This window comes from Telmatherina bonti (assembly GCF_933228915.1).
Source record: "Telmatherina bonti genome assembly, chromosome: 24".
Lineage (NCBI taxonomy): Eukaryota > Metazoa > Chordata > Actinopteri > Atheriniformes > Telmatherinidae > Telmatherina > Telmatherina bonti.
In genome coordinates, this window is record NC_136633.1 from 13,887,771 (window position 1) to 14,176,128 (window position 288,358).

The window sequence follows — 288,358 nt, forward strand, 5'->3', positions numbered from 1 at the left end:
CAAGGCACATGCACACACCCACAGACACATTTATCTGTCTCTCCAACCAGCCATGTAACTGGGATGTCAGTGCAGATCTGTCTGGCAGAAAGTGCTTTTTGATTAAGTCGTTCATAAATTTTAATACGACATGTCAGCTAACATGATGTATAGGCCGGCTGCTCATTCATATTTCAGTGGGTGAGCTGTTGAGAAAACAGCAGAGTTGTACCTTGCTCTACCTTAAAGTGCAGTGTGGTCACGGCTGTTGGTGCGAGCTGAGTGCTGGGATGCTAGGAGCATGGGAATGGGGATTTTAATCACTGATCATGGATGAAGAGGGAATGTGCCGAGACTTTGGAGGTACTTTGAAGTAGAATTGTGACAAGATCGCCATTTGTGTCTGATGTAATTGCCTGATAAGTTTAGTTTGGTCAGGAATTTGGTGAAAAAACCATCGGGAATGTAGACGAGAAAAGAGAAAATGCAATATGCAGATACGGATCAAGACAAACAACTTTGATTCCTGCATGTTTCAAAATCTGTTTTTCATGAAGGGAATAAGTTTGAGTTAAACCAAAGGAAGCTCAGTGCGAGAGATCTGCTAATCAACAAGCTGAAATCCAACACCAGCTAAATAAACTAATTCCAATACTTTCTGATACTGGTTCATCTGTTAGCAACTGTTGTTAAATTAGCTCAAATCTTGGAAGTTGTTGAAGAAATGACTATTTTGTATCCTTTTCTCCAAATCACAGAAAATGGGTGTTTGAAATAAGGTCTGTAAAGACATGGAGGAGTATATTTCATGTGGAGGTAACTGACTGGCCTACAAAGAGTCCTGATCTCAACTCAATAGATGGAAATGAATTAAAGCAGAGACTGCAATCCAGGCCTTCTTGTCCTTCATCACAGCCTAAAATGCAATGGGTAAAAACTCTCATTAATACACTCCTAAACCAAAATCCAAGGCCTTCCAAGAAAAGTTTAAGCTATTACAAGCAGTGGACTAACCCCATATTAAACCCTATAGATTAAGAATGGGAGGCATCCCAATACTTTTGGCAATGTTAGCTCTTAGCACTTCAAAGTGTAGATTTGTCGGCTATGCGTCACAATACCTGTGTTTCCATTACATTTTTTTGCAAAATTAAAGCAATATTTGTACATTTTGACAAACAACAATTGCGATTTGCAGATGTTTCCATTGAACAGTGTTTAGTGCATAGGCCATTTTTTTAAGCTTTTTTCCCTAATTTTCTTTCCTGAAACTTTAATTTCACTGTTGTTTCTGCCAAACCACGCCATCTTTACTGGAAATTAACTGGTCACAACCCTCCACATCACATCCAGGGACACGTAAATGCAAATTAAGTGTCTCCATTATACTTTAGTGATATGTTTCTATATCAAAACATCCAAAAAACCACCTCATGAGAACATTAACACTTTTTAGCAATATCTTTTTTTTTTTAATGTAGGTGTTCCATTAGTGTTTTGTTATTGTAATATTTAGTTTTTTGGGCAATTCTAATAATGAAAACCGACCTAGTGGCATGACAAGTACTGTCCCAAGTTGAAGATACCTTTAAATTCAGCCTACAAACTCGCCATTTGTTTGGCCTTTGGCAAAGAATACAAGCGATGGATCCTTCACTGTTTCTTTATTCCCAGAATTAATTTCACACAAGATGGAAGGGAATGAGCAGCAGTTGAGTGCTGATTAGTATGTTTTTAAATGTGAATATACACATATATGTGTGTGTATATTAGAATTAAAACTTGACACAGAAACTTTTGGCTAACTTTATAATTCTTCAAGCATCCAGAATGGAGTAAGAGGGCAGCACAGATCTGCTTTTATCACCAGACTTTGGGTCATATTGATGATAATGAGATTTAAAAAAAATCTAATCTCGCTCAGTTCCATTTGCTACGATTGGCCGATGAGCCGGGACAGCAGTAGCATTGTCTTGTGGTGTACTTAATGACAAGAGTTTAATTTAATTGCGCAAGTTTTACTAGTTTTATTTTCACTGAAGATAATGTTATTGTAAAAGAAATAAAACGTAAAATACTGGTTCCATTTCCATGTGTTTCATGTGCATAGGAGCATCTACAGTTGCTAGGCAACGGGGAAATAGAGCGCTATGGGTAATTTTCGTATACTAGGTAGGCTGTATCAGTTGTCTGCACATAACTGTTAGGTGGCTAGAGTTTATTATTTATATTTATTTATTTATTATTTTATTTATTTTTTTTTACTGAGTAGAAATGGACTATAACATGCCTGAACAAGAGAGTCATAATGTATGAATATAAACACACAATGCTGATGTTCAGTATCAGGAGCGCCTTGATGCTGGAGGAATCCTTATTACTCATAAACACATCCCAATTCCCAAAATTCAGCATGCTGTAATGTCAACTTAACATTATCTATTAATGTAGCTGGTATTGCAATCGATGAAACAGTGAAAAAGAAAGTGTAAAGTACCTATATTCATTATTAATCTTTGAATATCGACGGAAGTATATATCATTGTCAAAAATGTTGAAGATTTTAAGGCAGTTGCTGGCTGAACATTTTTTCCTTTTTGGAAACATATGAATAAATGAATAAAGTAAAAACAAGTACAAATACATCTAAGCCTTTGTGTTTGAGTTAAATAAAATAAATGAATAATACATATTCTGATGAATAAGCTCAAAACAAAGTTTATCTGTAAATTACCCTATATAATTTCTTCTATTAGAGAAATTATATAGGGTAGAGAGATGTCAAATTCTAAATTTTCCATACTGTTAAGACTCAGCGGAAGAAAAAGGGGCCAGACACAAAAATATTCCTCATGCAATGTTGCTCTGGACAGCTGCGCATCATATTGAATTCTCCTCCACATAACTCCAACTAATGCCCGTCTTGCTCAGTCGAAGGTGGCCGATATCTGATTTTCCCAACTTAAGACTCCCGCCTTGTATGAAAATGAGACACATTACCGGTCCATTAATTGATCTGGCCATTGCTTTGAGATGTGGACCTTCCTGAGAATCAGGAATTAGGGCCAACTTCTGGGCCAATTAGGTGAGTCTTTGCCACATCTTCAATGGCTCCTCCGATGCATTTCAATCAATCCAGACTGTCCACAGGTGAAATGCCAGACGGAGTCGGTGCTTGCTGCTGTGAATGCTAAAGGCAGGTTGGACAGAAATGCTATGCATGTTCAATCACGCCATGCATATACAGCACACAGGGGCAGAGGCTAATAGTTTCTCATTTGCTACTTTTACCTTTTATGATCCCCTGGCTTCTTCTAAACATCATTGATCAGAAAAAGGCTCACCGACCACCACTTTTTGCCCTTTTTTTTATTTTTGCCATAAAGAGGCAGATCTACAAATAGCATTGATGAAAAATTCTGATGCAATTATATTTGAGAAGATAACTTCCCTTGCTTATTTTGTCATTTCCATCTCTGTGTGTTTGTACATGTATTTATGTATACTGATATTTAAGTTAGAGTTTATTGATTCATGTCCAGGATTTTTCTTTTTCTTATCATAGAAATAAACTGTGCTCATAGTCTTTTCTGGCTAAAGACAGACAACAATTCTTTTTCTCTCGTTGCCTAGCTGCCATGTAGAGTTATGGCTAGCCATTAGCTTAATTTTCAGTTAACTTAGCATATGTTACCCTTCTAGGAATTTAAAGCTTTATTGCAAAATTTCAACTACTTACTAATGAATACTTAATTCCACATACAGTGTCTATGCCAAATTATAGTTTACACTAACAACAATGCGTCAAATTAGCATAACTCAAAGCTAGCTTAGCTACATAGCAGTAACTGTTGTACACAGAACAAATTTGTATTTCTTTTGGTTTATATACAGTGTTGCCTTGAAACTTATAAAGACCATAAGGAAAGGTTTTTTTTTCTTTTTGTTTTTTCTTTTTTAGCAATGCAGTATGGGACACCAATCATTTTTGACATTATGATCATATGATTAAACTTCAAATCTAATGAAGTAGAATACTAAAAGCATGCTGTGCAATAATCTTTACTTTGTTTATTTGCCTGTTTACTTTGTATACAGGTCATCTAAGGATTAGTTTAGATTATGTACTGTACACGGGATTACATTGTGTTGAGGTCGATTAAAAATTGTTAGTGTGAAATAAATCATCATGGCAAAAAGGACAAGATTAGTTTTAAGGATTAATGATGTGAAAAACAGGTAGTTAAGATGAAATATTGTCATAAAAAATATTCTTTTAAAAATAGAACCATTTTTTCTTCTATTCTTATTGTTGAAAATTGTTTAATGGAATTGTTGTTTATTGAGAATGCTTTTAAATGAATTAAAATAAAAATGAATTAAAATAAAATGATATTTTCCTAGAAAATGGATAAACATTTTCCGTATATTCAACCTAATTATGGCTCCCTGTCTGTCATATTTCAGCCAAAATAATCCCTGGAAGCTGTCTGGCTGTCCATGTGCTATGTTCAGATGTGTCCTGCCACTCTAAACCATGTTGTAATCCCGCGATCAGCCAGCATGAGCTTTAATTGAAATAATCCCTGCCGATGAGGAGAGCGGTGTGGCACAGACCTGTAGCCAGAGCCAGTTCCATGATGGGTCTAGTTTAACCCACTGTGTGACTCTGACCTTTCCCTTGCTGCTCGCTGGGACCATCTGAACCCGTCCCAGTAAGGACATCTGGTCGGTTACAGAGGAGGTCGTTTGATCCGCCTGGCTGGTCCCAGAGGCCTTTCGGACCCTACGAGGCTTCAGTATAATGCTGCTAGAGGGGTGCATGACAGCAGCACAGCAGAGGACTGTTTTCTGTCAGCGAGAGAAGGGAGGAGCTTTTTTCTGGCATTTCAGACAATCAGTGACATGTTTTGATGCCATTTTTACACCAGCCCAATTGAAAGTGGGAAAAAAAACCCTGCATCATTAGCCTAAGAATAACATTTTCATTCACAATTATGAAACAAAAGTACAATGTACACATCCAACTTTACGATTACATTTACAAATAGAGACTACCAGTGAGTTTGAGTTGCTCCTTTTAAATCTTTGTTTACAAAAACAACATTAATTCATTCATTCATTTTCTGAACCACTTTATCCAATTCAGGGTCGCGGGGAAGCTGGAGCCTATCCCAGCTCGCTTTTGGGTGACAAGTAGGTAATACCCTGGACAGCTCGCCAGGCCATCGCAAACAAAAAAGACATAAAATGTATAAATTTTGCTGCAAAATGTCCGAATACAAATCAGTTAAGGTTAATTTAAGAAATTAAACCAGATTTTTGGCTGGAGACATTTCATACACACCAGTCACCAAAGATGTTGCATAATTGTAGGACTTCTGAAGGTCTTCTAGTACCTTGCCTATCAGAAATCTGAATAGTTGATCATATAAATTATATTTTGCATCTCAGTCTCAGATTAACAATTGTGTTTTCAATCAGCAATAGGCTGTTCTATAACCTATGTAACCTACAATATATAGTGCTGGAAGTTGTATTGTATGACGTGGTGTTGTGTCTGTGATAGTCGATTGTTAGTGCGCTCTTCTAAAATATCATTTTACTTTTGTTCAAGAATAATACATTAAGGATAATTCAAGTTGGAACTATAAAAACCATTGTTCAAGTTGGAAAAACTGGAATCACAATGCCTAAATTTTGACAAACAGTCAAGCTCACACTGAGCTAAAATAGAAAGATAACTAAAATCATTTGCCACGTTGTTAAGATGTTATCTATCTACAAACACGGATTACAGAAGTTTGCAAACACTCCACTTGTACAATCAAACATGCAAGTAAATCCATTGTAGATGCTGAGTATTAAACTTCATTCATTCATTAATTTTCTGAACTGCTTAATCCAATTCAGGGTCGTGGGGAAGCTGGAGCCTATCCCAGCTGGCTTTGGGCGACAGGCAGGGTACACCCTGGACAGCTCGCCAGTCCATCTATTAAGCTTCATGTTAGTGGTAATTAACAAAACTGCATTTTTGGAATATTCGAAAATGCTGATAAAATGTTAATAAAATCACAAAAATTTTCATTTGCTAATGGACTCTGTTTTTAATGTATTTAATTTAGCTATAAACATACTTTAAGTAAAATAATTCAATTCTTTTCTGTTCTTTATCCAATATAAATTTTCTGGACCGTCATGTAGTTAAAAAAATATTTTACTTTATAAATTAAATTTAAGACAGTAATGTCACTGACATTTACATTATTTAAGATTGTTTTTGACATAAAATGACCATTAGCTATTCTTGTTTGGTAGTGTGGTTAAATGTTTAGCAAAGCATTAGCTGAGTGGCTTTATTTTTGATAAAATGGGAGAGAACCAAGCTGTAGCTTCTCGCAGTTAAAAGTGAAGCCTACGTGGAAGTGCCAAAAACTGGTGGTCACCATCGTCCACTAGGAACTCTAAAAGGCAGTCAATGCCCACATACACCAAAGTTAAAAAGGTCAACTTCACAACAGGTAAAGTTTGCCTTCATGACAGTGGTGAGGGGGATGATTTTTTTTCATAAATCATCTGTTTAGATGTAATTTAATCTTGAAATTCTTCAAAATAAAGGCCTTGTCCTTTTGATTGACAGGGAACTGATATCTGGTGGGAATAAGGAAGACTGTACCACAATAGCAGTTTATAGTCCGTTAACAACGCACCTTAATCTGATGGACAGACAATCTGGCCAATCAGATTGTGTGATGTGTGTTTTGGATTTTTACTTTTGGTGTCTTGTTTTGTATCTTTTGTTCTGGTCTTCCCTGTTTGGTTCCCTGTGTAGCCTTTATTCCTGTTTATTAGATTCACCTGGTCTCGTTTAGTTCATTCACCACACCTGTGTCTTGTTTGGTTTTCCTACATTTGTACCCCTTGGTTTCTGTTCTCACCCTGCGTTGGACTGGCGAGCTGTCCAGGGTGTACCCTGCCTGTCGCCCAAAGCCAGCTGGGATAGGCTCCAGCTTCCCCACGACCCTGAATTGGATTAAACGGTTTAGAAAATGAATGAATGAATGAATGGTTTCTGTTCTCATTGCTGGTCCATTGTTTTGGCTTGTGTTTGTGTTTGGTTCATGTGTTCCCTTTAGTGTTCTGCAATTAAAACTCCCTGATTTTGAATCTCTTTCTTCCGGCTCTGCATTTGGGTCCTTACCACCTCCACCACCAATCGTGACACAGATGCTATGAGTTGTGAATCACACCTGAAACAAATAAATGGTTAATTCCCAAGCTTTGGCAGGGATATAAACATGCATATGAAGGTATTTACCCAGTAGATTGATGTGTGTTGGAGGAGGCATGCATCTAAAACTTGCAGGATGGTAGATCTGGAGGACTGGTTTTGGACATTCCTGATGTACAAGAACAAAGGGAGGCCAGTGCCCCTAAAACTGTTACTGTTAGTTTCCATAACATTTTTTTCTTTTTGCAAAATAAAAGCCATACTTCTTTTTTAAAGAAAATATCATAAGACACACAAAAAAAACTTATCTCTTATGATATTTAACAAGAACTGCGGCCTATGCAAGGTAGCCACGTAGTGTCATTTTGAGGTTTTCTAGTTGCTGTGGAGAATTTTCTATGGCTTTTCAAAGCTATCCTCTCTAATTTTAATTCCCAAAACTCTGAAATTTGCGGTTGCTTGTTCCACACCGCACCATCTTTTCAGTTTTTTCAAGAAAAGTAAGGTTAAAACCATAGATGATGAAATATATGAAAGATGGACGGAGCCTCAGGCGGTTGAAAGTGAAGCCTATGCAGAAATGCATAAAACTGAAGTTGCCCCTTCATTCTCTAGGGGCAGCTAAACAGAGCGAATCTCCATAGACTCCCATGTTAAAAAGGCCAACTTCACAGCAGAAATAAACATGTACAGCCTGGTTCAAAAATCCATTTTAGGTTTAATAGGTCAGGTTTACTTTCATGACAACTGTGGGGAGAATGAATTTTTTTCTAACTCGCCCGTTTAAAAGTAATTTAATCTCAAAGTTCGGCATATTTAGGGGCATGTCCTTTTGATTGACAGGTACCAATCTCCTGCTTCAAGTCGGAAGAACGTAGAACAACTGCGGTATTTAGCTGGTTAACAATGTGACTTAGCTTTAGCCCGCTTACCTCTGTTAGCTGGTTAGCTCCTCTTATCTCCGGGTTAGCTCAATTAGCTCTTAGCTACAGAAAGCTCGGAGTTCACTCGATGTCAATCATCCACCATGACACTCACAGCCCCCCCTCTCAGCTCCACCTCTTTGCCCATACATGTTTTTCCAGGCGAGACGATACGCATGCTCCTGCCAAAATGGTGACGGTAGGAACCGCCCACCGAGCTTCAATTCAGCTCTTCAGAAACCTATGGGTGATGTCACAAAGACTGCATCCATCTCTTTATATACGGTCTGTGATTAAAACATACAAACACAGCATTTCAAAAACTCAGGTAAAAAAAATAGCATAAGCTAATATGGAGAACCTTTATAGAACTGGGATAGTTGGTTTTACCAATTGAGCATATATATGCTGTTGAGTACGGCCAGTAGATAAAAAAAAAAGTGTGTCATTAACCGTTAGCTGATTAGCAGACTTGCAAACTACTTGATAACCGGTTTAATTTATCTGAATCAGGTGTGTTGGACTTGAAATTAACTAAAACATTCATGTCCCTGAGGACCAGGATTGAGAAATGTGTCTAACTCTTACCCCAAGTTGTCTGCAGATGTACATGCAAGGTAGAAACATACTGAGCAAAACAATATCACTACTTGGCAGTACATGTGGAAGTATCCTATAACTTAAAGTAGAAGAAGAGCTAGTTCCAAGTCAAACTGTATCCCCATTAGCTCTGCCAGTGCTCTCCACTTTAAAAACAACTTTCTCTGGTATTTTAGTTCCAAAAGAGAGGGTTTTAAAATAGAAGGACTGCTCTGTTTATTTTAACACTGACCGGGATGCATGTCAAGCTATGTACATACACGTAAAGATCTGATATAGTAACAGACATCACACTCTTAACACAATGTCAATGTTAATCTGGTTCTGCCAGGCCGGCTGGATGATGACCAACATAAAGAGACACACTTGAAGAAATTACACCTGTAGTAATTCACATAGTGACTTTTTTTAATTCCTTGAACCCAGAAATGATTCATTTCTGCTTTTTGTCCATTTAATGTACTCGATGGTCTTCATTAGCCACTGCCTAAACAATGTGCAGCTGGAGGAGCAAAGAAAGTTGAATGAAGACATGTAAAAGGAAGATAAAAAAATCTGAAGGAAAAATCTCTGGCACATAAAATAAACCACCAGGCTGGTTTGTAACTGGTTATTGAATTACTTTGTTCCTTGACACAATATTGTTGAGCATCACAAAAGAAAAAATGCTAAACCAATTATAAGAAATTTGCATAATTCAGTTGCACTTACATCTCAATGATTAACTGTAAAAAATTTGACTTTGGAAATTGTGACTGGCAGGTAACTCTAGGAATTTACCAGACATACCAGTTGATGATCAAAAAGCAGAGCCCTGGTAGTACTAGTTGATCCTCAGCAAGAATGTTGTGATTAGACTTGTGGAGAAACTGGTTAACCCTTGGGAACCTGTTGAATCCTGTTTCTTATAAGTTTTTTTTTATTTTACTACATAAACTCACCAAAGCTGATGTGAAAGAATGAGAAAAATGGAAAGATCTGAAATAATGCGCCTGGGCTCTGCATCACTGGCAGAAACGACCCCTGGTTATATTTAATTATATGAATTTGAGATATTTTGACCCTGTATGATAAGCAGAATTTAGTGGCGACCCAAAATCTGGTGGCATTTTGAGGGTTTTTTCTACTTTTGGCCTTCTAGACTTGGGACAGTATGGGGCTAAATTCTAGTATTTTGCTTTAAACACACTTCAGGTATATTTCTAAATTTACTAAATGTACCAACATAGATGTGCATATATTGCAAAACTAAGTGTACTGATTAGAAGCCAGTTAACATCTTCAGGTTCTGATAATTAAGATATAAAAGACTAAGTGCTTTCCAACATCACAGGAATCAACATGAACTTCTGAATGTATTTAAAAAAAAACACTTCAAACACTTCACTTTTGTGTGTGAGTTATTGCTGTTGTGAAATGTACTGGAAAAGTGTATTTCTGTAATGAAAGGTTCCAGTTGTTTCTGGCATATTTTGAGCTAACAGGGGTTTTGCAGCTTCAGTCCTCAAGGGCCACAATCCTGCATTTTTTTCCCGGGTATCCCTGTTCCAACACACCTGACTCAAATAAATCAGTCACAATGCAAAACTCCATTGGCTGTTGGATCAGTTAATGTGAGCCAGGTGTGTTGGAAAAAGGATGGGCTACATGGAAAACCTGAAGACCCTCGAGGACTGACTTTGGACACCCCTGAGCTAACATACTGAAAATTAGAATGTTAGTCTTCCCTTCAATGTCAAATGGAGATCAGTTTTACACTGAATGCTGAAACTTATACTGGATTCAATTGCTAGCAGGTGTTAGCTTGTACTTTTGGTCACTCTACATTACTTATTTCTACATTGCATGCAACTGATGCTAATTACTGTTATCTAATAGCTAAAGGGTGCTAACATACGCATGAAAGAATCATTTGACTTGCCTTCAATGAAGCTGAATAAACAATGTTCATGTTTAATCTGTCTTTAAAATAAGAAGCAGTGTTTTAACCACAAAAAACCTCTTGTGACTGAATGTTTTCTTAAGCCAATAAACTCAAAGTCATCGTGAAGATAAACCAAGTGAAACCCACACATTTTAAACTCGCTGTTTAAACAGCGGTGTTTGTAATGCATCACCTCTGAGTTATTATCCAGCGCGTGTGCTTCTTTAATGAATATGCTTCTCTCTCTGTATTTAGCTTCTCTGTGTCTCTGCCTTTTTGCCTGCCACTGTATCTAAAACAGTGCATTAACATCTGCAGCCCATTTAGTGCTGCTGACACCAGGCTAATAACAGCCTGTGCATGTGTGTGTGTGTTAGCTTAAGTAGCAGCCAACAAGCACAGCTGAAAGGTGTCAGCGTGGCTCCTACGCCTCCTCTAACAGCTATGAATTCAGGGGGCACTTGTGTGTTTTTTTTGTTTTTTGGGAAGGGGGGGGGGGGCTCAAGCTGCCAGTTTTACGTGGATAATAAGCAGGAATGACGTATGTATTGATCGATGCCACCTGAAGGAAGCATCTGCAGGTGAAAAGGGGAGTAGTCCCTGCAAGTTACAACAAAGGTATAGATGTGCACAAGCGCGGATGAGCATCCCTCCTTTTTCTTTCCCTCACAATGTTATTGTCCATTTTGATTTATTGATCTTTTACAAATATTTTTCAAGGTATCTTAATTACTCGCAAAAGAAGCAGCGCCTTGGCCAGCGGACAACACAAATAAGTTAATTTGCATTTCTGTGTTGTGAGTGTTTTGGCAGGCGCTGCACTGGTCCAGATTGTAACCCCTATTTCTGCCTCCAAAAACCTGCCTTGGAGGAGCATCCACGGAGGGATTAGGGATTTAGTGGGGAAGGTAAGTGTGACTACAAGCTTTGGCTCGCCATCTGCTCCCCAGCAGAGTTGAGGCCAACCTGTGCAGCCTGCAGCAAAGACCTGGGCACTGTGCTAACTCCGACTCGAGCCAACCTGGCGCCCGCGGCCCCAATCACCAACAGTCTGCTGATTAGTTGTAAGAAGCACTCCATATGTAGCAAAGTTTTTTTTTTCTCCTCCTTTCTCTCGGTCTGTCTCCTTCCGTTCCTTCCTCTCCTTGTGAATTCTCTCACCGCATTAAATAAAGATGGATGTATGGAATTTTTTTTTTCCAAGCAAATGGCAAATCGCCTTTGGTTGTCTGGCAGGCCAAAAACAAGTCTGTTCTTCTTCTGTCTTCCTCCCTCTCACCTCTGACAGAATTCCAAGCCAGGGGAAAGAAAAGAAAAGAAGATGAAGAAGAAGAAATCCGGGCTGTCCTCTCTTCTTCTTCTCCTCCTCTCCCGCACCCTTTTTTGCCTGGCAGCGCCGAGAGACAGATGACAGGGGTTTGTGGCCGTCTGATCACCCCTGGGTGGGTATTTTCTAATTTATTTAACGGCAGCTTATTAAAGAAAAAGCAAGATGAAGGAAAGGAGGAGGAGGAAGATGACTAAAAGAAGAGGTAGGAAAAAAAGGGTAAGGAAGGTCTCTCGGCCCAGCGGCCAGGAGAGTCGTCCCAGCCAAGGAACTAACGAAGAAGGAGAGGATGCGGCGACTCCCTTGGTGGAGATACCCGAGAAGATCAAACGACAACGGAGGAGGAGGTGAACAAGAGAAAGAAAAGAAGGGAAAAAAAGGAGAAACATAATGCTCATTATTAAATTGCAGCCATTCCTGTTGCCAGGAAGCTATTTCTCTGTATTAATTATTCATATTTTGTTTCAGTAATCCAATACTCAGGTGAGAGCGGCTGCTTGTGATAGAACATGTAATTTTGAAGCTTAATGGCAGCACTGTGGCCTGAGCAAGGGATTGCAAACAGAGTATAAATCACTAATGGCTGCACGAACATACGGCGGCTTGAATCTGTCTTGCTTTGTGTTTACTTGTGTGTTATTGCTCCACACCGCTCCAAGGGAAACGCTCTGCCATGACCTTTCTCCCGAACTTGAGATGCACGACTGCAAGAGGTGGGGTGGAGAAATCACACTTTCCAGGCAAAATAACTTGGTGTAATTCCCTGATTTGTCTAAACAAAGAGTTCATCACCGTCTTTCTGTCCTCCTCTGGCTGGCTGACTAAATCTACAAAAGCAAAGAACAGAGGGGGAATGACACATTTGCAAATGCACACATAGCCTGATTCTTACAAATTGTGTTTTTCAAGCAGAATAGCACCATCACTTACTTTTGATCTGATTAGCTTGATTCTATTCCCCCCTTGAAATTCATCTTTAGCGCACCACCTCGATTTGTCTGCTCACTGAAACACTTGGGAGATAATAACAATTTATGGACTTGCAGGAATTTAGGGACAATTATAAACACACAGCGTTGCTGTCAGCTAACTGTAACGCCTGAGGCCATGCCATTTTTATTTTATGCTTCCACATAAATGTCTCTGTCATCGCCTTCCCCATTGCTCTCAAACAGACTGACAGTGCAGGAGGGATTTGCTTCCTCTTCCGCATCCATATTCTCATGGAAAAAAAAAGAAAAAATTAAATGTATGCGTGTGTTTGCGCACCTTAAAGTTGCTTTAATCATTTAAATTGAAGACAATGTTCAAAAAGACCCCACAAAATGAAAAGCTGGACACATTTTAACTTCCTTTACTTTTATATTTCATTCATCAATGTATGGTTAGATGAAGAGAATATCACACTTGCTTCACCAAGACCATCTCAACTGGACAAATCATGCAAAAATGTGACGGTCATGTTCTTTGGTTCTTAAGTGCTGTTAATGGGATTTAGGATGAAGTGTCATGTGAGAATCTCTAGAAAGTTCAGGCACATGTAAGTTCTTGATAAACAGACCAGTATATGAAAGATTGTAAGTGTAGAGACAAAGGAAATGATTCCAGAAAGCTTAAGAAAGGCTTAATAAAGCAGAGAAAAGAGTTCACAGAACCATTCTAAAATATAACAGTCAAAAATGTGCAGAGTAAATTCTACTTCTTGAAAAGGCTGACATCCTTCAGCATACATGTAAATACATTTTTTAACCATTTTTAAAGAAGAAAAGAAATATGGAGTAACCATGTTAGGGGGAAAAACCTCTGCATGGTTTATACACCAACAGCTTGCTGAAGAGACTAATATGAAGAAGTCTACAGAGGCACAAATCATGGTGCCACAGGGGCAAACCTTGAAGACTAGCACGGCAGAGTCCTAGATCTACCACACAAGGCGGGATGCCAGGTGCAGGCTGTGCAAAGGTACTGGCAGGAAAACAATATGTAGAACACCACAGCTGGCAAAGAATACAGAAACATCTGTGTAGATTGGAGACCCCAAGGTCAACTTGGGAAAACACCACCAAAGGTGGTGGAGAATGACCAAACTAAGATCATGAGGGACATCCAGATATAACCCATCAAATCGGTAATGGTAATAGACATTGATCACTGATAAGCAGCAGAGGAAAGCCTGATATTGCCGTTCCAGAATGATGGCAATATCAGGAAAAAGGAAAATAAGGATCTAGATAAATACCAAAGGGGGCTCCAACAGATACCTGGAGAACCATTGGGCATCTCTGTGCACAGGAACCGTCTCTGGAACAGCTGAGATTTTGTGATGAACCTTCAAGTCCTCAAGTTTCTAGCAGAGAACTTGAACTTGTACAGGGGGCAACCTCCCACACAGATACACAACAATTTGGACAGTTTGGGTACACCTATTCATTTTATATTGTATTCATTGTGATAAGATCTTATGCACGTCAAGGATTTTCATAAATCTCACAAAATATCTCTTGCTCCTTCAGATCTGAGTAGAATGTTTATCAATTAATGTGCAGCTTGGCAAAAATGTCAAACCACAACCAGAAAGTGTAGGCCGCATAATAAACAGGTAGAAGTAGACACAATCGTGGTCCTAATTCCCGAGTACCTGACCAAAATATCAGAAAAGTTTTGCCCTAAAAACAGCTGCCTTGTCTAATGATGTGAACATGAATGTGCTTCGTCTATAAGAAGCTTCAAAATGAAGATTTTTTACATCCCTTTTGTTGACTGTTAGAAAGGTGATGGGCAGCGTTTAGGCTAAGAAGAAAAAAGGCAATTAGGTCATAGAATATGCACACATCTTGCATGCTCTCTGGACTCCTGCAATTTGGGATGAAAAAAAAAAAAAAAAGTAAAGGTCAGCCACGTTAGTCAGATTGCGCTCGACAAATTTTAAAAAGGCTCGCTGGTCACGCTGAATGTATTCCCTGCAACATAATTAGCCCCTCAATTCCCTGTAGTTCCAGGCTGTTTTAAAAGCCCCACCCCTAGCCCTAAAATGCCTCTCACCTCTGTGGTGATGCCCCCTCCTCCTCTTCAGTTCCCTTTCCTCTTCCCTTTCCCTGCTTTATAACACATTGTTGCTATCCTAAACTTGCTGCAGATGCGGTCGGCTGATGCATAAATTAGTCATCAACATTAGCATTAGCCGGCTCGTGGCACCCGGTGCCAACTGCTCTCCGAACGGCCATAAAAGGTCATGTTTTGATGACTGAATGCCACACAGGCACCTTGGCTCCCCGGAGGAGGGTTCCCCAGGTGCACGTGAAAGGTTAAAAATTACCTACCCGCCACCGCCTGTCTCTGGCGAAGGAAATAATTAGGGGGATTTTAGGGAGCGGCAGAATGCCTCGCTGTCAGATGACAGAGCGTTACCTAATGGTTGTATCTGGGGAAGAGTCAACCGGCCTGTCATTCTCTTGACAGGACAAATGAGCGTAATGGTGGCAGGGAAGTGGGCGCCTGTTCCCCCTGTTTTTCCAGCGAGGGAGGTGGAGAGGAGGACGAATGGGGTAAAATGGCAGCGCCTGAGCAGAATAACACAAGGACGTTAACCTTTTACATAAATCTGTTAACACATGTATGAGTGCTGTAAGAGTGAGGCTTGATGGTCTGCTGCTTGAATTTTCTCCAACATATTTTGATTTTGTTGCAGAGCCAGGCATGCTTCCCTCATCTACACTCGCACCTTTTCTTGAGTTGCACAGAAAGCCACAAATAGCCATTAAAACCTTTTAAAAAAAGCAGGCTTTATCAGAAAAAGAGTTCTAGATAGAGTTTAAAGTCTACAGCAAATAGAAAAAAGGATTTTTAATGAGAAATCTGACTTTTCTTTGGGCAGTTTTACTCTCTAGCTCATACTCCGAAGCGGTGAGCTTCAACGTCGACGATGGCTTTGATTTGCTATCCAATGTGAACAGTAAGGGATAGAGGAAGGCAGGCAGGTGACTGAAATGCAAGTTATCATTTCTTGTTGGAGGATTAAATCTATGTGAATTTCTTTAGGCACTTTATCGGACCACAAACATTGAGGTGAGCGACACTTCTTGTTTCCTTCCATTTATATGAACCATTTTCAAAGGAGCATTGAGCTGCAACTTTTTTCTCTTTTTTTCTTATTGCCAGACATAAGGATTAAGTTGAACATTAAATAAGGCGGAAAATTATTCTACATCAAACTTAAATTTTTGATACTCCAAAGCATACTTGTTGGTGTCATGGTGCAGCAATATGCTTGCATAGCTTCCTCAAGCAATAACTTTATCTTGATGGTATTTGCTGTAAAACATGAGCTGTTGGGTCCATCTTTGACCCATTATAACCAAAGTATCTCCAGACAACAAATGCAGCTAATTTTTTTGTGCATATCATTTCATGTCATCCTATTCAACTTTATCATCTGCTAAAGCTGTACTTTCCTAACTACTGGTCTAGTTTTGCTGCTCAACTTCACTAAAAAACACAGTTGCTTTGCATGCAACTCTGCATGCGTGGTTAACAAATGTATGTGTTTAGCAGGGCAGAGGTAAAAAACAAAAGAAAAAGTTAAAATAGATATACACACCTCATTATTCATGTTTGCCTGATTTAAACCAGTTTTTTTCTAATTCATTCATTCACATTCAGGGTCACAGGGAAAGACAAGCAGACAAGAGGCAGGTACACCTTTGACAAATCTCCAGTTCATCACAGGGTCAGTGTGGTGAGACAACCATTCACATTCACTCCTTGGGAGAATTTACAGTGTCCAATTATTCAAACATGCATGTCTTGGGATGATAGGAGGCAGATGGAGTCCCCAGAGAGAACCCATACAGAGGGAGAACATGCAAAGTCCACCTGGAAAGACCACTGTCCAAAGTCCTCCACACCCAAGGATCAAACCAGCAACCTTGCTGTAAGCCCACAGTGCTAACCACCACACCACCATGAAGGCACTCTTTACTTTATAAGACAAACATAAATACCAAAAATAGATTTTCTGAATGAAGTTATTCTACCCAGCACGATTAGTGTCAAATCTGCAAGCAGCATCTTGTTATCATGGCCAGGAAACTGAACACTTACTACAAACCATGAAACTTTTTGCAGTTTCAGGATCCGACCCTGCTGCCCATTAGATATAGTGCAGGAATGGCACTTGCGCATTAAGATCAGAAGCTACATTAATCTTTTATGTACAGTCTGTACATAGCGAAAGTGTTGCGAAGCAGTTAGGTGCTTGGCTATTTTTGTCTGTTTCCGGTGTATCAAAGCAAACAAAGATCAATTTTGAGAATGTTCATCTTTCTCATACAACTGGTACTTATCTAACATGGGAAGACACCCTTTTGGACATGCTGAATTAGTGCAACCAGTAGAGCAAAATGTCAAATTTTTAAAACTGCTGCCATGCTTTTTTATTTGGGACATACTATGAGACGTAGACTGGTTGGATACATATCAGAGAACTTTTTCCAAATCAGTACGCCGCTCTGGTGCTTTTCGCATTATTTAGATGTTACCGAAATGCATGTACCACATACAAGAACTTGGCTAAATCAATTCACACTGCTAGTGTGGTACGTAACTTAAAAAGAAAAAAAAAAGTTCAAAAGCTGCAGTGCTTCAGGTTTTAGGTGCCATCTTATGGTGCCGAGGGGTACTACAGGTAGTTTTTTTTTTTTTTTTCTTCATTCATTTCTGAGGCCACAGTGTTTGCCATGACCAAAATAAAGCTCATCCAACATTTAAAAACAGTAGGGACATTTTAACTGGAGCTACATTTTTAGGTGTCTGTGATGAGTCATCCTTTCTAACTAAGAAACCACAGGCTCAGGTCTGCTCTTGACTTCCTCGTTGGTCATAAATAACATAACTAAAGTCATAAGGCAAATGCGGCTATGAAATCATTTCATTTCTTGTCTCCAGGCTGCTGTGCAGCTGCTCTTCACACCTCTGATCAGCCCCAGGGGTTTTCTTCAGATGCAGTTTAACTTCTCCCTTGTCTCAGACACACACACACACACACACGTGCGCGCGCGCAGGAGTGTCATCTTCCTGCGCCACATCCTGCATGCTAACAGAGGGGTTATTAACATAACAAACTTAAATGTCCTTTATAAATAATATGTTCACAGAAATGCAAACCGGCTCAGCTGACGCTGTTTAGGCAGCGCCTCCAACATCTGTTTATGAGCACTTTGCCTAATGATATCATCCGATATCATTAACTGTGGCAGTGCGTGTCGCAGCAGCAGCAGGTGCAGCTGTTTATGCCTCCCCCCTAACACACACGTATACGCACACACACTCAAAGAGAAAAGACTTTCACAGTCTCCTCCAACACCAGCTCCAACCCTTCCCTCCCTTCCACCCTACAAATCGCCAAACCACTCATTAGGACAATTTTCCTCAACAAAAAAGCGCCCCCTATGATTTCAATCTGTATATCACCTGTAATTGTAGTTTTTAGCGAGGGTCTGATTCCATACATTTAGCAAGAGTAAGCAGCGACTGCGGGTCCGAGCGCTGAAAAGCACGCCTCTTGCTAGGGCTAGCCAGCTGCACTAGCTCTTTCTGCTGGGATGCTATCATAGGCTCGTGCATGTGTCCCTGTGTGTTTGTAGGAGGTGTCGGCAGAGCTTGGCCTTTCATCGCTTTGTTTCCTGACTTGTTCTCCTCTTTTTAGAAGCTGGAAATTATAGAAAATGATCATCTTTGGCAGAAACAGTAAGGCTGCTTCCTCTTCCTGACCGGAAGGCCACTTTCAGGGTCTTTGCAGGTTCCCTGCATCCTGACATGATTGGATGCTGCTGTAATTAGTCAGATGGTTGATTCAAATGTTGTGCGACACTTTGCATCAGCGCTGCACCCAAAGCAATTACAATATTTATTGGTCCAAAACAAACAATGCATAAGACAAAATGTTGACTGGCTCCATGTTCATGTTTGTTTGCTGACAACATGAAAAAAGTGAAGAATTCACGGCTGCCGCATGTTGTGACATTATGATTTTAAAGGACCGCATCAATCATTTTTCACCATTTTTGAACAAAAGAGCAAGCAACAAATGATGCACCTGTCATAAGCTGGTTGGACATGAAAGGATACCTCTTTTTGATGAAAGCATGATAGTTTGACTCCTCTAATAAGCCTCCTTTCTTGCTTCTTCCCCCCCCCCCACACACACACACACACACACACACACACACAATGGTGAGTTTTGAGCAGGTGGTATGGTATGTACCATGTGTAGATACTTTGGAGGCATGTTCCTATGATGGCACAAATTGTTTTTGAAAGATATATATATGGAGTCATTGTGAATATTTTATAGTTTTGACTAAATTTTATTGTTGAATTTGTGTGCATATCCATGTTTGTGTTGTGGGAGGGACCTCCACTATAAAGCTGGAGTGGAAGCTCCAGGCACAAGATTCATTTGCATCAAAGGGCCTAATGTTTGCTATGGCATTGTCTTAGCTACTGAAGGACATTTTTGTAGTTCTGCTTAATTGTTCTTTTTTGTACTGATTTATATTCTTTAGCACAACTGCACGTGTCGCTTTACTGGTGAGCAACCTAAACCAATGTTTTTTTGATTCACTGACAAGTGTGTTGGGAATCTTTCTGATTAAAAGAACAAGTCTTGTATTAAGAATGTGGATTATGATGGGGTGAAACAGCCAGTTGTGGTTTTACACCAAACACATGTATGGTATTAAACCCCAAAATACATAAAGGGATAAAAAAAAAAAAAAATCCATTCACCCATGCACACCAAAAAGTTTGGTTCATAAACATGTCTAAAGCACAACATAAAACTAAACTGATGGATATTTCTCCAAAGGTGACATCTGACATCATATATCTTAACTTTCATAGGCATCCATAGTGTGTTAATTTTGATCGTTCTGAGACATCTGGTTTGTTTGACCATCATCTCAATCACCAGATATATGAGCCTATTGAAGTTATGTCACTCAATACAAAGTGATTGGTTCCTACAGAGTTATGCACCTTGGCAACCTTTGCAACCTCTGCATAGGGAATACTATTTGGTTCTTCTATCTGTATTAGGCAAATCTCAGTCTAAGGAGTTATCTGTAGTTCTGTGATGGCATAACAAGCTACCAAATGGTCCATCTCAATAAGTCATATCTTCTTCATTTCTTAATGATGCAATCCAATGTATAAAACAGTCTCTTACATGTTTCAGATTTGAATGTAATGTTGATTTCAGCTCAAGTTTTTACTTAAAGATGTTTATTTCATTTGAAAGTGGAAATATCGTCAAACCTCCTTGTGCTTTCTTGCTCTTCAAATGTACAATTCCTGACTCTGACAGTTCTTCCCAAAGACAGGCATGTTAGCACCCAGGGGAGGAGTTTTATTTGCAAGCAAAGACCCTGACACTGAACCCGCTCTGAGCTCTGAGAGCCAACAGGGATTACACACCAACCACACACAGACACATACAAACAGCCACACACATGACTGATCAACTATATCTGAACGTGAGAAAACCCATGCGCACAACAAGCACACACTCCACCTCCTTCTCCTTCCAGCTGTTCTCTAAATGTTGATTACACAAGACACCGGGGGAGCTCACTCCTCCTCCCTCCTTCCTCCTCTTCGATCCGGTAGCGGGGCAATTCCCCTCACAAGGAGGCTGAGCAGGACCAACTGACCTGAGGAGCTCTGTGACCCGGGGTTGGGGGTCTAGAGAGGGCCACGGCTTCAGGGCCTCTTGGCTGGGTCCTTCTCCTTCCTCCCCCCTGTTGCCTTCCACTCCCTCTGCTTCATGAGCAGCATTTCGGGATGGGAGACATGGGCAGAGACAGCAACGGCCCGGGGACAACTGGCCAAGAAGCAGGATGCAGAAATAAAAAATTAAAACTACTTCACTGTCAAGCCGCTCGGGTAACTTTACATCAAGTGAAACGGAGACTGGGGAGAATAAGTGTGAGATGAGTTTTATCTAAGCTGATTTTGCTTGGAGGATATTTGTACTTTTTAAGGCATTTATCTGAGGCTGTAATCCAGCTGGAGAAGAAGATGAAAGTACACACGCAGCGTGTTTATATGAAAACACTCTCCATTTGTCTAAAGTGGAGTTATAGGAGAGGTGGGACTTCCTGTGACCGATTAAGTCACAGCAAAGTAAAAGAAGCAACCAAAATGCAGCTTTAAAATAAGCTTGTGGGCTACTTTGGGTCCATGGGTTAATGTACCCAAACTATATATGGAGGCAGCACAAGAACCAAGAACATCTGCAGGATAAGCATTGATCTTTCACAGATTTGATCCAGATGCATTTTGGAGGAATTTTGTATTTCTGGATGGATGTATCATCCGCAAAAAGGACACTGAAAAAAAAAAAAGATACTTTGGATTAATATGTTTGCAGAAAGGTGACTAAGTAGACATTTCCTTGTTTTGTGCAAACTTTGAGACCCCTGCATTTACAAATGATTTCTTCAGGGTGGAAAAAGTAGGCTTAGTGTTGATCTCTCCTTTTTTACCACCTGGTATAAAAATAATTAAAGGATTATTTAGACAGGATCATGAGCCAAGCCACAGGTTTTTAGATTAAACTGAAGTCAAAATCCAAACACACACACAAAAAAAATCACCTAAACAGAGTCACTGAAATACAATGTCTATCGTGCAGCTATGATTAAAATAGTACAAAATCAAGGTTTGTGTGTTTAACGACGTTATTCAGTGATATATTTGTGTTTTTTTCTTCTATCTCCTTTTTTTCATCAAGACTTTTTGTTGGGTCCCCAAGCAGCCATTTAGTTCACTTGAGCCAACTGCAAAACCAGCCAATGTGTTGATATCCAGTTGCTAGCATTAACAAACAAACAACAACAACAAAAAAAAAAGGTTGCTCTGAAAATATTTATATAGAACAACCGGACTTAAAATGGGTGAAGTGCCAATGCCCAAAGAAAAACTTTGTAAGGCTTTCAGAAAACTCAGTTTGGAGGCAGAATAGAAAGAAATGAGGGTTAAATTGAAACATCTGAACAGTACTGAAGACTGCTTGAAAACTGTATATGCAGTTTTGAAAAGAGCAGAGCATTAGGAATCTTACAAACTAAAGGCCATTTGCAGGACAAATGGATGAAAAGGACTGGATGTTCCATATTTTCAATCCTTTTTTCCAAGATGGAACCAAAAGTGAATCTAAGTATTGATGAAATGTGTTGTCCTCAGGGAGTTAGTTTGATGTTGGGTCATTTATCATGGGTCATCTTTTGTTGGGTCATTTATTTACAGTAAAGATGTTGACCTGGGGTGCCTCAATTTTGCATGTCAGTCTTTTTTAAGCATTCAGAGCCTGCATCAGCTGTCCGCAAGCCTGAACTTCCCGCTGTTTAATGTATGCTCGCTGTGCGACTGCCTGACCTGTCTGAAGTGATTTCTGACAGCCTTGTTTAATTAGCCGGATGCGTGTGTACTTTCATACATATTCATCGGCAGCAGATTTCAGCCCGATTGATGTTGTAATTGATTCAGAAGGTTTTGTAATTCCTGCAAGAGCATCGCAAGAATTTCAATGACTTGGCGATTTGAGGAAGGTTGAAGGATTGGTGGGGCGCCTCCACCTGTGAAAAGCGTCACCTTAATCGGCGTGATGGGACAGTTTTTGCAGAGAAGACCAGATTGAAAGGAATGCCAGCTGCCTTTTTGTTCCTTTTTTTTCCCCCCATCAAGTAAATGACACATTTAGGATTTATTAAGACAAGAAAGATTTTTCAAATAGTGGAGCTTCAGTGGAGTCTCTGTGGAGACGTGCTCATTACTCTGTAGCCTCAGGCCATGTTCGTCTCAAATGCATCCTCTCTCTTTTTTTTTTGCCTCTATTCTTCCTCTCTGTGTATTTGTGCTTTGCTGTGCCCATTGCCGTAATGTCACAGCGGTTTGTTCAAAGTTGCGGCGATGATTTGGGCTCCCAGCAGGTGCCGCTCTAATGTCTGTTCAATTATTAAAGTGAGGGCCACATTGGATGCATCACAGCCGCCGCACCCATAAAGATGAAAAGCCAACAGCTTTTGACAAATTTACTCTCCGCTCACAAAGACGCAGCCTCCGCTGCTCTTTTCTCGCTGTTTCATTTTGTTTTATTCATCACCAGTCTCATGACTTTTTATTTCTTTTGGTATGCATGGAAATATTAAAGAGTCATTTGTTTCCTTTCAGTGTTGTGTGGACAAGAGCTATCGGGATCTTTTTGATTCCCTCTTGTCTAGCCGAGGTCACGCCTGCTCCTTGTAGCTCCCTCTGCTCTTTTTAACTTCCAAACAGCCCCCCCGTCGTTCCAATCTAACCATGAAAACTGCTGCCGCGTTGATAAATAAATCATGCGGTGGACAAAGTCCAACCTTGTCACAATCGCTTCCAGCAGCCGCCGCCGTTCTCTTTTCTCTGTCCTCAAGCGCTCAGATGTTCATTCTTTGATGACTCTGTAATGACCAGTGTCTCTAAAAAGTCTGTCGCAATTGTTGGGATTAAGGACCAACTTAAACCTAAAAGACACCATCATTAAATTTTTTATCTTGTTTTTTTTTTTTCTTTCTCTAACTTTTTTTTTTTTTTTCTTTTTGGCCTAGAAATTCTCAGAAGTAGGAGATGTTTGACAATGTTGCATGAAACTATCAATGTAAAGTTAAATATTGTGGGCAGAGAAGGATGGAAGGAAGCTCATCAGGTCCAGATCTAAGTTTAGAGCTACGTTTGACTTATTTTATTTAACCAGCCAATTTTGAACCAATTTTTATTTCCAATGAAGACCTGGGCCAGAGGCAGCTATGAGCTGCGACGGGTGTTTTTCCTAAAAGGCTTCTGTTCACTTGTAGTTTATGCTAGATTAGTGTCTTAGCAACATAAACTCACTGGTAATTTTATAAGGACTACATGACAATTGCTTATTAAGATAAATAATTAATCAGCCAATGACAGGGCCTTTGGCACATAGACATGGTCAAGGTGGTCTGATTAATTTCAAACTGAGTATCAGAATGAGGAAGTAAGGAGAGTTTAGGAACATTGAACATCACATGAACTGCTGATGCCCTACAATGGACTGGCGAGCTGTCCAGGATGTACTCTACTTTTCGCCCAAAAGACTGCTGGGATAGGCTCCAGCTTCCCCGTGACGCTGAATTGGATTAAGTGGTTAGGAAAATGGATGAATGAACTGCTGAACTGCTTGGAATTTTCATTTTACACACAATCATCTCTAGGGTTTACAGAGAATGGTCTGTCTCGATCAATGTCTGGTTAACCAGAATGTCTCAATCAAAACGCCTTGTTGATGTCACAGGTCAGAGGAGAACGGAAAGACTGGAAATGGATCTGAGATGGAGATGACCAAAAGCTAGCAGTAACTCAAACACTGGTTCTAATCAAGGTATGTAGAATACATTCTCTGAATTTAAAAGTCCAACTTTGAAGAATTGGGCTACAACAGCAGCAAACTGAGGCTACAGCTCACACAGACTCACCAGAACTGGACAACACAAAAAAGAAAAACGTTGCTGGTCTGATGAAATACATTTCAGCTGTAATGTTCAGATATGGCTGGTGGTTGAAAGAAATGGATTCCACCAGCATCGTATTGATCAATCAGGCTTGTGGTGGTACAATGGCAGGAAGTACTTTAATGGCCAAATTTACCTTCTAAGTTGCAGTTGTGCATAGTTTAACCACCACAGCCGGAGCATTGTTGCTGAACAAGTCCATCCCTTTATGAGCACAGTGTAGCATCTTTCGATAGCGACTTCCAGCAGGATAATGTCATGAAGCCCAAATTATCTCAAACTACTTTCATGAACATGATAATGAGTTCTCTGTAGTCCAATGGCCTCCACTGTCACCAGATTTCTAACCAATAGAGCATTTTAGGGATGTAGCAAAATAGAAGACTCATCATGGATGTGAAACTGACAAATCTGCAGAAAACTATTTGATGTTTTTATGTCAACATGGAGCAAAATCTATGAAGTGTATTTCCAATACCTTGTTGGATCTATGAAAGCAAGAATTAAGGCACATCTGAAGACAAAAGCTCAAACATAATGATTTAAAAGAAGAGATAAAAATAAAAATAGATAAATAGTTACAACGCAACCACAAGTTATTCATTTCCCAAGGCCAGTTGTGTACGTGTAATTTCAATGAATTTCCCCAGTTACTTACTCTTATCTAACTTATCAGTTATCTACTTTGGCTTTTTTTTTTCCGCAACTCAACCAAGTTTCAGGAAGATTAGTTTGATTACCACATTGACCATTAAATATGAGCTCATTCATGTAATAAATATACCAATTACATGTTTTGGTTTTTTTTTTTTTTTTTTTTTTTTTTTTTACAGCTTGGACTGGGAACAAAGAAAATTTAAAAAAAAAAAAAAAAAAAAAAAAAAAAAAAAAAAAAAAAAAGTCCATAATAACTTATTTTTCATTGAGAGAACACAAAGAATGTTGAAAACAACAAAATGATAGTTTCCACAACTCAGCGTGCAGTGCAGTAAATACGGGCTTAAAAGAGACTGAATCAGACATAAAGTCCATTACAGTGAAACAAACACAAACACACACACACACACAACAAAATGAATGAAACAAACATGCAAAAGCCATGAAATTTCAGGTCTTTTGGTGAGAAATAACTCACATGATTTATTGATCTATTAAATGATGCTATATTTTTGTAACCTTTTGTTGCATTTTTTTTATTTCTGACTATTTCATAGGTTTATTTGACATTTTGTACTTAAAGATGCATTGAGATCTCAATTTATAAAAAATAATCAGAAAATGATTCACAAAACGTGTACAGAGGTGTATATCAGGATCAGAAACTTTTTATCAAGATGCACTCCTGCAAATGATTCAGTCACCAGTAATTCAGTAATCTGAAAATGGTGAAATTAGATTTTAAAGCTTCAGTTCAATATATGCAGGGCCGTGTGAGTGTGTTAAGTATAAGCAAAAACATAAAGCAATAATTTGTAAAATTGAAAAGCCATATAAATGAGAAAATTGAGAACATATGAAACAATTCTAAAGCTAAAGAGAGACATTTCACTATTTCATAAAAAATATCAAATTTAACTTTTTTGGCAGCATGACATGAAGAAAAAAATTGAGACAGGGCAAGGAAAGGCTGGAAAATAAGTGATAAAATGGCCTAATGCTTCAAGGAAATATCAGGGTATTTAATCAACAAGTCAAATGAGCACCTTACAGAGGCAGAGTCTCTCAGATGTTCAACTATCTGTTGAAAACTACAGATTTAAATTGTTAAACAACTTAAGAATTTTGCTTCTCAATGAAAGACTGGGAAAACTTTGACAGTTCATTATCTGCAGAAAATAATGTGAAACATTTGAGCAACATGTATATATACGATACAGCTGAAAAATAGTTTAGGATAATGGAGATTTTTGGACCCTACTTTATAAAACAAACATGATTATGTCGTGAAAAATATTCATTCACCAAGTTCATCCCAAACATGATCCAGTGATGCTGCTGTCATCATCTTTGAACCAAAGCTCAATTAAAATAGACTCAAGCAAAGTGGGGAACTGTTCTTTTATCAAGATCTGGTCCCACCCAGATGTATTTTTTTGGAAATTCTTTGCATATTTCAACAAGGAAACGTTAAGCCACAAACTGCACTTATTCAAACAGCATAGCCTCATGGTGGAAGACTTTGCACGCTGGACTGACCTGCCTTTTACCAGATAAAACATTTGAAACATCATAAAATACAAAAATACGACAGATAAGTCTGCTCCAGGAATGGGGCAGCATCCCACTCCCAAGAGGTTCCAGATGTTTACAGATGGCAAGCTCCAAACAGTGAATTTCCCCAAAACTCTGAGAATCCCTCTGAGGAGATTCACAAAAGGGGAATTACGGGAGAACCATGAAAAATGGGGAACTTATCATTATTATACTTGCAAACTGCACTTTATTTTAGGCCAAAATGTTTGTAGTTTATTTTTTCTTTTAACAAATGCTCCAATAGCCCTGCGATGGACTGGCAAGGTGTCCAGGGTGTACTTTGCCTTTCGCCAAAAGACTGCAGGGATAGGCTCCAGCTCCCCATGACCCTGAATTGGATTAAGCAGTTAGGATAATGAATGAATGGATGAAATGCTCCAATATAAACATTCCTACTTTAACAGCATTCCTGTAGTGGTTCTTGTATGGTCAACATTGGTAAGACACTTTTGTTGGGTGAGGAGGGGGGCCTCCAGTCCTGTTTTGCTTGGGGCCCCCAAATTTCTTGAAACGGCCCTGCCTGCAGCAAAAGTCATTCTTAGGTGCTGCGATTTGTGTCAGAGTTCAAACAAACACGTTTAATTTTAAACAAATAAATTCAAACTAGAATTCAAACCAAGAGCTCACCCCCCTACCCCCACCCTTGGATCAAAACTCTTATCTTTTTAGTGAATAAAGAAGTAATATCAGGCCACACATGCAACCTTCCCCTCCCACGCCAACAAACCCAACCTCTCCTCCTCCTCCTCCTCTTCGTTTGATTCTTCGTTGTGTGCCGTACATGCCAACAAATCCTAATTGCACCCCACACTCCTCTCTTCCCACCGGTGCCGCACGCTTTGTGCCACCAAATTCCTTGTGTGCTAATTAGGCACGCAGCAACGCTGGATATACTCCTGACAGGTGCTGCTGGCCTGCCGGGGTCACACACACATACACACACATACATGCACAGCGAGAAACAGACAACAGGAGAGAGAGACTTGTGCTCACAGCATTAAAAATAAATGAAGAGAAGAGAATAACGAAAAGAAGCAAGACGTGTTAATTTCTAGCTTCCATCTGTTATTACATAAGCACTGCCAACAACTATACGCATCTCTGGAAGAACAGCGAGAGGAAGACGAAATGGTGAACACACAAAACAACCACCAGAGCTGAAGTCCTCCTGCACAGAAGAATTCCTCAGGGACGCCGTCAGAGTACAAATCAGATTGATCGAGCAAGAATTTCACTCGAAGGATTTCACTTCCAAAACGTTTTTGAACGCGTAACCTGGTGTTCCTTCTGCAAAATGTGGCAGGAATTTAAAAAAAAAAAATGTGGCGTCTAAAATGTTGGATGAGTTGAAGCCTCCAGAGGGATGGTAACTTCAGAAATGTTTATCAGTGACTTTTAACTTTTCATTGCTTGCAAAAAAGTTTTTTAGAAGTGAAAGCCAGAGGTAGAAAATAAAAATATCTATCATGCTGTTTAGACTAACTCCATTGGCCTTTCGAGTTTCAGTGTTCCGCATTGCTTGTGTTGATGCAGAAAAGAAAGACATAAAGTCCAAATGCATAAAACGGCCAGAAAAAATCCGAAACCATCGGAAAGATTGTGCAAAAGCCTGATCTCTAGCCCACCATTAACAGAAATTGATATTCATATGAAAAGCAAGGATAGTTTTTGTTCAATAATGGAATAAAGTTTGACTTCAGGCGGGTATTAGTTTGGCACTAACATCTAGCTTCTGCTTTAACCTTTGTTAATGGTCATAAGACAGAGTTTTGTGTCAGCTGTGGTTGATTTAATTAGAAGATAAAGACCAGAGAGTTTATTCAGACTAGTTATATGCAAAGATGGTCACTGAATGAATCTAAAACAGCAAAAAGGATGCAAAACTTTTGCACATTGCTATATAGTATAAGCACCTGGATTGAGCTAACCTTGCACCCTCTTTACTTGTGTTTTTGATGAGCCCCATAAAAAACAGCTGTTGACAACTGGTGATCCATGCATCAACCAGGGGCACTACAAAAGATGGCTCTGCTTACCTGCTGAGCTTACCATGGTGGAAGGGGTGATAAGGACTGTGGTAAAGCGTAAACAGGATTAGATAGTAGTTTGTGTATACTATTGTGTGGTAATCCTGGAAGGTATCTTGTGTTTTTGTTAAGATTATAGTTAAAGTCCAGGTACCCATCTTAGTCAATGCTGGTTTTCCCTTTATTGCGTGCACACTTTCACCAAGTGTACTTTCTTTCACCTTGTTTTATTGTAGATTTTTAAATGTTATTTTTGTTTAGTGTTTTCCTGCTGCACCAGAGTACAGCTGTCTACCTGGTGATTATTTGATTATAATTTTAGACTTGACTGGATTTTAGTAGCTCTTTAATACCTGTCTTTTTCTTTCTTTTTTTGTTTTTTTAAATGTTTCTATTTTTAAGGTGATTCATATCCTGTCTGCGATCAGCTTTTATAATCATTACAGGTGGTAGTCTGTCACTATTGTGCTGTACAGCAGACAATAAATGTGTGTGTGTGTGTGTGTGTGTGTGTGTGTGTGTGTGTGTGTGTGTGTGTGTGTGTGTGTGTGTGTGTGTGTGTGTGCGTTTGTTTTTATGCTCATTGGGCTGTTCTGTCTTGCACTGGTTCACTGAAGTGCTCTGTCCAAGGGTGTCTTTACGGAGTAAGCCTGGGGGCCACAGCCCCTCTGCTCTCTTGCCCCGTATTACAACCGTAATTGTCACAAGGTAATGTAAAATTGCAACATAACATTGCATTAATTGACAGCAGATCAGTAACATGATGAAAAGGCCACCTTAGAAAGGCAGAGTCTCTCAGAAGTTAAGACAGGTGGAGGTTGTGTTCAACTCTGGGCAAATGCCCCTATTTGCTGCCCAAACAAATCTTCATCATACAGTCATTAGACAAAAGCAGAATAACAAACATGATTGATGAATTGGACAATTCTTCCTCATTGGAAAAAGGCAAGTCTGAAACTCTTCACGATCTAATCTTCCTAATTAGAAGAATTAGGAAGAATTGGGACAAATTTGCCATTAAGTGCTTCTAACTCAAAAATAATGCCCACAAACTGGCAAAGCTTCTGTGCTCTGAAGGTTTCGAGTTTATTAATGAGTCCATAAATCAGAAGAAATAAAATTATTGCACTGTAGGATAGTAAAAACAAAAAACTTAATATAAATTACTATATATCATAAAACGGCTTGTGGTGTTGCCATCTTGGCACCAAAAGACTTGTATTTGTCAGGAAATAATAACAAGAGATAAATATAAATGAATAAATAAATAAACCAAATAGTTATGGATAACATAACCAATAGTTATGATGAGAATTTATGTACCTGATGTGAAGAGTTTCAGACTTGCTTTTGCCATACGGCCAGATGTGTCCAAATATTCAGAATGTGTATTTGCTATAATATCTCGAGGTTAAAAACCCTCCAAATTTTGACAACATGATCTACTTCTGCTGTGTCTCCGGTGTTTCTTTTGGGCCCAAAATTTTCCACAAGTTCTTTCCAGCTCCAGCTCTCCTGTGAAAATAATCCGGTGACAGTAAAGACGCACCGTTTGTCATCTAGAATAACATTTCCCCATATGCCGAACAATAGGACGAGCTGAAAACAAAGAACCCTGAGGAGTGACAAGCACCTCTGCATGTTTGGCTTCGGATTCTTTTCCACAGATGAGGCGCGAAGGCCTGAAGACATGTTGACATCCCGAGGTGTTTCCTGTCAGCGACGGTAAGCTTTGCCTTTGTTTTTCTGAAAGGAAAGACACCAGGAGAGGCCGTGGACATCTTGCTTGTTTGTAAGGATGGAGCGCATTTTTTCCCAGGGTGGAGGGGCAATACTGTCAAACTACTGGCTGCCAGAATACACACATAGATCTTTGCTGCATTTCAACACTCCTGTAATGATATATACTGGACTGGAAGGAAGCTAAACAGCCCAAAAGGCTGTAGCTGCTGTGTGTCTAATCACTGGTGTGGGAATGTGCATTATAATTGTTTGTTCAATTATTTTTCTTGGATGCTGCACCTGCACTTCGCAAAGTGAACTCCTGAGGCCAAAGCGCAATTAAACCCCAGAAAGCAGCTCTGATGCCTGTTTAAAAAATGAGGAAGGAGGCAGATAAATACCTTTTTAGCACTCAAGGTAACAAGCAAAGGGTGACAGTGAGAAGGCTCGCAGGGAGCAATTTCGTATTTATTTGTCTTCTGACTTGGCCTCTCCCTTGACAAGGTTCAAGGGCTTATTACCGTATCTGTCCTGTGCTCTAATCACGACCCATTACAAATGTTCACCAGGCTGGAAGTGTCAGATGTGGGCTGAGGAGAAAGCAGGCAGTAAGTCATGCTGTTGCCCCCTGAAGTGTTTCGTGAGGTTTGGAATTTCACGGATAAATAGCTCAGATGTTTGCAGGATTTGTAAATTGTGTTTTCTGACCTCTTTGGACCACTTTAATGAGAATTTGTGCAAAGTGAAGTGCAGAGGTGTGAGGCTGTTTCGTAGTAGGCAGAAAAAGTCTGCAAGTGCTGCTTGTGTGAGGGGAAAAGAGAAAAAGTACTCCACATTAATTATGAGCAACGTACATTTATTTGTCAGTGGTAGAAATACAGTTGGGTGATATGAAACTTGGGCTGAGACAATCCAAAGCATCCAAAAAGTTGTGAGTAGAATTTTGAATATAACAAATGGGAATAATATGACAGATCAACGAGAAATCAAGACCTCTGATAAGTGGTGGACATGTGAGAAAATACCATAGACTGTATATAAAGAGATGGACGGAGCCTCTGTGACGTCACCCGTAGGTTTCTGAAGAGCTGAAATGAAGCTCGATGGGCGGTTCCTACCTTCACCATCTTGGCAGCGTCATGCGTCGTCTAGCCCGGAAAATACAAATATGGGCAAAGAGGTGGAGCTGAGAGGGGGGCTGTGAGCGTCATGGCAGATGATTGACATCGAGCAAACTCCGATCTTTCTGTAGCTAAGAGCTAACCGAGCTAACCCGGAGATAACAGGAGCTAATCAGCTAACAGAGGTAAGAGGGCTAAAGCTAAGTCACGTTGTTAACCGGCTAAAAACCACGGTTGTTCTACATTCTTCTTACTTGAAGCCGGAGATTAGTACCTGTCAATCAAAAAGACATGCCCCTAAATATGCTGAATTTCGAGATTAAATTACTTTCAAATGGGCGAGTTAGAAAAAAATGATTGCCTGGTTTGCCTTCAGGATTGCCTTAATCTTTGGTGCATTGGTTTAGCAATGTGTTGGAGCATTCCTCACAGATTTTGCTCCATATTGATATGATAGCATCGCAGAGTTGCTGCAGATTTTAAGCTACCCATCCATGATCTTATGCTCTACCACATCCCAGAGTGCTCTGTTGGACTGAAATCAAGTGAGTACGGAGGTTATTGGTGTACAACAAACTCATTATCATGTGGAAGAAAGCAGGCAGTGATGATTTGAGCAATGTAACATGGTGCATTATCCTGCTAAGAGTAGCTATCAGAAGATGCTACACTCTGGTTGTAATGAGAGTGCACCTGGTCAGCAACAATACCCAGGTAGGCGAAGGGTGTCCAAAGTCAACCCTAGCGGGCTGCTGTCCATTCCTGTTCCAAAACACCTGGCTTCCATTAAATGGATCCAACAACCAATGACATTCTGCACTATGAACAATTAATTTGAGTCAAGTCTGTTAGAGCAGGGAAACATGGAAAACCTGCAGGATCATGGCCCTTGAGAACCACAGCTGGACACCCCTGAGATAGGCTGTGATGTTGAAAACATGTCTAATTGTTACCCTCTGCAACATCAGCCTAACTCATTGGTACTGCCTTGGAGTTTAAACCAGATGGGTGTCATGGTGGCGTGGCGGTGAGGACCCAAATGCAGGAAACGGGAGCCAGAGATGCAGCAAAAAGATGTTTTTAATTCCAGAAAACAAAACTGAAGGTATGGAGACACAGGAGGTTAACAGGGTGAAACACATGCACACACAATGGACCAGCCATGGGGAAGAGAAACCAAGGGGTATAAATACTGAGAAACACAACAAGACACAGGGGAAATGGATGAAACTAACGAGACCAGGTAAATCTAATGAACAGGAACAAAGGCTAAACCTGAAACAAGACACAATTGAACTAAACAGGGAGGACAAACTAAAACTGGAAACCAGAACTAAAGAAGCAAAACACACGTCATGATAATGGGAGAAGAAAAATAGCAAAAATGCCCATCTTTCTTTCTTTCTTTAATATGATGTCTTTATTTGTCCCCTTAACAATATGTAAAAATAAAAAAAAAAAAACAACAATTATTTTTGGTGATATTTACCTTTTATTACCATGTGATATGTCAGAATTCTTATAATTAAATCTTCTTTCTGGTGTCCATACAAAGAGAGAGTAGGTAAGAATCAGACTATTCAACAGGATTTTCAGCATTTCTTTTTTTACCATAAAGTGATGCTAACTGTCTAGGAAATTGAATCATATATGTCACACTGGGCTCTTATGGGTTAAAGATGTACCACAGAACTTTTGCAGATTTACTCAGTGACACGTCCCTTATAGATGCCTTATTCAGCATCTAGCTTCCATCCAGCCTGTACTGTGAGCTCCCTCCAGCCATTAAAAGACCCTCTCATCTTGACTCTTGTCTTGTGCTCTAATGTGTGGTTTATCAGTCTTAGGATGCCGTTGAGCAGCAACGACAGAAATACACTGTCATGGGGTTCTATGCTGTTACAAAGACGATGGTGACGTCTGAACTCTGTAGAGGTGGTTTTTATTCCCAGGTGCAGCAATATATCCCATCCAAAAATGTACTATGTTTACAATATTTGTCACACACACAAAACACATACCTACCTACATGGAGGGTGAAATGTCTCCCGGCGACACAACAGATCAGCTGGGGTAGTGGAATGGGAACTCATTTTCCGGTCATTAGACAACCTGCTCTACCATCTGAACCATTCCCACCCCAACGCTATGTTCTACTGGTTTAGCAATGTGTTGGAATCATTCCTCACAGATTTTGCTCCATATTGATATGATGGCATCACAGAGTTGCTGCAGATTTTAAGCTACACATATGTTCTACTGAGAAAGAAGATGTTGATTAATGAGATTTGAAAATCATTATCGTTTATTACTGTTTTATTCACATTTTACACAGTATCTCAACATCCCCATGGACTTTATTTTATTGGACAACACAAACAAACAGACCAGTTTGTACCTTTTTATATTTTGAACAACTTAGACAAACTTTGGAGAATATCATAACTCATTTTACCTGGATTATCTTGTGTTGTTTAGAATATTCAAAACCTGTTTACTCCTGGTGTTTGGCTCATTCAGCACAAAGATGCCAGTTTGTGTTTCACAGCTTTCTTCAGAATCATAGCTCTCATCCCGGCCATGCATGGCTCTCTCTTTGCTATCCATGCTCACTGCCCCCCATGCATTATTCACAGCCACATTAAAATACCAGGCCGAGAGTGAGAGTTGCATGTTAAGGCGGCTGAGTCGGGAAGGTGCCGTCACAACAGCTGAAAGTGTCTGTCACAGTTATAACTTTTTTTTCCCCCCACCCCCATAGTTCCAGACAGTGCAGCTGCCTAAATGAGAGGGATTAAGTCAACTCCCTGCTTAGAGGAAGAGCAGGCCCTGGATTAGAGCACTGGGCATGGACACAGAGGGCATTCAAGCAAGAGCCACGGCTTCTTAAAAAAGATGTGGGCAGAGGAAGGAGGCAGCGGTGCACGACCCTTGCAGGAACTGCTGATCGAGTTGCTTGAACAAATACATTGACAAGTGTGACGGTGTACTCGCAACACCGACAATGGTGTCGAGGTAAAAAGGGGCGACACTGACAGACAAGTCAACAATAACAAATTCTTTGTGTTTTCCTTCCACTTCCCAGTTTCAACCCTGCTTACAACCGTTCGTCTTTTGTCATAACCTAAAACGCTGCATCTACGAGAAATACAAAGATTCTTGCTTCATTTTGTCCCCTAAACAACTGTAGTAGCATCTGACAATTGCCCTAGAACATCAAAGTTTTAGTCAGGACTTATTTCTTGGCATGAAAATGTAACATGACAAACATAACATTCACATCTTTTTGGGAATTGGGGTCAGAAATTTTTCTGAGCCCCCTTAATTAATAGAACCCCTTTTTCGTAAGTGCACTGTGTGACAAAATACAGGTTCAGTACCCTTAATTCAAGAGCCATCTGTCTATGTATCTATAAAATAGTGTTCATTTGAAAGACGGATGGTTTTTATTTAAACCTAATAAAACTGATCATTCTCATAAGATTTTACCCCCTTAAAGCTCAAACTCAGAGGAAGGGGGTCGGGGGGTGACAGGGGCCTCTGAAACAATTATTACCCCGGTTCCCTAAAAGATTGTGATGTGGCCTTGTCAGTGTTAGCCATGCTGCATTTTTAGGCAGAGATCAATGTCTTGACTAAAACTTTGATGTTCTAGGACAGTGGTTTTTAACCACTGTGTGCTGGCTCACTAGTGTGCAATGAGAGATCATTAGGTGTGCCATGAGAAATTATCCAGTTCAACCTAAGTCATCTAAAAAGCATGCTGTGTTCATCCAAACAGACCCAGTCTCTAATCAAGACATGCTTAAAAAAAAAAAAAAACATTTTTGATTTGCGGTGTGCCTTGTGATTATTTAGTGAAAAAAAAAGGTTGAAAAACACTGTCCTGTGGTTACTGAATGTTTCACAGACTATAACTAATACGTTAATATGAAACTATAACAACTTGAAGCATGTATTTGTTTTTAATTTCTTGTGTAGCTAGCATTCTTTTGTTTTGTTTTAACAATGTGTACAGTTTCATAGAATTTACGTAAAATGAAAAATGTATGCACAGCTATGTGTAGCATTTTCCGAAGCCTTTCCTCAGATGTAGGAAAAAAAAAAACCTGGGAAGGAGTTGAGAGAATGGGTGGTGAAAGAGTGTGAGAAACACAAGGGAGATAAACAGCAGACACCTGCTCATGAAACCCAACCTGGTTCCTCCATCACATTCCAGCAGAGTTCAGCTGACTGAGTTGCTCAGACAGCAGTAAGGAAGGATACACTCAGTCCTGATTATGCTGCAGACAGGATTAAAGTCCATTTGCGTGGCAGTTATCTGAAGAGTTGTTTTTATGACTGACAGGTTTTCATGCTAAAACTTGTCCGTTAAATGTAAAAATCTGCACTATGGTCCAAAAAAATGGCTCTGTTGTCACCAGATGGTTCGTGTCACAGAACCATCTGGAAAATTCTTTATAGAAACCACTTGGAAAAGTGCAAATGTTTAAAAAAAATAATGAACAACGAAACTGCGTGAGCTAGAACCAATAAACCCAGTAGAACCTCATGGAAATAGCCAACAGGAATATTGTTGATCATTGTCACATTAGAAACAGGTTCATGCAGGCAGTGTGGGATTCTGAGTGACCTAAACTTTGGTTTAACCACAAACAGCTTGTGCTCTGAGACAATCGATTCTTCTCTGACTGAATTCCCTCTATTGTCATGAAAATCACACTCATTCACGTATGTTTTGTCATCTTGGAAAACAGAACCTGCCTTCCTGCAAATTTCCACTAGAAAGTTTGATAAAAGTGACTAAAACTTGGTCGGCCAACCTAAAATATGTCCAACATGAGCAAAATGCCAGTCTATTCTGAATTACTGAAGTGTGAAACTGATAAGGTGTAAAAGTCCTCTGATCAACAGCAAACTTTAAAAAAGAAAAATAAAAAAAACAGCCATCTTTTCTTTAATGTGTATACAGTACATGTTACTCAGGAACAGTTTACTTTCCTCACATTGGATTTCTAAATTGGGAATCTCGATTTAGGTCCATCATCTAGATTCTATGGAAAAAAGATCAATTTGAATTTTGTGATCAGCTAAAATATTAAAACCTTTTACTTCATCTTCATCTTCATCTTCATCTTTGTGCCGCTTATCCGGGGTCGCGTCGTGGGGGCAGCAGCCTAAGCAGGGAAGCCCAGACTTCCCTCTCCCCCGCCACATTTGACAACTCTGCGGGGGGATCCCGAGGCGTTCCCAGGCCAGCCGAGAGATATAATCCCTCCAGCGTGTCCTGCGTCTTCCCCGGGGTCTCCTCCCAGAGGGACGTGCCTGGAACACCTCACCAGGGAGGTCCAGGAGGCATCCTGACCAGATGCCCGAGCCACCTCAACTGGTTCCTCTCGATGCGGAGGAGCTGCGGCTCTACGCTGAGCCCCTCCCGGATGACCGAGCTCCTCACCCTATCTCTAAGGGTGAGCCCGGCCACCCTGCGGAGTAAACTCATTTCAGCCGCCTGTATACGAGATCTCATTCTTTCGGTCACGACCCACAGCTCATGACCAGAGGTGAGGGTAGGAACGTAGATCACCTGGTAAATCGAGAGCTTCGCCTTCTGGCTCAGCTCCTTCTTCACCACGACAGACCGGCGCAGAGTCCGCATTACTGCAGACACCGCAGCGATCCGTGTGTTGGGATGCCTCCCAATTGCTCCCCTCCAGGTCTCACTGTCATTGCCCACGTGAGCCTTGAAGTCCCCCAGCAGAACAATGGAGTCCCCAGAAGGAGCACCCTCCAGCACTCCCTCCAGAAAGGGTGGGTACTCTGAAGTGCTGTTCGGTGCATAAGCACAGACACCAGTCAGGACCCGTCCACCCACCCGGAGGCGAAGGGAAACTACCCTTTCATCCACTGGGGTAAACCCCAACGTGCAGGCACCAAGCCAGGGGCTGATGAGAATGCCCACACCTGCTCGGCGCCTCTCACCATGAGCAACCCCAGAGTGGAAGAAGGTCCAGCCCCTCTCGAGGGTACTGGTTCCAGAACCCAAGCCATGCGTCGAGGTGAGTCCAACTATATCTAGCCGGAACCGCTCAACCTCGCGCACAAGCTCAAGCTCCTTCCCCACCAGAGAGGTGACGTTCCCCGTCCCTAGAGCCAGCTTCTGCAGCCGGGGATCGGACCGCCAGGGTCCCCGCCCCTTGCTGCCGCCCAGCTCACATTGCACCCGACCCCTACGGCTCCTCCTGCAGATGGTGAGTCCACGGGAGGTGGGGCCCATGTAACCCTTTCGGGCTGAGCCCGACCGGGCCCCATGGGTAAAGGCCCGGCCACCAGACGCTCGCTCTTGTACCCCACCTCCAGGCCTGGCTCCAGAGGGGGGTCCCAGTAACCCGCGTCCGGGCAAGGGAACATTTCTGCCCGAGTTTGTGTTCATCATAGGGGTCTTATGAGCCGTACTTGGTCTGGTCCCTCCCCTAGACACCTGTTTCCCATGGGTGACCCTACCAGGGGCATAAAGCCCCAGACAACATAGCTGCTAGGATCTTTGGGACACACAAACCCCTCCACCACAATAAGGTGACTGCTCAGGGAGGGGTAAAACCTTTTACTTGGAACTTTAAGATGCCGAGAAACTCAGAATCCATCAGCCAAATATCTTACAGACACTATTAATACAAATGCACAAATAAAATACCAATATATCCGTCACAACGCTTGTCTCTATGAAAAGGTCATGCCTAGTTGTTGCAAAATACAGTTAAAATGTCTTGATCCTCATATTGACCTCATATTGGCAACAATACAGATTTCAGTCATTTCAGTGTGAATGTAAGCATTAGTAATATATTATTATATGTGATGAAGATGATTTTCTGTTAATCTCACCAGCTGTATGTTACTAAAGAGGGATTTATGCTTATTTGAGTCTTATAGCAGAAATCCAATGTGGTTTATACAGTACTTAACATCAGTTTGTTGACAAAAATAAAGAATTTTTTCTTTTCTTTCGTACAGTTGCTTGGTAAACTGCATGCTTTCTGGTTACGACCAGTTAGGTCCCTGGTTTTTGACTTGATAAGTGGAGACCACTGGAGTAAAGTGAAATAGTTATGTTTGAGAAATCAATCAGAGATGATGTGACCTTTTTTTTGTAAAAAAAAATGTGTGACATGGTGCATGATCCTGCTGGAAGTATCCAACAGAAGATGCTACACTGGGATGGACGTGGTCAGTAACAATATCCACGTAGGTTGAGGCATTTCTTTCATACTCAGCTAGTACCTGCAACATTTTTTATCTCCCATTGTCCAGTTTTGATGAGTGTATGGGAATCTTTGCCTCAGTTTCCTGTTCTTAGCCAACAGCAGTGGCATCTAGTGTTGTCTCCTGCTACTGTAGCCATCTGCTTCAAGGTGGGATGTGTTCAATCTGCATATTTTGATTGTTACCAGTACTTGTTCAAATTACAGCTGCATTTCTACCATTTCCAACCAGTCTGCCCATTCTTGTCACATCATGGAGGCATTTTTTCAGCAGCTATTTTTTTCTCTTTCTCACTCCATTCTCTGTAAACTGTAGAGATGATTGTGTGTTAAAGCGGTTTCTCAAATACTCAGACCAACAACCATGCCACGTTAAGTCACTTTAATCCCATTTCTTCCCCACTCTGACACTCAGTTTGACCTTCAGCAAGTCATCTTGACCTTAACCAACTACTACATTCAGTAATTTAAGTTTTTTCTTTTCTTTTTCCTTTTTAGTAAATCCGACACGAGTTGACTGTAAGACAGATTTTTGTTTGTTCAGCACCTTCAGTCCAGTTTATCCCGATCGACTCCTTACATTAGAGGTGGATGTTTTTCTGTTTTTGCATCACTTTGAACATAAACTAAATAAACTCCACCTTGACCTAATGCTCCATCTTCCGCATTTAAGCCTGAAAATCCCCACCAGCTGGTGAAAACTGAAGACGCCTAACAGATGAGAGATGAAATGCCTGCAAGAAGCAAGAAAAGATGTTCAGATGCTTTCATTGGGTACTCTGAGGATTACCATGACCTGGATGTTGAGGAAAGTAGCTAAGTCATACAGAAGACAGCTCACCTCATCTTTGCTTTGTTTTCAAGTTGTACTAAATCCAACGTGTGACAAAAGGCTTTGAGTAAATGTAGACGTAGTGTGAATAGCGATGCATCTCCATCCAGATGTTGGATTACATGAAAAACCCTTAAAAAAGAACATTACTTCCATTTTGTCAAAGATAGGGTTAGTCTTTTACATTAGAAATTTCCTGCAGAAAAACTGACTGAAAACAACAAAAGTACAGCCTGGTTACGGAAACCACAGTGAAAACAGGTTAAAACTGGTTCAGAATATAAGGTAAAGTGGTGGAATTTTCTAAAATACACAGGCAAAAATCTTCCAAAATGACTTAATTGAATTGAGAGGCTGCATCAGACAGATTAGGCAGGTGCTGTCCTGCTCAGCAGCATGTCGGCAGGGATGCACACCAAGGACACGTTTAATTTGTCCTTCAGCGAAACACTGAAAGCTAAAATCCAATTTTCTGTCCTCGGTCCCTGCAGGCTGTGTTAGTGCCACTGAGCGACAATACAGAGGTATGTGGCACATTTTCATCTCCATTCAACGAAGCCCACATGACTCATTTAATTTGCTTAGCTACATCCTCCAGCCGCAGCCTCCATTGTTTCTCCCCATGTGTCAGGGCGGAAGACGCCGTCACCGATGAAGCCTGGCGCTCCAGCAGGTCGGGACCCTGTGAGCGCTGCACCTTATTGTCTGTCCTCACCGTTGTGACTTTTTTGTCTTCTTGGATTGTCACGCTGGCAGGTCGCTCTGATGTGACCGCTCCAGACCGTCGAGGGAAACGCAGCTCAACAAACGGATCTCCCACAGGAAGTGGAGAAGAAGGGGGAAAAAAAAGATGCTGGGGAAGCATATCAACCAAGGAGAGGTGAGCGGCTGTGACACTTCCAGCAGCAGGCTCAGCTGCAGCTGGTGGCTTTAAAGGCACTCACATGTTTTTTTTTGTTTTTTTTTTCCCCACTTTGGTTTTGATGAGTCCATGTATCCTGCTGTTTTCCCACAGTTCAGGAACATACTGGAAGCTCCCTGGTGTAGTTTCTCTGGAAAGACTGCCTCCTCGTGTGTTTCTGCTCTACTTTCTTTTGTTTATGGTCAAAGAAAAAGTAAACAGACAGGTCAGTGCAGCTGTCAATAAAATGGAAAACGGCCACAAAGTAATCTAAGCAGGTACATTATTCTGAAGATTAATATAAAGAAATTAATGTAAGAAGGTGGAGACATACTTTTAGCTTGGTGTTTAGAAGGATGTCTGCAGAGACAACTGATCTTAAAATTTCCTGAAAAGTAAAATCCTGTCTAGACTACTGTGAAGTATGCCAAGAACCCACAAAAAGAGAAAAAAAATAAATAAATAAAGGAATAATAATGATCAACATTAGCAGTAATAGTTTTTAATATAGCAATGACCTTCTATATAGCAACCACTGGATATCAAACAAAATAAAAACACCAAAGTGTTCTGACTTAAGCCTGAAAATACCTGGAGTTCATTATGAAAACTGCTCGAAGGAAAAGAAAACAGGAAGGAAAGGCTGAGTTAATGAATGACACGAGAACTGGACTGAAAGTCCGTGGCAACAGGTCTGATGGAGGGGTGAATCATCCCCAGAGCTCGGACGTCAATATTAATGAAACAGCCGGCTGTCCAGCATCTAAAGAAGAGTTTTGGAAAGTCCTTCACCAGCCTGGAGAACTATTCCAGGAAACTAGATCAGCCGTGCATGTGCACTGCAGTTATCCAGCATCCTAATCTGCATGTAAAAGGCAGTCAGATGTCGGGTTATGACAGAAGAACTGGAAGTTTACAGCTGCAAACTAGGCCAAAAACAGTCATTTCAGCTTTTCACAAAAGTCTATTTTGTCCTGAATGTTCTTGTTTTCAGGAACCGTACTGGGGCTTCGCTTGTCACACCCATCAGCTCTGATATGCTGACAATCCCCTCATTAATTTGAACTGTGCAGCCGGGTTTGAAACACAAGAACCCTTCAGCCATTTCCCTAATGGTGTGCGAGTCGGCTGACCAGGGCGGAGCTGGGATGGTGTTAGAGGTCCTTTCACTGAGAGCTGAGCAGCCATGATGGCTAACCACCACACCAGAGGCCCCTTTGTTTCCCTCTCTTCTCACCCCGGCACTTTACAAACAGCTAAGCCTGTCACAGCCCGACATCAGGGTTCAGTGGTCTGTCAACGTTTACCAGCAGATAAAGACAGAGAGGGGGAAATTCTCAGCCCTGGAGAGCACATCGCTCCATCCGCCGAGTGTGTGTGAAAGGATACAGAGCGAACTCTTATGTGTCTTTTTTCAGTGACAGCAGACAAACAGAAAACACTCATGCAGGGAAGAAGACAGTGCGAGTATATTAGAGCCCCCCGCTGCCCGTGAACCATCCCGTTGGTGAAAAGTAACGATGGAAAGCTCTGACAAATAGGACTTGATTCCGCCTCCCTTGGGGTCCAACTGCATCTTGCTCCTCGGCCTGTGGGCTTGTTCAGGGGAAAAGGAGCGCTATCACAAGCTTCAACGGCTTAGATACGTTTGAGGAAAAAGAGCAGAGAAAGATTTTGGATTTGGTTGCATGGCGCCCATCGAAGACGCCACGGCTAATAAACGACGAGGGGATTTGACAGCACAAAACAAGCGGCTTCTCTTTGAAACAGCCGGGTTGTGAGGACGCAGCATTGAGGGGGATTTTCATTTATATCCAGCTAATGATCCACCTACAAGAATACAGTCTTTTTTCGCTTTCAGTGTTTGCTGGGAAATTTGTTTGCTAATTGGGCCACAGATGACAAAAAAAAAAAGCTCGACAAAATTCCTCTGAAGTTTAGCGAGCAACATACAAATATCAGCTTCAAACAGCACTTTAATCCATCACCCTGCTGTCAAAGTTAAAGGAATAATTCAAGAGGGACTGCTCATAATTAGCTACACTGAGCTAAGGTGGAGTCACACATATGTATTAATGTTTAACTGATGACAAGACAAGAAGTTATGGTTACTTCAAAGGTGTAATCATGGCAAATCAAAGCAAACAGATATAAAGATTTGTTCTGCGTGATTGGACCCCCCCCCCCCGAAAGTACACAGTGATTCATTTTCAGATGTGTCGCTCAATCACAGAAGCAGAAAATGTTGCTATTTGTAGTTATAAAATAAGTATCTGCATAAGCAACCAGATGGAAATGTACCAAAGTCTCACAATTCTGACATGCACGTGATTCGGGCAGTAACCCATAAAAATACCTACATAAAATACCTGTTACCACTTTCCCCTGCTGGGTAGCAGACTAGGGATGGACCATAGACTGTATATAAAGAGATGGACGGAGCCTCCCTGACGTCACCCATAGGTTTGTTCTACGTTCTTCTTACTTGAAGAGTGATGTCAGGTACCTGTCAATCAAAGGGACACGCCCCTAGATATGCCGAACTTCGAGATTAAATTACTTTTAAACGGGTGAGTTAAAAAAAAAATTCACTTCCCCCTACAGTTGTCATGAAGGTAAACCTGACCTATTAACCGAAAATGGATTTTTGAACCAGGCTGTAAACATGTTTATTTCTGCTGTGAAGTTGGTCTTTTTAACATGGGAGTCTATGGGGATTTGCTCTGTTTTACAGCCCCTAGTGGATGAAGGGGGAACTTCAGTTTTATGCACTTCCGCATTGGCTTCACTTTTAACCGCCAGAGGCTCCGTCCATCTTTCATATACAGTCTATGGGATGGACACGTTGATACCCTGGAAATGATACTTTGAAATCTGGCGGTCAAAATGTGATACTTTTGTAAATATCAAGTCATCAAGCTGCTGATACAAAATAGTGTCATATTTTTTTTCACTTTGGAGAGTTATAGGCAATAAAACTGCATGCACATCCATGCAACAGTGTATTCCTTCAGTGTTTATACACTTAATGCATGGTGATTTAATGAAAGTGACAGGATGCTGGAAATCTGGTGTGGTTCAGGTCCTTTGTTTTTATTTGTGAAGTTCTCAAAAGAATCTGAATATTGAAAAAGTATCCTACAAATCGGATGACCTGATACCTGATACTATGTAAAACAAACTATGGAATTTTGGTATTTTTTCTCAGTTACACACGTCATGACATTTAGTTCAGCAACCTGCTCATGGAGCTCTCTCCAGCCAGTACAAGTGAATCTGATGTTGACTCTTGTCTTACGTCTTACTCTTTCACTAGCTGTGTTTCAAAGACACCCAGAATTTTGCAAAATCTAAATATTGCAATAACAAAAAGGCTAATTTTGAAAAACACATTTACTTTTCCCTGGATGTGACGGGGGGTAGCAGTATATTTTAGGTAAAGATGACGAGGTATAGATGAACAGAGGAGGAGATAAAAATATTTTTACAAATGATTATAGAGAAAAATATTACTTTCACTCTTGACAACAAAAACCGCAAGATGCTGAGTTTCAAAAGGAGTTATAAAGAGAAATGATGGAGCAGGGTAAAGGCTAGCATAGGTAATGGTGAAAGTGGCAACCTGTCTTGGCTCCTCCCCCTCTGGTTTTGCTCCTTGCGTGATCCAAGGCTTTTTTTTTTACCTCCGACAGAGAGTTTATGTTTTTACCAGTATTTTGTGTTCAAAATAACTCAAAAACTTATGAACAAATTTTATTCAATTTTCACAAGTTTTTGGAAATGTGAAAAAGAAGAACTGGTTTAATTTTGGTGGTGATCTGTATCACCGTTTGGATCCAGGAATTTTTTTAAAAGCCGTGGTGGAGGATTGCGCTCTCCGAGTGCTTTTCTAGTTCGCAGCTTTTTCCACCAATGATTTTCTCTTTCTTGGCTGTTTAGTGGGAGGAGGCAAATAAACCGAGCTGGGTCGGGAAATCCTTCCTGAATTTTTCAGCCATTAAAAAGCTCATGAAACATAAGAAAAGAACAACTTCGGCCCAAACGTTTTGATTGGTCGATTTACAGTAAACTAAACTATATTTCTTATTGTTCATGATCTAAAAATGTTCAGACTACTATTAGGACAAGGAACCACTTCACCCTGAGTAAAAAAACATGTCTCTGAGCAAGATTACCTAGCCCAGCTTTAAAACTGCAACCAATCCTCTGCAGCAAGTGGAAAACCCCAACACAACACTTCCTGGCCACCCGACATAAGCTGCAACTATTGTAAAATCTAGTCTGTACATTCAATGGAAACGCCTTCAAATCGCAATTGTAGTTTGTCAGAATTTTACAAAATATTGCTTTTATTTGGTGAAAAACTTTTTCTTTTTTTCCTTCAATAAAGTACCTTTGCTTTCTTTGCTTAATCAGCCATGTTGCACGTTCAAAACAAACAGATTTGTTGAAATCAGTATAATTAAAAGTTATAAAGAAGTTATCAAGAAGTTATCCAAGAAGTTATCTCTTCATTATTATTCAGTGATTCCATTATTTTTTTCAGTACTAAATTTAGGGGGGAAAAGTAATAAAGGTACAACAGTTTTAACATTTTCAGGTATATTCTGTATGTATATAGCTTACTGTTCCCCCTCTTCTGCAGTGGAGTTTTCTGGCGCTAGCATAGTTCACACATCTGCCACAGCAATTACATGTTGTGTTTGTGGTGTGTTATGTGTTGGTGTGTTTGCTGAGATGCTGGTGATGCGAGGAAACCCAGCAGGGAGCCTTTCATCACTTCTTTTTCTTTGCAATAGTTGTGATGGTGATAAATAAAAAAACAGCAGAAACGTGCATTTCGTTCAGCCAATTCTCTAAGTCTGCAGCTTAAACATATGATTTACTTGGATATAAGCCTGCTTAATGAGTGTCAATATGCTTTCAGTTATTTACTGGTGTGATATGGAGTATTGTTACAGGAACTTTGTTACTTATAATCTTACAGCTGATGAGTGCACGCTGTTTGACATATGTTATGTCGCATAAAACAATTAAAATCAGGCCACTTGCTTTCAAATTCTGCTTTATACTTGGTATATTTATTTTTTGTAACTAATCACATATTCATGAGTTTTCTGTGATGCATTATTAGTTGCCTTTCTAACTATTCTGTTCGAACTTACTTAGCTGAAAATCTTACAGTTTGACAGCATTTCAAGAAAGCAAAAGACAGCTGAACAAGACAGGTTTATAAGATATGAAGTTTTTGCAGTTTTAATAACAGAATTAAATTTGCATTTTTACATCAGACTTTAAGTCTCTATAGTCATGACATTTGTAGTGAATAACAAAAGCTTAACTGCTCTCTCTGAATATTTCCATCAGCAGGACTTCATACTTTTTAAATCAAAGTGAACTATTTTCTGTTTGTGCTGCCCACATGCACACGCCGTCTCATGGCATATGCAACAAAATCCTGCATGTTTATTTCATTTGGCTCTCTGTAAGTGTGAGCATGATTGTGACTGAGTACTTCCTGTCCAATGATGTAGGAGCACATTGTGCCCTTTGTCTTATAATACTATAACAACAGATTAATCATTAACACAAACTGCATATTTCATTTTACACACTGATAGAATCATTAATACAAATTGTTCAACTTTCAGATGGTGATGTTGATGATGATGATGGTGGTGGTAAAAGAGGAAGAGGAGTAAGACAACATGTAGAGCCTTTATAAAACGCATCACCTCAGCATCACATACTTGTTAATGAGGACTGAGCTCGGATTGTTTTCTAAATGTCATCTGTTGTCACAGTGAAACTCCTCAAGCACTTAACGGCACACGGCAGAGGCATGTGAAGCCCAGGTCACATGATCTGACTCGTCTACCCCGTCATCTTCTGGTTCCCACATGTGTGTCACCTGTCAGTGCGATTATAGCTGTCCGCAGGCCAGACGACCCGTCCTGACTGCAGAAGACTAAAAGGCATCAGTCACTGGTGGATTGCTGTGGTATCACGGTCACTTCGCTGTCACCGAACAGACATGACCGAGGCTTGGTTCTACACCCTGCAGCCAAAGAAGACAAAGACTATCAAACATCCAGGTTCAACCCAAGGATGCAAAGCCACAAGCCAGGCCTCGGCAGGGCTCAGATACTCAGGTTTGCAATTACAACATATTACTACACACTCCTCTTGTAAGTAAGAGAAACCACTGACAGAAAGGATTAGAAGTAGATGCAGTGAGGGTGCTGATTACTTCAAAAAGTCAAAGTTTGGGATGCCATTCATCGGGGCATTTATTTTCTGAACTTCTTAGTCCAGAGGGTCGAGGAGGAGGTACTGATTTGGAGGTACTGATTCCCATCCCAGCTGCTTCACTTTCGGCTGAGAATCGTTCAAGTGAGAGCTGAAGATCACGGCCAGATGAAGCCAACAGGACCACGTCATCCGAAAAAAACAGAGACCCAATCCTGAGGCCAACCCGGATCCCCTGAGCACCTCGGCTGTGCCTAGAAATTCTGTCCATATATGTTATGAATAGAATCAGTGATAATGGGCAGCCTTGGCGGAGTCCAACCCTCACTGGAAACAAATCTGACTTTTTGCCGGCAATGCGAACCAAGCTCTGACACCTGTCATACAGGGGCCGAACAGCTTGTACAAGAGGGTCTGGTACCCCATACTTCTGGAGTACCCCTCACAGGAGTCCCTTGGGGACACGGTCGAACACCTTCTCCCGGTCCACAAAGCACATGTAGACTGGTTGGGCAAACTCCCATGCCCCCTCCAGGACCCCAAAGAGGGTAAAGAGCTGGTCCACTGTTCCGCAACCAGGGCGAAAAGCACACTGCTCCTCGATCCGAGATTTGACTATCCGACAGACCCTCCTCTCCAGGACCCCTGAATAGACCTTACTGGAGAGGCTGAGGAGTGTGATTCCCCTTTAATTAGAACCCACCCTCCGGTCCCTCTTCTTAAAAAGGGGGACCACTCGAGGCACTGTATCTGATGTCCACGCAATGCTGCAGAGGCATGTCAGCCAGGACAGCCCACAGCATCCAGAGCCTTAAGGAACTCCGGGCGGATCTCATGCAACCCCAGGGCCTTGCCACAAAGAAGTTTTTTAACCACCTCATCAACTTCAGCCCCAGAGATAGGAGTGTCCACCCATGAGTCCTGCAGCTCTGCTTTCTCACCAGAAGAAGTGTTGGTAAGATTGAGGAGGTCTTCGGAGTATTCCCTCCACCAACCCACAACGTCCTGAGTTAAGGTCAGCAGCTCCCCATCTCCACTGTACACAACATTGACAGAGCATTGCTTCCCCCTCCTGAGTTGCCGGATAGTGGACCAGAATTGCCGTCGAAGCTGTCCGGAGGTCAGTCTCCATGGCCTCGCCAAACTCCTCCAACGCCCGAGTTTTTGCCTTGACTACACCAGAAGCTGCATGCCGCTTAGCCTGTCAGTACCTATCAGCTGCCTCCAGAGTCCCACAGGCTAAGAAGGCCCGATAGACCTCTTTTTTCAGCTTGACGGCATCCCTCACTGCTGGTGTCCATCAACGAGTTCTGGGATTACCACTATGACAGGCACCAATGACCTTATGACCACAGCTCTGACTGGCCGCCTCAACAATAGAGGCACGGAACACAGCCCAATCGGACTCAGTGTCCCATGCCTCACTCGGGACATGGTTGAAGCTCTGCTGAAGATGAGAGTTTAAGCTCGCTCTGACGGCGGACTCTGCCAGACATTTCCAGCAGACCCTCACAACACGTTTGGGTCTCCCAGATCCCCACCACCTGAGTCAACTCACCACCAGGTGGCAATCAGTTGAAAGCTCTGCCCCCTTTTTCACCCGTGTCCAAGGCATGTGGCCACAGGTTCGATGATACGATTACAAAATCAATCATCGAACTGCGGCCCAGGGAGTCCTGATGGCATGTGTACATATGGACACTCGTGTGTTCGAATATGGTGTTCGTTATGGAAAATCCATGATGAGCACAGAAGTCCAGCTATCACGTCAATAGGGACCAAAATCTGTGAGGAATACTTTGTTGATATTTTTCATTGTTGTTGATGTACCAATACCTTGTTGAATATGTGCCATGAGTGGTGAAAACAGGAACAACCTGTGTTAGTACCATAGACTGCATATAAAAGATTGATGGAGCGTCAGTGACATCACTCATAGGTTCTGAAGAGCTGAATAGAACCTTATTGGGATTTTTCTACTGTCGCCATCTTGGCAGCACCACATGTGCCATCTCTCCCAGAAAATACAAAGATGCTGAGCTAAGAGTGGGCTGTGAGTGTGGGGGTAGATGATTGACATTTGTCAAACAAAAACCTGCCTCTAGTTAAGAGCTATTCAAGAGAAGTGCTGCTCGATCAATGGTGAGGGAAGCGCTAAGCACCTAACGGAGGTGGGCTAAAGCAAAATCATGTTGTTAACTAGCTAAAAAAAAAAAAATGTGGTTGAGCTACACTCTGCCTTCTTGCAGAAGGATATCGAGTACCTGTCAATAAAAAGGACATGCCCCTAATTACACCAAATTTCAAGATAATTTTGTTATAAACAGATATATGTTGTAAGTTGACCTTTTTAACATGGGAGTTTATGGGGATTTGCTCTGTTTTGGAGCCCCTAGTGGATAAGGGATAAACTGCAATTTTTGCACTTCCCCACAGGCTTCACTTTTACCAGCCCAAGGTTGCTGCTTGGTTAGTGTACAGAATAAAGTGGGCAGTGAGCATATATAAGTTTGTGATTAGAAAATTTTATAAAAAGTAAATGAGTAAAATGAAAATCCTGTGTTGCTGTCTCCTGTCAAGATTCAGATTTCAGATCTGTAATTGTACTCTTTAACTCAACCACACACTCATCAACTTCATCCTCTGGCTCTATAGTTTCTGCATTGCTTTTATGATGCAGAAACTTCAGCGGCAAACCACCAGATATGGAACTGAATTGTGAGCTACATGGACCTTTAGTATTAACATAATTAATGGGGTTCCTTGGAAGTACACTGCAATTTCCAGAACTTAAAAAAGGTGTTTTTTGTTTTTTCCCTCATTAAAGTCAACAGTTTAGAATCATGCAAAAGGAAAAGAAAAAGCCGTGACATGCCACAGATTCCCAGTAAAGTCAATTTGTGCATAAATTGGATGGCAACATACCCAATTATTGCTAGTCAGTGATATAAGCGTTGAAAATCTACATTTGCTGTTAAATCACAACATTGCAGAAAATAAAATGTGTTCACCTGTTGCAGCCTTCCTTCTGAGTTCAATTCCCAGTTAATCAAACATCAATCCCAGTCAGAGGTAGGAGGTGTCATGCCAGCTGATTAGAGACATTTAAATGTACAGTAATGACCCCTCACCCTATTTGATCTGAACTCAGTGGGAAAACTCAACGCTCATCCTTTCTGCTCTGTGTCTTATAGGAAGTTGTTCTCTTTCCTCATCAGTCACATGTCCACTTGCTTTCCCTCTTTCCCCTTTCCATCGCAGGGAGTTCACTTCACTTTAATTGTTTGACAGTCTTTTCCTGCCTACACGCTCAGGCCGCAGACGATGCCGAGGATTTCTTCTCCCTTTTCTTAGGGCATTAATAACATTCCGCTCGACTGATTCCCCAGGGCACAACCTCATTATGGCTTATAGGCAGAAAAAATAAACTGTCTGTGCAGCCTGGCAGCTTTTTAAAAAAAAAAAAAAAAAAAAAAAAAAAGATTCCTTTTTCTCAAAGAAATGAGGAGCTGGCGTAAAGAGCAATCTTCTAAAACAGTCTTCTTGTTGCAAACTAAAACACATGTCCAGGGTGTTTTCTGTTTCTGTGGCAGAGCGGAAGTGGCTGCTGTTGATGACAGTCTGCACTGGGTGGCAGCACTGTGGGTGAGATTATAAAGATGCACTGAACAGACATGAGTGAGTCAAGCACCGAGTTTAACTGCTTTAAGGTGGAAGATTAATCTAACATATGATGGGACTTTAAATATGTGTGTGTGTGTGTGTATTTGAGTAGAATTTAAAAGCTAAGTTGATTTTATGTTTGGAAAAACCATGCAACCTGAGCACAAACACAGGCTGGATCATGGGATGGGTGAATGCAATTTTCTGGAACAGTTGTGATAAAACCGACACTGTGCCGTTTGATCCTGTTGTTCATTTTTCACTTTTGTCCACAAGGCCAACTTAACTTTGTTGAAGCAGCTGGCTCCTGCTCACTCATGTGGAGCAGTTCAAAATCCACATGAATAAATGGATGAATGACTGATTTTAATTCACGCTATAAACATTCAAAACAATCATTCCCCTTACTGCGATGGTAAATAACAGGAAGAGGAAGCGGCTCGAGACAAATCTCATTAAAAATGACCTAATACCAAGTAAATAATCACACAGAAACACCAAATGTGCATTACTTTAACAGCATTTCACCTTAAGTGATCTGTTTACACATATTAATCTGTTTACATGATGATTAGTTTAAAAGTTATTTTTTCTCATGCTCATCACAAAAACCATTCCATAACTTACAAAGAAAAATGGAGCTTCACTATATATCACATTAATTGTTTGTTAATATCTTTAAATAACTGTAATCTACATATTATTTATAATTGAAAATTTTGTTTGAAGCAAACATAGAAGCAAGTGTTCACAATGTGAAATGTCCATCTATCCGTGCATCTATCTATCCTTTTATTCCTGCTTTTCTTGTTATTTTGTGAGATCCAGTCATAGGCGCAACAGGTTAGGGAGTGAAACCCAGCCATATAGCATCCCAAGCATCGCTGACTTTGGGTGCTATATTTGCTTTCACCTTCCAGGCCTTCTCTGGCTCTTCCTTGAGGACTTGGTACTTCTCCATTTACTCATCTTCCTTTTTCCGGATATTTCCATCATTGTGGATGGATATATCAATCACTACGGCTTTCCTCTGCTGCCATGGTCACTATGTCTGCTAGACTGGCCAAGCAGCAGCTTGATACTCATGTGTTCCAACTGCAACCAACGAGGAAGAAAAGGTGTAGAGACAGACTCTGAATAAAACCAAACTTTCTGCTGCTGTCCAGTGAATTTGTCTGTTCGCCACCATCATCATTTACATGATACCATGATTGATTTGGGAAAAGGAATATTCTACCCTTGTGAAACCGAATGAAAAGCCTTTCGGTTTGACATTTTTTATTTGGAATGAGGTGTATGCATGGATCACTTACATTCCAACTGAGCTTTCGAACGTCTTTCAATCAGTATATTTGGCTCCATGTTTGCGTCACTAGTGGCACGCAGTCAGTGTATAATACATCCATACTAGTCAAGTTCTGGATGTTAAAGTACGGGAAATTGCAGGGGGTATCTCTCCTTGTATCGCTGTATTTTCTCCCTATATGAAAATAAAAATATGGGAAAATAAAAATACAGGTCGACATCGGGAAACAGGGAAAAATACAGTAGTTTTCCAGCCAAAACGGGATAATTGACAGTTATAAATATATCATTAAATATTATTCATGGGAAATGTAGTATCCATGTACACAAGACTCCCTTTATTCCTTACCTGCCAGGCTGAACAGGTCTTTTTCTTTTATACCTGCAAAATTCATTATAACATGCAAAATTTTGTACCCGCAAAATTAATTTTGACATTCACCTTCATTTGGTGTGAATGTGAACGTTAATATATTTTATGAAGACAACAGCATGTTTTCTTCTACTGGATGAATGAACTGAACTTCTGTTAATGAGCAGATTTTGACAGAGGAGCTTCATCTAATGCTGCATTCACTTAGCTAGAGATACTTGGATTTTCTTAACTCTAATCATAGAAAATGGCACAACAAAATCTGGTTTCCAATCTACGATTCGGTATTAAAGTAGTTTTGGTGCATTTGAGTTTATTTCTTCACTCCGTTAAGCCTCACTTATGGTCCCTTCCTTTTTAGATGTCAAATATCACTACATATTCTCATGCATCCTTTTTTTTTAAAATTTTTTTTCATTCATAGTTTAAGTATCCAGAACAAACAAACCAACACAGTCCCACAACATCACACAACAACAACGCATATAAAAAATTTTTTTTAAAAAAGGCGAGGGTTGGGGTGCATACTCATATTTGACGCTAAAGTATTTAGTAGAGAAGCCTATATCAGAAGCCCAGAAGGCCAGGTGATAGGCATGTCCATGCCTGCTTACATACATATATAGATATCCAATTCATACATACATCTATACATACATATGGCTGCATACATCTATAAAGCCTATACATACATACACTAACTGCGTTTACATCTGTATACAAAATATAAACACACATACCAACGTTTATGTAAGTCTACCTACCCATGCAAAACTTTTTTTCCCTTCTTTTTTTTCTCCTTTTTTCCTTCCTTTTCTTTTTTTTTCCTCCTCTTTCCCTTTTTTTTTTTTTTTCTTTTAGCTACATTGCAATTTATATATTACATGTCAAAAACCCGGACACACATTCCCTCTATGTGCAATGGGAAACTGTCTCCCTTGTATAAAAAAAACGAAAAAAAAAAAAAAAAAAAAGAAAAAGAAAAAAGATAATTACTTACTTATCATCAAACCATCATTTGTGATCCCATGTGTCCCCATACCAGCTTCCAAATAGTTTCAGAATTGATTTTAGTATCATTAAGCATATCCGTTGTTCTTTCCATGCTTATAAGATTTAGAAATTCAGATAACCATGTTTCTATGGAGAAGCATTTTTGCTTGAGAATTTTCCAGTAAATAAAATTATTCTTTTGGCAGCCAGAAATGCTAAGCCCACTGTTTTCTTCTCTAGTCTTGTTTTAAACTTTATGGTCCTATGACCTAACAGACATAAGGAGTTATATCTACATTAATAAGCACTGAGGTTAACCTACAGACTTCTGTCCAAAACAGATTAATAGCTGATTCATAACATATGAAATAGATTTGTCCACATTTATGCCAACAAAGATTTGAGATACTTGGGTCTATTTGTTTAAGTTTGGAGGGAGTAATGTATGCTCTGAAGAATTTTTAGCTGTATTATTTTTCCTTTAACGGATTTAGAGATTATTTTAATATCACGCCAAATATTTTCCCATTCTGTGGATGTGAGTTGGACCCCTAAATCAGATTCCCATTGTGCCTCTGTTTTTAAATTTGGATTTGAAGAGGACTGAAGCAATAGCTTATATATACCTGAGACTGTGCTTCTATTTGAGGATAGAAGTCTGAGTTTGTTTTTTTTTTAATCAATCTCAAAATTATAATCAAAGCATTCTTTGGAAAGTTTTGAGACAACTGACTTTAATTGAAAATACTGTAAAAAGTTATTCATGCTTAAATTATGTCTTCTCCCAAGTTCTTCAAAGGGGAGAATTTCTCCGTTTTCTACAATTTGAGAGCATGCATCCTTTATTGTGTCATGGTTGTTTGGCAATATGTCAACTAGACAGTAGTGCAGAGGAGGTCAGACTTTACCTGCGAGTTCTGACGTCACTTTCAGAAAACAGCAACATGATGATGGTGGAGTGAATCATGTTAGTGTACAGTCACAGAATGAGACATAAAGAGGCAGTGTGGTAGACAGAATTGGTCTTAGAAACCATCAAATAAATTGCTGATTTTTCTTTTTCTTTACTTATTTTATTGGTCAAACACGTGTTGTATTGTATGACACTCCCTCTACAGTTTTCAGTCGTACTGCTCTGTTTGCCATGTCTGGTCTTTAAATCTTTACATTTAAGTCTGTAGTTTTTTAAACACAAGGTAAAATATGCACGTGGAGATTAGTGTAGAGCACAAATGAACATTTAAACCGCTCCGAAGCATCTGTTATTTACTGCAAAGCAAGGGAGCAAACCTGCAGATAACTGTGTTATTCCTCCTTTATATGTATTGAAAAATAATTTGTATTTATTCAAAATACTTTACTTCTGAGGTGCTTTGAATGCAGCATGAGATCCTGCCAAGTGGCCTCAGCTAAGTTTTAGAAATGGGAAGTCCAAATTTTCCATAACTGCAAAAGGTTTTGTTTTGCATCTATAATTACAGGCATCCAATATCTATAATTATGTAGATTTGAGATCACAATGAAATTATGATGGAAACAACTCTGACCCTACATCCCCTTGTTATTTCCAACAGTGTCAGATACTATAAACCAATAAATGATGGAATTTTTCATGACTTTTAGATTATTACTCAAATGTTTTGACTATTAAATACATCTTTGACCTCTGACAGAAAGTCAAAGTTGTGTTTTTTTTAAAAAGTTAGTGAAATTAGTTACTTCGTAAACTAAGATGCGCATAAATCATTTCATAAAAAAGTGAGTAAAGTTGGTTTTTAACTAAATTAAATTAACTTCTTTAGAAAGTTTGAAATTATCTGAGGCCTATAAAGGCCACAGATGAGATGTGTCCAAGTTGGAAGCTGGCCAGTCCACAACTCCTGGACACACAACAGTGTCAGGTCAAGTGCCTTGCCCACCAGCAGCCGGGCAGCTGGAAGTTTAACACCAAAGTGGGTTTTCGTTGACAGAGAATGTGAAAAGCCCTGTTTAAATAGCAAAAATGCCAAAACACAGATGCTACTGACGAAACATGTCAACTTTTTTGGTGAAACAAGCTGACATGGTGACTTCCGCTGTGAATTTCTGTATCTGTTATAACTTTACACACAAAATTAACTGTGAGGGGAAACATCCGTTTATGCAAATGTACTGCATTTCAGAGAGAACTCTGGTGATTAAACATTGGGTAGTAAACCAATGAAACCTTTTCTCTGACATCTTAAAGCAATTTGGATATAGTTACAACACAAGACAGTTATAAGATGTAAAATTAAGGCTTGTGGCTGTTAAAAAACACCCATTGTCCACTTTATTAGGTCCCTCATACTAATACTGGGTTGGACCCTCTTTCTCCTTTCGAACTGCCTGAACTCTGGGTGGACTGCTTCAGCAAGGAGTTGTAAACATTCCTCAGAGGGTTTGCTCCACATTGACATGACATCTACACACAGTTGCTGCAGATTTGTCGTCTGCGCATCCATGATGAGAACCTCTCTCATTCCACCACATCCCAAAAATGCTTGATTGGATTAAGATCTGATGACTGTAGAAGCCATTGGAGTGCCATAAGCCCATTGTCATGTTCAGGATACAAGCTGGAGATGATTTGAGCAATGTGAGATGATGAGTTGTCCTTTTGGAAGCAGCATCAGAAAATTGTACACTCTGGCCATGAAAGGATGGACATGGTAAGCAAAACTGTTCAGGTATACCGTGGTGTATAAACCAACTGAAACTCATGTTTTAATGCTTTTAGGCTCAATTCTGACCCAACCATTTATATATTGTATCTGAAATTAAGAGTAATGAGACAAGGCAAAATATTTTTTCATTTTTATTGTCTAATTTTGGTGAAACTATGTGAAATGTAACCTCAGTTTTTTATTCTTGGAAAGCAGCTTTTGGTAGCAGTGGCGACAATCATTCATACAAGTTTGCTCACTGGATATCTTTGTTTTCTTTGTTGCAGATCATTCCCCTAAGTAGATCCCGTCTGGTACCAACATCCCATGCAATGTTTAAGCATGACTTTATAACAATTAGAAATGTTTTACTTGGAAATTAGTGGAAAGTTGTGTGAATTCTTTAAAAATCTGTGTTGACCTATAGTGGCTTTTATTAAGCAGAAGCTTGACAGGAAAGGGGAATCAGAGAGAATGGTGAATGATGGGTATCGGGGGTCAAACATGGAAATGGCTGCACCAAGTAGCTCTGGGATGGTTGCTCAACCACTTGAACACTTTATCCCATCATTTGTGATTTTCTAAGTAAAAGAACAAAGGAAGTGATAAACCTCATTCAGTATTTTGAACTTCTGTAAAATAAAATATTCCTGGGTCAAGGCGGGGATCCAGATAATTCCCAAAATCGAATAACTTGTTACTCTTTCATTTTCTGACATTACTCAAAATTTTCATTAAATTTTATTCATAACGTGTTGGCTTATGTTGCAAACAGACAGACAAACAGACAGAGAGATGATTTTAGGACTTTGTTTCTGTTTATGGAGCTAAGTTATGGAATTCCTTAAAGAAGGAGCTACAATGTTGCACAAGTGTTTTTATATTTACAAAAAATGTACAAGGATGGAATTATGAGACTGTATACACAATTGCAAGTATATTGAATATGTCTACAGATCCACAAGACAGACTTTTTTTTTTTTTTGAAGTAGTGTGTGATGACCTGGTTAGGGTGGGGGTTCATCTAATTTAGTGAAGACAACTCAACTTATTATGTGAAAGGTGCTTTATGGGGCAGATTATACAAGATTTAATCTTCTATCTGTGCCTGTTTGTTAATGTATAACAATGTAAAGTTAAACTGAACATGAAATGAAATGAACAAATAAATAAACCATCTAATGCCGCTTAATATGTAACCTCCACCTCGGATGAGGTAATAAATGCTACTAAAACTTCATATAATTTGCATTTGCTGTCATGAAGTTTTGTGGGAACTTTCCACACCAATGGTGTCCAAGAAAACATGCTCACTATGTCATTTCTGGCTGAGAAATTCCCTTGGAAATCAGATTCTGAGGACTGCAGGAGCGCACCAATAGTTCAGCTGAATTTAGCTGTTTTCATCCTTTTATCACAAAAAACAGAGAGAAGTAGAGGAGAGAGATGGAGAGACAGGTACTGGAAGGCAGCTCTTGAAAGCTGAGGAGCAACAGTGCACCTGGAGACAGGAGAGGAGGACAGCAACAGGAAAGAAACATCACATATTTACATAAGCTGAGAAGTTTCACCACAGTGTTTATTTAGCATTTGGATTTTCGTGCTGCCAGATGAGAAATATAGTTTTAGAATAATGTGGTGTAAAAACTGTATAATGAAGCTCTGTACAAGTTTACTATTGAGGTCATTTAGGTAAGGTTTGTTGAAACAGGAAACATCATAAGTCTGACAGACAGCGGGGCTTGGACAACCGAAGTGGAATCATTTTGTTTTACTACTGTGATGTTTTTTTGTTTTTTTTTTTTATGTACAGCTTTAGCTGAATGTTCACATATCATGCATACAGGACCTAATTCACAGCCCTTGCTCCATAAAAGTAGCATAAATCTCCTTTCTTCAAGAATCCTGATGCTCACTTTCACAAGTCATCTTCACCATGTCTGCATGTGGAAATGCATTGAATTGCTGCAATGTGATTGGCTGATTAGTTTAGTTTTTTCGTGGCCATAACAAGCAATTGCACAGGTGTACCTAATAAAGCAATGACTGTAGATACAGAGCATTAAAAAAGAGACTAAATGAACCAGCACATCAGAATTAAAAGCTGGTCACAAAATGACCCATGAGAGAAAAATGATCCAAAACAAGTGTTAACACTTCTAAGCCCACACAGGCTCATTATTTTATGAGCTCTCCATGATCTTTAAGACCTTTTTTTTTTTTGCCAAAAGATGTAAATTCATCTTTAATATTAAAAATTAAAACATTTCCCATCCGTTGTTTCCCCAGTAGGAAACCATAGCTGCTCCTGTTCAGCAGCCACAGCGTCCCACCTCCCTAACATTAGATGCACAAGCATCTGTCCGGCCTCTTTGTTCTGTCACCATCTTAGCGTCTCTGCTTCCTCTTCTCTGACACAAATTCCTGCACACTAAATGTCCCGTCTGTTTCTAAAAGCTTCTCGTGCACTCAATTTATATTCATTCGGGGGAAAAAATTAAGGGTTCGGTTTTTTTGGAGAAGGGGTTAGGCATCAATACAGCTTCAATCAAGCAGCATGAATTTAAAGGGAGCATGAACGCAAGGTCAAATCCCACGGATGTGCCTCGCAAACAGATTTTTAGCATTGCCGTTATTGAGTGAAGGCTTGTAATTAAAAGTGAGTTCACATCGATGAATGTGGGTTATTTAGCTCAAAAAGATCATTTCTGATGATGCTTTACATAATCCTTAAAATATACAGGCTCCTCCTGAAGAGAAAATATAAATTAATGGTAAAGCTAATGTTGATGGCATTTTTGTAAACCTAATAAGAATTGATTTGTGGTTGTGAGAACATTTTCATCCCTCAAACCTCCCCACCCCCATCTTCTTTACATGTGTAATGAACCTGCCTGAGCATTGATCAAAAACAAAAATTGGACGAGTAAATCTGCTTAAAAAGCCCGTCTCCCCCCCTCTCATCTGCCTGGGCTTTGTCCTGGCAGAAGGCCGGCCAGCACTTACCGAGGTACTATATGTCTCTTAAATGACTAAATTGCCTTCTGGCGCCCATGCTTTTCTCCACCAACGATGGTTTGCGGGCATTAGTCGAAAGTTTTTCCCGCAAATATTTAATCCTCGCTTTGACTGACAATGTTGTCAGACCTCCGGACGGGTTTTACGCGGTTATTACAAGCTCTCCTCCGTCCATGGCACTTTGGATTATTTAAGATTATGTTGTAATCCTTTTAATCCTCATTGCATTAAGATTTCAGTCAAAATATGGCAACAGTAAAGTAGCACTCAGAGGTCTTAAGCAGGCGTCAAGATTGGACAGCCGCCTTCATTTCCTCCCTGTGTCTTTCTATTTATCCTGCGGCCTCTCTGCATTGTCAATAAACCGAGCAACAGATTTGCTTTTCAGAAAAAAAAAACCCGACAATGATTCATTCTAGGTAGCGAATCTCCAGTCACAGCGGAGGGAAACATATTTACTAGCGTCAAAGGCGAGGCCGAGACAAACTGAGGGCGGGGTGTGTTCGCAAGAGTTTGCTCCAGCCTATATCTGGGAAGTTTTCTGATGAAACATTTGTCTCCGGCAGCGCATCCCGCGGTTCCTGTTCAACTTTCTTCTCCCCCTAACCGATGTCCTCCCCGCTGCTCTATACAACCCTTATCTCTCCGCGCTTGACTTCCCGCCACGGCAGAGAGCTTCCAGCAGGCTCCCGTCTTCATCCTCAAGCTACATGAATAAAACAATGTCCAGCTTTTGAAACTATGCCTCGTGCTGCCATGTGTCTTTTGTGCATCTATATAACAAGTAATCCGCATTGTGGATGCAAATCCATGCAAAGACGGGCAGTTTGAAAATGAGCTGGAGCCGCTTTGTTTACAAATCATAGGAAAATCATATGTATGCTGGTGTGAAATTCAACAAAAGGCTCAACATTAACTCGTCACCTCCTGCTAGGAAATGTTTACTTCTTCATTTTAACTGTAAATCAACTTTTGCTTACTTTAAGGAACCGCACACGGAGCAGAAATGCCTTCTGGTGTTGGAAACTTCATTGTTGCAGAAGAGTTTTGTTGTCTTTTGTTTTGTTTTTTTTCTGTTTTCTGCCATTAATTTTATTACCCCCTACAACCAAAACATTCATATTTATCTTATGATCAAGTAGCTGTTAATATTATAGGGATTTTTGTCTACATATTTACAGCCTTAAGTTGAAAAAAATATATAAAACATAATGAAACTGCAAACAATATGTCAGGAGACACTCATACTAAACAAAAACTTTCATCATTTGTAAACAACGAAAAGGAGCAGAAAAAAAAATTCTTGTAATATCTGCCCCCATTTGGTTTTTTTTCTAAAGAAAACATCACGCACCAATAAATGGTTATTGGCTTTCTTCGCGATACTCAATGAAAGAAGACAAAAAAATCATTATCATAGCAAAACATGTGCCATATGTCTTAGGTTGTTCGCTTTATACATGAATAATTTTCCACATTTTAACTGCTTGTTATAATTTCCACAAAAAAAATAAAATTTCTTATACATATAGTTATGTACAATCACATTTACATGTACATGGATTTATATACATACATCCATGTGCATGTATAAATATGCACACATGAAGCACGTACATATACAGACAGAAATGCACATACATACATTATACATAAATCAAAGTAATTCTGTCCTGTATCTTTGTAATATGTGTTTTTATAGGATTTTTTAAATTTAATAAGAGTAGGACATGACTTCATATTATCATTTAAGTTGTTCCACAGTTTAACTCCAGTGGTTGTGATACATTGGTATTTAGTTTGTGTATTTACTTTATCTGTTTTTAGGATGCATGTACCTCGTAGTGCATATGAACTTTCCCTCATCTGAAACAACCCCTGGATACTTTGTGGTACTTTTTTTTATGAATTACTGAATACATGAATTGTATGATTTTAAAATTGACTAGATCTCTGAATTTGAGAGCTTTCAAGTTAAAAAAGAGTTGATGTGTGTGTTGTCTGAAATGGGCGTTACATACAATTCTTATTGCTCTTTTCTGAATGACGTTTATTGGTTCAATATGTATGCTGGTGCTGAATCCATGATTTCAGCTGTTCAGCAGTCTGTGGTTGTTGTTATCGGATTCTCCTCTTCAGGATGCTCCATACATTTTCAATAGGAGACAGATAAGGACTGCAGCCAGGCCAGTAAGGCACCCACTGCGAGTGTATGAACCCACGCTGTTGTAAGTGGTGCAGAATGAGGTCTGACGTTGTCCTGCTGAAGTAACTGTGAACCTCTCGGGAAAAGATGTCACCTTGATGGGAGCTTATGTCTCTCTGCACCAAAAGTACTTTCACACATATTAAGTTCTCCATGCCATGGGATTTATTGCTGCCCAATACCACCGCAGATGCTGACTTGAAGTGTTTTTTTAATGTTTTTACTTAAAAAAGAACAACTGAAACTTGCAACCATCAATGTGGATTAATTGGACCACAGTGTGTGTTTACTGTTCATCTGAGTTTCTCTCTGCAGCTAACAAACAGTTTCCTTCTTGTTTCCTTCATGTGCATATATATATATATATATATATATATATATATATATAAATCAAAGATACTTTATTCATCCCCGAGGGGAAATTCAAGACTGACAATTGTCAGTGTAGACATTAAGTGTTTTTTTTTTTTTTTTGTACTTAGCTGATAGATAATGGTTCTGAAATTACGTCTTTTTTTCTTTTAAAATTTTTCCAACTTACATAATTATAATAATAATAATAATAATAATAATAATAATAATAATAATAATAATAATAAAAATAGCACATGTCCAGCATTGATATTTGGGATATTTGACAGCATTTTGAATATTTAGTAGATATCTATACTTATGTAACACACTGAATTCAAAGGTTTACTATATAGATTCATTTCATCTGCTTAAATGAAGCTAAGTGGTCATTAAACATAGGACACAGTATATTTACCTTTTTATTTAAATATCATCCTTGTGGGAAATAATAATAAATTTTAAAAAAACACAAAGACAGTAGTTTTGAATGAGGCTTGACTTGAAAAGATTGTTTTTTTAGAGAGCTGATTATTCTAATTAAAACTGTGTTGACATGACTTGCTTCAAACAGCTGCTTGGTTTCTTTCTATTTCTTGTTTTTCACTTTATATGAGAGCTGACATGGTTCAGTTTCTCTAAATGAGCTTGAGGGCACAAGACAGAGCAGAATCAGGTCTGAAGGAGATCTGTAACAGCATCATCCTTAACTGATGCTCCTCTGATCTTTTACATGCACTACAAGCCCCAGCTCTGCCTCCTGGAGATTCAGTTTCCCTTCCTCTTGGAGGACGATGTTGTTGCTTTGTTTTCTGGGGAAGAAACGCTTTGAGGTAAACAGAGAAGAGGCTGTTCTCGACTTCAAACCTGATAAGATCTCTGTTCCCTTTCAGAGTTAAACTTCAAACTGTCAGCGTCGTCGTTGAGAAGATGCAAAAGAGATGATCCAGAGACCAGATCTTGTTCTTGGTTCTTGTGGCGGTGTGTGTTTCCTGGTATGCTGGTGTGTTTTCCCTCAACTGAAAAGGTCAGCAGCAAGGTCGGTGGGCAGGAGTCTCATCCATTGATAAGATTATTTTCCATACCTGTATATGGCTAAAGGGGTTTGATGTTTCCTGGATTTTAGCTTTAAGCTAATCTCAATAAAAGAGGGTTAAAAGCTAACATAAGCTCGAAACAGCCTCCATCTCAGCCAGTCTCATTGCTTAATATAAAATTTAAAACAAATTTATAGTCAGAATTCAAACAGTCAAGCAGAAAAACTGTGAGTAGCTATAATCAAAATTTACTTTCACTTGCCAAAAATATGAAAAATCTCCAGCAGGTGAATCCCACTTCACAACAGCTGTGGGGAAGCCTCAAAAAGACAACAGCTAGTTTACAAATAAGCAAAATCATTCATGAAAAAAGATGCTCCAAGTCATTAAAGTAGAGTCACAATTTTTTTTTTTAAATCTTTGTCAAACCCCATGATTTCATTCTTATTTTGACCTTCTAATTATTATTTGTAACTTTATGTGATTTTGCATTCATCATTCTGGTTATATTATTGTCATGTTACATTGACTTGCAAAGGATTCTGGATAGATGCTCATATTTTTTTGCAAGAGAATGAAGTGTGAGGTACTTTTTCAACAGTAAACTGCACTAATGATTACTTTTCAGCAGTAATAAACCTTTCATGTTTTTCATAAAAAAGACCCTCAATTAGATGCAGAAATGGAGCAGGGACTAACATCAGCTGATTGCCATGTGGAACATAGTCTTGCATATTTTTAGCTCAGTGTATATATCCGTAAGAAAACAGATGTTGCTTCATAGCAGCTCAATGATCTTTTGGAGAAGTAAAAACTACCAGATATATGTGATTTATTCCACCCAGATGACAACACTGCTCCCCATGAAAGCCATTGAACCTCACAGAGAAACAGTTACTTCTTCTCCCCTTACAGAAAATTTATACAGACAAAGGACTCTGCTCAACTATACTGACACCTGTCATGACCAAGTTTATGACATCTGACTGACAGGTGTGTGATACTAAGATTTGATATTGATCTAATACCAAGTAAACGAAAGTATTCAAATATTGTTATTACTATTACATTTTGATAGGGCTGTCAAACTAGGTGTGATAATGCAGAGATTAATCTTTGAAATTAATGCTTTAATTTTTTATATATGCTTTGACTTATGAGCAACAAATTCATTTTTCACACAAAAAATATCCAAATTTTTCATCATCTCAGCAAAAGAAGCTATATTTGACTACGTAGGTATCTTGTCAAGCAGGTAAACTGAATCCATACAGTTTCAAAGTTAAGTTTTTATGCAGTACATTTACATTTTTTATAATATGGTATCCAGAAAGAAGTGGTGCCATTTAAAATGTCAAAATCCACAATATTTTAGCAAAAAGGGTGATTATGGGCATAAAGGTGGCTTGTCACAGTGATGAACCGAATCCACCAAAACACTTTATTTTCCTTATTACTTCCACCAAGGAGGTTATGTTTTTAGTTCAATTTAGTGTTCAGACTGTGGTTCATGTGTGTCGTAGATTATATATTTACTTTATTGTGTATGTGTTTAAAGGTTTTTTGGGGTTTTTTTACCTGGCCGATTAACCAATAGAGTGACAACAGCTAACAGAATATTAAAGATTAAATAAAGAATTGAAAATACATAGAAACGTCTCGCCTGAGTAATTACCTGTTACTCATCATTGTGTGTGTAGACCCTTTTCACCTGTGGGAGTGTAGCAAAGTGGAAAATACACTTGACAAAAGGATTCTTTAACATGGTGAGATAGGGCCATTTTCAACATTTGTGCAGGTAACTCCAACGAAAATGGTCGGAGTACTTAGGAAAAAAATATTGTAATATTTCATCTATGATGGAAAATGTGTATTACGTAGGGCCAATGTTTATAATGCATGTCACAAGAACAGTGGCCCTTTGCGGTTGTTTGTGCTTTTCTAGTTTACGAAGATTCTGACAGCTTTCAAGCCTTACTTTAAAGTATTGATGCTATCACACTAGCATCATTAGACATTAATAACAACGTTGGTATTGATATTATCAGTATTTGGGTTGATCAACCCACCTCTGCTATTTAGCATTGAAGTCTTTGGAAACAGGGGACTCTGTGGTCAGCAGTGAACCCGAATTACTGGCAGAGTCACATCCTTTACAAGTGAAATTACTGCAATTTATAAACTACTTTTAGCACAATACATTGTCCACACATTTTAAATGAAGTCTAAATCCAAAGTTCACATAATCATATTTAAATGTTAAGGTCATCCCTTATTTTAGCCCGCTGGCCACTTACGTTTTCACCGGTTGTCTCTCAGGTGGAGAATATCTTTCCTGTGGTCATGGATTTTTTTTTTTTTTTTTCTTTTTAATTGAGTTACAGGACCATTTGTGCTACCATAATCATGTGACAGAAGGAATGCACTTTGACTGGGCTTCCTGAGAGGTTTTATTGCCTAGAACTCGCAGAACTGAATTCCAGTTGTGAGTTTTGTACCAGCAGAGTGGTATCTTGACAGTTAAAAAAGTATTAAATCCAATATTTTGACTAAAGTATCAATTCTAAAGTATCAATACGTCTATCCTCAATCCAGTCCAGCCTGCCTTACTTTGCTGCTTGTTGCCTTGTGTCAAAGATGGCGGTTTTAAGTGGACATAAACCCACCAGAAATGGCTAACTTTTAACATGAGATTGTACAGAATCTTCAGCATGGTGCTCTTTTAGCTGCAAATCTCCCCTGACCAGGAATATTCATTGTTTTGTGTGGATCCAGTCACTGAGAGAGTTTTCCAGCTGCGGGCATGCACAACCAACAAAAGAAATGTCTGAATGTGCTGGTAAAGTGGGCCGTGATGCTGAGGAAATGTTGCTCGAATCACTGAGATGGAAACTTTTCCAAAAGGTCAAAACCAACCTTTGAAAAACATTTTGTGTTTTTCTTCTTCTTCTTCTTCCTTTTGCACTGCAGCCATCTTTATTCTGTCATAAAGTTTTCTTTACTCATAAATACAAATATACAATAAAAATATTAAATATATTTAACTACTTGGTGGTTATTTTATTTAGCTAATCAATACATCTTTCATTATCAAGTACCAGCAGGCCCACTGAAAGATTCCCAGTTGCATCTTCCAGCCAGTTTTAAAGGTAAAAGGATTTTTTTTAAGGATTTTTTTTTTTTTTAAATTAACTAAAAAAATAACTACAATCATAATTAGATAGTTTTTTTTAAACATGTAGGTTCCAGTCTGTCCATATTTGATGTGTTATTAAATTACAAGTTTAATTAATGACAAAGACCCTTCTTAAATGTTTGCCTACCAGTAAAAATATGTGCTTTTTGTCATTTGTCATTAATTAAACTTGTAATTTAATAACTCATCAAATATGAACAGACTGGGACCTACATGTTCAAAAAACTTTCTAATTATGATTGTAGTTATTTTTTTAGTTAATTCTTTTTTTAAATATTGAAAATCTTACATACTCCACCTTTAAACCATCATCTCTTCAGTGTTGCCCAACCTATTTCAGCTCTATAGCCCCCAACAGCATTATTCATCCCTCTAATACCTGCACTAGCTTTGTCTACTTCTAATAAGTGATATAAAATGAATTGTTGGTTTAACATTACATTGTGCATCTGCCTGTAATATACAGGACAATGTAATCTTCAATATGCATCATGTACTGTTTATCTGCATGTTAGTCAAACTAAACCAGAACAATTATTTCAGAAGGAAATCAGTTTTAAAACACTAAGTAATGATTCAGAGACAGAAATTTTCACTGTTAATCATATCTCTCTTCATGTTGGAAATAAATGCTGGAGGGCTCAGGGATTCAAGCCACCCACACTGAAAACACTGGCTCTCTGGGCGCTGGCAGGCACTTTTCTAGACGCCCCAAAGTTTGCTCAACTACCTCTGCTCCGTTGTGGCCTTTTGACTTTGCAAAACAGAACATCAAGGCAGGATCTGTGGCAGGATGTCTAACCGGTTAGTTTAGTGTTTGTGTGTGTGGTGGGGTGAAAGTAGGTTACAGTTTGCTTTTAGGACATATAGCTAACCCCTTGACCCCTTGCTTGGATCCTGCTCCCAGACCCCTTCAGCAACAGCAACCGGCGTACACTCCTCCCTGATGGCCTGCAGGACTGAGCTGCCGGTGTCAGAGTGCACGGGCAGCCTGGAGAAGTTTTCACATAGTGGCAACGCTCAAACAGCCGCCTGCCTGTTTCCTCCCTCTTGTCCCTAAACTAGCAATGTAACGGCCGCCATCGTCGTCGTTGTCATCCGTGGTTATGTCGCAGCGGATAAGAGGCCGATCTCTGCTGGTCCGAGTGTCGAGTCAGAGCCTCTGATGCCCCTGATGTTTTGCCTTTGGATGACCCCCTATCATGTTGACAAAAACAACAGCGGCGGTTGCACCTCAGAGACATGAGTTAGCCTGAAAAATGTCCCCATGTTGACGCTCAGGGGATTAAACTGACATGAAAACGGTGATGGTGTGTTTGTCCCCCATGTGTCCAACTGGATATAGTCATGGTTTCAGGCTGAAGTCCATTTATCCTGTTTTGTTATGCACACTGCAGGTCCTGCCTTTTTACCCGTAAAAGCAAAATAAAATGAGAACTGTGTAATTTAGCTTAATGATCGAGTTAGCTCCTCTTCTTTTACTCATTTAACTTATACTGCGATACTTTGGAGGAATCTGTGATGAAATTCTTAAAGCATGTTACAGACAAAAATCCCTACATCAGTTCATGTTACACTTTAGTTTTCTTCAAATATTTTGCATCAGAATTGAGAGATTTTAGAAAGAAATTCTTCAATGTTTACCTTAATATTATCCAGAACATTTAGCCTGAATTTCTATAGGATTGGATGCTAAAATAGGTTCCGTGTTGCTCGCTTGCAGCTTTGTTTGTATGGATTACTGTAAATATCTTACCAAGCAGGATCAACCTGCAGCTGAGTCCTTGAATATGTTTATTGGTTTACACTTTTTTGTTGTTCTGTCCTGACACAGATATGTTTATGTCTCAAGATATCTTTATTTGACTGTCATCATACAAGTTGAATTCATATTTGTAGTCTTTTTTTAAGGTTGTTTACTTTATGAAGAGAAAACTTCCAGAATGCAGGAAGACATTCAACAATTACTGTGATAACACAATAACATCAATTGTTTTTGACCATGATAATCACAGGACGCTCCAAATGTGAGAAATATTATTGCCTCACTGGATGCTTATCAATTGTTTCTGTACAATAAGCACTAAAGTCTTCATTTTGGGGGTCCAGGTAATCAAAGAGGAAAGAAAAGAAAGGAAAAGTTTTGTTTTGTACTGGAACGTTGACTTCAGTCTCAAGCTAAATTCAGGCATTAGAAAGAATCATTCCTCTTTTTTTTTTCAGTCCTCATGAAATGTTTGGACTCATCTGTGCCTGTATCTGGATTTCAGAAGATCCTGTATTTTTATAGATAGAAAAACTGCTATAAAATATGAATGACCACTATGGGGCGCAGGGGGTCTTTTGTTGCTTTCCTTTTACAGGAAACCCTCAAATATGCAGCAACAAAGTGGAGTTTGCTATAGATCCTTCCAGCCACAACATATCTGAAATCTGCCTGTTGTTTAAAAAATAAAGACAGACCAGAAGAGCTCCAAACGTCGACGGCTGACATGGATCTGACCGATCCCTAAGGGTGGGAAAATCAAATCGAAAAATCAAATATTGGAATTTGTCGCTAACGATTTTTGAAATCGATTGTTTTTGTGTTTTTGTTTCTTTTTTCAAATGAATAAAAATAATCTATAAAATTTTTGTCATTTTTATTGTTTTTATTGATCTTTTTACTTGTGTTCTTGGGCATTCTAGCAGCAGAATGATGGTTTGGCTGCTGTGTTGTTTTTTTCCGAATTGAAATCAAGAAAAATGACGAGCAAAATAAAGTTTTGTACATTTTTTTTTTCTGTTTCTTTATGTTTCTTTATGTTTAAAATCTGCAATGTCGAGGAATCGTGAGCATCGCAATATAAATCGAATCGGCACCCAAAATTCGGAATCAAATCGGGACTAAAGCACATCGTCACAGCCTGACTGGTCACATCAGGACTCCAAAGCTTTGATTGTTAGTTTAAGCCTTCTTGAAAATATTTAATCTTAGAACACATGAAGACCTAAGAAATTATTAAAGTGTTTGAAAAACCAAAAACTTCTAAAAATGTATCTTTAAGCAGTTAGAAAATAATCTATGCAGTATCTTAGAACAAGTATTGGATAGGTCAGGCCTGCAGTGAGTTCAAAATAATCCATGTATGAACTGATTTGACATATTTAACCTTTCCAATCACAGGAATATAATAACTCATCTTTTCTTTTTTTTCTTTTTTTTCCATTTTCTATGTTATATTACAGCCTTCTAATGATGTATTAATTACATCATAACAACATAACACCGTATAAATGAATACTTGTATGTGGTCCTGTCATTAAGCTGCACAGCCATCACCATATTTGATGTGATGTTTTTCCCAGTGCAGATGAGGTTTTCTTTGTGGTCTCTTTTGTTCCACCAGACCAAAACAACCGCTTCTCCTCAGACACGGCTACCCAGCTCCGGTCCCCGACAGCCACAATCCTACATGTTTTCTATGCATCCCTGCTCCAACACACCTGACTCGAATTAATCAGTCATTGTGCAGAACTTCATAGATCGTTGGGTCCATTTAATGTGAGCCAGGTGTGCTGGAACAGGAATCAAAAACCTGCTGAACAGCGGCCCCAGAGGACTGACTTTGGACACCCCTGTCCTAGGACAACTGCACTATTTTCCTGAGTGGTCATCTTTAGGATGTGCGCAGGTTGAGGAACTTCACATGAGATCAGATGGATCCATGCACACTACATCGTAACCCTACCATCTAGCGATTGTAGCTAAAGCGGAGACTCATCAGAACAGGCAACGTTTTTCCATTCGCACATTGTCCAGTGTGTGAACTGCAGCTTTACTTTCCAGTTTTTAGCAAACAGAGTTGGCAGAAGAGTTAAACTTCTGCATAACGTGGTTAAAATCAGTAGTTATTAAAGTTAACTTTGCTTTTTTTTTTTTTTATCATCTCCAACCAGTCTGTTCATTCTACTCTGACATTAACAAATTTTAGTCCAACTGCTGCTTACTACTTTGTGTCTGAAATACTCAGACCAGCCCACCTGGCACCAACAGCCATGCATCATTCAGCCTCCTTTCCTCCTCATTCTGATGCTCAGTTTGAACTTCAGCAAGTCATCTTCACCATGTCTACGTGCATAAATCCACTGAGTCGCTGCCATGTCTTTGGCATAGTTATTTGTGATCTGTACAAGCTACTGAACAGGTGTACCAAATGAAGTGTGTATCTGGAATGAGGGCATGCTGTGCCACCTATCTGGTGTGTGAAACGAAGCTCGGTCACATTTTTTTCAGAGGCATCACATCTCTCGTTGAGTTCCACATGCCATTTTAATTTTATATAGGATAGTGGGGGTTTTTTTTCTAATTAGTCAGCACTTTAGACATGCGGCTGTCATATCAGGCTTTGTATTTTTACTTTAAAGTGCTGAAACAACATAGTGATAACACCCTGTGGGGTTCCACATGGCACAAAGCCTTCTTGATACTCTGGATAGAATAACTTCTTTTGCTGTGAATCCTTAGGCTTTGCAGAGTTTAATATAACTAGGACCAATCATTCTTTTTTTAAGAAAATAATATTTCTCGTGCTGCCATAATGCGGTGCCTTTTAACAATAGGTGAAAGCTGATGTCTGATAATGCTCCTTGGTGTTTTTTGAAACGCGCATCCGGAGAATTTTCCAGGGAGCACTTACGTAAAATGGCTGAGACGTTCCCTCCAGCGCACTTGTGTTTCTCTTTGCTGTACACACATGCCATAACACAGAAAATATTTTGTCAATAGGAATATACAAAGCACTCTCAGGGCCATGAGAGAGCAATGAGAGCGTGTCCGATGTTTTTAAGAGGTCGATTCTGTGTTAAAAACAATGGGCAGTTAAAACATCCACTCGCTGGAGGAAAATAGCCACTTTCGCCGCGGCTCCCAGGATGAGTGTTTACACATGCTCAGCTGGATCTGCCGGACCCCACCTCGCTGCCGACCTGCGCCGTCGTACAAATAAACAGGAAGGCCGCAAGCACTTGGACGAAGGCCACACTCATAATTCACAAAAAGCAGTATATTTTCACAGAGGGCTGGGGTGCTTTGGTGTGGCTCCAGCAACAGGAATAAACTGTTAATCCATAAAAAGGGACGGCGGTTATGTGATACAGCACTCGGGTGCCATCTGAAAGCTCCATATTCTTTTCACGCCGGGCCTCTGTGAGCAGTTGATTGGGAAGGGGAAGTTAAAAGAGAACTGCTAACAATAGGGATCATATAACATGGATGTTATGGTTGTTTGTTAGCTGCATATTTATCTGAAGGCTTGCAGTCACAAAAAAAAAAAGAAATGTGTTCATTTTATTTTCAGGGTTCAGAAAAATGCAAAATTCCCAGGAACAGCTGGCAGCTCAATGAAGTTCTCTCCACAAAAATTACTATTTCCATCATATGGCTGACTCTTAGCGCACGAACGTTGTTCAAATCTGACACCTTTGGAAGAAGCTCTGATTGACAGAAAGTGTTTATCTCATTAGTAGAAAACAATAGCAGGAGATTGCCTCTAAAGCTGCAGTTTTCAGATGCTTAAAGCTGTCTCTCTGAGTGATTCCTCCCTTCTTCTTTTTTTTCTTCATCTAAGCAAGCCAAACTCCACCACAAAAGAGAAAAACTGTCCAGACCGTCTTCCGCTACACTTAAACGCTCAGATGAGCGCAGCCAACATGAAAAGCAATCTTCAAAAGCTATCTTTATCCCTCTGCAGTTTGAAGCACTGAAATTAAAGTTGCATATGGATGCCATCGAGACGCGAGCCACTCGGGGAGATTAACGACAACATGAGGCATCTGTGCATTCCTAAACCATGTGCGTCCTCCTCACAGCTGACAGGACCGACACAAGCCCGCAGATCAGGCCATGATAATCTGAAATAGCTTCTTTTCAAAGATCTCTAAATCCAGACCGGGTGACAGTGGAGAGTCAGCGCAGCCGCGTCGAGCGGTCAGTGCATGCTCTGCAAGCCGTGACATCAGTCAGCATCAAAACCAAGCTGAAATCCTTGAAATTAATCTAAAGGATCGGTTTAATAACAAGCCAGAGTTTTTAAGGAGTTTGGAAGCCGTAATTGATGCCTCATAGATTAGGAGTAAGCTCTAATATTTATATAAGAGCTTTATAAGTTAAAATGAGTCAGAAATGTCAGAAATAGTCTTTAGAAAGCTTGTCAAACATAAATTAGGCGTCATGGTTGGAGCGTTTGGTTTCGAATTGTTGTTTGATGTTTCAACAATCTTTGCTTAAATCATTTCATTGTTCAAACTTTTAAACACTGACATGGCTCAGATATGGTCCCGGGTCAAGAAGAGCTTTCGGGAGATTATGCACTTCAGGATTTGAGGTGGAAATCAGGGTGTTTGAGGGTGTTTAGTCTTTGAGATTTTCATTTCTCTCCCGTTGGAGTTGCAACCAACATCTGCTCTTTAATTACTGCTATCTGCCTCATTCAGGTTGTTTCTTATTGTTATTGTCTTCCTCGAACCTTTGCACATCCAATGCCAAAAACATTAATCCAAGTCTGAAAAAGTGCAGCAGTCTGCACGTCATCCGACGTACAAACATCATGAACATTACCTCTGTGATTCTGATTATAAATACAATGTAGATTTGAGAGAAATGTTTCATATCTAAGAACAACTACTGGCCATTTGAGTGCCTTTACCTGCTTAAGGATGCTCCCATTTTTTAAAAATCTAAGTAAATGAGTAAAATGTTATTAATGTCGCACCTTCCAACATGTAATAATCACAAAGTACATCACAAGAGACAACAATCCATGAAAAGAATGGTACATTAAAAGGATATTTGGTCACTTTTGAAAACGTCAGAGGTCACTAATGTCAAGTACAAATGAAGAGAGTTCTAGAGTCTAGGAGCCAGCTTTGAACTTTGTCTCCTTTTGTTTTCAGTTTTGTATGTAGTATCATCAGCAGGCCCTGCTCACAGGACCTCAGCAACCTGCCAGAGGAAAAAATGCTGCAGAAGGCCTCATATATAATATGATCAAGTCACAGTTGAATCAAAATTAGAGTCACATTAGAAAGCTGTGCACAACATGTGCAATGAAAAATTTTTTAATGACACTTTTGTATCATAAAACACCGGCCAGAGAATGTGTGAAATATACAAATGAATGACACAAATCATGACAAAGTTTATAACAACCAGATATGCAAGTGCTAAAACAATTACAAATATGTCTTTGTCTTTTTCTCGTGGTTGATATGTATATGTATATGTATATATATATATATATATATATATATATATATATATATATATATATATATATATATATATTGTAGGGCTGTGACGATATGCTTTTGTCCCGATTTGATTCGATTCCGATTTTTTGGGTGCCGATTCGATTTAAATTGCGATTCTCAAAATTCTTTGATATTGCGGATTTTTTTTAGATTAAAAACAAAAATAAATTCATCAAACTTCTTTTTGCTCGTAATTTTTCTTGATTTCAGTTAGGAAAAAAAACAGTATAGTAGCCAGACCATCATTCTGCAGCTATAAAGCCCAAGAAGACAAGTAAAAAGATCAATAAAAACTTTTATGGTGGAGTAATTTGATTTAATTGGAAAAAAAAAATCGATTTTTTTAACAAAAAAATCGATTTTAAAATTGTGAAACAAAAATATCGCGATTTTTGATTTTTCAATTCGATTTTCACACCCCTAATATATTAGTAGTAGTAGTAGTAGTAATCAAATTAATTATGCAAAGACAAAGAAAAACCGTTTAAACTTTTTTTTCCAAACTGTAACTAAAATCTGCTGACAAACCAGGTATTTCAACCTTCACTTAAATTTGTATTTGTAACATCTACATCAAGATTGACTGTAAAAGATTGACCTAAACACCTCATGGGACACTGGTCATTTACAAGCTCATTTTTACTCCTGTAATCACTTCCAACTCAGGGAATTTCAAAGTAACGTTGCAGCCCTCCAAGTAGCTGAAGCTGATTCCAGGCACTGACTGACTGTACATTAACTCAAACCAAGATAAAACAGCAGAAATGTTGCTCCCATTAACACAAAAGCATCACCTGACAGCTATCCACACCTGTTTTCACTGTTCTTGAACTCGTGCAAGGTTCCTACTGGAAATCATAATAGGCTATTAGGACACACCGACTTCCATGAGCAATATTTAGCAATCAAATATACAGCAGGATGGTGGGAAGAGGTTTGCAAAATGCACCTCTTTTGCAATATAAACAGGATTTTTATCTAAATTGTGTACATACCCACAATAGTTCAGCTGGAGAGCTTCAGGTCTTTGCTCACTAATAAGGCAAACAGCATCGGTGCACATATCACTCACAGCACCCCAAAGTAAATACAACTCAGTGAGTCTTCCAAGGTAACAATTGAGGTTGTGTACGATATAATGGAATGTGCGAACCCCCCTCTACCTCCCCATTAAACACTAGCTCAAATATTTATATTTCTCTTTAGTATAAATATAACAGAAAGTTTTACAGTTCTGGCATTGTTTGGAAGGGCAAGGAACCCCACTTGTGTTATAAATGAGAGCTCAGTGACAGGTGGCGATGCAAAAATGAAGAGCGTTGGGGCTCAAACATAAACAGAGTGCTGTAACAATACAGGCTGATGTTTTTGGAAGCAGAGCAGCAGACCACAGCGGCATATTTCACGACACTGAGTCTGAATTTTATTGCATCTGTCAGGCTGTGAAGGAGAAGTGAGCACACTAAGGGGAACAGCTTGTGTACCCTGGTTGGAATTTCTTTGTGTCCCCTCCACATGTGCAGATTTAAGCACTTCCAGAGGTGTATATGATTCTGTCAAATATATGTTTAGTCTCCACTTGCCTCAATGTGTGTTGGTATTAAAGCACTTCTCTTTCTTCAGGTGACACATTTTCTACATCTCCAGGCATGGATACAAAGGATCTTTGTGGATTTCAACACCATTTTGCTCCTTAATTGAGCTTGATTATTCACTTTTATTACCAGGTACTTTGCTCTACTTCTAAATGCCTCCTCAAAAGGAGCAGGATCACAAAGTACAAGTAAGAGAAAACTCAGTGGGAGTGTGAGGTTGCTAATGGTGCTGTAAAGTGAAGAAGTGTTGACATCTTTTCAGCATAAGCTTAACAACTATGAAGAAGCTGAGAAGAAATCTGTACTTTACAAAGTCTAGTCTTAACATCATTGTTTGATCTCAGGTAGTTTCCTAATTGCCCCTTTCTCCAGGAGGAGTGGTTTCGCATTGAGCTAATTGCTACTACCGAGACCTGATCGTGCACCGTTAGGTCACAGTTTCCTTTGAACAGTGATGTGCTGTGTGGTGAGCTCACCTTACAGATATTGCACACCATGATTAGATTAAAAAAGGTACCAGATTTTTACGATTCGTTAAAAAAAAAAAAAACATGTGCATAATAGATTTGTGCACACTTCATACATAGTTTAAGTCATTAAACTAGAGGTTTATGCATCCAGCTCCATAACTCTTTGAATGCTCAGTTATTTTCAGAGTTAATTATGCATAAGCTTACAAATAGGCACTCTGTTCATTCTCTCTATGCGTATTTCTGTATGTTATGGCGCTCACTGAGCAAATAAAGCCTCATTACAGGAAGTACAGGGGGCAGTGATGAGCAGTATAGCTCATCAGCTCAACAGCTGAAGGGACAAAGAAAATGTAATAGAGAATTTGACATCAGCACAGACCAGAAATACCTTTTTTTTATGTCGCTTTCTGAAAACCTGCATTATCGTAATCTTCTCAATAATCACTATGTCTGCTACTGAAATTTACTTGAGAACTCACAAGACTGAACCCTTCACTGCCCCCTACTGGTTGAATTGTGTTACAGGATCTGTGTTGAACTCCGTCCACCTTGATCTTAACCTCAATCTTTCATTATGTTAAGCTCCATTCGAACCTCTGCCCTGAATCAAGAATAAATAATGTCTTTCTCCTTAAGCTCTTTCATACTGGAAAAAAATTATGTCCAAATATTATCAGCTGGGCTCCTTTTTCTTGAGCATAAACGTTTGTTTATGCTCAAGATATGTAACCTTGTGATATGCTATGCTAATAGCCTTAGCTTTAGCGTAGCCTAGCATGGATTCCAGGATGGCCCATGTTGCTTTAAATTTATTGTTTTCATTTTGTTTTTTTCTACATCAAATGAAAATTCTATCCACATTCCACTTTTTCTTTTGCTCAGATTTCAGAAGTGTTTTCGTGAGCGAACATGAGACCTGCCCACAAGGTAGATTCAATATGTGTACCTCCCTGCTTACGACACACACAGATTTACTCTGGATCTCTATCCAACTGGTCCTACCTTCCCACACAATTAAATTTGGTCTGATTTTCTGATTTGTCTCTCCAATCAATCTTTATTTGTGTATGAAATTGTTGATTTTGTCACAGTTTTTTTTTTCCTTGTTTCTATTTGGGTATTGCCTCATTTTGCTTGTGACAAAAACTAGGCATTGACAGCTATTTGCCAACTAAGTGAACATTTTTTCAGAAAAACACAAACTGTTCTACCATGAAGAAAACCTGCGATATGACCAAATATTAATGTACAGAAGCCCCATAAAAGTAAATAAGCTAAAAACAGTTAAACAGTAAATTAGATTTCATAGAGATGAGTCAAATATCACATCCTGACTTCACTCTCACTTTGCTTCCCTGTGATGATCAGAGCTGGAAAGTGAGTTAAAAAGCCAGCTCTGCATGAGAGCAAAGATCAACAGGAGAGGAGGAATGTCTGATAATTGCTCAGCATTTCATTAAAGGCACATGGATACCCCCCTCTTGTCTTGATATGGCCACATCACATCAGAGGCCAGATTTCTAAAGAAAAACAAACCCACACCACACACTTCTCCGCTCCTCTGTCCGTGATGGTAAATATGCTCTGATTAGCTTCAGAGTGAGATCAGCGAAGTATCAAAGCCAGTTAATTTGCCCAGTCAAAAAAAAATCTGTCAGCGCTTAGAAACCATAAGGAGTGGGACGCTGTTGACTTAAACACGATATGACATGTCCAAAAGCCTATTCCATCTCGCAGAAATGTACGTACACTAGCAGAAATTGTCTTTGTGGAGCTCAAACAGCTGCAAAATCACTTTTAATCAGCTCTCTTGAATTGTTGAGAAATTAGTAAAACCTCTTAATGCTGCTTGGGGCTGGTGAAATGAGGTTCATTAAGGTTTGATGTGGCTGGATAATCACCCTTCAAGATATACGCAGGGATGGTAAACATGAATTATGAGTGGGGGAGGAGGAAGGAGAAACCCAGCAGAAGGAGCTAATTTGTGATGCAAAAATGTAATACTCCTGCATGAAGAGGCTTGACATGCTGAGGTGTAACGTCAGCTATCGATTGATCGGCGGTCGGGTGTCTCAATGTCGGGCCCCATTGACATTCTCTCATCTTACAATGGAGGGAACTTGTTATATCTGTTTACGGCCGTGTGGATGTGCCAGGAACTCCTCATCTCAGCTGTGGATCACTCATCATCTTCTTCCTTCTTTCTGGGAAGAAATCGTAACAGATCTTCCACCGTGTTAGTCACGGCTCGGCTGTTGACTGTAAGTGCCAAGGCAATTGATCACCTCACTCCCCTTAGGTGCACACACACACACACACAGTATAGTGCTCCTTAATATTCTTTGAGCTTGATCAGGTTTGATTTCTTGCAAGTTTTTTGGAGAAAAATTTATTTTCTAGATGTTTATTGATTGACTCTTTATGGGGGAAGTGACTATTTTTTTATGACTTAGTTTTCTTTCATATTCAGCTTGAATTTTTTTTTTTTTTGTTAATGTAACAACAGAATGGAGGTCTTGGTACATACTAGAACAATTTCAGGTTAAAATGTCTCATTTCGAGGGAATTTCATTGAATACCTATAAAGGATAAATAAGTGAAAATGCTGAGGCTTTTTCTTAGGTAAAAAGTTCATTGATTCATTATCCTAACTGCTTTATCCAATGAAGGGTCGCGGGGAAGCTGGAGCCTATCCCAGCAGTATTTGGGTGAAAGACAGGGTACACCCTGGACACCTCGCCAGTCCATCGCAGGGCCACACAACCACTCATGCTCAAACTCACTCCTATGGGCAATTTAGAGTAACCAATTAACCTAACATGCATGTCTTTGGACAATGGGAGGAAACCGGAGTACCCGGAGAGAACCCACGCATACACAGGGAGAACATGCAAACTCCACACAGAAAGGCCACTGACTGAAGCCCTCCCCAGCCAAAGATTGAACCAGTGACCTTCTTGCTGTGAAGCCACAGTGCTAACCACCATGCCATTGTGCAGCCCTATGTAAAAAGTTCAACATGATAAATAAAATTAAAATTCATCATTCGCCAGCTCAGTTTTTTTTTGTTTTTGTTATTTTTGTTTTTTTTAAGAAATGTTTTGTTTTTTCTTACTTCTTTTCACATCTGTACTTTTTCAGGAGCTGTTGCATTTTTGTCATTCTGATGTGATGTCTCTTGTAGCTAGATTTTAAACTTTGTTCCTTTCCTGATAGTTATTTGTATTTTCTGAATTATTTTTGTTTGTTTGTTTTGTTTGATTTTGGATGTTCTGTTTGTTTTTTTTGTTTTTTTTTCTTTACTTATTTCAGTCTTCCTGATCATGTTTTGAGATTTACAAATGTGTTTTGTTTTAAACTGTAGCATTTTATCTTATTAAAATTTAGATTTTTTTTTAACTTCTTTTTTGTCAAATTTTGCTGATTTTAATGTTTATGGTTTCATCTTTTGTCCATCTTTTCTGAAGTTTTCTTTTTATTTGTCTGAATTTGAAAAATGTGTACTTTGTTTAGTGTTTTCCTTGTCGTTTCTTTTTTATTGTGTTTTCTGTAAAATATGTTGTAGTATTTTATGAAATAGCATTCTGTTTTGTAGTTGTGCTTCAGGAGGGATTTTCATTTTCTTGCAGATATTACTTTTATTTTGTTGTCATGACTTTTGGCATTTTGATATTCTGCTTTTTTTATACTAATTGTCTTCTGAGATGCATCATCTTTGTGTGTATATATTAGATTGATATTGAAATGTTTTTTTAATTTTTCTTTGGTTCTTTTTTTTCAGAATTTTTGTTTTGCTTTGCGCTTTCTTGTAAGTTGAACTTGAGCAACTGCAACTCTTTCCCATGGCAAGATCTCTTAAGTTTTATTTTCCTTAAACTACCCTCAGTTTTTCAAACCTGGTACTCTGCTGCATCCTTTTGTCTTCCCATCCCCCCCACCCCAACTTCCCTGCAGCTGACCTGCAGTTATAATCAAATCATCACACCTTTAAAACTGTCTGTGCATGCATGCTTGCACATGGTGCATATGTATTTCCTCAAAACAAAACTTGCAAACACCCAGAGCAAGTGTGTGTTTACTCCCCCTCCTCTATGTACAAAAATAAAAACACACTGATACTAGGTAGGTGTAGAGCTTCTGCCCCCCTACCTCCATCGCTCATAGCAGGGGTTATTGATTGTGACATGCGCTTGCAGTGCACCTTCCCAGTCGCCTGTCAGCCTGATGCATACTGGCAGGTCCGATCCTCCCCCCCTTTTGACAGCTCCTGTGTGGCAGTGGTGTCGAAGAGGGGAGGTGTGTGGGTGTTTGTCAGAGGGCAAAACAGAGGGAGAAAGACAGCTGGCGGGGCCTGGCCTCTGTTTCTCCCCTCTGTGTTGTCCCTGATCCTGCAGAAGGTTAACCTCAACTCCCTTCAGCCTCACGTTGAAGGTGAGCGCAGCTGCCTTCGTGTGTTAGGCTCCATCTGAGGATGCTTAGGTCTGTCACAGGGAATCTTTCCACCTCAAAACACCCTGAAGGAGGAGAATGAACCGTTTCAGTCCGTAGTACTTTTCGCTGCAGCATTTAACAAAACAAACCCCCCCACCGTCCCTTCACACACACATACACATTCCACCTGCACAGCTTGTTTAACACCAGCTCCTCCAGAAGGTGCATCATATATGCCCTAGACAGCGCAGACAGGTAATGAGTTAGCTAGGGGGAGGCTGACATGACTGCATGCGTGTGAGAGTGTGAAATTACCTGACACACCTTGTGCTTATATCAGCACAAGGTGTTTCCCCGTCTGTGTATTCATGGCCGTGGGATTTGTACACACATGTTCATGTGTTTGCAAGGAAGCAAGGAGTGAAGTAGGGGAACACAACATGTGCCATTTGGTGACCGCTTTAAGACCAAATTTGCACTTTATGCTGTCCAGATAAATCTGCTGCTTGCATCCATATCTCCAAAGAACCATGACGTTTGGTTAGAGACGACATTAAGTGATGTAGTGGTCCCTCAAGAAGTGGCTATACTCTACTTTTTTTTAAAAAACAGAAAAATGTAGTCCAGAAAAACGATGTTTCGGACAAAGTGACATGTAAGACTACTCCAATTTTAGTTTACCCCAAATAATCCGTCATATTTGCTTATTGTCACATAATTTCTGCTCTTCACTTTCAGGGAAGAAGAGTTATGAAATGACTTAACCAATACTAGCACACAGACGAATGAGAGATGGGCTCATAGACACATATACATATATCCTTAATATAACTTTGTTCGGGCTAAAGTTAACGCAGCTGATGGCTAATTGCACCAGTGTAGCATAGCTTAGCTTAGCTGAGCTGCTGGGTGACATAGGTACATGTGTAGGGATGGTTGTAATTGCAAAATTATACATATCTATAGAAATATATATATTATTTTTTGTAGGTGTTATAATCATTATAGCAATTGAAATTCAAAACAAATTGACTATTTAGGGCTAGGGATCATAGCTAGGACCATAACACTACCACCACCCCTCCATCCACCTTGTATCGAAGTGTCTTAGGAAGGTAAACAGGCTGGGTCGGACTGAGAGTATTAATAACTAGCATATGTTGGGACAAGCCTGAAATAGTAAATTGATCATAAGTAATAATCACCACTGGGTTGCAGACAATAACCCCCCCTTCACTATCTCCATCCATTCATCTTTGAAAAGGAAATTACTAAATCCAATACAGTTCGATAAAAATCTGGCCTGTCTGGATCGGCTACTGGAGGATAATGTGGCCCGATAAAGGCGCTCGTTTCCGGCCGTGCACCATCCATCTTCCTGGGGTTGCTTCACTGGTCAAGCTGTCTGCTCCTCCAATGGATCACTGCAGCAGCTCATTCTGCCGAGGTTATGAAAGTTTGGTTGTTTTTAAAAGCTGCACAAACTGTTGGAAATGTTCAGCCGCTTTTGAGTTTATCGAGGCCAGGATCGCACAAAGAGCCAAGTTTCCCGACTTTGTCTTTAAACGCTTCAGTTAATGATCCTGATGCTGCAAAAAAAAAAAAGAAGCTATACTGTTTCTATCCACTGCTAAATTGTGATGCTCACAAAGAAAGAATCACTGTTCCAGTCAAGCAGTTCTTCGGTTTTCACATTATGACCCCAAATACATTCCTTCATTTTAGAATATTGATTGTAAAGCAGCTTCTCACTGGCAAGTAAAAGACACGTACTATACAGACACAATCATCTTTTATTAGTTTTTGGGCAATTTGGATGAGAGTTTCAGAGGAATACCTGAGATAAAATGTCACCCAACCCCTGAATCCTTACAGCCGTAGGCGTTATGTGTGAAGCTTCATTTCATTCAGCTTTGGTTCTGTAAATTGTTGCTGTTATTCCTTAAAGCAGATGTAGAAGTTGGAAGTGTTATCTTGTCGGGTTTTATTCTCCTCTTATTGTAGAATCTGAAGTCCCTCTTCCTTACTGTGAATAAATAGATGAATTTAAGTCTTCAATAGCAAAGCAGATTTGCTTAACAAGGCTCTTTTTGTGGCCTGAGGGAGAACAGGATTTGTCTCTTTTGCTTAAGGTGCTGTGCGACCTCTGTGTGACCTGCTATTTAAGGAGGACAAATGTTACTGCGCGTAATGAGCAAAGAGCTGAGCAGCTCATAAAAAAAGGTGTAAATATTGGAACATGTTCTGAGGCAGAGAAAAGACAAAGCAACAAGGAGGCTAACTTTGGATGGGAGGAAAGTAAAGATAAATTCTTTATTCTTAAATGACACTTGCAGGAAAACGTAGAGCTAATGGTTTGGCTTTGTAGCTCATTGTCAGTTTAGTCCAGGCTTTTGTTCTGAAGTGAAAACTAAAGCAGTCAGGCGGAAACCGAACAGGATCCAGACACGACACCTGCAAGATCAGCTCAGATTTCATGTCGACATTCAGATTCTATACATGCATAGTTTGCTATCCGGTAGGATCAGGGATGAAACTGAGAAGCCTTAAATGCTGTAAGGAAATGGAATTGTGAAAAAATATTTGCTTTTTCAGCCCTTTCTTTTTATATTCTTTAAACCAAAAACAAAGGTTTTTGGCACAAATTGGAAATGAGATGTTTGTTCATTCATTCATTATCTGAACCGCTTAGTCCGATTAAAAGGTCACGCGGGAGCTGGAGCCTATCCCAGGAGTCTTTGGGCAAGAGGCGGGGTATATCTTGGACAGGTCGCCAGTCCATTGCATGGCATGAGATGTTTGTCTTTGTGTATTTCCCTTATGTTAGAACAACTGTCATTAAATGTCAGGTGATGAAGTTCTGAGAGAGGACTGTTGTCTCATTCTGGTCTGCTGCAGATTTCTAGCTGCTCAACAATAATGAAGGCATTGCCAGATTTCTCATTTCATGATGCTTCAAATGTTTTCCATTAGCGAATGGTCCAGTTCAGCTGCTGGACTCTTTTCCCGTGAAGCCATGCTGTTATGATGGATGCAGTATGTGGTTCAGCATTGTCTTGCTGAAAACTGCAAAGTCTTCTGTAAAAAGAAATGTGGCCTGGATGGGAGCAGATGTTGCTTTTAAAACCTCTATATGCTTTTCAGCATTGATGAAGCCTTACAGATGTGGACGCTTCCCACGCCAAAGGCACCAATGCAACCTCATCAGATATGCAGGCTTTTAAAATTATCCAATAAGAACAAGCTTGATAGTCCCTCTTGACTTTTACTCAGCAGGAAAGGGGTTCAATGGTTTCAGATTTTGATCCACCAGACCAAAAACCACTTTTCCACTTTGCCTCAGACCTTTTAAAATGAGCTTTGGTTCAGCTTCTTTGCCTGATTGAGCTTTGACCTGCATTTGTGGATTTTAGGGTGAACTGTGTTCACAGGACATGGACAGTTTTTCTGAGTCCATGCAGATTGGACTTCCAAGCTTTTCCAACGTGCACACGTTCTTCTTGTTCTCTTAATCTTTAGATGGCATTATAATAATATAGCTGTAGATCTTCAGAGTCTCTTATTTTACATTGAGGAACAGTTTCTTTTAAGAAATTGTTCCACAATTTTAAAATGAACTTCTTGTCATTGAATACTTATTTACATTTTGCACTGCATCCCAACCTTTTTTTGGAATTGAGGTTGTATTACTGTGAATATGAGGACAAAAATATTGCCAAAATGAAGAACTTTTAGTTGATTTCCAAATGTATCTCTGAGATGTAAAGATTAATAGCACAAATTGAAGCATCATCATCACATGAGGCTGGATTGTTTCAGTTCTACTACAGCGATCTTGTGGTCCTCCCTGTTGTAATCAGTGCGGACCAATTCCTGAACAACTAGACTAGAGAGGCTGTCCTGGTAACCCACCCACCCCTTTGATTTCTGAGTAAAAACGTCCATCTCAATTCGATCCACGTCTCTGCCACAGCATTGGAAAAGATACTTCATTTTATACTTGTTTACAGCTCTCTCTCTCTGTCTCTGGAGATCTAAAGTTCAAAATTGCATGCATTTTTAATTCCAAATCAAGCCAGAGAAGAAGGAGGCGGAGGGGAAGGGAAAATATTCCTAGTTCACTTCGCCACATTTTGACAAACATGACCTCCCCTTGCTGGGGTGGAAGGATTATGCGGAACAAAAGTTGGCCTACTCGTTGCCATACCACGGCTTAAGGCTATTGGGGCGACAGATTAGTATATCTTTCACCCTCTCATGGAGATAAGAGAGACACGACCATCAGGAAACGGTGCAGAACATAATGAACTGGTGATCTCGTTCCACCCAAGACTGTGTGAATTTGAGATTTATAAATCTTCAAAACAATAATGCAGATTTGAGGGTTTTTTTCATCTTTCCTGTTTGAAGAAGCGCTACTTACGCATCTCCTAATGCTTGATCTGGCTTATCAAAGGCTGGAGAAATCTTCCTGCTTATTGTGCTTTTTTTATTTTTTTGGCGTTCATTCACACAGCCTGAAACAGCCTGAGTGTTTTTCTTGCTGTCTTTCGTTTCTTATTATCCCAGATAATTACAAATATGTCTGTCATGTCACCCTGTGACGTCTGCTGACGCGTGCACATTGGCGAACCGGGCCGCTGAAACGACGCTGTGATACATCTCACCCTCGCCCGCTCTCAATTAGCTCCTGGTGCTTCAGGTTAATGGAACTTTTGATTGGGGGAAAGTGTGGTTTCCTGGGCCCCTGGTTTCCTTGTAGATGGGATGTGTGGGGGGTCGACCCTGTTCTTATCAGCTGTTGCAGAAAGATGACTTACTCAGCCACTCTTTGTGTGTTTTCCACTCTGGAATACCACTTAAATAACTGAATTGGTTTTAACTTTGGCTTCATATACTTTTTATGTTGCCTTCTTAGCTCGACGAAAGCTGGAATAATTTAAAAAAGTAACGCAAGAAATCTAAGTTTCATCATCTTGTTATGATAACTGAAAGTAAGAGGTTGTTTCTCACCTGTAGCTTCATGTTCCAAAGCATAACTTAAGAAAATGGTATTCCATTGTTTAGTCCAAGTGTTGTTTTATCTCAAAACTCTTTGCTGAAACAGTTTGACTTAAATGTTTCATTCATTGTTTGATCCTTAAAAAGCACTATATATCTATATCTTACACTACATTACCCACAATGCCCTGTGCACTCATAAACTAGCAACCTTCCATGGCGGCGCTGGTTAAGGCCTGGTCCGCCCATGCTGTGTGCGCATCAGCTGCCTCATCTGTTTGTGGAAATATTATGTACAGAAATTAAAATTTACTGTAGCTGGGAAGTCCAAAATAGCATTACATTGAGCAAAATACTTTTACATTATCACTATATGGATTTACATCCATTCAACACTTTTACATTGCTGCCATGCATATTTAGAAAATAAAAACCATGTTTACATGTACAAAACAAGCACACGATGTCGAAACACATTGACCAACTTTACAAGTAATTCCTTTTATTTATTTTAAGTTAACAGGCATGAGATTAGGAAATTCTTGATGGGGCAGCCCTGGACTGGGCACAATCCATGAAAACAGTGGAACATCAAGCTTTTCAAGGGTTTAGGTTGGAAAAATGTAACTCATTCCAACTAGAGTGGTTATTTATCGCACAAAGCAATTTTTAAAAGCAAATATACAATTATTTTTTTCTCTCTGTAAACAAATGTTTACTTCATAAGATTACCTGCTACAATCAGTGCTGTGCAAACATTTATACTTAAATGGTTATAGAAAAACAGCATCTTTCAGTCAAATCAGCAGTTTTTATAATGTTTCTTCAGTAATCTTGCCTTTTTTTTTTTTTAAATAACTTTCCACAGACAACACATCTTGTGGTCTTATTACTTTTATATCCTCTTCATTAAGTCTAAACAGTCCAGATAGACAAATATTATCCCCCATGTAGGCTCCTGATGAGTGAATGAATGCTGCGTTGTGATCAAAACCATGATAATGTTTATCACAGAAGTTTTGTTGCTTTACCAGTATTTATTTCAGGTTGACTGTGCTGCTGTTGTACAAGATGCATTATACTAAAACACACACACACACACACACACACACACACAAATGCAGCAGGTTAAATTTTCTTTGTCGCTAAACTTTAAATGTGAGACGACTACAGTGCAGATACTACATTGCTGGGCTGGACCAGGAAGTGGCACTGTTGTGCCAAAACCTGCTTCAACATGCCAACGAAGCCTGAAATGAGGACAGAAAAACATTTAAGAGAACAACAGAAGGCCACCTTGTAACTGACTCGCTCTACAACTTGATCCAGGATACGCCTGATTTTGCTGGATTTCATGATCTCTACTGAACAGTTTGGAAAATTTTGTGTGTCTCTGGTTTATAAGAGCAGCAGAGAGGGGAAAAGTTGGCCTCACAGTGTTTCCTCCTCAGCAACTGTGCTGGGAGGTCAGCGAGATTACCGGACTCATGTTCACATCCAAACAAACAAAACCCGCTATCAGAGGATGACATGAAACTCCAGCCCTCTGGCCATCCTCCTCCTCCTTTTCTTCCTTCCTCCTCCACTGCTCTGGAGAAAACGCATCAGTACATTTCCCTGCAGTTTGTTTGTAGCCATGTTGGAGGGAAGGTGACAAGAGAAAGACAAGAGAAACATTCCTGCAATTTCATAAAAAAAAGAGCTTAAGGTGGAATTGTTTTCCAAAGGGGGAAAGCTGCCACTTCGTTTTCTTCTTCTCCTCAGTTTACCTACGTATGCCAAAACAGGGGGGTAATTTAACCACACACACACACAAAAATGCACACAGACCTCCCCCGGAATGGCTGGCGTGCAGGGAAGAAATGCACCCTGACAATTTTGCCTTCCCTTTGGCAGCTGGATGCCAGAAATGAACAGTGTTTCTTCTGAGAGATCTTTTACCAAAGATGCCAGGGATTAAGAAAGAAAAGACTGCAGGACACAGCTGTGTCACCTACTATTAAACAGCCTTAATCTCCCTGGTTATGAGATACTCGACGCAAAATAGGTCAAAATGCACAAGAAATAGAGAGGTTTTGATTGGTCGTGTTCATGTTTTCTTTCCTGTCTCTTGCTATATTTCCACGAGCCCTGCTGCCTCTGGACCCCTGTGTGATGGTCGGTTTCTTTAAACACGCTCAATTTGAACTTGCTGGAATTGCAAAAAAAAAAAAAAAAAAGTCATAGTTACACTGATTATAAAACACAAAAACGAATAAAATAAACAAGCAAAATAAATAGCTAACCAGTGGAAGGTAAAGTTGTTAGTCATTTTGTTTTTCTTTTAAAAGACTTTTGTATTGGATTTTGGCAAAGATCAAACCGTTTCTTGCGCAACAGCACGTTGAAATTGTAATCCATGCCTTCATTACATCTCGGTTGGATTAATGTAACACTCTTCATTTTGGGCAATTGGGTGAACCAGTCCTACCTTGCATGTCACCAATTGGTCCAAAATGCAGCCTCATACCTCCTACCTGTGGTGGGAAACTCCTGGCATCCTGGCCTCCCTCCACCGGCCAGGATTCCAGGAGTAGTGCGCCACAGAGTTCATTTTAAGATTCTTGTATTTGTTTTTAAATCTTTAATCCACGCTGCCTCTTTGAGCTACTACAGCCCTATGGTCAGCTGACCTACTGCTCCTGGACGTACTAGGGCCCACATAAAAGCTCAGAAGGGGACAGAGCTTTTGCTCTATTGCAATTCTCGGTCCAAAACTGTGACTGTCCCCCTTTTCAGTACCATAAGATGACCTTTCTGTGAATTAACCCTATACAAATAAATAATTTAACTGAATTATTCAAATGATTTGACAATGAAAGGGTGCTGTATCCAAAGCTGAAGCCAGTCAGAGAAGGAAATATTACAATGTGACTATATGTTTGGACCAGCAGTGGACATACTTTCAGACAAAATGCAAGACTTTCTGTCTCTATTTTAGACATATTCAAGTCAGTGGATCCCTGTGAGATCTAGTTATGTCAGAAGAAGTATTTCTAGCACCTGGATCTTCAGTGTTTCTGTGGTGTATTATGTTTTTCTTTGTTGTGGTTTGTTTGTTGTCTAATTGAACCTATGGCTGTGTTGTTGTTTTTTTTAAGTCAATGCCAACAATCAAAATTGAATAACACTTGAAAAGGATGTTAGAGAGCTGCTTAAAGGTTCAGTTACAAAACCTGATGATGTGAGAGTATAGGTGTCTCCGATAATGAATGATTCATATCATGAATTAAACCTAAGGACAAAAGATCAATTTTAGTATTGAAAGCTGTTAAACAGGAACATGATATTCCCACATAACTCTTCCCACGTCTGTGATTTATCCTGCACCTCACTGGATGGCGGTTTAGTAAACAAGCATTTACCAAACTGTAGTTTCGTATCAGTCATTCTCAATCCCTTTCAATCTAAACAGACTTTAGAACAGGCACGTGTGCTTTTGGCATCATCTCTAAAATTATTCAAATTGATTAACTAGAAACATTTTGAACCGAGCCTGCGTCATGTAGCTTACATGGACATTCTCACCCTTTTAATCTTACTCTTGAAGTCCAACTTTTCTTACCTGGACTTCATTTTGCTTCTTTAACACATCAGCCAAGAATCTTCAATTGAAAACTTTCACAAAAAAAAAAGAAAAAATCCAACTTAAGTAGTTTAAACTTTAAATTTACTTCATGAACATTTAAAAGTACACACACAAACAGGTTTGAAATAGTTTTGAAATTTGAAGTCATCATTATTGGATATCCCAAGTGTTTGCTCTATGTGCTCACATCCATTCAGGTCCAGCTAAAAGTCAATACTGTACACATCTTCTAGTTGTATTAATAGGCAATTTTCAGGTCATTGACAGAAAGTACAACCAGCTCAAAGGGTATACATCAACATAGAATAGCCTGCAATGTGGAAAGGGATACGTACAAGAAAAATAACAGAATAAGGGGTTAAATGATTTTTGTGACTTTAAATGAATTCATTCTTCTTTGGTGTTACATGCATAGATAAATATTGAAACATATACACGATCTCCTGATTATTTTATGAAATGGTGGACTAGAAATGAAGATGGGTGTCTTATTATTTTTATTTAAAACAAATTTCTATTTTATTTTATTTGACTAAATATGGCATCTTTTTTATGTAATGAACAAACAGAAAAGTCTTTCCAGACAACAACTTTAGTTCTTAGAACATGCTTAAATCAGCACAGAAAGTGATCAGGTCGAGTATCATTTTAAATTTTCCCTTTTTTTTTTTTTTTTTTTTTTTTTTTTTTTGCTAAAGCATCGCATATGTAGCCTACTATGGTTTCAGACAATAGTGCATTAAAGTAAGTAAGTGAAAAGTCCAGAAGTTCAGTCAGATATGACCAGGATGAGATGTAGCAGACAGATTCCCTGCACAATGTCGCCGTTTCACACTTTCTGATAATGTTCACACAGTGACACCTGCTGGACATGTTTTATAACTACATTTGCTGGCTGGCGATTAGTTTTTGCCAACAAAGACATTGTGAAAATGTAAGTAAGGTGTTAACCTTTTTAAAATAGAAATGTGTTGACATCACACATAAGAGCCAATTGATATCAAAATTAGTTTTACAAACATTACATTTCACAAACATTTTATTTTTGACATTTTGATTTTTCTAATACTTTTGATATAAACTACCATCTTATCTTTTATTTTTTTTATTTTCTATCTTGTACTGCTTGAAGTAGTTTTGGCTCTGAATGTTTTGCTCTGTTAAGGGCTGTGTTAAGTACAAAAAGCAAACCGTCAAGTTGCTGCCTGCGTACAGCAAGATAATTACAAAATCTAACCAGCAGGTGTCGCGCTTTAGCCATTTCATCAGTAGGATTCTCACTGATCCTACAGAAAGCATTTAATTACATTAGTGGCAAATTTATTTATTTTATTTTTATTTATTTATTTAGTCAGTCAAGACATTGATTTTACAACTGAGATATTCATTTAGACAATGGCCTCTTCTCAAACATTTTAATTCTTTACATTTTGGGTTATTGATTTTAATATTCAAAGAACATCCCTGTTTTTTCTCCAAAATTAATACTTAGGGGACTTAAACTTTCTCTTTAACAGCCTGACCTATTACAGTATAAGATATAAGGTACAAGATATAAGAAAAAGGCAAGGCAAATTTATATATATAGCACAATTAAACAACAGGATGATTCAAAGTGCTTTACGGAGACTTTAAGGGGTTAGAAAATAACATGCATAATTTAATTCTAAAAACAACAGAAAAGGAAAAGTAAAGAGCATTGCACAAAATTTAAGATCCAGCTGAGAACAGCTGGATCTTTAACCTGGATTTATACAGTGTTTCAGCTGATCTGAGGCTTTCTGGGAGTTTGTTCCAGACATGTGGAGCACAGAAGCTCAGTGCAGCTTCTCTATTTCTGGTTCTGATTCTGGGAACTGATAAAAAAAAAACAAAACAAAAAAACTGGGAACTGTAAGTTATATGAGTCAAAAGATCCTTGATGTAATTTGGTCCTAAACCATTGAGAGCTTCATAGACCAGCAACAGAACTTTAAAGACTATCCTCTGATGGACAGGCAACCAGTGTGAGGACTTGAGAACTGGACTATGAACAAAACAAAAACTTGTAAAAAGTTACACAGCACATCAACATTTTAGTTCAATCCTAGAATACAAGGTATTTACATCTTCAAAATCATCTCTTTACATCCATTTTTACATAAGTTAAAAATGCATGCATGCATGTAATGTATTACATCCTATCATGTAAACTATTCATTTACAAAAAAATATGCTTACTTATAATTGGATATCAACCTATATATTTAATTATCTATAATACAAATCTTCAAGTACACCTCTATCCACATTATCAGTTTATTCACTCTATCACACATTAATTTGTATTTATTATACTTATCACCAAACCCTTATAATTATGATTGAATAGATACCTGTACTTTTGAAAAATAGCCTTTTAATAATATTTTAAAGTTTTAAGGTCAGTGGTCAATTTAATGTTCTTCGGTAGAGAATTCCATATTTTCATGCCTCGATACATAACTGTTCTTTTTATGGCACCTGATTTTGCTTTAGACAAGCTAAAATTTTCATCTTTTGCATGTCATGTGGTATATTCATGATTTCCAGCACTAAAATTAAGGTTATTAAATGAAATAACAGGTAGTTTTAATACAGATATATTTCTAATTACAACGGTCAATTAATATAAGAGTCTGTCTTTGACCAACAACCAGCTAAGTTTCTTATGTATTGTCATGATATTTGTCCTAAAATCACACTTCAGTAACGTTCGGGGAGTTCTATTTTGTACGTGTTGTAGTCTCTCTAACACATCCTTTATGGCATTTCACCAAACGACTGGACAGTGATCTAGTTGAGATAAGATCAGTGACTGAATTATCGTTTTGAGGATATTTTGCGTCTTAAAAGTTGCCAAGTCAATACATGTAGTTGACTGCAATGAACTGGGTCCAGGTTGTACCCGCCTTTCACTGCTAAGATGGATTCGAGCTTCCCCATGACCCTGAGATGGACTAAGCAGTGGAGAAAATTAATAAATGAATGAAGGACAAAAAACTGGAACGATTCACTTCCTGATTGTGGACTTTTACCTGCAACTGGGTGGATGGAAGTAGTTGAAGTAAACATGTTATATAAATTTTACATAAAGCAGCAATAATCACTTCCATCCATCCATCCATCCATTTTCAAAACTGCATAGTCCAGTTAAGTGTCACAAGGGAAGCTGAAGCCTTTGGTAATCACTTTCAATCTATGCATATATCAAACGGACTGTGTATATGAATATGATGTAGATGTCCACATCATCTTGAAAAAGTATTCATACCACTTGAAGTTTTTCACACTTTGTCACATTCTGACCACAAACATGTTTTATTAGGGTTTAAGAAACAGATCAAAACAAAGTTGCACATAATTGTGAAATAGAAAGAAACATTAAAAATGGCATCCAAATTTATTTTACAAAAGAAAATGTGAAAAGTGCAGCATCTGATGTTGTTCAGTCTCCCTGAGGCAGTAGTTTATAAAACCACCTCTTACTGCAGTCCCAGCTGCATGTGTTTTGGGGCAAACTCTACTAGCTTTGCACATCTACAGACTAAAACCTTTGTCTATTTTTGTTTTTGCAGTATAGCTCAAGTTCAGTCAGACTGGTTAGTGAACATTGACTGTGTCATCCTAACTCACAGACTTGCTTTGATCTAAACTATTCCATTGTAGCTTCGGCTGCATGTTTAAAGTTACAGATTTTTGTTCCACAAATTCCCTGCTGCACCCATATTCTCATCAACCCTAACCAGCATCCTTGGATGTGATGAAGAAAAGCATCCCCACAGCATGATACTGCCATGTTTCATGGTGGGGATAGTGTGTTCACAGTCATGTGCAGTGTTAGTTTTTCATTACACAGCTCTATATTACTGTCCTGAAATGTTTTCTTTACTAATCAGATAGGTGCGCTAATTCAATACTCAACTCTAACATTGTTTTAAATAACCAGATATTTTGCAAATAAATGAGGTTGCATAAATGAAGTTCTATTGTTAATATGTATGAGGGCAGAGACATTATCCGTCTTGGTTTTGTGATCATCATAGTTGAATCATTTTTACAGCAGCATAACAGAAAAACTAGGTCAGCTGGAAAGTTGTCATCAACTTACCTGGAAAGTTAACATCTGTAACTGTTTTTGGCAGTCACCCACCCTGAAAACCCAGGGATATCTTCATTTAAATTTTAACCACAAAATATTTATCCAAAAGTGAGAGGATGAGGCTTTACATTTCTTTTAATATACAGTCATAATATACAGTGATAATTTTTACTTGTACCCAATATGTTAACAAAGCAAGTAAAGTGGGAAAATAATGGTAAGAATGTGATGTCAAACATGGTGTGGCAGACACTGGTTGAAATACAAAGCCAAAATTCATGATATTCAAGCTACCAAATTAGTTTCAGACCCTGCCGGGTTAACAGGAATTTGCTGTGGGACTAGCATTGAGCTGTGAGACAAAGTTCTAGAGATAAACTCGTTTTGTAGTTGTAGCTGCTACCATTAAAAAAAAATCAATAATATTCCAGAATTGACCACCGTATGAAGTCTGATGTAAGGGGAGAGGTCTCTTCATCTGTATGTTAATGTCAGTCATAAAAGTGGTATTTAAACAGCCTGATATCTTCTGAGGTGGTATGTTACGTAAATAAAGTGAGAACATCTGGCCTAACTAATTAAACCTGGGTGAAATGTTTCAGACAGATTTTATGCACAACATTATTGCTTCAATTGCGGAGAATGTCCCTACAGTGACGCCTGCTGGACAGTTTTGGAACATTTGGTACCTGCTGACAGTTGACTGATTTAGTTTTTTCCAACAAATTTTATTTTTCACAGGACACTCCGAGGAAATGTCAATATAGTTTTTTTTTTAAGAAATTGATTTATATAAACTACTGTAAATCTTTACTTTGATTCTAAGAAATTCTTTGCTCTGTTAAGGACATGAAGGAAAAACTTGGAAGATGCTGTCTGCGAGCAGTAAAAGTAATTACAAAATCTGACCAGCAGGTGTCGCACTTTAACCATTTCATCAACAGGATACTTACTACTTTACAGAAGGCATTCGTTTACCGACAAGGCAAATCTGATGTGCATTTTTCATTTAGACGACCTAAAGAGATTATTTTCTAAAATTACTGTTACTTTTCATTTTCCATGAATGGCTGCTATTATTTAATTGAATTGTAAAATTCTCATCAGGGTTTATTAATTATCATCATTAAAAAGGCATGATAGTAAACAGAGAATAAAAATCATCTGAAAACCACAACACAAAATGTAATCATATTAAGACACACAAATTAAGGTTAAAACAGATGCTGGTAACAGCCTGTTCTTAATTTCAGACCCCAATCACCCATACCCATATCAGTTTCACTGTACCTCTTCAGATTTCATCAGGTTTTTGGGGTTTTTTTTTTTTTTTTGGTTTTTTTTATTGCAATACTGGGAACAGTTTTGACTCAGCTGTTCCAACATATGGTATAAACTTTGTGCCACGAGGGAGCAAATCTCATTTTTTAAAATATATTTGAATATGAATTGTTCAATTTGAATTTAAACATGCCTGTTTGAATAATTAGTTTTGAAATATTGAATTTCAATGACTGTATTTGAAATTGAATCTCTGTTTTGTTTTTTTCTTTTGTTTTTTATGTGTATTGTAGTGAAATTGAAACATTTGCATTTGAATCATTTGTTTACCTAATTCATTTTCTTAGCTCAGTTTCAGTTCTCTCTATTAAAACTCAGATCTAAAATTCAAAGTTTTGTGCCTCACATTTGGGACCTGACATGAGACAGCAGATGGCATAGCTTAACCTTAGTTTGAGAGATGTCTCTCACCTGCCAATTGTTGGGATAAGCTACTAGTTCCCTGCAACAATGAATTGGACCCAGGGATATAAAAATGAATGAAATAATGAATGTTCAGTGGATGTTTTGAGTCCCTGAGTATGTGGGTCTGAAAGAGATTTTATTACTTTTGAAGAGTAAATTTCAAATAAAAGACTGGAAGGAACACTAAAATTGTTGTAGATGCAAGAAAGAATTCGCGCAGGATGTTACAGACCTGCTCTGAGGTTAGAAAGCAACAAGGTCAATTCCTGAGAACCATCACAAACAACTCCTTCTTTCCAAACAGAAGGAGCTGTGTTTTGTTTTTGGAGGCAAACACTAAATATGTAGATTGGAAAGAAACATGAAAGCAAGACATTTCAGGAAGGATTAACTCATTATGTTGGGAATTCAGGAGAAGCTCAATTGCTGAATGCTTAATGTATGCCTCATATAGTGAATGGTTACAAGAAAAGAAAACTCTTGGCAGGACCAGCTTTAAAAGCAATCATCAAAATCAAATGTTGAAAATTACTGAGAACAACATCCAGGTATGATGAAAATTTTCAAATCTCATTTGTTCCGCTGCCACATTCAACAAATCCTCTCCCACTGCTGTGGAACTGGTGAGATATTGAGGTTATAGTGAGTATATTGGTCTGTAAACAAGAGGTGACTGAGCCAAGAACTAGAGGTTAGCATCATATCAACCTCTTTTTTTATATATAGCTGAGTTTTATAAGTGCCTTCTGTTAGTATCCTGGTAAAATGAAGGTAAAAGCGCGCCCCCTGCTGGTCTGGTTTTGTAATTACTTTAGATGCTAACAGAAGTCTCAAGATTTGGCTTAACGTACTTAACAGAGTAAAGAAATTATGATTCCCATCCTAAACTCATTCAAATGTTAAGATATAAAATGAAAATAAATATAGCAAATGCAAGAAAGTGATGTATATTTAAAGTGAATTGTTTTAACCCTTTAAAACTGTTTTTTGAGTTATGATGAGTGTTTGAATGTTGGTCTTATACTAAGAAGTGTCTTACATGGTTTTGCTATCAACAACAACAATAAAAAAATATCCTTCTCAAAAAGTACATAGATATTTTTTAATATTCTGTAAACAATGAAGTTTGTTGTGAAAAAAAAATGAATGAACTGTCACAGGCACCAAATGTAGTTACAAAGGTTGTCCAGTAGGTGTCACTGTGTGAACTTGTTTAGAAAAAGTAAAGCTGTAGAATTGTGCAGGAAAGCTGTCTGGCACATGTCATCCAGGTTGAATCTAGGTCATTAATTGTACAGTCAAATTGTTTTTCATTTATTTTTATTTAACAAACAAAATCAGTCTGATCTCCAATAGTATTTATGGCTTTTTCCTACTTTAGTTTAAAACCACAAGGTGTAAAAATGTAGGTTTGTTGTTGTTGTTGTTGTTTGTTTTTTAAATAAAATATATTCCCTGCCTCCTGTTTAGCTAGGTGTCTCCCATTTTGATCCCCCAATTTTTAAAATAATTAAGCACCTGTGCACTGTACATATGAAAGCATCTACTTATCCTTGCATGTATGTAACATCAGATTGAAGAATGATGTGACACAAACCACTAATTCAGACACAAACCACTAAAGAACTAATATTATTGTTCTTGCGAGTCTCCCTTTCCACAAGGGTAAATGCTGACCCTTGTACAAACTGCCCAATCCCTGACTGAGGGCTGATTTTGGATTCAGACGTATTAAGTTCAACTTCCTGGGACAAAAAAAAAAAAAAGCTAATTTAACCTTTTAAAGAGAATTATAACTTATAAGTACTTTAGTAATAATACAGCCAAGTTTTTATATCTGAAGTAAAAAAAGACTTGGCTGTATATAGAAAATAAAATATGTTTGAGCTTTGTAGTACGACTGCAGGCTTCACAACTTTCTCAGGAAATCATCTTAAGACTGTCATCATTGAGTCTTGAGCGATGAGTGTTTCATTATGTTTATGCTGGACAAAGCCATCTCAGAACTGTATATGGATCCAAATATGGCCAACACAAATGGGGCTACTTTCCTCAGGCCTTGGAATGTTGACTCTGGGTCATTTTAAACTACAAGGTGGCAGGATCAGTGCCTCTAATAAATTGTTTCAGACCCATGTCTCCCTGGATATTAATCAGTTCCATCGTTAGAGGCCCAGGACCACAAAGTAAGACAAAGTGGAGACATCCTGGACATGTTGCCTCATTGTTGGAAAGAGTGTCTTTCTACAGGTGTTCCCTGAATACCTGAATTAAACCAAAAATTAGAAGTATTTATCAAGTAAAAATGTGCTTTTCTGCTTTTATTTTTTTATTTAATGGTTATACTTGTAATATTTGTGGTGCCATCATATTTTTAAGACAGAGGCTGTGCAGGAATGTGTAAATGAATATATGAGCAAGTCTGATGTCTGCCTTAATTTTCCCTGGAAATCTCAATGTCCACTATGAACAGTGTTGTGTTTTTTGGCTCTTTGGTTGTGAAAAGCAAAGCTGTGATTTCCTCAGATGGCCCAAATCATTCCAACACTTTACTGTATTCAGCAGGAAGTCATCAGCATTTGCTGAGGAATTCCCAAAACTCACAGGATGTTGAAAAGAAGAGGGTACCCACAAGGAATCATGTGTTTCAGCTTAGTTCCACTCTGCATTAACATGCCTTTGATGGCCAGATATACTGCTTTTAGACAAACACAGTTCTGGTTCTGGCTCCGTTCTTGAGCCTTAGAATCTTGGTGCCTTCTGTGAATGACTCAGGACACATTCATGTCTGTGTAACCAGAGTCAAAATCGGTTGGTGAAGTTATCAGGCTCCATTATAACCTAGTTTCCCAGAACTGAACAATAAGATATATTCAGATAACTGAGTGTATTTCATAAGATGGTAGGATGTCAACACAAGGCTAAATCACTTGCTTCACTTCCTGCTTTTGGAGAGAATGGAGCCTTTTTCTCTCCCTGCCATTCCCACTCTGCCATGCTGCTTCTTTGTTTTGTCAATCTATCTATCTGAGCCTCTTTCTCCATTTCCTTCTGAATTTAAATCATGGATCTGGTCAGCCGGTCTCTCAAGGCAATTGATCAAATCTTTTTTCCCGATGAATGGGCGAAGGGGACCCCATATGTCCTGACGGAGTGCATACGACTGGATACATGATGAAGGTCATGTGTCTGTCGCTTCTTTCTGTGGAGGATTTCTACACAATTGGATTTATAATAACTGGGTTTCTGCTGTTGGGTGTGTGTGGTTTCTTCATGTGTTGCAAATTTTGGAAGATCTTTGATGGACTATGCCGAGCAACTACCAGCACTCGAACTCATGCAGTGATAAGCTGGACTGTAAACTAGATGCCAGTCTGGGCCAAACTTGCCGGCTGGTTGTGGTTCTGGAGCTCTTCGTGGGTGGGAAACATCATGAAGAAGCTGATGTCCGGTTTGGTGGAAATTGACTCCCTAATTTGGCTGTTTCGGAGTCTAACTGAGACCACTAAGGACTTAAAGTGGAGCCAAACAAAGCTTGGCTTGACCCAAAACAAAGCAGTAATCTGAATCTGGCTCCCTGCACTGCCTTGGGGCAGGTTGGTCATCATGTCTCCTGGAATCTCATGCTGTTTGACGCTGTTTGAGTCCCACTCCTACTCCCCCACTTACTCTCAGGCTTGAGGAACTAAACTGAACTCAGCTCTCAAGGCGGCGTTTACATTAACAGATAGTGGAGATGAACTGGGGGAGTCTGTGAATCCCCCAGAGATGAACTGGGGGATTCACAGACTCACTCACTAAACACACACTCTCGCACTCACTGTTACAGTCACACTCTCCTGTCTTTCTCCAGCTTCTCCAGACCTTGACTCTCCCTCAACTCACGGACGGCAAGTTGGATGGACGCACCGCTTAGCTGCAATCTCACTTGGCTGTTTGGGAAACACCCCCCCATTTGTTCCATTAAGTTTTAACTGTCTGAATATGTGTTTTTTTTGTTTAGAGGTATGTGTTTTTTTTTGTCACATCTTTATCCTTCCCCATTTTAGGTGAAGTGTAGAGATACTTCTTTTTTTTTTAACACCCACCCATCCTTCCTCATGTAATCTTTTCCTCATTCTGCATAAAAACGTGTGCCGCTTTCATGGTTGCTGGCTCAGGCTGCCTAAACCTGATTATGTCACATGTATGTTGTATGTCTAATTCTTGGATGGGTTGTACTGGACTAATTTTGTTGTGCCAGCTGGCTCAATAACAAATAAAGCTGATTCTGATTAAATTTAAATTAGTTGTCTGGCAACATAATAACACAGAGACATATAGGTTTTACTATATATTATTCCGATGTTTGATCTGTCTACATTAGCTTATCTGATTTTTATTTTCAAAATGTGTACCTTCGTACCATTTCACATTTTCACTTTTAACCACAGCCACTGTCTTAGAGCAGATGGGAGACAATGGTTTGAAATTCCCTGCAGAAGGGATAAACATTAACACATCAGTCCAATCCAGTTTGAAATACTTCTGTGTTAACCTTCAGCTGAGTAATAAAGCTTAGTGAGAATTTCAATAAATTAACAATGGTGTACAGAGTGTACAGGTGTACAATGTATGGTGTAAAGGTGTCCAATCACCAAAACTGAATGAAAATTTACTATATGTCCAGACATATTTGTTTCCAGAAAAGACTAAGTTGGGTCCAGAGCCAGATTATTGACCACCTATTACCTTTGATATATACATGGCTTTGTAAAACAATTCTGTTTTAAATTAACTTAAGTATAACTTTGTAGCTATTTCTATACTATTGTTCTCATGTGTAAAATCTAAATGAATATGAATAAAACTGTTTTTCATTTAAAAGAAAAAAATCTATTGCTACATTTGAACCCATGGTCTTCTATAAATCTCCTGTTTTTACATTTACAAGTGTCATCTTTGACCCACAGGATGATGGTCAGGTGCAAGCAGGTTTACATAATCCCAAAAGAATTTAAAGGTCTGCAATGAAAAGAATTCTGTCTTCTGTCTGACATTTTACAAAAACCTGTTCCAAGCCTATTACAATACACAAAGTAACATTTTCTGACCTTTTAAACCATGTTAACCTAAAATGTCAATATATTATTTGAACTGCACAACACATTCCTGTGAAATAATTAAAAATATTCAAAGTAACCAACATTTAATTAAGTTAGACTGTTAACAGCTGAACGAGCTCAAATCCACCCATTCATCCGTTCAAATTGCTGCAGGTAAAAGGTGCACACACTGACAAACAGGAAGACTTTTATTATAATGAGGAGGGAATTGATGTTCATTTTATCTAAATATTTTTGCGAAATGTTCACTATATTGTCTTAAGTAAGTTTTAAGTAGGCAATTTTGTGCATGTTTAACAACACTTATTGCGCATGAGCAGTTTATACCGCTTGGTAACATACTAATGTGCATCTTAAACCTGATGAAATTTATTTATTTTATTCATTATTAATTTATTTAACTAATTTATTTATTACTAGATGCCTTCATATTAAAATTCAATTTAAGATTAGGCTTATGCTTAATCTCGATACTAAATTTAACGACAGAAGGCCACCAGACCTTGATGATGTAAGAGTCTCTTATGACTCGCCAAAGATGCTAAACGGAGTACGAGATGTCACTCCACGTGTTTTATCATATCCAACTAAAATGAGGCCCCATTTATGTTAATTCCGACAAAAACGTTTTAGAAATCTTTAGAAATGGTCAAAACAATAACAATAAAGTTTCAGTTTCGAATTCCAGACATTTCTACGTGTTTTTGCTCAAAATAGAAGCAAATACTTCGCAAAGCAGTTATATAACTGACCGGAGTGGTACATGGTGTCATAATAAACGATCTTTGTCACGCACGCCCAGCCTCAGCACCAGCGCATCCTCTCTCCGCGGGGTTTCCTCTCGGTCCGCACCAAGATAACGAGAAACCATGAACGGGACGAGGCCTTAGTGACGCGGACAAACACTGCTGCTGGACCTCGTTCTCCTTCTCGAGCTTTTTCTCTCGTGCTCCGTTATGTCTGTGAGCCTGCCGCCCCTCCCACCATGCCCGCTGCTGATTGCTACCTGCCGCCGTTGCTTTTCCTCTTTCTACCGCTGCTTTTGATTTCTTGCCTGGATGGGCTGGTGAGGGCATCGGAGGAGGGCGGCGGCCTGTCCTCCTCCTCTCCTTCCTCCTCCTCCTCCTCCTCCTCGCCCAGGGACAATGGCCTCGCGGACGCCGAGCCGTTTCTCACCCCCTCGGCTCTGGTAGCAGGTAAACAAACACAAAGAGGGTCTGCTGAGGGGCCAGCCATTGTTAGAAAATGGAAATTAGCTGCAGAGGAAACTGATATAACTGAATTAGATTATTTGCTTCTGCTGAAATAAAACCAACGACCATATAATTGTTTATTAAGGATAAAGGCTCATTAAAAATGGTAAATAAATAGATAAATAAATAATTATAAATGTAACATGCTTCACACTGGCAGGCAGTCCAACTGACTCTAAAGGGATTAAGGATGTGCAGGATAATGTAAGGTTTGGGGGATTAAAGTTCTTATCTTATTGTATTAATGTAATAATGGAAGAATGAGATGATCCTGTGCTGCTCTGCTGATACAGCTTATGCTCTCTAATGTTTACACTCTGTTTCTGACCTAATTAAGGCCCTGAAGATTAAAAACCAGAGCTCATATTGAAACGCTTGAAAAACAGACCTACTGTACAGCTCCAACTCCGCTTAACAAGACTAGATGAAGAAAGGTTGCGAAGTAGCTGCTGTTCTCTGCTGTCACTTGGTTTTGATCTATTTTTCATCGTCCCAACAGCTCAGCTGTGCTTGCCTCATCACTTTTCCATGGCGAGAGAAAGGTTACCAAGCTCCTCTGAGGGGATGCACGTGCCGACACACAAGTGCCGCTCCGATCTTGCAGATAAATCAGTTTCTTCTTGCATGCTTCTTTGCAGAGCCCCAGTTTGCCCTGAAGGTGTTGGTGAGAGATCTGGTGACTCGTCAGCCGCTGATGGGTGCCACGGTTGATGTTTATGCGAACCATTCTTTAAGGAGTTCGACTCAAACCGGAGAGAAAGGGGAGGTTTTGCTCTGGGTGGGATATACTCCAGGCCTGAGTCTGACTTTGCTTGGAAATATGGAAGGCTATGTCCCCACTCCTCTTCCATGGAGCACTACCAAGAGACCAAGTAAGTGACAAAGGAATTCTTGTGTCAAATACATCTACAGTAATGGCAAGGTAGGCTTTATTAGTGGGTTTTTATTTACTGTAGCCACAGAAATCCCCAGGGACACTCACTACATTATTTATGATCATTAGAGAATAATGAGGCATCTGCAATGACACAACCTGTCTGATGATGTCATTTTATCGACTGCTATTGCAGCACTTTGTAGAGTTGAGGTGTCTGCCACCATCTTTGTCCTGCACAGGATCGAAAACAGAGGGGGGCGGGGGTCTCAGTCACTCTGATCTCACGTAGCTGCCAGAAAGGGGCCTCTATCTATTGTCCCACTCTCTCTCATGGGTCAGAATATGGCAGAGAAGTGGCAGGAAAGAGGTGTCGCAAAGGGAGGATGGAGGGGGGGGGGGGGGTTCTGCATCATTAGGGGCACCTCCCTTTTGTGCTGCGTGAGCCAGACAAGTGAACCCTAACAGAGTCTTGAAAATGATGACGCCATCTGCTGGTAATGTATCACAGGAGATGAAAGACTTTCTCTGTGTTTGATTTTCTAGTTTTCTCTGCTGTGACGCTGCTGCTGCTCCCTCACAGTCAGGGCAACATCTGGCTGTTTGAAGACTCTGTGTTGATCACTGGAAAGTTACTAGGTCAGTTCTTTGAGAGGAAATAACAGTCTTTCATAAGTGTTGTTAAAATTTGGCAACACTAATTTATCCCCTCTTATTTTCACAGACAGCTCCTCTCAACCAAATGTGAAGTTTCCTAAAAACCTCCTCACCATCCCTGATACAAGCAACGTCTCTTCGGTGATGGCATACCTAACTGTGCCACAGCACCATTTGGCAAAGGATTGCATGAACTGCACCCCAGGCATCATCAGCAGCAAATCAGGTGAGCGTTTCATAAGCTCTCAAGTTTACATGTCCTGTAACAAGATGAAGGATTTTAATTCATCTACATGTACATATGTTGTTGTCAGAATTACTAATACCTTAGTGGCATGGAGGAAAGTTTGGTCCTTGCCTCTTTTGAAAGCAAACATTCCCAAATATTTTTCCCCAAACATCAAGAATCATTCTAAATATTTCTAGAAATTAATAAGAGTAATAATAATAGACTAGTCATTTCCATGACAACTGCATCTCTTCACTCAGTCTGAAGTGATGTGCCAGTAATGCGCCACATTTTCACCTCAGAAACTGGACCACACAGTTTGTTTGTTTTTTTTACAGGACATTATGCTGCAATGTTCTTTTACACACAATTTTTCTTACACATGCAATTGGCATGGCTTCATTTTCTTTATTAGGTGGGCTATTGCATTAGTATTAATCATGTTCTGTTCATGTACTGTTGGCTCATTGTAAGCATGGAGGGATGTGATGCCTTTGTGTCGACTCTTCTGTGTTGTAGCTTGTGGATCTGACAGGTCCATAATTTCAAGTGAGGTTTAAGTGAAAATTTCAAGAATGTTTACATGCAAACAGAACTCAGAAGAGAAATTAAACAAGAACAAAATAGCAAAACTGATGGATCATTGTACATGATTTATTTGAGACTTCATTGAAGAAATACACTTTTTTTTTTTTTAAACATGGAAGTCGAAGGTTGAAAAAAAAAAGAAAGAGAATTCTATCTTTTACCATTTCATTACTTCAATGCAGTCTTCAGAAGCATAGAGCTGAAGGCAGTAGCAGCCATCAGTGTTCTGCTCTACTCTGATGGCAAAGAGCTCCAAGTTCGAGGGCCCATCCAGATCAGCCTGCCACTGGGTCACAACACACACCTAAGGGCCTCTGATACAGTGCCAGCCTGGGCCTTCAACCTGAAGACAGGTAGGAATACAACTTATGGAGAGAAGCACATTGCAAACTATGACTGACACCATTTTAAAATTAGTGCATTCATGCTCTTTGAAGGTGCTTGGGAGAATCACGGTCTGGGAATAGTTAAAACAGTTGGCGATGAGCTGGTTTGGACATACACTGCCTCCCATCTGGGCTACTGGATCGCTGCCCCCCATCCCTCATCAAAAGGTACATCATCTACCTTCAATATCCCATACCGATGCGTGTTTGGGAGGCACTGATACATGTTTCAAATGTTTAATCTTTTAGATTATCTTGGACATGTTAGCTCTATGGATTTTATATCTTACCACACCTACCTGTTGGTGGGAATACTGGGAGGAACTTTGGCCATAGTTATTGGATTTCTGTCCTTGCTTCTGTGTCACTGCGGGTAAGAAATCAACAAGATATTTTATGAGTTTATACATGTGCAACTATGCTTTAATAATTCAGATTTTAGTTGAGGTCATTAAATGTTGTGTTGTTCACATGTCCAGAGGTTCCCATCAACAGCCAAGGAGGAGGAGGGCTCGCTTCTCCAAACTCACAGTAGTGAAAAAAGACCAAACCACCTCCACTCACATGGAGGAGGGCTTGTTGTTTCGATCTGGCGACAACAGCCTTGCCTCCTGTAGTGTTCAAAGTGAGCAACCATCCACACCAAGGCACAAAGCCAATTACAACATCTATGTAGAGGATCCTGGAAGTCTTCCAACAGTTCCTTTTTATGACAACATCGCTTCAGATCGAATGAAGGGACCCCAGTTGCCATCTCACTACATCAACAGTGAGGAGGTGGCTCGGATACGGGAGAAAGCAGAGCAGAATCGGGCCAACATGAATGACAATTTTTTTCAAGATAAACTGGTTCACATTTACAACCAACCAGTTGCTATCATTCAAGCCCCGGAGCTGTTCGGTGCTCAAGAGCAGCTGTCCGGCTGCAAGTCTGCCACGTTCCCTAGAAATGGAATCGAGTATGATGCTCACTCAGAGCAATCAAACCAGGACAGCTACACCCAGACACTTCCAAAAGTCCCTCACCACCAGTCCCAAGGTAGGAACAGCCCACAGCAGAGCAACCAGGATGACCCCCAGCCTCTGGAGACTCCCCCACCAGGGCAAGGCCCTAATGCAGGGGTATGGGGGCGCTACAGTAACCTCCTTGAATCCTCTGTCTCTGTGCCTGGGACTCTAAATGAGGCAGCTGGCATGGAGGCTTTCAGTGGTGGGCATGGTGTGCCCAGTGAGCTTCAGGGGATTTCTGAGCGCACCTTGCTGGAGTTGACACGAGGCAAGTCCTCATCATCTCACCCCAGGGCCTGGTTCGTCTCCTTAGATGGTAAGCCTGCCGCCCAAGTTCGCCACTCCATCATTGAACTCCAGTCCCGCCACCGCCCCCCAAGTAGCAATGACACCAGTCTGGACTCGGGCGTGGACATGAATGAGCCTCAGCAAAACATCCGCGAGACAGAGCGCGACAGGCCTTCGATTAGGGGCTCTCTGCATCACCACAGCCGTGGGGGGCGATATGGCGAGGAACAAGATCTGAGTAGTAGTGAGAGTGGCACCACTGCCACCTGTACACCAGAGGACCCATCGCTGAGGAACATTTTAGACGGGAGCAGTGGGGCTATTCCTAATATTCCCGAAGAGCGGGATGGCATGGATACATCGAGTGCTCAGGAGGACAGTGAGTCAAGAGGTACACCCCCACCTCGGCGCTTGAGGAAGGTGAGGGAGAAAGGTAAAGCAGAAAAAAGGAGTACAAAACATGTCAGGGAAGGCAGACCACTGACCAAAAGAAGTTAAACCTCAGTTCTCTGGAGACATCAAGACAAGCATTTTTCCATCCATGCTGATTGTTTTGTGTTCACAAAGGCATTGTTGTTGTTGAGATCTGTGATTGTACAACTCTGCCAAAGAAAGCATAAGCTAGCTCAAAACATAAAGCAGCATCTACAGTGTGTCATATTTGAGCATTATGCAGCTGCTGTTAAATTAAGTTTGTGCACCTTGTTCTCTTTTTACCCCGAATCTGAAGATCACCAGCGAGATTCTTCACAGCAAGCGTCCTCATGAACACGATATCCCACAGTTTCCAGTACTGGCATTATAGAGGGTGCCTTCTTACTGCCTGTAATCATGAAGCGTGATTATTTACAGACACAGATATTTGTCTATATTTAATGGAAATCTGGTGAGTTTGCAGGATGGACACAGTGCACTTATCCTCACCATAAATGCCTGCTGTAAATTAAATAAGAAGCTTTTCCAATTATTCACATCTGATTTTCAAATCATACTGCCTCAAAACTATCAAACTTCAACTTGGGAAGGATTTTGGAGTAAATCATTGTACATTGTAAAACTGAGCTGCCATTTTGAAGTTCACACTTGATATTCAAGGTTTTCAGACCACAGTTGTTTTGTATGCATGGGACTGAATGTTTCCTTGTGTGTATGAGCATGTTTAGCATTTTATGGTAGAGATAAAATAGCATAATTATAGTTGTTAGAATAATAGGTGAAGGGATTGTTCATTTTGCTGTCTGGTTTCAGAGGAGACTGCTCTGCTGTCAACTCAGTCTGTTCCAGCCACAGGACTTATGACATAATTATGGCAGGGTTTAGTGAAGAAACTCATATTGTGCTCACATAAGCCAAATTATACTTTAATTCTTTAAGACCAACAGGATCATATTTTGGAATGGCTACAAGTATTGTAAGCGCACATCCTCAGAAATGAACACTACACAATTACATGCTGCAACATGATAGTAACTACAAGGGACATAATTAGAACCAATTGAACCAAAAGTGGTCAGTGTTGACTATTCGAAAAACAAGGTAATAATTTGATAGCCAAAGGTTTTGGAGCCTTTTAAAGCCTCTACGAATCCACTACTGTAGTGTTTTTCCTGCTGTGACCCCAAATTTAAACAAATTCTTACCACAGGTCATGTTTATCATTTTATTTATGCCCTACAAATTTGCCAGCTGAGTTCTCTAGTCGGCCACCTAGTGGAATTCTCTAGTAACATGAACAGACAAGTAACTGAACAATTACGCTTACAACATTGCTGGTTGCATACATGAATACAAGGTTATAATGCAAGTATGTTCTCTGTTACAATTTTTTATCTTATTTAAGGAATTTAATACTTTTCTCATATTGTACATTGCTGTTCCACCTCTTATGTTTAATGCTATTTTCTGCTCTTTCTCCATTCTAGGCATGCCAAAGTTGCCACTTCACAGGCTTTATGCAAATATAGTACATGGTGATATTATTAAATAACAGTAGGAAAGCCCAGACTGACCTTAATTAACATCAGTCAACATCTTCTTTGTAAGGAAGGCTCTTTTTTGTGAGGACTTGCAGATTTAACTTTTTAATGCACTATGCCTAACACAATGAGGGAACTGCCACACAAAGTGTTATGCCTATATTCTTTTGACCACATAAAAGTTGTGCCTTGGAGATCTGCTTTTAGGTATACTCACATCCCCAAACCTCTTGATATTGATTTTAACAAAAATATACAGTATTTGGTTTATAGAGTTTTACCATCACAGTGCTATTTTATAGAGAGGTAGAAAATGCTTAAGGCAATTTTCTATTCAAAATAACTCAAAGCTGCAAAATATTTTGTACTGGTAGGCGAGATAATTACCTAATCAACCACCTTGGTCCAGCAACAGCTGCCTTGTAGCTCCATGTGGTTTGCACATAAAACATTTAATATGTACTTCTATGAAAACATGGCAGGTTTTCAAGGACAAACATTGTCAAACCCATCATATTAAACATGTAACAACAGGAATTTGTGCAATGCCCAGTGTTGATGACCAGTGCAACCAGTAAAGAATCAGAACTTGTTTGGCCAGAAGCAGCAATGATTTTAACTCTTAATCCCATAGCCACCATGAGGTTAAATTCAGACATGCATGATAACATTAGCAAATATTTGGTATTTGGTGGTAAATACCAAATTTCAAAAGAACTATATTCATTGGACAAAAAAATCAAGTGGTCAAATGTTTTTCCAGATTGTGGCTCATTTTAGGATTTTAGACATAACATGTCAAACATTTCTACAGAAAAGACTAAATTATATAGTGTAGAAATATCAATATCCACTTGGTTTCCATCAAAAGTAGTAAATTATAGCATTTTAGACAAGTAGCTATGAAATTTAACCTAGGATAAAATATTGTGCATCCCTGCTTAAATTTAGAGGTTTCCGCTTAACGTTTCTGAACCTATAAACAGCATACATGTTTATAAAAGATGCCTTTTTTATCCATGCCCCTCTAGGTCAACATTTGAGCTGTCTATATTCCTGTCAGCTTGACTTTAAATCTTTGGTTGTTGTAATAAACACTGCAATTGTATAGCATGCTAGCTTTGTCATTAGCATAGTGACCTGGCTATTTAGCTAGGGGGGAAACAGCTTCCAGGCCTACTAGCAAAACTACAAACAAGTAAATATTAATTCAGAGGTGTATTTATTTTAGTATAATGTCAAAATGAATATTTGTCTTGTGTGAACTGACATGGCAGCTTGAGTTATGAGTCATAGCCACAAGGCATATCACACTTTATACTGTATGTGCGTGCCGGCTGCCCTGACAGCATTCCCAAATGTTTTAAGTCATAAGGCAACAAAAACGGCAACAATAAGGTAACACACAACAATAAAAACTGATGAATCAGGATGACGTTTGAACATTTTCACCATGAACCTTTTTACAGCAATATTAACATTAAAATGACTTTTCTATGAGTCTTCCATTGTGTTATTACTGTTGTTATATTGTTATTCATTGATGAGTTGACTTTAGCCTTGGTTGTGTAGATTCATACGTGTTCTTAGTATGTATATTGTAAAGCAACAGTTTCTGTAAAACTTGACAGTGATTTAACTAATTAGTGCTGTTTTTCTTGGTCGGAGTGATTAAACCATTTGGGGTTTTTTTCTGCTTTTGTGTGCAATATGTTGTAGATTCTTTCTGGGTGAACAGTGTTTTCAGGAGAGTATGTGAAAAGCCAGAGCTCTTTAATTTTCCTGGTAGCCACAAACTGACACAAACACTTTATCATTCTATGTACTGATACAAGAAAATGCTTTATATTTTCTTGTAAGCTTAACAACACTCTGTATTTCAGCATCAACAGCAACATGAGGAGGTCTGTGAACAAACTATCAATTCTTGATAAAACTGCCATACCTGTTTTCAAGTGATCCTGCTGAATGTATCTGTACTGATTGTGATGTGATCTGTAGTGTTCCTTCTGTATTTAGCCATCCAACCTCACAGGCTTCTGTTTCTTCCTAAAGAGACACCTCTTGTGTTTACCTCTGTAATAATAGTAGTGTCAGTAGTCTTGCTTTTTTGTGCACTAAATTAATAAACTTACTTCATACCATTTATTCAGTGTGAGGCCTTTTAAGTAATCTACTTTACAACACTATGTTCAACTATGTTCAGTTAATTAGGTTTAGTTCTACTTTGAAAGATTATTGTGTTGTTTCTCCTATCAAATTATTAAGCAAGTCACTTTATGGATGGAGTTGTGAAAGGTTAATAGATGGTAAGGCTGCCACATCAGCAAGATGGTAGTGGTTTTGTGCAAACAAAATGGGAAAATTGGGGAATAGACTGCTGCAATGTATGTTTATATTATATGTTATACAAGATTATATATACACTGCTCAAAAAAAATAAAGGGAGCACTTAAACAACGCAATGTACCTCCAAGTCAACCACACTTCTGTGAAATCAAACTGTCCACTTGGGAAGCAACACTGATTGACAATCAATTTCACATGCTGTTGTGCAAATGGAATAGACAACAGGTGGAAATTATAGGGCAATTGGCAAGACACACCCAATAAGGCAGTGGTTCTGCAGGTGGTGACCACAGACCACTTCTCAGTTCTGATGCTTTCTGGCTGATGTTTTAGTCACTCTTGAATGTTGGAGGTGCTTTCACTCTAGTGGTAGCATGAGGCTGAGTCTACAACCCACACAAGTGGCTCAGGTAGTGCAGCTCATCCAGGGTGGCACATCAATGCGAGCTGTGGCAAGAAGGTTTGCTGTGTCTGTCAGTGTAGTGTCCAGAGCATGGAGGCACTACCAGGAGACAGGCCAGTACATCAGGAGACGTGGATGAGGCCGTGGGAGGGCAACAACCCAGCCGCAGGACCACTACCTCCTTGTGCAAGAAGGAACAGGAGGAGCACTGCCAGAGCCCTGCAAAATGAGCTCCAGCAGGCCACAAATGTCAGGCCCTCATACCACCCTCATGAGTCGGTTTCTGACTGTTTGAGCAGACATGCACATTTGTGGTCTACTGAAACTCATTTTGCAGGGCTCTGGCATTGCTCCTTCTGTGCCTCCTTGCACAAAGGAGGTAGCGGTCCTGCTGCTCCTCTCCTGGTAGCGCCTCCATGCTCTGGACACTACGCTAACAGACACAGCAAACCTTCTTGCCACAGCTCGCATTGATGTGCCATCCTGGATGTGCTGCACTACCTGACCCACTTGTATGGGTTGTAGACTCAGTCTCATGCTACCACTAGAGTGAAAGCACCACCAGCATTCAAAAGTGACCAAAACATCAGCCAGAAAGCATCAGAACTAAGAGGTCTTTGGTCAGCACCTGCAGAACCACTGCTTTATTGGGTGTGTTGTCAATTGCCTATAATTTCCACCTGTTGTCTATTCCATTTGCACAAAAGCATGTGAAACTGTCAGTGTTGCTTCCTAACAGGACAGTTTGATTTCACAAATGTGTGGCTGAGTTACATTTTGTTTAGGGGTTTATTTTGAGCAATATATATGTAGTGGGGTAGTGGTCCCTCAAGAAGTGGGTATACTCGTTTTTTGGCTTTTTTTTTTTTTTTTTTTTTTTTTTTTTATTAAAATAGTGGCAGTAGGCATCTGGCTGCTAGACATCTATATTCAGGCTAAAATTATGGCAGCTGTGGGCTTTTTTTTAAAACTCTTTGTAGAGTGGAGCTCATCAGGCCAAGTAGGAGCACCTGGCCAGGCCTCCTTGTGGCAGCATGTGTTGATTATAGCCCAATGATCTTTCCTTTCCATCTTCCCTGTTCGTTTTGGTTGCAACTCTGCCTCGTACCACTTCTTTGTTATGGCTTTTGAGCCAGGTCATGACAGATTCCATAAAACCAGCAAGCATGAGACATGTGGTATTAAAAGCTTAAGTTTTATTAAAACAAAATTCACACATAAAAAATGGTCTGTCCATTTAAGTCACTCCTGCACATGGAGTATTCTGACTAAACGGCAGACAAACTAGTTCTTACTTGCTGCCTGTCAGTACAGTCTCTGGAGAGGTCGGAGGTAAACTTAGGAGAGGCCGTTCCATCTCCGGCTCTTTGTTGTGGCAGAAATGACATACCCATCCAGAGGGCAGCAGTTTGAGGCACGCAGGATCTGGTCCACACAGTCCATGTGGAACTGAAATGTGTGATTTTTGTTTTAAGCATTTACTAATATTGTTTAGAAGATTATGCAAACACTCAAATTTACCTTGTGAAAGCAGGGTAGAGTTCGAACAAGCTGACCCAAGCTGAAACTCCTCAGACAGAGTCGACATTGTTGCCCTTCATCTAAGAGACGAGACCTTGATCTCACTCTGAGGGCTGGCAGGCCCTCCAACACGCTGTCCGATAAAGGATCTTCAACTGCTGCAACGATGCTGAGGAAGAGATGAGGAATACTTAACACTTAATACTGAGCAATGTGTAGAAAAGTATGCATCAGGGACCAAGCAGTAAAGCCATGAGAACATGTCAATCATTTCAAAACCTGGGCTTTTATTGCTCAAAAAATGCATGCAAATACTCAGTGTCCCTTTAACAAATTAAACTCAAGTAAAGAAAACTGACCTCACACAAAAGACAAATAAAACATAACTTGTATTGTGCTTCAGCCAAAACCAAATGAGAGGGGAAAACAAAATGGCTCACAATAACCAAACAAAAACCTAACCAACCAACCCCTCCAATTATCCAGCAGCACAGAGCCTGATGAGCCAGCATCCAGATTTAATGCTCCTCAGCCATTTGCCACGCCTTTTATCACAGTACGTGATGTGGAAATGTGAATAACTTACACATGTCCAGGCTGACTGGTGGCTTCCCTTAGTTCCCCTGATGAGTCTTCCCCAACCAGGAGCCACTGGTTTGACCTTTTCTGTTTCAGGTTCAGATGGTAATGGTCAAACATTGATGTCATTATGAGCATACAATGTTCAAACCATTAAAATGTTTTTGTGGGAGTTGTGTGAACATTAACATGACAATTCACTGAAAGCTGAACTCTAATGACTTACCGTTTTTGAAGCCAGTGGATGCTGAGAGTGGCAGCCCCTCTTTACACATTTTCCACACAGATAAAAATAACTGCAGACTGTGCATCTGGACAAAGACAAATTCCAGATTACAGCTGAAAATGGAAATTCACTTAATTTTTTATGTTCAAAAAGCTCAAACCCGATAGATTCTACAGGATAGCACCTGTGGTTTCAGTTAAACTTGTTTTGGTGCAGACAAGCTGCACATTCAGTGACAGTTTTACTGCTGCAGATTATTCTGAAGCTTTTTCATCTGTTGCCAAGGTTAAAAAAAAAGTGTGGTAAGAGAACGAAGCTTGTATAATTGGGTCTATCAGCTAAAATGCTTCAGTCTGAAATGTTGGGCTGCAGGCAGCTTGTAAGAGGAGAAGAAATCAGGGCAGAGTTGTGCCGACTTGTTATTCCCCTTATGTCACATCAGCTTTCTTAAAAAGATGTCATTTGATTTCTTACAAAAGTAAACTCATTTGTGGCCTACAATTACCGACTGTAAATAGTCATCAATATTTAATTTAATGGAGCAGTCTTAGAAAAAGTATTTAAATCAGTGCCTGCTTTTAAAACAGAAGTCATGTTGATCCAGATTTGAGAGATGGGCTGCTATTATGGGGAAAGGGCTCGCCAAAGACTCAAAGCTGAACTTCCGAGAACAATCATATGTTTTAAACTTGCATAAAAAACAGTGAGATGTAATCAAAACAAGCCACTTGAAATGGGCTTCTGTTGCAACAGAATCTGTATAGAGTATTCAGTATTCCACATTTTGCTTCACCTAAAACATTTGATAAGAATCTTTAATAGCACTGATAGCCTCATCCTAAAATTGTGAAATAGGCAGGACTTCCTCACAATGAGTAATCTTTACCTTCTTTATTGAATATTTATGAGTGTGTGCGGTGAAGAAACATGCTTAAAAAAAAGCAATAAAAAAAATTGAATGTGTTAACTTAAAGGAAGTAAAATGCCCAGAATGAACAGGGTCATACTATAGTTATGACTGTGAGCTTACTTGAAACATCTGCCTGTGACGGGGCAGACCTGGCAGCTGTGGCATCGCACCCCCAGGTGTCTGTCTGGTCTCTCCCTTTCAGCTCTGGTGAAGAGGTTTTGAGAATTTTTCACCTGCTCCAGGAGTACCTTTAATGAGCTGAAGCTCTTCCTGCACAGAGGGCATTTTACCATCTTCTGCACGTCTGAGAGGTTTTGGTAATTTGCCCACAACTTCATGCACGAGATGTGCATGTTGTTGCCACAGCCGAACCTGGGACAAACAAGGACAGCATGTGTGAGCACAGGAAATCAGTCAGCAGAATGCTGAAACAGTCCTCTTCCATGGCTACCTGGTCATTTAAATATAATTTTATTACATCCAATGCTGCACTGGCAGCTTCCTGAACAGCTTGGTGAGCTGAGGAGGGACCAATAATTCTGCATCGGGTCATGTTCTGGTCAGCATGGCAATAAAAGTTAAATTAGAACTTCATCCTGACACAATGACAGTGTGAAAGCTCAACCCCAACACACCTGCAATAGGACACCGGCTGTTTTTTCTGCAGCAGCTCCTCTTGACAGATAGGACACACATCCTGGGCTTGAATCTCTTTCCGGCAGACGCGTCCAACCTCCTGGCTTGGGCCTGGTTGGCTCAGGGTCCCAGAAGCAGAGGAGGGGTCAGCATCTGTCCTCTGGGCTTCGAAACAGTGCACACCCTGGAGCAACTCCAAGAGCTGCCTGTCCATAAGTCCAAGCTGTAGCGAATCTAAAACAGATATTTTTAACATGTGTGTCAACAAGAATATAAACAGAAGGATGGGGCAGCTCTTTGAAATGACTTTTTTTTTTTTTTTTTTTTTTTGAACTACAGCAAATGCAGCGGAGTTCAGCCTGTACACTAATCAGAATAATAAATTTAAAAAAAACAAACAAAAAAACCGCAATCCCATTACATAGTCAACTATATTCCAACAGTTTAGGTCCCATTTCCACTTTACTCTGCAACAGCTACATGATAAAACAGACAAATTTACAAGAAACACCTTGTATGGGTCACCGTGATGATGTGTAGGTCATAAAAACTCAGAATGTATGCATCATTCATCTACATAAATGATGTTGCAGCCAAGATAATCCAAAATAACAAACCCAGGTCAGTCACGGTGAGGAAGGAGATCACAGCAATGTTTAGGTTCAGAACACCTGTGACTATAAATCATGCAAACTGAATAAATATGATCATTAGAAGTGCACCAAATATCCATTTCAAGCTCTTCCAAAAGTTATTGTTAACAGTGTTTGGAAACTAATAAAACATTTTTGTCTTGAGGTCTGAAAAAAACTTCTGATTCGCTGTCATTTTATTTTACAAATCTTAACAGAGTCTGGTTTATTAGAAAGTCTATATAATCATTTTTTAAAAAGTCTATTAACGCATACTAGAAACTTCTGCAGACACGTTCTGAATGAATAGTGTGTTTATATCTGCTTTACAGTAACAATGAGGTATGAAGACCAAAATTATGCACCAACTTCACGCAGTGTTAAAGGAGGAAAAAGCTGTGAAGTGGAATTATTTTGTTTTTCTCCCCAGCCTTGGGACACTTCCGGACAGTGACAACTCTAGACATACACATTACTGAGGTATTAAAGGGGTTTGGACCACAAAGGTCAAAGTTTGGAAAATGACATAGTAAATCTTTAAGGAAAAGTTTCAGCTTTCTGAAGGTCTCAACATTCCCCCCCCGGACATTAGCTGCTTTATCGCTCATTTTCGGTCCATTCCTCGTACTAGACTATGTATGATATGCTTAATGCTGTTGTCTCATTTTTCCAAAGCTGCTTTAAAGCTGAAAGTTTCTATGATAAGGTTTAAGATCATTCAATAAAGCTCACATTTCAATATATTTAACTTAATAGAGCAAATAAAATAACTGAATCAAAACTCAACATGCACACCGTTTTTATGCCTTTGTGTTAATTGTAAACAAATAAAATGTATTAAAAAGGTATTTAAAACAACTTACACTCATGCTCTCTAGGTAAGCCAAATTTACACAGTAAAACCCTGGAATGACAATTGAGAGCACACATCAAAGTAAACATTAAATATTTTTAGTTTTTCCAAGATTCAAAACTAAAATATATTCCACACATTGTTACAGAATATGAATTTAAACAACAAAAAAGGCCAAAAAGTGTCAAATCCATTAAAAATCAAGCAGTGTTTGATACATGGTTGGGGGGCTCATTTTGAAAATCTGTATTAAATAAATTCAATATTCTTCATGAGACACTGATACCAGCAGATGTGTTTGCACAGCTCCTGCTTCCTGACGAATATGGGACAAGTGCATGTATGAGGGTCACCGAGGTAGACCTGAAGGACATGAACAAGAGAACATGCTGGATATGAATCATCCTCTGATGTGCGAGCAGGATTCACACGGGATGCAACAACATTTTACCTTAAAATTTCGGGTCTCTCCATTTTCTCCGAGCAGGAATGCCGTCGGGCCATAGGACTTGAGCAGGAGCATAACAGTGCTAAGGGCTTGGTCTTGACTGTCCCTCAGTGCAACGCTGGCAGTTGACCTCCAGGCAGTTTTCCTGTACATCTTATCACTGCACGGTTCAGACCTCTGGCGATATTAAAACAGAGCTACAAAGAAAGGATTGGTTACTGATAAGGACGAACAGCCTTCAGAGGCACTTAAGTTTTAAGCCATGTAAAGCTACAATTCCTCCCTACCACTTGACAAAGGGTTTCACATTAAAATTACATAAAGGCTCGTTTAGAATAAATACATGTATGTTAAATTAAACAGTAAAAATAAAAAAATTCAAACAAAACTTGAAATTCAAGTTATGTTGCTTACTGCTGAAGATATAATCAGGCTAATTTACTAACTTGCGATTAAAACTCTCATAATGGAAGGTTTGAACAAACAACTTAATAAAAAAAAAAAAACATTTTCTAACTTTTGAAAAATGTCAATTCGGTTGTTTCATTCATGTTTTTATACATGTTTACCTGTTTCGACACACCTGGCCCAAAATAACCGGATTTCTCCTCCAACAGTTGGTCTAACTTGGCACAAACTTTTTAATGACTAATTAATTGAATTCAGGTGTGTTGCAGCAAGGAACCAGCTCAAACCAGTATGCCATTGGCCCTCGAGGATTGTAGCTGGGCGTCCCTGACGGTGAACCATTTACGGGTAGGTAGTTCCCGCCAGCCAGGTGGTTCCCGTCGTCGGCGACCGAACCCGTGGTCAACCGGACTCCGTGGACAACCGGATCTGCAGCGGTCGCTTTGCAGACCGACGGGAAACAGATCATGTAACCATAGTGACGTGGAAACGTTTGCTATGAAGCTTGTTGCCAGCAGAGGGCGACATTGCTATGGGAACTTCTTTCATGAATAATGAATTCTACAATTATAGTTTAAAATCATCAGTTTTTTTCTTTTTTGAACAACTTAGAAAGATCAAATAGAAAAATGATAGATTATACTTTATTACTAAGTGATTATTCAATTCCAAAATGGGGAATTATAGTATATTTCTCTATAGATAATTGATGTAATTTATGAGTTGATATAATTTGGGTAGAAAAAATTATTGCTGTCCTCCTTTCTATGTGTCAAAATTGTATATTATTTTTTTTATTAGATTATGACTGATGATTTGTTGAAATCATTGATCTAATATTGATAGATGTTTACTGTCATGTAAATATAAAGAAAATCTTTAAACATTTGTGACTCAAAATATGACTGTTCTATATCATATGTTTATATTACACTTATAGATAAGCTCTGGGTTATTGATTAAACATGTTTTGTAAAATTCATTATGACTCTCTAGGGATGTCTCCACAAAAGGTATGCATGTGATGTCATCTGCAGCCGTAGTCGGTTTTTATCAGCTCAGCTCAGTGTCGCCTCTGTCTCCTGTGCCAAACACACACACTGAAGAACTTCTCCCGAGGAAATCACACAAACAGCCTCTCATTGTTTTTATTTTTTCAGCAAAGATAAAGTCTCTGACTGAAGGATTATTTTTGCCTCTGGAATAGAATAAGCTTTATTATTTTATCTTCTTGTGTAAAAGGTAAGTTCCTTTTGATTGACAAATTCTGTCTGGGATCAGGTCAAATTAGTTTTTATTTTATTTTGATTTTAATGCTGAATTGAACTAGAAAATTTGAATTGAAAGGTTAAGACATCAGCCACTGTGTAAAGTCATGTGACTAACTCACATTTCTTTAAAATTATGTACAAAATTTCCCAGTTCTGGAAGCTCTGGAAACAAAACACCTGAAAATCAGTCTCAGATAATGACAAAAAACTGTTTTTAAGTGGTGAAGAACATCCACCAATCGCTTCTAAAATCAGGTATTTTACTGGAGAAGTCTGCAAATCTTTAGCTTGATGCATTTATGCTTCGAAGCATTTAAAGAGTTCATCTGCATGTGGAATATGCAAGATGTTCTTCTGAACTGAGTTATCAGTACGAGATACAAGGCTTTTTGACATTTTCTTGTGTTTTTCTCACCACAATCAGGAAGCCATCTTTAAATGCAGACTTTCCGGAGAAATTTGGGTTAATTATGAAGTTTTCAAAGTCTCAAAAAGTTAGACTCATTTAGTTTATATACATATGTAAACAATTCCACCCTTTCCCCATCATATGGTGTCACTTCAGTGCAAGAATCAATGCTTACTAGAATTTTTAAATACTTTACATGTGCAATAAAATGAAACGGCAACAGTAACACAAAAAAAGGAGGATATGCTCCCTAAAACCTAATAACTTCCCAAATCAAGCTGCAGTCTTTTGTGAAAGTATTGAACCAGCCCACATTTCTGTATATTTTACTTCCAAACAGCCACATTTTGTTGTATTATCTAAAGTGGTCTTGAGGAGTAGTCCATGCTTGACATCTAACTAAAAAAAAACATCTAAAAATGGATCCTAACTCAAGCAATGAGCCTGTGTTGTGTCTACACAACAACTTAGTAAAAAGTCACATTTAAGGCATTTTTAAAAACCTATATCAATGCCAGACTGGCAGTTTAACGGACATAGAATAATATTTTTGTAACATAAAAGTAATTCCCAACTTGGTGAAAACTTACTTTATCTTAGCGTGACATGCAGTGTGTCCTTAAGACATTTGAGGAAACTGAATGTGCAGAATTAAGAAGAAATGTAATTCCAAAAACAAACTATCAGCAGCAGATAGATGGGAACTGATAGTGATGTTCTTATCAAAGAGGAACTAATCCAGCAACCTGAGAGATGTATCTGGACCCTCAGTTGTTCTATCAACTGTTGGCTGAAAACCCATCAGAAATAATCTCCATGAGAGACAATGACAAAAGGCAAAAGATATGCCAATGGCACAAGAAGTGGACTGAAAACGGTGGGCAACAAGTCTAATGGAGGGATAAATACTTCCCAGAGTCCTGATCTCAACATCATCCAAGCAGTGTGGGATCATCATGACAAAAAGAAACAAAAAGCAGCCAACATACAAAGAAGACCTTTAGAAAGTTCTGGAGGAAATCTGGATAACTGTTCCCAAAAACTACTAAACCACTTTAAAGCTTGTGTGGTTCAGACTGTGTTGAAGCTTTGAGGTGTTCATACTTTAAATGGATTTTACCCTGAAGCACCCTGACTTGACTAGAAACCTAATTTTAGGTAGTAAATGTCATCATATCTACTGCTCTAACCCCAGTCTGCAAGCTAAAGAAAATCTGTCTACATGCCACAGTTTGGAAATGAAGCTGAGATGCATCATTTACCATCTCTGCTGGGTTGGAGGCCATTTTACACATATTTCACATAAGTTTCAGTGCAGTTGACATGATAGCTTGAAAGGTGTACGTGATGCAACAGAACTCAGATAAGTCGGTAAAATATGGCCTATTTATGTCTTCTGGCTCAACCTTGGTTAAAGCTGCTCGACACACATAATGCAGCATGCAGGAAGGAAGCTGTGGGGAAAAGAGGAAGCCAAAGGGCCGAATCTGTAACCTTGACATCCAAAAAAGAGGGGGGAATAGCTTTTTAAACATTCATATCACAAATTTCTCGGTAGTTTCACACACTGTCATGTTTATATGACACCTGATAGTAGTAAAGCATAGGGAAGCACATGAAGTATGGGCTTGTTGTTGTTTTAGGGTTGGAACTGTCTTTTTTGATGTATCAGTTAACAAGAAAATAGTCAAAATGCATATTGCAAATTTAACCAAACACCATCAAAAACAAACACACAATTAAAGCTCTGAACTACTTTGCAGCGATGCAAATGTGATGCGGAGCGGGAACTTCTGTCAACACATTGTGCGCTGCTGCAGCTCAGGAAACACTTGGGGAAAAATATTTGCAGTAGTGGTGAAATTTTTCCCCGCTCTTCCAGATCCAGTAAAAATAACTCCCAGTGAATAATAAAAAATACCATCCAACTGCACAGCAATACACCACCCAGTGTGTTTTTTATAAAGTGTTGATATGTTTGAGATATATATATATATATATATATATTTTTGTATAACAACAACATGTGTTTTTTCTTTAGAAGATGACGATAAGAACACAGATGGATTTGAACATCATGTTTCTCCTGTCCCTTTGCACCCTCAACAAGGTAACCAGAGATTTATAGTTTTTTTTGTTTTTTTTTTAACTTTCTTTTTCTTGTTTTACATTATTTAACAATTTTTTTATGCACTTATTGTATGTAAAGCTGTACATTTATCCAAAAGTTCTTCCTGGCTCTGATGCAACTTCACAAAATTTAAATCAGTTCTTTATTATGAACATAAAAGCTCTGCCAAAAACTCAGTAAATCTCTGTTCTTCATCATATAAATATAAAAATAGACAAATATTTTTCAAGGACATTCCTTTAATAGCAGCTTAAAGCCACATGTGTACAATAATGGGGAGATACACTGCTTTTTGTTGCTGGAGACTTACTTTGGTGCACCAATTGTCTTTTTAAAAAAATTCCAAAGGCAATCTATTTGATCAAATTTCATTGATACATTTCACTTAAGCATAGTTTTTTTTTTTTAATTCTTGTCTGATTTTGTCAGGATACCTCAGCTCACTATCATGCCAAAATGTTCTTTTTCTGTCAGGTTTTGGGAGATTACATCTGAATCAGCACAGCTACGGAACCAATTTAGTTTTAAAAGATTTCCATATAGATGAAATTGTTGCAAGAAGTGTGTGTACATTTATACCAAACCACTGAAAATGCTGTGGCCTGTACGTGATACTGCAACAGAAATACATAAAGAAAATTTTGACATAGTGCATGCACAGGTGTGATGTAAACAAACATACAAACAAGATGTTGTTGGAGAATAGAGATATGTTTGTAGGCTCCCAATACACCAGTTTCATATGATAAAAAATCTAAACAATAATTAAAAAAGAAAAATTCAACAGAAGATACACAAAAACTCATCTGTGTATGGAATGGGACTCTTGTTTCTCTTTTCCCAGTACGCTTTACACTAATTCCTACAACCTGTTCTTACTCATACTGCAGATCAGCGTGTGTTATTAGTATCAGTATCTAACATGATGGGTTAAACATGGCATGTTCGAAACATATTTTGGTTCCTTAACTAAATTCCAGCTAAAAGTGAAATTGGAAAACAAACATAAAATGATAAAATATCACAAACCTACAGAATCTCCGCTCTTATGGTCTGCAGTTCTGTGTCTGCAAATCAGCATCCTCAAATGTCTTTTTTTAAACCATATAGATGCATATCATGTCATCATCCAACTACCTTTGTCTCTACCCAGACCGTGCAATCACTCTGGAAGTTCTGCTGAAATCAAATCAAATCAAATCAAATCAGATCAGATCAGATCAAATCAAATCAAATCAAATCAAATCAAATCAAATCAAATCAAATCAAACTTTTTTCTTGCAACCAGAAACACAAGGTGGCTCACACAATAAAAACTACTTCTGCATATAAAAATAAAACCTTTACACACCAAAGTTTTAATATAAATGCACACACTACATAACAATTTCCTTCAAACAAGCTATCCACCAAGCACCAACAACCCCGATCCGATTCTAAAAAGGCATAAATGTCCATCCTGAGTGACTGTCGTAACTGAAAGTATATAAAATTGTCAATTGAAATAAACATAAACATCTAGTCTGAAAATATCTTGGGGATCCATTTTCTATATAAATTCTATTTGTTTCTTTCAATATATATATATATATATATATATATATATATATATATATATATATATATATATATATATATGGCCTACAGTTGTGCCAGTCTGTTGTTTATGACCACAAATGTGCCAGCAATTAAGACACTCTTAAGGTAACTTAAGAGTGTCTTAAGACTCTCGACTGGGAAACTCAGACAACCACATAACAAAAGCTTCTTTAGTTGGCATTGTTTTACCTCTAAACTGAGACAGCATTGGTTTAATAGTACATTTTGATATATAAACTGTATTTTTATGTTGTTTGTTGTTGGCTTGTGTTTAATGGACTTGTGCTTGTAATAAAGGGTTTTATATTTAATTTATGACATTGTTCTGAAATACTGTTTACAAGCTAAATCATTTATTTGCTGTTATTGAAACCTAATGTTCAGCCGTGTGACACTTTTTACACATTCATGTACTGTAAATGTATGTATGTAGTTCATTGACCCTTACGCTGCTACAAGTCATCAATGTGACATTTTAAAAATAATTTATAAGCATCTATTTGAATTATATTTTCAGAGTTTCAGCTACTTGAGTTATGTATTGCTTTCTCTCCAGGGGTAGATCCAAGGGGTGGTCATAGCCACCCCACCAGACCAACTGTGGAGTTTTCAGAAAAACTACAATATTGTATTTCCAGCTAATAAATCTCACATATTTGCAATGAGGAAACTTTTAGGGCAGGTTGTTGGCCTACTATTAAAAAACATATTTACAATGAAAGACATGCTGCATCAGAGATAAAGCAGCCAGTTTAACCAGAATGAAAATAACATGAAAACTGCAGGCTTCCGTAAATACAGATATAAAAATGAAACCAGTAAAGGAAATAACATGAGTCATACTCCCATGCTTTTAGCAGCTCTTTGGAAAGATTTAACATTTGTATACTTCTTGTTAACGTCTCTATGAAAAATTACATGAATGTATCGTATTTTTGCGCAGCAGTTATGCCTGCAAGAGAGAGAGGAAGAAAAACAAAAACATACAGCAATGTTACATGCAGGAAATAAGCTTTCCTTTCCCATCTCATCCTGTATGGTCTATATAATGTTGTACATTTATCTCAGCTGCATGTGGTGGCGTCCGAAGACCAGCACCAGGATCACCCAAATCATCAGAGTGAACCTAAGTGGATGCAGGACCAAATTCCCATGGCTCAGTTCCAGTGTTTCCAGAGGATCTTAAAAGAATCCCTCAATGTTACAAAATCCAGAGGTGAGTAGTCTTGAGGGAAAGCAACAGGAACCACTACCATGTTAAAGTACTTAATTATAACAGACAAAAAAATGATTTTGTGTGTGTGTAACTATATTGGTGAACACACATGAAGTACGGATGATTATACCAACATTTTTCTTTTCAGTACTATGACATTTCTGGTACATTTTTTTTATTAGATAAATACTTTTTGCACCGTAAAGGGAAATGACATTATTAAAAAAAAAAAACAAAAAAAAAAACAAGCTGTCTGAGCAAGAAAAAGCCACCAAAACAAGAAGGTGGACAACTAATATTCAATTGACTTCTGCAATGTCACAATTTATTTCTAGTGTTGCTTTCGTTTTTACCAAGATCTTGTACTGAGTCTGACCACAGTTCAAAGCCATTTCCGTCACATCCCAAAGATTCTCACTGAAGTTCAAGTCTGGACTCTGTAGGTACCTCTCCATGTGTGGAAATAACATTTCATGCACCCTGAACCACTCTTTGACAATTCAAGCCCATTTATTGCCATCTATGAAAATGCCATGTCATCTGGGAAGAAAAACATCCAGTAATGGCATCAGCTGGTCATTCAGTCAGACATAAAATCACATAGTAAAGGGTCCATTATATAAAAGGAGATGAAGCACAATCTTTTGAAATGATCAAATAAACACATTTATTTAGGATTATTACCATAATATACTTACCATGATGCATGTAGATTTATTTACTGAGTGCAGTACTTTGGTCAAATAATTAAAAATGAATAAAACAATGATTAAAAATGCCCTTGTGAGGATAAGCGGAAATGAAAACCCCTGAATATCACCAAGAGCTTATTACTTGTAACACTTGTGTGTTCTTTGCTGTTAGCAGGACCGATGTGCAATACAACATGGGATGGATGGCTGTGCTGGGATGAAACTGAAGCTGGAGTGAAAGAACAGAGCTGTCCAGGTTATTTTAAGGATTTCGACACTCAAGGTAGGTCTTTCTGCCTTCAAATAAAATCAGTTACCATCATGTAATGTGTACAACTTTCACTAAGTCTGTTGGAAAGGTTTGAAAATATTGATGATTAAAAGATGGTAAAAACTAAAAGATTGCAAAGCAACTTCTAAATCATCAATTTCCTGTTGAGTTGAAGTCATGACAATATTTAATATAACCTGGAAAATGAGAGCCTGCTTTGAGTTTGTTTAATGACCTATAGCTCCTTGATTCTGCCATTATTTTCGTTATAAAGTGAGGCAACATGTGTGCATTTTAAAATGAACAAAACTGTAAAAAAAAACAAACAAACAAAAAAAACTATTAGAGAGACTGTGCACAGGACAATGCTGGAGAAAACTTTTATTTTCCATTATTGTGCTAAGCTAGGCTAATGACATCCTGCCTTCATGTTTACATGAAAATGTTATTTTATCTTATTCTGGTAAGACAAGACACAATTTTCAAAGCACAGTATCCAGAAAGTAAATACTAAAGCAGAATCATTGTCTCGATTTATGAATTTATTATATTTTTTTCCACACATTGTTCAAATTCAAAGGCAGTTTTTAGCTTAGGAAAAGCTTCTTTTGAAAACACATACCAGCATGAACAGTTTAACTGAGATTTACCTGGGTTGTATGTTCCTGAAGAGTGGCGAGAACAAATTTGCATATTCAGCACATCGCTGTTTTAGGTACATAAAAAGTGAAAATGCACATGCACATTATTATCATAAAAGAGATTTTTTATTTTATTTAAAGGGTACTGTGTTAATGTGATGTTTTTGTGGAGCAGAGAAATAACCTGGTTTTCCTTTACTCTGTGTATTTAGCCCATGTATCCCAAATAGTGTTAAGATAAGATAAGATAAGATAAGATAAGATAAGATAAGATAAGATAAGATAAGATAACCTTTCCATTTCACTGTTAAGCAGCTCAAACACAACATACAAAAGGCACTGAACAATAGAATAAAAAATAGGCACAAAAAACAGCATGTACAATAAATAGTAAAAAGTAAAATATAATAATAAGATAAAAAAGAAACAGTCTTTTATACACAGCCTCACCCAGGTTAGATAGGAAAAAAAAAAACTCTTCTAACCCTACTTGTCGATTCATGGTTCACAAATTCTTGGGCAGCGATGGCATCCAAAGTCTGCACAGAGACAGGCGAGTGGGGACTCAACCCGGAGAGCAACAAAACATGGACAAATTTCACCAACTGCAAAGCTAACATAATCCATCATGGGACGGTAAATAAGAAAAAAGCCCACCATGGAAAATAAAGCAGCTTTGTTGTAGATGCAGCATTACTGATCAATGAATGTCTAATGTGTTTATTGCAGGCAGCGATGACTCACTTCTACTTGATCATGATTGGTCATGGACTGTCACTTGTCTCGCTCCTCATATCTTTAGGAATATTCTTCTACTTCAAGTAAGTTGCCTTATCACCTGGAGTTAAGGTTTGAGGTATTCTCTGTTTTAAAGGTTCATTTGTGTGCCTGTCTTCTCTTCCCATTTTCGCAGGAGTCTAAGCTGCCAAAGAATAACCCTCCACAAAAACCTCTTCTTCTCATTTGTGCTGAACTCGGTCATTACTGTTGCTTGGTTCTCAGTAAATAAAGAGGATTCCGTAAGTTATCGGACTTTCAATGTTTTACAGAAAACAAAAGATCAAATTTGGAAAAGTTGGAATGCTATGAAAAATGAAAAACCATCTAATTCTTACATATCCTTTGACTTGTAATGCAGACAATCTAAAACTAAAATTCTCAATGTACGTGCTTTGTAACATTTCAGACCTGCAACACAATATAAAAAGCTGGGATGTGAGCAATTTAGTGTAAATTAATGAGTAACAATGTTTCACAATACAAGCAATTAACTGGTGTGCATAGCATCCTTGAAATATTGAATTTTTCTGAGCAAACAGAACCAGAGGATAGCAAAGACATAGGTCCCCTAGTTTGTGCAACAAAAATCCTAGAGCTGCTTAGAAATAGTATCGGAAGGGAGCTGCCTAATGCAGTGCACAAATTCACTAAATGCCTTAAGGCAAGTGGCATTTATAGCCATAGATTTGGATTCATTGGCTAATAGATTATTTTGGGTAAATCTTGTCAAGCACTTCAGTGCCAAATGGGCTTCACAAAAGTCAATCAAACCTTAACAACGAAAAAAGAAGCCTTATTGCTAATAAATTTGGACAAGGAGGAATTTGGGACAAATCGTTAGACATTGGAAATGTGTACTTTGGTATCACACCATTTACAATACTTTCTTGAAGAAAATTATCTTAATTTGCCCTGAACCAGTCCAAAAACCAGCTCGTGGAATGGTTTGTGGTTGTATCAGTGTCCTGGTACCAAACACTTCAGTGTCAAATCAAATTAAATCTAATCTAATCTAATCTAATCTAATCTAATCTAATCTAATCTAATCTAATCTAATCTAATCTAATCTATAATACACTTTTCATAAAAAATAGCCTAAAGTGCTTTACATAAAAACAATTGTGGCACATTAAAGACACATCTTCACACATCTAACAAACCTAAGAATTTGTAAAAACTGGCCTTATCATAGTCTCACTCTTTCTCACATCCACCCATGTGCATGCACGCACACACACACACACACACACACACACACACACACACACAGATGTACACACAGAACATGCTTTGACAAACCCCCCCCAACCACCACCCAAACTACAACTAACCACCAACCAACCACAACTAACCCTAACCCTAACTCACCGCCCACAGGGATATCCAAGGCTGAACATCAGGCTTGACACAGAGGAAGCAATATCTTGGTGATCTGTTCATACCAGGAGCCAGCCCACTCAAAACCACAGGAGCCCCATCAGAAGAAAAACCACCCAGATCAGGGCAGGCCAGTGGCCACCCTGGCCTTGGCTCTGTAGAACCTCCACAGCCAAACAGACAAGTCAGGTCACTGCAACAACAACCCTGCAGACCAAGCCCCAGGCATGAAAGATCCCCAAAGAGGAAAAACGCTAGAGTTAAAAATATTAAAGAGTCAGACCAAAAATGAAAAGCAAATTGAAGGAACAGGATAAAGAAAACATACCTGGTAAAACCAATAGAAGCAGAAAGCCACATAAATAAGTGGTCATTAAAAATAAAAAGGAAAACTATATTATACTAAAAATAATCAATGAATAAGGGAGAAATAAATCTATAAAGTAATGATCAAATAAATAAGCTAGAGTAAATAAGATAAATCAAGGGCAACATATGTTTACATATGGCATATATCTACATTTTCTATACAATAGCAGCTTCTCTGATAAAGGCTTGAAGAATATATGCCTACACTCTGAATGATTTTGAAATTTGGACTTTGGTTTTGTCTTTCAGGGCAGCTGCAAGCTGCTTGCGTTCATCCAGATATATATAATGAGTTGTAACTACTTCTGGATGCTTTGCGAGGGAATCTACCTTCACACCTTGATTGTTGTGGCTGTGTTTGCAGAAAAACAACACCTCATATGGTATTATCTACTGGGATGGGGTGAGTAAAAGCTTATGTTTCTGAAACCAGGCTAAATGTCCTCTCCTGTCTTTTGAGCAAATGTCATAAAATTGATTTTACAGGCTTCCCACTTGTACCGGCAGTCATATATTCAATAGCACGTCACTGCTACTACAATGACAAGTGAGTCTTTTTGATTGCCACCAAACCTTTTTGGGTATATCAAGGGTTGCCATATTAGATTTCTTACATCTCCATGCATTTACAGATGCTGGGTCAGCTCAGCAACTTCCTTGCTGTACATTATCCATGCTCCCATTTGTGCTGCATTGGTGGTAAGTAACCCCACAATGTAAATTTGATGTAGTTTTAAAACCAGACTCACAACCACTACAGACAATAATGTGTGCATTAATTAATTATCTTGAGTAAAATATCCAGAACTTTTAGCTTTAAGTATAACCTGAGCCACATTTTGACACAAATTCAATACTGGCAAGTTTTAAGAGGAAATTCAGGCTCTGTTTGGAGGATATGTAGCTGAGTTTAGGAAGTAACAATCAAACTGAATCAATACTCCCATCATGATCAAACATGGGCCAAAAGAAAACTAAGTTGTCATCACCCTGTTGGACCCATTTATTAGAGAAATTTCTGCAGGGAAATGGAATTTAACAACCTCTCTCAGATAAATGTCAAACAGGAAAAGGGAGAGAAAGATGTGCAAAGCTAACATTCTTATCTTTGTAACCAAATGTCATATCTATTTATCAGTTTTCTATAGTCCTTAAGGCCCTCAACCAGCATAAATTTATTGCATCTTTGTATATATTTGCAGGCTTGCTTTGAACAAGCATTATAAGCTAATTATTCTTACCAAATAGCTAACATGGTGCTTGCTGATTAAGTAACCCATTTATTGGACAACCTAGCTATGGCAAAGTCAAATTAAAAACATGAAAAACTTGACAAATAGCATAAATTAAAGCTTTGCCATCAATAATAAAAAATAAAAAAAAAAAAAACAAAAAAAAAAAACTACCTTTGTAGTGTTTCTTAAACAAGTTAGACGACTGAAGGACTAGCTCTTTGGCTACAAGATGGCCGACTTGGAAATGAGCAGCTTGTGGGTGTTTTATTTGCTGTGTAAACTCTCAGGCTAGTTGATTGAATATCACTTCAAATACTCTGTCAAAAGCTGTGAATCTGCATCAATTGTGCTAACTGGCTGTTTTTGACTCCAGGTGAACTTTTTCTTCTTATTGAACATCGTCCGGGTTCTCATCACCAAACTACGAGTGACACACCAGGCTGAGTCCAGCCTCTACATGAGGGCTGTGAGAGCCACCCTCATCCTCATCCCTCTGCTCGGCATCCAGTATGTTCTGCTTGCATATAAGCCACATGATCACTGGATCACTGAGATCTATCTGTACATCATGAATATCCTTATGCATTATCAGGTATGAGCATTTTCTCAATTTGATCAGCTTTTGGCTTTTGTTAATTGATCTGTAAAAGAAAATTTGTCAATGTGCTTTCTAAATGCAGGGGCTTTTGGTTTCGACGATATTTTGCTTCTTTAATGGGGAGGTGAGTTCACTTTGGCCCACAGAAGAGATGTGAGAATTTTCCATCCACTTTTCGATTTAAATGTCATATCTGATGCATGCAAAATACAAAGTTGAATATGAGTGTTTGCATCAGAAGAAAAAAACACTCTTTCTCCACTACAGGTTCAGACAGTTCTTAGAAGACACTGGAATCTGCAACGGATGCAGTTTGCAGGCACTTTCGCCAATGCTGACTTCTTCCGCTCAGCTTCTTACGTGGCATCGTCCCTCACAGAGGTCCACCGCTGCTACAGCACTGAAAGCCACATCGAGCACATTAACGGCAAGAGCTATTCAGATGTTTTCAGATCAGACAGCCCTTTTGTGTGAAGGCTGATGCTCAGTGTTTACTATTTTCCTCCCAGCCCGAAGTTGAATGTTTTGTTAGGGTTACGTGACTGGTCGTGGAAACTTTGAACACGCACTTTTTTTGTGTGCGTGTGTGTGAGTGAGAGAGTGCAGCTTCAAGAGGAAGGTATTTTGATGAGTTGTTTTTTCCTGAGCAGGTCAATGATAATCATGATTTTAAAATCAGGTAGGTAAAAGTGTTGCATGTGAAAATGCACAAAACTGTATTGAAGCTATTTAAGTCATCATTCCTTGAAGGCTACAAACATAAAATAAAATTCACTATTTTATGTTAGATTTCTTAAGTAAATGTAATTTCTTTATTTACTTTTGAACGATATGTGTGGAACACAGAGGGAGGGATCAACTTTCTCTGGAGACGACTTGTCTATTTATATATAATACAACATCATTTGTTTGGTCAAGCTTTCCATTTTCTTTTCTCTTATGTGAGATCGTTCCCAATGCTGGAGAGGCTGATTGTAGGGAGGAGTGCATGTGTTTGTACATATCTTACATTGTCCATGAATATGACATACAATGATGAAAATAATATTGATGTGTAAAATATAAATCTGTCATTTTTTTTGCGTTGTTTTTTGGTAACACCAGTTTGTTAAAACAATAAACACACTGTAATGCATTATGTACTGTTTTACTTAATAGTATTGCTTGATAGTGTTGACATTTTGAAAATAAGTAATTATGTTTTGAGAAACCAGGTTGGACACTAACCTGGTTAGTCTGTTTGTAAGAGTTTTTGTGTCTTTTTTTTTCCCATTCGACCAAAACAACTGTACAGTGAATCCAGTGTGTTTCATTAAACTATCCATTTGGATGTTCATAACATGTGGCAATATGGTCCCCTCACTTCTTACAGGAGAGAGAAAAATAACAATATATATTCCATCTTATCTGGCGACAGAGTTGCAACATCTTCATGTGTATTTTCATTTCTATATTCATAATGTCAGTCGGCCACTTTACAGTCACACAGAGAACAGAAATCAAATTTTTATGATCGTCTTTAATTGGATATTTAAACATAACCAAAAGCTATCTAATCTTTAATTGTCTAGCTTTCATGAATCATAATAAGATCTATTATTTCTTAACTTTCTGACCTTAAAACTCCACGTCCTGGACTTGTTTGATGACACATTGGCATATATCGCAAGGATTTCTAGAGCTGCTGTTCTGGAGATTCACTCCACGGTATTGTGTCACGGTAGTGTGTCTTTAGAGTCATAATATTCATGTTATTTATTCCTAAATATGAAATTTAAGATCATAACTAGATTTAAAGTCATAAGCTTCCAATTAGGTTAGCTAAAGAAAGGTTGATTTCTCAAGGCCTCATATCCATTTCTTGAACAAATACAGCTTAAATTGTTTGGTTTTTTTAATAACAAAATGGTTCTATGTTGGCTAAAAGAAATTGGAAAAATGTTTACCGTACAAAAATCTAATTGCATATATGGTTTGTAAAGAATGAAAATTCACTCTAAAAAAAATGCACATGCAAATGCATTTTTTTAAAAATTATTATTTTATAAGTTGTACAATAAATTCAAGCCGATTTAAACAGATTCAAATGTTTTACTACCTTTGCGGTCTCATCTTTAGTTCTGTTTTATTTCTGTAAAAGACAAATTGAAGAAAATGTGCCTGCATTCTCCTTCCCACAAAGTGTAATTGAGGGTGGGATTTCCTTGTTTGACCTTAGCAAATGTTTCCCCACGTAATTAATATTGTTTTCAGACAAAGCAGGGTGGGTTACTGTATGGTCCTGGTCCAGAATGCATATGCATGCTAATAGGTACACTTCGGAAGTCCCAAAGGAAAAGTGCTATATCTATCCCTGAAGTTCATCATAAATTAAGTCAAATCCCTAGAAGCTGTTAAAACACTCAACATTTCATTTTTCTCTGAAATATCTGCAGACAGAACACATGGTGATCAAAAGCACATGTGCACTGTGCGTGACCATTCACCATTGTGAGTGATATTTATGATCTCCTTGCATGCCTCACATAGTCATGAGCTCAATCCACAAAGGACTCTGGTATCTGAGGTTTTTGGACAAAACTTGCAGCATCATCACAGTAATCGTGAAATATCTCCACCCTTGTTATTTGTCCAAAACACTAAAACATTTTGCAGGACAACATATCGTGCCTTCAACCGGCATCCTCATGCATCTGCAGCACAGATGGTGTTTTATCCTGTGAAGTTTGCAGTGGTCCAGACTTTCTTTGTGATGGAGATAAAAACCAAAGGTGCAAAGGCCATATGAAAGATCTGAGCAAATATGTTTTTGTTGTTTACCTATCACGAGCACTATCCAACAAGCTACCCCTCCCCATATTTACCTCAGTGGAAATCAGATCAGTGGATGTATTGCAGGCTTCCTGTTTCTAAGAATACATTGCCATTGAACTTTTGATCCGTCAGCTCTTGTGTGTTGGTAGCAAACACTTCCTCAGCCTCATGACTAACACTTGTTTACTGCCTTAACTTCCGCTTGCTTACACTGAAACCTAAAACATTTAGCTGTTGTTCTGTATCCCAGTGGGTTTTTAACAGGCAAGTCGGTAGCAATTCTGTGAATTTGTCAAGGGCATTTCCACGGGATGTGGGTAAGTAGAGGCACACATGGAGTTCTCTGCCCAGTGCCAGTTCTGCCTTTATCTGTTGCAGATATAATGGCCATATGCACTGATAAATTTAGTTAAACTGCACCAACAGTCCTGAAAAAATTGCTGGCATGACATTCGCTTGATACATATGTTCCCACAAATCTGTCTTTTCCAAGGCAAACCAAAGCTTTCTAAACCTAACAGGTGATTTTTGTTCCTGAACCTAATCAAACAGCATCTGATAAGATTAGTTCAACCAAAAGTATTTGACATAAATACCTTGGTCGAAATGTACTGGTAACTGAAAGCACATAGGGGAAGGCACTGTCTTCACAGAGCAGTGTAAAGTAAAAAAAAAAAAAAAAAGTAAAGTAAAAATAAAAGCAAAAACAATATTTATGTGCTGTGATGGACAGGCGACCAGTTCAGATTGTACCCTGCAGCTTGCCCACTAATTGGAATGGAAAATTATTATGAATGAATGAATGAATGGATCCAATTCAATTCAGCTTTATTTGTTTAGCGCCACTTCACAACAACGTTGTCACAGGGCACTTTACATACACATCATTTCAATCCAATTCATACACAACCTGTAATAGAAACTAACTGATTGCATCGAATCATGACTTTGAACCAATCCCCCATCCTGAGCATGCACGAGGCGACAGTGGGAAGGAAAAAACTCTCCTTAAACAGGAAGAAAACCTCCAGTATAACCCGGCTCAGGGAGGGCAGCCATCTGCCTCGACTGGTTGGGGTGGAGACGACAGGAAAGACAGATCAACATGTACAATTGCACTTATTCAGGAAAACCTGCGGAAAAAAGGAGAAATAAGTTAGAGACATCAATACTGTCATATATTTGTACATTAATACATTAGAGAAATGGAGCAAGGTACTTCTCAGTGTATCAGAGGACATCCCCATTGCTATATAAGTAATGGATGGCCAGACTACCCACAACTATAAGAACAAAGAGCATAACCTAGAAAGTTGGGTCCCATACATGCAGACTCCAACTCAGGAGGTGCTCATATCCTAACTATAGGATTCATGAAAAGGAAGGTTTTCGGCTTAATCTTCTTTTTTCTTTTTCTTTGTCTTGTCTTGTCCAGCATTTAAGAAAGCAGAATGATGTTCTGGATGCTGTGTTCTGCTGAGCAAATTTACTTTGCCAAGGGGAGCTTTTATAGATATAATGATCCCCTTGATTTTCTGGATTCTTATTTTATTTCTCTAATTGTTTTAGATAATTGTTTGTGTTAGAAAGTTTATGCTGCTGGACCAGACCGAAGAGGATAGAAGAGGGACAGAAAGAGATAACTGTGTATATGCATATGCATATACACGTATACATACCCACCTATATACATATGTACAGACACACACATATATGTATACACCCACACAAGCCAACTGTAGATTGAACGTGTTCAGAGAAGAGTGATCGTGCCAATGTGACCCTGCCCACCCATAGGCAAGAGGCAGGCCAGGAGAACCCAGAGATCTGAGCAACCCCCAGTCACCCCAAGCACAGACCCCAACCACCCCACTCAGGAGCCAGCCATGCATCCACCTAGAATATGGCGAAGGAGGGCCCCAGCTAGAGACCCCCGCAGTCAGGGGGAACAGGCCCCAGCAGGCCCAGGCTGACGTGGAGCCTTTCATGCAAAATCTCAGCTAAAACCGATGAAAACACACCGTAAACGGGGCCTGATCTAAAGGGGGAAATACCAAATCTGGCAACATCAACTCCTAAAGTCATATTGCGCAAGCGTTAAATTGCAAAGCATGGAGGCATAAACCGGCATATTAAAAACAAGCACCCAGCTAGCCTTAACCAACACCAGAACGTTTTTGCTCTCCCTTCATCAAAGAACCAAACAACCAAGGACAGATGGATTACATTATTTTTTGTTGATAATGCACCTGCATCTCTGCCGGCTGTGGCCTGCTTGTGCATTTTGCAAACATTTGGGAATAAACCAGATGAAGACTGCATCAGCCCTACTGCGGCTGGAAAGAGGGGCATTTGCAACTTTAAGCGGCTCACCATCAATGCCGTTGGTAAGTTTTGCTACGGATATAAAATTATTTTTTTGCTATGACTGAGAAGTGACTTAATTTGATGCAGATAATGCTAATGCTAACGGGACAAGCCTAGAGGTTTAACCTTCTGCTGTGTACAAATAAGCCCTGTGTTTTATTTTCTTTTATCTATCTTATGCTCTGCCACAAAAATCTTTGTAAAACTCTTCTCTATTCAATTTTTTTTTCATGCCTGCAACCACACAGGTTGGTTTGTCATGATGTTGGTGCTTTCTTCTGACCACAACATGGCAGTTATTATCATTTAATCTAACATGGTGAACGACATGCCTAACATGAACGACACGCCTCATTGTCAACATGCTATCTGACTTAGTTTACAGGCAAGGTGAGCAGACATTAAAAAAATTACTTTACCATTCAGAGACAGTTTGTTGTAAACGTGCTCCTTCCATCATCTCGGTATCTTCTCTCTCAGGCTCATAGTCGGGTTCAAAGATAAATGGTTGAATTCAGAAATCTGCTGCTGTCAGTTAGCTTGCTATCACGAGCTGTTGATGTTTTTAGACATACTGGGCCCGCCCCCTTCTGGCGCTGGACTTCCAGCAATCTATCTATCAGCGCACACCTCATTAACATTATTCAAACTAACATCTGTGTTTATCAAAATCTTGCATGAAATCTCACGAGAAAAGTTTTATTATGAAGAAAGGGTCAGAAAAAGCACTTTTTAAAATTGTTATGGTTTAATTTTTTTTTAAAAGAATTATTTAAAAACACTTATAGAACAGTGGAGACATGAAAAGACCAGGTTATGACTCCTTTAATTCCTCAATAATAAAAAGCCATTCAAGTAGCAAATTTTTTCTCATTTCTTTTAAAAATGTTCTGCTGGATCAAAAGATGGCTATGAGTTTGGACTGAATGGGTTGCAACAATCGGAAAATGACAGTATACTTAAGATAATAGTTTGTTGTAACATATAAATAAAAGAACTATGAATTTTGGAACAGTGAACTTAGTTGAAAAATTTGAATTATGACCTATGAGCTGATCTACTTCATTTTTAAATATGTGAACTGAACTTTGAACTAGTTCATTAAACTTTCCCAACACTGTATGTGGAACTATGAGATCTTTTATGTACAATGGAATTTAGTAATGAGCTTTATATGTGAAGAGAAGAATTTTAAACTTTATCCTTGATTTAACAGGGAGCCAGTGTAGAGAGGCTAAAACTGGTGAAATATGATCTCTCCCGTTAGTCTTCATTAGAACCCTCGCTGCAGCATTTTGGATCAGCTGGACTAATTTTTCTGCATCTTTCTGAGACAAGAAGCCCCTAATTTTTGCACTGTTATGCAGGTGGAAGAAGGCGGTTCTAGAAACCTGTTTTAAACGTGAGCTAAAGGACAAATCCTGGTCAAGAATAACTCCAAGATTTCTCACTGTGATTTGATTAATGAACGAATGCATGAATGACACGTGTCCCTGAACTTTTTAAGCCTGAACAAACATGAGTACTCATTGATTTTACTTACACTATGATCTCTACAGGAAAGCCTCAAATATGCCATTTGCTTACTTAATCAGTCACACCTTTTCATCAGTATTAATGGTCATTTGCAGGACAGTTCATAAAAGATGCTGGACCTTAGATAAAACGTTACTTCTGAGGAAATAGGTCATTCAGGTTAACTTTTCCATCCAGAAGAGGAAAACCCCCACTTCCCATTTGTCATACATACAAGAGTAGCCTTGGAAAAATACCCTCACTTGTACAAAATGCTGTACACTACACCTTCCAGTCAGTCAGGGAGGTGGTATGTTAGGTATGTATGAAGAAAGTAAAGTATCACTTATGAACCTCAACAAGCATGTAACAGTATAAATTGGGGATAAACCAAACAGTTAATCATAATTAAGTTGATGATTAAAAAAATCGACACACAATTGTGCACAGGGATCTCTTACTAGTAAGAACAATGGTATGAGCTCTTGGCTGTGTTTGAGGGTGTGGAGGGCAAACAGTATAAGGGCTGGGGTTAGCAATGTGGCCCAGCTGCATGGATATGACCCAGGACTGGGTGGGATCACAGGAAGTCAGTCGATTGCTGCACGGCGCTCTCAGACTGCTGCAGAGTCATTAATTATCTGAGCAGCTCATCATGCTGTGATGTCATCGATTTCAGTCATTTAGGTGGACGCGGTGATAAAAATCTGGGATGAAAGAGTATTTGATTCTACTGGTATTTTAGAAGTCTTTGTATGGTTGACCATAACTTTTACAAGTAGTGTTAGTACTGTACCCATGTTGGAAACATGCAAGAGCAAGTTTTTTTTGTTTTTTTTTGTATTGTATTGTTTTGTTCAGGGTACAACAGTCAAACTTCTAGACAAGTAGTTTTGGGCTCATCCTAAAGGATGCTATTGCTGCTGTTTCGCAGGTTTAAAATCTGTCAGCCAAGTTGAGGACTTGTGAACCCAACCAGTGGGGTGGAGGTTTTTTCTTTTACTTTCCAAGTACTTTTCTGCTGACATCATTTTTTTTTTTTTTTTTTAACTTCTAGCAGCAGGACATCCAAACCATCCCTCCCTTCAAACGTCAGATATTTGGAATCAACCTTCTCAAAACTTCTCAAACAATAAGCACTTATTCCAGTTTTAAAGAGCCCAGTTCCTTCTGCCTAGGGTGGCGGGCCCGTATCCACTTGTAAGAGGTGCGCCGCTACTCTCTTCTTCGGTATCGTCCTGCCAACAGGAATTCCCTCGCTCCTCTCCCAGTTTCCTGCCATTGTTCTCCTCACTGCCACCAGGCGGAGGCTCCTCCCAGCATCTGGGAAAAGGTGGGATGTTAAAGCGGCCCATTTCCCCTTTGATCAGCTTCGACCTTAACCGGCAGAGGAGGGGTGTGTGTGTGTGTGTGTGTGTGTGAAGGAGAGGGAGAATTGTGTGTGTGCAATGAAAGACTGTGAATTGTTACCTAGTTCTTTTCGAGATAAGCTCTCAAACGGGTCAGAAGATGCACCATCTATGGATTCAGATGTGATCCCAGTATTATGCTATGCATACGGCTGACTCTGATCAGTTAATACCAATGGCATTGCTTGCAAGCACAGTCTAGGATGAAATATTGCATTAAAATTTTCTTTGTTTTCCATTTCTGAGACACTCAACATCGTGGACATCTAGATTACAATTACACTACAATCTGGACCATCCGGGATGATTAATAGCTGATTATGAGTAATTTCCCCACTTGTCTGGGCATATTCCTCTAACTTACATCCAAATTACTGACAGCACCACATGAATAAAAAAAAAGCCTACATATCGTGCCAGAGGCAGGTATTCAGTTATTAGTTACATGGAATTAAATGACGTATGCTGAGGCAGGTAATAATAAACTGTCAAACCACAGGAGGGCAGCGTTCAAACTGGCAAGCATGGAAAATTTCCAGGAATAAACTATGATAATTTATCACTTTGTTGACAAAAAGAAAATATTAAAAAAAAAAAAACAAAAAAAAAAAAAACACCCCCTGGACATGCTCCCATAATTGTGGGAATCACCACAACTCTGAGAACCATGCCAGTAAGAATAATTCAAGCCAGCATTTTGATCTTTTCTCATGATCCATCCCCTGTGTTTTTAAGTGTTTTTAGAGGGGGCGTCAGTGAGGTGGGGTTGCAGGGTGCACAGGAAGGAAAAGGAGTAGCTGGGAAATCTCATCGAGGCTCCTTGGTGAACATAGACACCCCAGTCAGGATCTGGGTGTAGCTGCCAAGTCATCTCAGGGTCGGAGACTGGAGTGCCCTCCACCACCACCACTACCACCTCCCTTTAGGTTAAACATGCACAAATATACAAATTTGGTATTTGAATTTAATGTCAGCTTTACAAAGCTTTACATGCATGAATGCAGAAAGGAAATTTAGTTTCTGCACATATGCGTTTTGTCAAGCAATAGAGATTGATGCTTTCTTTTCTGGGAATGACACAAATTATTAAAGATGGCTTGCAAAGCTAGACAGCCTTAGTAAACCAGAACCCCACATGTCCATTTGAAATAAAAAACAAAATAAATAATCATTCGAGCAGTACACACACACACACAGGCTGTTGTTGTGGTTTGTTTTGGATAGATTTACATGGTGGATTTTGTGTCATGTATGCCTTATGAACTCTAATAGATTGGTGAAGCTTGTTTATGTTTTTATTCCTTTCATTTACATGACAAGACAGTTACCAATCCATATGTGGATTTAACACTTGGAAAACTGTTGCACCTTGACTTTTATGTTATTTTTAGCCTGCTAATAGACCTATGCGCCAGCTAATGTTAGCCAAGATGTTAGCACTCATTTGAACAATTTTATAAATTCATTTAGCTACCGACCAAAAAAAGATAACGTTATGTCAATTCTTTAATTTATTTTTGTACTTTTTTTGTACTTTGCTTTAATAAAAATAAAAATAATACGTATATATCACATTAGCATGAATACTATGATGAGGATTATGATGATGTAGCTTGTAGCTGTTAGCCTAATTTAGATTTTCAGTAAATCAAGATGGCAAGAGTGTTTGACGATGAAAAAAAAACAAACATCAATGATATAAAACTTTTAAATTAACAATATTTCAGCTTTTTAACTTTTCTAATTAAAGTTTTTGGTAGGCCTACTAGAATTAATTTTATGTTTATTGTTCAAAACAAAAGCATTGCTTTTCTTACAACATTAAACAATAACTTCAGCTGTTTAAAATGTTTCATTTAAATTCCTGTTTACACACTTCCAAAAATTTACATTTCTTTCAAAGATAAACTTGTTTTTATTTTCTTCTATTGTATAGCTTTAGTAAGGCGCAAGCATAGTCTGTGACTGTAACTACATGCTCCACCTAACTGAAACACAGATGCTGAATTATGAAGCTGAGGCTGTTGAGATTCCTTCAACTTGGGAATTTGCAATCGTTCTCAAGAAACTTTACACATTCCCAAAAAACAATACGACACAGAAACAGAATATGACACAGTTATTCAGAAAGCATAGCCTGTTGAAAACAATATGCAAGACACATTAAAATGACAAGAAGCCTCTTTGCAAATGTAAAAGAAAAATTAAGACATTTTATTGTGCCATGTGTTATTGGGTTGCCATGTTAAAAAAAAAAATTAATTAACGATGCATTGTTAACAAATTAGAATTGATTAGATTAACTAAACCAGCTAACTATTAAAGAAGCTATATTGAACAGGGCAGATAAAAACATACAAACACAAAATGCTACATCATCTTACATTAAACATAAAATTCATTATTAATTCCAAACTGAGTAGGTCTAATAGGGGCAAGGTGGGCAAAAATAATAATAATGATAACAATAATAATAATAATAATAATGTTAGATTTTCCCACAATCTAAATGAAAATAGAAGCCCAAGCTAAAAATGACCACCTCAACAGATGTGGAGCAAACTCAGGCTTCAGGAAACAATGAGAGTGTCACGTCTTTCAGCGCGAGAGGAGAGGAAAGGTCGACCCTAAACATGTGCTGCCTGAACTTTGACTCACTTTCTTCCTGTAAGGAGGACTTCTCTCTCCCTCTGCCGTTCATTTATTTTTTTCATTTTGTTCAGACACACACCCACAAGCATGCAGACATATGGATATGGAAGGGGAAAGTGTGAAAAGGTCTCACTTACAGGATCAAGTTACACCTTTCTGCTAGTTTTCTATTTGTTATATGAAACATTTCTGTGTGATGCAAACTAGATGTACAACCACTTTACAGTTCATATAAATTAATTGCAAAACAAAGATTTATTGGTTTTTGACACTTGAAGTGTTTCTTCAATCAGTTTCATAGTACTTCAGCTGGGATGTCAGGTGAAAAGGTCAGCGTCTGTGCTCCAACATTAAGTCTTGTCTCCACCTAGTGGTACCAACTTTTTTACATGAAGTGCTGCTCAATGTTGGAGAGAAGCTCAGTTGTTCCAAAGAAAAAACATTTATTCCACATCCATAGTCAACAATAAACAAATTATTTGCAATTTACAGTCAAATGTTGCATTTACAGTTTGAGTTTTAAAAGAAGATACAAAGGTTTTCTGTTGAAAGAGTAAATGAGTTCTTGTACAGAACTTAATAATTTAGGTTCAAGCTGGATTTTCATGATTTTTTTTCCATTAAAATAATAACTACAGTCACTGCAATGGCAACTCTTGCTCTATTAAGGGTCTCTGACTCTGCATCTAGTGGAAAAATGTAAGTTTTGAATGCTTAGCTCGTAGCTTTATTTATTATGTAATTTGACATAATCCAGTCTGCTTTCCACTTCATGCACAATCTGACTAAACCCATGCATGTTTGCGATCCCTCCAGAGAACTTGTGCTTTACATTGAAAATGACTGAAAAGGTGCATAAATAAAATCATCGTCCTATGAGTTGCCCAGATCTTTCTGCAGCTATGTGACAACTAACCTTTATTGACATTGGTTGCATTCCCCTCAAATGGGCTATTTATGTCCGTGCTGGATGGGGAATTCATGGTTTTATGAAAAGCACACCGGGCCAATGTTCAGACCAAATTCCTGTTCAGCCCCTCCAACATCCATTGGGGCCAAGTCCACAATGGGGAGCCTGGTGGAAGTTTGAGTCCTGTACTCAATCACTGTCTTCCCCCACTGTCCATCTGATTTCTGTTAAAAAAAAAAAAAAAAGGCATTAGAAAGGCTTTAAAGACTTTTTTTATTGTTGTTCAAAATCTAGGCATTTTACTGAAGACCCACCGAGCAGCCATCCTCAATGACGGTGTATCGTAGCCTGTTGTTGCCTTGTGCTCGGAGTTCTTGGCCGTTGAAGCCTCGAAGAACCAAAGCTTTCTTCAGGTTGCTGCTCTTTCCTGCTTTATAAGCCACACTGTTCTTGCAGTGGTAGGTGACGTTCTGGTGTGACTCTTTGGACAGAACTTGCAGCAGCTTCAGCTGAACTGCCACTGCATTTGGCTGCTCCTCTTTGTTGCCATAGCGGAACTGAAATGAGATTTTTAACGCCAGTGAGTACAGTTGCATTTGCTATGTTGAAGACAAAATTCAATTCCAATAAAAGTTTAAAGCACCCATGTTCTTACTTTGTTTCCATTGTTCATATCCGCTCCAAACCAGACGGGTTTGTTAGGAGTGGGACTGGATTTTGTCCACCAAGCTTTGTGAGGAACGTTGGCCGGATTGGCAGAGATGCAGGTCTCACCCGTTTCCATATTGCAGAAGACTTTGATTGCATCTTTTGTACTTCCTTGGTTTGGATCTAACCAGTACTCCCCTGGATCAAATACACAAGTAAAATGGCATAAGTGAACATGTTGGATGAGTAGTAAAAAAAGGTAAAGAGAAGCAGGACAGTAAGACCCTAACCGCTTTTTTTCTGAGGGTAGCACTGCTTGATGTCCTGGCAAGTTTTTGCAGGGTTCATCTTGCTACCGTCTGGACTACGCAGGTTCTGCAAGTGTCCACTGAGGGTCTTCAGTGTGGCCTGAATGCCTGTTTCTGCATGCAGGACTTGTGGGTTCTTATTGGGCAGAGCCTCATCTTTGTTGAATTCTGGAGGTGGAGGTTGATCAGCTTCTGCATCATACTCTGTGATTTCCATAGCTTCTTCCATGCCACCATTCTCATCATAATCAACAAGGCCAGCAAACAGGTCTTCCACAGCAGTGGTGGGAGGTCCAGGGGGACCTGGAGGGCCTGGGGGTCCGGGTTCACCATCTGGACCCTTAAAAAGAAAATATCAAGATCATTCACCTATTTTTACATCATTTTTCTCCAAAGCTGGGTTCCAATTGACCTTCCACTAAGTATCACCAACAGGCCAAGGATTTAACATAAACCCCAAAAATATTGATTTCTCATTAATTTCGGTTGAAGCCTTGTTATTTCAGCATTTCTCTACAAGTGGAATCCTATTTATGCCCCGTGAGGACGACTGAAAAGTCTGAGACAGCATTCGTTGTCTCGTCACCTGGGCTCCGATGTCTCCGCTGCTTCCTCTGCTTCCAGGAGCTCCCATTGGTCCAGGCTGGCCAGCATTTCCCTCCTTTCCTGGGGGACCCACCACTCCTGGAGGCCCCTATGTGGTTATGAGACAGACCTATTAACATTTTGATGTATTCTAAGATGTTTTTATTTATTTATTTTATTCATCCCTCCAAAATATTTTTGTACCCTTGGTCCAGCTGGTCCAACTATTCCTTTCGCTCCTGGGTCTCCTGTGGCACCCTGAAACACAGTTTGTCCATGGATACTCTCATTGATGAAGTTTCACAAAAAGTAACAGGACCAATCCTTTATTTATTGTATATTTATATGTGTTATCCTTCTTCGAAACATTTAAAGAAACCAGTCTGTTTTTGATTTTCACATAAAGGAACAGTGGATTTGTTGTTTGTATCTTTAATGGCTTATGTGTTACTTCAAACAATAATCCTTACGGATGATCCCGGTAGACCTTGGAGTCCAGTGAAGCCTCTGTGTCCTTTCTGACCCCTCTCTCCTTGATCTCCAGCTCCTCCTTTATCTCCTTGTGGTCCTTGAGGACCCTAATAACAAACAATAGATAATCCAGGATTACAATGGGGAAAAAAGTTTAAAATGTGATTATATGATAGAAGAACTGTAATTTGGGGATCAAGACAATGGAAAATTGTCCCACCACTTTCCCACGCACTCCATGTGATCCTTGAGGTCCAGGAGGACCTCTAGCACCCTAAATACATAAATGGCAAAATTAAAAGACAGACGTGTTTATGCGTGGCTGGCAAATGTGATGCCATATTAAGCTGCCAAACTTACATTTTCACCTCTTGGTCCTGGACCGCCGGTTGTTCCCACAGGACCCTCATTACCTGGAGACCCTACAACTCCAGGCAGACCCTCTGGGCCAGGATTACCCTTGTCTCCCTACAAATGCACACACATACACAATGATTAACGTACACCCTCAGATTCACATAAACCATAAACACACATATGTTGAACGTGTTTACACTCACTCGTTCCCCTACAAGTCCATCTTTGCCAGGAGACCCCTCTGCTCCAGCGATACCCTGAATTATTCCAAACAAATCAGATAAGATAAAGTTCAATCTGACAACACATAGGCCTTTATGAAGTTCACTTTTGAGCAGTATTACAAAAAGATCTACAAACATGCAGAGTCAACCAATAACTGGACACACAATAGCTGAAAACAACTGAAATAAATGGTAAAAGACCTCAGGGCCAGCATCTCCTCTTGGCCCAGTGGCTCCTGGTAAACCAACCACACCAGCGGGCCCTTTGACCCCCTGAGTTCCAGAAGCTCCTTGTTTTCCTGGAGGACCCTGACAAACAAATAAACACAAACTTCCACATCTCCGTCTAACAGTAACAACCAGACTGGTGAGATGTGTTAAGGCTTTGTGCAGCTAACAATGGAAAGGAAACATTATCAGCAGGAACACTTACTGCAGGACCTGGCAGCCCCACCAGGCCTCCCTCCCCTCTCACTCCTGGCTGACCGACAATTCCTCGCTGTCCTGAGGGGCCGGCAGGTCCTGGAGGCCCGTCAGGGCCCTGAGAGACAAACACAAGGACACATAAGCAACTAAAACATGTGTAACTTAACAACAAACACTTCTCTGAATCTCACCGGAGGACCGTCCTCTCCAGACTCTCCCTTCTCTCCAGGGTTGCCTGGAGGACCAGGAGGTCCACTCTCGCCCTGACGACCCGGAGCTCCGTTTTCTCCACGGATTCCAGGCAGCCCCTTCTTTCCTGGAGCACCTAATGGTCCATCTGCTCCAACAGCACCCTGCATCACACATTTATTAAAACTTGCACAAGTCTGAGAAATTAATTATTTGTTTTCCTTTTTTTCTAAACCTGACCATTTAGCTTTCATGTCACTTTAATTTCTTCCATTTTTTTCAAGGAACTATATGTTAGAATAAACCCAATCAAGAAAAAACAAATTTATTGTTTCTTACACAACATGACATCGGACCAGATATCTGGTTTTTTTTTTATTATTATATTTTATAACTTTGACCATATTAGTGTGTTGTTAAACAGTCAATCGAGTGTTACAACTCACAAGAGAGCCTGGGGGCCCAACTCTTCCAGGAAGTCCAGGAAAACCAGGAGAGCCCTATCAGAAAAAAGTACTTTTAACATGATACAGTTTAACTATAGTACTAGTTGCAAAGCTGGACTGTGTCAGAAATCACTGCAGAACTGGACCACTTTGTGGTTCAATTAACAGCATGGCGCTTCACTTACAGCTGGGCCCTGAGATCCTCTGGCGCCTTTAAGCCCTGCCACACCACCAGGACCCTAGAAACACAGCAGCATATCTGTAAATAATGAAGCTGATCCAATTATCCTGATCTGGAACCAGCTAAATCTGACACAACTAGCAGTTTGTATTTGTTCACTAAAACAAAATGTTCCTCCAATTTTCATTTTCAAAGCAGTTTGTGTTGATCAAAAGAATAAACAATGGAAGACATTTCCAACTTGGGGGCTTATTTATACCTGTGTTCCTGGTTTTCCAGCCATCCCCTGTGGTCCTGGGACTCCTGCTTCTCCCTTCAGACCGGGCTCTCCAACATCACCTTTGACCCCAGGCTGACCATCCACACCCTGGAAAAATAACAACAATATCTCTTTCAAAAGACGCTCCCATGACCATTTTGAGTTTATCTTCTATATGCGTGTGTGTTTGTTTTGACTTGCAGTGGTCACATACAGGAGGTCCCTGAAAGCCTGCAGCTCCAATTGGACCAGGATCACCAGTAGTACCCTGCTCACATCATCACACAAGCAGTTATCAAGAAGGAACGCAAATTAAACTCTAAATTTGATGTTAAAATAAAATTATTCCACTGACGGCTATTCCTCTTGAACCTCGATGTCCTGTAGGTCCTGATGGGCCAGGTTCACCCTGAAATAAGCAAAAGTATGACTCCTTTAGTAAAAATTATGCACACATTTTTACAGCTCGTTGTGTTTTTGTGCCAAAGTGTTTACTAGATAAGAATGCAATGCTGTTAAATCATATTGACAACTTTAAGTACACAGTTGCTCACCTTTGCTCCATTTGGTCCACTGGGACCAGCAGGTCCAACAGGACCAGGAAGGCCCTTAATCAAACACAAAATAATGTGATAGAATTTATTCTGGACAAAAGAAACAAACAGTGCACATGTTTGTGCCATAATTGGAAATTTCATTCAGATGACTCACCCTCACACCATCCGCTCCAGCTTTTCCTTCAAGTCCTTTTTCTCCAACAGAGCCCTGAAAGAGGACATTGGTATTACAAGTGGCCCTGAGTCACATGATGACTGTCTTTGGTTTGATAACATGAGTACAGATGTTATCTCACTAGCATTTCCTGTTGCCATGACATCTGTGTAAATACTGCCATGACAATGTGAGGCGATGTGGCCCACATTCTGATGTAGCAAGCAAAATACTCCAAAACACCCTGGCTTCAACTATTCCTTTCATTCAAAATCTGGAATAGCATGTTAGCATTTGGACAATAAGCACAGAAAAGTCAACATTTGTTAACAAAACTAAACCATGTATATGTAGACAAGACCTTCTATTCTCCTTTGTTTTGAAGATTTTATGATTGTATCTTTGAACTTACAGCATCTCCCTTTGGGCCTGAGGGTCCTGGTATGCCTCTCTCCCCTGGCATACCCTGAAGTCCTGGTCCTCCAGGCTCTCCATTAGCACCGGTTGGACCGGGATTACCCTGAAATGTATGACAAACATAACAAGATATAGCTGAAATCTACTGTAGCAGCATTTAACTTAATAGGTTTAGTGTCAGAGGATTTGACAGAACCCATACCTTTGGTCCATCTGGTCCTGGTCCACCTGGACTACCTTTGGGTCCCTGTAGCCCATTAGGGCCCATTTCCCCTCTTTCTCCTGGGGGGCCTCTTTCTCCCTGTAGGAATAACCATTACACAAAGATAAACAACTTTGTTTTGTTGTACTAAATAACCACATGGATTCCACTGAATAATGACTGGATTAGGGAGTAGAGTTAATAATTAGCTGGACTAGTGGACTCACTCTTGGACCTGTTGCTCCAACAGCACCAACTTCTCCAGCAAGTCCCTACAAAACAGAAAAACACCCAAAACAAAAACTGTAATGCCCAGGAATATTTATGTAAAGGCTAACTTAAATTGAAACAACGGTTTTATTCTCCTTTACCTCATCACCTGGTTTTCCTGACTCTCCAGGTGGGCCAGGGGGTCCAGGCAAACCCTAAAAACATAAACCCAGCAGATAAGGACAATAAAAAAAAACCAAATGTATCAGCTCACTTGTCAATACACTGGTGTATTAAAATCAAGAATTAAGGATTAGCTTCAAATAGTTTTTCTCCAGGTGTATTGATACGATAATGGACTCATGGAACCTGATTTCTACCTGGAAACCGCTCACTCCCTGAGGTCCCTGCTCTCCCCTCTTTCCTGCTGGACCCTGAAGAAAATAAGGTAAAGCAGAAGATTCTTTAAACACAACAGCTAAATAAAGTTATAGGACGATCATTCCATCAGTCTGATGCTTACTGCTGGGCCTGCTTGACCGGCAGCACCCTCCTCTCCATCTTTTCCATTTGGTCCCTATTAAACAAGTAAGGTGAAATATTTATCCATCTGTGTGTTTTCACTTTATTAATAAAAAGTAAGCCAAAATGATATAGATCAAAAGAAATGACTTACCCTCTGACCTGGAGGTCCAGGATTTCCAGCCTCTCCAATCTTACCAGCATCACCCTAAAGATAAACAGGTGCACAAACTGTTGTTAACAGCTTTTTTCATTAAATTGTGTTCCGAATCGTTCTAAAACTAGTAAACATCTACTTCAGTGTAGTAATATTGGTGGTAGTCTTTGGTTTTGACACTTAATGATGTCTAAATGCATTATTATTCAGGTGATGTGAAACAGATTCATACTGACTGCGAAGCCTTTTGGCCCTGGCAGGCCCATTGGTCCTGCAGAACCTCTGTTTCCAGTAGGACCAGCTGGGCCTTGCTTGCCATCGTCCCCTGCTGAACCCTAAAAAGACAAGAAAAGTTGGATTACCCCTGTTATTTAACAAATACATCACATGTCTGAACTTCAGAAAACTTTGCATACCATTGGTCCTTGCCTTCCTTCTGCTCCCTGGGCACCAATAAGTCCTGTCAGCCCCTACAAAATAATGTTTTATATTTAATTTCAAGTCAGCTTTACATGTTTCCTACTTTCACATTTTAGAAAAGTCAGAAAAATCAAAGAGAAAGTTGAAGGCACAGGATTCAGAGCAATTACAAGTCACATAAACTCAAATTTCCTTTAAAGAACAGCAACTTTTACCAATTTTCATTAGTCATACAGTGTTTTCAGTACTTGACATTAATGGTATCATTATTTCCTCATGACAGCATAAGTGATCTTTCTGATATTTGACACAAAAAAAGAGATCAGTTTTATCTTCCAAAAGCAGCAGAAATTTTGACTATTTGATCACAAAACACATTTTTCTGTCTGTCTGAGATGAGCTGCTGTGCAGAAAACTCAGTGGCGTTGCTGCCAGAGTTGATATATGGCTTCCTCCTTGTGTAATACCCTTTCATTTTACATTTCTGGATGCAACAGTATACCGTGAAGAGTAAAAATGGTTTTCCAAGGAACTGCCAAGCTAACGTAGTTGTATTAAATATATCGTAGAGGCACCACTAGTTTCTCAGGCTGTAATGATGGCAGACTTGGAAATCACTGGCATCAAATACTTGTTTACAGTTTTATCAATATTCTGTATATATTTTCACAATATTAGAACCGGTAGATGTAAGGCCTGAATTCTTTGCAATCTGTATATAAGAAATATATCTGGGAACGCACTGATTATTTTCTGGCTTAGATTATCACAAAATGATGAGTCATGACCCTTGGAAAGACAAAAGCTTTGGTCGATGCTCCTTCTACAGCCAATCCTGACACCCTTACCTATCATAAATAAATCGGTTGATTGCACAATTTCTCAGAATGCTGTTAGAACATCAAGAAATTACCGATTAGAGCTTTAATTGCATTTTTAAAAAATGAAGGGTGAAGGGGTTTATGGTTTCCTCTTTCTTACCCGAGCTCCTGTTAAACCTGGTTCACCAGTGCGACCTGGATCTCCAGATAAACCTTTGACACCACCTGACCCTGGCACCCCTCTTTCACCCTGGGCTCCCTGTTTAGAAAGATAAAGCATAATAATCAAAACCACTGATGTGATAATGAGGATTGTCACGAGTAATTACTTTAATTTACTCACCTTTTGGCCTGGTAAACCATCAGCACCAGGAAAACCTCTATTTCCTGGTGCTCCCTAAAACAAAGACAGGATACTCTGCATGATATCTTTTTTAACTTCAAACAAGTTTTATAGTAAAATCTCTTCAAGTAAAAAGGGCAATATGTGTTGTAGGGATTGTGCAAAGAGGATTCTTTTTCTCTATCATTATTATGGGTATTGGATAACATAAACTGCTGTTGGATTATCCTGGATGTGTTTCTTATTATCATGCTGTTTCTGTAATCCTTTAATTGTCTTTGATGTTCAGTTTATTTTTTTCATGCTCCACATATTGATCTTTGTGACATGGAAGAGGCAGATAAAGTCACAGCACGTGTCAATAAAATATATGTACCAAATCGTATCATATCACATCATTCTGTATTGCACTGCATTATATCGCATTGTATCTAGATGGCTGTTCCTATGAATTTACACAGTAGTTCATTCCATCCATCCATCCATCCATCCATCCATCCATCCACCCATCCATCCATCCATTTCCTCTCCCAGACTTCTTGGGGCTACTTGATCCAACTAGATGTGTCTCAAAGTACTTCCAAGCCAGTCAACAGACATAATCCCTCCAGCATGTCTTGGGTCTTGGGTCTCCTCCCAGTGAAATTTACAAAGAATATCTCACCCGGGAGGTGTTCAGGGGGCATCCTTATCTCATCTTGTTCCTCTGGATGTAGAGGAGCAGTGACTCTACTCTGAACCCCTCCTGAATGACCAACCTCCTCATCCTATTCCTAAGAGAATGTCCGGCCACCCTGCAGAGGGAACTAATTTTGGGCTTTTGTATATCTGACATTGCTGGGATAGGTTCCAGCTTCATGCAACCCTGAATTGGACTAAGTGGTTAAGAAAATAGATGGATGGACAGTTGTATTTGTATCTTGGTAGTAATTGAAAGAACAAAGTCACAAATACATCTGTCCAGCCATCCATTTTCTTCATCCATCCACAGCTTTAACCAGAGGTGAAGGTAGGAATGTAACAACCAGTAAATGGAGAACTTTGCCCTTTGGTTCAACTCCTTCTTCACCACAACAGACTGAGTCTGCATCATACTGCACTAATATGTCTGGTAATTTCCCAAACTTGTAACCACAAGATACTGGACTCCTTCTCTTGAGGCAGAACTTCATCCCCAACATGAGGACATTTTTACATTTTTCTGGCTGAGGATCATGGTCTGGATTTGAAAGGTGCTAATTCTCATCCCAGTCACTTCACACTTAGCTGCAAATCACTCCAGTGAGAGTTGGAGATCAATAGAACCACATCATTTACAAACGTGGGGAGCCAATCTTTAGGACTTCGAACCAGATTCCCTTAACTCTTCAACTGCACCTAAAAATTCAGTCCATAAAAGTTATAAACTGAATCTGTAACAAATGACAGCCTTAGTGGACTCCAACCCTGTACATCATATGCCTGGAGCCCCCTCCACAGGGCCCTCCTGGGGGACACGGTCAAATGCTTTCTCCAAATACAAATAACCCTAGTAGTCTGACTGAGTGAACTCCCATGCTCTATCAAAGACCCAAAGAGTTGATAAAGCTGGTCTACGGTTCCATGGTAAAAGTTTGTTCTCGTGTAAGTAGGCTCATGAAAATAGTTAACTCACTGTCTCTCCTGGTGGTCCGGGAGGACCAATTGATCCACCATCACCTCGGGGTCCACGCTTTCCTTCCTCTCCCATTGGACCCAATGGACCTGGAACACCATGGTCACCCTGGGATCGATTAGTGAATAAATGTCAATCAGTTAATATGTAAAACATTTTAAAATGAAGATTTGTTGTTTTTATTTGGGGAGGGTTTGAAACATACTCGTTCTCCCTTCAATCCAGCTTCTCCTTTAAATCCAGGGGATCCAACTTCACCCTGTGAAAATCAAAGTGCCCAAAGGTCAATGTTTGGAAACTTAAGATGAGAGAAATACAAAGTTAGAGTGGTTCGTGGAAAAAGGAAGATTTAATACCAATTGCCCTTTTGGTCCTGCTGCTCCTGTGGTTCCCTGAGGACCTGCAGGACCAGGTGGACCCAGTAATCCTGGTGGTCCCTGAACACCTGCAATACCCTATAAGGGAGAAATATTATATATATATATATATATATATATATATATATATATATATATATATATATATATATATGTTTATATATATATATATATATATATATATATATATATATATATATATGTTTATATATATACTAGCCAAATGCTGGTTGAAAGTGTTCTAGAAAGACTTACAGATGACCCACGCGCACCTGGAGCTCCATCAGTGCCTGCAGCTCCCTATTAGGTATTAGATTAAAAGAAGGTAAATTGTAAGAATTAAAAAAAAAAAAACAGAGACAAACAAACAACAACAAAATTTACATTAACTATTGTAGTTTACTGCCTTGTGGAGCTGCAAACAAAATCTCCTCAGATCTTTATTTCAGCTGACAAAATGATGAGATTGTGTGACACCTGATTTCCTGTGGGTCCAGGTGGTCCCACCCGTCCAGGATCCCCCCTGGCTCCCTGCGGTCCCAGACTTCCTCTGACCCCTGTTGGTCCCGCTTCACCCTGCATCATTACACACCTTCAGGTCATTTTTTTGGAGTTTATAGTGGCCTTGAATGGTCCTATGCAATTTTTAACATCTTTATTCAAGTCGGATACATACCAATCATATTTATTCAGCTTTAAACTCAAAATATCACTTATTTTCTTCACTCTATCACTCCTTTTATGTTTCTGTTTTTAGTCTCATCCTCTCAAGCTGCACCTAAGTTGCTTTAAATCTCTTGAAGCTGCTTGAAGTTCCCAAAATGCTATGTGTCATCACTGTATGAATAATGAGAAAATAATTAACTATTTTCTAAATATTTTTAAATGGTCAGTACTCAAATGGTACCTTTGAATATGGTCAGGATTAATCAAATATGAATATTTACAGACTACACAGTTTAATATTAACTGACTGTTTTGTTTGTATTACTTTTTTTTTCTGTGGGTACTTGTTTGAATCATACTCTAATAAATGTAAAACTAACCCAAGTATTAGTTATTATCCCCTTTATGTGCATTTCAAGTCCAAACTGCTGTTAGCATATGGGGCTGAGGTACAAATCAAGCAATTACATGACTTAAAAAGTGAAACGATTGTATGAGTGTTTAAACTGGTTTCAACCAAAATGAGAAATCTTGTAGGAAATGGGAAGCAGCTCTGCATGTCTGTTGTATGTTGGTTTGTTTATCACAAGGTTACCATCATTTATCATAATGCAAACTGTAATAGTGCTTCTATTTTCAATCACTTACGGAGATTTTAAAACCCTTTGGAATTCAATAAAACACATCATAAATAATCTCACCTTCATTCCTGGATTACCCGGAAATCCTGGCATGCCTGGGATTCCTATTGGCCCCTGAAATTTAGGGAGCATTGGTTTAATATTTGAATGAATAAAACTTCACATTGTGTATGCTGTGTGGTTAAACAATGGCACCAAAGCTCATTAATCGATAAGATAGATGATTTTCATCTCTCATATGTTTTTAATCAGTTAGTCAGTAGAGAATTAGTACACAGAGAAAAAAGCATAATTGTGTGATTAATTAGTTATTCAAACTTCTCTCCTTTAACTGATAAGGACAAAAAAAAAGTGAATATTAATACATAACTGAGGCTTATTTAGATATAAACTGAGACCTTACCAAAGGACCTGGTTTACCAACATGGCCTGATGTGCCACGTTTACCCTGATGGAGAAATAGGACGTCTTAATTCTCAAATATTGTTTTAAAATATCATAACTTTTAAATAAGTGCTTTAGTTTCTTACCACAGGACCAGTTTGTCCAATACGGCCTCGTTCTCCTTGCAAACCAGCTGGCCCCTAAAAAAAGGCAGGATTATTATCTTTGAAACTGATTTTGCTCTAAAGACTAATTTTGTTTCTGCATGTGCTGCTTACAAGTGGACCAGGAGCACCCATTGGACCAGGAGTACCAGATTTACCCTGCAAAACCAAAAAACCACATCATCTAAAGGGCTTCCTAACAGCCAAAGTATACACTTACTGTGTTCTTCTTAAATCAAAGACCTCTTTTAAATTCACAGAGACATACCTTGACTCCCACTGCTCCAGATTCACCTTTAGGTCCAACAAGTCCAGAGGTTCCCTTTTGGGAGATATACAGTTCATCACATTTTTCTCACATGATCAGAAAGTCATATTCTGTATGGTGAAAGCTTACCTTGTGGCCTTTTATTCCTGGAAGACCTGGAAGTCCTGGGAATCCTCTTGCACCCTGCATTAAAACAAATCACGTTACATCATAGTTGCTTTGTTTTTATGTTTGTTTTTTTTATGTCAATTATAGCATATAAAGAAAATCAAATGATCGCAATTAACTTTGATATAATCAATTTAGAATGGACAATTTAAAAACAATGTTTACCGGTGATCCTGGAAATCCTGGCTCTCCTGTTGCACCTGAAGGTCCTGGTGCTCCCTACAGGACAAAAAAACCTGCTTGCTGAGATTTCTAACTGATAATGCAACAGGCAGAAATGTGGCTTTATCTGACTCACGTCAGGTCCTGGTTTTCCTGGTGGCCCATCAGGTCCTCGGTGACCTGGCTCCCCCTGCAAAAACACAAAGATCCATTTCAATTTCTCAGGTCTGAAAGCATGTTTTGTATCAGTGACGTATGAATTAATGCACAAACCATTGGTCCTGGCTCTCCAGCCTCTCCTGGTATTCCCTGTCCACCAGTTGCACCCTAGGTAGGGACATAACATGTAGAAGTTAGATACTAAATACAAAAAATGATGTTACAGAAGTTCAAATAAAAAAATTAAAAAATTAAAATAAAATAATAAAAATACAGTCTTTAGGTCTTTGCTGGAAGTATAAAACTTAACTTACTGGTGGCCCAGTTGGCCCTGGAAGTCCTCGTGGACCTGCTTCACCCTGTAACGACATCATTTTATAGGCTCTAATTTAAACTACAAAAATATCCATGTTGCATATATAAAGCCTACTTTACAGCTCCTTTCCTGTACAGCTCTGCTGGACTCACCCTTGTTTCTGCCACCATCCCAGCCGGGCCCGACTTCTCGCTGAAACCTGAAGCCATCTGTGACACCAGGTTTCCCTTTAAAAAAATGATATATCCAGAAATAAATCAGTATAATAGGACTGTGTGTGTGTTAAATAGAAACTAATTCACTGTTGGAATATAGCTCACTCCAGGAAGGGCATGTTGACCAGGGGGTCCTGGTTCTCCTGGATTTCCTGGCACACCAGGCTCGCCATCAAATCCTGGAGGTCCTGGGAATCCCTATGGGTAAATATCATGAGAAAAAAAAGTGAAATATATTTGCTACTGTGATTTAATACGTTTGCACATAATTCTATGCTTTCTATCTGGTTTTATTAAAGAAAGGTGCATCAGATCGCATGACGGAGTACAATGCGACATAAAACAAAACGACTTTTGTTTGTTTAGGCTCATTTACATGTTTGACTCATTTAACATTTTCTATAATATAATCTTCCAGGATTTTCTCACTGTACAATGTTTTTCTGTTTTATGTAGAATTGTGTTGGACTCCAGGAAGAAAAGCTGCAGTGTTACTGCAACTAATGAAGATCTAAATTATTCAACAAGCATTTTCATAAATTAATATCTTTTCTTCATTTTTTGTCTTTTTTCATCCTTACACAAACTTCAGCTGTTCTCTCCATCTCTGTCTTCTTTCTTTAGCTTTCCTTTGGAGGTGCAATCAGATTTAGGCATTTTCCTACTCCTTTATTTCAAGTTTGTTTGGAATGTAATGCTTTTGTGCATAGGAGCTGGGTGGGAGAGTGTTCTTAATACTGTTTTTACTTATTTGTGTTTTTGCACTCCAAAAAGCATGTTGTCTTATACAATTTGTATGAAGAGTTGTGCTGCTTGGAACCCCTCCCCCCTGTGTTCTCCAACCCAACCAGTTGAGTTGTTGACGGTCACGCTTCCTGAGCCTAGTCCTGACAGAATCAGGAAGGGTGACCGTCTCCTGCCAGTTTAAAGAGGTTTTTCCTCTCCACTGTCTCCTCATTCATACACAGGATGGACGACTGAATCAAAGAGAAAATTCAGAACAAAGAGTTGGTTTTTTCTTTTTGTTTGTTTTTTTAGCTTGACTATTTTGTAAAAATTTGCATCTACAAAACACAGTTATGATTAAAGGAAATGATATGTATCATATAATAGATTTTTTTTCTTTAGATTTTTAGGGGAACTCTGATTTGGGCTGTCAGCTATCATTGACTGGATGGTGTGACTTTGCAATGTCCAAATAAAGCTGAATTCCCATTGGAGATCACATTGTGTTTGGTTTTGGATCAGATTCAGGTGGGTTTTGACCTTTGAAAACAACACGTTTTTATGTATCTTCACAGCATCACTGTTTTGATTGAGCTCCTTTGACCAGACGCAGCTAGAGACTCAGTTCTGTCAAAAAGTTTTAAATAGACAGTCTGTCCATTTTTATTTGGATAGATATCTTTTGTAAATAGTGCTGTATGAACACCATTTTGTTCTGTGAATGGAAGGGAGAGACAAAAAAAAGAAAAAAACTTTATTGAGAAATGAATGTGCCTCAGACTCACCCGTCTGCCTTTGAAGCCTCTTGGTCCAGTGGGTCCCTGAGCTCCAGGAGGACCCTGTACAGCAGAGAAAATATATATATAATAATCAGATTAAATAATAAAAAAAATATTCCAATCAACAAAAGAATTGTTTTCTGGGTTTTCCAATCACAAAAACCCAAGCAGACTTTAAAAATAAATGTATTCAATATCACAACTGAACCCGTCCCTACATGTAGATAACACATGATAAATACAATAGAGTGACCTACCGCTGGTCCTGGAAGTCCAGGGTTCCCCACCACCTGAAAAATACACAGAAACTCATTTATCTCTTGACTGGAATCTACATTAAAAACTATAATACATGTAATTAAATCCCAATACTCACATAAGGAATGTCACCTGGTTCCCCTTTCTGCCCCTAAAAAGGAAGCATCAATACTTTGTATTGAAAATATTAATACTTTTTATCACTAAAAAATGTGTGTGTGGGGTAATCAGTCTCTTACCTTGAAGCCCATGATTTCTAGGGTACACATAAAAACAAAAGTTGACCATTAGTGATTGATTAGTTAGGTGTACTCTTTAAGTTCATTGAAAACAACTGTGATAAACAAAAACAAATTCACATTTTCCAACTCTAAAAGCAGAGTTCACGTGCAGTTTATTGATGAGGTGATCTCACCTATCCTTCTGCTGGCACTGGCAAAACTGTCACACACGGGGCAGCATTCTCCCTCCCGTGTAACGACCTTCTCGCAGCTTGTCAGAATTTCACACTGAATTTCATCGCAGACGACGATGCCGTTGTCACATGCGCACACGCGACAAGGTGCAGGTTTCCAGATGTCGTTTTGATGGTAGACCTCCCCTTCAAAGGTGCAGCTTTCCTTTTTATCATCATCTACAGCTGCGGACACAGTCACATTGAAGTTGGTATGTTTTGTCTTTTTTCCACTTAACTTGATCAACTATTATATCTCATAAAATTTATTACGTTTTCTGATTGCAACTTGGCCCCATTTAGATTTCTGCTTTTACTCTAATGAAATTATTTCTTTAGCTCAAAGAGCTACTGAAAGCATTCGATAACAGCTATTTAACTACTACTACTTGCTAACACAATCAGCTGTTAAACAACTCACATGACTCCAACTCAGTGCGCATATATTCATGTAATTATAGGAAAGACATGAGCATCAGTATGAGGAAGAAAATGATTTTTTAGATCTGAATGAATGAGATACTTTTACAAAATACTTTCTTTCTATAGTTGAATGTGCTGACAACAAAATCACACAAAAATTATCAATGAAAGTCAAATGTATCAACCCATGGAGGTCTGGATTTGGAGTTATACTCTAAATTAAAGTGAAGTAACACACTACACGCTGATCCAACTTTGGTGTAATGTCCTTGAAACATGTGAAAATGAGGCTCAGTAGTGTGTGTGGCCTCCGCGTGCCTGTATGACCTCCCTACAACGCCTGGGCATGCTCTTGATGAGGCGGCAGATGCTCTCCTGAGGGATCTCCTCCCAGACCTGGACTAAAGCATCCGCCAACTCCTGGACAGTCTGTGGTGCAACTTGGCGTTGGTGGATGGAGCGGGACATGATGTCCCAGATGTGCTCAATTGGATTCAGGTCTGGGGAATGGGCGGGCCAGTCCATAACATCAATGCCTTCGTATTGCAGGAACCGCTGACACACTCCAGCCACATGAGGTCTAGCATTGTCTTGCATTAGGAGGAACCCAGGGCCAACCACACCAGCATATGGTCCCACAAGGGGTCTGAGGATCTCATCTCAGTACCTAATGGCAGTCAGGCTACCTCTGGCAAGCACATGGAGGGCTGTGCGGCCCTCCATAGAAATGCCACCCCACACCATTACTGACCCACTGCCTAACTGGTTATGCTGGAGGATGTTGCAGGCAGCAGAACGTTCACCATGGCGTCTCCAGACTCTGTCCCGTCTGTCACATGTGCTCAGTGTGAATCTGCTTTCATCTGTGAAGAGCACAGAGCACCAGTGGTGAATTTGCCAATCTTGGTGTTCTCTGGCAAATGCCAAACGTCCTGCACGGTGTTGGGCTGTAAGCACAACCCCCAGCTGTCGACGTCGGGCCCTCATACCACCCTCATGCAGTCTGTTGCTGACTGTTTGAGCAGACACATACACATTTTTGGCCTGCTGGAGCTCATTTTGCAGGGCTCTGGCAGTGCTCCTCCTGTTCCTCCTTCCACAAAGAAGGAGGTAGCGGTCCTGCTGCTGGGTTGTTGCCCTCCCACAGCCTCCTGCACGTCTCCTGATGTACTGGCCTGTCTCCTGGTAGCACCTCCATGCTCTGGACACTATGCTGACAGACACAGCAAACCTTCTTGCCACAGCTCGCAATGATGTGCCATCCTGGATGAGCTGCACTACCTGAGCCACTTGTGTGGATTGTAGACTCTGTCTCATACTACTGTGGTGTGCTGTAATATGATACTTCTTTGTTAAACACACAGATAGGTCAGAGATTGGGACACGTGTGTGTTGGTGTGTTTAAAACCGCCCTGACGGAACAGCAGAGCAGAGATCCGACTGACCCCCATCCCGGCGCCGATCTATGTAATCTGTTGACTTTTATGCCACGTATAATAAACTGATCATCTTTAAGAATGTTGTAGTACGCCTCGTTTCCTGCTCCTAAGGCTGCCAGACGGCATCGACCGTCAGCGCAACGCGCTGCCTAAGGGGCAACAGCTCGCTTGCACCCGACCAGACCTGGAGGTACACACTCTTCTCATGATCAGTATGTGATATATATATATATATATATATATATATATATATATATACATATATATATATATATATATATATATATATATATATATATATATATATATATATATATATATATATATATATATATACATATATATATATGTGTGTGTGTGTGTGTGTGAAGGTTGTTTAGTGGTGCAAGTCAAGTGGTGCAATAAAAAAAAAAAAAAAAATGTTTTTCCAGACACAATGAATGATAGTGATTAATAATTGTAATTACAATATTAATTAAAATAACTGTGATTATTATTTTGGTCATAATTGTCCAGCCCTACTGTGTGCAATTATGTCAGCATGGAGTGAAATCTCAGGAAGGTTCTCAACACTAATACACAACTCAGTACATTTTCTCATATTTCCTTCCTCAATAAGTGGTCTTTATTTACTCCCCAAAAATATGATGAGCTGAATAAAACTGCATTATGATCTAAAAGTAACAAGGATAAAAATCATGTGTTGATTCTGCAAGAATTATTTGAGAATGAACAAATGAAAAAAAATCACAACTTACTTGTTAAAATGTTCAAAGTTGAAATTGAAATGTAATAGTGAGATAAATCTGTAAGCTATCATCTCATAGAAAGATAAAAACAAGCTTGCTCAACTAAACTTCGTTCGGACATAATGTTAAATTGCCCTAAAATAACCCAAATCATAGATATAATGTTCTTCCTCATTACAACCAGGATTTGGGCACAAAAAACAACAACAATTAGAACAATAGATGTACTTTGACAAAAGGGCTGGCATTTAAAAGAAAAATGATTAATTTAATCAAATGAAAGCTCTTAGTGTTGTTATTAGTGCTGCGTTATTTGCAAAAATGAATATACTGATATTAAAGACAAAAATATTCATTCATTCATTCATTTTCAGTCCTAACCGCTTAGTCTGATGAAGGGTCGCGGGGAAGCTGGAGCCTATCCCAGCAGTCTTTGGGCGAAAGGCGGGATACACCCTGGACAGCTCACCAGTCCATCGCAGGGTGACAAAAAGATTCATTCTCACAAATGATTTTTATCTTGCAGATCTCACAAGAATCAAATGTAAAGAGCAAAAAAACACAAAACAGAAAGTTGCCCCAAGGCAAAAGAGTTTCATCCACCTGTGCTTAACTCTGACATGTTCTATCATAGAAATAATGATACATTGATATGCATAACAAAAAGCCGATTACCTGTATTTGGATCTGTGTTGGGAGTAAGAGCTGAAACAGCAGTTAAGCACACAGGGCAGCACTCGCCGTCTGGGATCTTCGTTTTCTCACAATCACCGAGGTCTTCACACACCACATCCTCACACACAATGGTCCCCATATCGCAAACACACACCCGGCATGGCTCCGGGCTCCACATGTCTTTGTTGGCATAAACTTTTCCATTTTCTGTGCAGGTATCTTCATGAAACAGAAACAGACAAATTCAGTTATCAACACAAGCTGTAGAAAAATGTGAATAGAAATGTAAGAGACATGCTTAATAAATAACAGCGTTTGCTCAAATTTACACAGACTTATCACAACAAACTGCTATTGTTCCCAAACTTGGCAGTTTTTCCCTCCTAAATTTTCACACAGCCATTGCTTTCTTAAAATGTAATTCACGTGCGCCTTCATAATCTCCATCCGTTGCTATAGCAATTAAACAACAGGACCTAAAACTCCAGAGTATTAACTGCCAAGAAATATGAGAAATATTGCAAGCTAAAACTACCGCAAAATGAAAATAATTAAAGAAAAAAAAAGTAGAAAGGAGAAAAGAAACATTAAATATGAATGTGTTTTAAGGAAGTAACAAAGCTTACATGCTTAAATCCTAAAACCATGCCTTTAAACATTCCTCTTCTGCACCATTAAACCTTCATTTGGTCTTCAGATCATCCCAAAGACTTAAAAATGTAAAGAAAATCTATCTGCATAACAAGATGACATGAAACAAAACAATAGGAGCAGTGATTTCCAAGAGGAATACACCTTATTTGGTCCATAAGTTACTTGCTCAACCTCTTATTGTGCAGCAGACTTTATTTTTGCGCACACTTTGACTGAGAAGTAAACTTATCTGGTAAAGATTAAATGTATTCCCTCTGCAAACTGAAAACACTGTCAAACAGATGTTCAGAACATGACATGTTTAAAAGTGATTATTTAACAGTGGTGTGCACACGGCAACACCTGAAGAGATCTTCAGGCTGAGAGAGAGAAGAGCACCACCAGCTGACAAGTTCAGGATCAAGACACCATGAATGCTGCAGGAAAGTGCCCAGGATGATGGCAGACGTGTGCAGTTTGTATTTCGGTTTACCGGTTTCTGCATGAGGCTGCAGTTCTGCAGCTGAACACACGGGGCAGCACTCGCCCTCTGGGATCTCTGTGGTCTGGCAGTCACCTATATCCTCACACACCACGTCCTCACAAAACACTGTCCCCATATCACACAAACAGACTTGACAAGGCTCCGGATTCCATATCTGATCACTGGAGTACACTTTTCCGTCCTCTGTACAGGAATCTTTGTAAAGAAGAACAGCAACTCACATCAGTATGAAGAGCCATATTCTGTCAGTGGATACAGTAAAAACATCTACACGTAAACAGGTTTAAGGATTTATGCACTTGAGTTTCTAATAGTAAAACAGATTTTAAAAGCTCTACATGCAGAAACTTAACAGAAACTTTTTTTTTATTATTATAAAAGGATTTTGGCTCAGATTGTGGTGAATCACTTTGTGGCACTCAGCAAAACTTTCCAATGGATTTTTCTTTTAACCTGATAAATCAAACATTTTATTTAACAAAGATCAATCCATCAAAATCTTTTTGGGGGAAAAAAAAGCTGGAATTGTAAAAAAAAAAAAAAAAAACCTTAAATGAAAGTTAAGTTTTCCAACATGTTTGTTGACAATGTGAGGAAATTATGTTCCTCAAAACCAGAAATTGAGAAAAGAACTAAAAGTAAACTCAAATTTAAAAGTCTGAAAATGGGAGGAAACTAAACGTGAAAAGCCATGGTTCCTCCTAAGAGACACTTTTTGATCTTCCCGGATTATTTAATAGGTTGTGTTTTTCTTTAAACGTTGAGATATTCAAGATCATTTCAATGTGGCACTTAGCTCTTTGTGATGACAATTATTACATGCATGTCTGTGAAATCTGGTACCTGGTTTATATATCAAGTTCCCCCATATGGGAGCATTTTATTGCACAAACGAACAAGGTCTTGGTAAAACTAAAAGATTTAAAGTGCAGTCTCAAAGAAATCACATACACTGCTAAAAAAGTAAAAGGAACACATAACTGTTACCATGTAAACCAAAGTCAGTCCCACTGCTGGGATATCAGTCTGTCCAGTTAGGATGTGACACTGATTCAATCAATTTCACTTGAAACAAGCTAGAAATGAGAGGCTGTTAGGGATCAGATCTTCAGACCCACTGTCAGACCACATGCTGCTGTAGTGGGGCCTGGGTCAGCCACATGAAGCTGACACATTCTAGCCATATTCCTGCCAGATAAAGGCATTCATACAATGGACTGGACTGGCCTGCCGGTTCATCAGACATCAATCCAGCCTCTTGGAAACATCATGTCTCATGTGACATTAAGATCGAGGATGTGTTATTTATTTAAGTGTTCCTGTTATTTTTTAACAGTGTACTATGACACAATGGCAGACTGTAAGCCCCCCTCACTCCAAAAAAAAGAAAAAAAAAAAAACTGAACCAAAACTGGTTGTAAAATCTAATTTGAATACTATAAAATATTGGGCACATCTCCATATAAAAATAGGGAAAAGGTTTTGCACCCTCCTTCTGAGTCCCATCACACCGTCAAGGACTGACTTTAATGCAAAGAAAAAGGTAAACTCAGGGAAAATTCCTTTATTGTTATGAAAGTTATAATGATATGGACATTATTTCATTGACGATATGAATGCCATGCTAAAACAGTAGCGAGAAAAATCAACAATCAAAAATTTATGAAATTTTTCCCCACATTAAAAAGGTCCATTTTATAACTTTTATGTGACTGTGCATCAACTTGAGAAATGCTAACAAATATCTATGCATTTCCTGAAAATCCAAGTAGTGATGTAAGGTGTACACGGCTTCTCTAATTGGTCAACTATGCCCTCGTTGCAAACTCAGCTCTACCTGTGTATTTTTTTTGTTGTTTGTTTTATTTTTTTTTTCACATTATCATGCTTTTAGATAAAACTTTGTATACTATACATTCATCAGTGCAAGATGAGTCTGCATTGAATTTAATTGAACACTAAATAAAATTAAAATAAACTAAACGCAATAGTAATTTTTAAGAGTGTAAATGATGTTTTAGTTTCTACATGAATAGGCAAAGTGACGATGTTTATAAAATATACAACCCAATGTTTAAATCAGCTTCCCTAAACATCAAGTTCAAAATATTTATTACCAGTTTTATTGTCCATATCAGGAACATGTGGTGTGGCTGTTGAGCACAAGGGGCAACACTCGCCCTCAAGGGCGTCAGTTTTCTCGCAGTCCCCTTGCTCTTCACACACCACTTCCTCACACACCACAGTTCCTGTGTCACATATACAGACTCGACATGCCTCTGGGCTCCATATCTCATTGTTGGAGTAGGTTGTGCCATTTTCTGTGCAGGTATCTTTGTGAGACAAAACAGCAACCAAATGAGAAGTGTGGTAAAATACCTTTCAGTGTGTACATCATCATGGGGTTTTTCAGTCAAGTTTTGAATATGACGTCTAACAGTTTATGGTTTTGACTAATTTTACCCAAATTCTATATCCTTAATTTAAAAACAAAGATAGGATGGGGGAGGGATTTGAATTTTTTAAGCATATACCGAAATAAACACCCATCCGCACTATGAGGTCAAGTATATTGTCTAAAATGATGAACGCCTGTGCATTTCAAGTCGATTGATTTACTGAAAGGGATTTTTTGTTGAATTTTATTGACACATATACTATTTTTTATTGGATGGCTCATTTACATTTTTCTTCTAATCTTTTCTCCTCTTTGGCTGCATTAACAGCATTTCATATAAAAAGGAGTTTATGTGATTTTAGGCAAAACAAGCTAACATATTAGCTTGCAAGGTTAGCTGACCGTTTGCTCCGATGATTTAAGCTGACTTGCAGGGCAAGTAAAGGTGAATGTTAGCTTACAGTTAGCCTCCCCTGTAAGCTAACATGTTTGCATAATTACTGCTAGCTTTGAATGTCAAGTACCTTATATAAAAAATATAGGCTTTTATTTCATGCGGTCATTATCATCCCATCCAAATAGCGGAAAACAAAACGGGAGCACATTACCCCCTCTTTTCTGCCAGTGAGTTGAGGTGATATATTGACACAATAACCTGTTTTGTTGTTCATTTCTGTTATATTTTTACAGCACTTTTAACTACACAATGTATGAAAGTGCTATATATGCTTAAAGTATTTGGGAATTTGTCACATTCACCCAAATACTGAAACCACCATAATGACAAAACATCTGAAACAAAACTGAAGAAACTAAATGTTCCTTATAATGAATGTACAGTTGCAGTAATTTCTATTTACCTTCTTTAGTGTCTGTCAAGTGTGTTGGTACTGCAGTCGAGCACACGGGGCAACACTCGCCCTCTGGCGTCACCGCCATCAGGCAGTCACTGAGCTCCTCACACACCTCGTCCTCACATACTACAAGCCCAGTGTCGCACACACAGGTTCGACACGGCTCTGGGCTCCATATCTCATTGTTGGAGTAGGTTTTACCATTTTCTGTGCAGGCATCTTCATGAGACAAAAAAGCAGCCACATGAGAATTGTGGGTAAATGTCTTTCAGCGTGTACATCATTATGGGGTTTTCAGTCAAACTCACACTGTTTTTTTACTCTTTGGACATATCTTTAGTGTTCCAAATCCGTTCTTTTGGTCAGATCATTAGAGTTACCTAAACTTTTTATTTTTTTTATTAGGTGCATGGCTAAAAGATTCCATTGCTGAATAGTTAATGAATAGCTGGTTTCTCTATGGAGTTGTGGCAGACTGACTGTAAACACAATAAACACCCCCTACTATAGTTTTTGGTTTTGAGTTAACATGTACCTAACTTTACCATAACTGCTGTCAACTGAACCACATGGCAACATGACCTTTTGTAACTAAATCTCAAACACCAGAAATGAGCTCAATGTCTCAGGTACCAAAAAGAGGTTAACTATCATACTTCATTCTAACTTCACCTTCTCATATGAAACCACATATGCATTTTTCTTCTACTATCCTTAAATTAAAAGACAAAGACTCAGGGGGCATAATGAAAATTTTAAGCATATGAAACATCCACCCACATGATGAGGTTAGGTCTCTGTCTAAAATGATTAAAGTAGCTGAGCATTTCAAGTCAATTGAGTTATTGAAAGGGGTTTTCTTGCATTTTCTTGACATATATATATTTATCATTTTCTTGTAATCTTCACTGTCATTGTTTTGCTACATTAACATTATATTCAATTTAGAAGATCTTAGGCTAAACAAGCTAACAGTGTTTATGCTAACATGTTAGCTTGCAGGATTAGCTAACTCTTTGCTACTATAATTTATGTTGACTTGCAAGGCAAGTAAACATGTAAAATGTTAGTTCACACTTAGCTAACCCTGCAAGCTAACATGCTTGTATAATTGCTGTTGGCCTGACATTTCATGGTGCCATTTTCATTCCATCCAAAGTGGAAAACAAAGAGGAAAAAAAAAAACCTGGAATTATTCATATTGTATCGTAGTGTAATATGATGTGTTATTATTGTTTTTAAGCTATTTAAAAAATGAATGACTTTATAAACAATTGTTTTAAGAATTTTTAGCATTAAATTTATGAAGATATTTGCCATTCATGATAGCAAACAAGAATCAAGACCTAACATGAAATCTCTAGTCTTTGAGATATTACACAGTCACAGATTATTGTATTTGGAAACCTGCTACATCTACACCTACTACTGAAACCACCATAATGACAAAACATCTGAAATGAAGCTGAATGTTCCTTATAATGAATGTACAGCTGCAGTTATTTCTATTTACCTGCTTTAATGTCTGTCAAGTGAGTTGGTACTGCAGTTGAGCACACGGGGCAACACTCGCCCTCTGGAGTCACCGCCATCAGGCAGTCATTGAGCTCCTCACACACCTCGTCCTCACATACTACAAGCCCAGTGTCGCACACACAGGTTCGACACGGCTCTGGGCTCCATATCTCTTTGTTGGAGAAGACTTTTCCATTTTCTGTACAGCTATCTGTGCAAGCAGAGCAGCAGTCAACATTTCAGGAACTGTCAAAGACTGAGACCAATTCCGAAAACGATCCTTAAAGCTCATAATTCAATAGGCTAACACAAATTACATTTTTGGATTTCACCTTTATTGTTCTTTCATTTGATGATCTCAGGAAACAAACCGCTTATTTTAACTATATATTGGACTAAGTAGTTCAGAAAATGGATGGATGGATAAATAATTGATGAAGGGGTCCTCATATTAATGATAACTGAAAGAATTTAGAGACGTTAAATCGATTATTCATGGTATTTCTCCAAACGCTACTTACCAAGGACCCCAATGCATGTCCAAAGCCATTTGACATAAGAGGCATAATCGAGTAAAGTATTAAAGTTAAAATCAGATGATGAAGCTGTGAATTTCCGTCAACTGCCACCTACATGAGTTGACTGTGCAGTTCAGGTTCCTATTGGATTCACAATTGAATCAAATGCTGCCCAGACTTTACAGACACACCCACAATTAAATATCTCGACTGACCTTGCCTTGAATCTGTACTGAAGTCAGGAAGAAGGTAGCATCATGCTACATTGTTATGTTAGTTGTAATAACTGTATTAAGTGGTTTTGAAGCACATTTATACTTTGCTTACAATTTTCTGTCTGGATCATGGAAGCCAAATATTTAGATAGGACCATCCTCACTTAGGCAGGTTTGGTGAAAATCATACACAACAGAGAAATCCAACAAAACGTGACATTGGAGAAGTTAAACTCAGATATCTGATAACTGAAAGCAAATAAAAAGCAACATTTTTTTTTTCCAAATGTACTTAAAGTTAAAAAAAAAAAAAACGTACATAATGCAGAAAAGTCATGAAAATTAAATCTGATCCTGTTTTACACAGCCTGAGTCAAGGAACCACATGTATTTATCTTAATTGATGGTGTGACGTTGTAAAGTTATGGATGTCTGTATAAAATTAGCATCCTGGGAATTGTAAAGCCCACCTGTTCTTTGATTATTTATGCTTACAATTTTTTTTAATTGGCTATTTGGCTATATTATTATGAAGTGCCTTCATGGCATTTATAGTGTTTAACTAAAGAGCTTTAGAATAAAAGTGAAGATCTCAAATGGCAAATAATGCAGCAACTACTCCAATTCTTCTTGATGATCCTTATTTATTTTAATACATTATATTGTGAAGACATTTTTATCCATTCATGGGATTCAGTATTCTTTATTGTCAAAGGAGAATTTGGCATTTGCAAAGACGATGGAGATTTAGCCAGAAACCTTGCAAATGGAAATAAATGATTATATTCCTCCTTAACTTCTTTTTTGTATTTAATAACTAATCCTTCACTGCATGTTTTTGTCTGAAGGCCATGCTGAATTGGTTTGAAAAATGAGATAGTCTAACCCAGGTGTGTCCAAAATTGGTTCTCAAGCCCCATTATCCTACAGGTTTTTTATGCATCCTTGTTTCAACATACCTGGCTTTCATTAGTTGGATCCAACAGCCAGTGAAGTTCTGCACAATGCCTGATTCTTTTGAATCAGGTGTTTTGGAGCAGGGATGCAAGGAAAACCTGCAGGGTTGTGAGGACCGGAGCTGGGCATCCCTGGTCTAACCATTCTACTTTCCAGGAAACAAATAAAAAATTATTCTCTTTGTGACTGACACTTTTATGCAAATTGCATTTAACCTGCGGGGCTTTTAAATGTGCCCATTAGAGACTAGACTGTGGTTACCCTCAACAGCTTCTAGATGCGAATGCATCCAAAAATGTGTCTGTGTGCAAGTGTGCAATCATCTCTGCAACAGAACTGTCTGTCAACACTTGCAATTTAACATCAAACAGATCAGAAGGGGGGGGGGGGGGGGATTGAACCTTGCAGTGAAGAAAAAGACAGCAGAGATTAACCTTTCAACGAACAAATATTTCATTGCTCATTCCAACAATGTTTCCAACTCAAAGAATGAAAAGAAAACATAGACAAATTTTCTACAAGTCTAAAAGTAGCTTTGCAGGTATAGACTCCCTCTAGTCCATCTGAATCCTTTAAAAACCTCCACAAAACTGTAGATTAAAGCAGAGGAGTTGGGAAAAAGAAGGATATGTGCCACCTGCTAGTTTCTCTGGGCTCTGTGAGCACAGTCGTTTCAGTGACATCCCTAAGCACTAATTATGTGGTGGAGCCTCTCCCCACGAAAGACGATGGCTTTCAAAAGCAGTAGTTATTTCAGGGGAAACCACAGCGGCTGTATTATACGTTTGGCTTGGGTAGAACTTGTGGTTTGACTTTATTTGGGAGAGCAATGAGGTGCCACACCCGGAGAAACCTCCTGCCATGTAACCTGCTTCACCCCGACAAGCAGGGCCTAAAACTGAAAGAGCTGCAACAGCGTTTGTGTCTCTAAATTCTTGACATTTGATCCTTGTAAAAAATGGTATGCATTGGTTTTGTATTCTAAATAACAACATGAGCTTAGTTTAAACAATTATGGTTGGCTTCTACATGTTCATTCCTTAGACTAGCAGCTAATTTAATGATTTAAAGTGAATACTCACAATTTTATCCTTCATTTCAGATTAATAATCTTCATTTTGGCAAACAAAGACATGGTAAAATGACATTAAATTTTAGATTCTGGTATGTTCTCAATCATTCAATGTTTGGTCTTCAAAACTCTAAATCAAAGCAATACTAGAAATATTTATTGCATTTTGGGAAATAAATGAGGTCATAACTTAAAAATATTGATTAAAGAAACAAAAATAGTAGCTATTAAGTCCAAAATAGAAATATAATACAAGACAAATAAATTCAGACTTGCTTCAGACACACAAACATTCACAAATCACAGTCCTACATGATGACCTAAATTAATTATCACAGAAAACAACCCATATTTTTTCATCTAGATTTGAGAATTTCTGAAAAAGTTGCCTTTGAGCTTTCTTTAACTAATTAGGCATATCTAACCTTTGAAGGCATGCTTATGCTATAGCGATAATATTATTTTCACTGTTAGCTATCAAAAGAGATCCAAATTAAACAGAAAAACTGAAGCAATTTTCTTCGACAGCACTGAACAAGTCGAGGAGCAACACTTAACTTCCAGGACAACAGCTACCGGGCTGTTTGTCTTGACATCAGACTAAACTTGAAATATAAAATGGAAACTTGCTACATCTTAAACCAGTTGATGTATTGGTGAGGTGTGGTTCCATAAATCCATCTTCCAATCTGGAGAGTGGAGTCTATTTTGCAACTAGCTATCGGAGCAGTGACTAAAAGATGTTGTACAATCTGACAAAGAAAATCTGTGCTGGGTCATCTCTGAGACCCTATCACTGATTATACAGAGAATAAATTTGATCATGACATAAAACTGTCTGATAGTTTAAAATCCTTAAAGAACACTGGGAATGTAGCAAAGTAGATCTGTTTTTAGGGGGACCTTTTTCAATGCTGCACTGCTACACATGCATGCAACAGAGCACCTGTTATTTAGGATGTTGAGTATTGAAAATGGACGACAACCATTCTAATTAGTAAGATTATCACTATCACATTATAGCATTTGAGTAAAAGGCTGGATGTGAACCAAACAGCTTTTAATGCAAATGTTTTTAAACTAAAGTTGCAGAAAATGTGTTTTCAAGAATCAAGACTGTAAGAAATAAGATCTGATGCCTTCCACTGAGGGAAAACAGAAAAACTAAAGAATATTTAAGTGAGATGTGACTTCAATACTGCCTGTAACAAAGCAAAAGTCATCCCAATCCATTTAGACAAAGACATGGTTCTACCTGGACTGCAGAGATAGAAGGGCTCAGGACTAAATTGGGATACTGGGAACGTACAATGTACATTTCTAATAACAGTGGAATGAGCTAACCTTAGCTAATTCACTGCAGGAATTCTTCGTCAATCAAATCAACATAACTCTAAAAAAAGAAAGCTATGATTTTACTCATACCACCCAGCATTTGGTGTGTTTAATGAGAGGCTTCTTGGACAAAGGAACAGCAAAGGAAATCATTTCTGCTCATATATATCGCTGTAAATAATTAATCATTTGTAATGAAAAGAGTATAATAAATGGCAAAAGAAGTGGTGTTCATCTATTCTGCATAAATGTTTTACCTTTAGGAGATTAACAAAAATTTCCTTGTGAAAAAAACATTTTAAATAAGTTTTAATGTCAAATAATCTCCATCATCATTCTAGAGTAACATAAACATCTATGACTTCATAATATTCTCATATTAATCATGGAACAATACCAGTTTATTAATCAGCAGATATGTTCTCCCAGTAACCATTTCTTCTTTTTCCACCTGTACTACCAGACAGTTTACCATCAAGCAAACTTTGATCTGACCTAGCAGTGTTAAATGGGAAAATTATTTACCATATGGCACCACCATCTTGCACGCAACGCAGCATGGCAAAGTCGATTAAGGACTTTCATTAAATTAAGTACGGTTTTGATCACAAACATGCGCATACGCACAGAAAATGGTCGTAACTACCGGTTTAGACTCCTAGTTTCAGGTTACAAATGTGTAAATCATTTTTAGTTATCTTGGGTGCATGCAAACGCTTGTTGTAAATGTGCATTTGGATCGGCGCCCAAATATCCAGCAATTAAAAAACATAAAATAACTTTATGGATCACACACATTTGAAGCTGCAAAACATTCATATTGATTACACTTACAGATTTTTTTACATCCATTCTCACATATTATAAGATGTATATGTATATATTTAAGTGTAATTTAAGCAGTTCATCCATTTGCACATTGCATGATTTTTGTCCTTTGAATGTGCATTTGTTAATACCCAATAAAAATGGTTTACACATTTATAATCTTTACAGACTTATTTTTTGCTGTTTTGTTTTAAGAAAGTGTGAAAAACAAACATTAGTCCATGAAAATTTTAATGACAAACATTAATTTGTTTTACTTCCAAAGTTGTTTTTACTGTGATCCAGCTCCCATCATGCATGTTGATGTGGACAGTTTCCATTCTTAAGTAGGAGAAAAAGCTCTATTTAAGTGGAAGGTTGGAGTTTTCGGGGTGAGAACAAGCTTTTCTCTGTTCCATTCACTTTTATTTCTGACATTATTTATTTAACTTATTGCTCCCACACATTAATGGTTATTATTAGGAAGAAGGCTAAGATTAGCATTAACGCACATGTTTGGGTTTTTACGTTTAGAAAGTATTTTCATGCCAAAATTTTAAAGCCTGTATTTTCAAATTAAGTCTTTTAATTTTTTAACAGATATTTAACATTCACTCCAGTTGAGTTTTAAAGATTAAAGCGCATAAACAGCTGGTGAACATGTGTATAAACTGAGTTTTCACTCTGTTTTCTCACTGAGCACTCTTTACTGGACAAGGTTGGATAAAAGCAAAAGAAGCATATTTCATTTCCAACATCTTCTCACTTTGGGTGTGTCTTGTCTGCTTTTGGCCCAAAGTCTAACCAAAATTAGTGCCCTGCTTTTGTCCATCCCATCCACAAGGCCGCATCATTATAGTTGTGACATCTAGAACCCCCTCATTCAGCCTCTGCCTCGCACTGAAATAGACCAACCAGCCATGCGCGCTCTTTAGTATGATCTGCAGCCGGCATGGGATGAAAATATTTTGGACTCAGGCTCATATCCAATGGGTATTTTAGAAAAGGAACAAAAACAGACACATCTCTGGGAAGCCACATTGAAACTGAGATTTACTCCCTTTTTCTAAATGTAAAAAAGCCCTTAAATTTTTTATTTTGATAAATTCCTGAACAAATAGCTGTTTTTTTACTAATGCTTTGCATTTACACATTCCTAACCATTATCTGCTTGCATTCAGCAGATTAACCAACAGGAAAATTGCTTTTAATAATAGAACAAAATGCTTTTCTGTCTATTGTGGATGTCATTCTTAAGCTTTGTTTGCCAACCACAAGGCATGGTGGTCTAAGTTTTAGGAGGCAGAAGGGATAAGTTTAACTTCAGACAGTATTTTTTTTATTTTAAATGACAACAACCATTATTTTCACAAAACTAATTTTATTTAAAAAGTATTTTTTATGAATTATGACTCATATACAGATAACAAATACCAAAAAATGCTGTTAAACATGGAAAAATAAAAACAGGGGAGTTGTGAAGACAAACGTTAAGAAGCAGAGCAGCTTCGTTTGTGACTAAAACATGTCAGGTAACAACACAAAAGGACCAATCACAGACCAGATAGAGGAGTAATATTTGGCTGTCACTCACCATTCTTGCTATCTTCTTGGCAGTTCACAGCAATCACCTGTGCCAAGGTGAGGGCCAGGCATATAGTAATCCTAGAGTGAAACAAGGGGCCCATGTCTGCATGCCAGACATGCAACGTCCTCATTCACAGCAGCTGCAAAAACAGACGGGCAAGCCAAAGACGACCCAACCCCAAGCTACAGCATCCAGTCTGAAAAATCCAAATATCCCTGAGTGCAACAGGCTCCTGGATGAGCGATTACTGCAAACTGAAACAAGCTTGCTCTTCAACCCCCCCGCCGCCAACCCCTCCTTCAGACTCTCTCTCTTAACCTCCCTCCCTCCCGTCTGCTCTCTCATCATTTCTTCCTTCTTTATTTCAAGGCCAGTCTCCTCCTCGAGCTCTTGCAGTTGCCTTGAAAGATGGGAGTAATTACAGACTGCATAAAGAATTATTCATTTAAAAGACTGATGTCCAGCATTTTTTTTTTTTTTTTTTTTTTTAAAAAGCCTTCAAAGCTGCAGTGGAGGATTCCTTAACAGATATTGTTTCTTTTAGACCTTGTCTGTGTTGCAGAACTAGTTCATAGTCAATTTTTTTTTCTTATAAAGATTTCATCATCTGATTTAACTTTTTGAAACTTTGATGATTTAACTTGCCTTGTTTGTCACTTTTAAGAAATTATATTAAGAAATTTGCTGTTAATTCCTCCTATTAATGCTGATGAACCTGAATGAATTTACATGGATATAACTTGCTGACCTACATCTGTACACTCCCGCTTAAACAGTTTACAGCGTGTATTTAACATCCATTTGATGTGATTTCCAGGGCAAAGCTCTGCCCAGTCGGTACATGAAGCAGGCCTCCAGTCGCTAAGGTGACGTCCCAGCGGTAGACGACTAAACATGCATCATGACTCATCTGCCAGCACATCGCTACTATGCAGAAAACTGTCCTTTTCATTTGGGAATTTAGCTTTAGTTCGGCCGCCAAATCCTTCCAAAGTAGCATTTCTCTCAGTGGATGGATGAGGCGGATTTAGTTTGTTTCCTTTGCTGAACAAGTCAGGAAGTGTTTCAGGTGCTTCAAGAACAGACTGATTTCTCATTAAGGAATCAGGGAGCCACCCAGGGACAGAGCCTGAAACAGATGGGAAGACAGTTCCTGTGTCAGGCAGGAATTCCACTTTTGCACATTCATAATGTTTTGCACTGCGACAGACTGTGTGGTTAGAAAACATATCCTTATTACCAGAGGTCATGTTAGCAAAACCCTAAATTAGAACATCTGCTTGTCAGTTTCTTCCTGAGACGACTGATCTCTGTCTTAAACACACTCAAAAATAGAGGTACCAGCTCGTACCTAAAAAGGTACAAATGCTTGTCGCTGGGGGTGTACTCTTTTGAGAGACATTTCTGTACCCTTCAGTTCTGGTCTATTTTTGTACCACTTCACCTTATCGAGTTATGTTTTTTTATGTTTTCCACAGCATTAGGCCTTGTCCATGCCGCTTAGCAATATTATCTTATCTTTAATCTAGAAATAATCTTCAAAAACTCAAAATACTGACCAACCATACACTTAGTTTGCAGCATCTGACCTTCATTGTCTGGTGTAGTAAATGACTGTTAAGTAGTACGACTGTCATCACTCAACTCTGCTCTAGTTTGTAACATTACAGCCGGAATAGTTTTTTTTTTCTCCACCTTTGTGGGTCTAAACCGGTCTTAACAATACATTTCTTTTGAGGCGACTTTTTACTTTTTTTTTAAATTAAAATCATAGCACTGCTGCTAACAATAGTTTTTGTCACGACAAACATTTTTCAATGTATGGTCAAAATGGTACAAATTTGTACTTTATGTCACTTTGAACCCTTTTTCGTACTCTGAAGGTGTGCTTCTGGTCTCTTAAAGACCAGTATTGTACTTTTGAGAGAACATTTCTTTAAAATGTACCTATAGGTATAGAAATGTCCTTATATTGTACCTCTATTTTTGAGAGTGAACAGTAACACTTGTCTACAAACTTTTAATGGAATCTTCCTTTTTGTTGTTATGCTATGTCAACAATGTTTTGCAAGTGTCATGAACTAACATGATCTTGCACATGTGCATCAGCTGAGATGGACTACATCCATTAACCCCAACCTTCTTTCTCCAAACTTACAAGGACATACGAGTGCCAAGTTAGACAGAAACATGTTTACTTTATTAGGTCCATCTTACTAGTAAAAGGTTAAATGGACTGTACTTATTGTATACAGTGCTTTTCCAGTCATACTGAGCACTCAAAGTGCCTAACACTACATGTCACATTCACACACACTCATAAAACAATGTTGGGTTCAGTGTCTTGCTCATTCAGTCAGTGAAAGCCTGGAATTGATCCACCAACCTTCTAGTTGATAGATGATTGCTCTTCCTCTTGAGCTTTGTTCTGCCTTTAAAACTACCTTAGTTCATGATGTCATAGATTTCCATATGACATGGCCGTATTCATGAATTCCTTCCATGGGAATTAAATTGCACATTGCTCAAGCTTAGCAATGAGTTGATACACAAATTAAACTGTTACCATTGTGTTAAGTCATGTGAGTCAGTCTAACATCGTGTAACGTAGGTGTTTCTATTTTAACAAGCAAAAAGATCTTTTGTGAATCATTTATAATACTTTTGAGAAGTTGCATGTCATATTTCCACCAATAAGTGAAAATTAAAGGGAGTGTAAGTTACAGAAGACCAGCCCCATGCAGTTTGTGGTAAGAAAACTTAAAAACTTCAAACATACAGTTGAGGTTATTTCTGGTTGTATAGACTGCATGGCAGTGTAATTACAAGATCCTTGGAAGCAAGACACACACATGCATACACACAGTGAGCGGAGGCCACTGGTCAGATAGGTGGATATCATCCAAACTAAACCAGAGACATCTTTAAAAGAGAAGTCTAGACTGTTTTCCAGGCTTCCGAAGAAAGGATCATGGCCCAAAACAGATGTTTTGTGTATTATTAGAGTCATAGGCGAACATGTAGGTACTGTTAAGAACAAGTTGGAAACATTTTTTGGTACTCTATAAAAAAAAACCCTCCTAAAACTTTCACAACATTTTATCAGCAACATACATTTAATAGTATCTTGAACATCAAATTTCTCAAAACAAAATAAAACCATGTGGTATAACAACTATAGTCTCATAGTCACTTAGTCAGGTGACAGGAAGCTGAAGGCCTACATCTATCTACTAGGGTAACACACACCTTGACCCATATTCCCTTACACATCACCTGCATTATTTATCATTTCACGAGTCTAAAAGAACACTCCTAAATTTGCCTCACAGTTGAGAAGAGAGCTGTTCAGCAAACTAGACCGTCACACAGACCCAGGTGTGGTTTGTTTATGCATCTTTTGAAATGTTTGCAGCAGCCACCAAAAACTTTGTGAAACAGGTTGGAGACACGGGGAGATTGATTCCTGTTCCCAGCCTGAGTGAAGCTGACCGCTACCAGCCCCTTAGCCTGGTTACGAGGAAGAGGAAGAGACATTTCTGGAAGAAGAACAAGTATGCCTCGACGCCTTTCTCACTGAAAGACATCCTAGTTGGGGAAAAGGAGATCACTGCAGGTAATGTTTTGAACACAACGTTCACCTGCACAGCATGGATCAGGTCTGAGTGTTTGATTTTAGTGATGTCCTGGCTGTCTGAAAGTAAAAATAAGCGTTTTAAGACAAGAAAAGAAAATAGCCCACTATCTGATCTTGTCAAACAGTGTATGATGCAACTATATTTGTTCACTGCCTTTATTGAAGATGTATGCAAACACTAAAGGCATGTTTTTTTTTTTTTTTTTGGTTTTTTTTTTAAGGTCTTTACATTAATATGAGTTATAAATATGAGTAGGAAATTGTTTAATATTCTCTATGTGCTGTAAACAAAAGTGATGTGAAAAATGGGAGACTTAGAAACCAGCACATGTTCTAGGTTTGAGAAATCATCTTTCTACAGATAAAAGCCAAACTGTTATAAAAGATATTTGGTGTTTAAACTGCTTGTATAAGGAAATCTGTTTGACAGCTGTTTTAATGAATTTCATGTTTCTATGACATTTTTTTCTCAAAATGAAACCGATATTTGTAAAATTTCAACAAACTACAATAGTGATTTGCAGGTCTTTCAGTTGTGTTTGGTGCAAAAGCTGCAGTTCTCATAAAATCTTGTCCAACTGACAAATATTTTTTAAGAATTGCATCTTCTGTGAAGTAGCCACATAGTGTTGTTTCGGGATTTTCTACCTGCTGTGGAGAATATGCCACAGCTTTTTAAAGCCATTCTCTGTCATTTCCCTTTCTAATTTATTGTGAAACTGCATTTTACTCGTTTGCTACATACCATACTATTTTTTTTACCAGAAATAAACTGGTTACATGACCTCCTACATCACGTCTGAGGACACATAAATTTGAGAAAAGTATTTTTATTCCACTTTTGCAATATACTTCTATTTTGAAATGTCTGGAAAAACCACATCATGAGCACATACAAACTTTTTAGTTATATCTGAGGTTTTTAAGTAAATGTATTTCTATTCGCATTTTTTTTATTGCAATATTTAAGTTTTGCATAATTCTAGGCAGTAACAGAATTGCAGCCCGAACCTGTTGATATTTCTGGTGTTTCACTGTGAAATCTGATAAGTTGCCTTTACTCAAGTTTGCAAATTCATCAAAATAAATCAATATTGTGAATCTTGAGTACCGCTTTATGTAATATACGATCTTTATTCGACTTAACATTAATTTATTCAGCCTTTTGTACTGCAAGGTGATTAATATAAGAGTTAATATAGTTTATTAAAACCTATTCCAATTTACAGTGCTTGAGCGCTAGTCACCAATTAGCATATTACAAAGATAATAGGCTATGTACTTTTTTATTATTACTATTATTTACTAATTGGCTATTTCAATGTGTAATGTCTATTATTGCATTTTTGATGACTTATGTTTCTTATCTGGCTGGTTGGCGTTTTGAATTTTACAATGCTTTTCACACCAAATGTCTGAACAAAATTTAGCATAGCTTAGCTTGGCTGGTACCTAGCAAGCAAAAGTCAACTTCTCTTTTTATTTCTAAATTCTTTTGAAAATCTTTCTTCACTCTCTGATATTGTTTTGTCTTAACATTCCACTTTGTTAGAATATGCACTTTTTTGTTTTGTTTTTGTTGTATTTTGTTTTGGGTTCTTGTATTTTATTAGCATGTATTAACAGTAGTAGGTACACTAAACTACAAATACACGAGTTGTTTCACTGTATTTGTGCAAACAAAACTAGCGATCTTAAGTCATAATTGCCATATACATTTTGGAGTGCTAACTGACCAGCTAACACATATTAAATAATATTTTCAAGGACTGTTTTCACATACTAAAAAGTTTACTTTACATACAACCAAAACTTGACTAATCAAACAAATGCCAGGTGTATCAATGTAACTACGTGGAAATTAAACATAAATACAGACTGCACAGCGTAATTTTTTTTCTGATAAAATACCAAATGTAAAATCACCCAATGGATCTTTTAGTACTGTGGGTTCATCAATAGATTAATTTTTAATATTTAAAGTGTTTTAATTTTTTGACTTGTAAAAACTCTTAAAGGCTAAATTAAACTTTCTTTTCAGGTGTGTCATCTTACCAGCTTCTCAACTATGAAGACAAATCCGATCTAGCCCTTAATGGTCGATTAGGGAACCACATTATCAACGATGTGGGATTCAACATCAGTGGGTCAGACTCTGTGGCAGTTAAAGCCTCCTTTGGCATCGTAACTAAGCATGAGCTCGAGGTGCCCACTTTACTGCGTGAACTGACCTCCAGGTATCCAAGCATATCTTACCTTAACTTGCTGGGTGTCAAAGCACCACCATTATTATAATATCACGAGTCCAATTAGATTAAGTGTTTTCAGGTAATATTTTATGAATATTCAAAGTCAGCTATTTATTTATTACTCATCCAGACAGATAGATGCATCTAATAAAGTTTCTTGGTAAATATGTTATTTTAGACTAATTGTGTGAAAAAGAAAGTAAATTCTCTTTTTTTTGTTTTTTGCATCAAGATCTAATTCAGCAAAAACGTTTTAACCGTATTATGTCTTAGAATCTGATATATACAACCACAGATGAACTATACATGAAATATAACACTGTATCATTACTTATTTAAAAAAAAAGTCAAGTCAAAACAGAGCAATGTGTCAAAAACTGTGTTCCCTTTTTCTTCTTCCATTGAAATGTAGAAACAAAGTAGCAGCCAAGTGATCATTTGATCGTCACCATATCTATAAAATGAAAAATATTTAGCAGTGTGGTCAGCTTCCAGTACAAAGACTCTTTTTCTCTAGAGAACTTGGTAGCATGGCTTAAACGTGTAAAATTTAATGTGAACAATCCGAAAAACTTCTGAAATACATGTCAAAAATAAAGGTCAGAGTGGGGTTTGTTGGCAGACCAAATACATCATATTAGTACTCCAATATTAACTATCATGCCTGGTGGGATGATACACATTGCTTCTGTATTTTGGTTTAGTTTTTGTTAAATAAATAATGACATGATGTAACATGATATGTGGTGTTCATCTTGAGTTGCTTTGTCCTCATATTAGGATCTCATGAGAAGCTAAAAGTTTTTTGTGTTGTTGTTTGTGTTGCATCCTGATACATAAAGGCCTAAACTGAACTACTGTTTACTTTTATTCTATCATATATGGCTGCACATTTTTCCTCCTTTTCTTCTTATACAATAAGTTGATGATTGACCTTACACCTCTTGGTGACTTAGGGAATGTGAGAAGAGGATTTTCCTGCTAGGATGAATAAATTATTGTGTTATTTGATACTGAAGCTTATACATGGGCGACATGCAAGACAGAAAACAGCACGCTGATGTCTTATTTCTTCTTCTAGGAAGGTGGACTTGGATCACTGCTTGGTTCGTCAGTCCAGGGAAAGTGGACGTACTGTCCTCTGTGTTGTAGTGGAAAGTATCCGCACAACACGTCAGTGTTCGCTAACCGTCCATGCTGGCATGCGAGGGACAACCATGAGAGTAAAAAAAAACACAAACTAATGGTTTCACTTTAATTTAAATTGAGCTAGACACTCATGTTTTCTATCAGTCAAAAATAAATGGCAAAAACATTTTTTTTGTCAGTTTTTAAAGTTAAGGAAAAGTCACTTATCTCTATTCTGCTGCAGTTTCAGATTGATGATGGCAGAAATCCCAGAGGTCGGGACAAAGCCATTGTCATTCCCGCTCACACCACCATCGCCTTCAGCATCTGTGAGCTGTTCTTTCGTCTGGATGGGCGACTTGGTAGGAGGACCACCCATGTCTCATGCCTCTAATGATTGTTCATGAAATGGCACATTAAGTTTGACTATAGCTTTGAATGAAATGGGTTCGCTTCCCAAAGTTTGCTCTCACCAACTTTTACTGTAGTACTTTGAGGATAAGTGAGACTACTTTTCAGCAAATTGAAGGTTTAGCACATTCACATTAAAAAACAGGAGTGCATGACTGTGGTTAGCACCTGAGGCTGCTTTGTATTGTCAACCTCATGCCATTCATTCCTGTCTTAGTTTTAAAGCTTTTTAATAACACTTGCTTATTTTCCTTAACTGTCTTGTGAAACAGAATTTTGGACATAAAACATTTCTCCTTTTTTTTTTTTAATCCAGCTAGAATTTATTTGATTTTACATTTTAGTGCTTACAATAATTTGATTACATTTATGAAGGCTGCACTACCTCATATGATCAGTTAAGAGATTTGTTTAAAAAACAAAAGGAAATTTTTTTGCAGCCTTTGTGTTGCTAAAGTTGATGTGAACACCTTAAACCATGGATCTGCAATCCTGGTCCTCAAGGGCCATGTCCTGCAGATTTTAGAAGTGTCCCTGCTCCAACACAGCTGATTCAAATCAGTCTAAGACTGTGTCCGAATGTCCACACTAGCCACTAACCCCTCCTTTACTACATTGGGCGACACTGTATAGCACACTGTTTAGTGTACTCATTCTGTTGGCGATTCAGACACAAAGTTGGCTGTTTTCACAAATCACATGACTACCAGCTGTCACCACAGCAACTATGATGCATCGTTCCAAATCCAATCAAAGCTTGTGTGAGGGTATTTTCTATTTTTAGATTGTGTTTTATTCTTTCTTTGTTGCACATCTGTTCAATTTATAAGGATACAAAATGAATGAGTTCAATCTTTTTTAATCTGCTTTGACGTTTGTGTCACTTGTGCCATTTTGAGCTCCTGCCCAATGCATTGTGGTCTATATTGACTTGTAACCGTCAATGCTCACTACTTTTCAGGATGCATTGTGCACTGCTTTTTTTCTATGGATATTAGGAAACCCCAGAAAATGGTGTGACCACCATAGAGGGCATTATTTTAGGGATAGTGTGGACAATCCTACACAGCCTAAGTCAGGTTGCAGCAGGGAAACTTTTAAAACCTGCATGACACAAGGCCGAGTCCCATCAAGATCCTAAAGAAACTCTAAAAAGTGTCTTTCGCTGATGGCTATTAAAATTTCATTTGCAGTATTAAACCTGGCATGGGTTAGAACTGTGACAATGAAAGTAGTAGTGGATTCATGTTTAACAAAGTACCTCATTTAAAGTGATCATATTGGATACTTGAATACTTTTAACTTTTGGTAGTCATTGGTATTTTGTATACCATTTTATCTAAATTGTTGTTTGTATGAGTCTGAAATTCTATCTAGCTTAGAATTTCTTCAAGAGCTACTATCCTGCAACTTTTAGATGCATCTGGTCTCCAACACACCTGAATCAAATAAATGGCTTGTTACCAGGCTTATACACAGATAAGGGGATTAAGGGTTTTTTAACTTCATCCAGTGACTGGAATGAATTATAGCCAATAGGCTAACTCTGGTACATTTATGGTAATGTCTGTTGATGTACAATGTACCTGTCAAATGAACAAATAAAGAAACAAACGCAAAGAGTAAATATTGAAAATCAGTAGCAGACGTATACACTTGGATTAAAATACGTCTGTTCCTCCCTGTCAGATATCTGTGTTGCTCCAGAGTCTCAGGGGGGATTTGAACGGGAGCAGATCAGGGAGCAGCTGGGTGGTTTCATTGGTCGCTTTTCAATGGGTCGACTGCGCCGCTTCCTGTCTGGGATCATCTATGGAAACCCCTTCCGAGTTGGTATGAGAAATTAAACAGAATTAAAGAAAAAAAAAAGTGTGCTCTTCTGGACTTTTGCTGTTTTACTCATGTGTAGATGACCGAACATTTGAGGAGCTCACTCACTCCAACACTTACATGGACGACATGGTGACTGACTACTACGAGAAGGCCGCCAGCATGACGGATGTATCCACTGCCTACCTGAGGGAAAGCTCCCACACACGGGTCAACCTCCTCAAACACAACATTCCCAAGGGCCCGTGTGCACTGTGCGGCATGGGCAACCAGCGGCGGGAAACTGTCTACGGCTGCCTGGAGTGCTCCACCGGGGGCCAGAAATACGTCCGACTGCACGTGGTGCCGTGTTTCGATCTCTGGCACAAAACGCTGAGGTGAAAAAGACAAGATCTTCAACTGTGAGACAATTTATAAAGCCGTTATAAAAGCTAAAATGAAAGCATTGAGTCCTCACCTCAGCAGTGGCCACCTGTCCCAGTAAAAGATATGAACATAAGACTGTTGTTTTGGCTCACTTTGTGGTGCACTGTGTTCAGTTTACCTTTGGCTTTGGCCCATTTTTACACGTGTGCTGTGTGTAATGGAGCTGCTCGCGGATAAATTATTCAGGAAGGGATCGTGTGAAGGCCAGTGAGGAAACAACGACAAAGATCAACCTGGTTTTACTCAGTTCCAACTGTGTCATTGATGCAAAAGTCTTGTTTTTACTGTGTATGGCTTTAATTTGTTTTTATTTATGTGGGTCCGCTGCTTTGAAGACTTCACCAATTTGCCTCTAAAATGCTCAAATGTGACATAATGTGAACATAAGTACAGAGGAGCCTTAAAGTTGTCAAGGTTATACTCATCTAGTTTTAAAGTATGGCTATATTTATTCTATTACATGTGATTTTTGGGAAAAAACAAAAAAAGCTGTTTGATTGACTGATTTAATCTTTGAATATATCTAATTATTTAAGGATAAAACCACTTAAGTGTGCCAAAAATTGTTAAGCAGTTTAAAATTTTGAGATAGGTTCCTTTACATGTCATTTGAACTCAGACTACAGTGCACCTATCCAACACAATGTTTCACAATGCCATTTTCATGTATAATTCTGTCCTCGTAAATATAAATGTAAAGCTATAACAGGCATAAACCTATAGGCCTAAAAGCCACGTGGCTTCTGGTCCAAAAATGTAATCCAAAAAAGAGACAAAAGAAAATGTCTTAAAGAAAGACATACTATTTTTGAAAGTATAACAAATAAGGACAAAACTGAACTACAAAACCAACCATAGTTTGAGGTACGATCACAACAAAATTCACAATTTGAGAAAGAAAATGGCTCAGTGAACTGTTGAAATTGACTGTTCATAAAAGGGCCATGAGATAACTTTGTTCTGAAATGTTGCAGTACAAATAAAGCTGTATGAATTGAACGAGACATACATATTTACTATGGACACAACCAGAGACCCAGAATGCTGAAAAAGACATAAAACATCAAACATAAGGGGTAAAATTTGAAAAAAAAAACACCAAAAAAAACATGAAGAGATGCAAAATGACCCATTTGAGATGCACAGTGATTCGAATGCAACTTTTAAACAGATGGTTGTAAATTGAGCAATAGCAGGCACAAAGTTAGCATACAGTAGTGAGTAAAAATTTAATTATAAAATATAGTATTAAATTTTGCAAAATCATGTTGGAAAAGTAAATACAGAAAAAAAAAACATACAATACAATACAATCTTTGAATTCTCATTTTGTGAGAGCAGCAACGTCTGACTGATTTTCCAGATGCTGCAGAATACAATATGAAAAATTTTTGCTTGTTTTTAGTGGAAAAATTTGATTTTTGAGATTTTAAGCACAAAACTGCAGACTGAACTTGTATGTGTAAACTTTTAAAGTGATGTGAAAATCTTTTGGATTTTTTTTTTTTTTTTTTTTTTTTTAAATAGATTTTACTTATTTATTTATTCACTCACTTTGGAAGCTAAGAGCTGCTATGCTTATGCTTATGGATATGATTTTCATAAAACACATAAAACTTGTGCATGCTGGATGGGGATGTGATTGAAGAATAAATGCAATCTGTTGGTTTTACTTATCAAGGCTATAAATATAAATTGGCTCAAATTGATGCGTCAGTAAAGTGCCTTGACTTGACATTGTTGTGAAGTGGTGCTATACAAAAACAGCTGGATTGAATTGAATTTATGGCTGGTTACACTGAGAAAAGGCTAATTTATTTCAGCTGTCATTCATATATATTTTTTAATCTCTGCAAAACTTTTAGAGTGACTGTAAATTGTTCATGAGAACTAATTTTACGTAAAAGTACAACCAAAATAAAAACACATTACCAATGTGAGATGCCTTTATTCCTTCAAATATTTTATTTCTGTATTATTGCATTGATTTTTAACCTATTCTTTTAAACCTATTCTTAGCAATATACATATTTATATATTGTACATATACATATACACATATGTACAATCATACATACATACATATGTACATACATATGTATGTATGTACATACATACATATGTACATACATATGTATGTATGTATGTATAAGGCAACAGCCTAATAGTTATTTGTTGTTTTGTCCGTTTACCCATTTTAGTAGTTATTGTTGCCTGTTAATAATTTCACATGATAAATCCATTAATCATTAGTTATTAGTCTCCAGTTCAACACCCTGTAGTTACAATAGTTTTCTGTTAGGCAAGTTTTTTTATAAGTAAGAAAGGAAGAAATTAATCCAGAGGTGAGGGTAGTAATCCTCCCAGTCGCCAGGTGGCGCTATGCTCCTTTCTTAACGTAAGTCAAGCCGGAAGTGTTGAGTGTCAACAAAACGGACACACGTGTGCTGGAAGAAAATACGTGTTTCGTTTTTAACGTTTATTCAGTTTTAATTCATTATTCGTTGTTCAGTGATATACATGAGATTAAAACGAGGATAAATGTTCACTTGCTGAAGAATATGAACTAAAATGAAGTTCAATTATCGGGTAAGTACGCCACAGTTACAGTAACGTGTTAATGTGTGGGAGATAACGTCACACCAAACTTCATGGAAGAAAATCACATTTAACACGGTTTTTAATTTAATCATCTCTTAATAATGTTAAGCATAATTTAATATATTTACATGCTGAATATTTGTTATTACCTCTCGTTCGGCGGGCCATTGGTTTTGTAAACATGAACTGTTCGTGTGCTTTTTGTCTTTTGAGCTGTTATCTCTCCACATGTCATTCATCTCAAAAACCTGCGTATATCTTCTTTAGTTTTCTAATCTGCTCGGAGCAGTCTATCGTCAGGGAAATTTGAACTTTTCTAAAGATGGCAACGCAGTGATCAGTCCTGTTGGAAACAGAATCTCCATCTTTGATCTGAAAAAGTAAGTTAAATTAATGCTAAGAATTTTTTTTGCTCAATCCATCCTTTGCTTTCCTTAGAAAATATGTTATATAAGATTAACTGTATATCAAATTTTCATGCAGCAACACATCTGAGACACTACCTGTTTCGACCACAAAGAATATATCATGTGTGGGTCTCTCTCCTGATGGGCACTTGGCCATCGTGGTGGATGAAGGTAAGAAATTTTTCTTCATTCAGATGTTTGTAGTGTTTGAGACATGACACAAAAACTCTAAATATTTTTTTCTGTGTCAGACGGTGCAGCATTGTTGGTCAGTCTAATCACTCGAGCCATCCTTCACCACTTCCACTTTCACAAGCCTGTCCACAGCATCCGTTTCTCACCTGATGGCAGGCAAGTTTGATGTTTGTTATATTTGTTTAATGATAAAAATCCTGACCTGATACTTGATGTTTATTTTTTCTTTTTTGTTTTTATACCTTTTTATAGGAAATTTGTTGTCACAAAGGAGAACGTAGCGTTGATGTACCACGCTCCCGGGAAAAAACGAGAGTTTAATGCTTTTGTTTTAGACAAGAGCTACTACGGTCCATATGATGAGACCACCTGCATCGACTGGACAGATGACTCCAAGTGAGTATAAGGCTGTAAGATTTAAAAGCAAATGGGAAACATGGAACTAAAACTAAGTAAATAATTGATTTTTTTTTTAATTTTACCTCCAGGTGTTTTGTGGTGGGAAGCAAAGACATGTCAACCTGGGTGTTTGGTGCAGAGCGGTGGGCCAACCTGATCTACTACTCCCTGGGTGGACATAAGGATATAATTGTGGGCTGTTTCTTTGAGAAGGATAGTCTAGATGTGCGTTAACTTCTTCCTTTCCTTGCCAAATGTTTTTACTTAACATTGCTAATGTGCTGCAGACAAACAGAAACATATGTTTTATGTTAATTCATCCCTTCTTTATACATTTATGCAGCTCTACACAGTGAGTCAAGACGGGACGCTGTGTGTCTGGGAGAGCGATACAGAGTTGGATGGCCTCGTTCTGAAGAAGAGCCCGGAGAAACCCAAGGTCCCGAGAGAAGAAGAGGATGATGATGATGATGAAGAGGACAATGAAAGGGTGGAGGGAGAGGGGGGGGATGTGATACGAGGAAAAGCTGAAGCTCCCAAAGACAAGGACAAGACCAAGAATGTGCGATATAAGCAGAGGAGCAAGTAAGATGCTTGGTTTTTTATTTATTTTCTTTTTCCTGAAGCCTTATATCAGTACCTTTATGTGTGCATGCGTGTGTGTAGAGATTTTGCTCTATGTTGACATGATAGCGCAGTTGCTGCAGATTTGTCGGCGGCACAGCAAGAAATAGTATCTCCCGTTCCACCTCATCCCAAAGGGGCTCCATTTGATTTAGATCGGGTGACTGTGGAGGCCATAGGGGTACTGTAAACTCATTGTCATGTTCAGGAAACCAGTTGGAAAGGATTTGAGCTTTGTGACATGGTGCATGAAAGTAACCATCAGAAAATGGTCCATCGTGTTCATCAAGAGATGGACATGGTCAGCAACAATGCTCACACAGCCTAACAATATGATCATTTAGATGCGGTGTTTAAATCATACTCAGTTGGTAATAAGAGGTGTAATGTGTGCCAAAAAATATACCCCATACCATTATACCACCACCACCAGCAACCTGAACTGTTCAGCAAGGCAGAATGGATCATTACTTTTTCAATGTTGTTTGGTCTGATGAGTTATGGCTCCAACCAGTCTGCCGATATTCCTCTGACCTCTGACAAGGCATTTTCTTCTAGACAACTGCTGCTTGCTGGATATTTAGTCTTTTTCAAACCATTCTCTGTTAATCCTACAGATGGTTGTGTGGGAAAATCCCAGTAGATCACATATTTTCAGCCTGCAAGATTATAATGAAATGACCAGTCAAAATGATCTACCCATATATGTATTGAGAAATAGATTGGGGATTTTTACAACTGATGTTGATGTATGCTGCATAACCACATATGCTGCACAACAAAACATAATTAACTATGTACTTTTTTTTTATTTTTTTTTTTTATTTTTTTTTTTATTTTTTTTTTTTTTTACATTACCCAAGTTCACTCTGATGATTTGCACTGAATTGAAAAGCAAAAAAAAATTGGAGATAACTAACTGACTAGCTTGTTAGCTTTGCTGCACTTAGAGCCGTTTTAGCATGCACAGTGACCAATAGTGACCTAAAGCTTGGTACATATGGACGTGTTTGAAGACATTTTATTTTTTTTATGGCAAGCCTTGCAGGGCTCCGAGAAGTATCATGTGATTGGTCGGACATTTGAGGTGGCCGTCGTTAACACGGAAAAGTGTGAAGCGGACAATTGCTACCTCCGCGTTTTTTCTGTTGCAGGTAAAACGGATTGTTTTGATAAGACTGTACCTTGGCGATCGACTGGTAGATCGCGATCGAAGTGTTGAGCACCCCTGCAGTAGATCAACAGTTTCTTAAAACTCAAACCAGCTCGTCTGGCACCAACGTGATTGGCTAATTAGCTATTTGTTTGAACAAGCAAACAAGTGTACCTGAGAGGTTAATAAGCTGATGTCTGTATGAAAATAGAAAAATATGGTAAAAACGTTTCCCCAATAAATTCCAATGGAGGTCATGTTAATTTGCTTCTGCTTTTCCAGACACTTCTTCAACAAGGAGGGAGATTTTAACAGTTTGACTGCAGCTGCCTACCATAAGCCAACTCATATCCTGGTTACTGGGTTTGCTTCTGGCATTTTCCACCTGCACGAACTCCCAGAGTTTAATCTCATTCACTCTCTGAGGTGAGAACTTATTATGTAGCTTTCATTGCAGATTTAGCTCTATTTATCTCGTGTTTTTGTTGTTGTTTTTTTCTCGTATAACTGCTTTTCCTTGTAGTATTTCTGACCAGAGGATTGCATCAGTGGCTTTAAACAGCTCTGGAGACTGGATTGCCTTCGGATGCTCACGTAAGAGTTCCTTACTTTTGTTTTTTTGTTGTTTTTTTTGTATGTGTATGAACATAAAAAGTTAAAACACTTCCTTTTTTTTTTATTATTATTATTAAGGGATGGGACAGCTACTTGTGTGGGAGTGGCAGAGCGAATCGTATGTCTTCAAGCAGCAGGGGCACTTCAACAACATGGCTTCACTGGCTTACTCACCGGATGGACAGTACATAGTCACAGGCGGGGATGATGGGAAAGTGAGTCTGAAAGGATTTAAACCTAATGTTTAAAACAAAAAGACCAATATTTTATTTTAATGATGTAAAAATGGACTTTTTGTACATGTTTTCACTTTTTAGGTTAAAGTGTGGAACACTAACAGCGGCCTCTGCTTTGTCACCTTCACCGAGCACACCAGCAGCGTAACGAACGTCACGTTCACCTCCAGCGGGTTTGTCATCGTCAGCGCTTCTCTAGACGGCACAGTTCGAGCTTTCGACCTACACAGGTGACCTCCCAACCAGGCTTTAAGAGATGCACACTTGAGGCACAGACTACGAGAGAAATTGGGATTTTTTGATGAGTTAAACAAAGATGTTTGCAAATGCAGGTACCGAAACTTCCGGACGTTCACATCGCCTCGGCCCGCACAGTTCTCCTCGCTCGCCGTAGACATCAGTGGAGAGCTGGTGAGTGCAGGAGCACAGGATTCCTTTGAGATCTTCCTCTGGTCCATGCAGACGGGTAGACTGTTAGAGGTAAGCACATATATGGTAGTTTAAATCATTTAATTGCCTTTTTTTATGCATTAAAAACATGCATTTAATGTTTTTTAGCATAACTTTAATCAGCATTGATTGATCAGGTTCTCGGGGGTCATGAGGGTCCGGTCAGCTGTCTGTGCTTCAGTCCAGTTCAGTCCATCCTAGCCAGCGTCTCATGGGACCGCACCGTCCGGCTGTGGGACATGTTGGACAGCTGGCAGGTCAAGGAGACGCTTCCCCTCATGTCTGATGGTAAAATGTTATTGTATTGAAATATTCTTTATTGATCTTGTATGAAATCAATATTAATTCAAGCTGTATGAACATTGAGATTGTAGGGTTTTATTTTAAAAAAAATCCCAGAGTAAATTCGCTTCATTCTTCTTTGTGTTGCTCAGGGTTGTCTGTAACGTACCGTCCCGACGGCCAGGAGTTAGCCGTGGCCACTTTGAATGGCGAGATCTCCTTCTGGAACCCCCACACGGCCACACAAACCGGCTCTGTGGCCGGACGCCACGACCTGGAGACGGGCCGCAAAGAGACAGATAAAATCACCGCCAAGCAGTCAGCCAAGGGCAAGTGAGTGGAAATAGACGCACCATCTGCACTCGTCTAATTTCTTTTAATTTAACTTGTGTTATTTATCTTCATCAAGATCGTTCACAGCGCTGTGTTACTCTGCGGACGGGGAGTCCATCTTGGCAGGGGGCCAGTCGAAGTTTGTCTGCATTTACAACGCAAAGGAGCAGATGCTCATGAAGAAGTTTGAGATTTCTTGTAACCTGTCGTTCGATGCCATGGAGGTACAAGTCACTATTCATAAACATGATGCTTAAAGTCACCGCCATGGCGACAAGGATAGTGTGTAACCATGCTGTAACGCTTGTCCGCAGGAGTTCCTGGATAGGCGGAAGATGACAGAGTTTGGAAGCTTGGCTCTGGTGGATGAAGGAGCCGGAGATGGAGACGGGGTCAACATCAGCCTGCCAGGAGTCAAGAGAGGTTAGAAATGACATAAAATGGCAGTTATAGTGATCCAATTGTCAATATGGACAGTGGAGAAAAAAATATCAGTGAGAACTTCTCAAGGTTTTGAGCGAACACTTTTAGCTCTTTACCACAAAGTGCCAGCTTTCATCACAAGCTGGACATCCTAACTCACCATTTACTCTTTTCGGCTGATCATTATCCATACACACACTCTGGTATTGGTATAAGTTCATTTATAAGTCTATCCTTGCTGTGTTAAGTTTCCTCAGTACTCACAAGTCACTTTAGAAACCCTGCTTTGTTTCCATAACTGGCCTGTGTAGATTGGACAATATGCTGGAAACATTCCTCCTTATTGACTTGGTAGCATCACAGAGTTGCTGCACATCCATTAGGAGGATCTCCTGTTCCACCACATCCCAACACTGCTCCGCTGGATTGAGATCTGGCGACTGTGCAGGCCGTTTGAGCACAATGAAGTTATCATATTTAAGAAACCAATCGGAGATGATTTGAGCTTAGTGACATAGTCTGTTATACTGTCCCAGTCCTTTCCTACTTCAGCAAAAAAGACTTTTTCTTTATTCCAGAAGAGGCTCCTTTAAGGGGTCTTACTCTGGTCCCAGTTTAGGCAGACTGATGAGCATGGTGCAGTCCATCTAGGTGCTACTTATTAGAATTCTACACTCATTATCCTCGTCTTTCCCCAGACATAGTGAAGTGTTAGATGGCTTCGTGTCGTCCTCCCTCATTCCTTGATGGTTTTTTTTTTCTTTTTTGCTCCTTTTTGATGCAGTTTTTCTTCTCTGCCTTTAAAGGTGACATGAGTTCTCGTCACTTCAAGCCAGAGATCAGAGTCAGCTCGCTGCGGTTCTCCCCAACTGGTACGTGTTGGATAGCAACAGTTAAGGTGTAAAAAAATGTTTATTGCAACTACTTAGAGTTGGTTACATACTTGCAGAGAGCTTAAAAATCTTTCTAATGATTTAATGAAGTCGCTCCATCTCCTAGGTCGCAGCTGGGCGGCCACCACGACCGAAGGCCTGCTGGTCTACTCTCTCGACGGATCGCTGGTTTTCGACCCGTACGATCTGGACCTGGATGTGACGCCGGCCAGCATCCGTAAGCAGCTCCGCCTCCAGGACTGGGTGTCAGCCATCGTCTTGGCATTTAGGCTGAATGAAAATGCTCTGAAGCAGGAAGTGCTGGAAACTGTACCGTACGAGCAGAGTAGGTGAACTTCACTTTTCTGGTTGTGAATTTAGGAACTCTGAAATTTTATGGCAGCTTTTTGATGTCAAACTGTGTGTGTGTGTTTTAGTCCAGGTGGTTTGCAGCTCTCTGCCTGACGTCTACGTAGAAAAGCTGTTGGGCTTTGTGTCGGCGTGTTTGGAGAAGTCGGGCCACTTGCAGTTCTACATGACCTGGGCCCAGAGCCTGCTCATGCTGCACGGACAAAAGCTGAAGAACAGGTATGATCTGACAACAGTTGGAAAACTAACACGCTTCTGCATATATAGCGACTGCATACAGACGAGCGATTGTAACCTGGTTTCCTCGGACTTGCAGGTCAGGCTCCATCCTGCCCACTTTGCAGGCGCTGCAGAAAAGCATCCAGAGACATTTTGACAACCTGTCCAAACTGTGAGCATCAACTATAACTCATAATGACCCAGTTAACTCCAAAATGAAGTAAAGTAAGTCAGAATGTGTGTTTTTCTCTGCACAGCTGTGACTTCAACATGTATAACATCCGTTACGCCGTGGCCCTCTCAAAGCAGAGGGGGTTAAAGAGGCCAGCTGAGGGGGAGGAGGATGAAGGGCTGTCTGAAGAGATGAGTGAAGCTTCATCAGAGGAAACAGACATGATGCTGTCCTGAAGACCTAACAGCTTATAAAATATTAAACTTGAAAGGCAAATTTGTCTGTACTTTGAATATGGTTTTATGCTCTTTTTTTTTTTTTATACAAATAAAATTCATATTAAATGGACATGATTCTCATGTACTGAACTTGTATTCAGTTCGGTTGAAAAAAAAAAAAAAGTAAAAGATGAAACGTTACTTTTAATGTTATTTTTAAGCTACACAACACCATAAGAGTCCCAGGAGGCAGGAAGATGCTCATTTTCTAATCTGTAACCATGGAGATAAACCTGAAACATTTCTCGCTACCCAAAATTACATACAAGGTCATTCATGAAGAGATTGTAGCAAATCCTCTGATTTAATCCTCCATCTTGAGCTTTCATGTGTGGCAGGTAACCAGAAAGGACAACCCTCTGCTTTGTCCAGTTGGGAGCTGGGGAGGACAGGACACAGGGGTCAACAGTACCATAACTAAGCCAGGGATAGCTGATGAGAAGAAAAGAAATATGCAAATGAATGACAGATTAATATTTATACATAGAGTCCTGCTCAGTGATTCATAGGATATCAGCAGTGTGGGCCTACGTTAGCATAACTAAAATCTGAAAAAAATGGATAAACGACATGGAACAATAGCATAAAAAGCCAAGTTAACATAATGGGGAGAAAAATGTTTTTTCTAAAGACTTGAAATTTCTTGATTTAAGAATATATATATATATAAAGAAATAAAAGACTAACAATGTTATCAGGAAAGTGCTCAACCATATTTTAATTCAAACAAGTTTATATGCACTGATCAGGTTTTACTTTTAGCTTTGTGATCTTTGCCGTGACATCCTGTTAAAAACAAACAGTTAGAAAATCAACCACCAGATGGCCTCGGACACCGTTTCAACAACTTAAGGCTCCTGAATTCTTAATACCCGTGGTTGTTCAACAAATTAGACAAACATTCATAATTTAGTAAATTTTTATTAAAAAGTTAGTCCTCAACTTCATCACTGTAACAAAAGTATTAAGAGCTGTACCGATGAAACATTCATTTAGAAAAAAAAAAGTGAAATATGACAAGGTTTAACATGATTATGTGTTATTACTGTGATTTTTGCAAATGTGTATTTCTCTCTAAATCCAGAAAAACAAAAATGTGTAAAGTGCAAACCGTAAACAAAAGCAGTGAGTTTCTCATAAAAGTGCAACAACAACAGCTTCCCTCATGGCTCCAACAAGTTTAGTGACACTGTGATAAGACAAATATAAATTTTGGTCAAACTACATTAAAATTGAATATTGCACCAATCAGTATATAGACAAAATTAGTTAATTAGTTTAATAGACAAATATTTTCATATCGTGTAAAAATGAGACCCAATGTGCCCAAACTAACGAGAACCAATTCAAACTTTAGCAGCATCAGTAGCACTGGCACTTTTTTTGCCACAGCAAATGCACCTGATTAGTTAAAATTGTTTATCTAATATAAATATATAAATAGAGAAACCAGAGGCTCCTTTAGTTTAAAAAAGGAAAAAATAAATAAATAAAACAGTGGCAGCCCTGTTTAGCAGGTAAGTATTACAGGCAATCAACAGCCAGTAGTTTATTGCACAAGAGCTACAGGGAACAGCTCCCTCTTGGCACGGTCCAGAAAGGAAATCAACTGCAGTCGCCGCGCTTTCTGATCCACCAAGATAACCCGCCTTCTCCGAAGAAATTCTGCATAGAATTTAGAGCCAAGCTCATGTGAAGACATCGGCGTATTCTATGCAGGATTTCTGATTTAATGTCTTCAACAGTCAGTTTTTGGTGAAACCCGTCCAGCATCTGCAAGGTAAACGTCATGTCGAGGTGGAGGGAGTCACCCCAGCCAGCGGGGCTCCACCTCTGTACCACCAGCATCCGCTCATCAGTAGCAGCCATCTCTCCAGGTGCCATCACGAAGTGCACTGAGGGTGGACAAGCTCTTTGGAGGTGTCAGTAAACTGAAAGGGGAGAAAAGAAAAAAAAAAAAAAAAAAAAAAAAGGTAATCAACAGCAATATTCACACAAACTGAGAAACCAGACATTGTAAAGGTGTTGATATAATAAAAACAGGCACAGAGGCAGCGACGGAGATGATCGGCATTGCTGCATTAACATGCAAAGCTGACAATAAAAACTAAAGTAACACATTAGTCTGCAGGAGCTTGATCAGTTAATGATGGAAAATTTACTGCTGAAACAACAGAACAGGTGAAAATGAGGTTGTGATGGAAGCAGATCTGAGTTCAGCTCAGTCTTTCTTCACCTTCGTGATGGTTGGGCCACTTTGCTGCGGGGGGTGGAGCCTGTGGTGGCTATGAAGGAGGCGGGTCGCGGCAGGCTGCTGCGCAGTGTGCTCAGGGTGGCGGTGGACCCTCCACTTGCAGGTTTACTCAGCAGTGGAATTCCACTACCAGCTCCACTGCTGATCAGAGACTGGAGGCTGGTGGAGGTGGAACCTTTAATGGTGGGGCTGACATAGGCGGTGGCCTTCAGCGGTTGCCGTGACAATGAGGAGAAGTTCCCTACGCTTTGTACCCTGTTTTGGAGTTGGACTGGGGAGGGAACTGGAGAGGAGGAGGTGGGAAACAAACAAAAAAAATAAACTCAGAGAATATTTGATTTTTAGAAAACTGCTGCAACAATAGAAGCATCTTACTGGAGGACTGCAGGCGAGCGAGACCACTGGATGAATCAAAACTCTGGCTGTTACGAAGCAAAGACGGACAAGCGCTGGGATTGGTAGGAAAGGGCACACTGGGCATGCTGGGAGCTCTGACGAGGTTCGGCATGCTTCTCCGTAACTTATCTGACAAACAAAGTGTATGTTTAGTAAAGTGTGCAAAGACATTTATTTTATTCAAAGAAAAATAAAAACTAAACTATCAGGTCAAACAAAGTTTGTTTAACCTTGATGACTTAAGTTGGCCCTAAAGCCGGTCATCTCCTCCTCCTTTTGCAGTATCACCCTCTGTCAGATTTACAACCTTAACTCTAATCCAATCAAACTCTCTCTGAATGGAAACACACGGTAGTCAGTGAGCTATAAGAGCAGTTGTACAAGAGGCTTAAGGTGGTTTTATTGAGCAGCACAAGGTTAACGCAGGCCAATCCTGCACCTGCAAGGCCCTCATTTATTTATAAACTGCCAGGAAGTAGGTGCAGCGACTGAAACATGTGACAGCTATCATAAATTACAACTCAAACCAAAAATATTAGTTATCACGTTTTTACCAAGCTTAAAAAAAAAAAATCAATACTTAGCACAAGTGGATTTATTCTTTAACTCCGTAAAGCCTAATCTTAGAACCACTGGGCAGACATTTGTTTTTTTTAATTCAATTATTTTCACCATACATCACCATGTGATGGGTCAAAATTGCTGTAATGTTGTTACTTTTATGGTCCAGCAGGGGGCAAGAGACCAGTATTATACAGTGCACATCAGGGTTTTGAGTTAAGTTTCTACCATAAAGTCATTCAAAATGTCTCAAACTGTAGCTATTAAAATACGATACCTTTGGCTTTATAGGGGTTAATACAGTCTGAACCTTTAAAACCCCTTCAAGACCACTTTAAACAGATTAAAACTAAGTCCACTTGCTTGGGAGAAAATACAAAGAAAGGCAAGCTGGTTGGACTGTTAAGTGGGAGAAATTTCATGCAAATCAGCGTTGACTTACTTTCATGCTCCACTGGATGTCACCACGAAGTTTCCCCAAACAATACAGCCAATGACAACACCGACAATACAATAAATACACAACAATGTTGTACGCACGACACAGAGAGAGAGAGATGGCTCAGATTAGCGCCGTTTACAACAGTGAGGGGAGCATGTTTCAACAGTTTGCTCTAAAATCAGCCGTTTTTATGTCTCTCTGGGTGGGGGGGGGTGGAAAACACCACTTTGAGCCTGCTGACAAAGATTTCATGGTAAAAATAAATGCCTCCCGTTACTTAATTTGCAGAATTTACCAGCCAATCGGTGGAGCTTTCTCACCTGATCCTGGTCTGAAGCCCTGCTGCTCGGCTCCGCAGAGGCTGCCCTGTCCCAGTCCTAGTCCCTGTCCCAGTCCCTGAGGCTGAGCTTGAAAGGCGAACCCAGCGGAAGGGTATGGGGGGGTGGAGGGGGTGGAAGGAGGGGTGCACAGGGAGCTGGTGCTTCTTCGCCAGTCTCGCATGCTGGAGAAAGTGTGGGAGTGAGGCAGGCGGGTGAGGCGGGGCTGCGGCGGCGGCAGGAGGCCGTAGTCTTCGTCGTCCTCCTCGTCTTCCTCCTCCAGGTCGGGCCCGCCGCTGAGCTGGCTGAGCTGGAAGGTGAAGCTCTGGCTGCGGCGATTGGCCAGGACGGACGAGGTGCTGGCGTAGTCCTGCCTTAGACCTGAAGAAGCGAGATATAAAAGGAAGAGCGGGCAAAAAAAAACAAAAAAAAAAAAACATGCACACACGCAGACACAGGGAGAGGATAAAACACACATCACCTCCTGGGGTTAATGAAGCTGAAGTAGCGATGGGCTTTAAGATCTGGGGCAATATGTTAAATTATTAGAAAGGAGGAATAACGGGGACAGGAGAGGAAGTGAGTTGGCTCAAAAAGACAACAAACAACTGACTCGTCACTGTTTACACATCAGCAATGCAACATCACCGTGAAAGCGTGGTCAAAAAACTTACTCTCTTCCTGCAGCCGCGCCATCACCTGGACGTCAGTCAGATCCTGCAGCTTGAAGTCGAGGTTGATGGAGTTGTCGTCCATCTCTGACGCGCCGAGGTCGCTGTCCACCGACGACTGTGGGCTGAGGGCGGAGCATCTGAGGCTGCGGCCTTCAAAACAAGGCGGTTGGATTAATACCGAGCATGAAGGCATTTTAGTATAAACACAAGTACTCGGCGCTGATGGACGGTGAAGCTTGGCTCTTACTAAGCACCAACCAGGCAGAAACATTCAGTGAAGTTATACCAACATCCTCACAATGACTGACGCACCTGCAAGGGTCTGTTCTCCGTTACGGCTGTGGAAATAATCCTTCATCAATACTAATATTCCACTAATTTGGATACATTTTGGGTCATTTTTGACAGAATTTCAACAAGTAATGTCTAAACTCAGACAAAATGGAGCAATATTAAACATCAATTCAGCAGCAATATGAAAAGGAAAAAAAAAACCTCTGATATATCACCTATTGTCTGTGTTTGCCTGTGGTCTCAAAGTGTAGAGACCATCAGTTTTACCCAATATGGAGGAAGGTTTACAGAGTTGTAGCTCTTTAATAATTAAAAATAGGCACAGATGTTTGAAGGCAATTGATACTTGTGAGCTTATCTGTGGTCATGCATTATTTTAGATGTTGCTGTGAAATTTCAACAAGCAACCAGAGCTGATCTTAATAAAAAGTGAAGCTAGGTGTGAGTTGACTGCTGGTTCGCTCCATTCTTCTGGAGAAGAGGGGTTGGTGAGCAGGGAACTCCAGTGATGAACAAAACTGGAAATTTGCACAAAAGGCAGAGTTCAACATGAAACATCCACATTTGTCCATTTCCAATGAGCTCCATCATGATTAGAGGGGGAAAAAAAAACAAAAAAAAACAAAACAGTTTTCTTCTCCAACCAGGTGAGCAAATGCAGCTCCAGCTCCATAGAAATGAGTCAGAATCTCATGTGTGACTTTATTGAGCATGAATATATCAACTTTAAAAACTTCAAGTCACAAAAGATACAGGCCATGTGATTATAATTATCGGACATCTGACAAAGTTTTTCGATGTTGAAATAATCGAGATTTAGGCCCGTCTCTGTAACAAATTTTGCCACACAATTAATTATCTCAGAAATGGTTGCAATAGATGATAATATTGCGCTAAGCCAGTGGTTTCCAAAGTTTTTCTCCAGGGCCACCTTTCAAGCCCCTCCTCCCGCCTCATGAACCAAAGAAACATACAAAGAAATGTTTCTTTAGTTTTAGTGGCTGTATTGCAGGTAACTATAATTTTCTTCTGCTTTAGTGTGAAATATTAATGAAAAAAAAAAAAAAAAAAAATCTCTGCAAACTACTTTATGTGAGTGGAGTTTAATATGAGACGATGCTGCTTTAGTAAAAAAAAATTGCTCTAAAAGATAGTCGGATAGTTTATTTCTAAAGTAACCTGCAGGTTTTTTCTTTGTGTTGAGGATGAAAAGTCCCCAAGTGGTGGTGTAACTTGTTTGGCTTCATACTTCATTATATTAAATAATATTTTGGGACATGAAAAAGACTGCATTCTCATTATTACCCACCAATGATTAGTACTATTACTGGTCAAGCAGGAACAGATATGCTCCATCATAGTTTTTTTTTTTTGTTTGTTTGTTTGTTTTTTTTCTTTTAAATACTTCAAGTCTCTCTTGTTAATTTATCATCATTTCCTATGAGTACTTTTACAAATTTGTCCAGTACCAAAACTCCCAAGTTTGGAAACTACTGCGCAAAGCGATTATTGTTGGTATTTCAAGACCATTTCTCAACAATAACAATTAAAGCCGCAAGCGGCATCCATCAGGTCTGAGCCTCATGCCGAAATCCCCACCCTAATCCTTTTTCTCATCATGCAACATGTTAAGGATCCACAGAGCCAATGTATTTTCATGGAGATATACAATTTACATAACATGAAGACGAAATAACGGGTGTAAATGTCAATATGGCGGACAGCCCGTAACTATGGCAACACGTGTTTCATTGACTTTTATGCTCGTCTTGGGTTGTTACATATGTGTATCGAATTTCGTAGCCCTAGTTTAAAGTGGACAATAGGGACCCTCGGGAGCCACCCCCCCACAATACATATTTCAATGTGTTCAGAACCTACCAAATATAAATGCTTTCAATTTTGGTGCAGATCGAATGTATTTCTGCGAAGATATGAATAAACCGTGTTTCATGGCGAGAAGGCTTTTTTTTTTTCCATGGTTGCCACAGTAACACGCTTTTCTCCTATTGGAAAGATTTCAATAACTTTTGGTCCCCATCTTGTCACAAAGCTTCCTGCTGAATATGGAGTCAACTGCATGAAAACCCTCAGACTAGTTCGTTCAGATACAATGCGCTTAAAGTCATAAAATGGGCATAAACGCCAAGATGGCGGACACCCCGTTGCCATGGCAACGCGTGCTTATTAGACTTTTTTTTTTTCTCGTCTTGGGTTGTTACACGTGTACCGAATTTCGTAGCTCTAGGTCACAGTGGACAATCGGGACTCTCGGGGCAAATACACCGTTTCAACGATCAACATACTTCCAGTTGTGGAAATTCTGTTTGTAACATGTATTTTCATCCAGGCAATTCATACTGGCTGCGAAATGTTTGCAACATTTTACAAAAATCTGCTTTTCAACAATATTAAAGGCCAGCATAGCTTTACAAACCATGCTGTGAGTGCACACAATGTTGCACTGTTTGGATTTAATCTGTCGGTTAACACCACAGTGGTCGTGGACTGTCGGGAAGAAGGCGCTAGCCTGTTTGTTAAGGTCTTTTTTCCCAGCTGGGAAAACTACCGTTAATTGGTTTTTAAAGTGCAGATGGAAGCTTGTTGTGTTGCCATGTTTAGTTAAAAAATGTCTTAAAACAAATGCGGCAAAGAGAGAAAAGAAAGACGTGTGAAAATTATTGCATCCGGCAAACTTATATCGCACATTTTTTCTTATTGTGTGATTAATTGACTCATAGCAACAAGCCTATCGAGAAACTTACAAGAAAAAAAAAGACCAGACGAAAGAACAGGATAGTTGTTGAACAGTGTCTGTTGAACACATTAAACTAAGAATGAAACAAGCAAATAAACATAAAAAAGGTATTCAAGAATGTATGTTATCATCATGTTTGGAGTGTTCATATCATATTTTGTGTCTAAACACACTAACAAATGATTACTCGTGCAGCAAAACAAAACTAACTTTTTGCAAAAACTTTCTCTGAAACAACTTCAAAATATTAAACCAGATGATGTCACCTGTGTTTATGCTAACGTGATGAAAGAAGGCAGTTTGACGAGTCGAAGCATACAGGGGATGCAGTGTCTACTTGGCAAAGCTGATTACGCGGAGCTTCACTGCAACAGATGGACAATGATCCAGGAATAATACAGGAAAAGCAAGCCAAGGGTTTTGGAAAGTTAAGAAGTGCAACGCTCTGCAGAAACATCAGTACCTGACAGGAAACTCTAAACAAGGACCGACAGACAAATACATTGAAACCTATTAAAACCTATAAAACCTATTCAAGTGTTATTCACAGGTTTCAGGTAAATACATTTTAACTTGATATTTTATTTAAGATGTCATGTATATGTGTCCAATTAGATTTCAGCTCTTTAAGTCCGTATGTTTATTCGGATTGAATAGAACACAAAGAGTTGAATTAAAGCAAGTTTTATGTTTGGAAGATGAGACCAGCTCTGCTTGTTTTCACGCCATGTTGCACTGTGGTGGAAAAACTCCTCAGGGGGGCCATGTTGTTCACGATGTGAGCTGCTTCCCCTGAGGGCTCGACTGTTTTCCTCCGGCGTGGCCCCTCTTATTCCCTGCTGTCAGGAACGTGACTTGTTCCATCAGTAATGATGACCTCAGATCTGTCAGCTATTTTGCTTTTAGCTGCTAAATATCATTTGTAATGCAGCAGTAATGCACTTTAAAAGAGTTAAACATTTTTTCCATGAGAGGATGTGTGACAAGTATTTTTATATTATTTTTATATATATATATATATATATATATATATATATATATATATATATATATATATATATATATATATATATATATATATATATATATATATATATATATATATATATATATATATATATAGAGAGAGAGAGAGAGAGAGAGAGAGAGAGAGAGAGAGAGAGAGAGAGAGAGAGAGAGAGAGAGAGAGAGAGAGAGAGAGAGAGAGAGAGAGAGAGAGAGAGAGAGAGAGAGAGAGAGAGAGAGAGAGAGAGAGAGAGAGAGAGAGAGAGAGAGAGAGAGAGAGAGAGAGAGAGAGCTAATATATATATATATATATATATATATATATATATATATATATATATATATATATATATATATATATATATATATATATATATATATATATATATATATATATATATATATATATATATATATATATATATATATATATATATATATATATATATATATATATATATATATAGACATTCATACAGTGGTGTTCCTGTATGGAGTTTGCATGTTCTTCCAGTGTATGCTGGGTTCTCTCCAGGTACTCCAGCTTCCTCCCACAGAGACATGCATGTTGGGTTAATTGATTACTCTAAATTCTCCCTGGGGAGCGAGTATCAATCGTTTGTCTCTGTATGTTAGCTCTGTGATGACCTGTCCAGGGTGTACTCTGCCTCTCGTCTGCTAATTGCTGGGATAGACTCCAGCTTCCTTGTGAGCCTTAATTGGACTAAGCGGTGTAGAAAATGAATGAATGATGAAATGGTAATCTGGGTACGGTGGTAGCATTTTTGGGGTCAGTTGAAAAGTGTATTTAATCAACATATGGTGGTGTCAGTCTTACTTCGACTGGCTGGGTGAGGGAGGAATGTAGGAGATCTCTCAGCTACCGGGGACAACTCCTTCCCTACAGGACTCAGGGCACGATGGAGGACTGGGTGGATCAGGTAGGATAGGGATGGAGCTGCAGCAGGGATGGGGAAAAACAGGAGACTTTTAGGCTAAAATTCAAAAGAGGAGACGATTTGAATAAATGGTGTTTGCTACCATTTTTTTCAGACATCTGGGGAGTGGAGCAGGGTTTGGCTGAAGGGGAAGAAGTGATGGGCGACACTCCGGCGACTCGACCCAGAGGAGGACCAGGGGAGGAGGAAGAGGGGGAGGGGCTGGACAAGGAGCTTCGCCACCTGGAGACTGAAGATGAGGAAGATAAAAGGAGCAAATAAGTGAGTATTTCATTTCCACATGTTAGAAAATCTCTTTTGTTTACACAGTAAGAAACTAACTTTGTGTCTGAATGATATACCACATCGTCTCGTCTCTCACACACACACACACACACACTTTAAAGTAGAGGGCGGTATTGTGCAGCAGCTACCTCACCAGCAGTGCCTGCCACTTACAGCTCTTTTCAACAGCTCAGAGCAGAGGACAAAGCTGCTTTCACCACAACAGATCTGCCTGTATGCTGCAGCTGTACCTGGTGCCTACTGCCTCAGACAAACACACACACACACACAAAGTCCTTGGTTTCTATTCATAGAAATACAAAATGGAGGGGGAAAAAAAGGTGCATTGTGCGACTATAAGAAGAAATGTGTTTCTGAACTGGTTTGTGTGACTTGTCAAAGCAAATCTAATGCACTTTGCTTCAGAAGAGTGGGTGCATTCCTTTCATGTAAAGCGTTTCTATGGCAACAGCTCTCTTCAGTTCCACTGTACTCAACCAGAAACAGCGATAGAGAGAGAGAGAGAGATGGCAGTCCTGGATGGTGAGAAGATTTCTTTGTAGCTTTAAGACTCCAGCAGAGCAGGACTGGCGCGTCGCGGACACGAGGCGCACAGCTGCTGCAACTTCAGAGGACGGAGCAGAGCCAGAGGTCAACTGATGTGACCCAAATCCTCACAAAGACTGCAGCAGGAAAGCCGGGTGGAAAAACCATGAGGACAGCAAACAGTCAGCAATCACAGAAGGATGCAGAGTAACCACATGATCTTACTTTGTACTAAATGACTTCCAACAAGGGTTGAATCTAACTTCAAAGACCCAGACACACACACACACACACACACACACAACCCTGGTACTCTGTTTGCTTTCCCACTGACTGACCGAAACCATTCAACAGAAAAAACACTTGACAAAAGGAGAGTCGAGCACCATGTCCTCATTAAAGTCTTCAGCGTATTAAGCTGCCTGTTCAGCTGAGGCCAAAGGAGCTGTTGCACGCATTCACACAGTCCTTGTTGGGTGTGTGTGTGTGTGTACGTACGTATGTGCACGCTTTCTAAAGAGACCACAGATTGATGGGGGCTTCAGTGAAGACAAACATCTGAGCTGATGCTACAGGTCGGCTGTCAAACTTAAGCGATTGATCTATTTTTAAAATAAGTCAATTCTGACTCATGAGGTAACCATGGTAACACTGAAGGCAAGCTAAGAGACAGCCTCAACAGAGCCATAGATTTATAGCCAGCTGATGTAACAGTTTGTCTGTGGCAGTAAGCGATGCTGCAGGTGGTGGCAGACTTGCAGGTCAGGTGATCAACTTTAACTCGCCACTGTGGCCACAATGAATTGTTTATTTCAGGTACTAGGGGTGGGAAAATCAAATCGGGGAGAAAAAATAAAATAAAATAAAATAAAATTTGAATGTCAGGATTTTTTGCTTCTCAATTTAAAAAAAAAAAAACTTGTGAAAAAAAATTTTTTTTAATGAATGAAAATAAAATTTTTGTCTTTTTATTGATCTTTTTACTTGTCTTCCTGGGCACTATCGCAGCAAAATGATTGTCCGGCTACTGTGTTGTTCTTTCCTAATTTAAATAAAGAAAAATGACAAGTCAAAACAAAAAAAAAAAAAAGTGCAAAAGCTTTTTTTTTTTTTTTTTTTTTTTTTTTTTTTTTAAACTTCTACACAAAATCAGTAATATCTCGGAATCATGAGATTTGCAATTTAAATGGAATTGGCACCCAGAAAAATCGGAAACTAATCGGAACGAAAATATATCATCACAGCCCTATCAGGTACTATCATTTAAAAAATATTTTTTTAATAATTATACTTTTACTGTATTTAGTGTTAGTTTTTTTTTTTCAGTTGTAATTTTCTTAAAAAAAATTCTAAAAATTATTTTTTTTTTTTTTTATATCGCCATTATTACTATGATATTGGCATTGTCCATGAACAAAAACAAAAAAAGAAAAGACCAATTAGGCAACCATATTCTTCCATAGGGCTTCATTTGACATCTCTTAAAATCAAAACCCTCTGAATAAATAGTTACATTGAAGTGGATTGTAACTAGATAAGTTATTCGTTTTGAACTTGCAGAAATTTCATAGTTCTTTAATGTGACTTAAAATAAATTGGCACCACGTAAATACATTTTACATGAAAAAGACACTAAAAACATACCTCACTGCTCACCACAGTGTTTATGACATAACTGAGTATTTGATATTAAACAGCTACAATAGGCAAAACTGACAACAGTCATTTCCATAACCTTTTGATATTTTTTTACTTATAGTGCCAATTTCAATGAAATCCTGTTGCCATTCTGGTAGTTTAGTGTACGTTTTGTTGGAGCCCATTTACAATCCCCAAAATGCTTTTCAGAGGCCATCAAATGACATTAAACAACGTGCATTTAGATCAAGGGAGGCCATCTTGGTTCTTGAGAACAGAAATCCTGCAAGTGTTAGTAGTTTCCCTGCTGCGACACACCTGACTCAAACCAATGGGTAAATAGCAGACTTGTGCAGTTAGTTTGATGTGAAGCTCTGCACAACTTTGCTAATTAAGTCTGATATGCACCTGATGTTTTGCAGCAGGGAAACTCGTGCAGGACTTCGGTTCCTATGGACCAGCTGGGCACCCCTGCGTTTAGATCATTGCACATCAATGTGGGCATATCTTTGGTTTCTTGCCAAATGATAAAAGGAGAGTTCATTAAATTGGAGGGAGCCAGCTATGTAAATTGTGGCATTTCACAATGCAAAAAACAATTAAAAAAAAAAAAAAAAAAAACCTCAAAATTAACAAGAGATTTAAAAAGAAGAAAAAAATAGGTCAAACTCAAAAAGATGGGAAAAAAAAAAAAAGGATTGTGTCCTGATGGTCGACCCAACTAATAGATAAATGTCAGACAGAAGCTGTATTTCAAACACCATCTGAGTGCAGTTCCACTAACAAAGAACGGATTATTCAGAGTTACTGGTGCAAAACACTGGTATGACGGAGCCTTACATGCTGTAATGAAGGAAAAGTTTGTAGTTTGGAGCATGGTCGAGTACATGCTCCAAAAAACAAACAAAAAGCACATTTTACTTCACAGGACAAATAAATGGGTCACAAATCTGTAAAAATCCCTGCAAATGTGGGATTTATGGTCTCCGACTGAACAAGCAGCTGAAACAACATGATGGTGAGTTTAAGTAAACTAATTTAAAATGGGCATTTCCTCAGTAAAAAAAAATGGTACTGAACAGCTGATTCTGGAAATCTGTTTTTAGACCCACAATGGTCTCATTGTAACTTTGAAAGTTGTGCTTATTCTTTTTTTTATTTTTTATTTAATTTTATTCACTTCTAACATCTTCACCATTAACCTGAATGGCTGAGGTGTCAAATATAGTGTTGAATTAAAATTTCAAATATTTTTTTTCCTTCTACATTTTTCATGCTCTAGTTTTATTTTCCACTATTAGATCTATTTTGCACCATTATAGAAAACTTATTTATCATATTCTACACGGCTCAGTCCAAGGAGGAAGCTGGAACCTGTCCCAACAATCACTAGGCAAGAGGCAGGGTGACCCCTGCACAGGTCACCATCACAGGGCCAACACAGATGGACAAAGAACCATCTACCCTTACACAGACTCCTAGGGAGAAATTACAGCAACCAATCCACCCAACATGCATATCTTTGGATAGTGGGAGGAATCCTGAGTAGTATCCAGAGAGAACCCAGCATACATGGGAAGAACATGCAAACTCCACACAGAAAGACCACTGTTCAAATCCACCACCCATGCTGAGGCTCGGACCATTGATTGTACCACTAGTTGCAGTGCCTTTTACCTTACCATCAGTTCTTGGTGGTATAGATTAACAAGGTTCCTCAGAGATTTTACAGCACCAGCTGCCTGAACCAAGACAGACCACGCCGTCAAAAAATGGCTGCTAAAATAGTCTGGACATTTTCATTTTTTCCCAGATCACTTTCTGTAAACCCTAGAAATAGTTGTGTGAAAAAAACAATCCCAGTACAATAACCCATCTGGCACCAACAACCACGACATGTTCAAAGTTTCCTTTTAGATGCTCAGTTCTAACTTCAGCAAATCATCTTGACAATGTCTATACAGCTAAACGATCGCAGTTGCTGCCATGTGACTAGTTGATTATTAGTTTAATGCAAATACCTAAAGTGGCTGCTGATTGTAGGTTGCTCTGAGCAAATCAGTGAAATCCCAAATGTGTTTCAAAACCCAGTTTTAAGGAGTTTTAAAGGAGGAGGTCTTCTCATTGTGTGTACCTGTAACTTTTTTTTTTTTGGGTTGTTCATTTAAAAATGGAGCCGCTAGTTGGAGTAGCTTCGAGTTAATGGCATGGACGCTGCTCACAACAGAGATGGTTTCCTTTTCTGATTAAGTCCATCTGATAAATACTGGGAGTCATTGGAATATCTCAGGCCAGCTCACGTTGATCCATGTAGATTGCCGTACCTCAACACTTGCCTCATGATGTAGGAACACATGATTTGTTTGTGGAAACCCTTCATGCAACTACATGGAGTCTCTGCATATAAGATGGGATTTCTAAAGTGAGCATGGCTTCCAGCATGAACAACCAAAATGTCTGAAGGAGCTTATGCCAATACATTTCTCATTTACCAAACCTTAAGGCAGGGGTGTCCAAAATCGGTCATCAAGGGTCGATCCTGCAGGTTTTCCATGTATCCCTGTTCCAATACATCTAACTCAAATTAAGCAATCGCTGTGCATAACTTCATCGGCAGTTGGTTCCAATTAATGTGAGCCATGTGTGTTGGGGCAGGGATACAAGGAAAACCTGCAGGACTTCGGATCTCGAGGACAGACTTTGAACAATCCTGCCTTAAGGCTTTGGAGAGAACTTTGGCATCAACACCAAACCGCTGAAGAGTCGTTTTTTTATTTTTCAATGGAGGCTTCCTGTGATGGCAGCATGAGCTGCCACACAGTAAAGGTCTGGTAACTTTCTTTTTTTCTCAATTAGTTATGTAAAACACTTTAAAAGATCAACTCTATCATTTTTCATATTTTTATTAGCTAGGTTGACAGCGGGTTAACTAACTGGGTGCACACATTTAGTTAACTTATTTTGTCACCTTGTTAATTTGCTTTGCTTTCAGTTAATAAATTTTCCTTTTGAGTTGCCAGTTCCTGTTTGGAGTTCCCAAGCCTGCCCAATAAAAGAGTCCTGGCTGCACTGGAGTTCCTTAAATCAGGCTGAGGCCTAATTAGCCAGAAACATCTTTTTAGGAGGGCTTTAGGTTCCTTTTTTTTTTTTTTAAAATCAGTTGTGTTTGCAGTATTTGGGAATTTCGGATTGTTTAGTTTATTGTCATTACAGGTTACATGTAACACTATTTTGATAAGTTAAGTTTATGTTATAGTTGGTATAGAGTATTGTATTGTCCTTCCCTCCTCGTGTGTCAAAATGGCCTGATCAGCCAGTGTATACATGTGTCCCTTGTGTGTCAGGTAAGTCAGTGTTTAAGTTCCTTATGTTCATGCCTATGCTGTAGGCATAGGCATCTGTTTGTTTTCTTTGACCTCTTTTATGGGCCCAAAGTTATTGCACAAAAAGATTTATTTTGATATTTTTGTTAAATTTTTAAACATATTTTTCTAAAAAAAAATTCCTTGTGCTTCTCTGGTTTTTTTCAGCTCGGTCCCTCACAATTCCTGTTGTTCACACAACCTTCAATCTCAGACCCTGACATGGGTGCTTCAGGAACAGAAGGCATCCGTTTTTTCCCCAAACTCTGGTGGATTTCCCTCATTCTCAGCAGCCGAATCTTGACTTGATGGATGGTCTTGCGAGACTAGCTCTGGAAACCAGCCGTGCTCAGATCAGGATGATCAGAAATTCATCCCTATCCGAGCCTGAACTCAGAGGATGGCGTTCACCAGGCTAAAGCAGAACTGCACATCAGAAGTGCCAAAGACATCACTGTTGAAATCTTGGCGGACCATCTGGTGCGCCAACACTTTGCTGGGAGGGATTCTTGCCTCAGGATGCAGCTGCAACATAAGCTTAATGAGCTCCACAAAGTTCTACAGGTGAGTCTGTACCACCTCAGCATCTGTTGCTGACAGAAAACTGACTCGATGGCTCAAAGTGAGACCGAGTTGCCCAGAGCTGTGATCACTGGATGTAAAAGTGGCCAGACCGCTGAGGTAGGAGGTCCTTCCAGCAGCTGATATACCTCACATAAATCCATTTTAAAGTTCATGAAACTTTGTCTTGCTGCTTTTGTAGTCAAGTTCAGTGACGTATTGTTGAACTTCCTCCAATATAACACTGGTTAAAATCCCGCTGCATAAATGCACTAATTTATGCATGTAATTTTACCATCATTTGATCTGCATGCGCTTTAATGACAGTTGCCAGGTTTTTGCTAGCTTCCCTTTCTACTGTGGCTGCAGCAGCTGTACAGCTTTCAGGATGCATCATGGTTATAAATAATTTACTTCCATACAGTAAAATCTTCTATCACAGACAGTTGGCTCGAAGAGCTTTGTGGCTCCAATATATGATTGGTGATACAATTCCAACATGAACCCCTTAACATGATGAAGCACATATCCAGACTTGGTGAACCAAGTTTGACAAAGTATGTGGTGAAATCTGCATTTTTAGATTAGCTAAGCCAGATGACCTAAAGATACCTTGTTGCACTTAAAAGCATCAAGGACTGCAACTACACAGCATGTTCAATCAGACAGCCATACACAACATAACAAAAGGGTCCTGAAACAAGCGGCTTATTGCACTGCATTTCCTGTAGAAATTAAAATTTGCACTCAGTCGGACAGATTTAATTTATCAATATTTGTGTCAGACTGCTTTCTACTCAAGGCAGGAAGAAAAAGTCTAGATATATAACTGTTAGCACCTCTTCCTGGCCAAGTCAGTGGTGTCAGACAGGTAGTTTGTGTGTGTGTGTGTTTTTCTTTTTTTTTTTTTTTTTATTTAATTTTTTTGCTGCACACAGTTTAAAACTAGGCCTGGAGTTTAGCAGCATCTTGCAAAACAACAGACTCTGCTGCTGATTTGTCACAAACTGTTAAAGCTGAAACGACGAGGAGACATCAGAAACACACCAATCACATTAATGACCTATTCTGAGTTCAATTAAAGACAAACATTATTAAATCTGAATCTATTAACACTTCCAAAGTAAAATCCAGAGGTTAATAAGTGTTTATCCTGCAGCTGGACTGTTCCATCATCTGTTGCAATGCAGCTAAAGTTTCCTGCCTAACATTTCTCACAATCGCCTCTTCTCTATGCGTTTAGTCGTTCAAGCTTCACAAGGAATCTGAAGGAATCCTGCTCATTTTAAAAGCTGAAGTTTATTACTAAATCAGCATCAAATTTGATCTTTCAACACAGACACAAGAAGAGGGGAAGGTTCGCACCTTGTTCCAGTCTGAGGGACAGTGACCTCCTGGCAGATTCCACCTCCGATCTGGGGCTGTCCAGAGCCTGCCGGCACCACTGCAGAGGTGTAAGGGGCTCATTGGTGGTCTCTCTGCTCTTCGACGCCACATATAACCTGGAAACAAAAGGTTGACTTAATAAGAGTCTGCACAGAGAAAGGTCTGATTAAAATTGCTGGCTGGTAACATGTCACAAAAATCAAAGTTTTGTTCTTTAAATGAAATGAAAAATACTTTATTAATCCCTTAAGGGAAATTCAATATTGTAGTATATAATAATAATTAATTTGAGGTCTTGTTCTGGAGGCTGATGGCTGCTGACAGGAATGATCTTCTGTATCTTTCAGTCTTGCATCGGACCTGAAGAAGCCTCTCACTGAACACACTTTGTTGTTTCATCACTGTGTTGTGGAGAGGGCGTGAAGAATCCTCCATCATCTTCATCAGCTTGTGCAGCATTCTTCTTTGGACAATCAGCTCCAGTGGCTCCAGAGTTACACCAAGCACAGAAGCAGCTTTCTGGATCAGTTTGTTGATTCTCTTCAAGTCTCTGGTTCTGATGCTACTCCCCCAGCAGATGGCTGCAAAGCTGACTGCACTCTCCACAACAGACTTATAGAAGATATGCAACATCTTGGTGCAGACGTTAATAATCTCAGTTTCCTTAAGAAGTACAGTCTGCTCTGACCTTTCTTGTAGATGTAGTCAGTGTTGCATTTCCAGTCCAGTTTGTTGTCCAGCTGAACTCCAAGATACTTGTATTCCTCCACCACCTCCACCTCCTCTCCCAGGATGGCAACAGTGCTTTGTTTATTCTTGTTCCTCCTGAAGTCAACAATCATCTCTTTTGTTTTGCTGCTATTTAATATGAGATGATTGTCACCGCACCAACAAACTGACTGACCAGTTCTCTGTACTCTGCTTCTTGTCCATCCCTGATCCACCCCACAACAGCAGAGTCATCAGAGTATTTCTGCAGATGACAGGACTCAGAGTTGTACTGGAAGTATGAGGTGTACAGAGTGAAGAAGAATGGCCAGAGTACAGTTCCTTGTGGTGCACCAGTGCTGCTGACCTTCATCTCAGACACACAACCTTTCAGTCTCACAAACTGTGGTCTGTTTGTGAGGTAGTCATAGATCCAAGTGGTTATGGAGGTATCCACCTGGAATTTATGGAGCTTCTCACATAAAGCAGGCTGAATGGTATTAAAAGCACTTGAGAAATCAAAGAACATGACCCTCAGAGTGCTGACTGAATGGTCCAGATGAGAGTGTGCTCTCTGGAGCAGGTATATGATGGCATCTTAAACCCCAAGTCGATTACGATATGCAAACTGTAATGGGTCCTGAAAGGGGTTTACTTGCTTGTTGAGGTGAGCCAATAAGAGTCTCTCCAGGACTTTCATGATGTGAGATGTCAGGGCAACTGGTCTGTAGTCACTTGGTTCAGCTGGTTGTTTTTTTTTTGTTGTTTTTTTTTTTTTTTAGGCACTGGAACAAGGCAGGAGGTTTTCCACAGCACTGGGACTCTATTTTGTCTCAGACTGGTGTTGAAAAGGTGCTGGAGAATCGGACATAGTTGTTTTGAGCAGGTCTCTGGGACTGACACCATCTGCACCTGCAGCCCTGTTCTGGTTCAGTTTCTCAAGTTGCTTCATAACCTGATTGCAGGACACAAACAAGGTGGAGGTCTCGGGATGTCCTGATGTCCTAAGGAAAACAATTGAAAGGCCAAAGCCTTCAAATGTGTTTGATTATTACTTCATTTCATATTCTAAACACCGCATTGTCCCGCAAAACAATTTACATTTGTTTCTGTGTACCACAGAGTGCACTTCAGTTGCTACTTCTCATGACAGAGGAAAACATTTCTACACAACTGTTGAAAATGTGACCACAAAAAAAAAAGGGGAAACTGCTGCGTTAACACCATCTTCCTCTTTTAAAACCATTTTTGTTGCACACACAATAAGATTTCCATGTTCTTAAGTCACTGTAGCAGAAACTCTCACTCTTAACTTCCTACTGGGATGATATATCAGAAAATTCAAAGCTTTCTTATGCCTCCGCAACAGAAATAATCTGCGCCTGTGCTGCACCAGGCAGATCATAATCCGGATTTCTTTCCTCTTGGTTTGAGGTGATATGAAGCTTTTTTAGGTATGAGGAGTTCAGACGAAGTGAATCTGATTATTCTGACAGCTCTGGCGCCACGATTCTGCTCTGCAGGCAACATAGAACAGCCTGAATTATAGATTAAAACCTACGCCAACATCAGGTGAGAGTCTGACCTGAAGGGGACAGAGACACACAGACACACACACCCCGCAATTTCTATTCCTGGACATAGAAGGCTAGACCTGCATTATGAATTAAGCAAATAAAAGATGAATCCACCTGTGCTGCAGGGCAGAATCAACCCTGTTCAAAGAAGCTTTTAAGCTGCTGTGTTCCTCATATGCATCCTAATATTAGAAACACCTCTCAGTGAACAGCAGTGTAATCAAACCCTCATAAATCCACATAAAGCTGCAGGCTGGCTGGATTAAGCCTTACTAAAATATGCAAAAAAAAAAAAAAAAAAAAAAAAAAAAAAAGTCAAATAAAATGTCCACAACTATATCAGTGTATTAAAGCCTGAGATATGCATCCTGAAGTTCAGTTGATGGAGATGGTTTAAATGGAAGTGTGGCTGTCAAGATGCCATTCTAAGGAAGGAATATAGGGAGAAAAGGCCAAGGTATGCCACAGACTTAAAACAGCATCAACAGATCTTATGACCTCAACTTTATCAATGCAATGTGGGAATATCTTTACAGTAAACAGCACAGAAAGGCATGTAACATCTAAAGAAGAGCTTTGGGAAGTCCTTCATGAAGGCTGCAGAGCTATTCCTGTTGAAGGAAGCTTGTCTAAAACGGATCCAGACTTCGTTAACAAAGCTTCTCAAACCAAATACAGACTTTTTTAGCTTGTTAAAACTGTACAAATTGCCCCACAACTCAACTGGGAGGAGCTTAGCACAAACATAACCTGCATCGGTGGTCAGATTGTATTTTTGGCTCAGCTCTTCCAGGAAGACAGTAATGTAAAGGCATCCAGGAGGCGACTGGAAATACACCTAAATGCACAAAGGAGGTATGGCTCGATGCAGCAGAACAATAAGTGGCCTTTTCTTGTCTGATGTCTGATTAAACTTCCAACGTGTGCGGCTTTATCTGAGGTCTGGGTTGGCTGCAAACAAAAGCTCCTTAGAATCATGATTAGAAGCACGAAGAGGGAAATGAGCATGAATTTAAAATGCACCACACAAAGCAACAAATGGTTAGATATGGGAACAAACACTTGACAGTTACCATGTCTCCTCAGAGTCCTCTGAGCAGCTTAAAGAATCCAAATCTAAAAGCTCCAGGTCGTCTAGAACCGATGGTTCGGATGCAGCGTCCTCCTCCTCCACCTCCACAAAGCCTGGGGCTCCATCACCGGCGTCGTGCGGCTGGTAATAGTCAAAAGGCTCCGGGGGAGGAGAGAATGACCCCAAGGACGACTGACGCAGCAGGGTGGGCAGCGGGCTGGGGAGGCAGTAACCAGCGGCACTGCCAAGCACGCACGCCGGGGATGGAGGAAGCACATGCGGCCCGCCTGAGCAGCCGCCGGCCCGGGTCCGCAGCTGCTCATTCTGCCGCTCCAGCTTCCGGACCAGCTCTTGCAGCTTCTTCACTTCCAACTCGGCGTCCAGGGTGTTGCTGTTGCAGTCCACCTCCGTCATCATCGCGGGGTTCAGCACTGCTGCCTCCATTGGATCAGAACAAAAGAAAAAAAAAAAATTTACTTCCTAAGCCAGCTCCAGTTTGGAAGAGAAATGTAGAGCAGGTGCGTCCAAAGCTGCTGCAACTGCGGCACTTCTTTCTGCGCGGCTCGCCCGTCGTCTTACTACTGATTTGTGAATTTGGCAGCAGTAGTAGGCTAATCTGTCTAGTACGCCTCGTCTGGACGGTCACCCAATGGGAGATTTTAAGACTCCACCCCTCTACTACACACACCCACACAAGTCAGCCTCCACCTCTCAGCATCGGAGCAGATGATCACAGGTGGAAGCTGCACCTGTCAATATCAATGCTGAGTTCACGTTCAACTAATAAAACCATGAAACATATTAGTTAGTTGAATCTTTTCATTATCCACATATATATTACCTTGTTTAAACTTGTGAAAATGAACTGCTTTGAGTATGATTTACTCCGTATAAGTCATTTAATTGATGACCTAATTGATGAGGGAGGTTGCGTTTCAATCAGTGCCTGTTCGACATTTATGCGCATGTGGCGACATCTAGTGGCAGAAGCTTGCTATAACGTAAAGGAAACCAGTATACACCGGTTATCATGAATTGCTTAAGTTTTAACTCGACACTAAAAAATCACAAGAAAAACAAAAGCACTATCTGGTTCCACTTGCCTTATATTGTCTGTTGAACAAATCAATAATCCATAAAACAGTACACTTTTTTGCCTTTGGTTTAAGAAAAATAAGTTGATACAAATAGGTTAGGTTTAAGATTAAAGCGGAGTTTACATCCTTGTACAATCAATCACATCCGTTTCTGTCAGTAAAGGCTTGAACTTTGCTTTTTCCATTCAGGTAGTGTTGTTTTAGCGTTCATGTAGACACTTTCTGATTTTAACACAGAAAACAACACTAAAAATAATAATTATATCAAACTTGTATATTTTTGAACACTTAATGTTTAACATAAGCTAAGTATATATATATTTATTTATTTATTTATATAAAATAAAAGACTATTTATGCACTTAAATTTTTCTCTCTTTAAAAAAGGGATTTCACTGCCATGAAACAGTCTTCCACATGACGTATCTGAACACTTAAACCATGATTAAAATACAAAAATAAAGCATACAAGAGCTCTAGATAGAACAATATATTGAAAGATATCTAAAAAAAAAAAAATACAAGGATACATTGGAAATATTTTTTTTATATGAAAATCTTTATTTATGTATATGGACAAACAATGTAAGGGCATTTATTTCTTATAACACACCGCCACCTGATGGCCAAAGGACATCACTGCAGTTTCTGTGACCAATATGCGGCAAGATGCTCATCTGTTTCCAATAGTAAAGTTCAAATTCAAGATCAGGTGACATCCTCATCCTCATCCTCTTCATCGTTTCTTCCAGGTGAACTTGTGTCTTGCCCCTTCCTGGCCCGGTTTCTTTCTCTCTGTCAGTCTTGGGTCAGGCGTTAACAGACCAGCTGAAGAGACAAGTTTCCATGAGTTTCTTTTTTTTCTCGGTTCTTTTATAAATCCTTTGTAGTTCTCTTGAGACCATTTACTCCTCAACTTATGCAACATATCAAGCGTGCCATAATGCATGAAAATCTTCATTTATAAACCAATCACTAATATAAGAACAGAAGAGAATGCAGCAGAACACCATTATTTGTTCTGACTTGTGTGGAAATTGGTATTAATGATGGTAATGCTGACTGTGTGGGGTTTCCGATTGACCAAAGTACTGCAATCGACAGGTAAAGAAAACATTGCAACAAAACAATGCTACTTTGATAAGTTATTTTTAAAGGTTTAATAGAACATATGTAGTTATCTTTTTACTGTTTACTAGGATGAATCAGAATGGTACAGCTAACTATTACAAAAATAAAATCTGTAAAAAATATTAACCCTAAATGCGAAGAGATGGGCAAGTTTTAATTACAAAAGTGATTAATTTATTTGCCAACTCAACTGAAACTAAAACAAAGCACTATTTTAATACATTAAAACTGCTTTTCTCAATGTTTTTCTACTGTAAAAAAAGTATTTTTACGGCCATAAATCAAAAGTGTCCATCATGCCAGTCATACTTTAAAAAAAAAAAAAAAAATCCACAGACAGTTAATGATAATCCTAAAATGAAATGTTATTTTGTTAATAAACAATAGAACATAATACATAAAACTTTAAACTAACATCGCTAAAGAAATGCAAGCAGAGGAAAGAAGGACAGCTTTAAGGAGAACATATGTTAAGGTAAAAGATTAAAAAAAAAAAAAAAATTACAATTTAACCTGCACTTGTTCCAAGTTTATGTCTGAGTTAAAGAACGATGAAGACAGGTAATGGGTTTTATTGCAAATATGATGTGCCACACAAAATGCATCATCTAACCATAATCTCGCTGCAGCCTGCGATTGCATTCAAATGTTTGGAAATGTTTTCATTCAACTGATGATGTGGGATTAATGTGCCGTGCCTTCTTCAGACTAGAGCTGCAACTATCGAGTACTTTTGGTATCGGGTACTCTGACGATTATGTTTTAAAATGTGATACTTTGGTGCGGCCCGACGTGTTTGTGCACGCACTCGATGTGTGGGAAATATAAAAAATCTCAACCGATCGCGAATTTCTTTTAAAAGGTTTAAAAGAAGAATTCACGTAGAAAGGAGGAGTGACTTGTAAACATGTCCAAAGTATCTAAGAACTAGCCGATGTCTTGGTTGACGACGCGCCTGTTCAAAGTGTGACTGTTTAATGAAAGTTTGCTGCAGGAACAGAAGCTACATCTGCCGTCACACGCTGCCTAAAACACGAGCTTTGACTCTGCGTGTGTGCAGGAGAGATACAGATGAGGGGATGGATTACAAGACGGTTAACGTACGTTAGCAGCCTACACCTCGCCATGCCTCGTCGCTGCTGACTAATATCACAGGTTATAACACTGTACATTTTAACAGCCGCTGCTGTTGTTGATATAAATCGCGAAGCTGATTGATGGTGCTGCAACATGGACATCGTGCTTTACAGCACACACACTACACTACGTTTTGAGTGTGAAATGGTCCCACGCTTGCAACTTTTTCTGTCTTTTCCTCCCCTCTTCTTCATTTTCTGCCATTAGGGACCAAAGCAACAAGAATCTTCAGACAGAAAGCAAACCGCTTTCATGCTGTACAGACACACCGTAGGCGACAGATTCTGTTTTTATATATTTTTATAAATGTTTAAATATTTTATATGCTTACTGAAACAGTGATGTAGTCCCTCCGAACAGCGCGGTGGTCTGAGAATGCCGCGATGATGCATAAATTAAAATATATCACCACGTGATATTAATTAAACGACGCCTTTGACTCCATCAATTTTTGTACTCACCCTGTCTCATCATCTCCCCCTCCTGCTGCGACAGAAAGCTGAGCAGTGCGCGGGAGATGGCGAGCCGCAGCGCCCCTGCCTGGCTGGACCTTCCGCCGCCGCTCACGGTGCATTGGAGGTCGAAGCGGCCCAGCATGCCCGTGAACTGAAGCGGGAACATCAGCTGCTCTCTGAGAAGGAGAAGAAAACGATGAAGAGATACCAAAACAGGGTGAGAGGATGAAGCGTGGCTGAACGGGCCGAGCAGGAGAGTGTTCTATTTAACAGATTGTGGTATCAACGGTGGAGAGGGCTTAGCTAATTTAATGTCTGGCTGGGTGACTTTTCAGATGAGCACGGAGGATCCTGACACGGTGAAAAGCTTTCTTTCTTTTTTTACAATCTGAGAGTAACTTCTGACTCAGCAGGACTCGGAGTGTCTGTGTTCTGGATGGCGTCTCAGCCTGAATGGCCTGTGGATGCTGACAAAGTCAATTGTCACCTCTCTGCTCCAATTACAGCCCCGTCCTCACACTGCGTGACAACACCGGCTCTGGACACTCACACACAATCACTCAACTGTGTAATTAACTTACTACAAGGAGATAAATAAAAAAAAAAAATAAAAAAAACGAGGCGATGCTGTGAAGAGTGAAAAAGCTGCTTTTTAATTTTTGGGGAAGGGGGAGAGGGTGGGAGTACGTGGAGGGTACAACACATCGTGTCTTGCATTTTAAGGGAAATGGTATCAGTGGACGAAGCAGCAGAGAAGCCGTGAGGAGGAAAGGTTTTATTACGGCCCTCTTACCTGTCTTGTAGGATGGGGAAGTAGTGGATGTAGTCTTGGTTGTTGACTGTGATGCGTCCAGAGCCGCAGTCTCGAAGGACAACCGATGACGTAGACGTCTTCCTCCGACCTGGAAAGGAACAGAAATGTGTTGAATTTTCCATTTTCAGAAATGTTTGTCAAACTTCTCGTCTTACAGCGCATCACGGATGTCCCTTAACTTGGAGCAGGAAGTACAATTCATCATTTCAGGAGCTGAATTTAGCGGTAATCACAAAGTTTCTTTCTACTGATATTAGACTATATCAGGTGTGTTGGAATCATTACGATCAAAGCCACCTAAACACAAACACACATCCAGACTTCTGGTTTGATTCTGGTTAGTTTTTGTTTCTTTGAAGTTGTACTGAGTCTTCTATTTTGACTTGGTTTTGATTTTGACTATTTGTGCATCTTGTAGCTACTTCAGGATATCAACTCCTTTGTGTGGTTGTTTCAAGTTTTCCTGAAACCAGTTTAAAACACAAAGCAGGAGCTGTATATTATGCTTCTTGTTGGTTGTTTTAGTCTTTTCAATCTACATTATAAAGTGACTATTTTATAATTATTATAAGACACAAAATATACACTGTGTTGTTCTTTTTATTACTAGTATTTCAGGCTGTGGCGATATGCTTTTGTCCTGATTTGATTTAATTCAGACTTTTTGGATGCCGATTCAATTTAAATTGAAATTCTCACAATTCTCAGATATTGCCGATTTTTATATGCTTAAGACAAGAAAAAAAAAAAAAAATAAAAGAGTACAAAACTTTTTTGCTCGTCATTTTTCTTAATTTCAATTAGGAAAAAACAACACAGTAGCCAGACCATCATTCTGCTGCTATAATGCCCAAAAAGACAAGTAAAAAGATCAATAAAAACAATAAAAATGGCTAATTCTATGTTGGATTATTTAAATTTATTTAAATCAATTTTTTTTAACAAAAATAAAATCGTTTTTAAAATTGTGAAGCAAAAAAATCCTGATACTCAATTTTTTAAATTAAATTTCCCAACCCTATTTGTATTCTGACTGTTGTTTTTGCATCTGCCTTTTGGTTTGATCGTCCCATGACAATCAGATACTCCACTATAGGGTCTATCCCTTCATCCCTGTGTGTCACATGGGATTAAATTTAGCTGTCTGTGTATCTGCTTTTCTTACAGCTTGAACTTTATGGAAATCATGGATGTAGTGCTTCTGAATTCAGCTTAATGGTCTGACTCTCTTACAGTACAGAGGTGCATTGGTGCAGTTGGAACTGGCAACCATTACATCAGAGCTAAAAGGTTTAGAGGTTTCGACGTCCTTCCAACCAGTTCGTTTTTTTTTATCATATTTCAGCAAAGACAATGCCACATACTGCCTCTGTTAAAACAACATGACATCATTGTATGCAAGTCCATGTTGCTAAATCGTTGCACAAAATATGAGTTTATTAGATTTGTAAATCCTTCTGCATCCCAACTTTACTTTTAACTGGAGTCATAGATTTTTGGAAATTTTCTTTCTTGTGGGTGTTATTTCTACTGGTTTGACTTCAAACTCTCCAGTGCAGCACAATGTTTGAATGATTGTTGTAATGGCAAAGTTACACAGAAATTTACACTCTTATACAGAAAAGAATGGGTGAATAAACTGATTACACTACTGACACACATAAAAGAAGAGCCCATAACAAATTTCCCATCTTTAAATGAACCACTGATATGTTCCTACCATCCGAAGTGCTGAAGGCCACGCCTTTGTCATCATTCTGCAGCACTGGTACAGTTTGATGCTTGGACTGAGCCTCCAACTGTCGTCTGTACCGTCGGATGAACTCTTCCTCCAAGCTGCTGTAAGGCATGGACAGCAGGCGCTGCATCAGCTGCACAAAACGATCGTACTGACGACAAAAAACACACACAAATAAAAAAAAAAACATGTAACTCTGCTACTGCAGCCCCAACTCCTGTATGTGCAGAAGGAAAAAAACAACACTAAAAAGTAAAATGTGGTGTTCTTACATCATGAGCAGAGATTGTCTCCACTAATAATGCCTCCAGCTCCTCTTTTGTTAGCCACCTGCTTGTTCCAAGAGACCTGATGGAAAGAGGAGGATTTTTTAAAATTTTTATTTTCCTTGACTCCATGTAATCACACCACTTGAAGAAAAGGACTTTATTTGGATCTGTCTCTACTTACACTGGCTTAACATCCTTTGAAAAGATTCCTTTGGCTCTAAGGAGATCTTGATATTTCTCTACTTCCAAAATATTACCATACAGTTCCTAAAACAGACCAGAAACAACAACAACATAAGTCCATTATGTAGCTGGGCATTCTTTATTTATTTTTTCTCTTTTATAAACAGTACAGCTCAACTTTCAGATCTAACATACAGTACTGTGACGTGTCAGACAACGACAACCTGAGTAAATACAAAAAGCTTGAAGTAGGCCAAAAGATCTCAGAAAGCCACCCAGCATGCCTGAAGCTAAAGAAAGCCAAGAACAGATGAGAAACTAAATCAATGACATATCAGTTTGGAAAGGGTAACAAAGCCATTTCTGAGGCTTTGGGACTCCCAACAAACCACAGTAAAAGCCATGATGCATAACTGGGGGTATGGAGCAATAGCCAGCCAATCAAAATTACTACAAGAACGCATCGACTCATCCAGGGCGTTGGAAAAGAACTCAGAACTACATGTAAAGCAATGCAGGCCTCACTCGCCACCGTTAAGGTCAGTTTTAGTTATATCTATGAAATACTTCCAATTCAAAAAACAACTGGTGACTAAAAATAACAGACTTGTCTCACATTAAATAAATGAAAAGATCCCGAGGATCCTCAATACTTTGGGGAAAATCTTCTGTGAAACAGTATTTCAGAAGTCATTACATCTGCTGTAAAAATAACAGCATCTAATAGAAGATCATTATACTGATGATCAAACATGGTGGTGGTAGGGTAATGGTCTGGCACTGGTGTGCTTCTTCAGGAACTGGACGGCTGCCCATAAATGACAGAACCAAGAATACTGCTCTCTATCAGAACACCTTGAAGGCCAGTGTCCAGTCAATAGTTCATGACCTTAAGTTCAATATTATGCAGCTGTATTATAGATAAATGCTCTGGAGTGGCCAAGTGAAGGGCTGGACTTAAATCTAATGAAGAGACTGTGGCATGACCTTCAACAAGGCATTCATGCTTGAAAATCTTCCAGTGTGACTGAATTAAAACAATTGAAGAAATAAGATTGGCCCAAAACTCCTCCACAACAACAAGGAAGACTCACTGCTAGTTATCACAAAGGCTTGGTTAGAGATGGTGTTCCCATTGGTAGCACAGCCATTTGTTAGGTTAAAGAGAAAATTACTTTATATAGCGAAAATACATCCAGTTAAATTTGGACAGCTTTTCATCTATTTAAAATGATTTAAAATGATAATTTACTCATTTGTATTTATTTAGTTGCTCTTTGTCTGACATTAACATTTAATTTTTAAACTTTAAAGTCAGCTTTAAAGTTATATTGAAGCTTTTGTGCTGTTCCAACTGTGGTGATGTGCGTGTTAATCTTCCATAAAGAGGTTGAATAAACCCTGACATTCTGGTGTAGTGATGAGTGGTTCTGCCAACATTGATGGTGAATAGTAAAAAAAAAAAAAAAAAAAAAAAAAAACAACTTTTGAGCCATTTTTTTGTGATATTCAAGGAAAAACTACATTTTCAAATCTCTACAGTTTGTGACATTTATGATGGTTCATAAACGTGAAACAGAGTCATCCATACAATTAATATTTTAGCTCTAAATTGATGTACAGACCTATTTTATAGATTCATAAGGCCAGATATGAAATAAAAGAGATGGTGGTGCAGTATCAACACTGCATGGAAGATGACTTGCGAGCAGTGATTCGTGCTGATGGGCACTGACAGACAGAGAATTGGCAGGGGGAGGGGGGGGTGATGCTGGTCACGTCCCTAAGGCAGAACCCCCCACCTTAGCCACCCTGCGCCTGTGCGAGAACTCATTTCCCTGTCAATTATTCACCAGATGTTTAATTCCTTCTTGATAGAGTGTGCCTAATCCGCTGCCACTCTGACCAGCTACAGAGGGGTGCACAAGGAAGGAGGATTGAAGGCAAACATCAAGCAAAACCTGATTTTATTAGGATTAAAAGAAAGTGTACCGGTAATAGAAAATCCCGAGGAGGGAGGGTTGGATACATAGCTTGAGTTACACATATGCAAGCTGCTGCTTCTACAGTGGTGAGGAGTAACTTGCAGGGATTGGCTAGATAAAAGGAGGAGTGGGTCCATCCTTCCTTTTTCAATAATATCCATAAGAACGCCTTTAAGTTCACAGCTAAAATACTGATGCATTAAAGCCAGAGTGGTGTGTATTAATGTGCTTTCGGGTTAGCATGAGGAATGTGAAGGAGAAATGTGAAGGAGAAATGTGTTTTCAGGTTTCTCTTGTTTGTGGCCATAAAAGAGCTCAGTGAAGCAGCAAGCAGGTTAATGTACCACGCTGGAGAGCAGCCGAGCAGGACAGCTGATTTTCACGCCACCGCCCCCTGCTGGTGACGTTGCTGAGGCGTGTGTGTGACAGGAGAACATTTTTGGAATACACTGAGGAAACATTGGGCAAGGAAAAAGGTGGGAAAGAGGAAAAGAAAAACACAAAGGCAGGGGAAACAGACTGAGCCTGTGATCATGCAGACAGGCAGCACAAGCCGTCAGACATGTCTGATATTCCTATTTAAACCAGCCGCAGGGGGTGCAGACTGAGGCTGCAGGGCAAAACACTAAAAAGGTGGAGGCTGGGACAAAGATTCAGATATCATACTCTGTGGGTTTTAGACACACACCTCTTGTGTGTCTAAAACACAAGAGGTGAAAAATAGTGAAAGGATTAAAATAGGAAGGACGTGATGAAAAAAGAAAAAAAGAGAGACCCCACCCAGACTCACCAACCCTCACTGAATCCACACCACCAACAAGCCAGACACACTGCACCTCAAGCTGAGCCGGAATCCAGAAAAAACATGTAAATTTTTCTCCATTTTTTACTAATCAAAGTAAAATAATTACTGCTTCTTTTAAGCAAACCTAAAAGCTAAATCCCTTTATGCCATCACTATCAGAGCTGCTGCTACTTTGTTGTACAGGAAGCATATCAGCTGCCCAAAAATTCAAAAAGCACTGACCTCTTCATCTAAAATGTTTAAGTGAATGATGTCTGCTATAAAAGATCATGTTATTTGTACATTCACAGGCCAGTTTATTAAATCAAGTCCCCTTTCCTAGTACTGGGGGGGTCATTGTCGTCACTATGTTCATAAATGAATGAACATGGTCAGCAACAATATTTAAGTAGGCAAAGGCGTTTAAACCATCCTGAATTAAAATTAAGACTACCAAATTTTCCTCCACACCATTACACCACCAGCAGCAGTCTAAATCGTTGATTAAAGCCAGAATGGATCCATGCTTTCATGATGTTTACATTAAATTCCATACATTCCAAATAGAGCACTGCGCTCTCAGACTGCAGGTTTACTGGTGGTTCCTGGAGTCTCAAAGAGTACTATGGGAGGAAGGGCCTTTAGCTATCAGGCTCCTCTCTTATGGAACCAGCTCCCACCGTGGGTTCGGGAGGCAGACTCCCTCCACACCTTTAAGATTGAGCTGAAAACCTTCCCTTTTTCATGATTCTTATAGTTAGGATATGAGCATCTCCTGAGTTGGAGTCTGCATGTACGGGACCCAACTATCCAGGTTTTGCTCTTTGCTCTTATAGTTATGGGTAGTCTAGCCAACCATTACTTATGTAGCAATGGGGACATCACCTGATGCACTGACAAGAACCTCGCTCTATTTCTCTGATATATTAATGTATAAATATATGCCAATATTGCCATCTCTAACTTATTTCTCCTTTTTTCCGCAGGTCTTCCTGAATAAGTGCAATTGTACATGTTGTTCTGTCTTTCCTGTCGTCTCCACCCCAACCAGTCGAGGCAGATGGCTGCCCTCCCTGAGCCGGGTTCTGCCGGAAGTTTTCTTCCTGTTAAAGGGGAGTTTTTTCCTTCCCACTGTCGCCGCATGCATGCTCAGGATGGGGGATATGATCGAAGTCATGACTCGATGCAATCAGTTGGTTTCTATTATAGGATATGTATGAATTTGCTTGAAATGATGTGTATGTTGATTCATGTATGCCCTGTGACAACATTGTTGTGAAGTGGCGCTATACAAATAAAGTTGAACTGAATTGAATTGAAATTAAATTCTGACCCTACTATGTGAATACTGAAACTGAAATGGAGACTCATCAGACCAGGTGACCTTTTCCAATCTACTTTTGTCCAATTTTGGAGAGTCTGTGTTAATTGTAGCCTTGAATTCTTGTTCTTAGCTGGCAGGAGTGGGAGTTGGGGTGGTCTTCTGCTGCTGTAGCGGTCTTTTTCAGACTATTCTGTGTAAACCCTAGAGATGTTTGTGCATGAAAATCCCAGTAGATCAGCAGTTTCTGAAATACTCAAACCCACAGCCATGCTACGTTGAAAGTCCCTTTAATCCCCCTTCTTCTTCATTCTGATGCTCAATTTGAAATTCAGCAAGTCGTCTCAAGCTAATCCGAAATTAATCTCAATGTCATGGCTAAAATACACTGATTTGCTGCCATGTGATTGGCTGATTAGCTATTTGTGTTAACAAGCAACTGAACTGGTTTATATAACAAAGTGGCAGATCAGCGAATAGGTATTAGGTTGTCAGTATAGTATCAGATTAATTGTAAGCACTGTCTGATAATAGATGGTGAGCTTTGGCTTGATAAACTTTTAATATATTACGTGCTCTAAATGCAGTATCTCCAGTCAAATTGCCCAAAGTATGCCGATAATGACTGCATGTATCTCTGATTTATATGGTGTACATCAATCATGTGTTAGCATTTATTCTTATACGACTGCTGCCAAAGAGTTCAGTTCATTAATGCCTCTTTGTGTTGGAAGTAATATGTTGTAACCAAATGTCCCAAAAAACTATTTTTATTAGATCACTATTTGTTAAAAGCTTAAGAAGTGAAGGCCAATCTATTGTATTCCTAAAAAGACCAAATGGAGACATGGTGGGTTTCATTTCTATTATTACAACCAAACATTCTAGAGCAGAAATGCATTAAATATCCTTTTTAAATCCAAACTTGTTCAGCTTCTTTCTGCAATGGATCTCAATCAACCAGTTATTCTGCATTGGGACTTCAGTTGACATTTTCTGACAACATCAACCCAACTAAACCACATCTAACCTCCAACCTGCTTGTCTGAGAAGAGGCTAAAATCTCATGGGAATGTGCCTGCTGTACTCACATGCATGAGGGAGTAGTAGGACTGCTTGCCGGTGTAAAACAGGAAGTGGAAAGGCCGTCCGTCTGCTCCCCACTGGACAGCTTGAATGACAGAAAAAGGGGGGGGAAAAACTCAGAAGCAGGTTTCACGATCTGGAAACTATATTGTCAGGAGGTGCATATATCACATACCTCTCTGTTTTGGAAATATTTCATCAGGATGCTGATGATAAGGAGAGAAAAGACAAATGTGTTTATTTAAACAGGTCGGCTTATAGGTTGGCCATTTTAACCTGCCATGTGCAAAACAGAAAAATTAGCATTGTGGCCATATAAACAAAAAGAAATTATTTTCTTTGGAATTCATGGCATGTTTTGTTCACCTATTACTGCTGTGGCATTTGATAAAGCTGATCATAACATCTTACTGGATAGACTGTAGAAGTGGGAGCGACTTTTCTGGTATATGCTATATGAGCTCAAATCTTACTGGGACTGTTTTTTTTTTATTTTAGAGAAAAAAGGTTGCATATTTGGTTCCTCAAGTCACCATTTTCAAACAACTTTATCTCAAATTTATGATTCTGATTATATGTCTGTCAATTGTACATCTGCTAAGACACTTATGCTGATGACACACAACTCTACATTTAAGTGTCATACATCTAATCATTGAGTAAATGAGACAGAATTTCTCCCAGCTCAATGCTGAAAAGACAAAATTAATTGTTTTTGGTCACAAAAAAAGCAATATTATAGTTCTGTTCAATTTGATTCCATGAAACTAAGCACTGAGCCAAAATCTGGCCGTAATTATGGACTACATTTACCAGTTACGTAAACGTGAATAAATCAGCCTGTTAACGCTTTAAGAATATAGTCAGAATCAAAGGAGTTATATCTCAGCAAAGCATAAAAACACTTGTTCATGTATCTTCTTTCATATTATGCTCAGGGTATCTTTTCATGTCTTGAAAGAAAACATCCAACAGCTGCAACTCATCCAAAATGGTGCTGCTAAGGTCCCAACCAACACCAAGAGAAGAGATCATACCACACCAGACCTTTGATCACTGATTTGTGTGTATTAAACCCCCTGAATGGTCTTCGGCCTAAATGCATCTCAGATTTGTCTGCTGGTCATTAGGCGTCCAGACCCATCAGGTTGCCAGGTGCATATTTATTCCTGGCTTTTCATTCTTTTGCTTAATTTTTTTCTTTCATTTCAGTTTCTATTTTTCCATCTTTTCACCTTATAAGTTTTTAATTGCTTTGTATGGTAACTGTGTTTTATAAATATGTTTGCCTTGTCTTGTTGCTTACTGCACAGTTCATGAAACAGGGATAAGTAAAGTCTCCAGAGGTTAAAATTTACCAAAAATGGAAGATAATGAACTCAGGGTCTCACCTTCATGAGGGGCCGAGCCTTCTTGTCAAACAGCCCGGAGGGGAAGAGGTAAGCGATGCTCCTCTATGGTTGAGACAGAAATAATAATAAAAAATAAAAAAAACAGTGTGAGAGATCATGGCAGACTGTGACAACGCTGACATGTCCGATGGGCGATGAAACTGAAAACAGAATAGGACGCAAGCTGCTTGTGGGTTCAAGGAAAGGCAAATGAGATGTGTGTAACTGTGTGACACCAAATGTGTGTGTGTTACAATGGAGTTAGAGGAGAAAACAAGCAGAAAAAGACAAGTTTTGGGCTATTTTGACAGTGAGCAGAGGACACTGTGGTCGTCCAACAGTTCACTCCGAGTTCAGCCTCTGATCTGTGTGTGTGTGTGTGTGTGTGTGTGTGTGTGTGTGTGTGTGTGTGTGTGTGTGTGTGTTATTACCAGGGCTACAGATGGTGCTGTAAGCGTGTGTGTGTGTGTGAGAAGAGAGGCAGATCAGAAATGTGTTGGCCCTGCCACACTCATCACCACAACCTGTTCATCTCCCTCTTCCTCCATCCTGCCATCTTGCCGCTCCTCTTCTCCTTTTGTTTTTTTTTTTCCCCTCTCCTCTCCGTCGGCTCAATTAGCGAGGCAGCAGGTGCTGCTCGTGGGGAGCAGGTTGCTGCCTTTAAGGTTGTCAAAACGACGGAAAGCAGGAAGAAAAAGAAAAAGGAGGCCAGTTGAGGAAAACGTTTGAGAGACAGGAAGAGGAAGACAAGTGAGGAGAAGTTAAAGGGTAAAAAGAAAAGGAGGGTTGAGGAAACAGGCAGGGAACAGATGAAGACACACCTGTGTGCCTCCGCAGAGTCGACACAATATGGGGAAGATCCCTGAGGGGCGAAGATGGAGTGACAGAGGAGAGAAAGAGGGAGAGATGTCGCCGGTATAAGTGAGCAGAGTAAATCTCAGCCACGTGGTGAAATGATGGGGGCTATACATGAAGTAGCAACAAGATGACATGTGGCAAAGAGATGAGAAATGCTGCTGGGAAAGACATTTAAATCCACTGAAACCGCATGAAAAGACTTCCCATTTGATAGAGCCGGAAGATTTGGCAGAAATTAGCCAAATGCTTGGAAGTCCCAGCTTATGTGAAGACTTTCAGCTTTTCTTTGCTTCCTACTGTGGTACAGCAAAAGGTGCTCAAGCAAACAATCTTTTCTTTTTAGATTTTACGCATCAAAAACATGATATTTTCCATGAAGGAATAAATAAAATGAAAAAATTCACTATGTATCCCATTGGTTAGGATCACTGTCACTAGCATTATGTTAAACCTGGATGCTACAGAAGCAGCACAGGAAGCCCAACTACTCCAGAATGGGACATCGATACACTCCATTGGCAGGTGCGCTATGTCTCTCAGCACAGTCTCAAAAGCATGAAGGAGTTGATCCATCAGCAGGACTCTTATCAGCCTTGTACAAAGAGGAACAGGACGAGCACAGTCAGAGTCTAAAATGACCACCAGCGGGCCACCGTGTTTGGTCTCTGACCAAACAATCAGACTGAAACTTCATGAGGGTGGCCAGGGGCCCTCTAGGGGGCTCTGTGTTCATTCCTGGAGCTTGACTGACATATTCCATAGATCCCCGGGCATATCTGCCACTGGTCAGTGGGTTAAAATTGGTGAAATGGACATCGGGGATGTCTAGCTCTGGTCCTGGAAGTTTCTGTCCCTGCTCCAACACACCTGATTCAAATTACTGAAGCATTATGCAGAAAATCATAGGCTACTGTGTCCATTTAATTTGAGTCAGATGTGCTGGAGCAGGGATACACTGAAAACCTGCAGGATCGCAGCCCTCGAGGACCAATTTCATTTTAGAATGTGATGACCCAATTGGAAAGATTGGTACGAAACTGGTATTGGTAAGCAATAAATGTGTGTTTGTTTACAATGAAACACAAAGTTTCTTTCTCTATTGCTGTTTTTGGAAAGTCAGACAGCGGCATAATTCTGCATGTCAATATGATTTATCCTGTTCAAACATATGATGCATGTCAATGCAAGTCCTTTTTCAGGCTCATATAAACAGCACTGGTCAGGTCAGAACTGGAAATATAAACATGGCCAGTAATGTGCTGGTTCAGATCTGGTAGGAAATACTCCAGAACACTATCTGTAATCTTATATGGAACATGCTACAGTTTTGTCAAAGCATACATTCATATTATGGGCCAAATTACTGAGTATCATTTGGATTTGCTCCAATGAAATTTCACCTTCCACAACATTTTTTCTCTAGATTTTCATGGTGTGTAGGTTGATCATTTTCATTGGATGTGGGATCTCTTTGTTGCAAACACATTTCCCAGTCCACATCAGCTCTGATATCCAGTACATGTTTTTTTTCCCTCATTGAGCTGTGATGTCTTTCAAAAGTGTTCCTTTGTACCTCCGCCAAGGAGGTTGTGTTTTACCCAGAATTTATCTGTTTGTTTGTGTTCAAGATAACTCAAAAATTATGGACAGATCTTAATTAAATTTTCAGTAGTTATTGGAAATGTGAAAAGGAAGAACTGATTTTATTTTGGTGGTGATCCGGATCAACGTTTGGATCCAGGAACTTTTTAAAGGCCTTGGCGGAGGTTTGCTTTTCTACTGTTTTTTCTAGCAGCCACTTTACAGGTGTAACTCCTACATAAGCCTAAATGCACAACTCCTGTCCTGCCATAAGGACATCATGATCAGTCACCTTCTCAGCTGCTGCCCATCTCTGCCTCAGTAAAATTTAAGCTGACGCAATTCACAAATCCACCCTCCATCCACATCTGGAGCAGAAAAAAAGCAACTACTTCCTTACTGGTTGACTTTTTTTCCCCCAGTAACCTTAAAGTTCATACATTATTTTTGACTTGTTTTTTCAGCCCTGTCTAATAAACATCAGATTTGCTCTTTGATTTAAATACTTCCTGCAACAATGAGTCCCACAGAGACGATTTCAGATGTATTTTCCCAACTTCACAGGTAAAAGAAAAGCTTCTGTTTCACCGTCTCCACTTGTGACAGAGATATTATGAGTCTGTTCATGATGTCGGTCCCTGTTGGCTGTAAGCATCTTTTTGATTTTTCCCGGGTCTTCATCACCGTCACAGCTGAAGAGTCTAGACTCCAGACAAGAGCATGGGGATTTAGGAGCAACACCACATCACACATCTGCAGTCCTTGCTGATTTTCCTCTTTTGCTCCACACTTCCAGTTTTGGGCTGCTAGCTGTCGCTTTGGCTTTCACAGCCTGGCAGCGACAGCTCTCTTCATTATTCCTGAGGGCCACTGGGGACTTGGTGTTGGGATGAGAAGGAGGTGGAGTTAAATAGCTGGAGCAGCATAGGCTGAAGTTTTGCCAAAATCTCAAATAACCGTGCTGATGTGTTTGAGGGTGTTACTAATATCATTGTTGCAGTGGATTAGATAGCCACACCTGCCTGCTGGCAAAAGGATCCTGCCTAAGATACCTCTTTTTTTTTTTTTTTAACAGCTGACAACTAGACATGTATTTAATGTTTTAATCAACCAGCACTCTCATTGCTATGTCTAGTTTCATTGTTTAAAAATGCTGATATTTGTTCCCGATCCTTCATCTGCACACCAGACAGGACAAACACAGTAAAAGTGAAGCTTTTTCTAATGGGGAGCAAAAAGCTCCGCTTATGAAATGGTCTTTTTCACTAAATAAACTGGAGAAATGCAACACAGCAGCATTCTCATCCACTCCCAAAGTATCCAATAATCTCCCTCGTTTAAGCTTGTTTGACTAGTTTAAAGTGAATATTGATTTAAATTAAAATGAGACGGAAAGTGTGAGTGTTAGAGAGGCATGTGAAGGCTGACACTAACAGACTGATGTGAGAGATCCAAATCCACAAAAATTGCTTGCAAACTTTGAATATTAAGGGCAATTCAAAGTTTAATCCTTTTTTTAAAAATGAAATTCTCCCTCATGTGCTTGACATATGTGGGATTTATACACATGGAGCAGACAAACTTGTATACTCACCTCTTTGCGATGCATTCATGTGTTATTGGTATAAAACAAAATTATGTATCATAGTATTTTGAACAGTTTAAACAGAACAGTTTTTACAGTATTTGACAGTATTTTTATTTCCAATCCATGACTGTGTGTTACCAAACTTTACTGCACTATTGGCTAATCTGTTGTCATAGAAACGGTCTATTTTACAAAAAAAAAAAAAAAAAACTAAGTAGTTTTTGTGTTCTTATGAGTCAGGGCTTTGGCATCTAAACAAAAATTCAAGAGGGTTGGAAAACAAAATAATTGGCTATGTGTCATTTTGTCCACATTACAGCAATCCCATTTGCACTGATGTGATCAATGCATCTCTGGACAGCCGACAAGCAGTCCAGATGCAGCTGCCAGGTTGTTAATAAAGATATCCAAAAGGTGGCACATCATTCCCACCTTGAATTTCTTTCACTGGCTCCCCATCAGGTTTAAAATTAAGTTTAAAATTCTTGTCCTTCTGGTCTAAGATTTCTTAAAGCTTAAAAGGTAAGAGAACGTAAATCTAAAATAATCTCATTAGATACTGATATCTAAATGTTGTATGGGTTGTAATAATTAACAAGTCATTCCTTAAACCATCTTTTAACACTTTAAGTTAACACCTTCCAAACTGATCTAAATCATCAGTCAGTCCTACAGATTTTTTACATGAGGCAGCACAGTTGTGGATTAAAATTATTTCGGCTTCTTTTACATACTACTCTGAAATATAGCATACAAATGCAGCTTGAACCCAGTCATTCTGGAGCTGCATTTCAAGAGGCGACTAACTGTAGGAGGGAAATTAATTAACCCACCCTGCGGCATTTCTGAGCATTCCTACAGCATCTGCAATGCTGTCTTGTGTCACCTAAACACTGTCAATATAGACAGTAAAATGCTACATTGTGGGAAATTGGAAGGCTTTTGTTCAAATATAAGTAGAAAAAAGTGTCACGTATCACGTATCTCCTCACTGAGATAAAGCTAGGTGCCAGAGCCCGAGGGAAGTAATGACAACTGGACCTATTTTTTCTATTCTTGTTCAAATATGCACTTTACCTAAATTGCTGAATTTCAAGCACAAGCTTTTGCTATCCACTCTAAATAGTCCATACCCTACAGCTGGGGTGGCCAACTCTGGTCCTCGCAGAGCACCAAGGGTAAAATCCTTGCAGAAGTAGCTACACTTTTTCAAAACCTTTGTCTAAATATCCATTATGAGAAAAGCACTGATTGTGAATGATGCGGACAATAGGTTTCTCAACAGTGAGATAGATTGCAGAGGCATTATGATGTCCGTTTAGTCAAGACTTAAGAGTCAAATAAAACTTTTTAGCCAACCCAGATGATATTTGTTAAGCAAGAAAACACATGATCACTACCACCACCACTGCCACTCATTAGAAAAACATGCTAATGCTAAACTTCCATATGCTTCCTCAGCATTCAGAATATGCAGAAAATGGCCTCACTTCCACATTATCTCTACTTAGAAGTTATTTAATATGCTTCAAATTGGTTGTATACATAAGCCACTTAAACGAGTCATTCAAATCATAATATCAGAGCTCCAAAATTGTATAAATAGCACAGCAAGCAGTATGCAACTTGTTTAACTCACATCTATGTCCTCCTGGGTGAAGTTTTCAGGGTCCTCGCCCATCATATTAGCTAAATGTCGCTTCCCAATATCAAACTCCTCTATCTGCTTCTGGACAAACTCCAAGGTGAACTTTTCCGGTCCTGCAGCCGCCAGATTCTTTCTCCAGAGAGCAGAACTCGTGCATATCTGCCTGCTGATCACCTAGGAGTGGGGAACCACAGTGTTACTATCACATAGCTTGTGTAACATTACTAATAATAAGATGTAAATTGTTCCAAATCCTCTTCAGAACTTAAATGGATCAACTGCCAAACAGTATCCAGATGTTGTTCTTCTGATGAGAAGAAATTCAGTCTGAGAAAAAATATGCAAATAAAAACACCATCTGTAAGAACAAATACTAAACTTTACTGTAACTACTAGGGGTGGGAAAATCAAATTGAAAAATCAAAAATTGGGATTTTTTTGCTTCATAATTTTAAAATCGATGTTTTTGTATAAAAAAAAAAAAAAAAAGACTAAAACTAATTCAAATGAATAAAAATAATCCAATAATAATCCAATTTAAAATTTTTGTCATTTTTAATATTTTTATTGATCTTTTAACTTGTCTTCTTGTGCACTATAGCTGCAGAATGATGATTTGGATACTGTGTTGCTTTTTTTCTGATTGAAATAATGAAAAATGACGAGCAAAAAAAAAAAAAAAAGTTTTAAACATGTTTTTTGTTTTTAATCAACAAAAATCAGCAATATCAAAGAATTGTAAGAATCGCAATTAAAATCGAATCGGGACAAAAGCATATCGCCATAATTTCTATAAGTGTTTAGTTGCTGAAGACCAGCATTTATTAGATAAAAACTAGTCAAACAATTTGGAAATTTAAACAAGACATTACAATGTATATGAGCTAAACAAAAGACCAAAAAAAAAAAAAAAAAAAAAAAAAAAATCATCACTAAAAACAATTATTTGTTACGAGAGGGTTTATTATTACCTTACCTTACATATCCTGATAAAATTCTGTCAGTAAAAAAGTTAAATATGAAACAAAATGGCTTTAGTCTATTTAAGTATTTATATCAATTGTAAACTTCGAGATCTAAAAGCTTTGATTTGATGTTAAATTGTCACATTTTTTTGTTTGAAATTTGGTCAATTAAATAATCATAAAAAATAACAATAATAACCGGAGAAGTATATAAGAACAGCCGAACATTAGTGAGGGAGTTAAATACTTTAAATAAACTAACTAGAACATTTTCAGACCATTTCCAAAGAGATATGAAGTTAATAATCTGGATTGTCGGATTTTTCAGCCAGTTTCGGCTAACAGGATGCTAACTCAAGGGCGTTTGGGTTTCATCACGTTCATTAATTCTAGTTTTCTAAAGCAGAAAAAAAGTAACTATGCTAAACAATTATTCGTTCTTTACCTGTCTACTTAAGTGCAAGGAGACAATGTAAAAACTCGAGTTGCAATTCCCATATTTCCTAAAAAACGAAGCCACAGCTCGCACACCGGACGCCGCCATATTTACTGACGCAGTACGTCGTCTACGGCGTAACGGCGGAAGTAGGCATACGTCACAGACGTACTGAAGCGTGATAGATAGATAGATAGATAGATAGATAGATAGATAGATGTCTCTCTATATATATCTCTATATCCATATCTATCTATCTTTCTATCTATCTATGTATCTATCTATGTGTATATATATATATATATATATATATATATATATATATATATATATATATATATATATATATATATATATATATATATATATATACTTCTATCTATCTATCTATGTATATATATATATATACATATATATACTTCTATATCCATCTCTATCTCTCTCTCTCTCTCTCTCTCTCTCTCTCTCTCTCCATATATATATATATATATATGTATATATATATATATATATGTATATATATATATATATATATATGTATATATATATATATATATATATATATATATATATATATATATATATATATATATATGGAGAGAGAGAGAGAGAGAGAGAGAGAGAGAGAGAGAGAGATAGAGATGGATATAGAAGTATATATATGTATATATATATATATATATATATACATATATATATGTATATATATATATATATATATATATATATATATATATATATATATATATATATATATATATATATATATATATATATATATATATATATATATTATCTATCAGCCTACATAGTGTCAGTAGATGAAAAATTAGCCTTAAATATCAATTAAGAACAATAAAAAAGTAAAAGAAAATATTCCACTTGGAAGAGTGCATTTCACTCTTCCCAGCAGTCCAAATCACTTCACAGTTCATTGGAAACTTATGTGCATTGTTATTTTTGCAGTGGGGAAATGGAAGCCAAATGGTGCTGCTAAATGCAAAATGTCCTCTGATCCAGACTAAATCTGTTCCTTGTGATGCTTGCTGAAAATTAAAAACAGTTAAAGGACAAAATTTAGAAAAGAAGGGAACACATTAGCCAACTAAAATAAATATACCCATTGAAATTGCAATGTTCCTGTTTAAAATTTTCAGAAAAGAAAAAAGAAAACAGGCATATTACTTCCTGCTGTGGCTCAACAGAAAATAAAACATGACACTGATAGTCCTTTTGCGGTAATAAAAACTCTCTGCAAGCACCATCTGCCTTCTATGTACTGTATCTGTCACACCAAAGGATTCAAAAGCAGCAAATCCACGACTTATCAGAAATAATACAATAAAAATGTTCACTCTGTGTCTGCCAAACACATCGGAGAGGCTAAAAATAAACAGGTTGTTTTGCATATGTGCTGCAGTTGGTGCAAAGATGGATTACCACAACATTTTGTGTGGATTCCTTGAGTACGGTACATGAGCTCAGTTTGCCACCTCAGCCTAAATCTGAAGACTGGAATAAAAAATAAACCACTTTTCTTTAGGAGCCATGCTGATATTACAGCGGCAGCTTGCGGTTTTTCTGTCGAACCTCTGAACAGTTGTTCAGATTGTTCAGTTTAATGACTTATTGGACTAAAACACACAAACCTCATCCTTTTGTGCAGCAATGGTCCAGTCCTTTACAGAACAGCTTCAGCTCAGGAAGGTTTTTCTAATATAAACTGCCCATTTCAGCTCTTTTGGTAATACTTTTGATGGAATTCAGATCAAACTGACTTACAAAAACATGAACTTTCTGTGTGGTTTGTAAAAAGGAAAGCTCTTTCAATAATTAGAAATAAAACACACCGGATTCAGCTTGACTTACTTCCATCAGGGCAGCACTATTGAGCACCTTTAGTGAAAAAAAAAAAAAAAAAGAGTTCTTTCCTCTCCAATACCAGTCAACAAATTATGGCACCGAATTGTGCAAGCTGCATTGGTTTCTGTGTGTGTGTGTGTGTGTGTGTGTGTGTGTGTAAAATGACTAATATTTCCATTTTAGTGTTTATTGTATTGTTACTCATATGTTATTTATTGCCATAGATGAAACCAAAGACAAATTTCCTGCCTTGGTGGGAAAATAAAGTAACTACTGATAAACTAACTTTATATTCTTCATATTTTATTTGGTAGAAGAGTTTGCATATTAAGTCAGGTTGTTTTATATACATGAACTACTTTTATTTAGATTCAGTTCAAGGACAGAAGCCTAAATATTTTTCTTCAGAATGTGACGGTAAAATGACTACTGAAGTAATTACTTTTGGGTAAACTGACCTGCTGGCAGGATGTAGAAGGGCTGTATGCTCTCTGGACTCTTTTAACTGGCCTTTTAATAAAAATCTTGGGCCTATCTCTGATTTTAATTTTAAATTTGATAGGTAGGTCAGTGCAGTAGTCCAGTCTTGTTTTTATCATCTGAGGCTTATAAGTAAAATGAAGCCTTATCTTATGTATGATGTTATGGAAATGGTCATTCATGCTTTTATCTTCTCCAGACTGGACTACTGCAACTCGCTTTATACTGGGATAGACCAGTCTCTCCCACAGCTTTTCCAGAACTCAGCTGCCTGCCTGTTAACCATGAAAAGATGATGTGAGCACATTTAAATGTTCTGGCCCCTTTGTATCTCTCCAAGCTTCTCCACCGTCACCGTCCTGTTAGAGCTCTGAGATCTGAAGACCAGATGCTTCTAGTGGTCCCTAGGACTCGACTTGAGACTCGTGGAGACAGAGCCTTTTCCACAGCAGGCCCCAAACTCTGGAATGGTCTCACTCTTGCTGTGAGGTCGACAAGTTATTTTAAGTCTCTTTTAAAAGCTCATCTTTTCACACTGGCTTTTAACTCCAGAGAGCATTTCCACTAGGCCTTTTTTGTCTTATAATGTCTATTTAACTGTTGTTTTATCCCATTATTGTTGATTTATTCATTCATTCATTATCCAAACCACTTAGTCGGATTAAAGGGGGCTGGAGTCTATCCCAGCAGTCTTTGGGCAAGAGACAGGTCGTCAGTCCATCAGAGTGCTGATTTATTTTATTTTATTTATTTATTCTTAACCTGTACAGCACTTTGGTTACCTCATGATATGTGAACGTGCTCAATAAATAAAGTTTTGATTGACTGATATAGTTCTGAATTCATTGTTCCATTAGTGAAGGCAGCTCGTATGGGATCTCTCTGGGAATCCATGTTATTGGTTATTTGTCTCTTTGTGTTACCCCTGCAATGAGTAGCGAACTGTCCAGAGTGTACCCTAGATATGCTCCATCTTCCCTGTGAGCCTGAAATAGAATAAGCGGTAAAAAAGTGAATGATTAACTGAGGAATGTTAGTATAAATTTCCCAGAAATATTTTTATATTCAACTCAGTCATTACTAAATTCTCTTCAGATTTCTCACTAAGTTTCTTCTGCACAAGCTGTACTTTGGTACCCTATAGATTTACATTATGTCATAATAATAATAATAATAATAATAATAATAATAATAATAATAATAATAATAATAATAATAATAATGTGCCTGTGATGGACTGGCAAGCTGTCCAGGGTGTACCCTGCCTTTCGCCCAAAGACTGCTGGGATAGGCTCCAACTTCGCCGATAACTTTCATTGGATTAAGCAGTTAGAAAATGAATGAAGGAATGAATAATAATAAAAAATAATAATAAAGCAGCAAAAAAGATTACATCAGCAGTGAAAAATGAAATAGTGTTAACTGGGCCATACAATAATAAAATGAAAATGAAATAAAACAGAAAAAATAATTAAATTAAATTAAATGAACACAATACATTTAGAATCAAGAAAAATAACTTGAAAAATATAATGAAGAGCATACTACAATAGGAAACATTGAAATAAATAAATGCATAAAAACATAACTAGAAAACAAGGTTTATTATACGTATTATAATAGAAATAATGCTGTAACATAAAAAAAAAATTCTGATCTCAAAATTTAAATTTCCAAAAACATCCTTTACTTTCAGAATGACATCAAACTCATCAATAAATGACTGAACAACTTACAGCAAAAAATGAATTTATACAATATAATAACATGTATCATTCCATTAATGATGTGGTGACTCATAATGTTTCATTTGTTGGAAAGGAAGATGACTTGTTTAAAAGAATAAAAAAAACTGAAAGGAGAGACAATGGTAGCAATATATATGTATCATGCCTGTAACAAATATTTGCCACTTTAAGATACGCTTTTTTTTTTTTTTAAATCGATGTAACTCACATTAAACCTGCCAGTTGAGCTGAAGCTTTGTTGTTTAAGAAAACCAAACAATCCTAAATATGTCAGATCAACTGAAACAGAATAGTTATTTTCTCAGTTTATCTGTATTTTTGTACCTATTAAACTAAATTAATTTTCCAGTGTTCATGTCAGACAGCTGTTATTATTTGCATATTGGAGCTTTTTCAGGACAGCACTTTGTGTAAAGCCCAGGGACTATTGTGTGTGTTGGTGTGTGTGTTCTTTACAGTAGTATGCTGTGTTTACAGATCAATGCAGTGTGTCTTCACTTAGATTACTTTGATAGAGTTGGAACGGGAACATGGGGAGATTAATCAAAGTGAAGGGGCACAGACTCCCGGCCCGTGCCAGTCGATACAGCCACGTGGTTAATTTGCCCCGAGGAGGGCTGTCGTCAGGCAGATGATAAACAGTGTTTGCCCCGATTTTTTGCCACAAGCATGCTCCTGCTCGCCAAGAAAAATAGTTTCGACCCGTGGTCTCTAATTCATAGTGGGGGGTGAGAGGTGGGACATTAATCATCCTTCTGCTGTGGCCTGTCCCTGACAAGAGAGCCACCGTGGGTGGATTGGGTGGAGATGTTTGTTTGGTAAACTCGCAGTGGACTCAGTTACACCATGCAGCATCCATCCGTTTGGCTTTGTTAATAAGTATGCACACTTTGTAAATGAGAAACAAACAAGCTGTGAAAGTGTCGACTTTGCTCTGAAGCTATGAGGGATTTAATTTAAGGAACCTTATGGATGTGTTCATGGCTTTGAATGAGACTCTAACTTAATGCCAGGCAATAGAGGATTGGCTTCTCTCCAGCTCTTCCATATGGACACAATAAGAATTTCAACACTCAAAAATAAACAAATAAATAAAAAAGAAACACAACAGGTGACGCTGATCTCTACTCCATTTGCCCGATCCTCCGATTGAGAGATATGCTTTTAACCATGTGGCTAAAACATCGATGGAGTGAGAAATAATGGAGGATATCACACTATGGAGCATTGCCAAGTCCACTCCTTCCACCCCCCCCCCCCCCCCCCCCCCCACCCCTTCCCCTTCTTTCCCAAGGATGAGTGCTGGAGAATTGAAAGCTTATAATACCAGTGAGTTGAGGCTTTGCTCCAGTCATCATTTCCATGCTGCTTTATTCTGATTCCCTAATATCCTTAGCGCCTTGCGTAGGGATAAGCCCTTCGTGCCGAAACATGGCTGTCATGCCTATAAACCGTTCACGGCTCTAAAGAATCCATTATGGTTGCTCCACAAACCACAAACATGGAGACTCAAAGGGCCACTTTGCTCAAGCTCATTTGCTCTTTTAAACATACTTATTTACCCTTTTTGGTGTGGTGGAGGGGATCTCCAATACACCACAACACATCACAACAGAGTGGATTTAAGTCTAAGTGGTCATTAAACTGTGAATCATATGTTTAATGTGCTTAGTTGCATCTTTATATGATGCACATGGTGATCTAACAGTTGCACAGCAAACTATATGATGCAGAATGCAGATCTGCAACAAAAACAAGATACTTTTCCACATGAAAAAAACACAATACCAACAATGGTTAACTTTATCGGAGAATAGTTCATTCGGCAAATGGTTAAACTCGGAGTAAAGTTGGTGTAAAATGAATAAAAATTCCAACTTCATTTAAATTTTTAATTATCATTATCATTATTTATCTTTTGGTTTTATATTCAATTTATTTGACAGGTACAAAGCATATTGAAACAAAAAACACTTCTTGCACCTGAGAAAGTCCTGTTTCCACTTTTTCTTCATTTTTAACAGTGTATTCCCACTTCTACTGTTATTTCCAGTCTCATTAGAAACTTTACTTTAACTTAGTTTCTATTTTTATTTCACATCTGGATTTTTTTTCCCATGATCAAATCAATTTCAGCTGTTTCCTCTTTTTTTTTTTTTTACAGACTTTTCTTTTGTTTTTATCATTTCATAAAATGTACACAATAACAAATATCTTGTTTTACTGACTCCCATAAACATGGGGTCAAATCTTACTTCTGCAAAAGGACAATACTGACTTTTGACATTTCTCAACATGATAACATAATCAACAACAATACCAAAATATTTAAACTGTGCCATGCTAGGGTGAGAATAAAGAGGTCCACAGCAAGCCAAAAAATATTCTCCACACAAAAACACCAGCAGCAGCTTGAACTATTGGCAGGATGGATCCTTGCTTTCATGTTGTTTCTGTGTAATTCTAACCCTCCATCTGGGTTTTGCAGCTGAAAAGGAGACTCTTCAAACCAAGAAAACTTTATCCATTTTCAATTGTCTAATTTAATTGTGTCATGTGTGAATTGTTCAGTTTCCGGTTCTTAGCTGATTGGAGTGGCACCCAATATGGTCGTCCGCCACTTTAGCCTGTATGCTTGAAGGTTGGACATGTTGTGGGTTCAGAGATGGTATTATGCTCTTTTGAGTTCCATTTGCCTTTCAATCATCTAAAACCAGTCTGACCATTCTCATTTGACGTCTTACATCAACAAGGCGTTTTAGTTCTAGACAACTGCTGCTCACTGCATAGTTTCTCTTTTTCACACCATTCTCTGTAAACCTTAGAGATGGTTTTGTGTGAAAACCCCAGTAGATCTGAAGTTTCTGGAATACTCAGACCAACAACCATGCCACTTTCAAGTTCAAGTAAATCCCCTTTCTTCCTCATTCTGATGCCCAGTTTGAACTTCAACAAGTCATCTTGACCATCTCTACATGAGCAAATGCATTGAGTTGCTGCCAGGCTGATTAGATATTTATGCTAGCATGATGAAAAGATGGACCAGATCATGATGATGAATAGATAGAGACAAAGTTAAAGATTATGTTGACACTGGTATCCTATGCCGTCATAATGATCCTCAAATAACATTTGATAAATGTAACGGAGGTTGTGTTTTCATTTAAACACACGCAGTGACCCACAAGTGTATAATACAGTTTCCCTTGAAACTTTCTCCCACCCCTGTTTGTTGTATTACAAAGTCCTATCTAGAATCATTCATTCATTCATTCATTCATTCATTCATTTTCTAAACCGCTTAATCCAATTCAGGGTCGTGGGGAAGCTGGAGCCTATCCCAGCTGGCTTTGGGCGACAGGCAGAGTACACCCTGGACAGCTCGCCAGTCCATCGCAGTATCTAGAATCTTTTCCACATTTTCACATTAAATTGATATTTTTGTTTTTAAACTGTCATTTATGTTCCATGATTTCAATATTTCTATTTAACACTAATTTTTCCAACCATGTTCGTATTCAATCAATCATTCTTTTCGCATTTATACACAATAATTCCAGTTTCCATTCCCGTCCTTGGATTCATTCCTACTGTGGGTTTATTATAATTTCCACTTCCGTTTTATTTTACTGCTTGTAATTTTAAACTTTTTTTCTCAAACACTGTCTAGTTTTGCCAATTTCCCCTTTCATTTATATCACTTTGTATTTCTACTTTGATTTCAATTTAACTTTGTTCTTTTTCTCTAATCCCATTTTACCTACGTTCTACTTTCTACTATATTTATATACATCATATTCTTTTGTTTATTTTTCCAGCTATTCAAGATTTTTAAAATGCTTATTTTATTTCTACCATAATATAATTTATATGCTTCTTGCATGTTTTTATTCTCATTTCTACACTACATGCATTAATTTTATATTTAACTTCTGCTTTGGTCTAAGTTAGTTGTTAATGTTCCGACTCTTTTTCTCTCCTCATATCTGTTTTCTATATACTGCAGTGCACACTTTATAAAGAAAAGCTTTATAAACAAGCTATAACTGGTCAGGTTTCCATTTAATTTGTGTGCCATTACTAATTATATATTGTTTTAAATGATGGTTCCTCTTCTGCTGCTGCTCTCATAGACACTACTGGCTCTATTTTACTATTAGTTTAATTTGTTAGTGTCAAATCAATGCCTACAATGATCTTGGTTTGAAGTAAACCACACTGCATGCTCCAGTTCAGAGCTTTTTCAGCAATAACCAAGCCTCCACCTTCCTATGTGCTAATTTGAAGATTATCAATAAGTATGGTCATTGAGTGGAAATTTATTTACAACTGGTAATGGATTGAGACATTTTGCTGAGATGCGTAAAAACAGCTGAACTGCCAGCGATTACCTGCTGGAATCAACCTTCATCAATATCAGGATAATTATAAAGCACTCCTGGCAGTGCGTGAAATGAATGGAGCTTGCAACAGATTGGGTGGTGGCCATAAATGTCTGTAGATATTAGGCCTCCTTCTCAGAGTCTCTCCGCAAAGGGAGAAAGCTACCTGAACAGACCGGACCACCAGCAGGCTCGGGAGATTTGAGAGGGTATATCATATGAAAAGAAACACAACAGATGAAACAGAGTAAAGCTGATTGACTGATTCTCACAGAGAAGCAAGTATTTTGAGATATGAGGAATACAGACTTAGAATCTAATATTATATGAGACAAAAAAAAAAAAAAAACTAACCAAATGAGACAAGTTAATTAAATGCATATGATCAATTGCTTGCATCACAAACATCTAATCAGCCAATCACAGCAACTCAGTGTATTTGGACATGTAGACATGCTCAAGACGACTTGCTGAAGTTCACACAAAGCATCAGAATGAGGAAGAAAGTGGATTTAAGAGACTTTGAATGTGGCATAATTGTTGAAATGAATATCTCAGAAAGTGATCAGTAAGTCCTACCTTGAAATAGATGGGCTACAGCCGCTGAAGACCACACCAGGTGTTGCTCCCGTCAGCTAGGAACGGCAAACTGAGGCTACTATTCACACAGACTCACCAAAACTGGACAATAAAAGATTGGAAAAGGTAGCCTGGTCTGAAGAGTCTTCAGCTCCAAAACAGATTTTTCAATAAAGATGAAAACATAGATGCCATCCTCAACTTAACATGGTTTAAACACAACACCCTGAATATTGTTGCTGAGCATGTCCATCCTCTTATGACCACAGAGTATCATCTTCTGATCTAGCCGGATAATCCAAGACATGGAGATTGTGTAAATCTCAAGCTTTCATTGAAAATTTCTCACTTTCTACAATGTACCAAAAATGCTTAATGGTTTATTTATGCAGTAATGGACAAACATATTTCATGTTCTGTCTCTAAGATTGATCTAACAGTATATAGCTTATAGGTAAAAAAGGTCAAAGAACTGCAGAATCAGCAAATTTCATAATCTGGACCTAAAGGATGGGTCTTCGTGAGGCTGCATAAGACGTTGCTTAGGGTGTCAACCCCTGTCTTTCCCAGACGTCTCTAACATCTACCACATGGAACCCATTTGGTCGCCCCCGCTTCCTTTGTGTCCTTTCAGACAGAGCAGGATGCAGTGTTGGGTTTCTTCTCAGACTGAAGGGTTACTTCAGTCCATCGCAAGAATAAAATGATGACTATTCTCCCCTTCTTTCTGGTGAGAGGGTCAAAGAGGAAGGAAACTATTACACGAGGGGTGAACGGGGACCGAGAGACGCAGCTGCTAGCCTGTTGGAGAGGAAGAGGAGCTACATCTGAGTCTGGACTGGGAGAAACACTAGATCTCTGAAAACGGCTGGGAATGAGCCAAAAAAACTTGGGTCACCCCTCCAACCCCCGCCTTCCCCATCATCCTGTCATGTCCCAAAGACCTATAAGAGGTCTTAGTCTCTAAAGGTAAACATGGGGTATATGTTAAGCAAAACACAAATACACCACTGTAATCGAACTACAAGCCTGCACCCCTTGTTGGATTTGTCTCATGGTGTCAGTGGCTGCCTTGGATTTTTGGTTTGGGCAGTGCCAACATCGACAGGTTGGGAAAGACTTGGGATGGAGGGAGATTTCCATTATGGGAAGATTTTGTTTTCCTCAAAATGCTGGGCTGGGTTTGAAACGTCAGCACAAATTCCATCCATCACAAAAACTTTTGCTTTCATTTCATCTGGATGTATGCCTCAAGCAAGCATGCAGTCAAACATCAATTTGTGCCTCATTACAGAGATGTGGTAGAAGAATGGGATTGAGCTGTCATGTCCGCCTGCCAGGGCTTTGGAACAGTTGGAAGCCTTTTTTGAGAGTTGCAAACGGTTTAGAAACTAGTTGCAAAAGGAACATCTCCAAATTTTGCAACCAGACCCCTCACATGTGATCAAGCAGCATTTTTCTGCATCATCTGTCCAGTGGATGTGTTGCACCTAGCAGCTGACGAATTGCTTGAGCGACTGAACTGAATTACTGATTGCTAGGTTAATATCTACCACTGATCTCTTCATTGATCATTTGTTCCCGGCTAATGACTGTGACCGGGCTGATTTGAAATAATATGTCTCGTTTGTAACCTGACATCAGACACGTTGGATAAAGATCGGAGCATAAGCATTTCTTGGGGAAGGAAACTGCTGCGAGAAATCATCTTGAAAGGCCAGAGGAAATTGAGACAATATTAAGAAGAAAAGGTTCAATCTGTGTGCTTTTTTCCCTGCTGATCAGAAGGGCTGCAGACTACCGCTGGGCTCCTTAACATCTGGTTGGGCAATTTACCCCGCTCTGACAACTGGAAAGGTTAAACCACTAAAATCTAATATTTGCCTAGAGGGGGTCAAAGCACTGCAATTACAAGGTACAATCGGCAGGGCTAATCAGCTAGTAGCGCGTACCAGGGGCTCTGCTGGGCAAATAAGCCCTGATCAGAAGCAGCATTCTCTGCTTCTCCTGTTTACTTATTAAACCCTGTTCTCATGTTCAAGGGCCCCTCTGCAGCCTCTGGCCCCACACACCCCTCAGGCACAGGGGAGTAAATTTAGCTCTTTTAAATGGGACTGCGCCACTTGGCGAGAAAGTAGCCCCCCTTGTTAATCAGTATCTGCGGCCTTTGTTGCGAAATGATCTCAAATTACTTTCCTCCAATCTGGCAGGCATTAACACCTCGGGAAGGGATGGGATAGGTAGGGATTTGTACCCTGAGGAGGAAAACAAAGTGCAGAGCAGTGAGACAGATGTGTATGTTTGTGAGGACACAGATGAAGGCCCACACAGGCCTCACGTCTCAGAAGGATGTGTGTGTGCTCCACAATGCTGTTTACATGATTGCTCTTTGACACACATTTCCTAATTGACTGAGTATCAAGTGCAGGATTAGTGTATAATATATCAGAACTGTCTGGTGAGCAACACTTTTGAACAAGGCTAGGGGAACAATTACTGGTAATTAAATATGTGCCAGTTACTGGAAAAGATAATTATGTCCTTGGTGTATAACACCAATTAATTACTTTTATTTCAGCGAGCAAAGCTTTTAAACGGCAGCGGAAGCCATTGGAATGATGTTTGAGAGCAAGCAACGTCAGTGTTTGCTAATGTGCAAGCCAGGCTCAGTCGGTGCAGAGCTGAGCGTTAAGGCGCTGCACATGCAACCTATTTAAATCAGGTAGCTGTTTAAAGCTCACATGTACGATGAAAGAAGAGAAAACAACAGCGCATGCTGATGTCAGAGCATAGCAACCATGAAAAATTGGCAGCAGGACGTGTATCAGCCACAAACAAGCTGTGCTGAGACTGCAGTCATAATATTTCTTTATGCTTCCTCCTTTACGTATTAAACATTGACATAATATGCTGAATGAAAAAGAGACTTCTCTGGGAGGGCAGAGCTCAACTCTCTCTTGCTAAGAGGATTGGTCAGATTGGATGCATGAGGAATCATACTCGCTCTGTATATCCTCATACCGTCTCCCTCTATGCTTAGGAAACCTAACCACACCAAGATAGCAGCAACAGATTAGCTGTAAACCTTTCCTTCAACCCTTGCATACAGTGGCACAACTTACACCTCTGGATCTAACACCCTGTTCTTCAAGAGAGATGAAAACGTACGGATTAGCAAATGATTTCATTTTAGGTATCCGCCTCTAATGTCTAACTCGGAAATACCTGTGGCCCATCATTAGTAATCTATTAAATCCTCAGTTTAGAAATGGTTACGCTGCATGCTCCTCAGAGCCAAATGTGGCTTTTCCAACCCCCGCATCTCCTCTTGGTTAATGAGATACAGAGTCAGATGGCCTGAGCGTGCTTTCTCTTCTTTTGCCCTCTCTCTCTGTCTCTGCAGTCCAGTTACACACAGTGGAGTCATTTTTATTTATTTCACCTTCCATCCATCCATTTATTTATCCATCCATCCATCCATCCATCTATCCATCCATCCATTTATCCATTCATCTATCCATCCATCAGTTTATCCATCCATCCACCCATCCATTTATCCATCCATCCATCTATCCATCCATCCATCCATAACTGTACAACTGCTTGTGGTTGGAACAGAAAGTTTTCATCTTGGACTGTCTAAATGTTGTGGAACTTAAAACGACAGCCTTCTAACTTTTTGTATTTAAATGTGTTATAGTTACACAGTACAAAATTTTGGATACAAAAATTTTGAAGCTCAAAAGCAGGCCCCTTATTAGTCAGTCCTTGAATTTTTAAGGTTAAAGGTTGTGTCCCAATTGTTGCAGTTGGGGAAAAAAAAGGCTTGATTCAGTGGAGGTGACTTTCTTTTGTCTGACAACTGTTTCTTTTGCATATGCAACTCATTTAACTGTGCAGCTCAACTTGAAACCTCCATTTCCTGTTTGTGCACAAACAGAGGTTCATATGAACAGCACATATTAAGCAGTACAACCTGCATTTAACACGTAATTCAATGCTGTATGGTAATCATTCCCGACTTTGACGGACAATCTGATGAAAATTAATGTTGCTGTCTCATGAACTGTTTCTTGAGACATTACTTTCTCTTTTTTTAAGCATGTTAGCATGAAAATAACTGCTGACAGTTATCTTTGTTTAAAGGAATTTGGTGGTAAAGTCACAAAAATAAACATCAACAGGTAATTCAATACCCATCTGTTGTATTATGTATACAATTCCATACTCTATTTCTCTATTATCAGTCTTTTATTTTTGGTTTGGGAAGTAAAATGTTCTTGGTTAGAGTTATAAAAGAATAACTCTCCCTTGATCAGAGCTATGAATGACATATTGAGAAAAAATGTTCTTTTTCATGGTTACTAGATTATGGTTCCTACTTCAGCTAGCTGTAAGATTTAAATGTAAGATTAGACTTAAAAGTTGGGTAAAATATAGATTAATAGTGTGGTTAGGCATGTGGCAATTGTGGTTAAATCTCCAAGGATATGCTAATGCAAAACAAGTATTCACATCAGTTATATAAACTGGTTAGTTGTTAAAAACATGTTAATGAACATATTTGGGACCATTCATCCTTATGTGTAGATGGTATATAGTCTCAGGATACTTGGAAACACAAAGCATAATCTCTTAATTCTTGACCTTATATCTCTTTTCTTGTACAGATGGATATTAAAGTCTCACAAAATTAAACAGATAAGATATATGCTCCCATATGTCCATAACACCTTACACAGGATCAACTTCATGTTATTTTAAAAAATGGCACAAAGTCAAGAGGATACATTTCATCCTCGACTATTAACTTTTTCCAGCCCATTCATAAAATAACCCAAATGAAGTCTGGCAAAATTCAACCTCAAAGTGAAGACGTCTTGCAATAAAATGTTGTGTTTACATGTAGCTAACCAAAGGAGCTGAGAAATGGCGTACATGCAGCTAAGAATCTGGCAGCAAAACAAATAGATTTCAGTCCTGTCAACGAATCTTTTCCAGCCTAGAGCAGGTAGTCTTCATCTCTAAACCTAACCAAATGAAGTTTGGCTAAATTCAACCAGGAAGTGAATTTTTTTTTTTCTTTTTATGTAAGATGTGTTTACATGTAAATAAAGAGCTAAGCAAATAGCGCCCACATGAGAGATGATACTGTTTTAAATTAATGTAATTAGTCCCAACTATGACTATAACAAATCCTATCTTACCCAAGACATTTTCATTTTGGTCCAACCAGAAGATGAGAAACTGTTCAATAAGCTTTTTTTTTTTTTTTTTTTTTTTTTTTTAATAAAATATAAATCTAAAGATGTAACACTTGCTCTTTGTTGATATTCGGGCTTATTCATCTGTGAGGTGGAGAAAATAATGGCAATATTATATCTCAGGACACAATCTGATAAATAAGGTAACAGGGATGCCCAAGCTGAAAATAATCACCTGAAATCTTTTTTTTTTTTTTTTATGACAACAATAACCAAATAACCAAAGACGTGAACTGACATATGTCAGTGCCTGTGCACTGAGACTTTCTTTGCTCAACCCTTTGTACACTTTGTTTTTAACTTCCCTTTTGGTTTTGCTGTTCACTTCATGTAAAAAATAGGTGAAACTTATAGAAAATCTAGTTTCAACTGGGCTGGGACATCCATAAAATATGTTGATGATTTCTACTTTTCATAAGAGAGAACTGATTTAGTAATGATGATCAGATCCACCTTGCCAATTGGACCCCCTTTTGCCTCGGAACTGCCTTTATACTTCATGACATAGATTCAACAAGATGCTAGAAATATTTCTCGATACTGACATGATGATGATCTATTGGATTGAGATCTGGTGAATTGGAAAGGCCATTGTAATAAAGTAAACTCATCGTCATGTTGATGAAAACAGTTGAAGAAGATTTGAGCTTTGTGACAGGGTGCATTACTTTGCTGGGAATATCCATCAGGAAATGCCACACTGAAAATTAAAGGTACAGGGTGTAACTAATTTGCCTTTTTATTAGCAAAATCAACTATTGCTTTCATAAAACATATTGTTCCAAAGTCTTATCACAATCGCACCAAAATGAGAGTGTTCTCGTAGCTTAGATTAAGTTATTTCAATACATATGCGCGGTACTCAACATTGCTTTCTTTGAATATGGTAGCCAAACCTGTAAGCTTTACGTGTTTTAGGTTCCTTGCTGTATAAAACAGAGATGGCTAATTTAGTTCATTAGCAGTGGAAACAGTGGAAGAGCTCAGTTGTAGCAGTTTTCAGTCGCTGTTACTCTTCGCAGAAATTATATCAGGAAGCCATTGTGCGCTTCCATCAGCCGTATTGTCCAAGACTTTTCTCTTGTCTTTCATAATTTATTTCAGCTGGTTTGTCATGGTCGGCCAGGGGTTGATGTCCCCCCCTCTAGTCACACGATTTCACACAATGACATTAGCTATTAGCAGTAGCTTGGTATCAAATACATGAAGGGTATGTTTGCAAATTACTGGCATAAAAAATTAAACAGAATTGTGTATCATTCTGTACCCTCATCACCTGACTGGAAACTCCCAAGCAAGATGTGGACATTTTCACATTTGTGACCCTCTGCAGCTTCCGTAGTGGTATAACTTTCTTAAACTGCAAGGCGCCAGAGAACACTACTCAGTTGTTTGCATTAAAATTAGCACACCATACTGGAGTACACACTATGGGGCTGTAAGGGAAGTACATGGTCATCGACGATAGTCAGGTAGGTTTTGACATGTGAGGCCCAATATGTGCCAAGAAAATATCCCCAGCAACAGTAAACCACAAATAGTACTGAACCTTTGATACAAGGCAAGGTGGATCCATGCTTTCAAGTTTTTTTTTTTTACCCAAAAAGGAAAGGAAAACCCTGTCATTCGAAGATTGCGGCTGAAATGGATACTTATCCAGCCTTCTGTTATGCAGTTTTTGCATTCGCAGTTTCCTATTCTTAGCTTTGTCCTCATTCTAATTTGAAGTTCACGTGACTAAGTGCTTTGAGTTGCTTTTATGTGATTGGCTGATCAGTAATTTAGCAAACAACTGAACAGGTGTACCTAACAAAGTGTGAGGTTTTCAGCTCAGGGTAAGCTTCGCTCCCAGCACTGCCATGTGGAAATCAACCTTTACCTTACCTACAGATGACTAAGTGAATTAGTCCCTTTAATTTGAACATTTTACTTCCTTTCTATTCAGGTTCGGCTGCATTCAGGCATTTAGCTTTAATCTTGAGCACCAGCACTTTTCTTCTAAACTCTTTCTATGTCAGATACATAAAGGTCATTTAAATCAAACTCAGGCTACTCAAGAGAGTGTGAAGTATGTAAAAACAAACAATATGAGAGAATGAGAATCAGCTTCAGAATATGCAAAAAACATGTATAACAAGCCTGCAAATGCATTTCTTACACATGGTTTGGTGTGTATGCTGTAAGGATCAACACAGACCCCCAAAAGCTGGGGAGCTTGTTAGTTGTCAAGGGTGGGGTTAGTCATGTAGCTGCTGTGCTTAGGAAATGAATTCAAGTCAATATGGTGTACAAAAATGCAGATTACACATACAGTGTGTAGGCATGTGGATGTTTGTGTGTGTGCGTGTGTGTGTGTGTGTTTGGACTCTCTGAAGGGGCCCACTGTGTGTCATGGCGGGCCCGGCTCCCCCTGGATCTAAGCAGTATTGACAAACCCATCAGAGCTGGTGATGCATCGGGCTCCCTGCACGCACCCCCTCCTTTCTCACCTCTCCTCCTCCTGCCCTCAGCGGTGCTGCGGGGCCGCGCTGACATGCTGTCACCTTGGCAACTGCTGCCAGAGTGAAAGGCCTGCTGGGACCGTTGGCGTCCGGCCGGCGAGCCGCAGCAGGAGATGTCACCGATGGACCCTTGAGGGCCGACCGACCCCTGTCTCTGTCCTCGACCATCGATCCGTCTGCTGTGGAGATCCGTCACGGCCCGGGACACTCACACACAGGAGGCAAAACATCTAATGTGCAAGCACAGACATTTGTGTTCATGTGAACTGAGAGAGACTCAATCAACTGTTTGTACTGATTTTGTTCTGGGTTAAACAAAATAACAGCATGCAGAGAGATGTTAAACTGATATTTGATCTCAGACAAAAAAAACATCTCACCTCTTCTTTTCTATAATATTTGAGGTCAGCGAGTGATTACTTGGCAACTTCTGAATCCCACTCTGTATGCTTGGTTTTGGGGGCCAACACAAAAAAAATCTACTTACAGGAGTGGCCCAGATTCAAACTTTTCTGACATGAAGCTTTGGAAGCCGCCAAGTTTTCATGCTGTGCGATGCAGGTCAGGCCGGATGCGAGACACAACTAGGTTCAAGTTCTTAGCAACATCACAGGCTGCTCATACTGCCTCTGAACAATCGATCCAATGATAACTTCATGGAAAGATGCCAAGGGGTTCTAAAATGATCCCTCTGGGACTGTAATTTCCATTGTAAGCATCTTTAAAAGGAATAACTACACTTCTATAACAATTTAATACCTTTAAAAAAGAGAGACTTTGCAGGATTAATATACAAAAGCAAACCCATGGCTAATTTTGCTACTGCAACTGCTTTTATGAAACTTTCTACAGCAGCAACTCACTAAAACACGCCATGCAATGGCACATGTGCGGCGCCTGAAAAGAAAAGCCACATGAACAAACAGCACAGAGATGATGTGAAAGATTACTAACTAGCTTCCTGGTTCCCTAGCAACCAATAAAGCAGGGCCGTCTGTCTTGTAATGGGGATCAACAAGGCAGGCGGAGTTTACGCTTTTAATTCTCCTGGATTGGTTGAAATGAAACGTTGGAGGAAAACAAATGTGCATAACAGATTTCTGCAAGAAAAGCAGCAAAACACAACTTTAAATGTAAAAGAACAGGAGAAAAATCCCAGTTTAAATGTATGTTTAAACTTATACCAGGGAATTAACTTCATAAAGAAGCTACATTTTTTCAGCTTTATTAGGAAATAGAAGAGTAAACAATCTTTTTATAGGTTAAAAAAGACTTGTTTTTGTCCTTAAAACTTGATTAGATGGTTTAAGATTGTAACAAAGTGAGAGGAAAAGGACCTAATGGAAAAGTAGAAATTTTAAGAATTTTATTTACTGTTTTCAAGAACAGCAAAAAAATTATTATTGACCAAAAATGTCCACAACATTTGTTAAATTCAGTTTTAAATACAAGGTTTACTTGTTTTACACGCACAAAGGATAATTTTACTTGCATCTCCAACAAGCCGCTGTCCAGTTAATCACTTTAAAATCACAAAAAAAGTATAGTAGAATATTTTAAACAGAAGAATAAATTCTTGCATAAAAGAATTATTTGAATTCTTATGCAAACTACAATGAAATGTCAGATTTGTTTATGATTATTTGTATTAAAGCCGTTGAAAGTTTGGAGTTTTTCCTTTAGCTGCCACTGGGTGGCGCTGGAAGGTCAGAGAAGCTGCAGAGGATGAGTTGCATTTAGAAACAGCAGAGCTGGCTTTCACACAGAACATGTCTGGACTGAATAATATGTGTTTTATTGTAAATAAAATTTAAAAAAAAAAAAAAGAGTAGAAAATTTTAGTTTGAATCGGTTTAATGTTGGTTCACGTCTTCTTAAATGGCCTATCATAAGCTTTAAACGTTTCTGTCGATTAATATCTTTTTAAATCACTTTTTTTTTTCTAAAAAGAAAAACCAAGAAAAAAAAAAACAAAAAAGAAGAGCAACAAATTCGATGTATGAACCTTTTCTTCTTTATTCCGTTGTATTGCTGTCTGTCTATACTTTGCAAACACGTATTTCCACACAGAAATAAACATGGACCAGATACGTTTCTTTATTTGTAGTTCTTTCTTATTTTTTTTTTTAAATGTGTGTGTGGGTGAGTATGCAGCTCATGTTTCTGTATCAAACCTAACCAGACTCAAAAACTTTAAACAGAAAACAAAACCTTCCATTTAAATTTGTATCTATAAAACTTGATTAAGACTTAAAATGCTTCAATAATACATATTTATTGAGAAATTTAGTGAATTGCATTATGAATTCACATTTAAAGGGTGTATTATAAGAATATAAGTGCCCTGGGTTTTTATAAGACAAACATTATGAAGAAACACCCAGAACATCTATATTTGAGGCCTTTTCATTCTTTCGCCCATTCTTTCATTTTAAAATCCAACAAACAAACAATAAGATGCTAAATCAGTCAAATTTGTCCTATTATATTTATGAATGTAAAAAAAAAAACACACTGCTGAGCTGAATCTGCGTTTAGAAAGGGGGGAAGTGGAGGAAAAGAAGCACGCACGCGTACACACATTACAGCAGCCTTTATGCGCTTTTCAAATGCAGACAGGCAGATGAGATGCTGAAGCACATTACCTCAGTGTGTCTGCCTTCAGACTCCATTCACCCCTCCTCTACCTATCCATCCATCCTTCCATCCATCGTGACTGCTTACAAAACCATGACCTTCACAATTTATAGAGGAAACCCCGGAGAATCACGTCATATTATAAATCCGTCGTCTTCTGCTTTCTGTCACTTCTTCTTCTTCTTCTTCTTCTTCTTCTTCTTCTTCATGCTGCTGCAAAGGAGACCTGATCAGCTCTATGAGCTCATGGAGGCCTCTTATGATGTTATACTACTGTTGAACGGCCATATTATTTTTTCATTTTGATTTAAAAAATGAGCAAAAAATTCTTCAATTGTCTGCAATAATAATAATAATAATAATAATAATAATAATAATAATAATGTAATTTAATGTATTTAAAATATTAGGTAAATTAATTAATTAGATAAATATAGGTTGCAATCTTACCTACTTTCAAATTAAATGACTTTTTTATGCATGTTTTATTTATTTGTGCGTAAATTAAATGAAGCAAACAAACTGCCACGATTATATATAAAATATAATAACAAAATAAGTCTTTCTTCGTGAATTTACCTGGATAACAGTCCACTTTTAAGACATGCATATGAGAAAATAAACTCCTTCCTGCAAAATAACAGCAATAACGATGATCAAAAGTGCGCAATTCCCCCCCCCCTCTTTCTTTTCTGCGCCTTTTCTCTTAACAGCGCAGATAACTCCTCGTGCAGGAGGAAGGTTCCCTGCGGAGAACATCTCCCAGTGATCCATATTCATGCGCTCGACACGTGGAGTAAACATGACTTGGGGAAGCATCGTGGCATATCTGCGCGTTTCCACCGCGTCAGGATGAGCCTGACTGTCACAACAACCTGCTCCTAGGAACCAAAAATGCGCGTGTTTGTGCGCGTCAATCCGCAGAAAAAGTAAAAACAATCTGCTTTAAAGTTAGTTTCAACCTCTAGACAACCAGATACACACTTTATGAACACGACACGAGTGTTTTTGGCTTTTAAGCATCATTAAAAGCAACTTAAAAATGGTGTATTTAAGGCTTAAGTTCATTAAGTTCAGTAGCTGTCAGATTTATAAAAAGAGGGGAAAAAAAGCCCAACAGTTTTTTTTTTCCAGGCATGAATAAGTGCGCGGGAAGTTTGAACTAAATTAGTCGTTTGCTGATTTAAAAAACGAGATTTGATTAGATTAAAAGGGTTTTATGATTACTAATCATTTTTACAGCAACGTGAAATAATTTTACTATTGTTGTTTTTATAATTTATTTCGAACAGTGATTAGATTGTAACTCAAACATGAATATAAAGCAACAAAGCAAACAAAATTAAGAGGTCACACATGTGACCCAAAAAGAATGTATAATATAGAAGGGAACAATCTATATGTTCGAAAAGGAGTAGGAAGAAGTGTAATACTTATTAATTAGTAATAACAGATTACTACACGTTTGTTTTTATTGGAGGGTATCTTGCTTTAAAGAGCTCAGACTGCTAAGCAGCGTATATTTTCCTGTTATAGCTTAGAGAAAAGCATTTTTTGGGGGGGGGGTGGAATATTAGGAAGGCAAAGCAAAAGTGCCCAAGGTGCGAGCACGTGCATATATGCGCGTGGACCTGCTCCAGCTGCCAACACGAAGCCCCATGAAAAAAGCCAAAGCTGGTGGAGAATAGGCGGATCAAAACCCATTATGAGATTTGAAACTCTTTTTTTTATGTGTGTGTGTGTGTGTGTGTGTGTGTGTGTGTGAAATCTCTCCCCGCGTGGGGATATTTTCTGCGATAGCCGCTATCATATAGATTCTTTTGCAGGAATGCATGTGTGCACACGTGTTCACGCACTGCACGAGGTTGTTTTTGGGAGGGGAAAGGTAGAGGTGGTGGGGGAAAGGGGGGGGGGGGGGATTTCAGGAACAAGCCTAACTGTGAAAGACGGTCATGTGACTTTGCATAGATTTATTTTTATGTTGTTAAACATATAAGGAGCAAGAACTGCATGCATAATGAGCACGTGCACGGGCAACGTCACCAGGTAGAGCCTCACTGCACATCTAAAAATCCCATTATTCAACTCTTAATTTAAATATTTATCCTAATTTGAATAAAAGTTTCCCTTTCCCCTCTTATTAAACTGAATTATTTCCTCTCAAATGCACGCAAGGCCTCAATAAAATCAAATGTAAAGGTGTCAAAAGAAAAGGAAAGAAAGAAACTTGTGTTATTTTGGGGAGGCTGGGTCTGTAACTGCTGCCACTTTTACTAATGGAGACAAAGAAAAATGATGCCCTCACCTCTATATCATTGAATTCAGTTGCTAAGCAACTAGTATGGGAAATCATCCGCGAAATTTAAATCCTGCAGCGAGAGGACACGTTTAGTGAGTTCTGCTGAATAGGCGAGTAAGACAACTGAAGAAAGAAGAAGAAGAAAAAGAGGGGGGAAGTTGGAAACCCAAAGACACGTTTGTTCTTTTTTTTTTTAACTTTTTTTTTTTTTTAAACTCTTGTAGCTGTGATGGAAATAGTCCCGTTTTAGAATAAACAGAAACACTGGAGGTAACATGGGATTATTTCAGGAAATTATTCTTTTTTGCGACCTTTTTTTATTATTTCATTCAGCTTTAAGTATTCTGATTTTTTTTTAAATTTTTTTTTTTTTACACATCTTCCGTGTTTCCCCTCCTGCAGTCTGAGCTTGGTGGACTCACAGAAAGAAATCAATAAGCGCTCTGACCCAGTGCCCCGGATCCTAACACAACGTGTTACTTCTAGACCTTCTGCACAGCACAATACACCTGCAGAGAAGCGGCTTGTGATGGAGGGACAGTTGTGTTTTCAGTCAGTAAACTGTACACACACACACACACACATACACACTTGCAACACGAAACGGTTTCTAATACTTATAAAAATCTGGAGAGGTCTTTATCAGAAGAATGTGAGATGAAAATTATAACATGTAACCCTTCCAGCATGTGCCGAACATATATATATATATATATATATATATATATATATATATATATATATATATATATATATATATATATATGTGTGTGTGTGTGTGTGTGTGTGTGTGTGTTTGAGTCTGAAGAGGCAGCAGATGTAAACAAACAATGTTTTTCTTTTTTTTATGCAGGCAATTTATGCGCCATTTACAGTTTACAGAACAATGCGCAAATTTAATTTTTTTCTTCTTATTATTTTGCCTCTAAATAAACCCTCGTTTTCTTTGCACTGCAAGCTCGGGACAACAAAGTCCACCATTTTCTACATGAGCTTCGGCTGCTGTGCATGCAGATAGTCAGCACACAACACCCCCTTCACGTGCACACAAAAGTAAAAAGAGAATATAAATGCCAAAAACACAGATATCTGCAGTTCATTCTAACAAATTTATTGTGTCTCAATCAGCTCGTACGGAACCACTACTGAAATTAAATTACAATCAAATGATCACATCAAAATATACCCTTATTACCTAACAACGGTCAGCTTATGGTGATTTGTGCTCCTTCAAGAATACAAAAAGGAAAACAAATAAGGGCGAAATGAGAAGAAACAGAAAAGAAATCTGAAGAAGGAGAATGGATTCAAAACAAAGCTGGGGGGAAAGCTTCTTACACAAGTTACTTTTTGAGGATGGAGGGAAAATAAATTACCGTTTGGAATAATTCATTCCGAATAAAATATTAAAAACAAGTCATTCTGATGAAAAATATAAAGTAAATAAATCAGATCAGCATCTGATCTAGTGATCTATATTGCCGGCTTTACAGAGTTGTTTTTTTTTGTTTTGTTTTTTTTTTTTTAAACTTTTTTGTTGTTTATTAAAACCTACCAAAGAATACTGCGTACAAAGGGCAGCATTAATATATCCACAGCACCCACTCAGTCACACTTGGCAACAGATTTTTCTTTTCCTCAAATAAGTGCAGCTCAAAGTCTTTTCAAATGTCTTTTTCTTGTTTTTGTTGGGGAAAAAAATAATAATAAAGGAGAAAAATCCACTCACGGCGTAAGAGTCCATTAAATAATGACCAGAATGATTTTTAAAAAAAAAAAAAAAAGGAAAAAAAAGGCAGGTGAAAGATGTGATCTTTGAGATCAGGCGGGGACAGACAGTCCTGGTCCAGCTTGTCTTTTTTATTTTTTTTTTTAAATTTCTGGGCTCATGAGGGCCTAAAAGATGTGAGAGAGGGGGGAGAAAATGGGGGAGAAAAACAACCCTAATCCTCCAAGTGTGTGTGTGTCAAAGCGAAAGATCTCAGGAAAGGAAAAATTGTTGATGGAAGCTTCATGGATGTCACATTTTCTTCAAAATGTTGGGGAAGAAAAAAAAGGGGCGTTCAAGTCCCATTTGTAAATATACAAAATGTCCGCTCCTTTGTTTCTTCAATCAAACACAGGATAATGAAGGGGAGTAAAATTCTTGTTTGTTTTTTTTTTTTTGTTGTTGTTTTTTGGAGAGGGAGGAGGAGGAGGGGGAGAGTTAAAAAATTCAAAATCAAAACAATACTTGGTTTTCTTCTTGGTGTGACTCAATGCGCCAAAATTACCTGGTGGAATGAACTTGTAGTTGTCACCCTCTGGTCGCTCGCTTCACTTGCATCTTTTAAGTAATCTACTAAAAAATGCCCCTGAAAGAAAAAAGCAGAAGGAACCTTTTAGGTTAAAGACATTTTTTTAGGTCCTGGAAGAAGGTGTGTTTTTTTTTTTTGTTGTTGTTGTTTTGTTTTGTTGTTTTTCTGAAGGGAAGGTTGTTTTTGGGAGGAAAAAGGGAGGAAAAGGTTGCTGCTTTTTTTTTCTCCTGTATTTTCTGTTTTTTTTTTCTGTTGAAAAATAGATAACACATTTTTGCAGTCTCATTCTCACAATCACAGTATCAAAAAAAAATTTGGCTATCTTGACGATAGTCTGTGTTTTTTTTTTCTTTTTTTTGTTTGTTTTTAATCAGTTTAATTTCATATAAAATATTCTTGTGTGCTGTTTTTCTATGTTTCACTGAACATTCTTTTGCAGTCCATGGAGGGGGGCGGTGTTTCTGCACTCACATTGCCGACCTGAGAGTACACATCCTCCGGCGTCTGCGCCACTCCTGGGGGCGTCATCCGTTTTTCCTTCTGTCTCCTATTGCAAAACCACACTCTAACCACCTCTTTCTCCAGCTGCAAGTTGTCCGCCAGGGTGCTGATCTCCTGCGCCGACGGTTTGGGGCATTTTAGGAAGTGGCTCTCCAAAGCCCCCTTGACGCTCACCTCGATGGACGTGCGCTTCTTTCGCTTCCTCCCTTGCGCCGCAATCTTGTCGATGCTAGTGGGGCTTCCCGTGGACGAGTCGGCCTCCTCGAGCCACTTGTTTAACAAAGGCTTGAGCTTGCACATGTTCTTGAAGCTGAGCTGCAGTGCCTCGAATCTGCAGATGGTCGTCTGAGAGAAAACGTTCCCGTAAAGGGTGCCAAGAGCCAAGCCGACGTCCGCCTGCGTGAAGCCCAGCTTGATCCTCCGCTGCTTGAACTGCTTGGCGAACTGTTCCAGGTCGTCTGAAGTCGGCGTGTCGTCGTCCGAATGCGGGTCGTGGCTGTTGACGGCGCCGTGGTGCTGGTGATGCGGATGCTGGTGGTGATGGTGGTGGTGGTGGCTGCTGTGGTCTAGATCTGGGGTGTCTCCTCTCACCAGCCCGGGGTGCACTAAGCTCTGGCTGCCAGGACTTAACATCCCGTTCACAGTGAACCCTCCTGGCTGAGAGTAGATCAGCGACTGTTGCTGCTGCTGTCCCCCAGATATGGAGTTGATATGAGCCGCAGTTGTGCTCCCCCAAGCCCCGGCGTGAGTCTGATGAGGGGCTAAGTGAGGCGGCCTGTGGTGCAGCGCGGTGCCCGTGTGCAGATCGTCTCTGGCTGAGTTTTTCACGTCCTGCTGCTGCGGGCTTCCAGTCATCCCAACTGGACTCGACGACCAGGGAGAGCCTGCTTCAGCTGCGGCTACAGCGGCTGCTGCTGCGGCCGCTGCGGCGTGAGGAAGCGATGTCACCCACTGGTGGGCATGGCTCAGCATGTGTCCCCCGTTGCTCGCTGCCATTGCGCCTTGCATAAAGTCACTCTGTACCATCTTAACCGAAGGGTCTCCCCTGTAACCCCCAGACCCGGAGGTAACCGCAGCACTACCAGGCTGCATGCCACCACCTCCAGAGTCAGAGTGCACAATGGATCCGGACGAGAGGATGCTATTGCTGGGTAGATAAGGATTGGAAGCGGCGGTGGCCATTCCGTCAACCCTTATGAATATGTTTGTGGATAACCCCCCCACCCCCCCCTACCCTTTTCTTTACAGTCACTTCTTTCGAGCAAGCAAATTGTATCTCATGAATTATTCAAACTTTAAAAGTATGGGTAGTTTTCTTTTGGCAGACACCATGCGTAAAGACGCAAAAAACAAACAAACAAAAAAAAAAAGCGCTTCAAAAACAGCGTCAGAAAGCTGAATAAAATCCGCATTTACAACATTCTAGTGGACACACTTCTGCGTGGACATCTGCGAGTAAAATTCCAGGTTGTTCAAAAAGCCCTTTGAAACCATGTGGAGTCCGTGTCGAAAAAGTTTCGCTGCATTAAAATTCTAATATACAGGGGAGAAAGCGGAGTCCCAAACAAACTTGTGGTGCACAAAAAAAAAAGAAAAGAAAAAGAAAAAGCCACCCAAATTCTCCACAATGTACAAAGTCCAGGTTTATGTCCCCTTTGGATGTGGAAAAACATTAGCAAAGAGTCCTCGCTTCTTTTGTAATTCAGTGGCAGAGATTTCTCCCTCGCTTTATTCTTTTCTCCCCTCGCTTCTTTTATAGCTCTGCCTCTTTGTTCTGTTTTGATGTATATAAACCTGCCAAACCGCAAACTCCCGTTCAAGTACAATCCAGCAGAACAGTGCGCGGCGCTGCTCGCGAGCCTCTCCTCTCATTCGCTGGCTCTCTCTCTCCTCCTCTCTCTCTATATCTCTCCCCCCACCTCTATCCTTGACAGGCCGCGTGGCCCCACCCCCTCTCCCCCTCCCTCCTCCTCACCCACAAGCCAGAGGAGACGCGATGTTTACCCCCCCCCCCCCCCCCCCCCCCCCCTTCTCCCCCCCTCCCGGTGCGTGCGCATTGATTGGTTACCCAGGGCATGATTGGCAGATCTCGCCAGCCGTGGCTCCGGGCGCACGAGCCCTCCTTCCGGCTGTTCCAATTGGCTGATTTTTAATTGCAGTCCAAACAAAAACGGGGAGTACAACTTGGTAGTAAATAGTACTGAGGTAGTAGTACACAAACAGGGGGTGAATAAAAAGTTTATTTGTGAGTTATTTCCCTCTGTTTATAAATTCATAACCCACACAGAAACATGCATGTTTATCTCATTTCTAAGACCTGTTGGCAACACTTTAAATGACCAGACTGTGTAATGTTGCAGGGATTGTTAGGGGTTCGACCCCCCCACTGTTGCATCCATGTGAAAATGGGTAAAACTCCATGTAGTTTATGGTGAAATAAGACACATCATGTGCTAAAATGTACCATATATATATTTATAAAATAATAATTTGATGTTATTTGATTGTAGACCTGTTGGCAACACTTTAAATGACCAGACTGTGTAATGTTGCAGGGACTGTTTGGGGTTCGATCCCCCACTGGGGCATCCATGTGAAAAAAGGGTAAAACTCCATATGGTCTATGGTGAAATAGGGCACATTATGTGTTAAAAAAATGTACCATTTAAATAAATAAAATAACAATTTAATGTTATTTGATTCTATTGAAGTCCTGGCCATCAGGAGGAGTTAAGCTTCCACGTGGAAACACAACCTCACGGTGACAGGGAAAGAAAGTGGCAACTAAAACAGGGGCAAATTGAGCAGTCCCTGGGGGTGGGTGTAAAGGACGGGGGGAGTCTGGTGGTGTTGGAAACGTATATTTAAGAGAGAGAGAGAGAACATCCAGAGATGTAGAAGCATCCCTCAAGATGACCATATAACCCCAGAGATGAATAAATGGGGCCTTTTGTTATGTATAGATACCAGGATCCCACCTGGCTAAAAAAAAAAGCAGGTGATTTTCTGACAGGATTAACTTCATGTAACACGAGGTTAGAGCCACATGTCACGCCCCCAAACATTACCTCATAAGCTCCCCACACCAAAAAAGACGACTCTTACTTACACAAGGGCAAATATTACCACACAACTACTTCTTCTTCTTCTTCTTCTTCTTCTTCTTCTTCTTCTTCTTCTTCTTCTTCACATCCCAGCAGATTTAATTTGGACTGGGCTCAAAACCAAAGGGAGCCTCGTGGATTTGTTTACACTGAATAGGCAGGCTAGGGTCCAGAGCCATGCCCCCGCCGCCCCCCCCCCCCCCCCCCCCCCCCCCCTTTTCATTAATATACAGTGAGGATTTCTGTCTAAATGACTGCTGTTCAAATCCACAGTGCGTGCTTTGAAAGGGCGTCTCAGGCGGCCAGTGGAAACGTGACACACGCAGAAGAAGACGAGGCAAACCTTAAAAAAGAGAGAAAAGAAAGAAAAAAAAAAGTAGATACATGAAAGGAGAGTCAGAAGCCAGCTCAGGGATCCCCCACCCCTTCCCCAAAATCACCGCACGGTGATGCAAACACTTCTCTCTGATATATGATGTGTTTATTTATTTCCTTATTATACAAAAAAAAAAGAAAAGGTCCTAAAGTTCCCTGCTGGAGGGGTGTATGTGTGTGTGTATATTTGTGTGTGTGTGTGTGTGTGTGTCTGGGGGGGGGGGGGGGGGGGGGGGGGGGGATTCATTTATTCTGTATGCAAAGAGAGGGAAAAAAAAGGAGAGAGACTGAAAGAAAAGGGGGGAGAGGGAAAAAAAAATCATCCCCAACTATAACAAGAGACGAACAGTTAGTGCTGATTTTCATTTGCATAAATTTTCATATATTTTAGTGAAAATAATAGCGGGAGCCGAGGAGGGCTCCTGCTCAGTTGAGGCAGAGGAAAGAAAATCTTAGGGAGCAGCGAGTCGTAGGAAACGGAGATAACCATTTTCAGTCTTCTTATGACCTTAAGAGAAACGATTTTTTTTTTAAATCATCCCTTTCTTGGACACAAGGTAAGTCAACAGCCATCTGAAAAGGTTTATTTCTTCTTCCTCGCGCATGCTTGCCAGTTGAAACCGCCTGTAAATAACATTTCAGTCCACATTTTTGCGACGATTTGCTCTTATACCTTAGATTTTAAAACCATTTGCTAATGGTATCTTTTATTCTCTGTCCTTTTTGGTAGTTTTTTATTTCCACGCGCAGTCTTTTCTTTCACCCCCCTGCAGCTTTTCTTCACATAAATAGCGGGCAGATGGATAAGCTGCGCTGTTTTGTAGTGAATGTCCACCGGAGAAAAGCGCAATCAATCACATTTTTAACAGGGAGAGAGAGGGAGAGAGAGAGAGGGGGAGAAAGAGACGGGGAGACTACTCGCTTGAAGCCTCCAGAGGCTTCGTGTTGGCAACAGCAAATCGTTTTTTAATATAAATCGATCTTCTGCAAAGTTTGTTTAAAGTTTATGGCGCTGATAAGAGTTCATATTCCAGTAGTTTGGATTTTATTTGTATCTTTTTTGTGGAGGTTTTCCAAGATTGCTCCAAATGAGAAATGATACTTTCTGGTGACATGATCCGAAAGGAACCCAGACAACTTGGAAAAAGAAATGATTTCAAAATGTGCGACAACTTTTTCTTTTTTTTTTTTTTTTTTTTTTTTTTTTTAGCGTCTTTTCTGAAGCTGATCACCGGGAATTTGGAATTGCTAGCGAAGTTTCTTTGCTGCTCCTTATAACTCCCCCTTTCACCCCCTCTTTTCTCACGGGTTCTCCTTCACTGATGGGGAGTTGCATTTCTGTACCCCGCAGCCGGTAGTCATGGTGAGCCCAATAGAAAAGAGGAGGGGGGGATACTGGGCGCATTAAGCTGTATGTTTGTGCACTGGAGTCCACATGAAAAGCACCAGTGCTGGCCAGTAACGCGTTACAGTAACGCCAGTACTCCCAATGGAAACATTAAATGAGTTTATCTTTTTTTTTTTTTTTTTTTTTTTTAAAAAAACAACAAGTTTATTAAGTCAAAACGTGGATATTTATCGCCATGTATGTAAGATTTAAACGAATCCATCGGTTTATGGGCTTGTAAATCCAGCTAATGTCAGTATTTCTGAGTGGAACTAATGGCTGAGGTGAATTTAAACACAGATAAAAGAAGAGCACGTGCCGCCAGGTGTCGCGCTCACTCGTAATGCAAATACTGCACATTTATGGAGCTTAAGCTGCAAAATCTGCACATTTTTATGTCGCCTTCACACGTATTTCTAAGCATAACTAATCATTTCATTTATGGCATTAAAAAAAATTCTTCCACTTTTATTTATTATATTTCTATCTTTTATGAAATCAACTGGGTCACTACTTTTCCTTTAAAATAACTCATTTAAAGGGGAATGGGAGCTCTCCTAGTGTTGTATTTTTGCTTTCACCAGCAGAGTTAATGCCTGAATAGCAAGACTGTATTTAGATATCACCTGCTGTAATTTTAGTTGCCAAAACCTGCATAAAAAAAGGATGCTTGGATTAGCTTCCGTCCTAAATGGGAATGAAATTCGGAATTACTTTTTTTTTTCTATTCAAAATCTTATTGCTCGTAATTAAAACTATATTTATGACCATATTTACTAAAGAAACCCGCTTGTCACAACCGTCTAGTTGATATGCAAATGGTTCCGTACAGGCCACGTTTTAAGCCAGCCACCATCTGCAGCAGCCTGCAAGCCATACTGGAAGTATGAACCAGCAGGTTCTTTGTGGAAACATATGAGAACCGGCAACTTTAGGAATTGTTAGCAAATCTGGACAAGACTGAATCAGTTTTGGTGCGTTGGAATTTCTCTGCGGCCTTTCAGTGTTACAGTGTTGCTCTTTCTCATCCTCGTCAGCCCCAGCAGGAGCAGATATGCAACCCTTCTGTTATGCTGCACCAGTAACTTTTATAAAAACCTCACCAGCAGCAGAAAGTGAGCCTTTAAAGGCGATTTGATCCCAAAATAACACCAAAATGAAGGAAAATCAATTTGCGCGCATTAATCTGTTGTCTTCCCTCCTTGAAGGCTGGTTTTCTCCAGCCGACACTTGACACACAGTTATGTTACAGCCTCAGAAGGTGCACTGTAGCTGCCACTGCAGCCACGTTCAGATTAAAATTGATGCAATTCCTGCCGCTTTTTTATTTTTTTTATTTTTTATAATTATGGCATACTTAAAGTTGCCTGTGGGCATCATAATTTATTTGCTTCCCCTCGGTCCAGCCGCTAATCCGACATACGTTGAGTGTGTCAGGCCAAACGTTGATTTAAATCCAACTTGCAGCACTTAAATGATAATGTATACCGTTAATTAAATGAGCTGCAGTGAATATCAGCGGAAGCTTTAAACATGCTTTCAATTTCAGACATGAATGGGATTTTTTTTTTCGCTTCTCAGCCCATTCAAACGAGACAGAGGCTCTTTATTAATATCCTCCAACAACCTCTCACTCCACTGCTTAATTGCTCCTGTATCAGGCCTGCAGCTGGTAAACGCTCCAACTTGCAGGTACAGATCAGATGTTTCATGGTATCACAAGACCCTGCAGTGATGGTTGACACATGCACCAGCACGGTTATTGATTTGGGATTATAAATAAAACAGAATGTCATCACAGGGGATTTTGATTTGAGCTGCAGCTTCTTTTGGACTTGCAATATGTGTTTCGAACAACTGAATGCAAAGCAATTCAGTGCATAGAAGTGCAAATTAGACTAAATTTCTTTAGCTTCTTTTCTTTTTAGAATGATTATGTATATATTTTTTAATTTACAATATGAATAAGGCAATGTGAGCATGTTTAGAGCCTTTCATTTATTAAGAAAACAGAAAATATGTGCTATCACTTAATGTGTGAAACTATAAGACAAAACTGTATTGTAAGGAGCTTGTATTGTCTTTAATAGGTCTTATGACTTCATTGAGGACTTGCCAAAGCTCTTCTTTGGATGTTGGCTGTTTTTGGCCAACTACTTGCCTCATTTGGCAGACCCTCCGCCTTTTCTTAAGAGAATTTTCTTACAGAGACCATTTCTGATGAGGCGCTGGGTAACAGCAGGTCCACATGCATGTCTCAGGTCCAGGATTTGTTCTTCTATCACTTTCTGATCCTGTTACTCTGCTGTAAATAAGTATTGGGCCTCACACCCCCTTCCATTGTCCTCCACTTGTCTAGTTTCTCCACTTGTTTTAAGGAAACACTGCATGTTATAATGAGATCTGACGAGTTTTTTTTATTTTTTTTTGGCTAATAGTGGATTGATTATCTTCTTGTTAGTGCAAAAATACTGTTTGTTGTTAGACAAATTGTCATTTTTCATAGTAAAGTCCCAAAAGATCACATTTTAAATGGATTTTTTTGCTAAGTTGTCTGTTATGTGTTGACAAAACAATCGTTTATCTCTCGAATTAGGGGCTTTTTATACTTGAATGAGTCATAAATTAGTGGTAAGTACATAAACAAGTGAACACATTGCTCTGATAAGAGTCAGGTACAAGGTTTGGACCGGAAATGAGCAAAGAAAATAGCAGAAAAACTTTGAAAGATCTTCAGCGAACCTGGAGAACTATTGATTCATTTAAGAGTGCAAGAAAATCTGGCTGCTTGGAAGAGAAATATAAAAAAAAATGAGAGGTGATCTAAACTTTTGTACAGTAATATAATGAAAATGAAGGTTAGACATTTCTATTTGGGATTAAATAATGCAGTTAAAACACACATAAACAGCATTAAAACCAATGTAGTGCCGGCTGGTGAGGAGGTGAGTGATGGGCGCCAAAGATAGACTGAAGTGCAGCTTTCTGAATCAGAGGAAGACAAGGTGTGTGTGTGTGTGTTTAGGTGAGAGTTTGTGTGTCCCTTTCCTCCACCCATTGCTCATTGGGAGCTCTCACTCATTTCTAAATCCCTCCTTCTTTCTGTCACACACATACAAACATAAAACAGTATGGACCCATGCCTGCATCCCCTCCCGCCTCCAGGAGTGGCATCAAAATAAGCCACATTTTTATTGTTTATGCAGATCAGTCGCTGGTGTTTTTCTGTTCTTTTATACCACGTTACACATGCTAATCAAGAATGATATTATGTATTAAGCCGAGTAATTATGAAACACAGCAAATCCGCTAGAAATCAAATCTATGGAGTTGCTTCAGTAGGCTGATTTGTGGCACTCTGTTCACGCCACTCCACAGTCCCAGCTTTTTGTTTTTGTTTGTTAAACAGTGGCGGTCCCCGAGGATAGAGAGAAAGCTGGAGGGAGGGTTGTGGCACCTCCCTGTCCAGGATTACATTAATCAAAGTATTTATTTCCCTCGGGGAGCCAGGCGCAAATCACTCCAAATCCCAGTAAAATTGGATAACAGAAGAATGGGCACACCTAGGGTAACCCCTTCCCACACCACTTCTTATTTATTTCTAGCTTTTTTTTTTTTTACAACTTAGTGGATCTAGTTCTATCTAACTTTGTGGAAATGTAAAGGGGAAGAGGAGGAGGAAGAGGACGAAGGGTCTTTGAGAAGACAAACAACGTAATTGGATGGAAACAAGTGTTCAGGTAGAGAGAGAGAGAGAGAGAGAGAGAGAGAGAGAAACAACACTAACCAAATCCCCGACAGGAGTGACTCTGGATATAGAGCTGTACAAATAACAGCCATTCTCTGATTCCCCATTGAGGCTATAGGCATGTCTGGGTCCGAGCCAGAAGCCTAAAAAAAACCAAACAAACTAACAAACAAAAAAAAACCCGGCCCCTAAGATCCTCCATCTGTGATGGATACATTTAAACTCCAACACCAAAGCTGCCTGCTTTCTCGCTGCTAAGTCGCGTCAATCCGATGGAAAACCCACAAGCAGCGACAAACTCCCGATACCGTCTTTCCACTATTTGCTTAGTAATTATGTGTGATGTTTGGGTAAAGCCTCCATGGCCAATAAATCAACAAATGTTTACAGCCATGCTGGTGCTGATAAGGCTATAAATACAACACCCAATATGTTGCCTATTACAGGTAATGCAAATAAAATAATAGGGCTGTAATTTTTTTTTTCCCCCATGTGTTGTTGTGGCGGCAGTGCCTCGTCTTTGATATTCATGAGAGAAACGGGGAGGAAATGTCTCCTCGATGACTTTATGGGCGCCACATTGTAGCACAAATTCAGTCCCAAACAGGGATGAATGATGGCCTTGCTGCATCACAGTGGAGCCATCATGCGCGCTCTCAAATGCGCATTTGTTTGTTTGTAGACACATATAGTGTTGCTGCCATGCATGCTAGGAGGGGTATGAAGGGCAGCCGGAGTCACCGGCAGGGACCTGACTCAGAGCCAGGCCTCTCGGGGTGAAGCCCGCCTGCCATCATGGAGCACAACACATGGGCCATGTGCTTCTGCATGCAGAGGAATGCTCCACTTGTGGAGCTCAGAAGGCTACATCTGTGTATTTAAGCTACGTATTCATGAATTAGGGTGCAAGTCTGATCCCCACACAGAGATAGATGACTCAACTGTTAGCCAACACCTCCCAGCATCCGTCTGATGATCCATGATGCTTAACAAATGAGCAGAAAATCTGCAGCTCTAATGGGAACAGTGCAGGTTGGGTGGAGGGGAAAGTAAAGGATGTGCATTATGAGAGTGCTGGAAACTGAAATAAGTACAGTTTGCTATAGTTTTTTTTTTAGTCTGAATGGCCTTTGAGTGATTGGATCTATTTTTCAAATTTTTCAAAGACAAAATCAGGGATTTAGCATTTAATTTAGTGTGTTTCCTACAAAATATTGACACTAACACCTCATGGTAAATCATCTTATAGCATTGTAGAATATCTGGGTAAGGTTGTTGATCTAAAACAGGGAGTAACAACAATTATTGGTTCCAATTTTTTAATTTTACAGCTGATCTGGAAAACTGTAGAATAGTTTTAAAATCTTAAAAGGAATTACGTGTTTTAGAATCACACTGCCTGCTTCTGTAGCTACACAAACACAAGTCAGTTTTAATAGGGTGGCTGTAACTCAGGAGGAAGAGCAGTTGTCTTTCAGCTTGAAAGTTGGTGGATTGATTCCAATCAATCCCCTGACTTTGCCAAAGTGTCCCCGGGTAAGACACTGAACCCTAAGTTGCCCCCTGACATGCCTATTGGTGTATATATGTACGTCACTTTGGATAAAAGTGTCTTCTAAATGACTTTAGAATAAAGGATGAGTGTTTTATGTTGATATAAAAGGAGACCAATGTTGCTAGAATAGTGTTGAATATCTCTAAAAGTAAACCTAAAAGTGTTGATTAGCCTCCAAAGGCTAATCCAAAGGCTTCATCAATGTGTCGCTAGTTAGCTTTAGCTTCAAGGCAACTACAGCAACAAACACTCTGGACTCCAGAGCGCTGCCTCGCCGTTGGGGTGGGCGACTGTTGTTGATGATATGGCTGACATGTGCTATTCATGCATGAGCTTGTGTGGTCACGTTCAGCAGCTGGGAAGTCTTGATTCATATGGGCATTATGCACGCTGGACGCTTATGACACCTCTCTGCATTGCCGTGCAGTCAGGCCCATTTGTTTGGAAATGGGTTTACATACATCTTCTCGATGGGCCTCCCTCCTCCCCTTTCTCCTCTGCTTGATCTTACAGCATCTGCACACACACAAACACACACATATCCACACAAATTAGGTAAACTAGAAACAGGCGTATAAATTAGAACTGAGGATATTTGGGTGGTGCAACAAACCTCTTTCAGCCATGTTGGATGTATTTAGCCTAACTGCGGCGGTTAAGAATAACATACAGTAGATTCCATACAGTAGATTTACTTTGTATGTATGTCTTTATTACAGACATCATTGAGTTTCAGTTGTGAGCCTAACTGCACTGACCTTTTAGACATGAATAACTCAACTGTACTTCTCTGAATCTTGGTTTATTTTGTACAGTTGCATCCACAAGCAGGTTTAAATACTATTAACTTAATAGTCAAATTTGAGAAAAATATGTATTTATTTCCATCCAAAGAACACCATCCATCCATCTATTTTATAAACGGCTTGGTCTAGCAAAGGGTCGCAGGAAAGCTGGAGCCTATCCCAACAATCATCAGACGAGAGGCAGGGTAAACCCTGGACCGGTCTCCAGTTCATCACAGCTTATTAAACTTATAATAAATAATATAATAATACAGCAATGGAACTTAACTCAGCTGAAGACAGTGCAGGAAGTTCAGACTTCCCAGTTCAGATACTTTAATTAGTAATAGCATTCACAGTACACAGTATTGCGTTATTGGTTGGATTATTCTTTTGTAACAGCAGATTACTATTGCTGAAATTAAAACCTTAATTTCCGTGCTGGTTGTTTAAAGGATCACATGAAGCCTTTTTGCATCTATACCTGCGACTACCAATTCCTCCCATGTTGCGTTGATTGTTGGGTTTTTAAGATCTGAAAATAATGAATTGGCCATTGAGGTAGGTTATTAGGTTATTATGTGTTTGTCTAGTATATATTCAAGCACAAAGAAAGCAATAAATGTCCCTTAACATGATCAAAAAACAATAATGGTCGTGAAATCATAAGAAAACACAAAAGCCATGCTTGCCACATTAGTTAAACTATACTGACTCTGCAACAACAGGTTATGATATGCTCAGTTTGATCTAGTTAGTATTTGACTTTTCCCAGTTGACCCATTACTTCACAAACCAAAAGACCAGACTTTTTGGGTGACAGTTCAGTACACCATACATTTCCCAGACATTTTATACTTTACTGTTTGGGTATTTGCTTTTTATAAAATGGGATACAAGCTATTAGTTGTGGTTCTCCTGTTCTCTGATTGTTTTGTGTTTCAGCTTCTTCTGTAACTTCTACAACATATCCTAAAACAGCAACTGTTGAGCATTATACTTTGGTCTGCTGTTGCTCCATGTGGATATGTGTGCTAAATATTATGATGTGTTATAAATTATCTGAATGTTGCGTAGCCAGAGAGAAAGTCAGGAGCTTGATTGGTATTACAATTAATGTAACATCATTGGTGCAAAAGCCATGTTTTACTATGTTCCCTATGGAAAATTGAGTCAGGAAAGCTTAGTCACTACCATTTTTTGAGGGTTTGGGAATATCAGTTGAAAACATGGGATGCTTAAAAGTCAATAAAATTTTAAAAGGTAAGTCAGTTTTCAAAAATAAAAACCTTTAAAGGTGGCTAATACAACCTTTAAAGGTGGCTAATACTTGTTGCTGTAAACAAATGAGTTTCAGCCATTTGTTTTCAGTCATCATTTGATTATGTTTAGGCAAAAATACCACAGAGTTAGGTTGAAAAAGGTCTGAAAAAGATGAAATATTAAAATTCCAATGTATAGTAGTAAAAGTGTTCTTTTTAAGTGAAAAGGTTGCTTATGCTTCCAAATAAAAAAAAAAGTGATACAGTTTGTTTTCAGTTATCATTTGATTATGTTTAGGCAAAAATACCACATAGTGAGGTTTAGGAAAACGACATGGTTCTGATTCATAGCATTTACGGTATCAGGATTGCAAATTTTCCTCCAAAATTTAACCCATAAATAAGATTGGGGTTCTATAGCATGCTAGTAATAAAAGCCTTGGAACAGGATGGTATACTGACAAAAAATTATTCGCAAAAAGATGAAATATTAAAATTCTAATGTATAGTAGTAAAAGTGTTCTTTCGAAGTGAAAAGGTTGCTTATGCTTCCAAATAAAATAAAAAAGTGATATAGTTTTCAGTTTTCATTTGATTATGTTTAGACAAGAAAATCACATATTTATGTCTCTGAAAAGAAGATGTTTACATTCATAGCAGATAGTGTATCAAGATGCAAGGCTTTTAATGTAGCTTATACCCAGGAATGTGACCAGAGTGTTTAAACATACCAATGATAATAGCTTTAGAGTGTAAAAGTTAATGATGCTAGCTACTGTAGCAAAGCAGCGTTAGCTGAAGTGTCTCGTCAAGTATTATGCTAATCTACGTCAAGTTTTCAGCAACTGACAAACAAAATTAAGGGTTAATTACGCTTCTTCACTGCTGCAAGTTTTTCATGGTTATGGTATTTGATAAAAATCACAAATTTCTTCACAACCTCTTCTTCATTGGACAATCTCAAGTAAAGACACCAGACGTGATATTTGGAAATGTGACAACTGTGAAAGTGTTTATGGAAGTATGACTGAGCATACTTTGATGCACAATCTTCAAGATTTAGAGGGCTACTGCTGCTCCCCCCCCCCACCATCTCCTCCCACCTTCTTTGTCCAGGCTTGGTGTGAGCGTTCAAGCCAGCACCATCACAAAAGCGGCTTTGAGGAGATTGCATGCTGGCCGTCGACCCCTCTGAGCTCACACCCACCGCACATTACTCACCAGAAGGCGTTAGCAAAACCAGACTAGGAAACACTGTATGTCACTGAGCTGGTGGGGGGAGTTAGTCTACAAACCTCTTTGGTCAGTTTTTTTTATGTTGAGGGTATCTTTAGCTACTATAAATACGGAGTTGTTAGAGGGATAAACAATGAAGCACAGAATGGAGTACAATAGAACTTTGTTGTTCGTCCATGCTGGAAAATTACCTCAACATGCACTGTCAAGTCAAATATCCTTCAGCAGCTTTTAGCTTTTGGTTGCCAGCTCTCGTAACTGGTGAGCATGTGTACTAAATACGCATGGCACATTTAGGTGTGTGTTTTCTAGCTGAGCAGAATCAAATTAAAAGTGCACTTCTGAGAATTTTTAGCCTTGATATAGATCATTTTCACATCTTCTGAGTATTTTTCACAGTGTGAAAGGTAGTGTCACATTCAGCGCTTCATGTGTCACCAGTTAGGGACAAAACACAACTTTTCATTGCGGCATATGGCACCACACATGCTGGTATTTATATATATTGCCTCAAACCATATCACTGCTGATTGTCGAAACGGGGAAAGTCTGAAAGCTTGCACTATGTTCCAACAACTGCCAAATCAAGGTCTTCCACAGGGACGCCTCCTTTGTCTGCCTGAACTTTAGATAATGCAGGGTGTCATGCAAAATGAAATTACACGCAGCTCTCCTGTGCACAGTGCTGTGCATCTAGTTATCCTCCGAATGTAACCTTCACAGTGTAGGTGTGAGACGAAAGCTTAGCAAAGCATTCTCTGCGGTGACGCCTGTGGTTGGCGACTGTTTTTAAATTCAGTCCTCTGCGTTTTGCATGGCTGTGTTTGTCTGAAACCCCTTCTCTGGATTAGTGCCCAAAAAACAAATCCTCCCGACAATGACTAACACACGTCTCGCTGCAGCGTCAGCATCTGCCACAGAAACTCTAGTTTAGCCTCCACCGCGCGTCCTCTGCCAGCTAAAACTCTGAATGGCACTGTTATGTAATGCTGCTGTTTCCTCACTAATCGCAGTGTGTCTTTAAGGCTTCTGTGGAGATAAAACTACATCCGCAGGAGTTTGTGTCAGACCTGAGCTCCATCTTAAAATGTCTGGTTTTTTTTTAGATTTCAGTGGCAGCTCTCATTAGGCAACAGCTATTCTTTTGCACTATCCTATATCAGATTCATTAGCACTGAAAATAAATCAATTCTGATAAGGAGAGGAGAAAAAGAAGATTAATTTCAGCTTCGTCCATGGCTCGCTGCTGCTGTACTGTATCCCTGCACTGCACTTTCTAAAAGCAAACTGCCAATCAAACTGTGTGGGTGGTGCTGTTTTGTTCTCTTACGTGCAGCACAGTCTCTCTTGTTGACATTTCTTAGCTGTACGCAGCTACGGCTGAGCAGCGATCAGCACATATTGTTTGAGTTAATGGTTCTTCAAACTGGAAACATGTTCAAAGCAAAGAACCAGTGGACACAAACTGTGTTTGGAAATTTGGTATTTTGCAAATAAGTTTTTATGTAACTAAAAGTAGCATGTGTGAATGGTTAAATATTAAATGTATGAATGATTAAGAACAGATTCTGAAAAATTTAAAGTCATTTAGGGATATCTGCTTGTGGCTATTAAGGGTTGCTTCCTGCCGTTTGCTGCTGCAACACACCTTTGTTAAATTAATGGGACATTAACAGGCTTGTCGAGAACTTCATTCAAATTGAATCTTGTTTATTGAAGCAAGGACACATGTAAAACCTACTATATATATATATATATGTTTATGTGTATATATACATATATATATATTTATATTTATATATATATATTTATATATATATACATATATATATATATATATATATATATATATATATATATATATATATATATATATATATATATATATATATATATACATCCTTCCAGCATATACCTATGCTGTAAGGATGGGTATATAGATATATAAGAGTGCTGAAATTCTTTTTAATAAATTTATTGGCTTTATTAAAATTACATATTTATGGTGTGTCCTTGTTTTCAATGTTGTACAAGACTAACAAAATATATACAAAGCAAATATAGTGAAAAAAACAGCAGAAAAAAAGAAACCTTAGGTTCAAATTCCTGGTAAATGTGCAATGAGTTCAAAAACAGAAATGAGATTACAAATAAAGGGGAAAAAGGGAACTTACAGATTCAGTTTGCTAGAAGTGAAATTGTTGTTGGATATAAGTCTGTTGGAAAATTGAATTATAGAGAAATAAACACAGACAGAGAAAAAAAAATACTGATGATTGTGTTTATTACTCCAAATATAAATATGTTGACGTCACATGAATATTTATTAGACAAAACAAATAAACTAACAAACAAAAACTTTCTGTGAGAAACTGACTTCACGTATTTCTTTAAAAACAAAAAAAACAACAACAAAAAAAAACACTTGTGGCTCTTCTCATTAACACAACTGATCAATTAATTAAACTTCCTTTATAAGATACTTTTCATAGAAACTTCAACAAACAGTTTTGGATGATATGAATCTCCCCGACTGCTATCCAAACAAAAATGGTCGCAGATTCACTTAAATGTAACGAGCTGATGCATTCAGACTCCCAAAACAACCAAGCATAAAATCACCAACACACCCAACCACAAACACACACACCAACACCCCACTCAAACAACACAGATGTCATGACAATTAGAAGCCAAACAGGAGAAGAGGAAAAATCTGTGCTGTCTCCTGAAAAGTGAATAAATAGAAATAAAAATGTGAGTGGTGGAAGTAGAGGGTTCAAGAGAAAAGACTAAACAGAAAAAAGACAGAAAAAAAAGACTGATCTCAGCTGTCCTCTGGACTTCAGGTAGACCGATCCACATGTTGACCACAGCGGAAACAGGACGGTTCAGCATGTGCTCTGGTTCTAATTGTAAATTTAATTTGAAATTTGCCATGAGAAAGCCTGAGGATAAAAGCAACTCTGAAAACCAAGCAGAAACACTAAAAAGAGTTTATTTTTAATAAATAAAAGGTGATCTGAAGGACACAAACTTTGCATGCTCTTTTCATGAGCATTTGTGCAGGAATAAGTTTTCTTTCTTTTTGAAGAAGGATGAGGATTATATGGTCACCCTACATGTAGAAAATTCTGCCTTCTGTAGGTTAATATATAAAAAGCTGTAACGGTTGTTAAGGGCTTTAGTCATCAGAAATCAGAAATATAAAGCTGCATGTTGTTTGCATAGCATATCTTTTGTGGGTTAATTGTAGGTGTTACATTCTTATCCAGCTGTTTTATCAACATAATATCCTGTTAAAATGAGTACATGCAAAGTTAAACAACAGTATATAACACTAAAAGAGGCTGCAGCAAACATTCAGATAGCTTCCAGAATGGCCCAATCAGAGGACAGCGCCACTGCATGCAAGAAAATAGATGTAGTTTTGACCAAAGAAAGTGTTTCTTGTAAAGTATTTGTGAAAAGTAACTATGGCTGGTATAGAATAAAATAAAAATCCTCCAAAATGTAGTGTGAAAAATGCCAAAAATGCCACAATAACAAGAGGAATTACCATTAAAGGTTCCAAATTTATAATTTTGATTGAATAAGCATGCTTGGAGGTGAAATATTTGTTTATTAATTAATTAGTTTATTCACAAAGAGTGGATATATTGCTGTAATTTCTGATTTTTTCTTTGTCTTTTCCTTTTTCAGGAGAACCACAGTCCTTTTATACACACACATAAACACTCATAGTATAAGTTTGGTCTTCCTGGGATGCCCATCTCTGTCCCCCTTCCTCCCCCTCTGATGTAGAAACCTCTAGAGGTAAGGGCGCCTTGTGTGTAAGTGTGAACCGCGTGTGTGCTGGCACCATCTTTCTCCGCCAGCAACAGCGGACGCGCCGTCTCCCCAGCTTCCGTTTTCCTCTGCATGCCTGCTGCTGGAGTATTCATGCTTCAGGCTGTTTTCTTTGAGAGAGAGAGAGAGAGATGCAGAGGAAGACAGAGTATAAAAATATGCAAATGCTATTGTTGAAGAGCAGAGCGAAGGAGGGAGGAAGGGGAGGGGGGGTGTTCTTCTTGCACCTCCTCACCTCTCCGTGCCACTGCCACAGACACTGGGTTCCACCTTCATCTATCCATCAATCCATCCACCCAATGCGCATAGAGAGTTAGAGCACAATTTCACGCAGATGGAGAAAGAGGGAACTCAAGGGGACAACAGGACTCGAAATATACTCAAAGGCCAGCATTGTCTGTTTCAGCTGGATCCTCTTTAGTTCGTAGACCCAGAGGTAAAAAGACAGATTCACTGACACACACACAGACATAGAAAGAGATGGAAATGCAGCTCATTGCAAACTCCACAGAGGGAAAGATAGCAATTAAACAGGATTAATCGTGACTGCATAATACAGAAACAATTCTAAAAATTAAAGGATCTTGGTTCAATAAAATAATTTTAAAAATAGATGTGGTCTTTATCAGGTTTAAACAATGTAAAGACAACCTCAGATTTAAAAAAAAAAAACATTCAACACACAGTGTCATTGCTTATTTAACCAAAGCTGAGCCAAAATGTAAAAAAAAAAACAACCTGTGTGATAAACTAAATACACCCTAATTGCTTCCACAGGAATTAGGAGCATAAGAAGTAGTGTGAGGACCTGTAGCGCAGCAGTTCTGTAGCATTTAGGTGTTTGTTACCAAAAAAGACGCCAAGGAGGAAAGACATCAGCAATTATCTTAGAGCTACAATCGTTGTTGCCATTCGCTACAATTTTAAGCAAGCTGTCAATCTTCCCAAAAGTGTCTGTCCAAGCAAGTTGAGCCCAAGATGAGATGTGCAATGCTCAGAGAAAGGCGGGGAAGAAAACAAACCAAAAGCAAGATGTATTTCAAGCTTTACACAGTAAATGACACATTTCATGACGGTGCTGTTACACAGAGATACTGAACAAGTATGACTTGTTTGGAAGAGTTGCAAAAGAAAACCTTCATTCTAAAAATGAACATGAGAACATGACTTAAGTTTGGTCTGGAGAAACCAGACCAAAGTGGAGATGTTTGGAGAAAACTAAATATTACAAATGAGCACTAACTGTCAAGCATGGCGGTGGAGGGATGATGATTTGGGCTTTTTTATTTATTTATTCTTTTTTAGCCCTGCAGTCTTTGAATAAAGACAGAGCTCTCTGTACACCGAAGTATTCTAAAGTTAAATGTGAGAACATCTGTCTGACCGCTAAATGTGCCGGAGATCCCAAACATGGGAACAAAGTTACAACATAATGACTTCAAAAGAGAAAAATGAGGTGTTTTAATTGTCCAGATTCCAGACTTCAACCTAATTCAAATGTTAAGAAACAAATGCTGCAAACATCATTTAATTTAGTGTTGGCTTAGTTTTCAATAAGTAATGACATAGTTTAACATGTATATAAGAACATATCTGATGTTATATTTGCATAATTTAAAGAGCTGTTGAAAACTACAAGAGAACTTTTTTTTTTTAAATTACAACTTGATATGAAAAACATTTACATTGAAAAAGGTATTGAACCCTCCCATGTGACTAAATTGAAGACTGAACAGACAGGAGAAAGGGAGAAATGGCTGTAAAACTGTGGTGTAATTGCAAGGCCACTCACACCCACACAGGTGGTGCTTTGCTCAAGGTAGAATTTCATTGCAGTGCTTCATTATGTCATGTTCTGCAGCAAACCTCAGTTTATACTCTGAGGAAGGTTGTCTGCCCACAACATCCCTGCATGAGCTCATCATTTCACAGGAGTGCCGCTCTGATGATAATAACTGCATGAACAGTATCATGACAATTCATATATGGATAATGTAATCAAGGAAGGAATCATGTGTAAATAAAAACAGACAGAAATAATTCTCTTACTATCAGTCCATGAAAGTAGTGCAATTTATAAACAAGTAGTTTGTCTGATGTAGTTTTGCTGGACTGCAGACAGGACAATTTAGTAGCCTGAGTATTGTGCCTCAGAAACACGGTGCAGTAATGAGTGCCAAATGTGATTTGTCTTGTTCAAACAAGGAAGAACTTCCCTAAAAACAAGAGAAGCACAAGAGCAGCAGCACGTGTTGCTCTGAAACTGATGTTGTCTGCATTCAGTACATCATTACTTTAGCATTAGGTATATTAATGTACTTTGTTAAGTGAGAAAATCCACTTTCCAGTCTTGCTACAATTTCGTAGGGACTTTTAATTTAGTCATAAACTCCAGTCAAATCTGACATGCATTTAGACGTGACTAAGAAAATATTTTTACCAGTGGGGAAAAAAGAATGGAAAAGAATGGAAATCTGATTCCCGTCCTAATTACTTGACGCATCAGTTGTTCCTGGCAATATAAATTAATAAATTAATACTCTTGTGAAATTGAGTCTTATGTTCTGAGATAGATTCTGATATAATTTCAAAGATTATTAAAGTAGAGATGAACAGAGCGTAAATGGAGTATGCTGCGTAAACTGCATATAGGCTACTGCCCCCTGTGGCAACAATACACAGTCTTGTTCATTTGCTTCAAACCAGATAATAAAAACTAGTCCGATTCAGCTTTTTAGAGACTACCTTCAGATTGGTTTAACTAGTGAATGGCAAAGTGAGGAAGAGGAGTAGATGGCAGAGGATGCTAACCTGCAGCCTTGCTTGCAAAACGCCAAGAAATGAGGGTCCAATGCTTGATGTTGTTCTGCTGTCCTTTCACATCTCCATCGATGCTACTAATATGAATCTCATGAGCTCTAAGATGTTCAACATGCCTTAAAAAATTCAACAAAATAACTTTCCTATTTTATAATTTAAACCCAAGCGGCAACCTGTGGCGGTAAAAAGTGAAGCCTATGCGGAAGTGTATAAAACTGCAGTTCCCCCTTCATCCACTAGGGGCTCCAAAACAGAGCAAATCCCCATAGACTCCCATGTTAACAAGACCAACTTCACAGCAGAAATAAACATGTTTACAGCCTGGTACAAAAATCCATTTTCGGTTTAATAGGTCAAGTTTACCTTCATGACAACTGTGGGGGGAGTGAATTTTTTTCTAACTCGCCCGTTTATTTTAATCTTGAAATTCAGCAAATTTAGGGGCATGTCCTTTTGATTGACAGGTACCAATCTCCGGCTTCAAGTCAGAAGAACGTAGAACAACCGCGGTTTTTAGCCGGTTAACAACGTGACTTAGTTTTAGCCCGCTTATCTCCGTTAGCTGGTTAGCTCCTGTTAGCTCCTGTTAGCTCCGAGTTTGCTCGGTTAGCTTTTAGCTACAGAAAGCTCAGAGTTCGCTCGATGTCAATCATCCACCATGACGCTCACAGCCCTCCTCTCAGCTCCACCTCTTTGCCCATATTTGTATTTTCTGGGTGAGACGTTGCCAAGATGGCGATAGTAGGAACCGCCCACGAGCTTCAATTCAGCTCTTCAGAAACCTATAGGTGACGTCACGGAGTCTCCGTCCATCTCTTCATATACAGTCTATGTTTAAAAGCTATTATTTTTATTAGTGTTAGTTAAATTCAAAGTTTAAATGAAGTACTAAACATTTCCTTTCTTTTCATGTAGGTAAAAAGAAAATATAGCCAAAAAAAGCAGAAAAAAGAACAAGATAAATGTGGAGGAAGGAGTGATGTCATCATTTTCTATAACATCTTTCTCCGGTTACACATTTGAACACATAAAGACACAATCACAAACACAAAAAAAAAGCAGGACACTAATACCAACACACACATGTACAAGAGTACAAGCAGAGTGAAGCCCATTTGTAAAGCCCTCACGCTCTCAGGAAGACTTTTTGAAGTGATTATGAAGACAGTTCAGATCAAAGGATTTGACGAGTCTGAGAGCGCGCCAAATACCAGGCCGGGTAATCATGCCGAAGCCCCTCCATACAAGATGGCAGTGGTCCCCCCAGCTGCTTTGCAAATGTAATGTGACACTTACGGATAAACAGATTATCAAGAAAAGGCGGGGCGGGGCCGGGTGAAGGGACCACGGAGAAATGTCGACGACTTGTAGAAATTAGAGCTGGAGAAATAGTTTATTTAATGAACTCTGGGGATGGGCAGTGTCAGAGAAACGATGATTAATTCTCCAGCGCTGATACAGGTCTAAATGATATAATTTGGGAATATTAGTGGGAACATTAGATGATGAGGCAGTACTTCTCGTGCTGGTATGGTAGTCTTGGGGACTCTGGAGGCTGTTTTTTCCTCTCTCTTTCTCCTTTGCTTCACTAGTTATTATAGATTAATCCATAATCCTCACCACCTAAAGACATTTTAGTCAGTGGAGCTCAGGGATAGAAACTGTAGATTTTTTTTTTTCTGGAATATATCTTTGCTCCTGTTCACTTCCCCTCAGCATGATGTCACATTGTCACGTCTGAAAATACACCAGCATCTCTCAGATGTGACGTTTCATTTCAGCAGAGTTAAAATCGGTTTATGTAACCAGACATGTAAAACCATAGACACCATTTCATTTATTTAACACCAGGAATGGGATTTTTTATAATGTGTTGATATGAGTGGGAATATTGTGTTGGTATTTTTTGCTGTACTTCAAAGATTTTTACATGCTTGTATTGCATTGAAAATCAATTTCATTGCTGTTTTGTTCTGTTCCTGCAACATATATGCCAAACTGCACAGTGCAATCGAATCTTGTACACAGCAAATGTTTAATTTAATGTGTTTACTGTCCAGTAGAAACCATTAATCTCCAAATTGGGGGCATATTTAACAGTCTTTAAGATAGATACATGCCAGAACAACCAAAAAGCATGTCTTTAGGCATAATAAATGCTTTATTCTAATGAAAACATTGCAATGAATCTGTACATGCATTGTTTCTTTGCTTGAACTGCCATATTTAAACTGTGCAATAAACCTAAACCACCCCAAGCTAACCTCTCTCCCTTTTTCTTTTTTGTCCTCCAATCGGTCCCTAGATTAAAAACGAAGTCCTCCTCATTGATTGTACGATGTGTTTAAAGCTCAGTGAAGTGCTCACTCAGTCCCAGAGTGTCCATTTGTCCACTCAGAAGAGGACGTACATCTTTCCTTTTGCATCTTTGTAAATATGTGCTGTGAATGACCCTTGTGGTTTGGACAAACACCTCTTTGAGGCTGCACGGACAGAGGGATGGACAGGGGGGACTCTGCGACAGACACAGAGGACTGAGGCTCCAGTGTGGCCAGTGCCACGTGGCCCCGAACCCTTCTTTCATCTGCGTAACCCATCCACTTCCTGCACAAACACACAAAACCGCAACGCAGCCTCGGACAGACGGATGGCTTTATGGCAACGAGGGACATTTTGAGGCGTGACAGGGAGTAAAATCACACTCTTCAAACTGTCAAACAGCTCCTGCAAATATTTTTGGTTTGGTTTATTTTGCGAACAGAAATGCCAACAAGCTGACAAAAGCAGTGAGACAGCGGTAGAAACACAAAAAGAAACCCCACAGAGTTGATAAAAATATCTCACCCCGAAACAGGAAAGAGGGAGAAAGCAGAAAGTTCACCAGCAGAGATATGGATGAATTTGTCACAGAAGCAAAATAATGGCAAAAACTGATCAACATCAGCCCTGTGAAGTTTGTTTCTGCATAAATAGAACTGGTAAGAAAACACAATTATCCCCTCCCCCCCGATCTAAAAACAAAAAGAGCAACTTTCCACACAAGTGTCTTCTTTTACATTTGCTCCCACATTGCAAATGTCTTTTCCTACAAGTTAATCAATGATATCTGTGAACACATCACTATCATGCAGTTCCACCAATGTAACCTCACAGTTGAAACTTCCTCATTGGTTCAATGTCTCAACAAGAGATGTCAATTTGATTGGCTAGCACTGAGGGCAGACGGCTATTGACTGGGCGGTCATTAGGAGAGCATGGCCCGCCGGGAGTATCAGGACTGACACCGTTAATACCGAGCTCTGCCACGTTGACCGCTCTTTAACGAACGGCCATCAGCTGAGTCGGACCTGGCCATTGACCTGCTGCAATCCCTTACCGCCTGGCTGGAGTGTGAGTAAAGGGCTGCGGCGTGTGCTGGTATTGATCCCTGATGAGACACTGGAGCTCCACAAGAGAAAGCCAGAATGGAGACAAGCTGAAGGAGGTAGCGAGAAGAATTTGTGGCAGGAACAGCGGAGACTGAGGTGGGAAGTCAAATGAGCCAGAGAAGCGAACAAAATCCTTCTGTTAACATCAAACTGTATGCAGCACAAAGAAACAAAAAAGTGTTATTTAAATCATTTAATTGCAACCCCAATTCTATAAAAGTTTGGGTGCTGGATAATTATGGAATCATATTTGTTTCAGAATCTCCAAGCAAAACTTTTTAAAACTCAAGCATAAAAAAAAAAAAAAAAAAAAAAAATTAAAACCAAAACTTTCTAAAATTTAAGTAAAATAAATTATCTCAAAATCAATCATTATTAATCATCATGAAAACTATTAGGCTTTTATTTGGTTAAATTGAGTAGTTTTGTTTGTGGGAAAAAAAAACAACCCAACAACTCAAAACTCTAATACTCACCAGCCAATCAGAATGCGCCACTAAAAGAGCCCACCCATGAAAGGTTTGTGTCAGAAATTAAATCAAACAATCGTGAATCAAAACCAAAGACTATGAAGTGCAACCAAAATAGTGAGAAAAGAGAAAGAGGGAGAGGAAAGTACAAACAAAACTACTCAATTTAACCAAATAAAAGCCTAATATTTTTCATGATGATTGATAATTTTTGATTTTGAGATATTTTATTTTACTTGAGTTTTAAAAAGTTTTCCTTGGAGATTCTGAAACAAATCTGATTCCATAGATAATATGTCAATTAAAACAGAATTCAATGGTTTGCTAATTACATAAAATTCACATCTTATTCACAAAAGATCATATATATGAGATGTTCAAACTGAGACATTTTACCATTTTGTGTAATTTGATAGCTTAAACCTGATGGCAGCAACACATCTCAAAAAAAAGTTTGAATAGGGAAAAAAAAAAGTCTGGAAAAATAATTGGCCCAAATCCAAAACAGTTGCAACATCATTTGACCATAATTTAGGTTAATTCAGAGATGCTCTTCAAACATGCAAAGCCTCTCAGATGTTAAAAAAAAATAAACAGAGGTTTACCAAACTATTGAAACTGCCTAAAAAATGTGGAGCAATTTCGGAAAATAATTGGGTTGCATGGTGGCATAGTGGTTAGCACTTTGGCCGACTGGGGGCAGTCTGAACAGTGGCCATTCTGTGTGGAGTTTGCATGTTCTCGCCATGTCTGTGTGGGTTCTTTACGGGTAAACCTACCAACCAAAGACATGCATCTCCTTAATTCTCCTTTTATATCCTTTGAGTGTGAGTGGTTGTTTGTCTTTCTCTGTTGGCCCTGCCATGGACTTGTGACCTGTCCAGGGTGTACCTGCCTCTCACCTACTAACTTGGGATAGGCTCCAGTTTCCCACGACCCTGAATTTGAATCAGAAAGCAAATCAACTCCAACTTAAAACTGAAAAGACTTTGAAGATCTTTCCATCTAAAGCAGTGATTCCCAACCCTGGTCCTCAAACTGTCCTGCAGGTATTAGGTGTTTCCTTGCTTCAATAGACTTGATCCAAATTCTGACAAGCTCAGCACAAGTCAGCTATTTGAATCAAGTATATTGAAGCAAAGTCTGTGGGCTTTGAAGACTGGGGTAGTGGATCCCTGATCTAAAGATTATAATAATATCAAAAGACTCAGAAAGTCAAAAGGAATTTCTGTGCCCATGGGACGTAGCTGACAGTCAAAACTGGATGCTCACGACCTCTAGGCCCTGGGGCAGCACTGCATTACTAACAGACTACTAGAAATCTCTGTATGGGCTCAGGAAAACTTCCACAAATCACTGTTTGTGAACACAGTTCACCATGAGATCCATAAATGCAGTTTAAAGCTCAGCAATACAAAGAAGTGTGTAAAAATGACCCAGAACACCACTGTCTTCTCTGGGTACATTTAAAACTCTTCGAAGAAAAGTGGAAAGCTGTTTTGTAATAAGAGAGACTTACATCAAAATTGTTTGTAGAAACCATGGACTAAAGAGGAAAATGGCTTTCCAGTTTCTTATTAGCTGAAAGCTGAAAAGCCTGCATTTCTGATGGGATGGGGTTGCATTAATACCTATGGCGTGGGCAGCTTCCACATCTGTGAAGTTCTATCAGTGTTAAAAAGTGCATGGAGCTTTTAGACTCTAAAATTTAGAGCAACCATCCAGATAACGTCTGTTTTAGGGAAGACCTCACAGATTTCAGCAAGACAATGCTAAACCACATACTACATCCGTCAAAGCAGCACGGTTTGGTAGGAAAGTCCAGGTGCTCACCTGACCTGCCTGAAGTGAAGAACTTTCACCGACAGAAAGGTAACATGAATTGAAAAATCCAGTAATGAAAGCCAAGACTGCAACATTCCTGTCTTAAAGCTACAGCAGCTAGTCTCCTCACTCCTTAACATGACAAAGAGTAGATGTTACACAACTGTAAACACGTGCGCGTTTAAACTTTTCCAGATGTGTCACTGTGATCAAATTCAAAATGAGCTAATCTTTTCCATGAAATGGTAAAATGTCTCAGTCTCTTACATTTGACATGTTGTTCGTGTTCTAATGGGGAGAAAACATGCATTTCAGAGGTTTGCAAATCATTATGTTCTGTTTTCATTTATATTTTACAAAGCATCCAGACACTCGTGGAACCGTGGTTTTAATAAAATACTTCCAAAACTACATTGGAGTTTCTGGTTTGTTCCAATATGAGAATAAAAAAAAAAAATTTCCTCATATATAAACAGATTTAAACTGAGTGAAAAAGTAAAACAATCATACATGGATATTTAGATGACAATGCTTTCAATAATAATTCCAAGTTAAAACCATTTGCAAAACCATCCAAAAGCCATGTTTTGACTCAAAGGAAGTTATTTTTCTGTGTTGAGCTGTTGCCATATTTGGATTTTTAACCATGACCACAATGCTAATCCCAAACCAGGCATTTAAGGATTTTATTGGTTTCTCTGAAGTCCTGTTTGAGGTACTTTACAGTTGGTATATTATCCACAGCAGATTCTAGTTCAGAGAAGCAGGGATGGAACCTTTACAGCTGGAGGCATGATGTATTTATCCAGCTGTTACTGTAAGTAACAGAAGAAAAAATAAATTACCTTATAGTAAGGTTTTCTTTGTGTTTGTTCCTCATAAAGTTCAAGATGCATAATAAGATCTAAGCCTTTAAAACACATGCAAACAGGCATTAAATCCTGTTCTGTAAGGCAAAGTTGGTGTTTTTTTCAGGATGCTCTGCGAGTTTGATCTACTGTTTGACCTTTATGTCTATTTTGAAATAATTAAAAACATTTTCAGAAATGATCTATGTCTCCAGAGTCATTGTAATTTTCAGAATCTTGCCTGGCAATAAGATCAATAAAGAAATTTAAAATAAATCTCCACGATGCAGTCAAACCTTCCGCAAAGGGGCTGCAAAGTCAAATCCTAAACCTAAATAAAGTTTTCATGCAGCTGCAAAGATATTTTCTCCAAAAATGCAAATTTCTAATGAACTTAAATAAGAGCGTTTATTTGAATCCAAGGTCTCAATCCAGCTTTGTCCACCTATGACATATAACTAAAGGTTTTGCATGGGTAACAAAGAATTGGTCAAAACACACAAACAAATAAACGATTTTGAAAGCATTTTTTTCCACATGAGAAAAGCCAAAATTAAACTCCATATTTATAGCTGTAACTGACCAATTCAAACCAACCAATCAAAAGCTTTCTCGTCTTTAATTCTTCTACAAGTCCTAAAAGTGTGTACAGACGTAAAACAGTCTGCAAAATTAACACTGTAAACTCAGGAATATTTTGAAAAGATTAATCAACAAATTCTGCGATGGACTGGCGAGCTGTCCAGGGTGTACCCTGCTTTTCACCCAAAGACTGCTGGGATAGGCTCCAGCTTCCCCGCGACCCTGAATGGGATTAAGCGGTTAGGATAATGAATGAATGAATGATTAATTAACAAAATAAAAATCTTACTGACTCTAATTTGAGCCCATAAAAGCAACAACTGTTGGTTTACAAGTTCTTATGAAATTAAAAAATGTTGTTAAAATGTCAGTTTTCTTAAAAAGCTGCCTCACATTATTGGATCCCAGTTTGTCATTTCTTTACAACAAACCACCTTATGCCGCTTTTACTCTCTCCAAATGTAATCCTTATTCGCGTTCATGGTAAATAGACTCATGCTGCATTAACTCACATGCAAGTAAACCCACTCCATGCTGTGTTTCTCAGGTATTTGACCATTTGGCTGATGAGACGTCTTCATAGGGAGAGCTGGCAGAGGTTCAAGTCAACAGCAGCGGATTGGATCGGCAATGCCGTGCCTTCAGGGACGCCTGCACAGAAATCTGTGCGTCTGTGTTTGCAGCAGAGGAAAACGGGAGAAAAAAAAATGCACGTGCATAAAGAACATGCTTCTGGTTTATGACAACTATATTCATTTGGGTTATTCATTCAGATATCATTAGCTGTGTTAATCAGATTAGTTAGAGAAAGGGATTAACATAACTGTGGAATCCTTAGACACTGACTGAGGGAATTCACTCTGGTGTATTCTGCTTTTTATAGGCAGAAATAAAAAATAAATCGGCTTTAATCTCAGGACACTGATAGGCTACATAGTTAGCTTTAAGAAACAAACTCTTTCTGAGTGAAATCCGGTGAGTGTGAAAAGAGTCGGCAGGCAGAAAGTGAACTGTCAGGGCTGAGGAAATATTTCACCACACTGGGGAAGCGAAGGACAAAAACAGCAAATAACCTCACAATGAAGCCAGCCTGCAACGTCTGTGTGTGTGTGTGTGTGTGTGTATCAGTTTGAGTGTGTTGAGGCAGAGAGTGGCGGGCTGTGATCAGAAAGTGAATGAGCCATTTCATTGGCTGCACTTCTCCTCTGCTGTCTCTCTCTGGCGGAGGGGAAGTTGGAGCTGTGGACAGCAGTGGAAATGAGCTCGGTCGTGCAGTAAGTGTGGCGACCTCGTGGCTAACCCCACACTGTTTTCACCGCTCTCCCTGCTAAATGATGCTTACTGTATTCTGCCCAGAAGGAGGAGGAGGAGGAGGAGGAGGAGGAGGAGGAGGATGGAGGCTAAACTCAGATAGTAGCCCACCACCCCTCCCAGTTTTCTCTCCTCAGCAAGTAAAGGCACTAAAAGGAGCAATGAAATGTGTTACTTTAATCTCCAAAGGCATTAATTAATAATTTTGCTGTTTAAACATTAATATCTTATTATATTCTGTATATATATTATAATTTTGATGCTTTTAATCTGTTTTAAAAGGTTTAAAAGTACATAAACTTGCAATAAATAATGCAAGAATATGCCTTCTGAGTTTAATCATAAATGTTACTTTGACAAAAAGTGATTGAGATAGTTTTTAAATGTTAAATGATCCAAAATGATGAGGTTAAAAAAAAAAAGCTGTGCATTATTTGTGTGATGTTTACCAAATTAGGCTCTAATGGGAATAAAAGAAAGACATTATGGAAATGAGTTTCATAGTGATGTCATCAAGTAACAGAGTCAAAGACAGGATTATAGGAGCTTTAACAAAACTTTTATCAATAAGTTCACTGAGAATTCAAATAAGTAAAAATATGATCAAACAAACCTCAAGAAACATAAATTGTGAAAAATGTATTAATTTTATTTGCTTTTGACTTGTGCATCATTGTCATCTGCATGATTTTCCACATCTGGTTTTAAAAAAACATGTTCTTACATTGAGATCTGAGACTTTTCAGAATTTGAGATGCTGAATTTAGAATAAAAATCATGAAAAGCATCTGAGGATTTGCTTATTTTTGCACACATATGAGTTTGCAATGGTAAATGATTCAACTCTAAAACTATGCAGCGCTTCAATAAATGCTGGGCTTTGGAAGGCTGAAAAAACCCCAAAAAAACTATAAATATACAAAAACACTCTGTGATGTCTTCTAACTTTGTTTTTAAATCATGGCAGTCAACCTTTTTTTTTTTCCTGCTGTGAATCTCTGGCACATAACCGATCCACAGGGTTGTGTTTTGCTTCTGTGATGAAAAGAAATAATAAACACCAAAAACAGTTCATTTTTCCTCTGTATGATTTTCAACATTAAGTTTGAGATGCCAATTTCAAATGTAATTCAAAACTTTTGTTTAGGCTTGTAACAATGTAAAGCCACAAACATCCACAGCTACTAATGTTGGCCAATTGAAACGATGTTTGAGGACAGTACTCATTATGGAAGTGTTACAACCTAAGAACATGCCTCTAAGCTCTTTTCTCTGCTTACTCGTCAAATTTATGACTTGATTTGCTCTGTTCAGTAGAATGAGTGATTGGAAAAGATGGAAAAATTTTTCCTCCATTAACCGTTAAATTCAACAAGCTGAATTCATGTTCAGACATTGGTGATTTGGAGAGGGTGTAAATGGCATCACGTCTTCATGCTCAGCTGACCACTTTCTTCGAACGTTCAGTTATAGAAATAAATTAATTACATAGTTTCCAAACAAATGATTCACGTTCCAATATGCCTTGGTTTCTCAGTCCACTTCTGACTTGCTCACTGATGTAACTCCGTAAGGTGACTCTGGTCTCCACAGGCAGGTTGATTAGTTGTTCCAAGAATTAAATCCATATTAGCTGAAGGCGTCTTAAACCAACGTTATCCCCTGGAATAAACTACCTGTTCACCTGAGGTCCATTACAGTTGTGTCCACATTCTTTTTTTTCTTTTAAATTTTTTTAAAGGTGGAGTATGTAAGATTTTCCAATATTTTCAAAATAAATTAACTAAAAAAATAACTACAATCATAATTAGATGTTTTTTTTAAAAACATGTAGGTTCCAGTCTGTCCATGTTTGATGCGTTATTAAATTACAAGTTTAATTAAAGACAAAGACCCTTCTTAAATGTTTGCCTACCAGTAAAAAAAAAGTGCTTTTTGTCATTTGTCATTAATTAAACTTGTAATTTAATAATGCATCAAATATGGACAGACTGGAACCTACATGTTCAAAAAACTATCTAATTATGACTGTAGTTATTTTATTAGTTAATTTATTTTGAAAATATTGAAAATCTTACATACTCCACCTTTAAAGCGTCTTGTTCAGCATTTAGGTAAGCAGAATGATGGTCTGGATGCTGTGTTCTGCTGAGCAAATTTACTTTGCCAAGGGAAGCTTTATAGATATAATGATCCCCTTGACTTTCTGAATTTTTATTTTAATTCTATGTTTATTTTGCGTGCTCGTTTGCATTGTAGAGTTTGTACTGCTGGACCAGAGGGTACAGAGGAAAGACAGAAAGAGAAAGAAGAGAAAACACCTCATAGGAAATGTAAAAGAGATAAAGAGAGAGGGGGAAAAAAAAACCCCACAAAAAAAAAAAAAAGTTTTGTCCACATTCAAAAATAAACTCAAGATGTTCTTCTTTTAACAAACTTACATTTACTATCTATATACTTGTAAAGTATTTTCCTGTCTTATTTTTCTTTCTTTTTAACAGTGTTTCAATATCTCTGTTCTGTCTGTATGTCTGGGTATGTCTTCATGCTTACATGTAGCAGCCAATAAACCGCTTGGAGATGACATGAGTGTTGTGACGTTGTATGATATCCTGCTGGAAGTAGCCATCAGAAGGGGGGGGGGAGGTTTTTGTATGAGTGTAATATATGTTACACTGGGACATGGCAGATGCTATTTTACAGGAATTTTGATATTATGCTTGAAGTCTGTGTTTTTGCAAAATAAGATGTAAATCAATTCCTTTCAAAACTATATTGATTAAAAAAAACCTCCAAAAACTGTTCTGTTTGTATTTATTTATATTATTTTCTCCTTTCATGGGAACACAACTGAGTGCATTTATGTAAATATTTCATTGATGTCAGCTTGAAATAATTTTATTTATTTAATTTATAAAATCATACCCATTAGATATTGATTATGTACACATGCAGCACATTCAGCGCAACCTAAAACCACACACACACACCCACACAATTCCCAATTATAAGTAATTTTTTTTTAACATGATTACAAAGTTTTTTAGCTTAAACAGAAATGCAATTCATTTGTTTAATTCTTCCTGCAAACTTAGTGTGTTCTGGAACAATCCAGCACTTTTCCATCACTCACATCTATTATATATTTTCCCATGTCGGGAAAATACAGGCTCAGCATCTTAAATATTGATCGATTTCCTTGTGCCTGCCTTAAAAAGTAAGCTTTTGACCTTTCAGGGAATTTTACGTCTTTAAACCTAAGTTGCACAATGTGTTTTATAAGCTTGTGATGACTCAGAGTGTTTGCCTGCCCACAGATTAGCATGCATTCATGACACAGAGAGGAAGTAGAGGATATAGTTCTAACAGATCAAAGTTTACTACTAACAAGACACATCATATAAATAACTGTTCGTATCGTGGGAGTTTTTTTTTTTTTTACTTTAAACTACATCAAAGACCAGAAAGCAACAACTTCCTTCGCTTTCAATATAAAGAAAAGGGCCAGAGAAGTGGTCACAAAGAATCAGCTATTCTTTTGCCGTTGCTCTGCCAACTCAGAGGCCAGTTTGAGGGCAGCCACAGGCCTCTGCATGCAGTTACTTAACCCTGAATCAAGCCAGTTATAGATCATTGATGCTACTTTGTAGTTAGTCAACATGGGGTGTGTGTGTGTTGCTTTCATCGTTCTAATTTTGGCTTTTGGTTATAATGAGGACTCCAGATTTTTTTTTTCTTTTTTGCAATGTAAGCTTCAGTCTGGCATGTTTAGAAAAAAAAAAAAAAAAAAAGCACAGTGTAAAAGGAGTTGGAGGAGGAAAAATATGAAAGAGATGCGATAATTAAGAGAAAGAGGTGGGATAAAAAAATGTAAAAAAAAATATCTGGGAAGATAAGGAGAAGACGTGTCTGCACCTGCAGAGAGAGAAAGAAGCAAACATCAAGCTCTGCTTGGAGTGACCCCCCCCTACCTCACAGGGGAGCCAGCTGGGCAGATTGGATGTGAAACAGCGGCTTTGATGGTCGCAGGTAGCAGCTTTTTTGCCCCCCTTCCTTGCCCTCCTCCGGCTCACCTCACCTCCCCCCTCCT

The 288,358-nt window shown here is 38.9% G+C and overlaps 9 protein-coding genes across 11 annotated transcripts; 4 read left to right on the forward strand and 5 right to left on the reverse strand.

Moving 5' to 3' along the window:
- Nucleotides 1–100,117: 100,117 nt before the first annotated feature.
- Nucleotides 100,118–104,913, forward strand: fam171b (family with sequence similarity 171 member B; the record flags this gene model as incomplete). Its single annotated transcript, XM_079263602.1, has 8 exons — nt 100,118–100,328; nt 101,024–101,257; nt 101,806–101,898; nt 101,984–102,142; nt 102,916–103,086; nt 103,171–103,287; nt 103,369–103,492; nt 103,599–104,913. 8 exons carry the CDS (start codon nt 100,118–100,120, stop codon nt 104,911–104,913), a joined length of 2,424 nt encoding a protein of 807 aa, XP_079119728.1.
- Nucleotides 104,914–110,481: 5,568 nt separating this feature from the next.
- zswim2 (zinc finger, SWIM-type containing 2) lies at nt 110,482–115,825 on the reverse strand (the record flags this gene model as incomplete). Its single annotated transcript, XM_079264086.1, has 10 exons — nt 110,482–110,592; nt 110,665–110,833; nt 111,251–111,330; nt 111,470–111,554; nt 112,500–112,751; nt 113,015–113,249; nt 114,511–114,551; nt 114,787–114,863; nt 114,952–115,108; nt 115,644–115,825. The coding sequence occupies 10 exons, from the start codon at nt 115,823–115,825 to the stop codon at nt 110,482–110,484; spliced, it is 1,389 nt and encodes a 462-aa protein (XP_079120212.1).
- Nucleotides 115,826–116,458: 633 nt separating this feature from the next.
- On the forward strand, nt 116,459–129,053 carry calcrlb (calcitonin receptor-like b). Of its 2 annotated transcripts, none has more exons than XM_079263993.1 (13): nt 116,459–116,598; nt 119,078–119,146; nt 121,835–121,982; nt 122,847–122,957; nt 124,110–124,222; nt 124,316–124,407; nt 124,500–124,605; nt 126,362–126,515; nt 126,599–126,659; nt 126,745–126,811; nt 127,721–127,939; nt 128,028–128,069; nt 128,213–129,053. In XM_079263993.1, exons 2-13 carry the CDS (start codon nt 119,081–119,083, stop codon nt 128,417–128,419), a joined length of 1,386 nt encoding a protein of 461 aa, XP_079120119.1. In that variant the 5' UTR covers nt 116,459–116,598; nt 119,078–119,080; the 3' UTR covers nt 128,420–129,053. The 2 variants fall into 2 exon arrangements, with proteins under 2 accessions (XP_079120119.1, XP_079120120.1); XM_079263994.1 differs by having other exon boundaries at nt 122,850–122,957.
- Nucleotides 129,054–139,160: 10,107 nt separating this feature from the next.
- Nucleotides 139,161–170,683, reverse strand: LOC306774104 (uncharacterized protein; the record flags this gene model as incomplete). Its single annotated transcript, XM_079264087.1, has 59 exons — nt 139,161–139,836; nt 139,927–140,169; nt 140,268–140,458; nt 140,551–140,908; nt 141,155–141,262; nt 141,358–141,411; nt 141,624–141,731; nt 141,845–141,898; nt 141,985–142,092; nt 142,185–142,238; nt 142,407–142,514; nt 142,639–142,746; nt 142,823–142,984; nt 143,267–143,320; nt 143,452–143,505; nt 143,707–143,814; nt 143,921–143,974; nt 144,062–144,115; nt 144,261–144,314; nt 144,418–144,471; nt 144,830–144,937; nt 145,037–145,135; nt 145,264–145,308; nt 145,408–145,461; nt 145,627–145,680; nt 145,770–145,823; nt 145,923–145,976; nt 146,162–146,260; nt 146,342–146,395; nt 147,327–147,425; nt 147,510–147,563; nt 149,164–149,271; nt 149,369–149,422; nt 149,520–149,618; nt 149,796–149,840; nt 150,018–150,116; nt 150,908–150,961; nt 151,251–151,295; nt 151,378–151,431; nt 151,510–151,554; nt 151,664–151,717; nt 151,793–151,846; nt 151,997–152,050; nt 152,130–152,183; nt 152,267–152,320; nt 152,467–152,511; nt 152,621–152,695; nt 152,789–152,881; nt 154,195–154,248; nt 154,446–154,478; nt 154,565–154,597; nt 154,686–154,702; nt 154,862–155,086; nt 158,187–158,405; nt 159,313–159,429; nt 161,505–161,657; nt 162,583–162,795; nt 164,090–164,302; nt 170,590–170,683. The coding sequence occupies 59 exons, from the start codon at nt 170,681–170,683 to the stop codon at nt 139,690–139,692; spliced, it is 5,466 nt and encodes a 1,821-aa protein (XP_079120213.1). The 3' UTR covers nt 139,161–139,689.
- Nucleotides 170,684–173,988: 3,305 nt separating this feature from the next.
- pjvk (pejvakin) lies at nt 173,989–180,219 on the forward strand (the record flags this gene model as incomplete). Its single annotated transcript, XM_079263939.1, has 6 exons — nt 173,989–174,199; nt 176,262–176,457; nt 177,551–177,692; nt 177,842–177,959; nt 179,698–179,841; nt 179,918–180,219. The coding sequence occupies 6 exons, from the start codon at nt 173,989–173,991 to the stop codon at nt 180,217–180,219; spliced, it is 1,113 nt and encodes a 370-aa protein (XP_079120065.1).
- Nucleotides 180,220–182,740: 2,521 nt separating this feature from the next.
- On the forward strand, nt 182,741–189,850 carry pwp2h (PWP2 small subunit processome component; the record flags this gene model as incomplete). Its single annotated transcript, XM_079264088.1, has 21 exons — nt 182,741–182,853; nt 183,133–183,245; nt 183,349–183,443; nt 183,524–183,623; nt 183,720–183,863; nt 183,956–184,091; nt 184,210–184,451; nt 185,926–186,069; nt 186,167–186,237; nt 186,337–186,473; nt 186,576–186,724; nt 186,827–186,974; nt 187,082–187,232; nt 187,379–187,559; nt 187,636–187,783; nt 187,874–187,982; nt 188,789–188,854; nt 188,982–189,200; nt 189,292–189,442; nt 189,540–189,614; nt 189,700–189,850. The coding sequence occupies exons 1-21, from the start codon at nt 182,836–182,838 to the stop codon at nt 189,848–189,850; spliced, it is 2,748 nt and encodes a 915-aa protein (XP_079120214.1). The 5' UTR covers nt 182,741–182,835.
- Nucleotides 189,851–191,747: 1,897 nt separating this feature from the next.
- Nucleotides 191,748–211,110, reverse strand: LOC306774219 (SLAIN motif-containing protein 1-like; the record flags this gene model as incomplete). The annotated part of the gene is made up of 9 exons (XM_079264209.1): nt 191,748–191,823; nt 192,129–192,429; nt 192,522–192,671; nt 193,866–194,243; nt 194,537–194,686; nt 199,432–199,551; nt 199,635–199,781; nt 207,289–207,425; nt 210,668–211,110. The coding sequence occupies 9 exons, from the start codon at nt 211,108–211,110 to the stop codon at nt 191,748–191,750; spliced, it is 1,902 nt and encodes a 633-aa protein (XP_079120335.1).
- A 1,202-nt stretch (nt 211,111–212,312) lies between these two features.
- On the reverse strand, nt 212,313–231,241 carry mrps9 (mitochondrial ribosomal protein S9; the record flags this gene model as incomplete). The annotated part of the gene is made up of 11 exons (XM_079263664.1): nt 212,313–212,591; nt 214,493–214,662; nt 215,280–215,388; nt 217,021–217,189; nt 217,311–217,386; nt 217,489–217,574; nt 222,672–222,751; nt 222,842–222,872; nt 224,058–224,120; nt 229,724–229,906; nt 231,143–231,241. The coding sequence occupies 11 exons, from the start codon at nt 231,239–231,241 to the stop codon at nt 212,500–212,502; spliced, it is 1,158 nt and encodes a 385-aa protein (XP_079119790.1). The 3' UTR covers nt 212,313–212,499.
- Nucleotides 231,242–255,141: 23,900 nt separating this feature from the next.
- On the reverse strand, nt 255,142–256,899 carry pou3f3b (POU class 3 homeobox 3b; the record flags this gene model as incomplete). Of its 2 annotated transcripts, none has more annotated exons than XM_079264168.1 (2): nt 255,142–255,240; nt 255,664–256,899. In XM_079264168.1, the coding sequence occupies 2 exons, from the start codon at nt 256,864–256,866 to the stop codon at nt 255,142–255,144; spliced, it is 1,302 nt and encodes a 433-aa protein (XP_079120294.1). The 2 variants fall into 2 exon arrangements, with proteins under 2 accessions (XP_079120294.1, XP_079120293.1); XM_079264167.1 differs by having other exon boundaries at nt 255,655–256,866.
- Between the last annotated feature and the right edge of the window lie 31,459 nt (nt 256,900–288,358).

Bases quoted from the DNA above. Each gene is read 5' to 3' on its own strand.
- calcrlb (XM_079263993.1), top strand. From the start codon at position 119,081: ATGACGATAAGAACACAGATGGATTTGAACATCATGTTTCTCCTGTCC. The intron at 126,660-126,744 runs GTGAGTCTTTTT...ATGCATTTACAG, and splicing joins CACTGCTACTACAATGACAA to ATGCTGGGTCAGCTCAGCAA. The intron at 126,812-127,720 runs GTAAGTAACCCC...TTTTGACTCCAG, and splicing joins CCATTTGTGCTGCATTGGTG to GTGAACTTTTTCTTCTTATT.